The following is a 243793-nucleotide window of genomic DNA, read 5'->3' on the forward strand; positions in this document are numbered from 1 at the left end:
TAGTAACCGGGTTCCAGCACCGTCAGCTGGTCCTCGGTCGTGCCATTGGCTCTTGCACACTGGGGCAACGCATCCGGGTTCCAGCACCGCCAGCTGGTTCTCGGCAGTGTTCTTGTCACAGGTACTCCCTCGTGCCAAGCCTGGTTTCAGCACCGTCAGCTGTTTCCGGGTTGTGTCAACTTCACTGAGACGCCTATGCTTGCCCCGTCGTGGTGCGGTCGAGTTAGCCAACTCCAGGGTGCCTCCAGTTTAGGAGCTTCCTATGTGGGCTGCGTGAACTGGTAGTCAAGGCTGGTTCTGTAGTGCCAGTAGGCCCAGCTCCCCCTGTAGGACTGTTGGGGTTCGGTAACTGCGGCTGCCTCGCGGCCTAGCTGTTCTCTCCTCTCCTGTGGGCCTTCGGGTCCACCACCTGGTTCCAGCACCGTCAGCTGGTTCCGGGCCGAGCCTTTGGCTTAGGTGCCTCCTCCTGGGTATCCGAGTTCCGCCAACGCCAGGCGGTCCTTGGTAGTGCTTTTAAGCGCGGGCACCTACAGCTTAGTAACCGGGTTCCAGCACCGTCAGCTGGTCCTCGGTCGTGCCATTGGCTCTTGCACACTGGGGCAACGCATCCGGGTTCCAGCACCGCCAGCTGGTTCTCGGCAGTGTTCTTGTCACAGGTACTCCCTCGTGCCAAGCCTGGTTTCAGCACCGTCAGCTGTTTCCGGGTTGTGTCAACTTCACTGAGACGCCTATGCTTGCCCCGTCGTGGTGCGGTCGAGTTAGCCAACTCCAGGGTGCCTCCAGTTTAGGAGCTTCCTATGTGGGCTGCGTGAACTGGTAGTCAAGGCTGGTTCTGTAGTGCCAGTAGGCCCAGCTCCCCCTGTAGGACTGTTGGGGTTCGGTAACTGCGGCTGCCTCGCGGCCTAGCTGTTCCCTCCTCTCCTGTGGGCCTTCGGGTCCACCACCTGGTTCCAGCACCGTCAGCTGGTTCCGGGCCGAGCCTTTGGCTTAGGTGCCTCCTCCTGGGTATCCGAGTTCCGCCAACGCCAGGCGGTCCTTGGTAGTGCTTTTAAGCGCGGGCACCTACAGCTTAGTAACTGGGTTCCAGCACCGTCAGCTGGTCCTCGGTCGTGCCATTGGCTCTTGCACACTGGGGCAACGCATCCGGGTTCCAGCACCGCCAGCTGGTTCTCGGCAGTGTTCTTGTCACAGGTACTCCCTCGTGCCAAGCCTGGTTTCAGCACCGTCAGCTGTTTCCGGGTTGTGTCAACTTCACTGAGACGCCTATGCTTGCCCCGTCGTGGTGCGGTCGAGTTAGCCAACTCCAGGGTGCCTCCAGTTTAGGAGCTTCCTATGTGGGCTGCGTGAACTGGTAGTCAAGGCTGGTTCTGTAGTGCCAGTAGGCCCAGCTCCCCCTGTAGGACTGTTGGGGTTCGGTAACTGCGGCTGCCTCGCGGCCTAGCTGTTCTCTCCTCTCCTGTGGGCCTTCGGGTCCACCACCTGGTTCCAGCACCGTCAGCTGGTTCTCGGCAGTGTCTTTTGCTCTTGTACCTTCTGCTCCCCATCCTGGTTCCAGTACCGTCAGCTGGTTCCGGGCAGAGCCTTTGGCTTAGGTGCCTCCTTCTGGGTATCCAAGTTCCACCAATGTCAGGTGGTCCTTGGTAGTGCTTTCAGGCACGGGTACCTCCTGCTTAGTAACCGGGTTCCAGTAACGTCAGCTGGTCCTTGGTAGTTCCATTGGCTCTTGGACATTCGGCTACCCATCCGGGTTCCAGTACCGTCAGCTGGTTCTCGGCAGTGTCTTTTGCTCTTGTACCTTCTGCTCCCCATCCTGGTTCCAGTAACGTCAGCTGGTTCCGGGCAGAGCCTTTGGCTTAGGTGCCTCCTTCTGGGTATCCGAGTTCCGCCAACGTCAGGCGGTCCTTGGTAGTGCTTTTTAGCACGGGTACCTCCTGCTTAGTAACCGGGTTCCAGTAACGTCAGCTGGTCCTCGGTAGTTCCATAGGCTCTTGAACCTTCGGGTAGCCATCCGAGTTCCAGTTCCATCAGCTGGTTCTTGGCATTTTCTCAGCCTTCTTGTACCTTCTGCTACATTTCCAAGTTGAAGACCCTAACGTCGACAACCCGGAAGACCACCCCGATGACGACGACCCGGAAGACCACCCCGATGACGACGACGACGACGGCGGAGACGACGACGGCGGAGACGACGACGGCTGAGACGACGACGGCGGAGATGACGACACTGGAGACGACGACCCTGGAGACGACAACATGGAAGACCGAGAAGCAGAAGAACAAGAGGCTGCAGAACAAAGAGCAGAAGAACATTAAGCATAAGACTTAATATCAGAGCAAAAGATATTATCTAAATTATATGCAGAAGAAGACTAAGCAGTGTATGGGGGTGAGTCCGTTCCTCCTCGTGGTGCCCCTGGATAAAGCCTGATGCTGCAGGCCAAACTGAACGCGGACAAATGTAACTTTTGTGACTGGCAGAACGGAAGGTGTAATCTTCCAACTTTTATAGATAACAACTACGGGAATGCCTGTCACAAATGAGAATATGATGAAGAAGTAGAATAGGAAGAATAATAACAGTGGAATAAAAAGAATATGTAGAATAGGAAGAATAATAATAGTTGAAGAAAATGAATATGAAGAATGTAATAAAAAAAAAAAAATAGGTAGAAGATGAAGAAGAAGATGAATAAGGTGAAGAAGTTGATGTCAAAGATGCTGATGATGATGAAGATGAAAGTGTGGGAAAAGAAAAAAAAAAAAAGAAAAAAAAGAAGGGGAAGGGCGTGGAATAGTGAAACATCAATATCTGACAAAATAAAAAAAATTTACATAGTCAATATCTTTTTCAATCCGAACGTCTTTAAAAAAAAAAAAAAACATGCTATTCTATTTGATTGGACTAATCCTCATTGCCTTTAATGTCTCCGCCACCTCCCCCATACATCCTACATTATTCTTAGTTGTTTTCCTTCATGTAGAATGAACCTACAAGGAAAGAAAGGGTTTATTTTAATTCCGATATTTTGGTCCCATTGACTTGCATTGGGATCGGGTATCGGTATCGGCGATATCCGATATTTTTTGAATATCGGCCGATCCAAACCGATACCGATACTTTCCGATATCGGAAGGTATCGCTCAACACTACTCATACAGTATAAGGTGCGGCCAAGACAGGACGCTGCAAGGGAGCCGGAAGCCGGGTGAGTATTTTAATCACAGCGGGGGAGGGGGGGTTGCACAGGGGGTGAGTGGGGGCTGGGGACCTGGATATTGATTTTACACACAATTATTCATATCTTCTCTACAGCAAACGCTGCTGCAGGCACAGTGCGTGTGGTACCCAGGGGGCACACGGGCGGCACACGTGTGCCGCACGTGTGCCACACTGATGTGCCACAGAAACGCACCGGCACACGGACACAGATAATTCCGGTACCGATTTTTCCGGTACCGGAATTATCTGGACGTGTGGGACTGCCCTTAAGGGAACTAGAGGGAAAAAAAAAATCTATAAATCTTCAGCATAGCGAGTGTGAGCTGAGTGTAAGTGTGAACGGCGGTAAGTGTGACTTGTGATTCAGTGACTTTGGATTCAGGGAGTTTCCAAGGGAGGAATTACTGAATTGCTGTCTGTTTTTTATTAATACTTTGTATTTATTTTTTGTTTTTTTATTTATTTAACTTTTATGTCTGGTGCAATCCCCATTAGGAAATGTGCTCCACTCTTGTTAATGCTATCCAGTGCACATCTTGCCACATGTATGCAGTCCTTGAGCAGCCGATCGAGGGTGCATACTGCTGTGCGAGATGTGAGCACGTTGTGCATTTGGAAAACCACATTCTGAATCTAAATGTGCAGCTGGCAACACTGAGATCCATAGACAATATGGAGAGGAGTCTTCTGCTCACGGGTTTGTCTCTATGTAAAGTCTTGTCTAAAGTCCACTTTAAGGGAGGATATTAGCGAAGGGAATGAGGATGTCGAGTCCATATGGGTCGAAATTCATGGAGGGAAAAATGGTAACAAAATTCTCATTGGGGTCTGTTACAAACCCCCAAATATAACAGCAAGCATGGAAAGTCTACTTCTAAAGCAGATAGATGAAGCTGCAACCCATAATGAGGTCCTGGTTATGGGGGACTTTAACTACCCGGATATTAACTGGGAAACAGAAACCTGTGAAACCCATAAAGGCAACAGGCTTCTGCTAATAACCAAGAAAAATTATCTTTCACAATTGGTGCAGAATCCAACCAGAGGAGCAGCACTTTTAGACCCAATACTACCTAATAGACCTGACAGAATAACAAATCTGCAGGAGGTCGGGCATCTAGGAAATAGCTACCACAATATTGTACAGATTCACCTGTCTTTCACTAAGGGGACTTATCAGGGAGTCACAAAAACACTGAACTTTAGGAAGGCAAAGTTTGACCAGCTTAGAGATGTCCTTAATCTGGTAGACTGGGACAATATCCTCAGAAATAAGAATACAGATAATAAATGGAAAATGTTTAAGAACATCCTAAATAGGCACTGTAAGCGGTTTATACCTTGTGGGAATAAAAGGACTAGAAATAGGAAAAACCCAATGTGGCTAAACAAAGAAGTAAGACAGGCAATTAACAGTAAAAAGAAAGCATTTGCACTACTAAAGCAGGATGGCACCATTGAGGCTCTAATAAACTATAGGGAGAAAAATACTTTATCTAAAAAACTAATTAAAGCTGCCAAAAAGGAAACAGAGAAGCACATTGCTAAGGAGAGTAAAACTAATCCCAAACTGTTCTTCAATAGTAAAAGAATAAAAACTGAAAATGTAGGCCCCTTAAAAAATAGTGAGGAAAGAATGGTTGTAGATGACGAGGAAAAAGCTATGTCCGGTGTTATGAAAGGTAATTCAGTACCACAATGGACATAGAGATCAGCGCACATACAGTGACCTGGCAATAACCCAAAAAACAAGAACGAGCTCTGAGACGTGGGAACTCTGTGGACCGCAATCCCTAATCCTCTCCAACACACTAAAGGCAGCCGTGGATTGCGCCTAACGCTCCCTATGCAACTCGGCACGGCCTGAGAAACTAGATAGCCTGAAGATAGAAAATAAGCCTACCTTGCCTCAGAGAAATAACCCAAAGGAAAACGCAGCCCCCACATATAATGACTGTGAGTTAAGATGAAAAGACAAACGTAGAGATGAAATAGATTTAGCAAAGTGAGGCCCAACTTTCTGAACAGAGCGAGGATAGGAAAGGTAACTTTGCGGTCAACACAAAACCCTACAAACACCATGCAAAGGGGGCAAAAAGACCCTCCGTACCGAACTAACGGCACGGAGGTACACCCTCTGCGTCCCAGAGCTACCAGCAAGCAGTAAAAACAAATTGACAAGCTGGACAGAAAAAAACAGCAAACAAATAGCAAAGAGGAACTTAGCTATGCAGAGCAGCAGGCCACAGGAACGATCCAGGAGGAAACAGGTCCAATACTAGAACATTGACAGGAGGCCAAGATCAAATCACTAGGTGGAGTTAAATAGAGCAGCACCTAACGACTTCACCACATCACCTGAAGAAGGAAACTCAGAAGCCGCAGTACCACTTTCCTCCACCAACGGAAGCTCACAGAGAGAACCAGCCGAAGTACCACTTGTGACCACAGGAGGGAGCTCCGCCACAGAATTCACAACAGTACCCCCCCCTTGAGGAGGGGTCACCGAACCCTCACCAGAGCTCCCAGGACGACCAGGATGAGCCATATGAAAGGCACAAACAAGATCGGGAGCATGGACATCAGAGGCAAAGACCCAGGAATTATCTTCCTGAGCATAACCCTTCCACTTAACCAGATACTGGAGTTTCCGCCTTGAAACACGAGAATCCAAAATCTTCTCCACAATATACTCCAACTCCCCCTCCACCAAAACCGGGACAGGAGGATCAACAGATGGAACCATAGGTGCCACGTATCTCCGCAACAATGACCTATGGAATACGATATGTATGGAAAAAGAATCTGGAAGGGTCAGACGAAAAGACACAGGATTAAGAACCTCAGAAATCCTATACGGACCAATAAAACGAGGTTTAAACTTAGGAGAGGAAACCTTCATAGGAATATGACGAGAAGATAACCAAACCAAGTCCCCAACCCGAAGTCGGGGACCCACACAGCGTCTGCGATTAGCGAAACGTTGAGCCTTCTCCTGGGACAAAGTCAAATTGTCCACTACATGAGTCCAAATCTGCTGCAACCTGTCCACCACAGTATCCACACCAGGACAGTCCGAAGACTCAACCTGCCCTGAAGAGAAACGAGGATGGAACCCAGAGTTGCAGAAAAACGGTGAAACCAAGGTAGCCGAGCTGGCCCGATTATTAAGGGCGAACTCAGCCAAAGGCAAAAAGGACACCCAGTCATCCTGATCAGCAGAAACAAAGCATCTCAGATATGTTTCCAAGGTCTGATTGGTTCGTTCGGTCTGGCCATTAGTCTGAGGATGGAAAGCCGAGGAAAAAGACAAGTCAATGCCCATCCTACCACAAAAGGCTCGCCAAAACCTCGAAACAAACTGGGAACCTCTGTCAGAAACGATATTCTCTGGAATACCATGTAAACTAACCACATGCTGGAAGAACAATGGCCCCAAATCAGAGGAGGAAGGCAATTTAGACAAGGGTACCAGATGGACCATCTTAGAAAAGTGATCACAGACCACCCAAATGACTGACATCTTTTGAGAAACGGGAAGATCTGAAATAAAATCCATAGAGATATGTGTCCAAGGTCTCTTCGGGACCGGCAAGGGCAAAAGCAACCCACTGGCCCGAGAACAGCAGGGCTTAGCCCGAGCACAAATCCCACAGGACTGCACAAAAGTACGCACATCCCGCGACAGAGATGGCCACCAAAAGGATCTAGCCACTAACTCTCTGGTACCAAAGATTCCAGGATGACCAGCCAACACCGAACAATGAACCTCAGAGATAACTTTATTCGTCCACCTATCAGGGACAAACAGTTTCTCCGCTGGACAACGATCAGGTTTATTAGCCTGAAATTTTTGCAGCACCCGCCGCAAATCAGGGGAGATGGCAGACACAATTACTCCCTCCTTGAGGATACCCGCCGGCTCAGACAAACCCGGAGAGTTGGGCACAAAACTCCTAGACAGAGCATCCGCCTTCACATTTTTAGAGCCCGGAAGGTACGAAATCACAAAGTCAAAACGGGCAAAAAACAGCGACCAACGAGCCTGTCTAGGATTCAACCGCTTGGCAGACTCGATATAAGTCAAGTTCTTATGATCAGTCAATACCACCACGCGATGCTTAGCTCCTTCAAGCCAATGACGCCACTCCTCGAATGCCCACTTCATGGCCAGCAACTCTCGGTTGCCCACATCATAATTTCGCTCAGCAGGCGAAAACTTCCTGGAAAAGAAAGCGCATGGTTTCATCACTGAGCAATCAGAACCTCTCTGCGACAAAACAGCCCCTGCTCCAATCTCAGAAGCATCAACCTCGACCTGGAACGGAAGAGAAACATCTGGTTGACACAACACAGGGGCAGAAGAAAAACGACGCTTCAACTCTTGAAAGGCTTCCACAGCAGCAGAAGACCAATTGACCACATCAGCACCCTTCTTGGTCAAATCGGTCAATGGTTTAGCAATACTAGAAAAATTGCAGATGAAGCGACGATAAAAATTAGCAAAGCCCAGGAACTTTTGCAGACTTTTCAGAGATGTCGGCTGAGTCCAATCATGGATGGCTTGGACCTTAACAGGGTCCATCTCGATAGTAGAAGGGGAAAAGATGAACCCCAAAAATGAAACCTTCTGCACACCAAAGAGACACTTTGATCCCTTCACAAACAAAGAATTAGCACGCAGGACCTGAAAAACCGTTCTGACCTGCTTCACATGAGACTCCCAATCATCCGAGAAGATCAAAATGTCATCCAAGTACACAATCAGGAATTTATCCAGGTACTCTCGGAAGATGTCATGCATAAAGGACTGAAACACTGATGGAGCATTGGCAAGTCCGAACGGCATCACTAGATACTCAAAATGACCCTCGGGCGTATTAAATGCAGTTTTCCATTCATCGCCTTGCTTAATTTGCACCAGATTATACGCACCACGAAGATCTATCTTTGTGAACCAACTAGCCCCCTTAATCCGAGCAAACAGATCAGATAACAATGGCAAGGAGTACTGAAATTTAACCTTGATCTTATTAAGAAGGCGGTAATCTATACAAGGTCTCAGCGAACCATCCTTCTTGGCTACAAAAAAGAACCCTGCTCCTAATGGCGACGATGACGGGCGAATATGCCCCTTCTCCAGGGATTCCTTCACATAACTGCGCATAGCGGTGTGCTCAGGCATGGATAAATTAAACAGTCGACCTTTTGGGAATTTACTACCAGGAATCAAATTGATAGCACAATCACAATCCCTATGCGGAGGTAGGGTATCGGACTTGGGCTCATCAAATACATCCCGGTAATCAGACAAGAACTCTGGGACCTCAGAAGGGGTGGATGACAAAACTGACAGAAATGGAACATCACCATGTACCCCTGACAACCCCAGCTGGACACCGACATGGATTTCCAATCTAATACTGGATTATGGACTTGTAGCCATGACAACCTCAACACGACCACATCATGCAGATTATGCAACACCAGAAAGCGAATATCCTCCTGATGTGCAGGAGCCATGCACATGGTCAGCTGGGTCCAGTACTGAGGCTTATTCTTGGCCAAAGGTGTAGCATCAATTCCTCTCAATGGAATAGGACACTGCAAGGGCTCCAAGAAAAACCCACAACGCTTAGCATACTCCAAGTCCATCAAATTCAGGGCAGCGCCTGAATCCACAAATGCCATGACAGAATACGATGACAAAGAGCAGATCAAGGTAACAGACAGAAGAAATTTTGACTGTACCGTACCAATGGTGGCAGACCTAGCGAACCGCTTAGAGCGCTTAGGACAATCAGAGATGGTATGAGTGGAATCACCACAGTAGAAACACAGACCATTCAGACGTCTGTGTTCTTGCCGTTCAACTCTGGACAAAGTCCTATCGCACTGCATAGGCTTAGGTTTAATCTCAGGTAATACCGCCAAATGGTGCACAGCTTTACGCTCACGCAAGCGTCGACCGATCTGAATGGCCAAAGACATTGATTCATTCAGACCATCAGGCATAGGAAATCCCACCATGACATCTTTAAGGGCTTCAGAGAGACCCTTTCTGAAAATCGCTGCGAGCGCAGCTTCATTCCATTGAGTGAGTACAGACCACTTTCTAAATTTCTGACAATATACCTCTATCTCATCCTGACCCTGACACAAAGCCAGCAAATTTTTCTCTGCCTGATCCACTGAATTAGGCTCATCGTACAGCAATCCGAGCGCCAGGAAAAACGCATCAATATTACTTAATGCAGGATCTCCTGGCGCAAGGGAAAATGCCCAGTCTTGAGAGTCACCACGCAAAAAAGAAATAATAATTCTCACTTGTTGAGCTGGGTCACCAGAGGAGTGAGGTTTCAAGGCCAGAAACAGTCTGCAATTATTTTTGAAATTCACAAACTTGACTCTATCACCATAAAACAAATCAGGAATAGGAATTCTTGGTTCAAACATAGGCTTCTGAACCACCAAATCTTGAATCTTTTGTACATTTATAACGAGATTATCCATTGAAGAGCACAGACCCTGAATGTCCATGTCCACACCTGTGTCCTGAACCACCCAAATGTCTAGGGGAAAAAAAAGGCAAAACAGTGCAAAGAAAAAAAATGGTCTCAGAACTTCTTTTTTCCCTCTATTGAGAATCATTAGTACTTTGGGCTTCCTGTACTGTTATGAAAGGCAATTCAGTACCACAATGGACATAGCGGTCAGAGCACATACAGTAATCTGACAATAACCCAAAATAATAGTACGAGCTTTGAGACGTGGGAACTCTGCAGACCGCAATCCCTAATCCTCTCCAAACAACACTAGAGGCAGCCGTGGATTGCGCCTAACTCTGCCTATGCAACTCGGCACAGCCTGAGAAACTAACTAGCCTGAAGATAGAAAATAAGCCTACCTTGCCTTAGAGAAATACCCCAAAGGAAAAGGCAGCCCCCACATATATTGACTGTGAGTAAGATGAAAAGACAAACGTAGGGATGAAATAGATTCAGCAAAGTGAGGCCCGACTTTCTTAACAGAGCGAGGATAGGAAAGATAACTTTGCGGTCTACACAAAACCCTAAAGAAAACCACGCAAAGGGGGCAAAAAGACCCTCCGTACCGAACTAACGGCACGGAGGTAGACCCTCTGCGTCCCAGAGCTTCCAGCAAAACCAATAGACAAGCTGGACAGAAAAAATAGCAAACAAATAGCAAAGAAGCACTTAGCTATGCAGAGCAGCAGGCCACAGGAAAGATCCAGGGAAAAACAAGTCCAACACTGGAACATTGACAGGAAGCATGGATCAAAGCATTAGGTGGAGTTAAGTAGAGAAGCACCTAACGACCTCACCAGATCACCTGAGGGAGGAACCTCAGAAGCCGCAGTACCACTTTCCTCCACAAACGGAAGCTCCCAGAGAGAATCAGCCGAAGTACCACTTGTGACCACAGGAGGGAGCTCTGCCACAGAATTCACAACAGCACGGCCTGAGAAACTAGCTAGCCTGAAGATAGAAAATAAGCCTACCTTGTCTCAGAGAAATACCCCAAAGGAAAAGGCAGCCCCCACATATAATGACTGTGAGTTAAGATGAAAAGACAAACGTAGAGATGAAATAGATTTAGCAAAGTGAGGCCCAACTTTCTGAACAGAGCGAGGATAGGAAAGGTAACTTTGCGGTCAACACAAAACCCTACAAACACCACGCAAAGGGGGCAAAAAGACCCTCCGTACCGAACTAACGGCACGGAGGTACACCTTCTGCGTCCCAGAGCTACCAGCAAGCAGTAAAAACAAATTGACAAGCTGGACAGAAAAAAACAGCAAACAAATAGCAAAGAGGAACTTAGCTATGCAGAGCAGCAGGCCACAGGAACGATCCAGGAGGAAACAGGTCCAATACTAGAACATTGACAGGAGGCCAGGATCAAAGCACTAGGTGGAGTTAAATAGAGCAGCACCTAATGACTTCACCACATCACCTGAGGAAGGAAACTCAGAAGCCGCAGTACCACTTTCCTCCACCAACGGAAGCTCACAGAGAGAACCAGCCGAAGTACCACTTGTGACCACAGGAGGGAGCTCCGCCACAGAATTCACAACAGTCCGGATGGCATACACCCACGAGTACTAAGAGAACTAAGTAATGTAATAGATAAACCATTATTTCTTATTTTTAGGGACTTTATAGCGACGGGGTCTGTTCCACAGGACTGGCGCATAGCAAATGTGGTGCCAATATTCAAAAAGGGCTCTAAAAGTGAACCTGGAAATTATAGGCCAGTTAGTCTAACCTCTATTGTTGGTAAAATATTTGAAGGGTTTCTGAGGGATGTTATTCTGGATTATCTCAATGAGAATAACTGTTTAACTCCATATCAGCATGGGTTTATGAGAAATCACTCCTGCCAAACCAATCTAATCAGTTTTTATGAAGAGGTAAGCTATAGGCTGGACCACGGTGAGTGATTGGACGTGGTATATCTCGATTTTTCCAAAGCGTTTGATACCGTGCCGCACAAGAGGTTGGTACACAAAATGAGAATGCTTGGTCTGGGGGAAAATGTGTGTAAATGGGTTAGTAACTGGCTTAGTGATAAAAAGCAGAGGGTGGTTATAAATGGTATAGTCTCTAACTGGGTCGCTGTGACCAGTGGGGTACCGCAGGGGTCGGTATTGGGACCTGTTCTCTTCAACATATTCATTAATGATCTGGTAGAAGGTTTACACAGTAAAATATCGATATTTGCAGATGATACAAAACTATGTAAAGCAGTTAATACAAGAGAAGATAGTATTCTGCTACAGATGGATCTGGATAAGTTGGAAACTTGGGCTGAAAGGTGGCAGATGAGGTTTAACAATGATAAATGTAAGGTTATACACATGGGAAGAAGGAATCAATATCACCATTACACACTGAATGGAAAACCACTGGGTAAATCTGACAGGGAGAAGGACTTGGGGATCCTAGTTAATGATAAACTTACCTGGAGCAGCCAGTGCCAGGCAGCAGCTGCCAAGGCAAACAGGATCATGGGGTGCATTAAAAGAGGTCTAGATACACATGATGAGAGCATTATACTGCCTCTGTACAAATCCCTAGTTAGACCGCACATGGAGTACTGTGTCCAGTTTTGGGCACCGGTGCTCAGGAAGGATATAATGGAACTAGAGAGAGTACAAAGGAGGGCAACAAAATTAATAAAGGGGATGGGAGATCTACAATACCCAGATAGATTAGCGAAATTAGGATTATTTAGTCTAGAAAAAAGACGACTGAGGGGCGATCTAATAACCATGTATAAGTATATAAGGGGACAATACAAATATCTCGCTGAGGATCTGTTTATACCAAGGAAGGTGACGGGCACAAGGGGGCATTCTTTGCGTCTGGAAGAGAGAAGGTTTTTCCACCAACATAGAAGAGGATTCTTTACTGTTAGGGCAGTGAGAATCTGGAATTGCTTGCCTGAGGAGGTGGTGATGGCGAACTCAGTCAAGGGGTTCAAGAGGGGCCTGGATGTCTTCCTGGAGCAGAACAATATTGTATCATACAATTATTAGGTTCTGTAGAAGGATGTAGATCTGGGGATTTATTATGATGGAATATAGGCTGAACTGGATGGACAAATGTCTTTTTTCGGCCTTACTAACTATGTTACTATGTTACTATGTAATGGGATAGAGGATGGGGGAGGGATGGTGGGATGGAGCTGCAGGACGATGAAGTAGCAAGCTGGGTGACAGTTAGGAAGCGGGGTAGAGGGAAGAGTGCTAGGGAGGCTAGTCCTGATCTGGAACACCCCAATAAGTTTGCTAAGTTGGCAGATGAGGGGGGTGCCAGTACAGGGGTAGTACTGCTGCAGCCAGGCATGTCCTCTGAAAGCCGGAGGAGTGACTGCTCCAGTAAGGAGGGAAATAGGAGAGCAGGGCAGGCCAGACAGGTGCTGGTAGTGGGGGACTCAATTATTAGGGGAACAGATAGGGCAATCTGTCACAAAGACAGGGATCGTCGAACAGTGTGCTGCCTACCTGGCGCTCGAGTCCGACACATCGCTGATCGGGTGGACAGATTATTGGGAGGGGCTGGTGAGGATCCAGCGGTCATGGTGCACATTGGCACTAATGACAAAGTTAGAGGTAGGTGGAAGGTCCTTAAAGATGATTTCAGGGAATTAGGCTGCAAGCTGAAAGCAAGGACCTCCAACGTGGTATTTTCCGAAATACTGCCTGTACCACGTGCCACGCCAGAGAGGCAACGGGAGATTAGGGAGGTTAATAAGTGGCTCAAGAATTGGTGTAGGAAGGAGGGGTTTGGGTTCCTGCAGAACTGGGCCGACTTCTCAGTTGGCTACAGGCTCTACGCTAGGGACGGGCTGCACCTCAATGGGGAGGGTGCAGCTGTGTTGGGGGAGAAAATGGCTAGAAGGTTGGAGGAGTGTTTAAACTAGGAATTGGGGGGGAGGGTATTCATTTTATAGGAGGGAAAGATAGTGCAGATAGAGACCTGGGCACAAATAAGGAAGATGGGGGTGGCGGTGGCATGGGGGGTGGGGTTAGAACAGTTAATAATTTAAGAAATAGAGGTACAGAGAGGAACATCAAGTGCATGTATGCTAATGCCAGAAGCCTCGCCAACAAAATGGACGAATTAGAACTAATGTTGGAGCATAATTATGGCATGGTGGGGATATCTGAAACGTGGCTGGATGAGAGCCATGACTGGGCTGTTAACTTGCAGGGCTATAGCCTGTCCAGAAATGACCGTACAGATAAGCGAGGGGGAGGGGTGTGTCTGTATGTAAAATCGTCCTTAAAACCCATCCTGCGTGATAATATAGGTGAATTTATTGAAAATGTAGAATCCCTGTGGGTGGAGATAAGGGGAGGGGGAAAAAATAATAAATTACTGATAGGGGTTTGTTATAAATCTCCAAAAATAATGAAATCAATGGAGAATATCCTTGTAAAGCAAATAGATGAAGCTGCGACTCAAGGAGAAGTCATTATTATGGGGGACTTCAACTAACCTGAAATAGATTGGGGAACAGAAACCTGCAGTTACAGCAAAGGTAATCGGTTTTTGACAACTATGAGAGACAATTACCTTTCACAACTGGTTCAGGACCCAACAAGAAGGGGGGCACTGCTAGACCTAATATTAACCAACAGGCCAGACCGCATAGCAAATATAAGGGTTGGGGGTCACTTGGGGAATAGCGATCACAAAATAATAAGTTATCATGTATCCTTTAAAAAGATGTGTAATAGAGGGGTTACAAGGACACTAAACTTCAGGAGGGCAAATTTCCAACGGATGAGAGACGATCTTGGTGCAATTAACTGGGACGATATCCTGAGACACAAAAATACACAAAGAAAATGGGAGACATTTATTAGCATCCTGGATAGGACCTGTGGACAGTATATACCGTATGGGAATAAACATACTAGAAATAGGAGGAAACCAATATGGCTAAATAGAGCTGTAAGGGGCGCAATAAGTGACAAAAAGAAAGCATTTAGAGAATTAAAGGAAGTAGGTAGTGAGGAGGCATTAAATAAATACAAAAAATTAAATAAATTCTGTAAAAAGCAAATCAAGGCAGCAAAGATTGAGACAGAGAGACTCATTGCCAGAGAGAGTAAAAATAATCCTAAAATATTCTTTAACTACATAAATAGTAAGAAACTAAAAAATGATAGTGTTGGCCCCCTTAAAAATAGTCTGGATGAAATGGTGGATGAGGATGAGGAAAAAGCCAATATGCTAAATGACTTTTTTTTATCAGTATTTACACAAGAAAATCCCATGGCAGACAAAATGACTAGTGATAAAAATTCCCAATTAAATGTCACCTGCTTAACCCAGCAGGAAGTGCGGCGGCATCTAAAAATCACTAAAATTGACAAATCTCCGGGCCCGGATGGGATACACCCTCGAGTACTGCAGGAATTAAGTACAGTCATTGATAGACCATTATTTTTAATCTTTAAAGACTCCATAATAACAGGGTCTGTACCACAGGACTGGCGTATAGCAAATGTGGTGCCAATATTCAAAAAGGGGACAAAAACTGAACTCGGAAATTATAGGCCAGTAAGCTTAACCTCTACTGTGGGTAAAATCCTTGAGGGCATTCTAACGGATGCTATGCTGGAGTATCTGAAGAGGAATAACCTCATGACCCAGTATCAGCACGGGTTTACTAGGGACCGTTCATGTCAGACTAATTTGATCAGTTTCTATGAAGAGGTAAGTTCCGGATTGGACCAAGGGAACCCAGTGGACGTAGTGTATATGGACTTTTCAAAAGCTTTTGATACGGTGCCACACAAAAGGTTGATACATAAAATTAGAATAATGGGAATAGGGGAAAATATGTGCAAGTGGGTTGAGAGCTGGCTCAAGGATAGGAAACAAAGGGTGGTTATTTATGGAGCACACTCGGACTGGGTAGCGGTTAGCAGTGGGGTACCACAGGGGTCAGTATTGGGCCCTCTTCTTTTAACATATTTATTAATGACCTTGTAGGGGGCATTCAGAGTAGAATTTCAATATTTGCAGATGACACTAAACTCTGCAGGGTAATTAATACAGAGGAGGACAATTTTATTTTACAGGATGATTTATGTAATCTAGAAGCTTGGGCTGATAAATGGCAAATGAGCTTTAATGGGGATAAATGTAAGGTCATGCACTTGGGTAGAAGTAATAAGATGTATAACTATGTGCTTAATTCTGAAACTATGGGCAAAACCGTCAAGGAAAAAGACCTGGGTGTATGGGTGGATGACAAACTCACATTTAGTGGCCAGTGTCAGGCAGCTGCTACTAAGGCAAATAAAATAATGGGATGCATTAAAAGAAGCATAGATGCTCATGAGGAGAATATAATTTTACCTCTATACAAGATACTAGTTCGACCACACTTAGAATACTGTGCACAGTTCTTGTCTCCGGTGTATAAGAAAGACATAGCTAAACTAGAGCGGGTGCAGAGAAGAGCGACCAAGGTTATTAGAGGACAGGGGGGTCTGCAATACCAAGATAGGTTATTACACTTGCGGCTATTTAGTTTGGAAAAACGAGACTAAGGGGTGATCTTATTTTAATGTATAAATATATGAGAAGACAGTACAAAGACCTTTCTGATGATCTGTTTAATCATAGACCTGAAACAGGGACAAGGGGGCATCCTCTGCGTTTGGAGGAAAAAAGGTTTAAGCTTAATAACAGATGCGGATTCTTTACTGTAAGAGCAGTGAGACTATGGAACTCTCTGCCGTATGATGTTGTAATGAGTAGGGTTGAGCGACTTTTAGTTTTTTAGGGTCGAGTTGGGTTTCGCAAAACCTGACTATCTCAACAGTCGAGTCGAGTGGAATCGGCCGATTATCGTGAAAAGTCGGGGATCGACCGAAACACGAAACCCAATGCAAGTCAATGGGGGAGCATAGTCGGCAGTGAGTGGAGGCCAGGAAAACATGTACAGTGTTAGGAGTCGAGTTTCCTCTGCTGCACAGGAGGAATCTCGATCCGTGTCTGCTGCGGTCTCCCATTCTGCATCGGCCGCAGTGGGGTCTGCTCAGCGGAGGCGTCACTCCCAGCGTCTTGCTGGGACTGATTCTGTGCAGAGGGTTACTACTGCCTTTTCTGGCTCTCCTGTTGTAACCTGCACTGATTTGCGGCGAGCAGGCTTCTTTGGGACTAAGTCCTTATTTTCACACACTGAGCATGCCCAGGGCAAGATCTCCTATTGGAGATCAAGGGTCACGTGCTCAGGTACTGCAGCACATTCCATTGGTCCTCCAGGAAGGTCCTGAAAGGGCAAAACTTCGGTAGCAGCTTCCTGTGCTGCAACTATATAAACTGCGCATGACCGCACGGCCATATATATTATTATTTATGTTCCTCTGACACCCCAGTTGCGGTGTCGAGCGCATGGGGCCTTCTGAACTCAAATCCTCAGTCTCGGGTTTGAGATTAGTGACTCCTTGCTTGCGCTCTATGTGCGGTACCGCGGTCCTGTGACGCAACAGGGTCACTTCCTTCACACAGGGTGAAGTTAACCCATGTGTGTATTCTTATAGCACCGCCATATAGTCTGTCTTTACTAGCAATAATACCAAAAAGCACCAAACAAGCAGTCAAAGAAACGTCCGATAATGAAAAATAGAAACAAACTTTATTGAATTAAAAACACAGGTGCACAGCATGGCGGGCATACAGATCCCCTACACAGGCCCGCATACCCATCTCACATACAGGGACCAGGCTGTAGTGCAACGCTGTTCGCAACATATGAGCCCATTAATAGCATATACGACCCTATGGACAAATATCCAAAACAGAATACATGGTACATACCACAGTGATGTATCACCGAACACGTGCACGACAGCCCAGTCCTCCCCGACGCGCGTTTCGGCGGGTAGCCTTCCTCAGGGGGGTGCCAAACACAAGGGGGGCACCAATTAAATAGCTCATCGACCGGAAATAACAGCGCACGCCAGCCCAGCTGCACCGCAACATCCATATCCGGTCCGCACAGCCTGCGGGGCCGGAAACACACTGGCCCCATGTGATCCGCCCCACAAGGCATAGCGGACCAGGGAGGAGAGCGGCGCAACTGCGCGTGCGCAAGCAATACCCATCGCCATATTGGAAAGGGGCAAATGTACTGGCATACAAAACCAGAACCATCCAGGGCGCACAAACCACTAATCACCAATAAAAAAAATACAAAAATACATAAACAAAAACGATTACAAATACAATACTATAGCACACAAGAGAACAGTGGTATGGGATCAAATAAATAAATAGATAAATACATACATATGGCCAAGAGGTAAACATATAACAAGATATACACAGATGCATGCAAATATAATCTCTCATCTACAGATCCGCCGCAATTAATACAACACCCATAGACAATATACCTACCCATCTCTGGGCAAAGAACCTCTAAGATGGGATAAATATCAACACATATATATATATAGATATCAGCAATAGAGACGATGTCATATAATACATAAATAAAAGCTGGTATACATAGTCCAAGTGTATATCTCTTTCTTGTGATACTATACAAAAACGCTGGTACAAATAGTCCATGATATATATCTCAATTTTCTTGTAATAATGTACGACCACAAATATTGATGTCCATCAAGATGTCGAAACAATATTCATATAGATGCAGGTTCTTCTCAAGACCATCGGATGAATATCCCATACCCGTGTTCAAGCCGGAAACAAGCTAAAACTAGAAAAACAATAATAAAACGCAAGTTAAAAACAGGTAAAGATAGCGAATGCGGAGCAGTACAAGGGAAAACGATGCACGGCAGTCCGGCGGCTACAAGAACGGGGCGAACGACAATCCCTCATTCAGTCCATTAGGTTGAACAGTGTGCAGGCGCCATATCCAGCGTGTTTCAAGCATGCCAAGTCTCTTAGAGAGACCGCCACCTCTAATGTTGATCCTAAGGGCATCAATTCCCCTTACTTTCAACATCCTGGCATCACAATCATGATACGTCTTGAAATGCCTCGGCAGTGTTTTTAGTGTGGTCACATCCGTGTGGCCGGCGGCCGCCTGTATCCCCAACACATGTTCCCTCACGCGGACTTTCAACTGGCGGGTGGTAAGGCCAACGTATATAAGTCCGCAGGGGCATGTGGCGTAATAAATAACATACCTAGTGGTGCAAGTAATCCGTTGTCTAATAGAAAATCTCCTTGCACCACTAGAGTCAAAGAAAAAATCACTTTTCTCAATGTTGGGGCAGGCGACACACCGACCACACGGAAAACAACCAACACTAGATGTAAACCTATCCAGAAAGGTCACAGGGGGCCGCCCTTCATGGTGGCTATGGACCAACTGGTCCCTAAGATTAGTGGCACGCCTGAAAGTGATGGATGGTTTTTTTGGAACAAATTTCTTAATTACCGGATCAACTAGAAGTATAGGCCAGGCTTTATCTAAGGCTCTCCTAATCTGGTTAGTTTTAGAATTATAAGTGGTGATAAATCTAATATTACTGGTGTTATTAGTTCTATTATATTGTCCATGTTGACTGCCATAAAGTAAATCATGGCGTGTAGCATGTTTTGCCCTCTGGTATGCCCTCTTGATGGATCTACCACTATAACCCCTTGCCAGAAACCGCATCCTCAGTTCCCCAGCTCTTTTTTCAAAATCGCCATCAGTGGAGCAGATACGACGTAAACGAAGAAACTGCCCCACCGGAATAGATCTAATCATATGCTGGGGGTGACCTGAGGAGGCGTGCAAGAGGGTGTTAGTAGAAGTTGGTTTACGGAAAATATCCGTACAAAGTGATCCATCAGGGTCTCTCTTAATTGTCACATCTAGAAAGTCAATGGATGTGTCACTCCACACAAATGTCAAAAGAATGTTCATATCGTTGCTGTTCAAGGAGGCGATGTACTGAGCAAGGTCGGCGGATGTGCCCTGCCAGACGAAGAAGATATCATCAATATAACGTGTCCATAAAAGGACACGGTCAATTGATCCCTGTTCGCCCGACAGGATCAGGTCCCTCTCCCACAGCCCCAGGAAAAGACCGGCATAGGAGGGCGCAAAGGCCGCCCCCATGGCAGTCCCCTGGAGCTGAAGGTAGAAGGACCCCTTAAAGACAAAAAAATTGTGCGTGAGGGTGAACTCCAAAAGTTCCAGCAGAAGCGATCTCATACCAGTAGACAAAGTGGATGACTGCAAAAAGTATCTAACGGCACCAATGCCGTCTCTATGCCTAATATTGGTATATAGAGACTCGACATCCGCCGAAACCAGTAGAGAATCACCCTCTAAACACAATCCGTCGACCCTGCGCAGCACATCACCAGTATCCTTAAGAAAGGACGGAAGGCTAGTGACTAGTGGTTGTAGGTGGAAGTCTATCCACCTATTAACATGCTCCAGTAGATTTCCCCGTCCAGAGATGATAGGTCGACCCGGGGGTGACGAAGCATTTTTATGAATTTTGGGGAGTAAGTACATGGTCGGGACTGTAGGTTCCTTAACCACCAAAGCCATAGCCAGATCTTTGGTGATAACGTCGTTCTGTAAGGCCTGCTGGATAATGGAGTCCAATTGGGCACTATAAGCAGACAGAGGATTATATGTAAGTTTCTTATAACAGATGTTATTATTCAACTGCCTGTATGCCTCTCTCTCATACATATCCACAGGCCACAGAACGACGTTACCACCTTTATCAGCCGGTTTGACAACTATATCAGGAAGATTTTTGATATATGTCAATCTTTCCCTCTCTTGAAAGGAAAGATTGTCCTGTCCACCAAAATTATGGATCTTAGATAGATCCTCTGTCACCACCCGGACGAATAAATCAATGCTAGAACATGATGATAGAGGGGGAAATCTACTGGAGCGTGGACGGATAGATGGAGGAACCTTACCTCCCGGATGAACATGCTCCACCGCCAACTCCTCCAGAATTAATAGCGCATTCTGTTCCTCTTCTGTAGGAAACAATAGGTGTAATTCATTATTAAAGTAATACCTCTTGAACAACAACGATCTAGCGAACAAATGAAGATCTTTGATCGTATTAAATAAATTAAATCCAGATGTGGGAGAAAAAGAGAGACCCTTCTCCAAGAGTTGAAAATCCACCTCAGACAAAACATGATTACTTAGGTTAATCACCTTATTATCCTTTTTAGCTGTCATAGATGTCACATTGCCTCTCCTATATGGATGATATGAATGATCCCGTAATCTACCACCATCCATCACGTCAGTAGTAGACACCGATGTAGATGAGAGATCAGATCGTCCACTTAAAGATGATAGAGATAAATTCGATCCAGTCCGATGCAGATGTTGATGATCACTATTTCTCCATAGATAAACCCTTTTGGACTGATAGTCCTTAGTGTCCCTCCCAAATTTAGACAGCTGACTGTCCTGAATTTTCTTTGCTAATGCATCCATAGACTTATCCAAGTCGCTATCAAAAGATTGCAGTTTATCAGAGGGACATCCAGCCCTCACCTCAATCTGTGCAGTATCTATCTTTTTGTCTAGATCTGTAATCCCTGTGGTGTTGAGGTTGATAAGCAATTGCATAAGTGTGAGGGAGCACAATGTGCAAGCATCCTCCCACTGTGATATAAAGTTCATATCCTCCACTACAAATGATGGTATAACCCTAACCCTAAGGCCCCTTGGAATCATTTTGTTCCTGATATATTTTTCCAGAAATAGTCTGTTCCACCATAATCGAGAGCGCCTAAGTAGCATACTCTTAATGGACTGAAGTCTATCGTCCCATCCTGAGTCGCCCGACTGCCACGCACCGGTCCCACCATCACCGAACACCTGGTCAACCTGGTTAAGCCAAACTTGTTCTTTGGCCCGATAGTCCATAGTGTAGACCACGAAACCTGTGCATAACACAGCAACAATTAGACACAATTCACTGGCATACATAGTCTGTCTTGATTGTATCATAAATTGATAACAACACTAGCCATGTGGATATGGCGCCTGCACACTGTTCAACCTAATGGACTGAATGAGGGATTGTCGTTCGCCCCGTTCTTGTAGCCGCCGGACTGCCGTGCATCGTTTTCCCTTGTACTGCTCCGCATTCGCTATCTTTACCTGTTTTTAACTTGCATTTTATTATTGTTTTTCTAGTTTTAGCTTGTTTCCGGCTTGAACACGGGTATGGGATATTCATCCGATGGTCTTGAGAAGAACCTGCATCTATATGAATATTGTTTCGACATCTTGATGGACATCAATATTTGTGGTCGTACATTATTACAAGAAAATTGAGATATATATCATGGACTATTTGTACCAGCGTTTTTGTATAGTATCACAAGAAAGAGATATACACTTGGACTATGTATACCAGCTTTTATTTATGTATTATATGACATCGTCTCTATTGCTGATATCTATATATATATATGTGTTGATATTTATCCCATCTTAGAGGTTCTTTGCCCAGAGATGGGTAGGTATATTGTCTATGGGTGTTGTATTAATTGCGGCGGATCTGTAGATGAGAGATTATATTTGCATGCATCTGTGTATATCTTGTTATATGTTTACCTCTTGGCCATATGTATGTATTTATCTATTTATTTATTTGATCCCATACCACTGTTCTCTTGTGTGCTATAGTATTGTATTTGTAATCGTTTTTGTTTATGTATTTTTGTATTTTTTTTATTGGTGATTAGTGGTTTGTGCGCCCTGGATGGTTCTGGTTTTGTATGCCAGTACATTTGCCCCTTTCCAATATGGCGATGGGTATTGCTTGCGCACGCGCAGTTGCGCCGCTCTCCTCCCTGGTCCGCTATGCCTTGTGGGGCGGATCACATGGGGCCAGTGTGTTTCCGGCCCCGCAGGCTGTGCGGACCGGATATGGATGTTGCGGTGCAGCTGGGCTGGCGTGCGCTGTTATTTCCGGTCGATGAGCTATTTAATTGGTGCCCCCCTTGTGTTTGGCACCCCCCTGAGGAAGGCTACCCGCCGAAACGCGCGTCGGGGAGGACTGGGCTGTCGTGCACGTGTTCGGTGATACATCACTGTGGTATGTACCATGTATTCTGTTTTGGATATTTGTCCATAGGGTCGTATATGCTATTAATGGGCTCATATGTTGCGAACAGCGTTGCACTACAGCCTGGTCCCTGTATGTGAGATGGGTATGCGGGCCTGTGTAGGGGATCTGTATGCCCGCCATGCTGTGCACCTGTGTTTTTAATTCAATAAAGTTTGTTTCTATTTTTCATTATCGGACGTTTCTTTGACTGCTTGTTTGGTGCTTTTTGGTATTATCTCTATGTGCAGTTGTCCATGTATGGTCCTAAGTCTGTCTTGATCCACATGGCTAGTGTTGTTATCAATTTATGATACAATCAAGACAGACTATGTATGCCAGTGAATTGTGTCTTTACTAGCAGCAGAGTTTTTACCTGCACGGTGGACCTCGGACTGCGAACGCACCTAGTTTCATATCATCTTATACTTGGTGCGTTCCGCCAGTCCTTAACATAATACTAGCGCCAAGGTCTGGCTAGTAAATGGCGGACATTCAGCAATCTTTGCGGTATATCCAGCAGCTGGAGGGTAGGTTGACGGCTCTCGAGAGCTCAACCTCAGCTGTGGATGTTACCGCAGTTGCTGTACAGGCTGCTAGCGTGGCTGCAGCAACCTTGTCCACTGCCACCCCAGTTCCGACATTATCCCGCCTCCCGTTGCCAGAAAAATTTTCTGGAGAGTGCAAAACTTGTAGGGGATTCGTGAGTCAGTGCTCTATCCATCTCGAGCTCCTGGCTGCACGTTTTCCTACAGAGCGGGCTAAGGTGGGATTTATTGTCTCTCTCTTGTCAGACAGGGCGTTGGAGTGGGCTACGCCGCTGTGGGAGCGTGGTGATCATGTGGTGCAGAGTGCTACATTGTTCCTGAGCACTCTGAAGAAGGTCTTTTTAGGACCTCAAGTCACCCATGACACAGTGCTCCAACTACTGGCTTTAACTCAGGGTGAGTCCTTGGTCAGCCATTTTTCCGTCCGCTTCCGTACTTTAGCTTCCGAGCTGGAGTGGTCGGATAAGGCCCTTATCCCCATATTTTGGAGGGGCCTGGCTGATCACGTTAAGGACGCTCTGGCCACTAGGGAGATTCCTGCCACACTGGAGGAATTAATAACTGTCTCTACTCGTATTGACCTCCGTTTTAACGAGCGGAGGTTAGAGCGAGCCCAGTGTAGGCAGAGGTTTCGGCTGGCTCCCACCTTTGCCAAGCCTTTGGAATCTCCAATCCAGGCATCCAAATCACATGATGCCTTAGAGGTGACACGAGCGGGATCCAAATCTCTGTCCGCCCGTGCACATAAGATCCGTCATGTTTGCCAGCAGTCAGGACATCTTGCCTCAAAGGGTCCTCAGCGGTCGGGGAAACGTCAGCGTCTAGTGGCCGTTGGAGGAGGTACACTAGACATGGCAACATTTGCCTCAAAGTTGTCCTTCAAGGGGACAATTACCATAGGCCCATCCACTCTTATGGTCGAGCTATGCGTGGATTCTGGGGCAGAGGGTAACTTTATGTCTTCCGCTTTTGCCCAGCGTCACGCAATACCCTTGGTGATGCTCGCCAAGCCAGTAACCGTTCGAGTGGTAAATGGGTCAACACTACCCTCACAGATTACCCACCAAACCATTCCTTTCACGCTTTCTGTGTCTCCATCACATCAGGAGATAATCTCCCTATTAGTCATTCCTGAGGGAATTGATGAGGTCCTGTTGGGGATACCATGGCTTCGCTACCATTCTCCTCATATTGAGTGGTCCTCTGGGAGAATTTTGGGATGGAGTAAATCCTGCGAGGGTAGATGTCAGAGGGAGTGCGTTCAGGTTGCTACTACACAGGTACCCGCAGATCTTTCCTCTCTCCCCAAGTACTATTGGCCCTATGCAGACGTGTTCTCCAAAAGAGCTGCGGAGACCCTTCCGCCTCACCGCCCCTATGACTGCCCTATTGACTGTTGTGAATTCTGTGGCAGAGCTCCCTCCTGTGGTCACAAGTGGTACTCCGGCTGATTCTCTCTGTGAGCTTCCGTTGGTGGAGGAGAGTGGTACTGCGGCTTCTGAGTTTCCTTCCTCAGGTGATGTGGTGAAGTCGTTAGGTGCTGCTCTATTTAACTCCACCTAGTGCTTTGATCCTGGCTTCCAGTCAATGTACTAGTATTGGACCTGTCTCCTCCTGGATCGTTCCTGTGGCCTGCTGCTCTGCATAGCTAAGTTCCGCTTTTGCTATTTTGTTTGCTGTTTTTTCTGTCCAGCATTGCTTATTTGTTTTTTCTTGCTTGCTGGAAGCTCTGGGACGCAGAGGGTGTACCTCCGTGCCGTTAGTTCGGTACGGAGGGTCTTTTTGCCCCCTTTGCGTGGTTGTTTGTAGGGTTTTGTGTTGACCGCAAAGTTACCTTTCCTATCCTCGCTCTGTTCAGAAAGTCGGGCCTCACTTTGCTAAATCTATTTCATCTCTACGTTTGTCTTTTCATCTTAACTCACAGTCATTATATGTGGGGGCTGCCTTTTCCTTTGGGGTATTTCTCTGAGGCAAGTTAGGCTTATTTTCTATCTTCAGGCTAGCTAGTTTCTCAGGCTGTGCCGAGTTGCATAGGGAGCGTTAGGCGCAATCCACGGCTGCCTCTAGTGTATGGTTGGAGAGGATTAGGGATTGCGGTCAGCAGAGTTTCCACGTCTCAAAGCTCGTTCTATATTTTTGGGTTATTGTCAGGTCACTGTATGTGCTCTGACTTCTATGTCCATTGTGGTACTGAATTACCAGATCATAACAGTACTGGAAGCCAAAATACTAATGATTCTCAATAGAGGAAAAAAAGAAGTTCTGAGACCATTTTTTTTTTCTCTGCACTGTGTTTTGCCTTTTTTTTCCCCTAGACATTTGGGTGGTTCAGGACACAGGTGTAGCGATGGACATTAAAGGTCTGTCTTCATGTGTGGATCAGCTCACGGCAAGAGTACAAAATATTCAAGACTTTGTGGTTCAGAATTCTATGTTAGAACCAAGAATTCCTATTCCTGATTTGTTTTTTGGAGATAGAACTAAATTTCTGAGTTTCAAAAATAATTGTAAACTATTTCTGGCTTTGAAACCTCGCTCCTCTGGTGACCCAGTTCAACAAGTTAGGATCATTATTTCTTTTTTACGTGGCGACCCTCAGGACTGGGCATTTTCTCTTGCGTCAGGAGATCCTGCATTAAGTAATATCGATGCGTTTTTCCTGGCGCTCGGATTGCTGTACGATGAACCTAATTCAGTGGATCAGGCAGAGAAAAATTTGCTGGCTCTGTGTCAGGGTCAGGATGAGATAGAGGTATATTGTCAGATATTTAGAAAGTGGTCCGTACTCACTCAATGGAATGAAGGTGCGCTCGCAGCTATTTTCAGAAAAGGTCTCTCTGAAGCCCTTAAAGATGTCATGGTGGGATTTCCTATGCCTGCTGGTCTGAATGAGTCTATGTCTCTGGCCATTCAGATCGGTCGACGCTTGTGTGAGCGTAAATCTGTGCACCATTTGGCGGTATTACCTGAGCATGAACCTGAGCCTATGCAGTGCGATAGGACTTTGACCAGAGTTGAACGGCAAAAACACAGACGTCTGAATGGGCTGTGTTTCTACTGTGGTGATTCCACTCATGCTATCTCTGATTGTCCTAAGCGCACTAAGCGGTTCGCTAGGTCTGCCACCATTGGTACGGTACAGTCAAAATTTATTTTGTCCGTTACCTTGATCTGCTCTTTGTCATCTTATTCTGTCATGGCATTTGTGGATTCAGGCGCTGCCCTGAATTTGATGGACTTGGAGTATGCTAGGCGTTGTGGGTTTTTCTTGGAGCCCTTGCAGTGTCCTATTCCATTGAGAGGAATTGATGCTATGCCTTTGGCCAAGAATAAGCCTCAGTACTGGACCCAGCTGACCATGTGCATGGCTCCTGCACATCAGGAGGTTATTCGCTTTCTGGTGTTGCATAATCTGCATGATGTGGTTGTGTTGGGGTTGCCATGGCTACAAGTCCATAATCCAGTATTAGATTGGAAATCCATGTCTGTGTCCAGCTGGGGTTGTCAGGGGGTACATGGTGATGTCCCATTTCTGTCTATTTCGTCATCCACCCCTTCTGAGGTTCCAGAGTTCTTGTCTGATTACCGGGATGTATTTGATGAGCCCAAGTCTGATACCCTACCTCCGCATAGGGATTGTGATTGTGCTATCAATTTGATTCCTGGTAGTAAATTCCCAAAGGGTCGACTGTTTAATTTGTCTGTGCCTGAGCACGCCGCTATGCGGAGTTACGTGAAGGAGTCCTTGGAGAAAGGGCATATTCGCCCGTCATCGTCGCCATTAGGAGCAGGGTTCTTTTTTGTGGCCAAGAAGGATGGTTCGCTGAGACCTTGTATAGATTACCGCCTTCTTAATAAGATCACGGGAAAATTTCAGTACCCCTTGCCGTTGTTATCTGATTTGTTTGCTCGGATTAAGGGGGCTAGTTGGTTCACCATGATAGATGTTCGTGGTGCGTATAATCTTGTGCGTATTAAGCGAGGCGATGAATGGAAAACTGCATTTAATACGCCCGAGGGCCATTTTGAGTATCCAGTAATGCCATTCGGACTTGCCAATGCTCCATCGGTGTTTCAGTCCTTTATGCATGACATCTTCCGAGAGTACCTGGATAAATTCCTGATTGTGTACTTGGATGACATTTTGATCTTCTCGGATGATTGGGAGTCTCATGTGAAGCAGGTCAGAACGGTGTTTCAGGTCCTGCGTGCTAATTCTTTGTTTGTGAAGGGATCAAAGTGTCTCTTTGGTGTTCAGAAGGTTTCATTTTTGGGGTTCATCTTTTCCCCTTCTACTATCGAGATGGACCCTGTTAAGGTCCAAGCCATCCATGATTGGACTCAGCCGACATCTCTGAAAAGTCTGCAAAAGTTCCTGGGCTTTGCTAATTTTTATCGTCGCTTCATCTGCAATTTTTCTAGTATTGCTAAACCATTGACCAATTTGACCAAGAAGGGTGCTGATGTGGTCAATTGGTCTTCTGCTGCTGTGGAAGCTTTTCAAGAGTTGAAGCGTCGTTTTTCTTCTGCCCCTGTGTTATGTCAACCAGATGTTTCGCTTCCTTTCCAGGTCGAGGTTGATGCTTCTGAGATTGGAGCAGGGGCTGTTTTGTCGCAGAGAGGTTCTGATTGCTCGGTGATGAAACCATGCGCTTTCTTTTCCAGGAAGTTTTCGCCTGCTGAGCGAAATTATGATGTTGGCAATCGAGAGTTGCTGGCCATGAAGTGGGCATTCGAGGAGTGGCGTCATTGGCTTGAAGGAGTTAAGCATCGCGTGGTGGTCTTGACTGATCATAAGAACTTGATTTATCTGGAGTCTGTCAAGCGGTTGAATCCTAGACAGGCTCGTTGGTCGCTGTTTTTTGCCTGTTTTGACTTTGTGATTTCGTACCTTCCGGGCTCTAAAAATGTGAAGGCGGATGCTCTGTTTAGGAGTTTTGTGCCCGACTCTCCGGGTTTATCTGAGCCGGCGGGTATTCTCAAAGAGGGAGTAATTGTGTCTGCCATCTCCCCTGATTTGCGGCGGGTGCTGCAAAAATTTCAGGCTAATAAACCTGATCGTTGCCCAGCGGAGAAACTGTTTGTCCCTGATAGGTGGATGAATAAAGTTATCTCTGAGGTTCATTGTTCGGTGTTGGCTGGTCATCCTGGAATCTTTGGTACCAGAGAGTTAGTGGCTAGATCCTTTTGGTGGCCATCTCTGTCGCGGGATGTGCGTTCTTTTGTGCAGTCCTGTGGGATTTGTGCTCGGGCTAAGCCCTGCTGTTCTCGTGCCAGTGGGTTGCTTTTGCCCTTGCCGGTCCCGAAGAAGCCTTGGACACATATCTCTATGGATTTTATTTCAGATCTTCCCGTCTCTCAAAAAATGTCAGTCATTTGAGTGGTTTGTGATCGCTTCTCTAAGATGGTCCATTTGGTACCCTTGTCTAAACTACCTTCCTCCTCTGATTTGGTGCCATTGTTCTTCCAGCATGTGGTTCGTTTGCATGGCATTCCAGAGAATATCGTTTCTGACAGAGGTTCCCAGTTTGTTTCGAGGTTTTGGCGAGCCTTTTGTGGTAGGATGGGCATTGACTTGTCTTTTTCCTCGGCTTTCCATCCTCAGACTAATGGCCAGACCGAACGAACCAATCAGACCTTGGAAACCTATCTGAGATGCTTTGTTTCTGCCGATCAGGATGACTGGGTGTCCTTTTTGCCTTTGGCTGAGTTCGCCCTTAATAATCGGGCCAGCTCGGCTACCTTGGTTTCGCCATTTTTCTGCAATTCTGGGTTCCATCCTCGTTTCTCTTCAGGACAGGTTGAGTCTTCGGACTGTCCTGGTGTGGATACTGTGGTGGACAGGTTGCAGCAGATTTGGACTCATGTAGTGGACAATTTGACCTTGTCCCAGGAGAAGGCTCAACGTTTCGCTAATCGCAGACGCCGTGTGGGTCCCCGACTTCGTGTTGGGGATCTGGTTTGGTTATCTTCTCGTCATATTCCTATGAAGGTTTCCTCTCCTAAGTTTAAACCTCGTTTCATTGGTCCGTATAGGATTTCTGAGGTTCTTAATCCTGTGTCTTTTCGTCTGACCCTCCCAGATTCTTTTTCCATACATAACGTATTCCATAGGTCATTGTTGCGGAGATACGTGGCACCTATGGTTCCATCTGTTGACCCTCCTGCCCCGCTTTTGGTGGAGGGGGAATTGGAGTATATTGTGGAGAAGATTTTGGATTCTCGTGTTTCAAGACGGAAACTCCAGTATCTGGTTAAATGGAAGGGTTATGCTCAGGAAGATAATTCCTGTTTTTTTGCCTCTAATGTCCATGCTCCCGATCTTGTTCGTGCCTTTCATGTGGCTCATCCTGGTCGGCCTGGGGGCTCTGGTGAGGGTTCGGTGACCCCTCCTCAAGGGGGGGGTACTGTTGTGAATTCTGTGGCAGAGCTCCCTCCTGTGGTCACAAGTGGTACTTCGGCTGATTCTCTCTGGGAGCTTCCGTTTGTGGAGGAAAGTGGTACTGCGGCTTCTGAGTTTCCTCCCTCAGGTGATCTGGTGAGGTCGTTAGGTGCTTCTCTACTTAACTCCACCTAATGCTTTGATCCATGCTTCCTGTCAATGTTCCAATGTTGGACTTGTTTTTCCCTGGATCATTCCTGTGGCCTGCTGCTCTGCATAGCTAAGTTCTTCTTTGCTATTTGTTTGCTATTTTTTCTGTCCAGCTTGTCTAATTGTTTTGCTGGAAGCTCTGGGACGCAAAGGGTGTACCTCCGTGCCGTTAGTTCGGTACGGAGGGTCTTTTTGCCCCCTTTGCGTGGTTTTCTTTAGGGTTTTGTGTAGACCGCAAAGTTATCTTTCCTATCCTCGCTCTGTTAAGAAAGTCGGGCCTCACTTTGCTGAATCTATTTCATCCCTACGTTTGTCTTTTCATCTTAACTCACAGTCATTATATGTGGGGGGCTGCCTTTTCCTTTGGGGTATTTCTCTAAGGCAAGGTAGGCTTATTTTCTATCTTCAGCTTAGTTAGTTTCTCAGGCTGTGCCGAGTTGCATAGGCAGAGTTAGGCGCAATCCACGGCTGCCTCTAGTGTTGTTTGGAGAGGATTAGGGATTGCGGTCTGCAGAGTTCCCACGTCTCAGAGCTCGTTCTATTATTTTGGGTTATTGTCAGATCACTGTATGTGCTCTGACCGCTATGTCCATTGTGATACTGAATTGCCTATCACAACAATCCTCCTGCCCCGGTTTTGGTGGGGGGGGGAGTTGGAGTATATTGTGGAGAAGATTTTGGATTCTCGTGTTTCAAGACGGAAACTCCAGTATCTGGTTAAGTGGAAGGGTTATGCTCAGGAAGATAATTCCTGGGTCTTTGCCTCTGATGTCCATGCTCCCGATCTTGTTCGTGCCTTTCATATGGCTCATCCTGGTCGTCCTGGGGGCTCTGGTGAGGGTTCGGTGACCCCTCCTCAAGGGGGGGTACTGTTGTGAATTCTGTGGCAGAGCTCCCTCCTGTGGTCACAAGTGGTACTTCGGCTGATTCTCTCTGTGAGCTTCCGTTGGGGGAGGAGAGTGGTACTGCGGCTTCTGAGTTTCCTTCCTCAGGTGATGTGGTGAAGTCGTTAGGTGCTGCTCTATTTAACTCCACCTAGTGCTTTGATCCTGGCTTCCAGTCAATGTTCTAGTATTGGACCTGTCTCCTCCTGGATCGTTCCTGTGGCCTGCTGCTCTGCATAGCTAAGTTCCGCTTTTGCTATTTTGTTTGCTGTTTTTTCTGTCCAGCATTGCTTATTTGTTTTTTCTTGCTTGCTGGAAGCTCTGGGACGCAGAGGGTGTACCTCCGTGCCGTTAGTTCGGTACGGAGGGTCTTTTTGCCCCCTTTGCGTGGTTGTTTGTAGGGTTTTGTGTTGACCGCAAAGTTACCTTTCCTATCCTCGCTCTGTTCAGAAAGTCGGGCCTCACTTTGCTAAATCTATTTCATCTCTACGTTTGTCTTTTCATCTTAACTCACAGTCATTATATGTGGGGGCTGCCTTTTCCTTTGGGGTATTTCTCTGAGGCAAGGTAGGCTTATTTTCTATCTTCAGGCTAGCTAGTTTCTCAGGCTGTGCCGAGTTGCATAGGGAGCGTTAGGCGCAATCCACGGCTGCCTCTAGTGTATGGTTGGAGAGGATTAGGGATTGCGGTCAGCAGAGTTTCCACGTCTCAGAGCTCGTTCTATATTTTTGGGTTATTGTCAGGTCACTGTATGTGCTCTGACTTCTATGTCCATTGTGGTACTGAATTACCAGATCATAACAATTGACCTCTTCCCTGGTGCTGAGCCTCCCCGGGGTCGAGTCTATGAATGAAGTTGTCAATGAAGTTGACTTTTTCAGAGTGGAGACATCTCTTGGAGGGAGCTCGCTTTCCCTTCCAAGTCTTCACTGACCACAAGAATTTGGTATATCTACAAACGGCCCAGCGGCTGAATTCTCGCCAGGCTAGATGGTCCCTGTTCTTCTCCCGGTTCCATTTTACTCTCCATTTTCTCTCCGGGGAGAAGAACGTTCGTGCCGACGCTCTCTCCTGCTCTGTAGTGTCATCTCAGGAGGAGGAGCCTCGGCTTATTGTCCCTTCTGAGAGCCTGAGAACTGTAGCTCCGGTTTCGCTAGAGTCTGTGCCCCCGGGCAAGACTTTCGTGCCAGCTAACTTGCGACCAGAGGTTCTCTCTTGGCCTCACTCCTCCAGAGTGGGTGGGCATTTTGGGACCAAGAGGACATCTGAGCTTTTGGCGAGAACATACTGGTGGCCGCATATGGCCCGAGATGTCAGGGACTATATTCAGGCGTGTGTTTCCTGCGCCCAGAATCGGTCTCCTCGGCAACGGCCTGCTGGGTTGCTTTACCCTCTACCGGTGGTAGACAGGCCCTGGGAGATGGTCGGGATGGACTTTGTGGTGGGCTTACCCAAGTCGCGTGGCTGCTCCATTATTTGGGTTGTCACCGACCGTTTCTCTAAGATGGTGCATTTGGTGCCGCTTCCTCGGTTACCTTCAGCACAGGCCTTGGCGGTGTTGTTCATTAAGCACGTTTTCCGATTGCATGGTATGCCTGATAAGATTGTCAGCGATCGGGGTCCCCAGTTCGCGTCTCGGTTTTGGAGAGAGCTCTGCCGTTTACTCAGCATAGAGTTAAACCTCTCCTCTGCATACCATCCCGAGCCGAATGGGTTGGTGGAGAGAACCAACCAGACTCTGGTGACATATTTGCGTCATTTCGTCTCTGCTAGGCAGGACGACTGGGCATCTTTGCTACCTTGGGTGGAATTTGCCTTGAACAACGCCGTAGCCGATGCCACTGGTCAGACTCCTTTTCTCCTTAATTACGGCCAACATCCGCATGTCCCTGTGCCCATGCCCGTGTCATCCACCGATTCTAGGGTGGCAGACTGGGCGGTGGAGGCACGTGACATCTGGGACCGCACACAGGATGCCATCCGGGCCTCCAAGGAGAGAATGAGGGTTTCGGCTGATACACACCGGCGCCCCGCTCTGGTCTTTGCTCCTGGCGACTTAGTGTGGCTCTCCGCCCGTAACATCAGGCTGCGAGTTGAGTCCACTAAGTTTGCTCCTCGCTACATTGGCCCGTTTAAGGTTCTGGAACAGGTCAACCCTGTGGTATACCGTTTTGCTATTCCTCCACGCCTTGGTATCACCGACACTTTTCACGTTTCCCTCTTAAAGCCCGTTCTTTTGTCCGGTTTTCTGAGTCATCTGCTGGGAGATCGGGTTCATCCACGGATGAGTTTGAGGTGAATGCTATTGTGGGGTGCAAGGTGGTACGTGGCAAGAAATTTTATCTGGTGGACTGGAAGGGTCACGGCCCAGAGGATAGAACCTGGGAGCCTGTAGAGCACATTCGGGCTCTGCTGCTTATTGCAGCTTTTGAGCGTAGTGAGGCTCAAGGAAGGGGGGGCCCTAGGAGGGGGGGGTAATGTTAGGAGTCGAGTTTCCTCTGCTGCACAGGAGGAATCTCGATCCGTGTCTGCTGCGGGCTCCCATTCTGCATCGGCCGCAGTGGGGTCTGCTCAGCGGAGGCGTCGCTCCCAGCGTCTTGCTGGGACTGATTTTGTGCAGAGGGTTACTACTGCCTTTTCTGGCTCTCCTGTTGTACCCTGCACTGATCTGCGGCGAGCAGGCTTCTCTGGGACTAAGTCCTTATTTTCACACACTGAGCATGCCCAGGGCAAGATCTCCCGTTGGAGATCAAGGGTCACATGCTCAGGTACTGCAGCACATTCCATTGGTCCTCCAGGAAGGTCCTGAAAGGGCAAAACTTCGGTAGCAGCTTCCTGTGCTGCAACTATATAAACTGCGCATGACCGCACGGCCATGCGCTAGTATTGTCTTGTAAATATGTGTGTGTGTTGTGAGTGAAAGTCGCTCTTTAAATAACCCTCCCTATTGGATGACTGTTCGCGGAAGGTGTATGTTTGCTATCTAGCGCCCGACTTATCCAACAGCACGTAACACACATTACAGCTACCAGTTGCTGTGTCCGCCAGTACGGCGCTGTGCGCTTGCTCTGCGCTTTCCTGACCCAAGCCTGGGTGGTTAGTGGCGTCCGTCAGTGCGGCACCGCACGCACTCTTGTGCCTTGATATTATTATTTATGTTCCTCTGACACCCCAGTTGCGGTGTCGAGCACATGGGGCCTTCTGAACTCAAATCCTCAGTCTCGGGTTTGAGATTAGTGACTCCTTGCTTGCGCTCTATGTGCGGTACCGCGGTCCTGTGACGCAACAGGGTCGCTTCCTTCACACAGGGTGAAGTTAACCCATGTGTGTATTCTTATAGTACCGCCATATAGTCCATCTTTACTAGCAGCAGGGTTTTTACCTGCACGGTGGACCTCGGACTGCGAACGCACCTAGTTTCATATCATCTTATACTTGGTGCGTTCCGCCAGTCCTTAACATACAGTGCCCATTTTAATGGCAAAAACATCCATTCTTGTTACTGAAGCTTGTCAATCTTAATTTACCTTATAATAATAGTAAGGCATTGGAAATTGGGGGTCATTTGGCTAAAGTTGTGGGGGGTAGGGCTGGTTCAAGTATTTAGGGGGCCCAGTAAATCTGGACCACGTCACGGCAGTGGAGCAGGGAGAGCTAAGTATTTCAACTTTGCAAGTGCTGTGATCCTGAGCAAGCAGGGGGGGCCCACTCGTTGGCATTGGCACTGGCACAGGGCCCTTCAAAGTACGGCGGTGTGTTTGCACGGCGGGGGCGCCTGCCACCGGCAGCAACACTTTTGCGTACTATGAGGGGCCCTGTGCCAGTGACATTGCCAACAAGTATTCCTCCCTCCACCTGATGAAGGAACCTGCACTTTCATCTGCACCTTCCTCTTTGTCCCCGTGTAAGGTGGTATGGTATGCGGGAAGAGGAACCTGACTTTCAGCAGTGTCACAATCTTGCTGCGTAGTGTGCACGGGGAATGTTGCGTTATGGGTCAATGTACCAGCAGACTCATCTATCACTGGCTGGGCAATGGGCAGGATGAGGAGCTAACACAGATATAGGCCCAAAGAATAAAGTGGGCTAAATGCAGTTCAAAATTGGTAACAGGACATTGCAGTGGAAGACAACTGTAATGAGAGGCTGACACAGAGAGTAGGCCCAAATCAGTAAGTAGTCTAAATGCAGTTCAAAATTGGCAACAGTAGTAAACAGGCGGCACATGTTGTGAATTCCGGGCTCCCTCCGGTGGTTTTGAGTGGTGTGGCTGCTTCTTGGAGTTAGCTTCTGCAGCTGTTTTCACTGATCGTCTTTCTGGCTCGGCTATATTAGTCTGGCTTTATCACTCATTCAATGCCAGTTGTCAATTGTTCCAGCCTGGAGTCATTGCTCTTAGGATTTTCCTTACACTCTGACCAGTTCTGCAAAGCTAAGTCCTTGCATGTCCTTTTGCAGTTCACTTGTTGTGGACTTTGTTGTTCGCACTTTCTTTGTTTTGCTCATTTGTCCAGCTTATCAGTATGGATCTATTCAGCTAAGCTGGAAGCTCTGGGCAGCAGAGTTTGCCCTCCACACCTTTAGTCAGGTTTGGAGATTTTTGCATTTCTCTGCGGTGGACTTTTTCTAGTTTTTTACTGACCGCACAGCGTTCTGTCCTGTACTATTTCTTTCTAGCTAGAAGTGGCCTCCTGTGCTAAATCTTGTTTCATACTACGTATGTCATTTCCTTCTCCTCTCACAGTCATTACATGTGGGGGGCTAATCTATTCTTTGGGGATTTTCTCTGAGGCAAGATAGTTTTCCTGCTTCTATCTTTAGGGGTAGTTAGCTCTTAGGCTGTGACGAAATGCCTAGGCAGAGTTAGGAGCATCCCACGGCTACTTCTAGTGTTGCGTTGAGCTTAGGGACTGCGGTCAGTATAGTTACCACCTGCTCAGAGCTAGTCGCATGTCGCTCCTTAATCACCAGACCATAACAGGCACAGCTTTGTTCAGTGGAGGAGAACAGCAAGGAGCGGCAGACACCGATAGTAGGCCCCAACCCAACTACTAGGCCAAATGCAGTCTAACATTAACAACTACTTAACGAGAGCCTGAAAATGGAATTTCAGGACAGGAAACCAGGAGAACAGCAAGGAGCGGCAGACACTGTTAGTAGGTCCCAACCCAACTAGTAGGCCAAATGCAGTTGTTCCATTTAACAACTATTTAACAAGAGCCTGAAGATAGAAGCTCAGGAAAGGCAACATGGAGAACACCTTGGAGCGGAAGACACCGTCTCTACAACCCAGACCCAACTTGTAGGCCTAATTCAGTGTTGTTTCAACAACAACTGAACGAGAGCTAGAAGATCGAAGCTATGGAGAGGCAACCTGGAGAACACCTTGGAGCGGAAGACACCGTCTCTACAACCCAGACCCAACTTGTAGGCCTAATGCAGTGTTGTTTCAACAACAACTGAACGAGAGCTAGAAGATCGAAGCTATGGAGAGGCAACCTGGAGAACACCTTGGAGCGGCAGACACCGTTAGTAGGCCCTACCGAAGTTTAGCCCCAATGCAGTTTTCAAATTCCTATAGGCTGAAAACCAGACTATTGACGCTCAGCTTTTTTCAGAGGAGGACAGCTGTATTGAGTGGCGCAGACAGACACAGGTAGTAGGCCTTAAACAAAAAAATTGGCTAAATGCAGTTTAAAAATGTTACAGGGGTACACAGGCAGCATTGCTTTGGTCAGTGGAGGACAATTTCAATTATGGACCACAGACAGACTTAGTACGCCTACAATTAAAAAAGGATGCTCTATGCAATTTAAAATAGGTTCCAGGGGTACACGGACAGCATTGGTCTGGTCAGTGGAGGACTATTGGAAGGAGGGACCGCAGACAGGCTTAGTAGGCCTAACATAACAAAAGCAGGCTGTAGGCAGTTTAAAATAGGTTCCAGGGGTACACGGGCAGCAGTGGTGTGGTCAGTGGAGGACTATTGGAAGGATGGCCCGCAGACAGGCTTAGTAGGCCTAACATAACAAAAGCTGGCTGTAGGCACTTTAAAAAAGCTTCCAGCGGTACACGGGCAGCAGTGGTGTGGTCAGTGGAGGTTTTTTGGAAGGATGAACTGCAGACAGGCTTAGTAGTACTAACTAGAGTTGAGCGACCTTGACCTTTTTAGAGTCGAGCCGGGTTTCGCGAAACCCGACTATCTCAAAAGTCGGGTCGAGTGAAATCGGCCGATTATGACGTAAAGTCGGGATCGACCGAAACACGAAACCCAATGCAAGTCAATGGGGCAGCATAGTCGGCAGTGAGTGGGGGCCAGGAAAACACCTAGAGTGCCCATTTTAATGTCAAAACCATCCATTCTTCTTAATGAAGCTTGTCAAGCGTAATTTACCTTATAATAATTGGAAGGCATTTGAAATTGGGGGTCATTTGGCTAAAGTTGTGGTGGGTAGGGCTGGTTCAAGTAATTAGTGGGCCCAGGAAATCTGGACCACGTCACGGCAGTGGAGCAGGGAGAGGTAAGTATTTCAACTTTGCAAGTGCTGTGAACCTGAGCAAGCAGGGGGGGCCCACTCGTTGGCATTGGCACTGGCACAGGGCCCCTCAAAGTACAGCGGTGTGTTTGCACGGCGGGGGCGCCTCCCACCGGCAGCAACACTTTTGCGTACTATGAGAGGCCCTGTGCCAGTGACATCGCCAACTAGTATTCCTCCCCCCACCTGATGAAGGAACCTGCACTTTCATCTGCACCTTCCTCTTTGTCCCCGTGTAAGGTGGTATGGTATGCGGGAAGAGCAACCTGACTTTCAGCAGGGTCACAATGTTGTTGTGTAGCGTGCACGGGGAATGTTGCGTTATGGGTCAATGTACCAGCAGACTCATCTATCACTGGCTGGGCAATGGGCACGATGAAGTGGAAACACAGATATAGGCCCAAATAATAAAGTGGGCTAAATGCAGTTCAAAATTGGTAACACAGGAATAACCAGGGGGCATTGCAGTGGAGGACAACTGGAATGAGAGGCTGACACAGAGAGTAGGCCCAAATCAGTAAGTAGTCGAAATGCAGTTCAAAATTGGCAACCGTAGTAAACAGGCGGCACAGCTTTGTTCAGTGGAGGAGAACAGCAAGGAGTGGCAGACACCGATAGTAGGCCCCAACCCAACTAGTAGGCCAAATGCAGTCTAACATTAACAACTACTTAACGAGCGCCTGAAAACGGAATTTCAGGACAGGAAACCAGGAGAACAGCAAGGAGCGGCAGACACTGTTAGTAGGCCCCAAACCAACTAGTACGCCAAATGCAGTTGTTCCATTTAACCACAATTTAACGAGAGCCTGAAGATAGAAGCTCAGGAAAGGCAACCTGGAGAACACCTTGGAGTGTAACACACCATCTCTCTCCACCCCATACCCATTTTGTAGGCCTAATGCTGTGTAGTTTTCTACAACTACTAAACGAGAGTCGGAAGACCGAAGCAATGGCAAGGCAACCTGTGCAACACCTTGGAGTGTAACACACCATCTCTCTCCACCCGATACCCATTTTGCAGGCCTAATGCAGTGCAGTTTTCTACAACTACTAAACGAGAGTCGGAAGATCGAAGCAATGGCGAGGAAACCTGGAGAACACCTTGGAGTGTAACACACCATCTCTCTCCACCCCATACCCATTTTGTAGGCCTAATGCTGTGTAGTTTTCTACAACTACTAAACGAGAGTCGGAAGACCGAAGCAATGGCAAGGCAACCTGGGGAACACCTTGGAGTGTAACACACCATCTCTCTCCACCCGATACCCATTTTGTAGGCCTAATGCAGTGTAGTTTTCTACAACTACTAAACGAGAGTCGGAAGATCGAAGCAATGGCGAGGAAACCTGGAGAACACCTTGGAGTGTAACACACCATCTCTCTCCACCCCATACCCATTTTGTAGGCCTAATGCTGTGTAGTTTTCTACAACTAATAAACGAGAGTCGGAAGACCGAAGCAATGGCAAGGCAACCTGGGGAACACCTTGGAGTGTAACACACCATCTCTCTCCACCCGATACCCATTTTGTAGGCCTAATGCAGTGTAGTTTTCTACAACTACTAAACGAGAGTCGGAAGACCGAAGCAATGGCAAGGCAACCTGGGGAACACCTTGGAGTGTAACACACCATCTCTCTCCACCCGATACCCATTTTGTAGGCCTAATGCAGTGTAGTTTTCTACAACTACTAAACGAGAGTCGGAAGATCGAAGCAATGGCGAGGAAACCTGGAGAACACCTTGGAGTGTAACACACCATCTCTCTCCACCCCATACCCATTTTGTAGGTCTAATGCTGTGTAGTTTTCTACAACTACTAAACGAGAGTCGGAAGACCGAAGCAATGGCAAGGCAACCTGGGGAACACCTTGGAGTGTAACACACCATCTCTCTCCACCCGATACCCATTTTGTAGGCCTAATGCAGTGTAGTTTTCTACAACTACTAAACGAGAGTCGGAAGACCGAAGCAATGGCAAGGCAACCTGGGGAACACCTTGGAGTGTAACACACCATCTCTCTCCACCCGATACCCATTTTGTAGGCCTAATGCAGTGTAGTTTTCTACAACTACTAAACGAGAGTCGGAAGACCGAAGCAATGGCAAGGCAACCTGGGGAACACCTTGGAGTGTAACACACCATCTCTCTCCACCCGATACCCATTTTGTAGGCCTAATGCAGTGTAGTTTTCTACAACTACTAAACGAGAGTCGGAAGATCGAAGCAATGGCGAGGAAACCTGGAGAACACCTTGGAGTGTAACACACCATCTCTCTCCACCCCATACCCATTTTGTAGGCCTAATGCTGTGTAGTTTTCTACAACTGCTAAACGAGAGTCGGAAGACCGAAGCAATGGCAAGGCAACCTGGGGAACACCTTGGAGTGTAACACACCATCTCTCTCCACCCGATACCCATTTTGTAGGCCTAATGCAGTGTAGTTTTCTACAACTACTAAACGAGAGTCGGAAGACCGAAGCAATGGCAAGGCAACCTGGGGAACACCTTGGAGTGTAACACACCATCTCTCTCCACCCGATACCCATTTTGTAGGCCTAATGCAGTGTAGTTTTCTACAACTACTAAACGAGAGTCGGAAGATCGAAGCAATGGCGAGGAAACCTGGAGAACACCTTGGAGTGGAACACACCATCTCTCTACACCCCATACCCAATTTGTAGGCCTAATGCAGTGTAGTTTCCAAGAACTACTAAACGAGAGCCAGAAGATCGAAGCTCAGGAAAGGCAACCTGGAGAACATCTTGGAGTGGAACACACCATCTCTCTACACCCCATACCCAATTTGTAGGCCTAATGCAGTGTAGTTTCCAACAACTACTAAACGAGAGCCGGAAGATCGAAGCTCAGGAAAGGCAACCTGGAGAACACCTTGGAGTGGAACACACCATCTCTCTACACCCCATTCCCAATTTGTAGGCCTAATGCAGTGTAGTTTCCAACAACTACTAAACGAGAGCCGGAAGATCGAAGCTCAGGAAAGGCAACCTGGAGAACACCTTGGAGTTGAACACACCATCTCTCTCCACCCCATACCCAATTTGTAGGCCTAATGCAGCCTACTTTCCGACAACTACTAAACGAGAGCATGAAGATCGAAGCTCAGGAAAGGCAACCTGGGGAACACCTTGGAGTGTAACACACCCTCTCTCTACACCACGGAAGGGCTGATTCTTAGGAAGGAAGGCTGTCGGAAAGAAGCAGGGCGCGTCCGAGGGTGATTATATTCTTATTAGGTATATACTCACCCTCGGACGCGCCCTGCTTCTTTATTTGTAATGAATGTTTATTTGCAATGTGGTTTTGACTTACTCTATTTTTTTGGTAAATAATGATTTTATTATTTTCATTGTTTTGCATCTTCTTGGCAATAATATAAAGAAGATGCGACAGGACAACACTCGGTGGATGCCATATCTGTGTTTCAGTTAACTACTTGCAGGAGAAAGTTATTGTAGCTGGTGGCCATTTTTAGTACTGTACCAGATTTTTGTTGTATGTGTTTGTTTTTAATGTTAAAATGTCTGCATTTGATATCTCTCCAGTATTTTCTTTTTTATAAGCAAAATACTTATTTTTATATTTTCTGATGTTGGTTCAAGGGGTACACGGGCAGCAGTAGACAGGTCAGTGGAGGCCTAGTGGAAGGAGGGACCGCAGACAGGCTTCGAAGCCCTAACATAATAAATTGGGCTGGCTGTAGGCAATTTAAAATTGGTTCCAGGGGAACCCGGGCAGCAGTAGACAGGTCAGTGGAGGCCTAGTGGAAGGAGGGACCGCAGACAGGCTTCGAAGCCCTAACATAATAAATTGGCCTGGCTGTAGGCAATTTACAATTGGTTCCAGGGGAACACGGGCGGCAGTAGACAGGTCAGTGGAGGCCTAGTGGAAGGAGGGACCGCAGACAGGCTTCGAAGCCCTAACATAATAAATTGGGCTGGCTGTAGGCAATTTAAAATTGGTTCCAGGGGAACCCGGGCAGCAGTAGACAGGTCAGTGGAGGCCTCGTGGAAGGAGGGACCGCAGACAGGCTTCGAAGCCCTAACATAATAAATTGGGCTGGCTGTAGGCAATTTAAAATTGGTTCCAGGGGAACCCGGGCAGCAGTAGACAGGTCAGTGGAGGCCTAGTGGAAGGAGTGACCGCAGACAGGCTTCGAAGGCCTAACATAAGAAAAATGTCAATACAATGGTATTGACAGTGCCAGGCATTGAAGGATGTCAGCGCATAGACTAAACATTGGTGGAGCTGTGAGAGAAAATTTTGCAAGTGGTAGAGCACTGTTTGACCTGGGGGGGGGGGACTGTCTTGTGGCCGGCGGTACAGGCCCAGGGCCCCTCATATTACAACGGTGTGTCTGACATTGGGTGCGCACCACCACCGCCAGACACTTTATTGTACTATGAGGGACCTAGTGGCAGTGCCGTCGACCAAAAGCGGGCACACCCACCTCTTCAGACAAACAGTACTCTCACGGCTGCTGGCGCCAAGTGGCGATACCACGGCCCCGTGTGGGGACTTTGGCCATTTAGGGAGGTGTTAACATGTCGGATGCTGGACAATCAGGTGCTGCAAATTACGAGATTGGAAAAGTCGTTCAGAATAGTCCACAGGCAATACCTTTACATAGGAAAGCTAGGTGTAACCGGGCAAGGTGGGGCAAAAGATTTCGAAATCCAGTTGTGGTTCATTTTAATGAAGGTTAGATCATCTACATTTTGGGTAGCCAGACGAGTCCTTTTTTCTGTTAGTATTGAACCTGCAGCACTGAATACTCTTTCTGATAGGACACTAGCTGCCGGGCAAGCAAGCTCCTGCAATGCATATTCTGCCAATTCTGGCCAGGTGTCTAATTTTGATGCCCAGTAATCAAATGGGAATGACGGTTGAGGGAGAACGCCGATAAGGGATGAAAAATAGTTAGTAACCATACTGGACAAATGTTGTCTCCTGTCACTTTGAATTGATGCTGCAGTACCTGTCCTGTCTGCGGTCATAGCAAAATCACTCCACAACCTGGTCAGAAAACCCCTCTGGCCAACGACACTTCTGATTTCTGCCCCTCTAACACCTCTGGTCTGCTGGCCCCTGCAGCTCGTGTTAGAATGATCACGGGCGCTGTGTGCAGGGAATGCCAGAAGCAAACGGTCAACAAGAGTTGATTGTTTGGTTGCTAATATTAGTTCCAAGTTCTCATGTGGCATTATATTTTGCAATTTGCCTTTATAGCGAGGATCAAGGAGGCAGGCCAACCAGTAATCGTCATCGTTCATCATTTTTGTTATGCGTGTGTCCGTTTTGAGGATACGTAAGGCATAATCCGCCATGTGGGCCAAAGTTCCAGTTCTCAAATCTGTGGTTGTGCTTGGTTGAGGGGCAGTTTCAGGCAAATCCACGTCACTTGTGTCCCTCCAAAAACCAGAACCCGGCCTTGCCGCGCCAACAATTTCCACTGGCCCCGGAAAAGCTTCCTCATTAAAAATATAATCATCCCCATCATCCTCCTCGTCCTCCTCCTCTTCGCCCGCTACCTCGTCCTGTACACTGCCCTGGCCAGACAATGGCTGACTGTCATCAAGGCTTTCCTCTTCCTCAGCTGCAGACGCCTGATCCTTTATGTGCGTCAAACTTTGCATCAGCAGACGCATTAGGGGGATGCTCATGCTTATTATGGCATTGTCTGCACTAACCAGCCGTGTGCATTCCTCAAAACACTGAAGGACTTGACACATGTCTTGAATCTTCGACCACTGCACACCTGACAACTCCATGTCTGCCATCCTACTGCCTGCCCGTGTATGTGTATCCTCCCACAAAAACATAACAGCCCGCCTCTGTTCACACAGTCTCTGAAGCATGTGCAGTGTTGAGTTCCACCTTGTTGCAACGTCTATGATTAGGCGATGCTGGGGAAGGTTCAAAGAACGCTGATAGGTCTGCATACGGCTGGAGTGTACGGGCGAACGGCGGATATGTGAGCAAAGTCCACGCACTTTGAGGAGCAGGTCGGATAACCCCGGATAACTTTTCAGGAAGCACTGCACCACCAGGTTTAAGGTGTGAGCCAGGCAAGGAATGTGTTTCAGTTGGGAAATGGAGATGGCAGCCATGAAATTCCTTCCGTTATCACTCACTACCTTGCCTGCCTCAAGATCTACAGTGCCCAGCCACGACTGCGTTTCTTTCTGCAAGAACTCGGACAGAACTTCAGCGGTGTGTCTGTTGTCGCCCAAACACTTCATAGCCAATACAGCCTGCTGACGTTTGCCAGTAGCTGCCCCATAATGGGAGACCTGGTGTGCAACAGTGGCAGCTGCGGATGGAGTGGTTGTGCGACTGCGGTCTGTGGACGAGGTCTCCCTTCTGCAGGAGGACGAGGAGGAGGAGGAGGGGGTGCGAATGGCTACAGCCAACTGTTTCCTAGACCGTGGGCTAGGCAGAACTGTCCCAAACTTGCTGTCCCCTGTGGACCCTGCATCCACCACATTTACCCAGTGTGCCGTGATGGACACGTAACGTCCCTGGCCATGCCTACTGGTCCATGCATCTGTTGTCAGGTGCACCTTTGTGCTCACAGATTGCCTGAGTGCATGGACGATGCGCTCTTTAACATGCTGGTGGAGGGCTGGGATGGCTTTTCTGGAAAAAAAGTGTCGACTGGGTAGCTCGTAGCGTGGTACAGCGTAGTCCATCAGGGCTTTGAAAGCTTCGCTTTCAACTAACCGGTAGGGCATCATCTCTAACGAGATTAGTCTAGCTATGTGGGCGTTCAAACCCTGTGTACGCGGATGCGAGGCTAAGTACTTCCTTTTTCTAACCATAGTCTCATGTAGGGTGAGCTGGACTGGAGAGCTGGAGATCGTGGAACTAGCGGGGGTGCCGGTGGACATGGCAGACTGAGAGACGGTGGGAGATGGTATTGTTGCCGCCGGTGCCCTAGATGCAGTGTTTCCTACTACGAAACTGGTGATTCCCTGACCCTGACTTCTTTGGCCTGGCAAAGAAACCTGCACAGATACTGCAGGTGGTGCAGAAAATGGTGGCCCTACACTGCCGGAAGGGATGTTGCGTTGATGACTAGCTTCATTGGCCGAGGGTGCTACAACCTTAAGGGACGTTTGGTAGTTAGTCCAAGCTTGCAAATGCATGGTGGTTAAATGTCTATGCATGCAACTTGTATTGAGACTTTTCAGATTCTGCCCTCTGCTTAAGGTAGTTGAACATTTTTGACAGATGACTTTGCGCTGATCAATTGGATGTTGTTTAAAAAAATGCCAGACTGCACTCTTTCTAGCATCGGATACCTTTTCAGGCATTGCAGACTGAGTTTTAACCGGATGGCCACGCTGTCCTCCAACAGGTTTTGACTTTGCCACGCGTTTTGGGCAAGATACGGGCCCGGCAGATGGAACCTGTTGCGATGTTGATGCCTGCTGCGGCCCCTCCTCCTCCGCTTCAGAACTGCTGCCGCCTGCACCCTGTTCCCCCAATGGCTGCCAATCGGGGTCAAGAACTGGGTCATCTATTACCTCTTCTTGTAGCTCGTGTGCAACTTCGTCTGTGTCACCTTGTCGGTCGGTGGTATAGCGTTCGTGATGGGGCAACATAGTCTCATCAGGGTCTGATTCTTGATCAGCACCCTGCGAAGGCAATGTTGTGGTCTGAGTCAAAGGACCAGCATAGTAGTCTGGCTGTGGCTGTGCATCAGTGCACTCCATGTCAGATTCAACTTGTAATGGGCATGGACTGTTAACTGCTTCACTTTCTAAGCCAGGGACGGTATGTGTAAAGAGCTCCATGGAGTAACCCGTTGTGTCGCCTGCTGCATTCTTCTCTGTTGTTGTTTTTGCTGAAGAGGACAAGGAAGCGACTTGTCCCTGACCGTGAACATCCACTAACGACGCGCTGCTTTTACTTTTACCAGTTTCACGAGAGGAGGCAAAAGAGCTAGAGGCTGAGTCAGCAAGATAAGCCAAAACTTGCTCTTGCTGCTCCGGCTTTAAAAGCGGTTTTCCTACTCCCAGAAAAGGGAGCGTTCGAGGCCTTGTGTAGCCAGACGACGAACCTGGCTCCACAGCTCCAGACTTAGGTGCAATATTTTTTTTCCCACGACCACCTGATGCTCCACCACTACCACTACCCTCATTACCAGCTGACAATGAACGCCCCCGGCCACGACCTCTTCCACCAGACTTCCTCATTGTTTTAAAAACGTTACCAAACTAACGGTATTTGTTGCAGTCACACAACTTACACGGTGAGCTATAACTTCAGTATGATTTAGCTACCCCTTTACAGGTGGGTGAGACCACAACGAAAATCAGGCACAATGTTACACACTCTGTTGTTGGTGGCAACAAATGAGAGAGATGCCACACACGCAGGACTGTCACTGAAGCGCAAATGTAAATATTAATCTCCCACTGATTTGTGTTTTTTTTTTAAAAAAGGAGACTTTAGGAAAAAAAAAAAAAAATGATTTTTTCAGGAATAATTTAGAAACCAAATAAAATAAAATGATTTTTTCAGGGAGAATTTAGAAAACAAATAAAACAAAAAATAGGCTTTCTAGGGCCCACTGAGTGAGAGAGGACGCACACAGGAGTCAGGAGTGGCACACAAGCCCAGAGGCCAATATTTATCTCCCACTGATTGATTTATTGATTTTTTCAGGTAGAATTTAGAACCCAAATCAACCAAAAAAATAAATAGGCTTTCTATGGCCCACTATTTGTGAGAGAGATGGCACGCTCAGGACTGGCACACAAGCCCAGAGGCCAATATTAATCTCCCACTTTTTTTTTTTTTCCAGGGAAAATTTATAAACCCAATAAAAAAAATAATAAATAGGCTTTCTATGGCCCACTATCTGAGAGAGAGAGATGGCACGCTTAGGACTGGCACACAAGCCCAAAGGCCAATATTAATCTCCCACTGATTGATTTATTGATTTTTTCAGGTAGATTTTGGAACCCAAATCAAGCAAAAAAATATATAGGTTTTCTATGGCCCACTGAGAGATGGCACACACAGGAGTAAGGAGTGGCACACAAGCCCTGAGGCCAATATTTTTCTCCCACTGATTGATGTAGTGATTTTTTCAGGTAGATTTTAGAACCCAAATCAAGCAAAAAAATAAATAGGCTTTCTATGGCCCACTGAGTGAGAGATGACACAGACAGGGATGGCACTCTAGCAGAAATGCCAATCTTAATCTCCCACAAAAAAAAAAAAAAAAAGGAACTGTCCTTCAATTACTATCTCCCTGCAGTAATCTCAGCCAGGTATGGCAGGCAGCAATAAGGAGTGGACTGATGCACAAATTAAATAAAAAGTGTGGACAAACAAACAAGATAGCTGTGCAGAAAGGAAGGAACAAGAGGATTTGTGCTTTGAAAAAAGCAGTTGGTTTGCACAGCGGCGTACACACAGCAATGCAGCTATCAGGGAGCCTTCTAGGGCAGCCCAATGAGCTACAGCGCTGAGGGGAAAAAAAAAAAAAGTAGCTTCCACTGTCCCTGCACACCGAAGGTGGTGTTGGGCAGTGGAAATCGCTACAGCACAAGCGGTTTGGTGGTTAATGGACCCTGCCTAACGCTATCCCTGCTTCTGACGAAGCGGTAGCAACCTCTCCCTAGGCTCAGATCAGCAGCAGTAACATGGCGGTCGGCGGGAACTCCACTTTATAGCCCCTGTGACGCCGCGGACAGCAAGCCAATCACTGCAATGCCCTTCTCTAAGATGGTGGGGACCAGGACCTATGTCATCACGCTGCCCACACTCTGCGTTTACCTTCATTGGCTGAGAAATGGCGCTTTGCGCGTCATTGAAACGCGACTTTGGCGCGAAAGTCGCGTACCGCATGGCCGACCCCGCACAGGGGTCGGATCGGGTTTCATGAAACCCGACTTTGTCAAAAGTCGGCGACTTTTGAAAATGTTCGACCTGTTTCGCTCAACCCTAGTACTAACATAACAAAAGTAGGCTGTAGGCACTTTAAAATAGCTTCCAGGGGTACACGGGCAGCAGTGGTGTGGTCAGTGGAGGACTATTGGAAGGAGGGACCGCAGACAGGCTTAGTAGGCCTAACATAACAAAAGTAGGCTGTAGGCACTTTAAAATAGCTTCCAGGGGTACACGGGCAGCAGTGGTGTGGTCAGTGGAGGACTATTGGAAGGAGGGACCGCAGACAGGCTTAGTAGGCCTAACATAACAAAAGTAGGCTCTATGCACTTGGAATTATCTTGCAGGGGTACACAGGCAGCATTGGTGTTGTCAGCGGAGGCCGATTGTAAGGAGTGTCTGACAGTTAGTACTCCCAAAAAATAAATAGATGTTAATGTCTCGCAATACAACAAAACCAAAAAACAAAAGGGTGGCATACTTAGGTACAGGGGTGGGCTCCTCTGCTGTGTTTCTGACCTAGTAATTTGGCGCAAAGTATTTACTGGTGTAAATATAGGACACTGCCCCAGACTATTTTAAGTAGCATCATACATGTCAACACATTGGTATTGTCAGTGCCAGGCATTGAAGGATGTCAGCGCATAGACTAAACATTGGTGGAGCTGTGAGAGATAATTTTGCAAATCGTAAAGCACTGTTTGAGCTGGGGGGGAAACTGTCTTGTGGCCGGCGGTACAGGCCCAGGGCCCCTCATGTTACAACGGTGTGTCTGACGTTGGTTGCGCTCCACCACCGCCAGAGACACTTTATTGTACTATGAGGGACCCAGTGGCAGTGCCATCGACCTAAAGCGTGCACACCCACCTTTTCAGATAAACGGCACTCTCACGGGTGCTTGCGCCAAGTGGCGAGACCACGGCCCCGTGGGGGGAGTTTGCCCATTTAGGGAGGTGTAAACATGTCGTATGCTGGACAAACAGCTGCTGCAAATTACGAGATTGGAAAACTCAGTCAGAGCAGTCCACAAGCAAGACCTTTTCATTGGAAAGCTAGGTGTCAGCCGGGAAAGGTGGGGCAAAATAATTCGAAATCCAGTAGTGGTTCATTTTAATGAAGGTTAGATCATCAACATTTTGGGTAGCCAGACGAGTCCTTTTTTTCGGTTAATATTGAACCAGCAGCACTGAATACTCTTTCTGATAGCACACTAGCTGCTGGGCAAGCAAGCTCCTGCAATGAATATTCTGCCAATTCTGGCCAGGTGTCTAATTTGGATGCCCAGTAATCAAATGAGAATTATGGTTGAGGGAGAACATCGATAAGGGATGAAAAATAGTTAGTAACCATACTCGACAAATGTTGTCTCCTGTCACTTTGAATTGATGCTGCAGTACCTGTCCTGTCTGCGGTCATAGCAAAATCACTCCACAACCTGGTCAGAAAACCCCTCTGTCCAATGCCACTTCTGATTTGTGCACCTCTAACACCTCTGGTCTGCTGCCCCCTGCAGCTTGTGTGAGAACGATCACCGGCGCTGTGTGCTGGGAATGCCTGAATCAAACGGGCAACAAGAGTTGATTGTTTGGTTGCTAATATTAGTTCCAAATTCTAATGTGGCATAATATTTTGCAATTTGCCTTTATAGCGAGGATCAAGGAGGCAGGCCAACCAGTAATCGTCATCGGTCATCATTTTCGTAATGTGTGTGTCCCTTTTGAGGATACATAAGGCATAATCCGCCATGTGGGCCAAAGTTCCAGTTGTCAAATCTGCGGTTGTGCTGGGTTGAGGGGCAGTTTCAGGCAAATCTACGTCACTTGTGTCCCTCAAAAAACCAGAACCCGGCCTTGCCACACCACCAATTTCCAGTGGCCCCGGAGAAGCTTCCTCATTAAAAAAATACTCATCCCCATCATCCTCCTCGTCCTCCTCCTCCTGTTCGCCCGCTACCTCGTCCTGTACACTGCCCTGACAAGACAATGGCTGACTGTCATCAAGGCTTTCCTCTTCCTCTGCTGCAGACGCCTGCTCCTTTATGTGCGTCAAACTTTGCATCAGCAGACGCATTAGGGGGATGCTCATGCTTATTATGGCGTTGTCTGCACTTACCAGCCGTGTGCATTCCTCAATACACTGAAGGACTTGACACAGGTCTTGTACCTTCGACCACTGCACACCTGACAACTCCATGTCTGCCATCCTACTGCCTGCCTGTGTATGTGTATCCTCCCACAAAAACAACAGCCCGCCTCTGTTCGCACAGTCTCTGAAGCATGTGCAGTGGTGAGTTCCACCTTGTTGCAATGTCGATGATTGGGCGATGCTGGGGAAGGTTCAAAGACCGCTGATAGGTCTGCATACGGCTGGAGTGTACGGGCGAACGGCGGATATGCGAGCAAAGTCCGCGCACTTTGAGGAGCAGGTCGGATAACCCCGGATAACTTTTCAGGAAGCACTGCACCACCAGGTTTAAGGTGTGAGCCAAGCAAGGAATGTGTTTCAGTTGGGAAAGGGCGATGGCAGCCATGAAATTCCTTCCGTTATCACTCACTACGTTGCCTGCCTCAAGATCTACAGTGCCCAGCCATGATTGCGTTTCTTTCTGCAAGAACTCGGACAGAACTTCCACGGTGTGTCTGTTGTCGCCCAAACACTTCATAGCCAATACAGCCTGCTGACGCTTGCCAGTAGCTGCCCCATAATGGGACACCTGGTGTGCAACAGTGGCAGCTGCGGATGAAGTGGTTGTGCAACTGCGGTCTGTGGACGAGCTCTCGCTTCTGCAGGAGGACGAGGAGGAGGAGGGGGGGGACGAATGCCTACAGCCAACTGTTTCCTAGACCGTGGGCTAGGCAGAACTGTCCCAATATTGCTGTCCTCTGTGGACCTTGCATCCACCACGTTCACCCAGTGTGCCGTGATGGACACGTAACGTCCCTGGCCATGCCTACTGGTCCATGCATCTGTTGTCAGGTGCACCTTTGTACTCACAGATTGCCTGAGTGCATGGACGATGCGCTCTTTAACATGCTGGTGGAGGGCTGGGATGGCTTTTCTCAAAAAGAAGTGTCGACTGGGTAGCTCGTAGCGTGGTTCAGCATAGTCCATCAGGGCTTTGAAAGCGTCGCTTTCAACTAACCGGTAGGGCATCATCTCTAACAAGATTAGTCTAGCTATGTGGGTGTTAAAACCCTGTGTACGCGGATGCGAGGATGAGTACTTCCTTTTTCTAACGAGAGTCTCATATAGGGTGAGCTGAACTGGAGAGCTGGAGATCGTGGAACTAGCGGGGGTGCCGATGGACATGGAAGACTGAGAGACGGTTGGAGATGGTATTCTTGCCGGTGCCCTAGATGCAGTGTTTCCTACTATGAAACTGGTGATTCCCTGACCCTGACTGCTTTGGCCTGGCAACGAAACCTGCACAGATACTGCAGGTGGTGCGGAAAATGGTGGCCTTACAGTGACGGAAGGGATGTAGCGTTGCTGACTAGCTTCATTGGCCAAGGGTGCTACAACCTTAAGGGACGTTTGGTAGTTAGTCCAGGCTTGCAAATTCATGGTGGTTAAATGTCTATGCATGCAACTTGTATTTAGACTTTTCAGATTCTGACCTCTGCTTAAGATAGTTGAACATTTTTGACAGATGACTTTGCGCTGATCAATTGGATGTTGTTTAAAAAAATGCCAGACTGCACTTTTTCTACCATCGGATACCTTTTCAGGCATTGCAGACTGAGCTTCTTTAACCGGATGGCCACGCTGTCCTCCAACTGGTTTTGGCTTTGCCACGCGTTTTGGGCCAGATACGGGCCCGGCAGATGGAACCTGTTGCGATGTTGATGCCTGCTGCGGCCACTCCTCCTCCGCTTCAGAACTACTGCCGCCTGCACCCTGTTCCCCCAATGGCTGCCAATCGGGGTCAACAACTGGGTCATCTATGACCTCCTCTTCTATCTCATGTGCAACTTCGTCTGTGTTACCGTGTAAGCCGGTGGTATAGCGTTTGTGACGGGGCACCATGGTCTCATCAGGGTCTGATTCTGGATCAGTACACTGCGAGGGCAATGTGGTGGTCTGAGTCAAAGGAACAGCATAGTAATCTGGCTGTGGCTGTGCATCTGTGCACTCCATGTCCGATTCAACTTGTAATGGGCATGGCCTGTTAACTGTTTCACTTTCTAACCCAGGAGCGGTATGTGTAAAGAGCTCCATGGAGTAACCCGTTGTGTCGCCTGACGCATCCTTCCCTGTTGTTGGTTTTGCTGAACAGGACAATGGAGCGACTTGTCCCTGAGCGTGAACATCCACTAACAATGCGCTGCTGTTACATTTACCAGTTTCAGAAGAGGAGGCAAAAGAGCTAGAGGCTGAGTCAGCAAGGAAAGCCAAATCTTGCTCTTGCTGCTCCGGCTTTAAAAGCGGTTTTCCTACTCCCAGATAAGGGAGCGTTCGAGGCCTTGTGTAGCCAGACAACGAACCTGGCTCCACAGCTCGAGACTTAGGTGCTATATTGTTTTTCCCACGACCACCTGATGCTCCACCACCACTACCATCATTACCATTTGGCAATGAACGCCCACGGCCATTACCTCTTCCACCAGACTTCTTCATTGTTTTAAAAACGTAACCAAAGTAACGGTATTTGTTACTGTAAAACAACTTACAAGGTGAACTCAAACTTCTGTAGGATTTAGATATCCCTTTATAGGTGGGTGAGACTGCAAGGAAAATCAGGCACAATGTTACACACTCGGTTTTCTGTGGCACAAAATGAGACAGATGCCACACACGCAGAACTTGCACTGAAGCACAAATACCAATATTAATCTCCCACTATTTATTTTTTTTCAGGGAGAATTTAAAAACCAAAAAAAAAAAAAAACAGACACTAGGCTTTCTGTGGCCAACAATTTGAGAGAGATGGCACACACGACTGGCACAGAAGCACAAATGCCAATATTAATCTCCCACTATTTATTTTTTTTCAGGGAGAATTTAAACCCCCCCCCAAAAAAAAAACAGACACTAGGCTTTCTGTGGCCAACAATTTGAGAGAGATGGCACACACGACTTGCACTGAAGCACAAATGCCAATATTAATCTCCCACTATTTATTTTTTTTCAGGGAGAATTTTAACCCCCCCAAAAAAAAAACAGACACTAGGCTTTCTGTGGCCCACAATTTGAGAGAGATGGCACACACGACTTGCACTGAAGCACAAATGCCAATATTAATCTCCCACTATTTATTTTTTTCAGGGAGAATTTAAAACCAAAATAAAAAAAACAGACACTAGGCTTTCTGTGGCCAACAATTTGAGAGAGATGGCACACACGACTGGCACTGAAGCACAAATGCCAATATTAATCTCCCACTATTTTTTTTTTCAGGGAGAATTTAAAAACCAAAATAAAAAAAACAGACACTAGGCTTTCTGTGGCCCACAATTTGAGAGAGATGGCACACACGACTGGCACTCAAGCACAAATGCCAATATTAATCTCCCATTTTTTTTTTAAAGGGAGAATTAAAAACCAAAAAAATAAACAGTATTGCAGACACTAGGCTTTCTGTGGCCCACAATTTGAGAGAGATGCCACACACGCAGGACTGTCACTCAAGCACAAATGCCAATCTTAATCTCCCACTTTGTTTTGTTTCTGGGAGAATTGTCAAGAGATCAGGGCCAGTATTACACACTAGGCTTTTGTGCACCAAAATTGGAGAGAGATGGCACACACAGGACTGGCACTCTAGCAGAAATGCCAATCTTAATCTCCCACTACTTGCTTGTGTTAGGGAGGATTGCCAAGAAATCAGGGCCAGTATTACACACTAGGCTTTCTGTGCCCCAAAATTGGAGAGAGATGGCACACACAGGGCTGGCACTCTAGCAGAAATGCCAATCCTAATCTCCCACTACTTTTTTTTGTTAGGGAGAATTTCCAAGAAATCAGGGCCAGTATTACACACTAGGCTTTCTGTGCACCAAAATTGGAGAGAGATGGCAAACACAGGACTGGCACTCTAGCAGAAATGCCAATCTTAATCTCCCACTATTTTTTTTTTAGGGAGAATTAAAAAAAGGTTATATACACTAGATTCCTTGATAGGGCGTTGATCCAGGGAACTAGTCTGATTGCCGTATGTGGAGTCGAGAAGGAATTTTTTTCCCCAATGTGGAGCTTGCTCTTTGCCACATGTTTTTTTTTTGCCTTCCTCTGGATCAACATGTTATGGCATGTTAGGTTAGGCTATGGGTTGAACTAGATGGACTTATAGTCTTCCTTCAACCTTAATAACTATGTAACTATGTAACTATGTAACTATGTAAGTCTATGGGTACAAAACGCATCCTGCGAGCACATTTACAGGATCTGTTTTTTTCCGCCGGATCTTTTTTTTCCACCGGATCCGTTGTTTTCCACCGGATCCTTTTTTTCCGCCAGATCCGTTTTTTTCTCATAGAGTTGTATTAGCGCCGGAGTGCGCCTGATGGCCACACGTTTCATCCGTTTTTTGCTAGATCTATTGCTGTGCGTATTTTCGACGGACAGAAAAACAGTTCCTCTGTATATGTTTTCCATCTGGCGGAAACAGCTTTTTTGATGGATCCTGCAAAAACCGGATGAAACGTGTGGCCATCAGGCACAATCCAGCGCTAATACAACTCTATGATTAAAAAAAACAGATCTGGTGGAAAAAAAACGATCCGGTGGCAAAAAACGGATCTGGCGGAAAAAACGGATGTGGTGGAAAAAAACGGATCTGGTGGAAAAAATGATCCAGTGGAAAAAACCGGATCAGGCGGAAAAAAATGGATCCGGAGGGAAAAAAACGGATCTGGTGGCAAAAAACAGATCTGGTGGAAAAAATGGATCTGGCGGAAAAAAATGGATCCGGCAGAAAAAAACGATCTGGCGGAAAAAAACGGATACGGCGGAAAAAATGGATCTGGTGGAAAAAAACGGATCCAGCGGAAAACAACGGATCCGGCGGAAAAAAACGTATCTGGCGGAAAAAAACGATCCGGTGGAAAAAAAGATACGGCGGAAAAAACGGATCCTGCAAATGTGCTCGCAGGATGCGTTTTGTACCCATAGACTTGTATTAGCGACGGATCGTGATGGATGGCCACACGTCGCGTCCGTCGTGCAACGGATCTGTCGTGGTTTGGCGGACCATCGGCACGAAAAAAACGTTCAAGTGAGCGTTTTCTTGGCCGTCGCGCCTACCATTTTCTAACGCACATGCGCAGCAGAAACTCCGCCCCCTCCTCTCCGGACTTCAGAATGTGCAGCGGATGCATTGGAAAACTGCATCTGCTGCCCCCGTTGTGCAAAAATTTCACAACGTGCATCGGTATGTCGGTCCGACGCATAGCGACGGACCCGTACCAACGCAAGAGTGAAAGAGGCCTTAATGAGCATTGAATAAAAAAAAAAAAAAAAGAAAGCGGAAAAAAACGGTGTGGGCTTCCGCGCAATTTTCTGTGCCAGAGAGGGAAAGCCAATGGCCGGTGGCCAATATTTGTAGCCTGCTATGAATATCAGCCTGCAGCTGTCTGCGTAGCCTTTACTGGCTATTAAAATAGGGGGACCCCCCAAAAAATGATGTGGGGTTCCCCTATATTTTATAGCCAGAAAGGCTACGCAGACAGCTGCGGGCTGATATTCATAGCCTAGAGAGGGGCCATGGATATTGCCCCCCAGCGCTACAAATACCAGTCCGCAGCCGCCCCAGAAATGGCGCATCTGTAAGATGCGCCAATTCCGGCACTTAGCCCCTCTCTTCCCACTCCCGAGTAGCAGTGGGATATGGGGTAATAAGGGGTTAATGTCACCTTGCTATTGTAATAATTTCATTATTAATCCAATAGTAAGAAAGGGTTAATAAAACACGCACACATTCTGAAAAAAGTATTTTAATATTTTTCATTTAACCATACTCCCCATACTACAGCGCCTGCAAAAAACGTAAAATAATAAACCGTATACTACCTGTCCGCCGTAGTCCAATTAATAACGAGTGTCCCACGACGATCTCCCCTATAGAACAGTGACATCGGGTGATGTCACTGCTCTATAGGACCTTCAGTGACACACTGACAGGAGACAATGGCTCCTGCAGTGCATCACTGAGGTTACTATAGTTCACTGGTCTCACTTTATGGCATTTGCTGCGTGGGAAAATGTCTCACCCAGCAATGCCAAAAGTGAGACTAGGGACTATTTTCTCACAGGGGCGTAGGAATACTTTGTGAAGAATATATTATGGAAGGATACCTTCCATCATTGTGTTCCTGGAGCCCCTGGAGAGCGGTCGCATCATCATGATGCTCCTGCTCTCCACGGGAGATCGTCGTGGGACACTTGTTTTAATTGGATTTCTGCGGATCAGGGAGTATGGTGTTTGTTTATTATTTTAATATTTTTTACAGGTGACAATGGCTTCGGGGAACAAAGTGACAAGTGATGGTGAGTATGTACTCTATGTTATATGTACTGTATGTCTGTATGTATGTTGTATGTATGTATGTACTGTACGTCGCATGTCCCATGTCACATGTTGCCGCATGTCGCATGCTGCATGATGCATGTCATCGCATGTTGCATGACATATGTTGCATGTCGTCGTATGATGCATGTTGTCGCATGGTGCATGTCGCATGTCGTCGCATGGTGCATGTCACATGTCATCGCATGGTGCATGTCGCCGCATGGTGCATGCCGCATGTCGTCGCATGGTGCATGTCGTCGCATGGTGCATATTGCATGTCGTTGCATGGTGCATGTCGCATGTCGTCGCATGGTGCATGCCGTCACATGGTGCATGTTGCATGTCATCGCATGGTGCATGTCGCATGTCGTCACATGGTGCATGCCGCATGTCGTAGCATGGTGCATATCGCATGTCGTCGCATGGTGCATGTCGCATTTCATCACATGGTGCATGTCGCATGTCATCGCATGGTGCATGTCACATGTCATTGCATGGTGCATGTCGTCGCATGGTGCATATCACATATCGTCGCATGGTGCATGTCATTGTATGGTGCATGTCGCATGTCATCGCACGGTGCTTGTCACATGCTGTCGAATGGTGCATGTCGCATGTCGTCACATGGTGCATAGTGCATGTCGTCACATGGTGCATATCGTCGCATGGTGCATGTCACATGGTGTGTGTTGTATGTATGTACTGTGTATGTGTTTTTTTTGCATTCAACACATTAGCCGGATGATGGGACTACTACTGTCCCATCATAGGCTAATATGTCACTCATTGTTAGTGTAGCAGGCAGAGCCCGATGGGACTTGTAGTCCCATCGGACAATGCCTGTACACACACACCCCCAGCAGACCCTCGGCGCCGGCATGCACATACCGGCACCGGCACTCAGACCCCCGGCACCGGCACGTACATACCAGAGCCGGCACGCACACTCTGGCACCAGCACGCACACACCGGCGCCGGCACTCAGACCCCCGGCATCCGCACAATCATCACAGCACAGCCCTGCCCACCCCAGCACAGCCCTGCAGGCAGCCCACAGCCTTGCCCACAGCCCAGTCACTCTTGATGAGTGACTCCTGACTGTGGGGGCTGGTCACGCCTGCTCCTGACGTCATGTCAATTTCCAGAGTCTGGAAATTGACATGATGTTGGCAGAAATAAGCGGCGGCTGCTGCCTGGAGGTCACGTGACCCGGACTCAGCTGCCAGAATAGCGCCGCTCACAGGCAAAAAAGGCAACGGAAGGTATTTGCACAATTTATTAGAGGCCCCGGGGGGATACATTGGGGGGTTAATTGAAAGTAGTGGACAACCCCTTTAACTCTTTCCAAATTAGTCAGCAGAAATATGACCATTAATTGTCATTGAAAATTATTTTAAAATAATTAATATTAAAGTTTTTATTTCAATACATTTGTTTAAACTATTAGTTATCAAGCCTATTTTGAGCTAAATGGCCAAGCCCCATTTTTAAAAAAATATGACATGTATCACTTTATGCAGTAATAACTCTGGAATGCTTCTACATATCCCCGTAATTCTGAAAGTGTTTTTTGTGACACACTGTACTTTACATTAACTGTAAATTTAGGTCAATAAACTTTTAGTTTTTTTCTGTGAAAATATCTAAAGTTTGCTTAAAATTTTGAAATATTAGTCATTTTTATTGTTTGACTGCTGACATACTTAAACCAACTTGTCGCACCACACAAAAACGTTAATAAATAGCATTTTTCATGTGTGTACTTTTTGTCAGCATTAATTTTCAAACCTCCTTTTATTTTGTTAGGATGTTAGAAATGTTAGATTTCTCACAAAATGCGGTGATGCATCATATTTCTTCAGAAACTACCGTTTGGCCACACAGCAGGGCTTTGAAAATAAGAGTGCTATTTGGGTTTTGGAATGCAGATTTTGCAAGAATAGTTTTCGGGTAAAATTTGCAGAGTACCAAAAGTACCAAAACAACAGAAACCCCCCAAAGTGACCCTATTTTAGAAATTACTTCTCTCAATGAATTCATATACGCCACAGCATTTCATAGTCAAACATACATGGCTGAAATCATTCAGCTAGTGTCTGATACATGATGCCTGTATCAGCTATCCGGTTCCCTTTAAATCCTTTTACAGCTTAGTGAAATGGAAATAAACAAAATAGAGGAAAAAATTACAAGAAAATAATAATTTGCTCAAAAGGAAAAGTTCCCATTTCTCATGTTTTTAACATTTTATTTTCTGTAGATAGTTAAGATTTTAAGGCATTTTTAATTTTCTTTAACCCCTTAATCCCATATGACGTACTATCGCATCCAGGTGACCTGGGACTTAATTCCCAGTGACGGGATAGTACGTCATATGCGATCGGCCGCACTCACGGGGGGAGCGCGGCCGATCGCGGCCGGGTGTCAGCTGACTATCGCAGCTGACATCCGGCACTATGTGCCAGGAGCAGTCACGGACCGCTCCCGACACATTAACCCTCGGCACCCCACGATCAAACATGATCGCGATGTGCAGGCGGTACAGGGAAGCATCGCGCAGGGAGGGGGCTCCCTGCGTGCTTCCCTGAGACGATCGGTACACGGTGATGTACTCACCATGCACCGAGCGTCTTCTCCCTGCAGTCCCCGGATCCAAAATGGCCGCGGGGCTGCATCCGGGTCCTGCAGGGAGTACTTCCGGGTCGCCTGCAGGTGCTGGTAAGCCTGCAGCGATGTCAGTGAGATCACCGATCTTACAGAGTGCTGTGCAAACTGTAAGATCGGCGATCTGTGATGTCCCCCCCTGGGACAAAGTAAAAAAGTAAAAAAAAAAATTTCCACATGTGTAAAAAAAATAAAAAAATAACTAAATTAATTAATTAAAAATATATATTATTCCCATAAATACATTTCTTTATCTAAAAAAAACCAAAAAAAACAATAAATGTACACATATTTAGTATCGCCGTGTCCGTAACGACCCGACCTATAAAACTGTCCCACTAGTTAACCCCTTCAGTGAACACCGTAAGAAAAAAAAAACGAGCCAAAAAACAACGCTTTATTATCATACCGCCGAACAAAAAGTGGAATAACACGCGATCAAAAAGACAGATATAAATAACCATGATACCGCTGAAAACGTCATCTTGTCCCGCAAAAAACAAGCCACCACAAAGCATAATAAGCAAAAAAATAAAAAAGTTATAGTCCTGAGAAAAAAGCGATGCCAAAATAATTATTTTTTCTATAAAATAGCTTTTATCGTATAAAAGCGCCAAAACATAAAAAAATGATATAAATGAGATATCACTGTAATTGTACTGACCCGACGAATAAAACTGCTTCATCCACTTTACCAAACGCGGAACGGTATAAACGCCTCCCCCAAAAGAAATTCATGAATTGCTGGTTTTTGGTCATTCTGCCTCACAAAAATCAGAATAAAAAGTGATCAAAAACTGTCACGTGTCCAAAAATGTTACCAATAAAAACGTCAACTCGTCCCGCAAAAAATAAGACCTCACATGACTCTGTGGACCAAAATATGGAAAAATTATAGGTCTCAAAATGTGGAGACGCAAAAACTTTTTTGCTATAAAAAAAGCGTATTTTAGTGTGTGACGGCTGCCAATCATAAAAATCCGATATAAAAAACGCTATAAAAGTAAATCAAACCCCCCTTCATCACCCCCTTAGTTAAGGAAAAATAATAAAATTAAAAAAATGTATTTATTTCCATTTTCCCATCAGGGCTAGGGTTAGGGTTGGGGCTAGGGTTAGGGCTAGGGTTAGGGCTAGGGTTGGGGCTAGGGTTGGGGCTAGGGTTGGGGCTAGGGTTGGGGTTAGGGTTAGGGTTAGGGCTAGGGTTAGGGTTGGGGCTAGGGTTAGGGTTGGGTTTAGGGTTGGAGCTAAAGTTAGGGTTAGGGTTGGGGCTAAAGTTAGGGTTAGGGTTGGGGCTAAAGTTAGGGTTAGGGTTTGGATTATATTTACGGTTGGGATTAGGGTTGGGATTAGAATTAGGGGTGTGTCAGGGTTAGGGGTGTGGTTAGGGTTACCGTTGGGATTAGGGTTAGGGGTGTGTTAGGGTTAGGGTTTCAGGTAGAATTGGGGAGTTTCCACTGTTCAGGCACATCAGGGGCTCTCCAAACGCGACATGGCGTCCGATCTCAATTCCAGCCAATTCTGGTGCTGGTAGTGGGCGACTCAATAATTAGGGGAACAGATAGGGCAATCTGTCACAAAGACAGGGATCATCGAACGGTGTGCTGCCTACCTGGCGCTCGAGTCCGACACATCGCTGATCGGGTGGACAGATTATTGGGAGGGGCTGGTGAGGACCCAGTGGTCATGGTGCACATTGGCACTAATGACAAAGTTAGAGGTAGGTGGAAGGTCCTTAAAGATGATTTCAGGGAATTAGGCTGCAAGCTGAAAGCAAGGACCTCCAACGTGGTATTTTCCGAAATACTGCCGGTACCACGTGCCACGCCAGAGAGGCAACGGGAGATTAGGGAGGTTAATAAGTGGCTCAAGAATTGATGTAGGAAAGAGGGGTTTGGGTTCCTGCAGAACTGGGCCGACTTCTCAGTTGGCTACAGGCTCTACGCTAGGGGAGGGTGCAGCTGTGCTGGGGGAGAGAATGGCTAGAAGGTTGGATGAGTGTTTAAACTAGGAATTGGGTGGAGGGTATTCATTTTATAGGAGGGGAAGATAGTGCAGACAGAGACCTGGGCACAAATAAGGAAGTTGGGGTAGGCGGTGGCATGGGGGGTGGGGTCAGAACAGTTAATAATTTAAGAAATAGAAGTACAGAGAGGAACATAAAGTGCATGTATACTAATGCCAGAAGCCTCGCCAACAAAATGGACGAATTAGAACTAATGTTATTGGAGCATAATTATGACATGGTGGGGATATCTGAAACGTGGCTGGATGAGAGCCATGACTGGGCTGTTAACTTGCAGGGCTATAGCCTGTTCAGAAATGACCGTACAGATAAGCGAGGGGGAGGGGTGTGTCTATATGTAAAATCATCCTTAAAACCCATCCTGCGCGATAATATAGGTGAATTTAATGAAAATGTAGAATCCCTGTGGGTGGATATAAGGGGAGGGGGAAAAATAATAAATTACTGATAGGGGTTTGTTATAAATCTCCAAAAATAATGGAAGCAATGGAGAATATCCTCGTAAAGCAAATAGATGAAGCTGCGACTCAAGGAGAAGTCATTATTATGGGGGACTTCAACTACCCTGAAATAGATTGGGGAACAGAAACCTGCAGTTCCAGCAAAGGTAATCGGTTTTTGACAATTATGAGAGACAATTACCTTTCACAACTGGTTCAGGACCCAACAAGAAGGGGGGCACTGCTAGACCTAATATTAACCAACAGGCCAGACCGCATATCAAATATAAGGGTTGGGGGTCACTTGGGAAATAGCGATCACAAAATAATAAGTTTTCATGTATCCTTTAAAAAGATGTGTAGTAGAGGGGTTACCAGGACACTAAACTTCAGGAGCGCAAATTTCCAACGGATGAGAGAGGATCTTGGTGCAATTAACTGGGACGATATCCTGAGACACAAAAATACACAAAGAAAATGGGAGACGTTTATTAGCATCCTGGATAGGACCTGTGCACAGTATATACCATATGGGAATAAACATATTAGAAATAGGAGGAAACCAATATGGCTAAATAGAGCTGTAAGGGGCGCAATAAGTGACAAAAAGAAAGCATTTAGAGAATTAAAGGAAGTAGGTAGTGAGGAGGCATTAAATAAATACAGAAAATTAAATAAATTCTGTAAAAAGCAAATCAAGGCAGCAAAGATTGAGACAGAGAGACTCATTGCCAGAGAGAGTAAAAATAATCCTAAAATATTCTTTAACTACATAAATATTAAGAAACTAAAAAATGATAGTGTTGGCCCCCTTAAAAATAGTCTGGGTGAGATGGTGGATGAGGATGAGGAAAAAGCCAATATGCTAAATGACTTTTTTTCATCAGTATTTACACAAGAAAATCCCATGGCAGACAAAATGTCTAGTGATAAAAATTCCCAATTAAATGTCACCTGCTTAACCCAGCAGGAAGTGCGGCGGCGTCTAAAAATCACTAAAATTGACAAATCTCCGGGCCCGGATGGGATACACCCTCGAGTACTGCAGGAATTAAGTACAGTCATTGATAGACCATTATTTTTAATCTTTAAAGACTCCATAATAACAGGGTCTGTGCCACAGGACTGGCGTATAGCAAATGTGGTGCCAATATTCAAAAAGGGAACAAAAACTGAACTCGGAAATTATAGGCCAGTAAGCTTAACCTCTACTGTGGGTAAATTCCTGGAGGGCATTCTAAGGGACGCTATACTGGAGTATCTGAAGAGGAATAACCTCATGACCCAGTATCAGCACGGGTTTACTAGGGACCGTTCATGTCAAACTAATTTGATCAGTTTCTATGAAGAGGTAAGTTCCGGATTGGACCAAGGGAACCCAGTGGATGTAGTGTATATGGACTTTTCAAAAGCTTTTGATACGGTGCCACACAAAAGGTTGATACATAAAATGAGAATAATGGGGATAGGGGAAAATATGTGCAAGTGGGTTGAGAGCTGGCTCAGGGATAGGAAACAAAGGGTGGTTATTAATGGAGCACACTCGGACTGGGTAGCGGTTAGCAGTGGGGTACCACAGGGGTCAGTATTGGGCCCTCTTCTTTTAACATATTTATTAATGACCTTGTAGGGGGCATTCAGAGTAGAATTTCAATATTTGCAGATGACACTAAACTCTGCAGGGTAATCAATACAGAGGAGGACAATTTTATATTACAGGATGATTTATGTAAACTAGAAGCTTGGGCTGATAAATGGCAAATGAGCTTTAATGGGGATAAATGTAAGGTCATGCACTTGGGTAGAAGTAATAAGATGTATAATTATGTGCTTAATTCTAAAACTCTGGGCAAAACCGTCAATGAAAAAGACCTGGGTGTATGGGTGGATGACAAACTTAAATTCAGTGGCCAGTGTCAGGCAGCTGCTACAAAGGCAAATAAAATAATGGGATGCATTAAAAGAGGCATAGATGCTCATGAGGAGAATATAATTTTACCTCTATACAAGTCACTAGTTCGACCACACTTAGAATACTGTGCACAGTTCTGGTCTCCAGTGTTTAAGAAAGACATAGCTGAACTGGAGCGGGTGCAGAGAAGAGCGACCAAGGTTATTAGAGGACTGGGGGGTCTGCAATACCAAGATAGGTTATTACACTTGGGGCTATTTAGTTTGGAAAAACGAAGACTAAGGGGTGATCTTATTTTAATGTATAAATATATGAGGGGACAGTACAAAGACCTTTCTGATGATCTTTTTAATCATAGACCTGAAACAGGGACAAGGGGGCATCCTCTGCGGTTGGAGGAAAAAAGGTTTAAGCATAATAACAGACGCGGATTCTTTACTGTAAGAGCAGTGAGACTATGGAACTCTCTGCCGTATGATGTTGTAATGAGTGATTCATTACTTAAATTTAAGAGGGGACTGGATACCTTTCTGGAAAAGTATAATGTTACAGGGTATATACACTAGATTCCTTGATAGGGCGTTGATCCAGGGAACTAGTCTGATTGCCGTATGTGGAGTCGGGAAGGAATTTTTTTCCCCAATGTGGAGCTTACTCTTTGCCACATGGGTTTTTTTTGCCTTCCTCTGGATCAACATGTTAGGGCATGTTAGGTTAGGCTATGGGTTGAACTAGATGGACATATAGTCTTCCTTCAACCTTAATAACTATGTAACTATGCGTTGAAAAAGTAAAACAGTGCTCCTTCCCTTCCGAGCTCTCCGGTATATATATACCGATACATATGGGGTATCCGCATACTCAGGACAAATTGGACAACAACTTTTGGGGTCCAAGTTCTCTTGTTATCCTTGGGAAAATAAAAATGTGGGGGGCTAAAAATCATTTTTGTGGGAAAAATAAGATTTTTTTTATTTTCGCGGCTCTGCGTTGTAAACTGCAGTGAAACACTTGGGGGTTCAAAGTTCTCACAACACATCTAGATAGGTTCCTTGGGAGGTCTAGTTTCCAATATGGGGTCACTTGTGGGGGTTTGTACTGTTTGGGTACATCAGGGGCTCTGCAAATGCAACGTGATGCTTGCAGACCAATCCATCTAAGTCTGTATTCCAAATGGCGCTCCTTCCCTTCCGAGCTCTGCCATGCGCCCAAACAGTGCTTCCCCCCCACATATGGGGTATCAGCGTATACAGGACAAATTGGACAACAACTTTTGGGGTCCAATTTATCCTGTTACCCTTGTGAAAATACATTACTGGGGGCTAAAAAATCATTTTTGTGAAAAAAAAAAGAATTTTTATTTTCACTGCTCTGCGTTATAAACTGTAGTGAAACACTTGGTGGTTCAAAGTTCTCACAACACATCTAGATAAGTTCCTTGGGGGGGTCTAGTTTCCAATATGGGGTCACTTGTGGGGGGTTTCTACTGTTTGAGTACATCAGGGGCTCTGCAAATGCAACGTGACGCCTGCAGACCAATCCATCTAAGTCTGTATTCCAAATGGCGCTCCTTCCCTTCCGAGCTCTGCCATGCGCCCAAACAGTGCTTCCCCCCCACATATGGGGTATCCGCGTACTCAGGACAAATTGGACAACAACTATTGCGGTCCAATTTATCCTGTTACCCTTGTGAAAATACAAAACTGGGGACTAAAAAATCATTTTTGTGAAAAAAAAAGAATTTTTATTTTCACGGATCTGCGTTATAAACTGTAGTGAAACACTTGGGGGCTCAAAGCTCTCAAAACACATCTAGATAAGTTCCTTAGGGGGTCTACTTTCCAAAATGGTGTCACTTGTGGGGGGTTTCAATGTTTAGGCACATCAGGGGCTCTCCAAACGCAACATGGCGTCCCATCTCAATTCCAGTCAATTTTGCATTGAAAAGTCAAATGGCGCTCCTTCCCTTCCGAGCTCTGCCATGCGCCCAAACAATGGTTTACACCCACATATGGGGTATCAGCGTACTCAGGACAAATTGCACAACAACTTTTGTGGTCTAATTTCTTCTCTTACCCTTGGGAAAATAAAAAATTGGGGGCAAAAAGATCATTTTTGTGAAAAAATATGATTTTTTATTTTTACGGCTCTGCATTATAAACTTCTATGAAGCACTTGGTGGGTCAAAGTGCTCACCACACATCTAGATAAGTTCCTTAAGGGGTCTACTTTCCAAAATGGTGTCACTTGTGGGGGGTTTCAATGTTTAGGCACATCAGGGGCTCTCCAAACGCAACATGGCGTCCCATCTCAATTCCAGTCAATTTTGCATTGAAAAGTCAAATGGCGCTCCTTTCCTTCCGAGCTCTGCCATGCGCCCAAACAGTGGTTTATCCCCATATATGGGGTATCAACGTACTCAGGACAAATTGTACAACAACTTTTGGGGTCCATTTTCTCCTGTTACCCTTGGTAAAATAAAACAAATTGGAGCTGAAATAAATTTTGTGTGAAAAAAAGTTAAATGTTCATTTTTATTTAAACATTCCAAAAATACCTGTAATAAACTTCTTGAATGTAGTTTTGAGCACCTTGAGGGGTGCAGTTTTTAGAATGGTGTCACACTTGGGTATTTTCTATCATATAGACCCCTCAAAATGACTTCAAATGAGATGTGGTCCCTAAAAAAAAAATGGTGTTGCAAAAATGAGAAATTGCTGGTCAATTTTAACCCTTATAACTCCCTGACAAAAAAAAATTTGGGTTCCAAAATTGTGCTGATGTAAAGTAGACATGTGGGAAATGTTACTTATTAAGTATTTTGCATGACATATCTCTGTGATTTAAGGGTATAAAAATTCAAAGTTGGAAAATTGCGACATTTTCAAAATTTTCGCCAAATTTCAGTTTTTTTCACAAATAAACGCAAGTTATATCGAATAAATTTTACCACTACCATGAAGTACAGTACGTCACGAGAAAACCATGTCAGAATCGCCAAGATCCGTTGAAGCGTTCCAGAGTTATAACCTCATAAAGGGACAGTGGTCAGAATTGTAAAAATTGGCCCGGTCATTAACGTGCAAACCACCCTCGGGGCTTAAGGGGTTAAGTCATCAGCCCATGTGCTTTGTTTATTTTCTCCTTAAAATGTAAACAGTGAAGAAAAATGATGTTACCTAAACCCGGGATCGAATAAGGGACCTTTAGATCTTCAGTCTAACGCTCTCCCAACTGAGCTATTTCGGCTGGTATTTCCTTGCGTTCTTGATCAGTGTAGACTGAGGCCTAGAAAAGTTCCAACAAATGAAAATTATATTCTTGTATCACCAGCAATTGTAAAGGTTAATGATATTCCTATTGGCAATATAGAAACTTATCGTAGCATATTGAATGTGATACAACAGTGGAACAGACAGAGTATAAAGAACAACAATTTGTTACAAGACTTTTTATTGTATTTAGTACAGACTAAATACTACATTTTACTGTACAGGGAAACATCTTCAAGTGGACCTGTCCCAAGGTCAGAACTGGCCTGTTTTGCTCTTATTTTTTTCCCACGGCTCCCCTGAATTTACTGTTTTTTTTTTCTAAATTCACCATACAGGTCCTGAGATATGGGCATTTATATTTAGTTACAATTTTTATTTCGCTTACAAGGGGGTGTGACCAACACCCTGTGGATCCAAGCCATGTGGTCTGCCTCCTTTGTTCAGCCAGCTAGGATTTAATAAAGGAGTTCTGGAAATACTGTATATCGCTTATATTTCTGAGATCCCCAGAACAGAGGGAGCGCCAACATGGGTGTCGAGTCATTCTAACAAGCAGGAGAAGGGAGATACATAGGACAGCCACTAGCAGCTAGGTAGCCAAATTGTGTTTATTCTCTATAAGTAGCAGGGTCTGGTCAGATCCGATGGCGCCAGAACCGCTGCCCTGGGATTGCCCAGAAATGAGTTATAGGTTTTGGGAGATATACCTACAAACCCCCAAGGGGGAAATTTAGGTTCAACCCAGAGAGTAGTAGGGGAGTGGCCCAGAGGGTTAAATGCTTGTGTGCAGCATATTGCTATTTATCCTATTGCTTTTTATCTGGGAGGTTACAAGGACACATCGAGTGAGGACAAGTCACATGCAAAGGGGACCACAAGCCTCTCATGTGGCAGCTCCTTCTCCACAAGCCATGACTTTTATCTAACTGCTTACACCTTTTGTCCTATCACTATTGTATTTGCATATCTGACCATTATATATGTATAACCATTGTGTATATATAGTGTGTTGTCTACTGTGCCCTTAAGACGATGAAATATATAGTTTAACCTTGGGCTGCACTTTTATCTCAATCCAAGTATCCACACGTCTGCTTCTCGGCCTAATCTGTATATCGAACGAGGAACTGGTGACAGTCCCACCGGGCTGATAATGTTTTGTTTCACTGATGCTAGTGAAAGGGGCTTCTCAGCCCGTCAGGGTTGTGGATAAGTGTGATGCCACATCAGTGACTGCGTGGGCAACCTTCCCTCACTCCCTGTGCCTCCCTAGGCCTGTGTGGACAGGTGATGTCTGCGTAAAACTGTACCAAGCTGACATTACTTGTCCCCAGGGTGTTGTGAATTCTGTTTTCGAACTCCCTCCTGTGGTCATGAATGGTACTTCGGCGAGTTCTGTCCATGGACTCCCTCTGGTGGCTGTGAGTGGAGCTGCTGCTTCTGAGGTTCCTTCCACAGGTGACGTAGTTTATTCTTTGGCTGGCTGTTCTATTTAACTCCACTCAGATCGTTACTCCATGCCAGCTGTCAATGTTCTTGTACTGGTTCAATTCGCTCTTGGATCTTTCTGGTGACCTGTCTACTCCAGCAGAAGCTAAGTCCCTGCTAGTTAATTATTTGTTCATTGTTTCCTTGTCCAGTTGGCTATCATGATTTTGTCTTGCTAGCTGGAAGCTCTGGGATGCAGAGTGGCACCTCCGCACCGTGAGTCGGTGCAGAGGTCTTTTTTGCACACTCTGCGTGGTCTTTTTGTAGTTTTTTGTGCTGACCGCAAAGATACCTTTCCTATCCTCAGTCTGTTAGTAAGTCTGGCCTCCCTTTGCTGAAACCTGTTTCATTTCTGTGTTTGTGACTTTCATCTTTACTCACAGTTAGAGTTGAGCGACCTTGACCTTTTTAGAGTCGAGCCGGGTTTCGCGAAACCCGACTATGTCCAAAGTCGGGTCGAGTGAAATCGGCTGATTATGACGTAAAGTCGGGATCGACCGAAACACGAAACCCAATGCAAGTCAATGGGGCAGCATAGTCGGCAGTGAGTGGGGGCCAGGAAAACACCTAGAGTGCCCATTTTAATGTCAAAACCATCCATTCTTCTTAATGAAGCTTGTCAAGCGTAATATACCTTATAATAATTGGAAGGCATTTGAAATTGGGGGTCATTTGGCTAAAGTTGTGGGGGGTAGGGCTGGTTCAAGTAATTAGTGGGCCCAGGAAATCTGGACCACGTCACGGCAGTGGAGCAGGGAGAGGTAAGTATTTCAACTTTGCAAGTGCTGTGAACCTGAGCAAGCAGGGGGGGCCCACTCGTTGGCATTGGCACTGGCACAGGGCCCCTCAAAGTACAGCGGTGTGTTTGCACGGCGGGGGCGCCTCCCACCGGCAGCAACACTTTTGCGTACTATGAGAGGCCCTGTGCCAGTGACGTCGCCAACTAGTATTCCTCCCCCCCACCTGATGAAGGAACCTGCACTTTCATCTGCACCTTCCTCTTTGTCCCCGTGTAAGGTGGTATGGTATGCGGGAAGAGCAACCTGACTTTCAGCAGGGTCACAATGTTGTTGTGTAGCGTGCACGGGGAATGTTGCGTTATGGGTCAATGTACCAGCAGACTCATCTATCACTGGCTGGGCAATGGGCACGATGAAGTGGAAACACAGATATAGGCCCAAAGAAGAAAGTGGGCTAAATGCAGTTCAAAATTGGTAACACAGGAATAACCAGGGGGCATTGCAGTGGAGGACAACTGGAATGAGAGGCTGACACAGAGAGTAGGGCCAAATCAGTAAGTAGTCGAAATGCAGTTCAAAATTGGCAACCGTAGTAAACAGGCGGCACAGCTTTGTTCAGTGGAGGAGAACAGCAAGGAGTGGCAGACACCGATAGTAGGCCCCAACCCAACTAGTAGGCCAAATGCAGTCTAACATTAACAACTACTTAACGAGAGGCTGAAAATGGAATTTCAGGACAGGAAACCAGGAGAACAGCAAGGAGTGGCAGACACCGATAGTAGGCCCCAAACCAACTAGTACGCCAAATGCAGTTGTTCCATTTAACCACAATTTAATGAGAGCCTGAAGATAGAAGCTCAGGAAAGGCAACCTGGTGAAAACCTTGGAGTGTAACACAACCTGTCTCTACACCCCATACCAAATTTGTAGGCCTAATGCAGCGTAGTTTCCACCAACTACTAAACGAGAGCCGGAAGATCGAAGCTCATGAAAGGCAACCCGGGGAACACCTTGGAGTGTAACACAACCTCTCTCTACACCACGAAAGGGCTGATTCTTAGGAAGGAAGGCTGTTGTAAATAAGCATTGCGCGTCCGAGGGTGATTATATTCTTATTCGGTATCTACTCACCCTCGGACGCGCCATGCTTCTTGATTTGTAATTAATGTTTATTTGCAATGTGCTTTTGACTTACTCAATTATTTTAATTATTGATTTTATTAAATTAATAGTTTAACATCTTATTGGAAATAATTTAAAGGAGACGCGACAGGACAACACTCGGTGGATGCCATATCTGTGTTAACAACTCCAAAAAACTTTCAGTTAACTTCTTGCAGGAGAAAGAAATTGTAGCTGTTGGACCTTTGCAGTACAGTTCCAGATATTTGTTGTGTGTTTGTTTTGATTGTTAAAATGTCTGCATTTGAGATCTCAACACGATCTTATTTTTTATAATCAAATTAATTTTTTAAATATTTTATTAGGTTGGTTCAAGGGGTACACGGGCCGCAGTAGACAGGTCAGTGGAGGCCTAGTGGAAGGAGGGACCGCAGATGCGCCACTGTTTCACCCATACACAATTAGTAGGCCTAATGCAGCGTAGTTTCCAACAGCTACTAAACGAGAGCCGGAAGATCGAAGCTCAGGAAAGGCAACCTGGGGAACACCTTGGAGTGTAACACACCATCTCTCTCCACCCCATACCCATTTTGTAGGCCTAATTCAGCGTACTTTTCTACAACTACTAAATGAGAGCCTGAAGATCGAAGCTCAGGAAAGGCAACCTGGTGAAAACCTTGGAGTGTAACACAACCTGTCTCTACACCCCATACCAAATTTGTAGGCCTAATGCAGCGTAGTTTCCACCAACTACTAAACGAGAGCCGGAAGATCGAAGCTCATGAAAGGCAACCCGGGGAACACCTTGGAGTGTAACACAACCTCTCTCTACACCACGAAAGGGCTGATTCTTAGGAAGGAAGGCTGTTGTAAATAAGCATTGCGCGTCCGAGGGTGATTATATTCTTATTCGGTATCTACTCACCCTCGGACGCGCCATGCTTCTTGATTTGTAATTAATGTTTATTTGCAATGTGCTTTTGACTTACTCAATTATTTTTTTAATTATTGATTTTATTAAATTAATAGTTTAACATCTTATTGGAAATAATTTAAAGGAGACGCGACAGGACAACACTCGGTGGATGCCATATCTGTGTTAACAACTCCAAAAAACTTTCAGTTAACTTCTTGCAGGAGAAAGAAATTGTAGCTGTTGGACCTTTGTAGTACAGTTCCAGATATTTGTTGTGTGTTTGTTTTGATTGTTAAAATGTCTGCATTTGAGATCTCAACACGATCTTATTTTTTATAATCAAATTAATTTTTTAAATATTTTATTAGGTTGGTTCAAGGGGTACACGGGCCGCAGTAGACAGGTCAGTGGAGGCCTAGTGGAAGGAGGGACCGCAGATGCGCCACTGTTTCACCCATACACAATTAGTAGGCCTAATGCAGCGTAGTTTCCAACAGCTACTAAACGAGAGCCGGAAGATCGAAGCTCAGGAAAGGCAACCTGGGGAACACCTTGGAGTGTAACACAACCTCTCTCTACACCACGGAAGGGCTGATTCTTAGGAAGGAAGGCTGTTGTAAATAAGCATTGCGCGTCCGAGGGTGATTACATTCTTATTCGGTATCTACTCACCCTCGGACGCGCCATGCTTCTTGATTTGTAATTAATGTTTATTTGCAATGTGCTTTTGACTTACTCAATTATTTTTTTAATTATTGATTTTATTAAATTAATAGTTTAACATCTTATTGGAAATAATTTAAAGGAGACGCGACAGGACAACACTCGGTGGATGCCATATCTGTGTTAACAACTCCAAAAAACTTTCAGTTAACTTCTTGCAGGAGAAAGAAATTGTAGCTGTTGGACCTTTGTAGTACAGTTCCAGATATTTGTTGTGTGTTTGTTTTGATTGTTAAAATGTCTGCATTTGAGATCTCAACACGATCTTATTTTTTATAATCAAATTAATTTTTTTTATATTTAATGATGTTGGTTCAAGGGGTACACGGGCAGCAATAGACAGGTCAGTGGAGGCCTAGTGGAAGGAGTGACGGCAGACAGGCATCAAAGGCCTAACATTGGGCTGGCTGTAGGCAAGTTAAAATTGGTTCCAGGGGAACACGGCCATCAGTGGCCTGGTCAGTGTAGTTGTAGTTGAAAGAACGGGACGCAGACAGGCTTCGAAGGCCTAACATAATAACATAAGGCTGGCTGTAGGAAAGTTAAAATTGGTTCCAGGGGAACACGGCCATCAGTGGCCTGGTCAGTGTAGTTGTAGTTGAAAGAACGGGACGCAGACAGGCTTCGAAGGCCTAACATAACAAACTTGGGCTGGCTGTAGGCACTTTTAAATTTGTTCCAGGGGTACATGGGCAGCAGTGTATGGTCAGTGGAAGTCTAGTGGAAGGAGTGACCGCAGACAGGCTTCCAAGGCCTAACATAACAAACTTGGGCTGGCTGTAGGCACTTTTAAATTGGTTCCAGGGGTACACGGGCAGCAGTGGTCTGGTCAGTGGAAGTCTAGTGGAAGGAGTGACCGCAGACAGGCTTCCAAGGCCTAACATAACAAACTTGGGCTGGCTGTAGGCACTTTTAAATTGGTTCCAGGGGTACACGGGCAGCAGTGGTCTGGTCTGTGGAAGTCTAGTGGAAGGAGTGACCGCAGACAGGCTTCGAAGGCCTAACATAACAAACTTGGGCTGGCTGTAGGCACTTTTAAATTGGTTCCAGGGGTACACGGGCAGCAGTGGTCTGGTCAGTGGAAGTCTAGTGGAAGGAGTGACCGCAGACAGGCTTCGAAGGCCTAACATAACAAACTTGGGCTGGCTGTAGGCACTTTTAAATTGGTTCCAGGGGTACACGGGCAGCAGTGGTCTGGTCAGTGGAAGTCTAGTGGAAGGAGTGACCGCAGACAGGCTTCGAAGGCCTAACATAACAAACTTGGGCTAGCTGTAGGCACTTTTAAATTGGTTCCAGGGGTACACGGGCAGCAGTGGTCTGGTCTGTGGAAGTCTAGTGGAAGGAGTGACCGCAGACAGGCTTCGAAGGCCTAACATAACAAACTTGGGCTGGCTGTAGGCACTTTTAAATTGGTTCCAGGGGTACACGGGCAGCAGTGGTCTGGTCAGTGGAAGTCTAGTGGAAGGAGTGACCGCAGACAGGCTTCCAAGGCCTAACATAACAAACTTGGGCTGGCTGTAGGCACTTTTAAATTGGTTCCAGGGGTACACGGGCAGCAGTGGTCTGGTCAGTGGAAGTCTAGTGGAAGGAGTGACCGCAGACAGGCTTCCAAGGCCTAACATAACAAACTTGGGCTGGCTGTAGGCACTTTTAAATTGGTTCCAGGGGTACACGGGCAGCAGTGGTCTGGTCTGTGGAAGTCTAGTGGAAGGAGTGACCGCAGACAGGCTTCGAAGGCCTAACATAACAAACTTGGGCTGGCTGTAGGCACTTTTAAATTGGTTCCAGGGGTACACGGGCAGCAGTGGTCTGGTCAGTGGAAGTTTAGTGGAAGGAGTGACCGCAGACAGGCTTCCAAGGCCTAACATAACAAACTTGGGCTGGCTGTAGGCACTTTTAAATTGGTTCCAGGGGTACACGGGCAGCAGTGGTCTGGTCTGTGGAAGTCTAGTGGAAGGAGTGACCGCAGACAGGCTTCGAAGGCCTAACATAACAAACTTGGGCTGGCTGTAGGCACTTTTAAATTGGTTCCAGGGGTACACGGGCAGCAGTGGTCTGGTCAGTGGAAGTCTAGTGGAAGGAGTGACCGCAGACAGGCTTCCAAGGCCTAACATAACAAACTTGGGCTGGCTGTAGGCACTTTTAAATTGGTTGCAGGGGTACACGGGCAGCAGTGGTCTGGTCAGTGGAAGTCTAGTGGAAGGAGTGACCGCAGACAGGCTTCGAAGGCCTAACATAACAAACTTGGGCTGGCTGTAGGCACTTTTAAATTGGTTCCAGGGGTACACGGGCAGCAGTGGTCTGGTCAGTGGAAGTCTAGTGGAAGGAGTGACCGCAGACAGGCTTCGAAGGCCTAACATAACAAACTTGGGCTGGCTGTAGGCACTTTTAAATTGGTTGCAGGGGTACACGGGCAGCAGTGGTCTGGTCAGTGGAAGTCTAGTGGAAGGAGTGACCGCAGACAGGCTTCGAAGGCCTAACATAACAAAATTGGGCTGGCTGTAGGCACTTTTAAATTGGTTCCAGGGGTACATGGGCAGCAGTGTATGGTCAGTGGAAGTCTAGTGGAAGGAGTGACGGCAGACAGTCTTCGAAGGCCTAACATAACAAAATTGGGCTGACTGTAGGCACTTTTAAATTGGTTCCAGGGTAACACGGCCAGCAGTGGCCTGGTCAGTGTAGTAGTTGTAGAAAGAAGGGACCGCAGACAGGCTTCGAAGGCCTAACATAACAAAAATGTCAAAACAATGGTATTGTCAGTGCCAGGCATTGAAGGATGTCAGCGCCTAGACTACACATTGGTGAAGCTGTGAGAGATAATTTTGCTAGTGGTAGAGCACTGTTTGAGCTGGGGGGGGGAACTGTCTTGTGGCCGGCGGTACAGGCACAGGGCCCCTCATATTACAACGGTGTGTCTGACGTTGGGTGCGCACCACCACCGCCAGAGACACTTTATTGTACTATGAGGGACCCAGTGGCAGTGCCGTCGACCAAAAGCGGCCACACCCACCTCTTCAGACAAACAGCACTCTCAAGGGTCCAAGCGCAAAGTGGCGATAGCACGGCCCCGGGTGGGGAGTTTGGCCATTTCGTGAGGTGGAAACTTGTCGTATGCTGGACAATCAGGTGAAGAAAATTACGAGATTGGAAAAGTCATTCAGAATAGTCCACAGGCAAGACCTTTTCATAGGAAAGCTAGGTGTCAGCCGGGCAGGGTGGGGCAAAAGATTTTGAAATCCAGTTGTGGTTCATTTTAATGAAGGTTAGATCATCTACATTTTGTGTAGCCAGACGAGTCCTTTTTTCTGTTAGTATTGAACCTGCAGCACTGAATACTCTTTCTGATAGGACACTAGCTGCCGGGCAAGCAAGCTCCTGCAATGCATATTCTGCCAATTCTGGCCAGGTGTCTAATTTGGATGCCCAGTAATCAAATGGGAATGACGGTTGAGGGAGAACGTCGATAAGGGATGAAAAATAGTTTGTAACCATACTGGACAAATGTTGTCTCCTGTCACTTTGAATTGATGCTGCAGTACCTGTCCTGTCTGCGGTCATAGAAAAATCACTCCACAACCTGGTCAGAAAACCCCTCTGGCCAACGCCACTTCTGATTTCTGCCCCTCTAACACCTCTGGTCTGCTGGCCCCTGGAGCTCGTGTGAGAACGATCACGGGCGCTGTGTGCAGGGAATGCCAGAAGCAAACGGTCAACAAGAGTTGATTGTTTTGTTGCTAATATTAGTTCCAAGTTCTCATGTGGCATAATATTTTGCAATTTGCCTTTATAGCGAGGATCAAGGAGGCAGGCCAACCAGTAATCGTCATCGTTCATCATTTTTGTAATGCGTGTGTCCCTTTTGAGGATACGCAAGGCATAATCCGCCATGTGGGCCAAAGTTCCCGTTGTCAAATCTGCGGTTGTGCTTGGTTGAGGGGCAGTTGCAGGCAAATCTACGTCACTTGTGTCCCTCAAAAAACCAGAACCCGGCCTTGCCACGCCACCAATTTCCCGTGTCCCCGGGAAAGCTTCCTCATTAAAAATATACTCATCCCCATCATCCTCCTCATCCTCCACCGCCTCTTCGCCCGGTACCTCGTCCTGTACACTGCCCTGACCAGACAATCGCTGACTGTCATCAAGGCTTTCCTCTTCCTCTGGTGCAGACGCCTGATCCTTTATGTGCGTCAAACTTTGCATCAGCAGACGCATTAGGGGGATGCTCATGCTTATTATGGCGTTGTCTGCACTAACCAGCCGTGTGCATTCCTCAAAACACTGAAGGACTTGACACATGTCTTGAATCTTCGACCACTGCACACCTGACAACTCCATGTCTGCCATCCTACTGCCTGCCCGTGTATGTGTATCCTCCCACAAAAACATAACAGCCCGCCTCTGTTCGCACAGTCTCTGAAGCATGTGCAGTGTTGAGTTCCACCTTGTTGCAACGTCTATGATTAGGCGATGCTGGGGAAGGTTCAAAGAACGCTGATAGGTCTGCATACGGCTGGAGTGTACAGGCGAATGGCGGATATGTGCGCAAAGTCCACGCACTTTGAGGAGCAGGTCGGATAACCCCGGATAACTTTTCAGGAAGCACTGCACCACCAGGTTTAAGGTGTGAGCCAGGCAAGGAATGTGTTTCAGTTGGGAAAGGGAGATGGCAGCCATGAAATTCCTTCCGTTATCACTCACTACCTTGCCTGCCTCAAGATCTACAGTGCCCAGCCACGACTGCGTTTCTTGCTGCAAGAACTCGGACAGAACTTCCGCGGTGTGTCTATTGTCGCCCAAACACTTCATAGCCAATACAGCCTGCTGACGTTTGCCAGTAGCTGCCCCATAATGGGAGACCTGGTGTGCAACAGTGGCAGGTGCGGATGGAGTGTTTGTGCGACTGCGGTCTGTGGACGAGCTCTTGCTTCTGCAGGAGGACGAGGAGGAGGAGGAGGGGGTGCGAACGGCTACAGACAACTGTTTACTATACCGTGGGCTAGGCAGAACTGTCCCAAACTTGCTGTCCCCTGTGGACCCTGAATCCACCACATTTACCCAGTGTGCCGTGATGGACACGTAACGTCCCTGGCCATGCCTACTGGTCCATGCATCTGTTGTCAGGTGCACCTTTGTGCTCACAGATTGCCTGAGTGCATGGACGATGCGCTCTTTAACATGCTGGTGGAGGGCTGGGATGGCTTTTCTGGAAAAAAAGTGTCAACTGGGTAGCTCGTAGCGTGGTACAGCGTAGTCCATCAGGTCTTTGAAAGCTTCACTTTCAACTAACCGGTAGGGCATCATCTCTAACGAGATTAGTCTAGCTATGTGGGCGTTCAAACCCTGTGTACGCGGATGCGAGGCTAAGTATTTCCTTTTTCTAACCATAGTCTCATGTAGGGTGAGCTGGACTGGAGAGCTGGAGATTGTGGAACTAGCGGGGGTGCCGGTGGACATGGCAGACTGAGAGACGGTGGGAGATGGTATTGTTGCCGCCGGTGCCCTAGATGCAGTGTTTCCTACTACGAAACTGGTGATTCCCTGACCCTGACTGCTTTGGCCTGGCAAAGATACCTGCACAGATACAGCAGGTGGTGCGCTAAATGGTGGTCCTACACTGCCGGAAGGGATGTTGCGTTGATGACTAGCTTCATTGGCCGAGGGTGCAACAACCTTAAGGGACGTTTGGTAGTTAGTCCAAGCTTTCAAATGCATGGTGGTTAAATGTCTATGCATGCAACTAGTATTGAGACTTTTCAGATTCTGACCTCTGCTTAAGGAAGTAGAACATTTTTGACAGATGACTTTGCGCTGATCAATTGGATGTTGTTTAAAAAAATGCCAGACTGCACTCTTTCTAGCATCGGATACCTTTTCAGGCATTGCAGACTGAGCTTTAACCGGATGGCCACGCTGTCCTCCACCAGGTTTTGGCTTTGCCACGCGTTTTGGGCAAGATACGGGCCCGGCAGATGGAACCTGTGGCGATGTTGATGCCTGCTGCGGCCCCTCCTCCTCCTCTGCTTCAGAACTGCTGCCGCCTGCACCCTGTTCCCCCAATGGCTGCCAATCGGGGTCAAGAACTGGGTCATCTAATAACTCTTCTTGTACCTCCTGCGCAACTTCGTCTGTGTCACCGTGTCGTTCGGTGGTATAGCGTTCGTGATGGGGCAACATAGTCTCATCAGGGTCTGATTCTTGATCAGCACCCTGCGAGGGCAATGTTGTGGTCTGAGTCAAAGGACCAGCATAGTAGTCTGGCTGTGGCTGTGCGTCAATGCACTCCATGTCAGATTCAACTTGTAATGGGCATGGACTGTTAACTGCTTCACTTTCTAAGCCAGGGACGGTATGTGTAAAGAGCTCCATGGAGTAACCCGTTGTGTCGCCTGCTGCATTCTTCTCTGTTGTTGTTTTTGCTGAAGAGGACAAGGAAGTGACTTGTCCCTGACCGTGAACATCCACTAACGACGCGCTGCTTTTACTTTTACCAGTTTCACGAGAGGAGGCAAAAGAGCTAGAGGCTGAGTCAGCAAGATAAGCCAAAACTTGCTCTTGCTGCTCCGGCTTTAAAAGCGGTTTTCCTAATCCCAGAAAAGGGAGCGTTCGAGGCCTTGTGTAGCCGGACGACGAACCTGGCTCCACAGCTCCAGACTTAGGTGCAATATTTTTTTCCCACGACCAGCTGATGCTCCACCACTACCACTACCCTCATTACCAGCTGACAATGAACGCCCCCGGCCACGACCTCTTCCACTAGACTTCCTCATTGTTTTAAAAACGTAACCAAACTAACGTTATTTGTTGCAGTCACACAACTTACACGGTGAGCTATAACTTCAGTATGATTTAGCTACCCCTTTACAGGTTGGTGAGACCACAGCGAAAATCAGGCCCAATGTTACACACTCTGTTTTTGGTGGCTGCAAATTAGAGAGATGCCCCACACGCAGGACTGTCACTGAAGCACAAATGTTAATATTAATGTCACACTATTATTTTTTTTTTTTTTTTTTTTTTTCAGGAACACTTTAGAAACCCCCCCAAAAAAAAAAAAATAGATTTTTGCAGGGAGAATTTAGAAAACAAATGTAACAAACTATATGCTTTCTATGGGCCAGTGAGTGAGAGATGACGCACACAGGAATCAGGAGTGGCACACAAGCCCAGAGGCCAATATTTTTCTACCAATGATTGATGGAGTTATTTTCTCTGGTAGATTTTGGAACCCAAATCAAGGAAAAAAAATATAGGCTTTCTATGGACCACAATTGGAGAGAGAGAGAGAGAGAGAGAGAGAGATGGCACACCCAGGAGTCAAGACTGGCACACAAGCAGAAAGGCCAATATTAATCTCCCATTTTTGGGGGGGGTTTGTTTTTTTTTTTTTTTTTTTGTTTTTTTCAGGGAGACTTTAGAAAAAAAAATAATAAAAAAAATATGATTTTATCAGGAAGAATTTAGAAACCAAATAAAATAAAATGATTTTTTCAGGGAGAATTTATAAAACAAATAAAAACAAAAATAGGCGTTCTATGGCCCACTGACTGAGAGATGACGCACACAGGAGTCAGGAGTGGCACACAAGCCCAGAGGCCAATATTTTTCTACCAATGATTGATGTAGTTATTTTCTCTGGTAGATTTTGGAACCCAAATCAAGGAAAAAAAATATAGGCTTTCTATGGACCACAATTGGAGAGAGAGAGAGAGAGAGAGAGATGGCACACCCAGGAGTCAAGACTGGCACACAAGCAGAAAGGCCAATATTAATCTCCCACTGTTTTTTTTGGTTGTTTTTTTTTTTTTTTTTTCAGGGAGACTTTAGAAAAAAAAATAATAAAAAAAATATGATTTTATCAGGAAGAATTTAGAAACCAAATAAAATAAAATGATTTTTTCAGGGAGAATTTATAAAACTAATAAAACAAAAAATAGGCGTTCTATGGCCCACTGAGTGAGAGATGACGCACACAGGAGTCAAGACTGGCACACAAGCAGAAAGGCCAATATTAATCCCCCACTGTTTTTTTTGTTTGTTTTTTTTTTTGTTTTGTTTTTTTCAGGGAGACTTTAGAAAAAAAAATAATAAAAAAAATATGATTTTATCAGGAAGAATTTAGAAACCAAATAAAATAAAATGATTTTTTCAGGGAGAATTTAGAAAACAAATAAAACCAAAAATAGGCGTTCTATGGCCCACTGACTGAGAGAGAGAGAGAGATGGCACGCTTAGTACTGGCACACAAGCCCAAAGGGCAATATTAATCTCCCTTTTTTTTTCAGGGAGAATTTCTAAAACCCAAAAAAAAAAAAAAATAGGCTTTCTATGGCCCACTATTTGTGAGAGAGATGGGACGCTCAGGACTGGCACAGATGGCACGCTCAGGACTGGCACAGAAGCCCAGAGGCCAATATTAATCTCCCTTTTTTTCTGGGAGAATTTATAAAACCAAAAAAATATTTAAATAGGCTTTCTATGGCCCACTATTTGTGAGAGAGATGGCACGCTCAGGACTGGCACAGATGGCACGCTCACAACTGGCACACAAGCCCAGAGGCCAATATTAATCTCCCTTTTTTTCAGGGAGAATTTATAAAACCAAAAAAAAAATTAAATAGGCTTTCTATGGCCCACTATTTGTGAGAGAGATGGCACGCTCAGGACTGGCACAGATGGCACGCTCACAACTGGCACACAAGCCCAGAGGCCAATATTAATCTCCCTTTTTTCAGGGAAAATTTATAAAACCAAAAAAAAAATTAAATAGGCTTTCTATGGCCCACTATTTGTGAGAGAGATGGCACGCTCAGGACTGGCACAGATGGCACGCTCACAACTGGCACACAAGCCCAGAGGCCAATATTAATCTCCCTTTTTTCAGGGAAAATTTATAAAACCAAAAAAAAAATTAAATAGGCTTTCTATGGCCCACTATTTGTGAGAGAGATGGCACGCTCAGGACTGGCACAGATGGCACGCTCACAACTGGCACACAACCCCAGAGGCCAATATTAATCTCCCTTTTTTTCAGGGAGAATTTATAAAACCAAAAAAAAAAATTAAATAGGCTTTCTATGGCCCACTATTTGTGAGAGAGATGGCACGCTCAGGACTGGCACAGATGGCACGCTCACAACTGGCACACAAGCCCAGAGGCCAATATTAATCTCCCTTTTTTTCAGGGAGAATTTATAAAACCAAAAAAAAAATTAAATAGGCTTTCTATGGCCCACTATTTGTGAGAGAGATGGCACGCTCAGGGCTGGCACACAAGCCCAGAGGCCAATATTAATCTCCCTTTTTTTCAGGGAGAATTTATAAAACCCCCAAAAAAATAAAATAGGCTTTCTATGGCCCACTATTTGTGAGAGAGATGGCACACTCAGGACTGGCACACAAGCCCAAAGGCCAATATTAATCTCCCACTGTATTTTTATCAGGGAGAATTTATACACCCCACAAAAAAAAATACAGAAAAATGAAAAGGCTTTCTATGGCCCACTATGTGAGAGAGATGGCACACACAGGGATGGCACTCTAGCAGAAATGCCAAATTGCCAATCTTAATCTCCCACCAAAAAAAAAAAAAAAAAAAAAACAGGGAATGTCCTACAATTACTATCTCCCTGCCTGCAGTAATCTCAGCCAGGTATGGCAGGCAGCTACTATCTCCCTGCCTGCAGTAATCTCAGCCAGGTATGGCAGGCAGCAATAAGGAGTGGACTGATGCACAAATCAAATAAAAAGTGTGGACAAACAAAAAAGATAGCTGTGCAGAAAGGAAGGAACAAGAGGATTTGTGCTTTGAAAAAAGCAGTTGGTTTGCACAGCGGCGTACACACAGCAATGCAGCTATCAGGGAGCCTTCTAGGGCAGCCCAATGAGCTACAGCGCTGAGGGGAAAAAAAAAGAAAAAAAACTTCCACTGTCCCTGCACACCGAGGGTGGTGTTGGACAGTGCAAATCGCTGCAGCACAAGCGGTTTTGTGGTTAATGGACCCTGCCTAACGCTATCCCTGCTTCTGACAAAGCGGCAGCAACCTCTCCCTAAGCTCAGATCAGCAGCAGTAAGATGGCGGTCGGCGGGAACGCCTCTTTATAGCCCCTGTGACGTCGCAGACAGCAAGCCAATCACTGCAATGCCCTTCTCTAAGATGGTGGGGACCAGGACCTATGTCATCACGCTGCCCACACTCTGCGTTTACCTTCATTGGCTGAGAAATGGCGCTTTTCGCGTCATTGAAACGCGACTTTGGCGCGAAAGTCGTGTACCGCATGGCCGACCCCGCACAGGGGTCGGATCGGGTTTCATGAAACCCCGACTTAGCCAAAAGTCGGCGACTTTTGAAAATGTTCGACCCGTTTCGCTCAACCCTACTCACAGTCAATATATGTGGGGGGCTGACTTTTCCTTTGGGGAATTTCTCTGAGGCAAGGTAGGCTTTATTTTCTATCTTTAGGGCTAGTTAGCTCTTAGGCTGTGAAGAGGCGTCTAGGTCGTGTTAGGTACGCTCCACGGCTATTTCTAGTTGTGTGATAGGATTAGGGGTTGCGGTCAGCAGAGCTCCCACTTCCCAGAGCTTGTCCTGTGTGAGTTTAACCATCAGGTCGTTCCGGGTGCTCCTAACCACCAGGTCCATAACACAGGGAGTGTGGAGCGTCATGTTAGTACAAGTGGAGAAACTTTACCATGTAAACCCACTGATATAATATTGACGTCAGGTGGGGTGGCGATGTGTGGATTCTTCACATTTTGTCACAGCATGCTTCACCAGGTTTTTGCTATGTTCTCTGAAAGAACCATGATGTAGGGACAGAGACTCTGATTTCTGTGAGGTATCACTTACTGGGCTGCTTGATGCTGGTTTGAAAAAATCCCTGTTTTTTTGCTGCAGATCTAACAGTTCTCTGAATACAAAGCTCTGTATAACCCCACCCACACCACTGATTGGCAGCTTTCTGTGTACACTGTGCATAGACAGATAGCTGTCAATCAGTGGGGGGTGGCGTGGTTTCACAGACCAGGAGGACTCTATGGCACAAGACAAATAGTCATCTAATGATAAGGTCCGGCTGATAAAACACTGATTTGATTGAAATTGTATCCAGCAGCTTAATAAGTGACACACCTACATCATGCTGCTCTCAGATTAAAAAAAACTGCTGACAGATTCCCTTTTAACCCCTTTACCCCCAAGGGTGGTTTGCACGTCAATGACCAGGCCAATTTTTACAATTCTGACCGCTGTCCCTTTATGAGGTTATAACTCTGGAAAGCTTCAATGGATCCTGGTGATTCTGACATTGTTTTCTCATGACATATTGTACTTCATGATAGTGGTAAAATTTCTTTGATATTACCTGCGTTTATTTGTGAAAAAAAACAGAAATTTGGCGAAAATTTAGAAAATTTCGCAATTTTCCAAATTTGAATTTTTATGCAATTAAATCACAGAGATATGTCACACAAAATACTTAATAAGTAACATTTCCCACATGTCTACTTTACATCAGCACAATTTTGGAACCAAAATTTTTTCTTGTTAGGGAGTTATAAGGGTTAAAATTTGGCCAGCAATTTCTCATTTTTACAACACCATTTTTTTTTAAGGGACCACATCTCATTTGAAGTCTTTTTGAGGGGTCTATATGATAGAAAATACCCAAGTGTGACACCATTCTAAAAACTGCACCCCTCACGGTGTGTAAAACCACATTCAAGAAGTTTATTAAAACTTCAGGTGTTTCACAGGAATTTTTCGAATGTTTAAATAAAAATTAACATATAACTTTTTTTCACCAAAAAATTACTTCAGCTCCAATTTGTTTTATTTTACCAAGGGTAACAGGAGAAAATGGACCCCAATAGTTGTTGTAAAATTTGTCCTGAGTACGCCGATACCCCATATGTGGGGATAAACCACTGTTTGGGCGCATGACAGAGCTCGGAAGCGAAGGAGGGCAATTTGACTTTTCAATGCAAAATTGACAGGAATTGAGATGGGACGCCATGTTGCGTTTGGAGAGCCACTGATGTGCCTAAACATTGAAACCCCCCGCAAGTGACACCATTTTGGAAAGTAGACCCCCTAAGGAACGTATCCAGAGGTGTGGTGAGCACTTTGACCCACCAAGTGCTTCACATACGTTTATAATGCAGAGCCATAAAAAATAAAAGAAAAATTTTTTCCCACAAAAATTATTTTTTAGCCCCCAGTTTTGTATTTTCCAGAGGGTAACAGGAGAAATTGGACCCCAAAAGTTGTTGTCCAATTTGTCCTGAGTACGCTGATACCCCATATGTGGGGGGAACCACCGTTTGGGAGCATGGGATGGCTCGGAAGGGAAGGAGCGTCATTTGGAATGCAGACTTAGATGGAATGGTCTGCAGGCGTCACATTGCGTTTGCAGAGCCCTTAATGTACCTAAACAGTAGAAACCCCCCACAAGTGACCCCATATTGGAAACTAGACCCCTAAAGGAACTTATCTAGATGTGACACCATTTTGGAAAGTAGACCCCCTAAGGAACTCATCTAGATGTGTTGTGAGAGCTTTGAACCACCAAGTGTTTCACTACAGTTTATAACGCAGTGCCGTGAAAATAAATACAAAATTTTCCCCCAAAAATTATATTTTAGCCCACAGTTTTGTATTTTTCCAAGGGTAACAGGAGAAATTGGACCCTAAATGTTGTCCAATTTGTCCTGAGTACGCTGATACTTAATATGTGGGGGGAACTACCGTTTGAGCGCATGGCAGAGCTCGGAAGAGAAGGAGCATCATCTGGAATGCAGACTTAGATGGATTGGTCTGCAGGCGTCACATTGCGTTTGCAGAGCCCCTAATGTACCTAAGCAATAGAAACCCCCCACAAGTGACCCCATATTGGAAACTAGACCCCTAAAGGAACTTATCTAGATGTGTTGTGAGAACTTTGAACACCCAAATGTTTCACTACAGTTTATAACGCAGAGCCGTGAAAATAAAAATCTTTTTTTCCTACAAAAATTATTTTTTAGCCCCCAGTTTTGTATTTTCCCAAGGGTAACAGGAGAAATTGGACCCCAAAATTTGTTGTACAATTTGTCCTGAGTACGCTGATACCCCATATGTTGGGGTAAACCCCTGTTTGGGCACACGGGATTGCTCGGAAGGGAAGGAGCACTGTTTTACTTTTTTAACGCAGAATTGGCTGGAATTGAGATCGGACGCCATGTCATGTTTGAAGAGCCCCTGATGTGCCTAAACAGTGGAAACCCCCCAATTATAACAGAAACCCTAATGCAAACACATCCCTATCCCTAATCCCAATGGTAACCCTAACCACATCTCTAACCCAGACACACCCCTAACCCTAATCCCAACCCTATTCCCAACCGTAAATGTAATCCAAACCCTAACCCTTACTTTAGCCCCACCCTAACCCTAACTTTAGCCCCAACCCTAACTGTAGCCTTAACCCTAGCCCTAACCCTAGCCCTAACCCTAGCCCTAACCCTAACCCTAGCCCTAACCCTAGCCCTAACCCTAGCCCTAACCCTAACCTGTTATGATCCGGTGACCTTGGAGCCGCATTAAACTTTCTCTGGAGTAGGTGGTAACTGTACTGACCGCAAATCCTGAACTAAAGGTACCTTCACACATAACGATATTGTTAACGATATCGTTGCTTTTTGTGATGTAGCAACGATATCGTTAATAAAATCGTTATGTGTGACAGCGACCAACGATCAGGCCCCTGCTGGGAGATCGTTGGTCGCTGAAGAAAGTCCAGAACTTTATTTCGTCGCTGGACTCCCTGGAGACATCGCTGGATCGGCGTTTGTGACACCGATCCAGCGATGTCTTCGCTGGTAACCAGGGTAAATATCGGGTAACTAAACGCAGGGCCGCCCTTAGTAACCCGATGTTTACCCTGGTTACCATCGTTAAAGTAAAAAAAACAAACACTACATACTTACCTACCGCTGTCTGTCCTCCTCTGTGCTCTGCACTCCTCCTGCACGGGCTGTGAGCGCCGGTCAGCCGGAAAGAAGAGCGGTGACGTCACCGCTCTGCTTTCCGGCCGCTGTGCTCACACAGACAGTACAGGAGGAGTGCAGAGCACAGCGCTGGAGGACAGACAGCGTTAGGTAAGTATGTACTGTTTGTTTTTTTTACTTTTAGGAAGGTAACCATGGTAAACATCGGGTTACTAAGCGCGGCCCTGCGCTTAGTTACCCGATGTTTACCCTGGTTACCGGCATCGTTGGTCGCTGGAGAGCGGTCTGTGTGACAGCTCTCCAGCGACCAAACAGCGACACTGCAGCGATCCGGATCGTTGTCGGTATCGCTGCAGCGTCGCTTAATGTGAAGGGGCCTTAACACCGCAACTAGAAGTAGCCGTGGGGTGTGCCTAACAAACCCTTGACACCTCAACACAGCCGGAGGACTAAATACCCCTATAGATGGAAATAGGAATTCTACCTTGCCTCAGAGCAGAACCTCAAAGGATAGGCAGCCCCCACGAATATTGACTGTGAGTAAGAGAGGAAAGACACACGCAGGCAGAAAACAGGATTTAGCAAAAGAGGCCACTCTAGCTAAAATAGGAAAGGATAGGACAGGATACTAAGCGGTCAGTATTAAAACCCTTCCAAAAATATCCACAGCAGAAAATACAAAAAATTCCACCATCTAACTAAAGACGTGGAACGTATATCTGCAACTCCTGAGAATCCAACTAGACTGAGTAAATACTGACACAATCTAAGGTGGACAAGAAAAAACAAATGAATAGCACTGAATTATCAAGCACACAGCATGTGTGCCACATAAACAAAACCAGACACTTATCTTTGCTGATTTGGCAGCAAGGCAGGAGGAACCAGATAGAGGTCCAACACCTCCCAAAAACCATGGACAACTGGCAAGGACTAATGAGTCCTGAACACCTAAATACGCCAGTCAGAACTGCAATCAGAAGATACACCTGACCAGGACTGCAACCAAGGGACAACTGCATTACCACCTACAACTAGGGTTGAGCAAAACGGGTCGGCCAGATTCAGAAGTCGCCGACTTTTGGCAAAGTTGGGTTTCATGAAACCCGACCTGACCCCTGTGTGGGGTCGGCCATGAGGTCGGCGATCTTCTGATCTGGAATCGGAATTCCGAAACCGAGTTCCGATATGTTTAAGATATCGGGAATCGGTATCGGAATTCATATTTAAGTGTAAAATAAAGAATAAAAAAAAAAATTGATATACTCACCCTCGGACGCGCCCTGGTTCTCACTGGTAGCCTTCCTTCCTAAGAATGAGCGCCTGAAGGGCCTTCGATGATGTCGCGGCTTGTGATTGGTCGCGTGAGCGGTCACATGTGCGGTCACGCGACCAATCACAAGCCGTGACATCATCTAAGGTCCTTCAGGTGCTAATTCTTAGGAAGGAAGCATCCGAGGGCGCGTCCGAGGGTGAGTATATTCCTAATAGGTATATACTCACCCTCGGACGCGCCCTGGTTCTAACCCGCAGCCTTCCTTCCTAAGAATCAGCACCTGAAGGACCTTAGATGACGTCGCGGCTTGTGATTGGTCGCGTGACGCCCATGTGACCGCTCACACGACCAATCACAAGCCGCGACATCATCGAAGGTCCTTCAGGCGCTCATTCTTAGGAAGGAAGGCTGCCGGTGAGAACCAGGGCGCGTCCGAGGGTAAGTATATCAATATTTTTTATTTTGATTCTTTATTTTACACTTATATATGGATCCCAGGGCCTGAAGGAGAGTTTTCTCTCCTTCAGACCCTGGGAACCATTAGAAACTGCATTGGGTTTCGTGTTTCGGCAGACCCCGACCCCGACTTTTCTATAGGATCGGCCAATTTCACTCGACCCGACTTTTGAAAAAGTCGGGTTTCGTGAAACCCGACCCGATCCTATAAAAAGAAAAGTTGCTCAACCCTACCTACAACCACCTAAGGGAGCCCAAAGGCAGAATTCACAACACTAACCCTAGCCATAACCCTAGCCCTAACCCTTATGGGAAAATGGAAATAAATACTTTTTTTTAATTTGTTTATTTTTCCCTAACTAAGGGGGTGATGAAGGGGGCTTTGATTTACTTTTATAGCGAGTTATTTAGCGGATTTTTATGATTGGCAGCTGTCACACACTGAAAGACGCTTTTTATTGCAAAAAATATTTTTTGCGTTACCACATTTTGAGAGCTATAATTTTTCCATATTTGAGTCCACAGAGTCATGTGAGGTCTTGTTTCTTGCAGGACAAGTTAACGTTTTTATTGGAAACATTTTCGGGCACGTGACATTTTTTGATCGCTTTTTATTCCGATTTTTGTGAGGCAAAATGACCAAAAACCAGCTATTCATGAACTGTTGGGGGAGGCGTTTGTACCATTCTGCGTTTGGTAAAATTGATAAAGCAGTTTTATTCCTCGGGTCAGTATGATTACAGCGATACCTCATTTATATTTTTTTATGTTTTGGCGCTTTTATACGATAGAAACTATTTAAGAAAAAATAATTATTTTTGCATCGCTTTATTCTGAGAACTATAACTTTGTTATTTTTTTGCTAATGATGCTGTATGGTGGCTTGTTTTTTGCGGGACAAGATGACGTTTTCAGCGGTACCATGGTTATTTATATCTGTCATTTTGATCGTGTGTTACTCCACTTTTTCTTCGGCCGTATGATAGTAAAGCGTTGTTTTTTGCCTCGTTTTTTTTCTTACGGTGTTTACTGAAGGGGTTAACTAGTGGGACAGTTTTATAGGTTGGGTCGTTACGGACACGGCGATACTAAATATGTGTACTTTTATTGTTTTTTTTTTTATTTAGATAAAGAAATGTATTTTTATGGGAATAATATTTTTTTCTTCATTATTTAGGATTTTTTTTTTTTTTTTACACATGTAGAAATTTTTTTTTTTACTTTTTTACTTTGTCCCGGGGGGGGGGGGGAGACATCACAGATCATTGATCTGACAGTTTGCACAGCACTCTGTCAGATCAACAATATGTATGAGAGCTATGCAGGTTTACCAAGCGCCTGCTCTAAGCAGGCACTTGGTAAGCCACCTCCCTCCCTGCAGGACCCGGATGCCGTGGTCATCTTGGATCCAGGCCAAACATGATTGCGGTGTGTCGGGGGTTAATGTGACGGGGGCGGTCCGTGACTGCTCCTGGCACATAGTGCCGGATGTCAGCTGCGATAGGCAGCTGATACCCAGCCGCGATCGGCCGCGCTCCCCCTGTGAGCGCGGCCGATCGCTATGACGTACTATCCCGTCGAGGGTCAGATAGGCCCAGGTCATCTCAACGGGATAGTACGTCTAAGGTCAGAGAGGGGTTAATTTAAATATGCAGCCAGATATTATAAAGAACTCGTTGATGTTTCCATCCCTCACTAGATAGTTTACTGCTTTGACACTCTACCCAATCCCAGTATGCCACTAGCAACCATTCAAATGATCCAAAAGTCAGGGATGGACAATACCTAGTTGACCAATTATAGGCATATATCTCTAATAATATTAATGTTAACCTTTTTATCAAAATATTGGCCATTAGACTCTTCAGGATTTAGGATTATTGGCAGATACTACATAGATTTCCTCATTACCTCTAAGCCACACATGTGAACCTCTGGCCCATGGGCCCAATCTGGCACGCAGAATGTGTATATTAGGTTCTCGATGCCGGATGGAATCACAAAGCCAGGTGAGCCCCACCTGGCATCGCACTTTCAACTGTATCGGCATCCTGGATGCTGAAACCCTTGAAAGCAATGATCAAGGAGGGAGCGTCAGTTGACGCTCCGTCGACCATCATTCTCCCTCTTTGTTTGATGCCACAGCACAAAAGGCACAATGACTTCATTACAATGTGTCTGCTGTGCTGAGCGGTGCATAGGATCAGAAAATACCCTGCGGAGACTGCAGTAATGGGGAGCAAGGAGAGCTGAGCATTTATTTTTTATGTGGGGCCCATTATACCTTATGAAGCACTGTGTTGGGCTATTACACTGTATGGAGCGCTATGTGGTGCCAGTATATTATATGGAACACTATGTGGGCCCATTATTCTGTATGGAAGGCAATGCAGAGGAAATTGTAATGTATGGAGGTCTATGTGTGACCATTGTACTGTATGAAAGGTAATGGAGTGCCCATTACTGTTGGAGTTTGTGTTAGAGTTTGTGTTAGAGTTTGTGTTAGAGTTTGTGTTAGAGTTTGGGTTAGAGTTTGGGTTAGAGTTTGTGTTACAGTTTGTGTTAGAGTTTGTGTTACAGTTTATGTTACAGTTTGTGTTAGAGTTTGTGTTTTAGGGTTAGGGTTAGGGTTTGTGTTAGGGTTAGGATCCCTAGGGTTAGGGTTAGGGTTTGTGTTACAGTGTGTGTTAGAGTTTGTGTTAGAGTTTGTGTTACAGTTTGGGTTAGAGTTTGGGTTAGAGTTTGTGTTAGAGTTTGTGTTAGAGTTTGTGTTACAGTTTGGGTTAGAGTTTGTGTTTTAGGGTTAGGGTTAGGGTTGGGGGGTGGCTTATAAGTGTGTATTCTTGTGTTTTTCTATAAAAACGCATGTGTTTACATAGACATCAATACGTTTTTTTTCCGCAAAAAAACGCATGACTTTTTTTTTGCGGCAAAAAAACACCGCTAAAATTACTACATGTTGCACTTCTGCAACACAACGCATGCAGAGAAAAAACGAATGTGTTGCAAAACGCGTCAAAACGCATGCAAAAAAACTCATGCGTTTTTAATGTCTTATAGGGAAAAAAGCATGCTTTTTTTGCGTTTTTTACCGCAAAAACGCAAAAAAAAACGCAAATGTGAAACCAGCCTAAGCTGTAAGAGGATTTAAAGGGAACCGGATAACTGATACAGGCATCATGTATCAGACACTAGCTGAATGATTTCAGCCATGTATGTTTGACTATGAAATGCTGTGGTGTATATGAATTCATTGTGAGAAGTAATTTCTAAAATGGGGTCACTTTGGGGGGGGGTTTCTGCTGTTTTGGTACTCTTGGTACTCTGAAAATTTTACCGCAAACTATTCTTGTAAAATCTGTATTCCAAAACCCGAATAGTGCTCTTATTTTCAAAGCCCTGCTGTGTGGCCAAATGGTAGTTTCTGAAGAAATATGATGCATCACCGCATTTTGTGAGAACTCTAACATTTCTAACATCCTAACAAAATAAAAGGAGGTTTGAAAAGGAGGTTTGAAAATTAATGCTGACAAAAAGTACACACATGAAAAATGCTATTTATTAATGTTTTTGTGTGTTGCGACAAGTTGGTTTAAGGGTATAAGCAGTCAAAGAATAAAAATGACTAATATTTCAAAATTTTAAGCAAACTTTAGATATTTTCACAGAAAAAAACTAAAAGTTTATTGACCTAAATTTACAGTTAATGTAAAGTACAATGTGTCACAAAAAACACATTCAGAATTATGGGGATATGTAGAAGCATTCCAGCGTTATTACTGCATAAAGTGATACATAAGAAGGGAGTGTGGAAACCACAAGAAAAACAACCAATATTGGGTAATTTACACATAGAAATCTTTATTCACAAAAATATTACAATCATAAAAAACCTTAGTAGACTCAGGACAACAAAGGTACAAGGTGAAACAATGGTGGCGATTGCCCCAACTAGTCGCCACTATACAAAAATGACGTACGGACCGGAAGACACAGGCTACCACAAAGGACGTTTGTAGAAGTGTGACCTATGCTTGAATACACTGGCACATAAGATCTCTATGTACACTATGGGATGTCGATGTCTATATTAACAAAAAATATACCACAATGGGGTACTAACATCAGGTATTACAACGACATCGATGGTAATACAGCCGTATGTAGCCAGCAGCACCGCACTAAATGTTCATTAAGGCTGTCACATATATGTGTCCCTCCCCCATGGTCGCATGAGACCGTACAACCCCCAATAAGACTGCCCAGTAAGTACCAGGGCTGGCCGCCGCAAGTGCGGCTAAGAGTTACCTGTAACCGGGGGGCACTAGAAGATAGCCGGGTCCGGTACCGCACGTGCGCCCGACGCACGTTTCGGAGCGGGAGCTCCTTCGTCAGGGGAGTGTCAGCACACTCCAAGACCGGGGTTTAAACACAAGCGTGCAGTTGATTGCCAGGACGATACCCGGAAGTAATGCAGGCGTCGCCATGACACCGGCGATGCTGGGCGGCGGCGGCGGCGTCATGCAGGAGCGTCGCCAAAACCATGGCAACTGTCGCTGCATAGTGACGCAGCGAGCCGCCATGGGCAGCCAGGGCAAAGCGCGCATGCGTACAGGCAGCGCCAAGGCAATCAGTGAAGCCCGAACAGAGGCTAAGATGCAGATAATAACGGCACCCATGGAGCTTATACAGAAATTATGACGCAACTGAATAGGTAAATATGAAACCCAACAGAAAGAAAAAGAAGAACGAAAAAAGAAGGGGAAAAAGGAAAGAGAAAAGGAGAGCGTACCAGGGACATCATGAAAAAATGCTATAATGTCCAATATAAGAAAAAATATATAGGGTCCAAGCTAACATGACCATAAACATAAGGCAAACCATATGCCCTTGAATAGTATTAAGGCCCCACATAGCGCGCCCTCCTGAAAAAAGAAATCCACAGACCAATAACCCACAAAAAATGGGTGCCAAAAAGACAAATGAACAGGACATATAACTAACATGAAACAAAAAATACTATAGCAATGTTATGTAAAACAACAATATCCGTCGGATCGCCATCTTCACACGTAGTCCTGAAGTATCCAACGAAAAGCAAGGAACCTGAACCCCATGACAGAGTTATACGACATGACCAAATGCTAACATATCTATAAATAAAATAATAAAAAGTTAAAAACAAGTATAGCAACAACTTGATGTGACGAACCGCCTCCAATCCCACCTAGGCCAAAGATCACAGGAAGGGTGCAAAACTAATAGTTTCATTTAATCCGTGGGGGTGGACCGTGTTCAAGGTCCACATCCACCTCGTCTCGAGCTGTGCCAGACGTTGGGAGATGTTCCCCCCCTAATATCCGGCTCAATCATGTCAATCCCCTTGACTCGCAGGACCCTACTATCACAGCCATGATGGGACTTAAAGTGCCTGGGTATCGTTTTCAACGTACTTGAATCAATCACATTAGCCGCCGCTTCTATCCCAAGCACATGCTCACGTACCCTTGTCTTTAACTGTCGAGTCGTCAGCCCCATGTAAATTAAAGGGCAAGGACAGGCCGCATAGTACACCACATTCCTAGATGTGCATGTGATAGATTTGGTAATTTTAAAGCTCTTTAGTCCTGACGAGTCAGTGAACGTGTCATCTCTAGAGATATTACGACACGCCACACATCAGCCACAAGTGCGACAACCACCTCTAGATTTATTACGTGGGTCATTCAAAAATGTCCTAGGTGAGTTCTCAGCATAGTGGCTGCGCACTAAATGGTCGCGCATATTCTTCGACCTCCGGAATGTAATAGACGGCCGAATAGGTAATAACTTTGCCAGCGTTACATCAGTTCTGAGGATCGGCCAGGCTCGTTCCAATGCATTTCTTATAGCGCCTGCCCTAGAGTTATAGTTGGTCACAAACCTAACCACCTTGGACTCATTGGCACCAATCCGGCTACCATAGAGCAATGTGTTTCTATTATTATTCTTAGCTCTTAGATATGCTCTTTTGATAGCCCGATTGCTGTATCCCCTTTCTCTAAAACGGGACCAAAGGTCCCTTGCCTGGGTTTCAAAGTCAGAGTCTGTGGAGCATAGGCGGCGTAAGTGCAAAAACTGCCCAATAGGGACAGCATGCACCATGTGGATCGGGTGAGAGGAGGCCGCGTGGAGCAGCATATTTGTGGCAGTTGGTTTTCTGTAAATCGTAGTTTGAACTGTGTCAGTGCGGTCTCTTTTCAGTGTCACATCCGAGAACTCAATGCTGGATCTGTTGCATACCGCTGTCAATCTAATGTTTAAAGAGTTCTTATTTAGGGTAGTCACAAATTCAGCAAAAGACTCACTATTGCCCTGCCAGATAATGAGAATGTCATCCATGTAGCGCGCCCAAAACCAACTGCCACGAATATGCTGCTCCACGCAGCCTCCTGTCACCCAATCCACATGGTGCATGCTGTCCCTATTGGGCAGTTTTTGCGCTTACGCCGCCTATGCTCCACAGACTCTGACTTTGAAACCCAGGCAAGGGACCTTTGGTCCCGTTTTAGAGAAAGGGGATACAGCAATCGGGCTATCAAAAGAGCATATCTAAGAGCTAAGTATAGTAATAGAAACACATTGCTCTATGGTAGCCGGATTGGTGCCAGTGAGTCCGAGGTGGTTAGGTTTGTGACCAACTATAACTCTAGGGCAGGCGCTATAAGAAATGCATTGGAACGAGCCTGGCCGATCCTCAGAACTGATGTAACGCTGGCAAAGTTATTACCTATTCGGCCGTCTATTACATTCCGGAGGTCGAAGAATATGCGCGACCATTTAGTGCGCAGCCACTATGCTGAGAACTCACCTAGGACATTTTTGAATGACCCATGTAATAAATCTAGACGTGGTTGTCGCACTTGTGGTCGATGTGTGACGTGTCGTAATATCTCTAGAGATGACACGTTCACTGACTCGTCAGGACTAAAGAGCTTTAAAACTACCAAATCTATCACATGCACATCTAGGAATGTGGTGTACTATGGGGCCTGTCCTTGCCCTTTAATTTACGTGGGGCTGACGACTCGACAGTTAAAGACAAGGGTAAGTGAGTATGTGCTTGGGATAGAAGTGGCGGCTAATGTGATTGATTCAAGTACGTTGAAAACGATACCCAGGCACTTTAAGTCCCATCATGGCTGTGATAGTAAGGTCCTGCGAGTCAAGGGGATTGACATGATTGAGCCGGATATTAGGGGGGGAACATCTCCCAACGTCTGGCACAGCTCGAGACGAGGTGGATGTGGACCTTGAACACGGTCCACCCCCACGGATTAAATGAAACTATTAGTTTTGCACCCTTTCTGTGATCTTTGGCCTAGGTGGGATTGGAGGCGGTTCGTCACATCAAGTTGTTGCTATACTTGTTTTTAACTTTTTATTATTTTATTTATAGATACATTAGCATTTGGTCATGTCGTATAACTCTGTCATGGGGTTCAGGTTCCTTGCTTTTCGTTGTCTACTTCAGGACTACGTATGAAGATGGCGATCCGACGGATATTGTTTTACATAACATTGCTATAGTATATTTTGTTTCATGTTAGTTATATGTCCTGTTCATTTGTCTTTTTGGCACCCATTTTTTGTGGGGTATTGGTCTGTGGATTTCTTTTTTCAGGAGGGCGCGCTATGTGGGGCCTTAATACTATTCAGGGGCATATGGTTTGCCTTATGTTTATGGTCATGTTAGCTTGGACCCTATATATTTTTTCTTATATTGGACATTATAGCATTTTTTCATGATGTCCCTGGTACGCTCTCCTTTTCTCTTTCCTTTTCCCCCTTCTTTTTTCGTTCTTCTTTTTCTTTCTGTTGGGTTTCATATTTACCTATTCAGTTGCGTCATAATTTCTGTATAAGCTCCATGGGTGCCGTTATTATCTGCATCTTAGCCTCTGTTCGGGCTTCACTGATTGCCTTGGCTCTGCCTGTACGCATGCGCACTTTGCCCTGGCTGCCCTGGGCGGCTCGCGGCGTCACTATGCAGTGACGGTTGCCATGGTTTTGGCGACGCCTGCGTTACTTCCGGGTATCATCCCGGCAATCAACTGCACGCTTGTATTTAAACCCCGGTCTTGGAGTTTGACGACACCCCCCTGACGAAGGAGCTCCCGCTCCGAAACGTGCGTCGGGCGCACGTGCGGTACCGGACCTGGCTATCTTCTAGTGCCCCCCTGTTACAGGTAGCTCTTAGCCGCACTTGCGGCGGCCAGCCCTGGTACTTACTGGGCAGTCTTATTGGGGGTTGTATGGTCTCATGCGACCATGGGGGAAGGACACATATATGTAACAGCCTTAATGCACATTTAGTGCGGTGCTGCTGGCTACATACGGCTGTATTACCATCGATGTTGTTGTAATACCTGATGTTAGTACCCCATTGTGGTATATGAAAAATGCTATTTATTAATGTTTTTGTGTGTTGCGACAAGTTGGTTTAAGGGTATAAGCAGTCAAAGAATAAAAATGACTAATATTTCAAAATTTTAAGCAAACTTTAGATATTTTCACAGAAAAAAACTAAAAGTTTATTGACCTAAATTTACAGTTAATGTAAAGTACAATGTGTCACAAAAAACACTTTCAGAATTACGGGGATATGTAGAAGCATTCCAGAGTTATTACTGCATAAAGTGATACATGTCATATTTTTTAACAAATGGGGCTTGGCCTTTTAGCTCAAAATAGGCTTGATAACTAATAGTTTAAACAAATGTATAGAAATAAAAACTGTAATATTAATTATTTTAAAATAATTTTCAATGACAATTAATGGTCATATTTCTGCTGACTAATTTGGAAAGAGTTAAGGTACAAAATCCACAAGAAGTCAGGGTGGCCGAGCGGTCTAAGGCGCTGCGTTCAGGTCGCAGTCTCTCTTGGAGGAGTGGGTTCAAATCCCGCTTCTGACATCACCTTTTCGTTTCATGAAACTATACAGATTCCCTTCAGTTATTGATTAGATGGGGCTCAAACCAAACTTAGCAATGGGCCTTAAAAAACCTGATCCCAAAGTTACGACTACCTGGGAGTTTTTGGGGTGAATCTGAAATTGTCATCTATAAACGGAACTCTAGGAACGTGAAATAGTTTTTATGTGCATATGTTAGCTGTCTTGGCACCATAAAAATACTATGGGCGGTGAATGGGGAGGATTATTTCACCTCTTTGTGTTCTCTTTCCCTATTAGGTCGGAGATTCCACATCCTATGGGGCTGTTCTGGGAGATTTCTATAAACTGAATTGCAGGTAAGTCTAATTTCATATTTGTTTACCTCATTCCTCAATAGACCATAACAGTACTTAATAAACAAAAGCTTAAAAAGTAGGTAATCATAGATTAATAAGTCTGAAATGCGCATGCGATAAGTTTCAGCACATTTTGGGACAAACGTTTTCACATTGAAAGTTAACAATCATTAAAATATTTTCTCTAAATTTTTGTCTCCTTTTTTGCTCCAATTATTTGCATCTAATATCATATAAAACTTGATGTAACGTTATGCATGCACATGGTGTTTTATGTGCAACCATCACCTGTCTCATAAACACAGGGTTAGAATGAACGTGATGAATAGAGTCAAATTGGAAATGTAAAAAAATCTATGTCAAAATTGCAGTTTTTTTCTACTCATTCACAAAGAGTTAATGAAAGTTATTAAACATGTACAACAAAATGGCAGGAGTTTCAAATAGAAATCATGCTGCAAAAACCAGTCAACGCAAAAATAAAAATATACATTTTCAGGGGTTTCGCTTGACATTTGCCGAGTGTCAAACACTCCTAAAGTTGTTTGTGTTTGGCCGAAATATCTCAGTTGGGAGAGCGTTAGATTGAAAATCTAAAGGTCCCTGGTTCGATCCTGGGTTTCAGCAACATAATTTTTCTTCACTGTTTACATTTTAAGGAGAAAATGAACAAAGCACATGGGCTGATGACATAAAGAAAATGAAAAAGGCCTAAAAATCTTAACTATCTACAGAAAATAAAATGTTGAAAAGATGAGAAATGGGAGCTTTTCCTTTTGAGCAAATTATTTTTTTTTTTAATTTTTCCTCTATTTTGTTTATTTCCATTTCACTAAGCTGTAAGAGGATTTAATGGGAACCGGATAGCTGATACAGGCATCATGTATCAGACACTAGCTGAATGATTTCAGCCATGTATGTTTGACTATGAAATGCTGTGGTGTATATGAATTCATTGTGAGAAGTAATTTCTAAAATGGGGTCACTTTGGGGGGGGTTTCTGCTGTTTTGGTACGTTTGGTACTCTGAAAATTTTACCGCAAACTATTCTTGCAAAATCTGCATTCCAAAACCCGAATAGTGCTCCTATTTTCAAAGCCCTGCTGTGTGGCCAAATGGTAGTTTCTGAAGAAATATGATGCATCACCGCATTTTGTGAGAAATCTAACATTTCTAACATCCTAACAAAATAAAAGGAGGTTTGAAAATTAATGCTGACAAAAAGTACACACATGAAAAATGCTATTTATTAATGTTTTTGTGTGTTGCGACAAGTTGGTTTAAGGGTATAAGCAGTCAAAGAATAAAAATGACTAATATTTCAAAATTTTAAGCAAACTTTAGATATTTTCACAGAAAAAAACTAAAAGTTTATTGACCTAAATTTACAGTTAATGTAAAGTACAATGTGTCACAAAAAACACTTTCAGAATTACGGGGATATGTAGAAGCATTCCAGAGTTATTACTGCATAAAGTGATACATGTCATATTTTTTAACAAATGGGGTTTGGCCTTTTAGCTCAAAATAGGCTTGATAACTAATAGTTTAAACAAATGTATAGAAATAAAAACTGTAATATTAATTATTTTAAAATAATTTTCAATGACAATTGATGGTCATATTTCTGCTGACTAATTTGGAAAGAGTTAAGGTGCAAAATCCACAAGAATTCAGGATGGCCGAGCGGTCTAAGGCGCTGCGTTCAAGTCGCAGTCTCTCTTGGAGGCGTGGGTTCAAATCCCACTTCTGACATCACCTTTTCGTTTCATGAAACTATACAGATTCCCTTCAGTTATTGATTAGATGGGGATCAAACCAAACTTAGCAATGATCCTTAAAAAACCTGATCCCAAAGTTATGACTACCTGGGAGTTTTTGGGGTGAATCTGAAATTGTCATCTATAAACGGAACTCTAGGATTTTGAAATAGGTTTTATGTGCATATGTTAGCTGTCTTGGCACCATAAAAATACTATGGGCGGTGAATGGGGAGGATTATTTCACCTCTTTGTGTTCTCTTTCCCTATTAGGTCGGAGATTCCACATCCTATGGGGCTGTTCTGGGAGATTTCTATAAACTGAATTGCAGGTAAGTCTAATTTCATATTTGTTTACCTCATTCCTCAATAGACCATAACAGTACTTAATAAACAAAAGCTGAAAAAGTAGGTAATCATAGAATAAAAAGTCTGAAATGCGGATGCGATACTGACATCTAAGTTTCAGCACATTTTGGGACAAACGTTTTCAAGATTGAAAGTTAACAATCATTAAAATATTTTCTCTAAATTTTTGTCTCCTTTTTTGCTCCAATTATTTGCATCTAATATCAAATAAAACTTGATGTAACATTATGCATGCACATTGTGTTCTATGTGCAACCATCACCTGTCTCATAAACACAGGGTTAGAATGAACGTGATGAATAGAGTCAAATTGGAAATGTAAAAAAATCTGTCAAAATTGCATATTTTTTCTACTCATTCACAAAGAGTTAATGAAAGTTATTAAACATGTACAACAAAATGGCAGGAGTTTCAAATAGAAATCATGCTGCAAAAACTAGTCAAAGCAAAAATAAAAATATACATTTTCAGGGGTTTCGCTTGACATTTGCCGAGTGTCAAACACTCCTAAAGTTGTTTGTGTTTGGCCGAAATAGCTCAGTTGGGAGAGCGTTAGACTGAAGATCTAAAGGTCCCAGGTTCGATCCCGGGTTTCGGCAACAAACTTTTTCTTCACTGTTTACATTTTAAGGAGAAAATGAACAAAGCACATGGGCTGATGACTTAAAGAAAATGAAAAAAGGCCTAAAAATCTTAACTATCTACAGAAAATAAAATGTTGAAAAGATAAGAAATGGGAGCTTTTCCTTTTGAGCAAATTATTATTTTTTTTTAATTTTTCCTCTATTTTGTTTATTTCCATTTCACTAAGCTGTAAGAGGATTTAGTGGGAACCGGATAGCTGATACAGGCATCATGTATCAGACACTAGCTGAATGATTTCAGCCATGTATGTTTGACTATGAAATGCTGTGGTGTATATGAATTCATTGTGAGAAGTAATTTCTAAAATGGGGTCACTTTGGGGGGGGGGGGTTTCTGCTGTTTTGGTACGTTTGGTACTCTGAAAATTTTACCGCAAACTATTCTTGCAAAATCTGCATTCCAAAACCCGAATAGTGCTCTTATTTTCAAAGCCCTGCTGTGTGGCCAAATGGTAGTTTCTGAAGAAATATGATGCATCACCGCATTTTGTGAGAAATCTAACATTTCTAACATCCTAACAAAATAAAAGGAGGTTTGAAAATTAATGCTGACAAAAAGTACACACATGAAAAATGCTATTTATTAATGTTTTTGTGTGTTGCGACAAGTTGGTTTAAGGGTATAAGCAGTCAAAGAATAAAAATGACTAATATTTCAAAATTTTAAGCAAACTTTAGATATTTTCACAGAAAAAAACTAAAAGTTTATTGACCTAAATTTACAGTTAATGTAAAGTACAATGTGTCACAAAAAACACTTTCAGAATTACCGGGATATGTAGAAGCATTCCAGAGTTATTACTGCATAAAGTGATACATGTCATATTTTTTAACAAATGGGGCTTGGCCTTTTAGCTCAAAATAGGCTTGATAACTAATAGTTTAAACAAATGTATAGAAATAAAAACTGTAATATTAATTATTTTAAAATAATTTTCAATGACAATTGATGGTCATATTTCTGCTGACTAATTTGGAAAGAGTTAAGGTACAAAATCCACAAGAAGTCAGGATGGCCGAGCGGTCTAAGGCGCTGCGTTCAGGGCGCAGTCTTTCTTGGAGGCGTGGGTTCAAATCCCACTTCTGACATCACCTTTTCGTTTCATGAAACTACACAGATTCCCTTCAGTTATTGATTAGATGGGGATCAAACCAAACTTAGCAATGATCCTTAAAAAACCTGATCCCAAAGTTATGACTACCTGGGAGTTTTTGGGGTGAATCTGAAATTGTCATCTATAAACGGAACTCTAGGATTTTGAAATAGGTTTTATGTGCATATGTTAGCTGTCTTGGCACCATAAAAATACTATGGGCGGTGAATGGGGAGGATTATTTCACCTCTTTGTGTTCTCTTTCCCTATTAGGTTGGAGATTCCACATCCTATGGGGCTGTTCTGGGAGATTTCTATAAACTGAATTGCAGGTAAGTCTAATTTCATATTTGTTTACCTCATTCCTCAATAGACCATAACAGTACTTAATAAACAAAAGCTGAAAAAGTAGGTAATCATAGAATAAAAAGTCTGAAATGCGGATGCGATACTGACATCTAAGTTTCAGCACATTTTGGGACAAACGTTTTCAAGATTGAAAGTTAACAATCATTAAAATATTTTCTCTAAATTTTTGTCTCCTTTTTTGCTCCAATTATTTGCATCTAATATCAAATAAAACTTGATGTAACATTATGCATGCACATTGTGTTCTATGTGCAACCATCACCTGTCTCATAAACACAGGGTTAGAATGAACGTGATGAATAGAGTCAAATTGGAAATGTAAAAAAATCTGTCAAAATTGCATATTTTTTCTACTCATTCACAAAGAGTTAATGAAAGTTATTAAACATGTACAACAAAATGGCAGGAGTTTCAAATAGAAATCATGCTGCAAAAACTAGTCAAAGCAAAAATAAAAATATACATTTTCAGGGGTTTCGCTTGACATTTGCCGAGTGTCAAACACTCCTAAAGTTGTTTGTGTTTGGCCGAAATAGCTCAGTTGGGAGAGCGTTAGACTGAAGATCTAAAGGTCCCTGGTTCGATCCCGGGTTTCGGCAACAAAATTTTTCTTCACTGTTTACATTTTAAGGAGAAAATGAACAAAGCACATGGGCTGATGACTTAAAGAAAATGAAAAAAGGCCTAAAAATCTTAACTATCTACAGAAAATAAAATGTTGAAAAGATGAGAAATGGGAGCTTTTCCTTTTGAGCAAATTATTATTTTTTTTAATTTTTCCTCTATTTTGTTTATTTCCATTTCACTAAGCTGTAAGAGGATTTAGTGGGAACCGGATAGCTGATACAGGCATCATGTATCAGACACTAGCTGAATGATTTCAGCCATGTATGTTTGACTATGAAATGCTGTGGTGTATATGAATTCATTGTGAGAAGTAATTTCTAAAATGGGGTCACTTTGGGGGGGGGGGGGGGTTTCTGCTGTTTTGGTACGTTTGGTACTCTGAAAATTTTACCGCAAACTATTCTTGCAAAATCTGCATTCCAAAACCCGAATAGTGCTCTTATTTTCAAAGCCCTGCTGTGTGGCCAAATGGTAGTTTCTGAAGAAATATGATGCATCACCGCATTTTGTGAGAAATCTAACATTTCTAACATCCTAACAAAATAAAAGGAGGTTTGAAAATTAATGCTGACAAAAAGTACACACATGAAAAATGCTATTTATTAATGTTTTTGTGTGTTGCGACAAGTTGGTTTAAGGGTATAAGCAGTCAAAGAATAAAAATGACTAATATTTCAAAATTTTAAGCAAACTTTAGATATTTTCACAGAAAAAAACTAAAAGTTTATTGACCTAAATTTACAGTTAATGTAAAGTACAATGTGTCACAAAAAACACTTTCAGAATTACGGGGATATGTAGAAGCATTCCAGAGTTATTACTGCATAAAGTGATACATGTCATATTTTTTAACAAATGGGGCTTGGCCTTTTAGCTCAAAATAGGCTTGATAACTAATAGTTTAAACAAATGTATAGAAATAAAAACTGTAATATTAATTATTTTAAAATAATTTTCAATGACAATTGATGGTCATATTTCTGCTGACTAATTTGGAAAGAGTTAAGGTACAAAATCCACAAGAAGTCAGGATGGCCGAGCGGTCTAAGGCGCTGCGTTCAGGGCGCAGTCTTTCTTGGAGGCGTGGGTTCAAATCCCACTTCTGACATCACCTTTTCGTTTCATGAAACTATACAGATTCCCTTCAGTTATTGATTAGATGGGGATCAAACCAAACTTAGCAATGATCCTTAAAAAACCTGATCCCAAAGTTATGACTACCTGGGAGTTTTTGGGGTGAATCTGAAATTGTCATCTATAAACGGAACTCTAGGATTTTGAAATAGGTTTTATGTGCATATGTTAGCTGTCTTGGCACCATAAAAATACTATGGGCGGTGAATGGGGAGGATTATTTCACCTCTTTGTGTTCTCTTTCCCTATTAGGTTGGAGATTCCACATCCTATGGGGCTGTTCTGGGAGATTTCTATAAACTGAATTGCAGGTAAGTCTAATTTCATATTTGTTTACCTCATTCCTCAATAGACCATAACAGTACTTAATAAACAAAAGCTGAAAAAGTAGGTAATCATAGAATAAAAAGTCTGAAATGCGGATGCGATACTGACATCTAAGTTTCAGCACATTTTGGGACAAACGTTTTCAAGATTGAAAGTTAACAATCATTAAAATATTTTCTCTAAATTTTTGTCTCCTTTTTTGCTCCAATTATTTGCATCTAATATCAAATAAAACTTGATGTAACATTATGCATGCACATTGTGTTCTATGTGCAACCATCACCTGTCTCATAAACACAGGGTTAGAATGAACGTGATGAATAGAGTCAAATTGGAAATGTAAAAAAATCTGTCAAAATTGCATTTTTTTTCTACTCATTCACAAAGAGTTAATGAAAGTTATTAAACATGTACAACAAAATGGCAGGAGTTTCAAATAGAAATCATGCTGCAAAAACTAGTCAAAGCAAAAATAAAAATATACATTTTCAGGGGTTTCGCTTGACATTTGCCGAGTGTCAAACACTCCTAAAGTTGTTTGTGTTTGGCCGAAATAGGTCAGTTGGGAGAGCGTTAGACTGAAGATCTAAAGATCCCGGGTTTCGGCAACAAAATTTTTCTTCACTGTTTACATTTTAAGGAGAAAATAAACAAAGCACATGGGCTGATGACTTAAAGAAAATGAAAAAAGGCCTAAAAATCTTAACTATCTACAGAAAATAAAATGTTGAAAAGATGAGAAATGGGAGCTTTTCCTTTTGAGCAAATTATTATTTTTTTTAAATTTTTCCTCTATTTTGTTTATTTCCATTTCACTAAGCTGTAAGAGGATTTAGTGGGAACCGGATAGCTGATACAGGCATCATGTATCAGACACTAGCTGAATGATTTCAGCCATGTATGTTTGACTATGAAATGCTGTGGTGTATATGAATTCATTGTGAGAAGTAATTTCTAAAATGGGGTCACTTTGGGGGGGGGGGGTTTCTGCTGTTTTGGTACGTTTGGTACTCTGAAAATTTTACCGCAAACTATTCTTGCAAAATCTGCATTCCAAAACCCGAATAGTGCTCTTATTTTCAAAGCCCTGCTGTGTGGCCAAATGGTAGTTTCTGAAGAAATATGATGCATCACCGCATTTTGTGAGAAATCTAACATTTCTAACATCCTAACAAAATAAAAGGAGGTTTGAAAATTAATGCTGACAAAAAGTACACACATGAAAAATGCTATTTATTAATGTTTTTGTGTGTTGCGACAAGTTGGTTTAAGGGTATAAGCAGTCAAAGAATAAAAATGACTAATATTTCAAAATTTTAAGCAAACTTTAGATATTTTCACAGAAAAAAACTAAAAGTTTATTGACCTAAATTTACAGTTAATGTAAAGTACAATGTGTCACAAAAAACACTTTCAGAATTACGGGGATATGTAGAAGCATTCCAGAGTTATTACTGCATAAAGTGATACATGTCATATTTTTTAACAAATGGGGCTTGGCCTTTTAGCTCAAAATAGGCTTGATAACTAATAGTTTAAACAAATGTATAGAAATAAAAACTGTAATATTAATTATTTTAAAATAATTTTCAATGACAATTGATGGTCATATTTCTGCTGACTAATTTGGAAAGAGTTAAGGTACAAAATCCACAAGAAGTCAGGATGGCCGAGCGGTCTAAGGCGCTGCGTTCAGGGCGCAGTCTTTCTTGGAGGCGTGGGTTCAAATCCCACTTCTGACATCACCTTTTCGTTTCATGAAACTATACAGATTCCCTTCAGTTATTGATTAGATGGGGATCAAACCAAACTTAGCAATGATCCTTAAAAAACCTGATCCCAAAGTTATGACTACCTGGGAGTTTTTGGGGTGAATCTGAAATTGTCATCTATAAACGGAACTCTAGGATTTTGAAATAGGTTTTATGTGCATATGTTAGCTGTCTTGGCACCATAAAAATACTATGGGCGGTGAATGGGGAGGATTATTTCACCTCTTTGTGTTCTCTTTCCCTATTAGGTTGGAGATTCCACATCCTATGGGGCTGTTCTGGGAGATTTCTATAAACTGAATTGCAGGTAAGTCTAATTTCATATTTGTTTACCTCATTCCTCAATAGACCATAACAGTACTTAATAAACAAAAGCTGAAAAAGTAGGTAATCATAGAATAAAAAGTCTGAAATGCGGATGCGATACTGACATCTAAGTTTCAGCACATTTTGGGACAGACGTTTTCAAGATTGAAAGTTAACAATCATTAAAATATTTTCCTTAAAAAACCTGATCCCAAAGTTATGACTACCTGGGAGTTTTTGGGGTGAATCTGAAATTGTCATCTATAAACGGAACTCTAGGATTTTGAAATAGGTTTTATGTGCATATGTTAGCTGTCTTGGCACCATAAAAATACTATGGGCGGTGAATGGGGAGGATTATTTCACCTCTTTGTGTTCTCTTTCCCTATTAGGTTGGAGATTCCACATCCTATGGGGCTGTTCTGGGAGATTTCTATAAACTGAATTGCAGGTAAGTCTAATTTCATATTTGTTTACCTCATTCCTCAATAGACCATAACAGTACTTAATAAACAAAAGCTGAAAAAGTAGGTAATCATAGAATAAAAAGTCTGAAATGCGGATGCGATACTGACATCTAAGTTTCAGCACATTTTGGGACAGACGTTTTCAAGATTGAAAGTTAACAATCATTAAAATATTTTCTCTAAATTTTTGTCTCCTTTTTTGCTCCAATTATTTGCATCTAATATCAAATAAAACTTGATGTAACATTATGCATGCACATTGTGTTCTATGTGCAACCATCACCTGTCTCATAAACACAGGGTTAGAATGAACGTGATGAATAGAGTCAAATTGGAAATGTAAAAAAATCTGTCAAAATTGCATTTTTTTTCTACTCATTCACAAAGAGTTAATGAAAGTTATTAAACATGTACAACAAAATGGCAGGAGTTTCAAATAGAAATCATGCTGCAAAAACTAGTCAAAGCAAAAATAAAAATATACATTTTCAGGGGTTTCGCTTGACATTTGCCGAGTGTCAAACACTCCTAAAGTTGTTTGTGTTTGGCCGAAATAGGTCAGTTGGGAGAGCGTTAGACTGAAGATCTAAAGATCCCGGGTTTCGGCAACAAAATTTTTCTTCACTGTTTACATTTTAAGGAGAAAATAAACAAAGCACATGGGCTGATGACTTAAAGAAAATGAAAAAAGGCCTAAAAATCTTAACTATCTACAGAAAATAAAATGTTGAAAAGATGAGAAATGGGAGCTTTTCCTTTTGAGCAAATTATTATTCTTTTTAATTTTTCCTCTATTTTGTTTATTTCCATTTCACTAAGCTGTAAGAGGATTTAGTGGGAACCGGATAGCTGATACAGGCATCATGTATCAGACACTAGCTGAATGATTTCAGCCATGTATGTTTGACTATGAAATGCTGTGGTGTATATGAATTCATTGTGAGAAGTAATTTCTAAAATGGGGTCACTTTGGGGGGGGGGGGGTTTCTGCTGTTTTGGTACGTTTGGTACTCTGAAAATTTTACCGCAAACTATTCTTGCAAAATCTGCATTCCAAAACCCGAATAGTGCTCTTATTTTCAAAGCCCTGCTGTGTGGCCAAATGGTAGTTTCTGAAGAAATATGATGCATCACCGCATTTTGTGAGAAATCTAACATTTCTAACATCCTAACAAAATAAAAGGAGGTTTGAAAATTAATGCTGACAAAAAGTACACACATGAAAAATGCTATTTATTAATGTTTTTGTGTGTTGCGACAAGTTGGTTTAAGGGTATAAGCAGTCAAAGAATAAAAATGACTAATATTTCAAAATTTTAAGCAAACTTTAGATATTTTCACAGAAAAAAACTAAAAGTTTATTGACCTAAATTTACAGTTAATGTAAAGTACAATGTGTCACAAAAAACACTTTCAGAATTACGGGGATATGTAGAAGCATTCCAGAGTTATTACTGCATAAAGTGATACATGTCATATTTTTTAACAAATGGGGCTTGGCCTTTTAGCTCAAAATAGGCTTGATAACTAATAGTTTAAACAAATGTATAGAAATAAAAACTGTAATATTAATTATTTTAAAATAATTTTCAATGACAATTGATGGTCATATTTCTGCTGACTAATTTGGAAAGAGTTAAGGTGCAAAATCCACAAGAATTCAGGATGGCCGAGCGGTCTAAGGCGCTGCGTTCAAGTCGCAGTCTCTCTTGGAGGCGTGGGTTCAAATCCCACTTCTGACATCACCTTTTCGTTTCATGAAACTATACAGATTCCCTTCAGTTATTGATTAGATGGGGATCAAACCAAACTTAGCAATGATCCTTAAAAAACCTGATCCCAAAGTTATGACTACCTGGGAGTTTTTGGGGTGAATCTGAAATTGTCATCTATAAACGGAACTCTAGGATTTTGAAATAGGTTTTATGTGCATATGTTAGCTGTCTTGGCACCATAAAAATACTATGGGCGGTGAATGGGGAGGATTATTTCACCTCTTTGTGTTCTCTTTCCCTATTAGGTCGGAGATTCCACATCCTATGGGGCTGTTCTGGGAGATTTCTATAAACTGAATTGCAGGTAAGTCTAATTTCATATTTGTTTACCTCATTCCTCAATAGACCATAACAGTACTTAATAAACAAAAGCTGAAAAAGTAGGTAATCATAGAATAAAAAGTCTGAAATGCGCATGCGATACTGACATCTAAGTTTCAGCACATTTTGGGACAAACGTTTTCAAGATTGAAAGTTAACAATCATTAAAATATTTTCTCTAAATTTTTGTCTCCTTTTTTGCTCCAATTATTTGCATCTAATATCAAATAAAACTTGATGTAACATTATGCATGCACATTGTGTTCTATGTGCAACCATCACCTGTCTCATAAACACAGGGTTAGAATGAACGTGATGAATAGAGTCAAATTGGAAATGTAAAAAAATCTGTCAAAATTGCATTTTTTTTCTACTCATTCACAAAGAGTTAATGAAAGTTATTAAACATGTACAACAAAATGGCAGGAGTTTCAAATAGAAATCATGCTGCAAAAACTAGTCAAAGCAAAAATAAAAATATACATTTTCAGGGGTTTCGCTTGACATTTGCCGAGTGTCAAACACTCCTAAAGTTGTTTGTGTTTGGCCGAAATAGCTCAGTTGGGAGAGCGTTAGACTGAAGATCTAAAGATCCCGGGTTTCGGCAACAAAATTTTTCTTCACTGTTTACATTTTAAGGAGAAAATAAACAAAGCACATGGGCTGATGACTTAAAGAAAATGAAAAAAGGCCTAAAAATCTTAACTATCTACAGAAAATAAAATGTTGAAAAGATGAGAAATGGGAGCTTTTCCTTTTGAGCAAATTATTATTTTTTTTAAATTTTTCCTCTATTTTGTTTATTTCCATTTCACTAAGCTGTAAGAGGATTTAGTGGGAACCGGATAGCTGATACAGGCATCATGTATCAGACACTAGCTGAATGATTTCAGCCATGTATGTTTGACTATGAAATGCTGTGGTGTATATGAATTCATTGTGAGAAGTAATTTCTAAAATGGGGTCACTTTGGGGGGGGGGGGTTTCTGCTGTTTTGTTACGTTTGGTGCTCTGAAAATTTTACCGCAAACTATTCTTGCAAAATCTGCATTCCAAAACCCGAATAGTGCTCTTATTTTCAAAGCCCTGCTGTGGGGCCAAATGGTAGTTTCTGAAGAAATATGATGCATCACCGCATTTTGTGAGAAATCTAACATTTCTAACATCCTAACAAAATAAAAGGAGGTTTGAAAATTAATGCTGACAAAAAGTACACACATGAAAAATGCTATTTATTAATGTTTTTGTGTGTTGCGACAAGTTGGTTTAAGGGTATAAGCAGTCAAAGAATAAAAATGACTAATATTTCAAAATTTTAAGCAAACTTTAGATATTTTCACAGAAAAAAACTAAAAGTTTATTGACCTAAATTTACAGTTAATGGAAAGTACAATGTGTCACAAAAAACACTTTCAGAATTACGGGGATATGTAGAAGCATTCCAGAGTTATTACTGCATAAAGTGATACATGTCATATTTTTTAACAAATGGGGCTTGGCCTTTTAGCTCAAAATAGGCTTGATAACTAATAGTTTAAACAAATGTATAGAAATAAAAACTGTAATATTAATTATTTTAAAATAAGTTTCAATGACAATTGATGGTCATATTTCTGCTGACTAATTTGGAAAGAGTTAAGGTACAAAATCCACAAGAATTCAGGATGGCCGAGCGGTCTAAGGCGCTGCGTTCAAGTCGCAGTCTCTCTTGGAGGCGTGGGTTCAAATCCCACTTCTGACATCACCTTTTCGTTTCATGAAACTATACAGATTCCCTTCAGTTATTGATTAGATGGGGATCAAACCAAACTTAGCAATGATCCTTAAAAAACCTGATCCCAAAGTTATGACTACCTGGGAGTTTTTGGGGTGAATCTGAAATTGTCATCTATAAACGGAACTCTAGGATTTTGAAATAGGTTTTATGTGCATATGTTAGCTGTCTTGGCACCATAAAAATACTATGGGCGGTGAATGGGGAGGATTATTTCACCTCTTTGTGTTCTCTTTCCCTATTAGGTCGGAGATTCCACATCCTATGGGGCTGTTCTGGGAGATTTCTATAAACTGAATTGCAGGTAAGTCTAATTTCATATTTGTTTACCTCATTCCTCAATAGACCATAACAGTACTTAATAAACAAAAGCTGAAAAAGTAGGTAATCATAGAATAAAAAGTCTGAAATGCGCATGCGATACTGACATCTAAGTTTCAGCACATTTTGGGACAAACGTTTTCAAGATTGAAAGTTAACAATCATTAAAATATTTTCTCTAAATTTTTGTCTCCTTTTTTGCTCCAATTATTTGCATCTAATATCAAATAAAACTTGATGTAACATTATGCATGCACATTGTGTTCTATGTGCAACCATCACCTGTCTCATAAACACAGGGTTAGAATGAACGTGATGAATAGAGTCAAATTGGAAATGTAAAAAAATCTGTCAAAATTGCATTTTTTTTCTACTCATTCACAAAGAGTTAATGAAAGTTATTAAACATGTACAACAAAATGGCAGGAGTTTCAAATAGAAATCATGCTGCAAAAACTAGTCAAAGCAAAAATAAAAATATACATTTTCAGGGGTTTCGCTTGACATTTGCCGAGTGTCAAACACTCCTAAAGTTGTTTGTGTTTGGCCAAGTAGCTCAGTTGGGAGAGCGTTAGACTGAAGATCTAAAGATCCCGGGTTTCGGCAACAAAATTTTTCTTCACTGTTTACATTTTAAGGAGAAAATAAACAAAGCACATGGGCTGATGACTTAAAGAAAATGAAAAAAGGCCTAAAAATCTTAACTATCTACAGAAAATAAAATGTTGAAAAGATGAGAAATGGGAGCTTTTCCTTTTGAGCAAATTATTATTTTTTTTAAATTTTTCCTCTATTTTGTTTATTTCCATTTCACTAAGCTGTAAGAGGATTTAGTGGGAACCGGATAGCTGATACAGGCATCATGTATCAGACACTAGCTGAATGATTTCAGCCATGTATGTTTGACTATGAAATGCTGTGGTGTATATGAATTCATTGTGAGAAGTAATTTCTAAAATGGGGTCACTTTGGGGGGGGGGGTTTCTGCTGTTTTGGTACGTTTGGTACTCTGAAAATTTTACCGCAAACTATTCTTGCAAAATCTGCATTCCAAAACCCGAATAGTGCTTTTATTTTCAAAGCCCTGCTGTGTGGCCAAATGGTAGTTTCTGAAGAAATATGATGCATCACCGCATTTTGTGAGAAATCTAACATTTCTAACATCCTAACAAAATAAAAGGAGGTTTGAAAATTAATGCTGACAAAAAGTACACACATGAAAAATGCTATTTATTAATGTTTTTGTGTGTTGCGACAAGTTGGTTTAAGGGTATAAGCAGTCAAAGAATAAAAATGACTAATATTTCAAAATTTTAAGCAAACTTTAGATATTTTCACAGAAAAAAACTAAAAGTTTATTGACCTAAATTTACAGTTAATGGAAAGTACAATGTGTCACAAAAAACACTTTCAGAATTACGGGGATATGTAGAAGCATTCCAGAGTTATTACTGCATAAAGTGATACATGTCATATTTTTTAACAAATGGGGCTTGGCCTTTTAGCTCAAAATAGGCTTGATAACTAATAGTTTAAACAAATGTATAGAAATAAAAACTGTAATATTAATTATTTTAAAATAAGTTTCAATGACAATTGATGGTCATATTTCTGCTGACTAATTTGGAAAGAGTTAAGGTACAAAATCCACAAGAATTCAGGATGGCCGAGCAGTCTAAGGCGCTGCGTTCAAGTCGCAGTCTCTCTTGGAGGCGTGGGTTCAAATCCCACTTCTGACATCACCTTTTCGTTTCATGAAACTATACAGATTCCCTTCAGTTATTGATTAGATGGGGATCAAACCAAACTTAGCAATGATCCTTAAAAAACCTGATCCCAAAGTTATGACTACCTGGGAGTTTTTGGGGTGAATCTGAAATTGTCATCTATAAACGGAACTCTAGGATTTTGAAATAGGTTTTATGTGCATATGTTAGCTGTCTTGGCACCATAAAAATACTATGGGCGGTGAATGGGGAGGATTATTTCACCTCTTTGTGTTCTCTTTCCCTATTAGGTCGGAGATTCCACATCCTATGGGGCTGTTCTGGGAGATTTCTATAAACTGAATTGCAGGTAAGTCTAATTTCATATTTGTTTACCTCATTCCTCAATAGACCATAACAGTACTTAATAAACAAAAGCTGAAAAAGTAGGTAATCATAGAATAAAAAGTCTGAAATGCGCATGCGATACTGACATCTAAGTTTCAGCACATTTTGGGACAAACGTTTTCAAGATTGAAAGTTAACAATCATTAAAATATTTTCTCTAAATTTTTGTCTCCTTTTTTGCTCCAATTATTTGCATCTAATATCAAATAAAACTTGATGTAACATTATGCATGCACATTGTGTTCTATGTGCAACCATCACCTGTCTCATAAACACAGGGTTAGAATGAACGTGATGAATAGAGTCAAATTGGAAATGTAAAAAAATCTGTCAAAATTGCATTTTTTTTCTACTCATTCACAAAGAGTTAATGAAAGTTATTAAACATGTACAACAAAATGGCAGGAGTTTCAAATAGAAATCATGCTGCAAAAACTAGTCAAAGCAAAAATAAAAATATACATTTTCAGGGGTTTCGCTTGACATTTGCCGAGTGTCAAACACTCCTAAAGTTGTTTGTGTTTGGCCGAAATAGCTCAGTTGGGAGAGCGTTAGACTGAAGATCTAAAGATCCCGGGTTTCGGCAACAAAATTTTTCTTCACTGTTTACATTTTAAGGAGAAAATAAACAAAGCACATGGGCTGATGACTTAAAGAAAATGAAAAAAGGCCTAAAAATCTTAACTATCTACAGAAAATAAAATGTTGAAAAGATGAGAAATGGGAGCTTTTCCTTTTGAGCAAATTATTATTTTTTTTAAATTTTTCCTCTATTTTGATTATTTCCATTTCACTAAGCTGTAAGAGGATTTAGTGGGAACTGGATAGCTGATACAGGCATCATGTATCAGACACTAGCTGAATGATTTCAGCCATGTATGTTTGACTATGAAATGCTGTGGTGTATATGAATTCATTGTGAGAAGTAATTTCTAAAATGGGGTCACTTTGGGGGGGGGGGGTTTCTGCTGTTTTGTTACGTTTGGTACTCTGAAAATTTTACCGCAAACTATTCTTGCAAAATCTGCATTCCAAAACCCGAATAGTGCTTTTATTTTCAAAGCCCTGCTGTGTGGCCAAATGGTAGTTTCTGAAGAAATATGATGCATCACCGCATTTTGTGAGAAATCTAACATTTCTAACATCCTAACAAAATAAAAGGAGGTTTGAAAATTAATGCTGACAAAAAGTACACACATGAAAAATGCTATTTATTAATGTTTTTGTGTGTTGCGACAAGTTGGTTTAAGGGTATAAGCAGTCAAAGAATAAAAATGACTAATATTTCAAAATTTTAAGCAAACTTTAGATATTTTCACAGAAAAAAACTAAAAGTTTATTGACCTAAATTTACAGTTAATGGAAAGTACAATGTGTCACAAAAAACACTTTCAGAATTACGGGGATATGTAGAAGCATTCCAGAGTTATTACTGCATAAAGTGATACATGTCATATTTTTTAACAAATGGGGCTTGGCCTTTTAGCTCAAAATAGGCTTGATAACTAATAGTTTAAACAAATGTATAGAAATAAAAACTGTAATATTAATTATTTTAAAATAAGTTTCAATGACAATTGATGGTCATATTTCTGCTGACTAATTTGGAAAGAGTTAAGGTACAAAATCCACAAGAATTCAGGATGGCCGAGCGGTCTAAGGCGCTGCGTTCAAGTCGCAGTCTCTCTTGGAGGCGTGGGTTCAAATCCCACTTCTGACATCACCTTTTTGTTTCATGAAACTATACAGATTCCCTTCAGTTATTGATTAGATGGGGATCAAACCAAACTTAGCAATGATCCTTAAAAAACCTGATCCCAAAGTTATGACTACCTGGGAGTTTTTGGGGTGAATCTGAAATTGTCATCTATAAACGGAACTCTAGGATTTTGAAATAGGTTTTATGTGCATATGTTAGCTGTCTTGGCACCATAAAAATACTATGGGCGGTGAATGGGGAGGATCATTTCACCTCTTTGTGTTCTCTTTCCCTATTAGGTTGGAGATTCCACATCCTATGGGGCTGTTCTGGGAGATTTCTATAAACTGAATTGCAGGTAAGTCTAATTTCATTTTTGTTTACCTCATTCCTCAATAGACCATAACAGTACTTAATAAACAAAAGCTGAAAAAGTAGGTAATCATAGAATAAAAAGTCTGAAATGCGGATGCGATACTGACATCTAAGTTTCAGCACATTTTGGGACAAACGTTTTCAAGATTGAAAGTTAACAATCATTAAAATATTTTCTCTAAATTTTTGTCTCCTTTTTTGCTCCAATTATTTGCATCTAATATCAAATAAAACTTGATGTAACATTATGCATGCACATTGTGTTCTATGTGCAACCATCACCTGTCTCATAAACACAGGGTTAGAATGAACGTGATGAATAGAGTCAAATTGGAAATGTAAAAAAATCTGTCAAAATTGCATTTTTTTTCTACTCATTCACAAAGAGTTAATGAAAGTTATTAAACATGTACAACAAAATGGCAGGAGTTTCAAATAGAAATCATGCTGCAAAAACTAGTCAAAGCAAAAATAAAAATATACATTTTCAGGGGTTTCGCTTGACATTTGCCAAGTGTCAAACACTCCTAAAGTTGTTTGTGTTTGGCCGAAATAGCTCAGTTGGGAGAGCGTTAGACTGAAGATCTAAAGGTCCCTGGTTCGATCCCGGGTTTCGGCAACAAAATTTTTCTTCACTGTTTACATTTTAAGGAGAAAATGAACAAAGCACATGGGCTGATGACTTAAAGAAAATGAAAAAAGGCCTAAAAATCTTAACTATCTACAGAAAATAAAATGTTGAAAAGATAAGAAATGGGAGCTTTTCCTTTTGAGCAAATTATTATTTTTTTTTAATTTTTCCTCTATTTTGTTTATTTCCATTTCACTAAGCTGTAAGAGGATTTAGTGGGAACCGGATAGCTGATACAGGCATCATGTATCAGACACTAGCTGAATGATTTCAGCCATGTATGTTTGACTATGAAATGCTGTGGTGTATATGAATTCATTGTGAGAAGTAATTTCTAAAATGGGGTCACTTTGGGGGGGGGGGGTTTCTGCTGTTTTGGTACGTTTGGTACTCTGAAAATTTTACCGCAAACTATTCTTGCAAAATCTGCATTCCAAAACCCGAATAGTGCTCTTATTTTCAAAGCCCTGCTGTGTGGCCAAATTGTAGTTTCTGAAGAAATATGATGCATCACCGCATTTTGTGAGAAATCTAACATTTCTAACATCCTAACAAAATAAAAGGAGGTTTGAAAATTAATGCTGACAAAAAGTACACACATGAAAAATGCTATTTATTAATGTTTTTGTGTGTTGCGACAAGTTGGTTTAAGGGTATAAGCAGTCAAAGAATAAAAATGACTAATATTTCAAAATTTTAAGCAAACTTTAGATATTTTCACAGAAAAAAACTAAAAGTTTATTGACCTAAATTTACAGTTAATGTAAAGTACAATGTGTCACAAAAAACACTTTCAGAATTACGGGGATATGTAGAAGCATTCCAGAGTTATTACTGCATAAAGTGATACATGTCATATTTTTTAACAAATGGGGCTTGGCCTTTTAGCTCAAAATAGGCTTGATAACTAATAGTTTAAACAAATGTATAGAAATAAAAACTGTAATATTAATTATTTTAAAATAATTTTCAATGACAATTGATGGTCATATTTCTGCTGACTAATTTGGAAAGAGTTAAGGTACAAAATCCACAAGAAGTCAGGATGGCCGAGCGGTCTAAGGCGCTGCTTTCAGGGCGCAGTCTTTCTTGGAGGCGTGGGTTCAAATCCCACTTCTGACATCACCTTTTCGTTTCATGAAACTATACAGATTCCCTTCAGTTATTGATTAGATGGGGATCAAACCAAACTTAGCAATGATCCTTAAAAAACCTGATCCCAAAGTTATGACTACCTGGGAGTTTTTGGGGTGAATCTGAAATTGTCATCTATAAACGGAACTCTAGGATTTTGAAATAGGTTTTATGTGCATATGTTAGCTGTCTTGGCACCATAAAAATACTATGGGCGGTGAATGGGGAGGATTATTTCACCTCTTTGTGTTCTCTTTCCCTATTAGGTTGGAGATTCCACATCCTATGGGGCTGTTCTGGGAGATTTCTATAAACTGAATTGCAGGTAAGTCTAATTTCATATTTGTTTACCTCATTCCTCAATAGACCATAACAGTACTTAATAAACAAAAGCTGAAAAAGTAGGTAATCATAGAATAAAAAGTCTGAAATGCGGATGCGATACTGACATCTAAGTTTCAGCACATTTTGGGACAAACGTTTTCAAGATTGAAAGTTAACAATCATTAAAATATTTTCTCTAAATTTTTGTCTCCTTTTTTGCTCCAATTATTTGCATCTAATATCAAATAAAACTTGATGTAACATTATGCATGCACATTGTGTTCTATGTGCAACCATCACCTGTCTCATAAACACAGGGTTAGAATGAACGTGATGAATAGAGTCAAATTGGAAATGTAAAAAAATCTGTCAAAATTGCATTTTTTTTCTACTCATTCACAAAGAGTTAATGAAAGTTATTAAACATGTACAACAAAATGGCAGGAGTTTCAAATAGAAATCATGCTGCAAAAACTAGTCAAAGCAAAAATAAAAATATACATTTTCAGGGGTTTCGCTTGACATTTGCCGAGTGTCAAACACTCCTAAAGTTGTTTGTGTTTGGCCGAAATAGGTCAGTTGGGAGAGCGTTAGACTGAAGATCTAAAGATCCCGGGTTTCGGCAACAAAATTTTTCTTCACTGTTTACATTTTAAGGAGAAAATAAACAAAGCACATGGGCTGATGACTTAAAGAAAATGAAAAAAGGCCTAAAAATCTTAACTATCTACAGAAAATAAAATGTTGAAAAGATGAGAAATGGGAGCTTTTCCTTTTGAGCAAATTATTATTTTTTTTAAATTTTTCCTCTATTTTGTTTATTTCCATTTCACTAAGCTGTAAGAGGATTTAGTGGGAACCGGATAGCTGATACAGGCATCATGTATCAGACACTAGCTGAATGATTTCAGCCATGTATGTTTGACTATGAAATGCTGTGGTGTATATGAATTCATTGTGAGAAGTAATTTCTAAAATGGGGTCACTTTGGGGGGGGGGGGTTTCTGCTGTTTTTTTACGTTTGGTACTCTGAAAATTTTACCGCAAACTATTCTTGCAAAATCTGCATTCCAAAACCCGAATAGTGCTCTTATTTTCAAAGCCCTGCTGTGTGGCCAAATGGTAGTTTCTGAAGAAATATGATGCATCACCGCATTTTGTGAGAAATCTAACATTTCTAACATCCTAACAAAATAAAAGGAGGTTTGAAAATTAATGCTGACAAAAAGTACACACATGAAAAATGCTATTTATTAATGTTTTTGTGTGTTGCGACAAGTTGGTTTAAGGGTATAAGCAGTCAAAGAATAAAAATGACTAATATTTCAAAATTTTAAGCAAACTTTAGATATTTTCACAGAAAAAAACTAAAAGTTTATTGACCTAAATTTACAGTTAATGTAAAGTACAATGTGTCACAAAAAACACTTTCAGAATTACGGGGATATGTAGAAGCATTCCAGAGTTATTACTGCATAAAGTGATACATGTCATATTTTTTAACAAATGGGGCTTGGCCTTTTAGCTCAAAATAGGCTTGATAACTAATAGTTTAAACAAATGTATAGAAATAAAAACTGTAATATTAATTATTTTAAAATAATTTTCAATGACAATTGATGGTCATATTTCTGCTGACTAATTTGGAAAGAGTTAAGGTACAAAATCCACAAGAAGTCAGGATGGCCGAGCGGTCTAAGGCGCTGCGTTCAGGGCGCAGTCTTTCTTGGAGGCGTGGGTTCAAATCCCACTTCTGACATCACCTTTTCGTTTCATGAAACTATACAGATTCCCTTCAGTTATTGATTAGATGGGGATCAAACCAAACTTAGCAATGATCCTTAAAAAACCTGATCCCAAAGTTATGACTACCTGGGAGTTTTTGGGGTGAATCTGAAATTGTCATCTATAAACGGAACTCTAGGATTTTGAAATAGGTTTTATGTGCATATGTTAGCTGTCTTGGCACCATAAAAATACTATGGGCGGTGAATGGGGAGGATTATTTCACCTCTTTGTGTTCTCTTTCCCTATTAGGTTGGAGATTCCACATCCTATGGGGCTGTTCTGGGAGATTTCTATAAACTGAATTGCAGGTAAGTCTAATTTCATATTTGTTTACCTCATTCCTCAATAGACCATAACAGTACTTAATAAACAAAAGCTGAAAAAGTAGGTAATCATAGAATAAAAAGTCTGAAATGCGGATGCGATACTGACATCTAAGTTTCAGCACATTTTGGGACAAACGTTTTCAAGATTGAAAGTTAACAATCATTAAAATATTTTCTCTAAATTTTTGTCTCCTTTTTTGCTCCAATTATTTGCATCTAATATCAAATAAAACTTGATGTAACATTATGCATGCACATTGTGTTCTATGTGCAACCATCACCTGTCTCATAAACACAGGGTTAGAATGAACGTGATGAATAGAGTCAAATTGGAAATGTAAAAAAATCTGTCAAAATTGCATTTTTTTTCTACTCATTCACAAAGAGTTAATGAAAGTTATTAAACATGTACAACAAAATGGCAGGAGTTTCAAATAGAAATCATGCTGCAAAAACTAGTCAAAGCAAAAATAAAAATATACATTTTCAGGGGTTTCGCTTGACATTTGCCGAGTGTCAAACACTCCTAAAGTTGTTTGTGTTTGGCCGAAATAGCTCAGTTGGGAGAGCGTTAGACTGAAGATCTAAAGATCCCGGGTTTCGGCAACAAAATTTTTCTTCACTGTTTACATTTTAAGGAGAAAATAAACAAAGCACATGGGCTGATGACTTAAAGAAAATGAAAAAAGGCCTAAAAATCTTAACTATCTACAGAAAATAAAATGTTGAAAAGATGAGAAATAGGAGCTTTTCCTTTTGAGCAAATTATTATTTTTTTTAAATTTTTCCTCTATTTTGTTTATTTCCATTTCACTAAGCTGTAAGAGGATTTAGTGGGAACCGGATAGCTGATACAGGCATCATGTATCAGACACTAGCTGAATGATTTCAGCCATGTATGTTTGACTATGAAATGCTGTGGTGTATATGAATTCATTGTGAGAAGTAATTTCTAAAATGGGGTCACTTTGGGGGGGGGGTTTCTGCTGTTTTGGTACGTTTGGTACTCTGAAAATTTTACCGCAAACTATTCTTGCAAAATCTGCATTCCAAAACCCGAATAGTGCTCTTATTTTCAAAGCCCTGCTGTGTGGCCAAATGGTAGTTTCTGAAGAAATATGATGCATCACCGCATTTTGTGAGAAATCTAACATTTCTAACATCCTAACAAAATAAAAGGAGGTTTGAAAATTAATGCTGACAAAAAGTACACACATGAAAAATGCTATTTATTAATGTTTTTGTGTGTTGCGACAAGTTGGTTTAAGGGTATAAGCAGTCAAAGAATAAAAATGACTAATATTTCAAAATTTTAAGCAAACTTTAGATATTTTCACAGAAAAAAACTAAAAGTTTATTGACCTAAATTTACAGTTAATGTAAAGTACAATGTGTCACAAAAAACACTTTCAGAATTACGGGGATATGTAGAAGCATTCCAGAGTTATTACTGCATAAAGTGATACATGTCATATTTTTTAACAAATGGGGCTTGGCCTTTTAGCTCAAAATAGGCTTGATAACTAATAGTTTAAACAAATGTATAGAAATAAAAACTGTAATATTAATTATTTTAAAATAATTTTCAATGACAATTGATGGTCATATTTCTGCTGACTAATTTGGAAAGAGTTAAGGTGCAAAATCCACAAGAATTCAGGATGGCCGAGCGGTCTAAGGCGCTGCGTTCAAGTCGCAGTCTCTCTTGGAGGCGTGGGTTCAAATCCCACTTCTGACATCACCTTTTCGTTTCATGAAACTATACAGATTCCCTTCAGTTATTGATTAGATGGGGATCAAACCAAACTTAGCAATGATCCTTAAAAAACCTGATCCCAAAGTTATGACTACCTGGGAGTTTTTGGGGTGAATCTGAAATTGTCATCTATAAACGGAACTCTAGGATTTTGAAATAGGTTTTATGTGCATATGTTAGCTGTCTTGGCACCATAAAAATACTATGGGCGGTGAATGGGGAGGATTATTTCACCTCTTTGTGTTCTCTTTCCCTATTAGGTCGGAGATTCCACATCCTATGGGGCTGTTCTGGGAGATTTCTATAAACTGAATTGCAGGTAAGTCTAATTTCATATTTGTTTACCTCATTCCTCAATAGACCATAACAGTACTTAATAAACAAAAGCTGAAAAAGTAGGTAATCATAGAATAAAAAGTCTGAAATGCGCATGCGATACTGACATCTAAGTTTCAGCACATTTTGGGACAAATGTTTTCAAGATTGAAAGTTAACAATCATTAAAATATTTTCTCTAAATTTTTGTCTCCTTTTTTGCTCCAATTATTTGCATCTAATATCAAATAAAACTTGATGTAACATTATGCATGCACATTGTGTTCTATGTGCAACCATCACCTGTCTCATAAACACAGGGTTAGAATGAACGTGATGAATAGAGTCAAATTGGAAATGTAAAAAAATCTGTCAAAATTGCATTTTTTTTCTACTCATTCACAAAGAGTTAATGAAAGTTATTAAACATGTACAACAAAATGGCAGGAGTTTCAAATAGAAATCATGCTGCAAAAACTAGTCAAAGCAAAAATAAAAATATACATTTTCAGGGGTTTCGCTTGACATTTGCCGAGTGTCAAACACTCCTAAAGTTGTTTGTGTTTGGCCGAAATAGCTCAGTTGGGAGAGCGTTAGACTGAAGATCTAAAGGTCCCTGGTTCGATCCCGGGTTTCGGCAACAAAATTTTTCTTCACTGTTTACATTTTAAGGAGAAAATGAACAAAGCACATGGGCTGATGACTTAAAGAAAATGAAAAAAGGCCTAAAAATCTTAACTATCTACAGAAAATAAAATGTTGAAAAGATAAGAAATGGGAGCTTTTCCTTTTGAGCAAATTATTATTTTTTTTTAATTTTTCCTCTATTTTGTTTATTTCCATTTCACTAAGCTGTAAGAGGATTTAGTGGGAACCGGATAGCTGATACAGGCATCATGTATCAGACACTAGCTGAATGATTTCAGCCATGTATGTTTGACTATGAAATGCTGTGGTGTATATGAATTCATTGTGAGAAGTAATTTCTAAAATGGGGTCACTTTGGGGGGGGGGTTTCTGCTGTTTTGGTACGTTTGGTACTCTGAAAATTTTACCGCAAACTATTCTTGCAAAATCTGCATTCCAAAACCCGAATAGTGCTCTTATTTTCAAAGCCCTGCTGTGTGGCCAAATGGTAGTTTCTGAAGAAATATGATGCATCACCGCATTTTGTGAGAAATCTAACATTTCTAACATCCTAACAAAATAAAAGGAGGTTTGAAAATTAATGCTGACAAAAAGTACACACATGAAAAATGCTATTTATTAATGTTTTTGTGTGTTGCGACAAGTTGGTTTAAGGGTATAAGCAGTCAAAGAATAAAAATGACTAATATTTCAAAATTTTAAGCAAACTTTAGATATTTTCACAGAAAAAAACTAAAAGTTTATTGACCTAAATTTACAGTTAATGTAAAGTACAATGCGTCACAAAAAACACTTTCAGAATTACGGGGATATGTAGAAGCATTCCAGAGTTATTACTGCATAAAGTGATACATGTCATATTTTTTAACAAATGGGGCTTGGCCTTTTAGCTCAAAATAGGCTTGATAACTAATAGTTTAAACAAATGTATAGATATAAAAACTGTAATATTAATTATTTTAAAATAATTTTCAATGACAATTGATGGTCATATTTCTGCTGACTAATTTGGAAAGAGTTAAGGTACATAATCCACAAGAAGTCAGGATGGCCGAGCGGTCTAAGGCGTTGCGTTCAGGTCGCAGTCTTTCTTGGAGGCGTGGGTTCAAATCCCACTTCTGACATCACCTTTTCGTTTCATGAAACTATACAGATTCCCTTCAGTTATTGATTAGATGGGGCTCAAACCAAACTTAGCAATGGGCCTTAAAAAACCTGATCCCAAAGTTATGACTACCTGGGAGTTTTTGGGGTGAATCTGAAATTGTCATCTATAAACGGAACTCTAGGATTTTGAAATAGGTTTTATGTGCACATGTTAGCTGTCTTGGCACCATAAAAATACTATGGGCGGTGAATGGGGAGGATTATTTCACCTCTTTGTGTTCTCTTTCCCTATTAGGTCGGAGATTCCACATCCTATGGGGCTGTTCTGGGAGATTTCTATAAACTGAATTGCAGGTAAGTCTAATTTCATATTTGTTTACCTCATTCCTCAATAGACCATAACAGTACTTAATAAACAAAAGCTGAAAAAGTAGGTAATCATAGAATAAAAAGTCTGAAATGCGCATGCGATACTGACATCTAAGTTTCAGCACATTTTGGGACAAACGTTTTCAAGATTGAAAGTTAACAATCATTAAAATATTTTCTCTAAATTTTTGTCTCCTTTTTTGCTCCAATTATTTGCATCTAATATCAAATAAAACTTGATGTAACATTATGCATGCACATTGTGTTCTATGTGCAACCATCACCTGTCTCATAAACACAGGGTTAGAATGAACGTGATGAATAGAGTCAAATTGGAAATGTAAAAAAATCTGTCAAAATTGCATTTTTTTTCTACTCATTCACAAAGAGTTAATGAAAGTTATTAAACATGTACAACAAAATGGCAGGAGTTTCAAATAGAAATCATGCTGCAAAAACTAGTCAAAGCAAAAATAAAAATATACATTTTCAGGGGTTTCGCTTGACATTTGCCGAGTGTCAAACACTCCTAAAGTTGTTTGTGTTTGGCCGAAATATCTCAGTTGGGAGAGCGTTAGACTGAAGATCTAAAGGTCCCTGGTTCGATCCCGGGTTTCGGCAACAAAATTTTTCTTCACTGTTTACATTTTAAGGAGAAAATGAACAAAGCACATGGGCTGATGACTTAAAGAAAATGAAAAAAGGCCTAAAAATCTTAACTATCTACAGAAAATAAAATGTTGAAAAGATGAGAAATGGGAGCTTTTCCTTTTGAGCAAATTATTATTTTTCTTAAATTTTTCCTCTATTTTGTTTATTTCCATTTCACTAAGCTGTAAGAGGATTTAGTGGGAACCGGATAGCTGATACAGGCATCATGTATCAGACACTAGCTGAATGATTTCAGCCATGTATGTTTGACTATGAAATGCTGTGGTGTATATGAATTCATTGTGAGAAGTAATTTCTAAAATGGGGTCACTTTGGGGGGGGGGGAGGTTTCTGCTGTTTTGGTACGTTTGGTACTCTGAAAATTTTACCGCAAACTATTCTTGCAAAATCTGCATTCCAAAACCCGAATAGTGCTCTTATTTTCAAAGCCCTGCTGTGTGGCCAAATGGTAGTTTCTGAAGAAATATGATGCATCACCGCATTTTGTGAGAAATCTAACATTTCTAACATCCTAACAAAATAAAAGGAGGTTTGAAAATTAATGCTGACAAAAAGTACACACATGAAAAATGCTATTTATTAATGTTTTTGTGTGTTGCGACAAGTTGGTTTAAGGGTATAAGCAGTCAAAGAATAAAAATGACTAATATTTCAAAATTTTAAGCAAACTTTAGATATTTTCACAGAAAAAAACTAAAAGTTTATTGACCTAAATTTACAGTTAATGTAAAGTACAATGTGTCACAAAAAACACTTTCAGAATTACGGGGATATGTAGAAGCATTCCAGAGTTATTACTGCATAAAGTGATACATGTCATATTTTTTAACAAATGGGGCTTGGCCTTTTAGCTCAAAATAGGCTTGATAACTAATAGTTTAAACAAATGTATAGAAATAAAAACTGTAATATTAATTATTTTAAAATAATTTTCAATGACAATTGATGGTCATATTTCTGCTGACTAATTTGGAAAGAGTTAAGGTACAAAATCCACAAGAATTCAGGATGGCCGAGTGGTCTAAGGCGCTGCGTTCAAGTTGCAGTGTCTCTTGGAGGCGTGGGTTCAAATCCCATTTCTGACATCACCTTTTCGTTTCATGAAACTATACAGATTCCCTTCAGTTATTGATTAGATGGGGATCAAACCAAACTTAGCAATGATCCTTAAAAAACCTGATCCCAAAGTTATGACTACCTGGGAGTTTTTGGGGTGAATCTGAAATTGTCATCTATAAACGCAACTCTAGGATTTTGAAATAGGTTTTATGTGCATATGTTAGCTGTCTTGGCACCATAAAAATACTATGGGCGGTGAATGGGGAGGATTATTTCACCTCTTTGTGTTCTCTTTCCCTATTAGGTCGGAGATTCCACATCCTATGGGGCTGTTCTGGGAGATTTCTATAAACTGAATTGCAGGTAAGTCTAATTTCATATTTGTTTACCTCATTCCTCAATAGACCATAACAGTACTTAATAAACAAAAGCTGAAAAAGTAGGTAATCATAGAATAAAAAGTCTGAAATGCGCATGCGATACTGACATCTAAGTTTCAGCACATTTTGGGACAAACGTTTTCAAGATTGAAAGTTAACAATCATTAAAATATTTTCTCTAAATTTTTGTCTCCTTTTTTGCTCCAATTATTTGCATCTAATATCAAATAAAACTTGATGTAACATTATGCATGCACATTGTGTTCTATGTGCAACCATCACCTGTCTCATAAACACAGGGTTAGAATGAACGTGATGAATAGAGTCAAATTGGAAATGTAAAAAAATCTGTCAAAATTGCATTTTTTTTCTACTCATTCACAAAGAGTTAATGAAAGTTATTAAACATGTACAACAAAATGGCAGGAGTTTCAAATAGAAATCATGCTGCAAAAACTAGTCAAAGCAAAAATAAAAATATACATTTTCAGGGGTTTCGCTTGACATTTGCCGAGTGTCAAACACTCCTAAAGTTGTTTGTGTTTGGCCGAAATAGCTCAGTTGGGAGAGCGTTAGACTGAAGATCTAAAGGTCCCTGGTTCGATCCCGGGTTTCGGCAACAAAATTTTTCTTCACTGTTTACATTTTAAGGAGAAAATGAACAAAGCACATGGGCTGATGACTTAAAGAAAATGAAAAAAGGCCTAAAAATCTTAACTATCTACAGAAAATAAAATGTTGAAAAGATGAGAAATGGGAGCTTTTCCTTTTGAGCAAATTATTATTTTTTTTAAATTTTTCCTCTATTTTGTTTATTTCCATTTCACTAAGCTGTAAGAGGATTTAGTGGGAACCGGATAGCTGATACAGGCATCATGTATCAGACACTAGCTGAATGATTTCAGCCATGTATGTTTGACTATGAAATGCTGTGGTGTATATGAATTCATTGTGAGAAGTAATTTCTAAAATGGGGTCACTTTGGGGGGGGGGAGGTTTCTGCTGTTTTGGTACGTTTGGTACTCTGAAAATTTTACCGCAAACTATTCTTGCAAAATCTGCATTCCAAAACCCGAATAGTGCTCTTATTTTCAAAGCCCTGCTGTGTGGCCAAATGGTAGTTTCTGAAGAAATATGATGCATCACCGCATTTTGTGAGAAATCTAACATTTCTAACATCCTAACAAAATAAAAGGAGGTTTGAAAATTAATGCTGACAAAAAGTACACACATGAAAAATGCTATTTATTAATGTTTTTGTGTGTTGCGACAAGTTGGTTTAAGGGTATAAGCAGTCAAAGAATAAAAATGACTAATATTTCAAAATTTTAAGCAAACTTTAGACATTTTCACAGAAAAAAACTAAAAGTTTATTGACCTAAATTTACAGTTAATGTAAAGTACAATGTGTCACAAAAAACACTTTCAGAATTACGGGGATATGTAGAAGCATTCCAGAGTTATTACTGCATAAAGTGATACATGTCATATTTTTTAACAAATGGGGCTTGGCCTTTTAGCTCAAAATAGGCTTGATAACTAATAGTTTAAACAAATGTATAGAAATAAAAACTGTAATATTAATTATTTTAAAATAATTTTCAATGACAATTGATGGTCATATTTCTGCTGACTAATTTGGAAAGAGTTAAGGTACAAAATCCACAAGAATTCAGGATGGCCGAGTGGTCTAAGGTGCTGCGTTCAAGTCGCAGTCTCTCTTGGAGGCGTGGGTTCAAATCCCATTTCTGACATCACCTTTTCGTTTCATGAAACTATACAGATTCCCTTCAGTTATTGATTAGATGGGGATCAAACCAAACTTAGCAATGATCCTTAAAAAACCTGATCCCAAAGTTATGACTACCTGGGAGTTTTTAGGGTGAATCTGAAATTGTCATCTATAAACGCAACTCTAGGATTTTGAAATAGGTTTTATGTGCATATGTTAGCTGTCTTGGCACCATAAAAATACTATGGGCGGTGAATGGGGAGGATTATTTCACCTCTTTGTGTGCTCTTTCCCTATTAGGTCGGAGATTCCACATCCTATGGGGCTGTTCTGGGAGATTTCTATAAACTGAATTGCAGGTAAGTCTAATTTCATATTTGTTTACCTCATTCCTCAATAGACCATAACAGTACTTAATAAACAAAAGCTGAAAAAGTAGGTAATCATAGAATAAAAAGTCTGAAATGCGCATGCGATACTGACATCTAAGTTTCAGCACATTTTGGGACAAACGTTTTCAAGATTGAAAGTTAACAATCATTAAAATATTTTCTCTAAATTTTTGTCTCCTTTTTTGCTCCAATTATTTGCATCTAATACCAAATAAAACTTGATGTAACATTATGCATGCACATTGTGTTCTATGTGCAACCATCACCTGTCTCATAAACACAGGGTTAGAATGAACGTGATGAATAGAGTCAAATTGGAAATGTAAAAAAATCTGTCAAAATTGCATTTTTTTTCTACTCATTCACAAAGAGTTAATGAAAGTTATTAAACATGTACAACAAAATGGCAGGAGTTTCAAATAGAAATCATGCTGCAAAAACTAGTCAAAGCAAAAATAAAAATATACATTTTCAGGGGTTTCGCTTGACATTTGCCGAGTGTCAAACACTCCTAAAGTTGTTTCTGTTTGGCCGAAATAGCTCAGTTGGGAGAGCGTTAGACTGAAGATCTAAAGGTCCCTGGTTCGATCCCGGGTTTCGGCAACAAAATTTTTCTTCACTGTTTACATTTTAAGGAGAAAATGAACAAAGCACATGGGCTGATGACTTAAAGAAAATGAAAAAAGGCCTAAAAATCTTAACTATCTACAGAAAATAAAATGTTGAAAAGATGAGAAATGGGAGCTTTTCCTTTTGAGCAAATTATTTTTTTTTTTAAATTTTTCCTCTATTTTGTTTATTTCCATTTCACTAAGCTGTAAGAGGATTTAGTGGGAACCGGATAGCTGATACAGGCATCATGTATCAGACACTAGCTGAATGATTTCAGCCATGTATGTTTGACTATGAAATGCTGTGGTGTATATGAATTCATTGTGAGAAGTAATTTCTAAAATGTGGTCACTTTGGGGGGGGGGGTTTCTGCTGTTTTGGTACGTTTGGTACTCTGAAAATTTTACCGCAAACTATTCTTGCAAAATCTGCATTCCAAAACCCGAATAGTGCTCTTATTTTCAAAGCCCTGCTGTGTGGCCAAATGGTAGTTTCTGAAGAAATATGATGCATCACCGCATTTTGTGAGAAATCTAACATTTCTAACATCCTAACAAAATAAAAGGAGGTTTGAAAATTAATGCTGACAAAAAGTACACACATGAAAAATGCTATTTATTAATGTTTTTGTGTGTTGCGACAAGTTGGTTTAAGGGTATAAGCAGTCAAAGAATAAAAATGACTAATATTTCAAAATTTTAAGCAAACTTTAGATATTTTCACAGAAAAAAACTAAAAGTTTATTGACCTAAATTTACAGTTAATGTAAAGTACAATGTGTCACAAAAAACACTTTCAGAATTACGGGGATATGTAGAAGCATTCCAGAGTTATTACTGCATAAAGTGATACATGTCATATTTTTTAACAAATGGGGCTTGGCCTTTTAGCTCAAAATAGGCTTGATAACTAATAGTTTAAACAAATGTATAGAAATAAAAACTGTAATATTAATTATTTTAAAATAATTTTCAATGACAATTGATGGTCATATTTCTGCTGACTAATTTGGAAAGAGTTAAGGTACAAAATCCACAAGAATTCAGGATGGCCGAGCGGTCTAAGGCGCTGCGTTCAAGTCGCAGTCTCTCTTGGAGGCGTGGGTTCAAATCCCATTTCTGACATCACCTTTTCGTTTCATGAAACTATACAGATTCCCTTCAGTTATTGATTAGATGGGGATCAAACCAAACTTAGCAATGATCCTTAAAAAACCTGATCCCAAAGTTATGACTACCTGGGAGTTTTTGGGGTGAATCTGAAATTGTCATCTATAAACGCAACTCTAGGATTTTGAAATAGGTTTTATGTGCATATGTTAGCTGTCTTGGCACCATAAAAATACTATGGGCGGTGAATGGGGAGGATTATTTCACCTCTTTGTGTGCTCTTTCCCTATTAGGTCGGAGATTCCACATCCTATGGGGCTGTTCTGGGAGATTTCTATAAACTGAATTGCAGGTAAGTCTAATTTCATATTTGTTTACCTCATTCCTCAATAGACCATAACAGTACTTAATAAACAAAAGCTGAAAAAGTAGGTAATCATAGAATAAAAAGTCTGAAATGCGCATGCGATACTGACATCTAAGTTTCAGCACATTTTGGGACAAACGTTTTCAAGATTGAAAGTTAACAATCATTAAAATATTTTCTCTAAATTTTTGTCTCCTTTTTTGCTCCAATTATTTGCATCTAATATCAAATAAAACTTGATGTAACATTATGCATGCACATTGTGTTCTATGTGCAACCATCACCTGTCTCATAAACACAGGGTTAGAATGAACGTGATGAATAGAGTCAAATTGGAAATGTAAAAAAATCTGTCAAAATTGCATTTTTTTTCTACTCATTCACAAAGAGTTAATGAAAGTTATTAAACATGTACAACAAAATGGCAGGAGTTTCAAATAGAAATCATGCTGCAAAAACTAGTCAAAGCAAAAATAAAAATATACATTTTCAGGGGTTTCGCTTGACATTTGCCGAGTGTCAAACACTCCTAAAGTTGTTTCTGTTTGGCTGAAATAGCTCAGTTGGGAGAGCGTTAGACTGAAGATCTAAAAGGTCCCTGGTTCGATCCCGGGTTTCGGCAACAAAATTTTTCTTCACTGTTTACATTTTAAGGAGAAAATGAACAAAGCACATGGGCTGATGACTTAAAATGAAAAAAGGCCTAAAAATCTTAACTATCTACAGAAAATAAAATGTTGAAAAGATAAGAAATGGGAGCTTTTCCTTTTGAGCAAATTTTTTTTTTTTTTTAATTTTTCCTCTATTTTGTTTATTTCCATTTCACTAAGCTGTAAGAGGATTTAGTGGGAACCGGATAGCTGATACAGGCATCATGTATCAGACACTAGCTGAATGATTTCAGCCATGTATGTTTGACTATGAAATGCTGTGGTGTATATGAATTCATTGTGAGAAGTAATTTCTAAAATGGGGTCACTTTGGGGGGGGGGTTTCTGCTGTTTTGGTACGTTTGGTACTCTGAAAATTTTACCGCAAACTATTCTTGCAAAATCTGCATTCCAAAACCCGAATAGTGCTCTTATTTTCAAAGCCCTGCTGTGTGGCCAAATGGTAGTTTCTGAAGAAATATGATACATCACCGCATTTTGTGAGAAATCTAACATTTCTAACATCCTAACAAAATAAAAGGAGGTTTGAAAATTAATGCTGACAAAAAGTACACACATGAAAAATGCTATTTATTAATGTTTTTGTGTGTTGCGACAAGTTGGTTTAAGGGTATAAGCAGTCAAAGAATAAAAATGACTAATATTTCAAAATTTTAAGCAAACTTTAGATATTTTCACAGAAAAAAACTAAAAGTTTATTGACCTAAATTTACAGTTAATGTAAAGTACAATGTGTCACAAAAAACACTTTCAGAATTACGGGGATATGTAGAAGCATTCCAGAGTTATTACTGCATAAAGTGATACATGTCATATTTTTTAACAAATGGGGCTTGGCCTTTTAGCTCAAAATAGGCTTGATAACTAATAGTTTAAACAAATGTAAAGAAATAAAAACTGTAATATTAATTATTTTAAAATAATTTTCAATGACAATTGATGGTCATATTTCTGCTGACTAATTTGGAAAGAGTTAAGGTACAAAATCCACAAGAATTCAGGATGGCCGAGCGGTCTAAGGCGCTGCGTTCAAGTCGCAGTCTCTCTTGGAGGCGTGGGTTCAAATCCCACTTCTGATATCACCTTTTCGTTTCATGAAACTATACAGATTCCCTTCAGTTATTGATTAGATGGGGATCAAACCAAACTTAGCAATGATCCTTAAAAAACCTGATCCCAAAGTTATGACTACCTGGGAGTTTTTGGGGTGAATCTGAAATTGTCATCTATAAACGGAACTCTAGGATTTTGAAATAGGTTTTATGTGCATATGTTAGCTGTCTTGGCACCATAAAAATACTATGGGCGGTGAATGGGGAGGATTATTTCACCTCTTTGTGTTCTCTTTCCCTATTAGGTCGGAGATTCCACATCCTATGGGGCTGTTCTGGGAGATTTCTATAAACTGAATTGCAGGTAAGTCTAATTTCATATTTGTTTACCTCATTCCTCAATAGACCATAACAGTACTTAATAAACAAAAGCTGAAAAAGTAGGTAATCATAGAATAAAAAGTCTGAAATGCGCATGCGATACTGACATCTAAGTTTCAGCACATTTTGGGACAAACGTTTTCAAGATTGAAAGTTAACAATCATTAAAATATTTTCTCTAAATTTTTGTCTCCTTTTTTGCTCCAATTATTTGCATCTAATATCAAATAAAACTTGATGTAACATTATGCATGCACATTGTGTTCTATGTGCAACCATCACCTGTCTCATAAACACAGGGTTAGAATGAACGTGATGAATAGAGTCAAATTGGAAATGTAAAAAAATCTGTCAAAATTGCATTTTTTTTCTACTCATTCACAAAGAGTTAATGAAAGTTATTAAACATGTACAACAAAATGGCAGGAGTTTCAAATAGAAATCATGCTGCAAAAACTAGTCAAAGCAAAAATAAAAATATACATTTTCAGGGGTTTCGCTTGACATTTGCCGAGTGTGAAACACTCCTAAAGTTGTTTGTGATTGGCCGAAATAGCTCAGTTGGGAGAGCGTTAGACTGAATATCTAAAGGTCCCTGGTTCGATCCCGGGTTTCGGCAACAAAATTTTTCTTCACTGTTTACATTTTAAGGAGAAAATGAACAAAGCACATGGGCTGATGACTTAAAGAAAATGAAAAAAGGCCTAAAAATCTTAACTATCTACAGAAAATAAAATGTTGAAAAGATAAGAAATGGGAGCTTTTCCTTTTGAGCAAATTATTTATTTTTTTTAATTTTTCCTCTATTTTGTTTATTTCCATTTCACTAAGCTGTAAGAGGATTTAGTGGGAACCGGATAGCTGATACAGGCATCATGTATCAGACACTAGCTGAATGATTTCAGCCATGTATGTTTGACTATGAAATGCTGTGGTGTATATGAATTCATTGTGAGAAGTAATTTCTAAAATGGGGTCACTTTGGGGGGGGGGGTTTTCTGCTGTTTTGGTACGTTTGGTACTCTGAAAATTTTACCGCAAACTATTCTTGCAAAATCTGCATTCCAAAACCCGAATAGTGCTCTTATTTTCAAAGCCCTGCTGTGTGGCCAAATGGTAGTTTCTGAAGAAATATGATGCATCACCGCATTTTGTGAGAAATCTAACATTTCTAACATCCTAACAAAATAAAAGGAGGTTTGAAAATTAATGCTGACAAAAAGTACACACATGAAAAATGCTATTTATTAATGTTTTTGTGTGTTGCGACAAGTTGGTTTAAGGGTATAAGCAGTCAAAGAATAAAAATGACTAATATTTCAAAATTTTAAGCAAACTTTAGATATTTTCACAGAAAAAAACTAAAAGTTTATTGACCTAAATTTACAGTTAATGTAAAGTACAATGTGTCACAAAAAACACTTTCAGAATTACGGGGATATGTAGAAGCATTCCAGAGTTATTACTGCATAAAGTGATACATGTCATATTTTTTAACAAATGGGGCTTGGCCTTTTAGCTCAAAATAGGCTTGATAACTAATAGTTTAAACAAATGTATAGAAATAAAAACTGTAATATTAATTATTTTAAAATAATTTTCAATGACAATTGATGGTCATATTTCTGCTGACTAATTTGGAAAGAGTTAAGGTACAAAATCCACAAGAATTCAGGATGGCCGAGTGGTCTAAGGCGCTGCGTTCAAGTCGCAGTCTCTCTTGGAGGCGTGGGTTCAAATCCCATTTCTGACATCACCTTTTCGTTTCATGAAACTATACAGATTCCCTTCAGTTATTGATTAGATGGGGATCAAACCAAACTTAGCAATGATCCTTAAAAAACCTGATCCCAAAGTTATGACTACCTGGGAGTTTTTGGGGTGAATCTGAAATTGTCATCTTTAAACGGAACTCTAGGATTTTGAAATAGGTTTTATGTGCATATGTTAGCTGTCTTGGCACCATAAAAATACTATGGGCGGTGAATGGGGAGGATTATTTCACCTCTTTGTGTTCTCTTTCCCTATTAGGTCGGAGATTCCACATCCTATGGGGCTGTTCTGGGAGATTTCTATAAACTGAATTGCAGGTAAGTCTAATTTCATATTTGTTTACCTCATTCCTCAATAGACCATAACAGTACTTAATAAACAAAAGCTGAAAAAGTAGGTAATCATAGAATAAAAAGTCTGAAATGCGCATGCGATACTGACATCTAAGTTTCAGCACATTTTGGGACAAACGTTTTCAAGATTGAAAGTTAACAATCATTAAAATATTTTCTCTAAATTTTTGTCTCCTTTTTTGCTCCAATTATTTGCATCTAATATCAAATAAAACTTGATGTAACATTATGCATGCACATTGTGTTCTATGTGCAACCATCACCTGTCTCATAAACACAGGGTTAGAATGAACGTGATGAATAGAGTCAAATTGGAAATGTAAAAAAATCTGTCAAAATTGCATTTTTTTTCTACTCATTCACAAAGAGTTAATGAAAGTTATTAAACATGTACAACAAAATGGCAGGAGTTTCAAATAGAAATCATGCTGCAAAAACTAGTCAAAGCAAAAATAAAAATATACATTTTCAGGGGTTTCGCTTGACATTTGCCGAGTGTCAAACACTCCTAAAGTTGTTTGTGTTTGGCCGAAATAGCTCAGTTGGGAGAGCGTTAGACTGAAGATCTAAAGGTCCCTGGTTCGATCCCGGGTTTCGGCAACAAAATTTTTCTTCACTGTTTACATTTTAAGGAGAAAATGAACAAAGCACATGGGCTGATGACTTAAAATGAAAAAAGGCCTAAAAATCTTAACTATCTACAGAAAATAAAATGTTGAAAAGATAAGAAATGGGAGCTTTTCCTTTTGAGCAAATTATTATTTTTTTTTAATTTTTCCTCTATTTTGTTTATTTCCATTTCACTAAGCTGTAAGAGGATTTAGTGGGAACCGGATAGCTGATACAGGCATCATGTATCAGACACTAGCTGAATGATTTCAGCCATGTATGTTTGACTATGAAATGCTGTGGTGTATATGAATTTATTGTGAGAAGTAATTTCTAAAATGGGGTCACTTTGGGGGGGGGGGGGTTTCTGCTGTTTTGGTACGTTTGGTACTCTGAAAATTTTACCGCAAACTATTCTTGAAAAATCTGCATTCCAAAACCCGAATAGTGCTCTTATTTTAAAAGCCCTGCTGTGTGGCCAAATGGTAGTTTCTGAAGAAATATGATGCATCACCGCATTTTGTGAGAAATCTAACATTTCTAACATCCTAACAAAATAAAAGGAGGTTTGAAAATTAATGCTGACAAAATGTACACACATGAAAAATGCTATTTATTAATGTTTTTGTGTGTTGCGACAAGTTGGTTTAAGGGTATAAGCAGACAAAGAACAAAAATGACTAATATTTCAAAATTTTAAGCAAACTTTAGATATTTTCACAGAAAAAAACTAAAAGTTTATTGACCTAAATTTACAGTTAATGTAAAGTACAATGTGTCACAAAAAACACTTTCAGAATTACGGGGATATGTAGAAGCATTCCAGAGTTATTACTGCATAAAGTGATACATGTCATATTTTTTAACAAATGGGGCTTGGCCTTTTAGCTCAAAATAGGCTTGATAACTAATAGTTTAAACAAATGTAAAGAAATAAAAACTGTAATATTAATTATTGATTGATTAGATGGGGCTCAAACCAAACTTAGCAATGGGCCTTAAAAAACCTGATCCCAAAGTTATGACTACCTGGGAGTTTTGGGGGTGAATCTGAAATTGTCATCTATAAACAGAACTCTAGGATTGTGAAATAGGTTTTATGTGCATATGTTAGCTGTTAATGAAAGTTATTAAACATGTACAACAAAATGGCAGGAGTTTCAAATAGAAATCATGCTGCAAAAACTAGTCAAAGCAAAAATAAAAATATACATTTTCAGGGGTTTCGCTTGACATTTGCCGTGTCAAACACTCCTAAAGTTAAAGGTACAAAATCCACAAGAAGTCAGGATGGCCGAGCGGTCTAAGGCGCTGCGTTCAGGTCGCAGTCTCTCTTGGAGGCGTGGGTTCAAATCCCACTTCTGACATCACCTTTTCGTTTCATGAAACTATACAGATTCCCTTCAGTTATTGATTAGATGGGGCTCAAACCAAACTTAGCAATGGCAATTAAAAAACCTGATCCCAAAGTTATGACTACCTGGGAGTTTTTGGGGTGAATCTGAAATTGTCATCTATAAACGGAACTCTATGATTGTGAAATAGGTTTATATGTGCATATGTTAGCTGTCTTGGCACCATAAAAATACTATGGGCGGTGAATGGGGAGGATTATTTCACCTCTTTGTGTTCTCTTTCCCTATTAGGTCGGAGATTCCACATCCTATGGGGCTGTTCTGGGAGATTTCTATAAACTGAATTGCAGGTAAGTCTAATTTCATATTTGTTTACCTCATTCCTCAATAGACCATAACATTACTTAATAAACAAAAGCTGAAAAAGTAGGTAATCATAGATTAAAAAGTCTGAAATGCGCATGCAATACTGACATCTAAGTTTCAGCAAATTTTGGGACAAACGTTTTCACATTTTTCCTCTATTTTGTTTATTTCCATTTCACTAAGCTGTAAGAGGATTTAATGGGAACCGGATAGCTAATACAGGCATCATGTATCAGACACTAGCTGAATGATTTCAGCCATGTATGTTTGACTATGAAATGCTGTGGTGTATATGAATTTATTGTGAGAAGTAATTTCTAAAATGGGGTTACTTTGGGGGGGGTTTCTGCTGTTTTGGTACGTTTGGTACTCTGAAAATTTTACCGCAAACTATTCTTGCAAAATCTGCATTCCAAAACCTAATAGTGCTCTTATTTTAAAAGCCCTGCTGTGTGGCCAAATGGTAGTTTCTGAAGAAATATGATGCATCACCGCATTTTGTGAGAAATCTAACATTTCTAACATCCTAACAAAATAAAAGGAGGTTTGAAAATTAATGCTGACAAAAAGTACACACATGAAAAATGCTATTTATTAATGTTTTTGTGTGTTGCGACAAGTTGGTTTAAGGGTATAAGCAGACAAAGAACAAAAATGACTAATATTTCAAAATTTTAAGCAAACTTTAGATATTTTCACAGAAAAAACTAAAAGTTTATTGACCTAAATTTACAGTTAATGTAAAGTACAATGTGTCACAAAAAAACACTTTCAGAATTACGGGGATATGTAGAAGCATTCCAGAGTTATTACTGCATAAAGTGATACATGTCATATTTTTTAACAAATGGGGCTTGGCCTTTTAGCTCAAAATAGGCTTGATAACTAATAGTTTAAACAAATGTATAGAAATAAAAACTGTAATATTAATTATTTTAAAATAATTTTCAATGACAATTGATGGTCATATTTCTGCTGACTAATTTGGAAAGAGTTAAGGTACAAAATCCACTAGAAGTTAGGATGGCCGAGCGGTCTAAGGCGCTGCGTTCAGGTCGCAGTCTCTCTTGGAGGCGTGGGTTCAAATCCCACTTCTGACATCAATATTTCGTTTAATGAAACTATACAGATTCCCTTCAGTTATTGATTAGATGGGGCTCAAACCAAACTTAGCAATGGGCCTTAAAAAACCTGATCCCAAAGTTATGACTACCTGGGAGTTTTTGGGGTGAATCTGAAATTGTCATCTATAAACGGAACTCTAGGATTGTGAAATAGGTTTTATGTGCATATGTTAGCTGTCTTGGCACCATAAAAATACTATGGGCGGTGAATGGGGAGGATTATTTCACCTCTTTGTGTTCTCTTTCCCTATTAGGTCGGAGATTCCACATCCTATGGGGCTGTTCTGGGAGATTTCTATAAACTGAATTGCAGGTAAGTCTAATTTCATATTTGTTTACCTCATTCCTCAATAGACCATAACAGTACTTAATAAACAAAAGCTGAAAAAGTAGGTAATCATAGATTAAAAAGTCTGAAATGCGCATGCGATACTGACATCTAAGTTTCAGCACATTTTGGGACAAACGTTTTCACATTGAAAGTTAACAATCATTAAAATATTTTCTCTAAATTTTTGTCTCCTTTTTTGCTCCAATTATTTGCATCTAATATCAAATAAAACTTGATGTAACATTATGCATGCACATTGTGTTTTATGTGCAACCATCACCTGTCTCATAAACACAGAATGAACGTGATGAATAGAGTCAAATTGGAAATGTAAAAAAATCTGTCAAAATTGCATTTTTTTTCTACTCATTCACAAAGAGTTAATGAAAGTTATTAAACATGTACAACAAAATGGCAGGAGTTTCAAATAGAAATCATGCTGCAAAAACTAGTCAAAGCAAAAATAAAAATATACATTTTCAGGGGTTTTGCTTGACATTTGCCGAGTGTCAAACACTCCTAAAGTTGTTTGTGTTTGGCCGAAATAGCTCAGTTGGGAGAGCGTTAGACTGAAAATCTAAAGGTCCCTGGTTCGATCTCGGGTATCGGCAACATACTTTTTCTTCACTGTTTACATTTTAAGGAGAAAATGAACAAAGCACATGGGCTGATGACTTAAAGTAAATGAAAAAAGGCCTAAAAATCTTAACTATCTACAGAAAATAAAATGTTGAAAAGATGAGAAATGGGAGCTTTTCCTTTTGAGCAAATTATTTTTTTTTTTATTTTTTCCTCTATTTTGTTTATTTCCATTTCACTAAGCTGTAAGAGGATTTAATGGGAACCGGATAGCTGATACAGGCATCATGTATCAGACACTAGCTGAATGATTTCAGCCATGTATGTTTGACTATGAAATGCTGTGGTGTATATGAATTCATTGTGAGAAGTAATTTCTAAAATGGGGTCACTTTGGGGGGGGGTTTCTGCTGTTTTGGTACGTTTGGTACTCTGAAAATTTTACCGCAAACTATTCTTGCAAAATCTGCATTCCAAAACCCGAATAGTGCTCTTATTTTCAAAACCCTGCTGTGTGGCCAAAAGGTAGTTTCTGAAGAAATATGATGCATCACCGCATTTTGTGAGAAATCTAACATTTCTAACATCCTAACAAAATAAAAGGAGGTTTGAAAATTAATGCTGACAAAAAGTACACACATGAAAAATGCTATTTATTAATGTTTTTGTGTGTTGCGACAAGTTGGTTTAAGGGTATAAGCAGTCAAAGAACAAAAATGACTAATATTTCAAAATTTTAAGCAAACTTTAGATATTTTCACAGAAAAAAACTAAAAGTTTATTGACCTAAATTTACAGTTAATGTAAAGTACAATGTGTCACAAAAAAACACTTTCAGAATTATGGGGATATGTAGAAGCATTCCAGAGTTATTACTGCATAAAGTGATACATGTCATATTTTTTAACAAATGGGGCTTGGCCTTTTAGCTCAAAATAGGCTGGATAACTAATAGTTTAAACAAATGTAAAGAAATAAAAACTGTAATATTAATTATTGATTGATTAGATGGGGCTCAAACCAAACTTAGCAATGGGCCTTAAAAAACCTGATCCCAAAGTTATGACTACCTGGGAGTTTTTGGGGTGAATCTGAAATTGTCATCTATAAACAGAACTCTAGGATTGTGAAATAGGTTTTATGTGCATATGTTAGCTGTTAATGAAAGTTATTAAACATGTACAACAAAATGGCAGGAGTTTCAAATAGAAATCATGCTGCAAAAACTAGTCAAAGCAAAAATAAAAATATACATTTTCAGGGGTTTCGCTTGACATTTGCCGTGTCAAACACTCCTAAAGTTAAAGGTACAAAATCCACAAGAAGTCAGGATGGCCGAGCGGTCTAAGGCGCTGCGTTCAGCGTTCACTCATGGAGGCGTGGGTTCAAATCCCACTTCGGACATCACCTTTTCGTTTCATGAAACTATACAGATTCCCTTCAGTTATTGATTAGATGGGGCTCAAACCAAACTTAGCAATGGGCCTTAACCCCTTCCCGACCCATGACACCACGTAGGCATCATGAAAGTCGGTGCCATTCCGACCCATGACGCCTATGCGGCGTCATTGAAAGATCGCGTCCCTGCAGATGCGGTGAAAGGGTTAACTCCCATTTCACCCGCTCTGCAGGGACAGGGGGAGTGGTAGTTTAGCCCAGGGGGGGTGGCTTCACCCCCTCGTGGCTACGATCGCTCTGATTGGCTGTTGAAAGTGAAACTGCCAATCAGAGCGATTTGTAATATTTCACCTATTATAACGGGTGAAATATTACAATCCAGCCATGGCCGATGCTGAAATATCATCGGCCATGGCTGGAAATACTAGTGTGCCCCCACCCCACCCCTCCGATCGCCCCCCCCAGCCCTCCGATCTGGCCGGTACACTGCTCCGGCTCCCCTCCGTCCTGTGCTCCGCTCCCCCCCGTGCTCTTGTCCGCTCCCCCCGTGCTCCAATCACCCCCCCGTGCTCCAATCACCCCCCCTGCACTCCGATCCACCCCCCCGGTGCTCCGTTCCACCCCCCCGTGCTCCATTCCAGCCCCCCCGTGCTCCGTTCCACCCCTCCCGCACTCCGATTCCCCCCCGTGCTCCGATCCCCCCGTGGTCCCCCCCCACCCCATCATACTTACCGATCCAGCCGGGGTCCCGTCCGTCTTCTCCCTGGGCGCCGCCATCTTCCAAAATGGCGGGCGCATGCGCAGTGCGCCCGCCGAATCTGCCGGCCGGCAGATTCGTTCCAAAGTGCATTTTGATCACTGAGATAGATTATATCTCAGTGATCAAAATAAAAAAAATAATAAATGACCCCCCCCTTTTGTCACCCCCATAGGTAGGGACAATAAAAAAATAAAGAATTTTTTTTTTCCACTAATGTTAGAATAGGGTTAGGGTTAGGGTTAGGGGTAGGGTTAGGGGTAGGGTTAGGGTTAGGGCTAGGGGTAGGGGTAGGGGTAGGGTTAGGGGTAGGGTTAGGGTTAGGGTTAGGGCTAGGGGTAGGGTTAGGGTTAGGGCTAGGGTTAGGGTTTCGGTATGTGCACACGTATTCTGGTCCTCTGCGGATTTTTCCGCTGCGGATTTGATAAATCCGCAGTGCTAAACCGCTGCGGATTTCATAAATCCGCAGTGCTAAACCGCTGCGGATTTATGGCGGATTTACCGCGGTTTTTCTGCGCATTTCACTGCGGTTTTACAACTGCGATTTTCTATTTGAGCAGTTGTAAAACCGCTGCGGAATCCGCACAAAGAAGTGACATGCTGCGGAATGTAAACCGCTGCGTTTCCGTGCAGTTTTTCCGCAGCATGTGTACAGCGATTTTTGTTTCCCGTAGGTTTACATTGAACTGTAAACTCATGGGAAACTGCTGCGGATCCGCAGCGTTTTCCGCAGCGTGTGCACATACCTTTAGAATTAGGCTATGTGCACACGGTGCGGATTTGGCTGCGGATCCGCAGCAGAGTTCCATCAGGTTTACAGTACCATGTAAACATATGAAAAACCAAATCCGCTGTGCCCATGGTGCGGAAAATACCGTGCGGAAACGCTGCGTTGTATTTTCCGCAGCATGTCAATTCTTTGTGCGGATTCCGCAGCGTTTTACACCTGTTCCTCAATAGGAATCTGCAGGTGAAATCCGCACAAAAAACACTGGAAATCCGCGGAAAATCCGCAGGTAAAACGCAGTGCCTTTTACCCGCGGATTTTTCAAAAATGGTGCGAAAATATCTCACACGAATCCGCAACGTGGGCACATAGCCTTAGGGTTAGGGTTGGAATTAGGGTTGTGGTTATGGTTAGGGGTGTGTTGGGGTTAGGGTTGTGGTTAGGCGTGTGTTGCGGTTAGGGTTGTGTTTAGGGTTATGGCTACAGTTGGGATTAGGGTTAGGGGTGTGTTGGGGTTAGTGTTGGAGGTAGAATTGAGGGTTTACCACTGTTTAGGCACATCAGGGGTCTCCAAACGCAACATGGCGCCACCATTGATTCCAGCCAATCTCGTATTCAAAAAGTCAAATGGTGCTCCCTCACTTCCGAGCCCTGACGTGTGCCCAAACAGTGGTTTACCCCCACATATGGGGTACCAGCATACTCAGGACAAACTGCGCAACAATTACTGGGGTCCAATTTCTCCTGTTACCCTTGTGAATCAAAAAAAATGCTTGCTAAAACATAATTTTTGAGGAAAGAAAAATGATTTTTTATTTTCACGGCTCTGCGTTGTAAACGTCTGTGAAGCACTTGGGGGTTCAAAGTGCTCACCACTAGTGTTGAGCATTCCGATACCGCAAGTATCGGGTATCGGCCGATACTTGCGGTATCGGAATTCCGATACCGAGATCCGATATTTTTGTGATATCGGGTATCGGTATCGGAAGTGTAAAATAAAGAATTAAAATAAAAAATATTGTTATATTCACCTCTCCGGCGGCCCCTGGACATCAACGGGAGGATCCGGCGTCCGGCACGGCTTCTTTCTTCAAAATGCGCGCCTTTAGGACCTGTGGAATGACGTCCCGGCTTCTGATTGGTCGCGTGCCGCCCATGTGACCGCCACGCGACCAATCAGAAGCCGCGACGTCATTCCTCAGCTAAAGTCCTAGAATGAGCGCCTTCTAGGACCTGAGGAATGACGTCGCGGCTTCTGATTGGTCGCGTGGCGGTCACATGGGCGGCACGCGACCAATCAGAAGCCGGGACGTCATTCCACAGGTCCTGAAGGCGCGCATTTTGAAGAAAGAAGCCGTGCCGGACGCCGGATCCTCCCGCTGATGTCCAGGGGCCGCCGGAGAGGTGAATATAACAATATTTTTTATTTTAATTCTTTATTTTACACTTTAATATGGATCCCAGGGCCTGAAGGAGAGTTTCCTCTCCTTCAGACCCTGGGATCCATGAGGATACATTCCGATACTTGATGTCCCATTGACTTGTATTGGTATCGGATATCGGTATCGGCGATATCCGATATTTTTCGGGTATCGGCCGATACTATCCGATACCGATACTTTCAAGTATCGGACGGTATCGCTCAACACTACTCACCACATATCTAGATAAGTTCCTTGGGGGGTCTAATTTCTAAAATGGGGTCACTTGTGGGGGTTTCTACTGTTTAGGCACACCAGGGGCTCTGCAAACGCAACGTGACACCCGCAGACCATTCCATCAAAGTCTGCATTTCAAAAGTCACTACTTCCCTTCTGAGCCCCGACGTGTGCCCAAACAGTGGTTTACCCCCACTCATGGGGTATCAGCGTACTCAGTAGAAACTGGACAACAACTTTTGGGGTCCAATTTCTCCTGTAACCCTTGGGAAAATAAAAAATTCTGGGCTAAATAATTATTTTTGAGGAAAGAAAACGTATTTATTATTTTCACGGCTCTGCATTATAAACTTCTATGAAGCACTTGGGGGTTCAAAGTGCTCACCACACATCTAGATAAGTTCCTTTCGGGGTCTAGTTTCCAAAATGGGGTCACTTGTGGGGGGTTTCTACTGTTTAGGCACATCAGGGGCTCTGCAAACGCAACGTGACGCCCGCAGAGCATTCCATCATAGTCTGCATTTCCAAACGTCACTACTTCAATTCCAAGCCCCGGCATGTGCCCAAACAGTAGTTTACCCCCACATATGGGGTATTACCGTACTTAGGAGAAACTGGACAACAAATATTGGGGTCAAATTTCTCCAGTTACCCTTGGGAAAATTAAAAAATTCTGGGCTAAATAATTATTTTTGAGGAAAGAAAACGTATTTATTATTTTCACGGCTCTGCATTATAAACTTCTATGAAGCGCTTGGGGGGTTCAAAGTGCTCACCACACATCTAGATAAGTTCCTTTCGGGGTATAGTTTCCAAAATGCGGTCACTTGTGGGGGGTTTCTACTGTTAAGCCACATCAGGGGCTCTGCAAACGCAACGTGACGCCCACAGAGCATTCCATCAAAGTCTGCATTTCAAAACGTCACTACTTCACTTCCGAGCCCCGGCATGTGCCCAAACAGTGATTTACCCCCACATATGGGGTATCATCGTACTCAGGAGAAACTGGACAACAACTTTTGGGGTCAAATTTCTCCTGTTACCCTTGGGAAAATAAAAAATTGCAGGCTAAAAGATCATTTTTGAGAAAATAATTTTTTTTTTTTCATGGCTCTGCGTTATAAACTTCTGTGAAGCACTTGGGGGTTCAAAGTCCTCACCACACATCTAGATTAGTTCCTTTGGGGGTCTAGTTTCCAAAATGGTGTCATTTCTGGGGGATCTCCAATGTTTAGGCACACAGGGGCTCTCCAAACGTGACATGGTGTCCGCTAATGATTGGAGCTAATTTTCCATTTAAAAAGCCAAATGGCGTGCCATCCCTTCCGAGCCCTGCCGTGCGCCCAAACAGTGGTTTACCCCCACATATTGGGTATCTGCGTACTCAGGACAAACAGGACAACAATATTTGGGGTCCAATTTCTCCTATTATCCTTGGCAAAATAGGAAATTCCAGGCTAAAAAATCATTTTTGAGGAAAGAAAAATTATTTTTTATTTTCATGGCTCTGCGTTATAAACTTCTGTGAAGCACCTGGGGGTTTAAAGTGCTCAATATGCATCTAGATAAGTTCCTTGGGGGGTCTAGTTTCCAAAATGGGGTCACTTGTGGCGGAGCTCAAATGTTTAGGCACACAGGGGCTCTCCAAACGCGACATGGTGTCCGCTAACAATTGGAGCTAATTTTCCATTCAAAAAGTCAAATGGCGCGCCTTCCCTTCCGAGCCCTGCCGAGTGCCCAAACAGTGGTTTACCCCCACATATGAGGTATCAACGTACTCGGGAGAAATTGCCCATCAAATTTTATGATCCATTTTACCCTACTGCCCATGTGAAAATGAAAAAATTGAGGCGAAAAGAATTTTTTTGTGAAAAAAAAGTACTTTTTCATTTTTACAGATCAATTTGTGAAGCACCTGAGGGTTTAAAGTGCTCACTAGGCATCTAAATAAGTTCCTTGGGGGGTCTAGTTTCCAAAATGGGGTCACTTGTGGGGGAGCGCCAATGTTTAGGCACACAGGAGCTCTCCAAACGCGACATGGTGTCCGCTAACGATGGAAATAATTTTTCATTCAAAAAGTCAAATGGCGCTCCTTCCCTTCCGAGCCTTACCATGTGCCCAAACAGTGGTTTACCCCCACATGTGAGGTATTGGTGTACTCAGGAGAAATTGCCCAACACATTTTAGGATCCATTTTATCCTGTTGCCCATGTGAAAATGAAAAAATTGAGGCTAAAAGAATTTTTTTGTGAAAAAAAAGTACTTTTTCATTTTTACAGATTAATTTGTGAAGCACCTGGGGGTTCAAAGTGCTCACTATGCATCTAGATAAGTTCCTTGGGGCGTCTAGTTTCCAAAATGGGGTCACTTGTGGGGGAGCTCCAATTTTTAGGCACACGGGGGCTCTCCAAACGTGACATGGTGTCCGCTAAAGAGTGCAGCCAATTTTTCATTCAAAAAGTCAAATGGCGCTCCTTCCCTTCCAAGCCCTGCCGTGCGCCCAAACAGTGGTTTACCCCCACATATGAGGTATCAGCGTACTCAGGACAAATTGGACAACAACTTTCGTGGTTCAGTTTCTCCTTTTACCATTGGGAAAATAAAAAAATTGTTGCTAAAAGATAATTTTTGTGACTAAAAAGTTAAATGTTCATTTTTTCCTTCCATGTTGCTTCTGCTGCTGTGAAGCACCTGAAGGGTTAATAAACTTCTTAAATGTGGTTTTGAGTACCTTGAGGGGTGCAGTTTTTAGAATGGTGTCACTTTTGGGTATTTTCAGCCATATAGACCCCTCAAACTGACTTCAAATGTGAGGTGGTCCCTAAAAATTATGGTTTTGTAAATTTCGTTGTAAAAATGACAAATCGCTGGTCAAATTTTAACCCTTATAACTTCCTAACAAAAAAAATTTTGTTTCCAAAATTGTGCTGATGTAAAGTAAACATGTGGGAAATGTTATTTATTAACTATTTTGTGTCACATATCTCTCTGGTTTAACAGAATAAAAATTTAAAATGTGAAAATTGCGAAATTTTCAAAATTTTCGCCAAATTTCCGTTTTTATCACAAATAAACGCAGAATTAATTGACCTAAATTTACCACTAACATGAAGCCCAATATGTCACGAAAAAACAATCTCAGAACCGCTAGGATCCGTTGAAGCGTTCCTGAGTTATTACCTCATAAAGGGACACTGGTCAGAATTGCAAAAAACGGCAAGGTCTTTAAGGTCAAAATAGGCTGGGTCATGAAGGGGTTAAAAAACCTGATCCCAAAGTTATGACTACCTGGGAGTTTTGGGGTGAATCTGAAATTGTCATCTATAAACGGAACTCTAGGATTGTGAAATAGGTTTATATGTGCATATGTTAGCTGTCTTGGCACCATAAAAATACTATGGGCGGTGAATGGGGAGGATTATTTCACCTCTTTGTGTTCTCTTTCCCTATTAGGTCGGAGATTCCACATCCTATGGGGCTGTTCTGGGAGATTTCTATAAACTGAATTGCAGGTAAGTCTAATTTCATATTTGTTTACCTCATTCCTCAATAGACCATAACATTACTTAATAAACAAAAGCTGAAAAAGTAGGTAATCATAGATTAAAAAGTCTGAAATGCGCATGCAATACTGACATCTAAGTTTCAGCAAATTTTGGGACAAACGTTTTCACATTTTTCCTCTATTTTGTTTATTTCCATTTCACTAAGCTGTAAGAGGATTTAATGGGAACTGGATAGCTAATACAGGCATCATGTATCAGACACTAGCTGAATGATTTCAGCCATGTATGTTTGACTATGAAATGCTGTGGTGTATATGAATTTATTGTGAGAAGTAATTTCTAAAATGGGGTCACTTTGGGGGGGGGTTTCTGCTGTTTTGGTACGTTTGGTACTCTGAAAATTTTACCGCAAACTATTCTTGCAAAATCTGCATTCCAAAACCCGAATAGTGCTCTAATTTTAAAAGCCCTGCTGTGTGGCCAAATGGTAGTTTCTGAAGAAATATGATGCATCACCGCATTTTGTGAGAAATCTAACATTTCTAACATCCTAACAAAATAAAAGGAGGTTTGAAAATTAATGCTGACAAAATGTACACACATGAAAAATGCTATTTATTAATGTTTTTGTGTGTTGCGACAAGTTGGTTTAAGGGTATAAGCAGACAAAGAACAAAAATGACTAATATTTCAAAATTTTAAGCAAACTTTAGATATTTTCACAGAAAAAAACTAAAAGTTTATTGACCTAAATTTACAGTTAATGTAAAGTACAATGTGTCACAAAAAACACTTTCAGAATTACGGGGATATGTAGAAGCATTCCAGAGTTATTACTGCATAAAGTGATACATGTCATATTTTTTAACAAATGGGGCTTGGCCTTTTAGCTCAAAATAGGCTTGATAACTAATAGTTTAAACAAATGTAAAGAAATAAAAACTGTAATATTAATTATTGATTGATTAGATGGGGCTCAAACCAAACTTAGCAATGGGCCTTAAAAAACCTGATCCCAAAGTTATGACTACCTGGGAGTTTTGGGGGTGAATCTGAAATTGTCATCTATAAACAGAACTCTAGGATTGTGAAATAGGTTTTATGTGCATATGTTAGCTGTTAATGAAAGTTATTAAACATGTACAACAAAATGGCAGGAGTTTCAAATAGAAATCATGCTGCAAAAACTAGTCAAAGCAAAAATAAAAATATACATTTTCAGGGGTTTCGCTTGACATTTGCCGTGTCAAACACTCCTAAAGTTAAAGGTACAAAATCCACAAAAAGTCAGGATGGCCGAGCGGTCTAAGGCGCTGCGTTCAGGTCGCAGTCTCTCTTGGAGGCGTGGGTTCAAATCCCACTTCTGACATCACCTTTTCGTTTCATGAAACTATACAGATTCCCTTCAGTTATTGATTAGATGGGGCTCAAACCAAACTTAGCAATGGGCCTTAAAAAACCTGATCCCAAAGTTATGACTACCTGGGAGTTTTTGGGGTGAATCTGAAATTGTCATCTATAAACGGAACTCTATGATTGTGAAATAGGTTTATATGTGCATATGTTAGCTGTCTTGGCACCGTAAAAATACTATGGGTGGTGAATGGGGAGGATTATTTCACCTCTTTGTGTTCTCTTTCCCTATTAGGTCGGAGATTCCACATCCTATGGGGCTGTTCTGGGAGATTTCTATAAACTGAATTGCAGGTAAGTCTAATTTCATATTTGTTTACCTCATTCCTCAATAGACCATAACATTACTTAATAAACAAAAGCTGAAAAAGTAGGTAATCATAGATTAAAAAGTCTGAAATGCGCATGCAATACTGACATCTAAGTTTCAGCAAATTTTGGGACAAACGTTTTCACATTTTTCCTCTATTTTGTTTATTTCCATTTCACTAAGCTGTAAGAGGATTTAATGGGAACCGGATAGCTAATACAGGCATCATGTATCAGACACTAGCTGAATGATTTCAGCCATGTATGTTTGACTATGAAATGCTGTGGTGTATATGAATTTATTGTGAGAAGTAATTTCTAAAATGGGGTTACTTTGGGGGGGTTTCTGCTGTTTTGGTACGTTTGGTACTCTGAAAATTTTACCGCAAACTATTCTTGCAAAATCTGCATTCCAAAACCCGAATAGTGCTCTTATTTTAAAAGCCCTGCTGTGTGGCCAAATGGTAGTTTCTGAAGAAATATGATGCATCACCGCATTTTGTGAGGAATCTAACATTTCTAACATCCTAACAAAATAAAAGGAGGTTTGAAAATTAATGCTGACAAAAAGTACACACATGAAAAATGCTATTTATTAATGTTTTTGTGTGTTGCGACAAGTTGGTTTAAGGGTATAAGCAGACAAAGAACAAAAATGATTAATATTTCAAAATTTTAAGCAAACTTTAGATATTTTCACAGAAAAAAACTAAAAGTTTATTGACCTAAATTTACAGTTAATGTAAAGTACAATGTGTCACAAAAAAACACTTTCAGAATTACGGGGATATGTAGAAGCATTCCAGAGTTATTACTGCATAAAGTGATACATGTCATATTTTTTAACAAATGGGGCTTGGCCTTTTAGCTCAAAATAGGCTTGATAACTAATAGTTTAAACAAATGTATAGAAATAAAAACTGTAATATTAATTATTTTAAAATAATTTTCAATGACAATTGATGGTCATATTTCTGCTGACTAATTTGGAAAGAGTTAAGGTACAAAATCCACTAGAAGTTAGGATGGCCGAGCGGTCTAAGGCGCTGCGTTCAGGTCGCAGTCTCTCTTGGAGGCGTGGGTTCAAATCCCACTTCTGACATCAATTTTTCGTTTAATGAAACTATACAGATTCCCTTCAGTTATTGATTAGATGGGGCTCAAACCAAACTTTGCAATGGGCCTTAAAAAACCTGATCCCAAAGTTATGACTACCTGGGAGTTTTTGGGGTGAATCTGAAATTGTCATCTATAAACGGAACTCTAGGATTGTGAAATAGGTTTTATGTGCATATGTTAGCTGTCTTGGCACCATAAAAATACTATGGGCGGTGAATGGGGAGGATTATTTCACCTCTTTGTGTTCTCTTTCCCTATTAGGTCGGAGATTCCACATCCTATGGGGCTGTTCTGGGAGATTTCTATAAACTGAATTGCAGGTAAGTCTAATTTCATATTTGTTTACCTCATTCCTCAATAGACCATAACAGTACTTAATAAACAAAAGCTGAAAAAGTAGGTAATCATAGATTAAAAAGTCTGAAATGCGCATGCGATACTGACATCTAAGTTTCAGCACATTTTGGGACAAACGTTTTCACATTGAAAGTTAACAATCATTAAAATATTTTCTCTAAATTTTTGTCTCCTTTTTTGCTCCAATTATTTGCATCTAATATCAAATAAAACTTGATGTAACATTATGCATGCACATTGTGTTTTATGTGCAACCATCACCTGTCTCATAAACACAGGGTTAGAATGAACGTGATGAATAGAGTCAAATTGGAAATGTAAAAAAATCTGTCAAAATTGCATTTTTTTTCTACTCATTCACAAAGAGTTAATGAAAGTTATTAAACATGTACAACAAAATGGCAGGAGTTTCAAATAGAAATCATGCTGCAAAAACTAGTCAAAGCAAAAATAAAAATATACATTTTCAGGGGTTTTGCTTGACATTTGCCGAGTGTCAAACACTCCTAAAGTTGTTTGTGTTTGGCCGAAATAGCTCAGTTGGGAGAGCGTTAGACTGAAAATCTAAAGGTCCCTGGTTCGATCTCGGGTATCGGCAACATACTTTTTCTTCACTGTTTGCATTTTAAGGAGAAAATGAACAAAGCACATGGGCTGATGACTTAAAGTAAATGAAAAAAGGCCTAAAAATCTTAACTATCTACAGAAAATAAAATGTTGAAAAGATGAGAAATGGGAGCTTTTCCTTTTGAGCAAATTATTATTTTTTTTTATTTTTCCTCTATTTTGTTTATTTCCATTTCACTAAGCTGTAAGAGGATTTAATGGGAACCGGATAGCTGATACAGGCATCATGTATCAGACACTAGCTGAATGATTTCAGCCATGTATGTTTGACTATGAAATGCTGTGGTGTATATGAATTCATTGTGAGAAGTAATTTCTAAAATGGGGTCACTTTGGGGGGGGTTTCTGCTGTTTTGGTACGTTTGGTACTCTGAAAATTTTACCGCAAACTATTCTTGCAAAATCTGCATTCCAAAACCCGAATAGTGCTCTTATTTTCAAAACCCTGCTGTGTGGCCAAAAGGTAGTTTCTGAAGAAATATGATGCATCACCGCATTTTGTGAGAAATCTAACATTTCTAACATCCTAACAAAATAAAAGGAGGTTTGAAAATTAATGCTGACAAAAAGTACACACATGAAAAATGCTATTTATTAATGTTTTTGTGTGTTGCGACAAGTTGGTTTAAGGGTATAAGCAGTCAAAGAACAAAAATGACTAATATTTCAAAATTTTAAGCAAACTTTAGATATTTTCACAGAAAAAAACTAAAAGTTTATTGACCTAAATTTACAGTTAATGTAAAGTACAATGTGTCACAAAAAAACACTTTCAGAATTACGGGGATATGTAGAAGCATTCCAGAGTTATTACTGCATAAAGTGATACATGTCATATTTTTTAACAAATGGGGCTTGGCCTTTTAGCTCAAAATAGGCTTGATAACTAATAGTTTAAACAAATGTAAAGAAATAAAAACTGTAATATTAATTATTGATTGATTAGATGGGGCTCAAACCAAACTTAGCAATGGGCCTTAAAAAACCTGATCCCAAAGTTATGACTACCTGGGAGTTTTTGGGGTGAATCTGAAATTGTCATCTATAAACAGAACTCTAGGATTGTGAAATAGGTTTTATGTGCATATGTTAGCTGTTAATGAAAGTTATTAAACATGTACAACAAAATGGCAGGAGTTTCAAATAGAAATCATGCTGCAAAAACTAGTCAAAGCAAAAATAAAAATATACATTTTCAGGGGTTTCGCTTGACATTTGCCGTGTCAAACACTCCTAAAGTTAAAGGTACAAAATCCACAAGAAGTCAGGATGGCCGAGCGGTCTAAGGCGCTGCGTTCAGGTCGCAGTCTCTCTTGGAGGCGTGGGTTCAAATCCCACTTCTGACATCACCTTTTCATTTCATGAAACTATACAGATTCCCTTCAGTTATTGATTAGATGGGGCTCAAACCAAACTTAGCAATGGGCCTTAACCCCTTCCCGACCCATGACACCACGTAGGCGTCATGAAAGTCGGTGCCATTCCGACCCATGACGCCTATGCGGCGTCATTGAAAGATCGCGTCCCTGCAGATCCGGTGAAAGGGTTAACTCCCATTTCACCCGATCTGCAGGGACAGGGGGAGTGGTAGTTTAACCCAGGGGGGGTGGCTTCACCCCCTCGTGGCTACGATCGCTCTGATTGGCTGTTGAAAGTGAAACTGCCAATCAGAGCGATTTGTAATATTTCACCTATTATAACGGGTGAAATATTACAATCCAGCCATGGCCGATGCTGAAATATCATCGGCCATGGCTGGAAATACTAGTGTGCCCCCACCCCACCCCTCCGATCGCCCCCCCAGCCCTCCGATCTGGCCGGTACACTGCTCCGGCTCCCCTCCGTCCTGTGCTCCGCTCCCCCCGTGCTCTTGTCCGCTCCCCCGTGCTCCAATCACCCCCCCTGCACTCCGATCCACCCCCCCCCGGTGCTCCGTTCCACCCCCCGTGCTCCATTCCAGCCCCCCCGTGCTCCGTTCCACGCCCCCCGTGCTCCGTTCCACCCCTCCCGCACTCCGATTCTCCCCCGTGCTCCGATCCCCCCCGTGGTCCCCCCCCACCCCATCATACTTACCGATCCAGCCGGGGTCCCGTCCGTCTTCTCCCTGGGCGCCGCCATCTTCCAAAATGGCGGGCGCATGCGCAGTGCGCCCGCCGAATCTGCCGGCCGGCAGATTTGTTCCAAAGTGCATTTTGATCACTGAGATAGATCATATCTCAGTGATCAAAATAAAAAAAATAATAAATGACCCCCCCCCTTTGTCACCCCCATAGGTAGGGACAATAAAAAAATAAAGAAATTTTTTTTTTCCACTAATGTTAGAATAGGGTTAGGGTTAGGGGTAGGGTTAGGGGTAGGGTTAGGGTTAGGGCTAGGGGTAGGGGTAGGGGTAGGGGTAGGGTTAGGGGTAGGGTTAGGGTTAGGGTTAGGGTTAGGGCTAGGGGTAGGGTTAGGGTTAGGGCTAGGGTTAGGGTTTCGGTATGTGCACACGTATTCTGGTCCTCTGCGGATTTTTCCGCTGCGGATTTGATAAATCCGCAGTGCTAAACCGCTGCGGATTTATGGCGGATTTACCGCGGTTTTTCTGCGCATTTCACTGCGGTTTTACAACTGCGATTCTCTATTTGAGCAGTTGTAAAACCGCTGCGGAATCCGCACAAAGAAGTGACATGCTGCGGAATGTAAACCGCTGCGTTTCCGTGCAGTTTTTCCGCAGCATGTGTACAGCGATTTTTGTTTCCCGTAGGTTTACATTGAACTGTAAACTCATGGGAAACTGCTGCGGATCCGCAGCGTTTTCCGCAGCGTGTGCACATACCTTTAGAATTAGGCTATGTGCACACGGTGCGGATTTGGCTGCGGATCCGCAGCAGAGTTCCATCAGGTTTACAGTACCATGTAAACATATGAAAAACCAAATCCGCTGTGCCCATGGTGCGGAAAATACCGCGCGGAAACGCTGCGTTGTATTTTCCGCAGCATGTCAATTCTTTGTGCGGATTCCGCAGCGTTTTACACCTGTTCCTCAATAGGAATCTGCAGGTGAAATCCGCACAAAAAACACTGGAAATCCGCGGAAAATCCGCAGGTAAAACGCAGTGCCTTTTACCCGCGGATTTTTCAAAAATGGTGCGAAAATATCTCACACGAATCCGCAACGTGGGCACATAGCCTTAGGGTTAGGGTTGGAATTAGGGTTGTGGTTATGGTTAGGGGTGTGTTGGGGTTAGGGTTGTGGTTAGGCATGTGTTGCGGTTAGGGTTGTGTTTAGGGTTATGGCTACAGTTGGGATTAGGGTTAGGGGTGTGTTGGGGTTAGTGTTGGAGGTAGAATTGAGGGTTTACCACTGTTTAGGCACATCAGGGGTCTCCAAACGCAACATGGCGCCACCATTGATTCCAGCCAATCTCGTATTCAAAAAGTCAAATGGTGCTCCCTCACTTCCGAGCCCTGACGTGTGCCCAAACAGTGGTTTACCCCCACATATGGGGTACCAGCATACTCAGGACAAACTGCGCAACAATTACTGGGGTCCAATTTCTCCTGTTACCCTTGTGAATCAAAAAAAATGCTTGCTAAAACATAATTTTTGAGGAAAGAAAAATGATTTTTTATTTTCACGGCTCTGGGTTGTAAACGTCTGTGAAGCACTTGGGGGTTCAAAGTGCTCACCACATATCTAGATAAGTTCCTTGGGGGGGTCTAATTTCTAAAATGGGGTCACTTGTGGGGGTTTCTACTGTTTAGGCACACCAGGGGCTCTGCAAACGCAACGTGACACCCGCAGACCATTCCATCAAAGTCTGCATTTCAAAAGTCACTACTTCCCTTCTGAGCCCCGACGTGTGCCCAAACAGTGGTTTACCCCCACTCATGGGGTATCAGCATACTCAGTAGAAACTGGACAACAACTTTTGGGGTCCAATTTCTCCTGTAACCCTTGGGAAAATAAAAAATTCTGGGCTAAATAATTATTTTTGAGGAAAGAAAACGTATTTATTATTTTCACGGCTCTGCATTATAAACTTCTATGAAGCACTTGGGGGTTCAAAGTGCTCACCACACATCTAGATAAGTTCCTTTCGGGGTCTAGTTTCCAAAATGGGGTCACTTGTGGGGGGTTTCTACTGTTTAGGCACATCAGGGGCTCTGCAAACGCAACGTGACGCCCGCAGAGCATTCCATCAAAGTCTGCATTTCAAAACGTCACTACTTCAATTCCAAGCCCCGGCATGTGCCCAAACAGTAGTTTACCCCCACATATGGGGTATTACCGTACTCAGGAGAAACTGGACAACAAATATTGGGGTCAAATTTCTCCAGTTACCCTTGGGAAAATTAAAAAATTCTGGGCTAAATAATTATTTTTGAGGAAAGAAAACGTATTTATTATTTTCACGGCTCTGCATTATAAACTTCTATGAAGCGCTTGGGGGGTTCAAAGTGCTCACCACACATCTAGATAAGTTCCTTTCGGGGTATAGTTTCCAAAATGCGGTCACTTGTGGGGGGTTTCTACTGTTAAGCCACATCAGGGGCTCTGCAAACGCAACGTGACGCCCACAGAGCATTCCATCAAAGTCTGCATTTCAAAACGTCACTACTTCACTTCCGAGCCTCGGCATGTGCCCAAACAGTGGTTTACCCCCACATATGGGGTATCAGCGTACTCAGGAGAAACTGGACAACAACTTTTGGGGTCCAGTTTCTTCTGTAACCCTTGGGAAAATAAAAAATTCTGGGCTAAATAATTATTTTTGAGGAAAGAAAACGTATTTATTATTTTCACGGCTCTGCATTATAAACTTCTATGAAGCACTTGGGGGTTCAAAGTGCTCACCACACATCTAGATAAGTTTCTTTGGGGGTCTAGTTTCCAAAATGGGGTCACTTGTTGGATGTTTCTACTGTTAAGCCACATCAGGGGCTCTGCAAACGCAACGTGACGCCCACAGAGCATTCCATCAAAGTCTGCATTTCAAAACGTCACTACTTCACTTCCGAGCCCCGGCATGTGCCCAAACAGTGATTTACCCCCACATATGGGGTATCATCGTACTCAGGAGAAACTGGACAACAACTTTTGGGGTCAAATTTCTCCTGTTACCCTTGGGAAAATAAAAAATTGCAGGCTAAAAGATCATTTTTGAGAAAATAATTTTTTTTTTTTCATGGCTCTGCGTTATAAACTTCTGTGAAGCACTTGGGGGTTCAAAGTCCTCACCACACATCTAGATTAGTTCCTTTGGGGGTCTAGTTTCCAAAATGGTGTCATTTCTGGGGGATCTCCAATGTTTAGGCACACAGGGGCTCTCCAAACGTGACATGGTGTCCGCTAATGATTGGAGCTAATTTTCCATTTAAAAAGCCAAATGGCGTGCCATCCCTTCCGAGACCTGCCGTGCGCCCAAACAGTGGTTTACCCCCACATATTGGGTATCTGCATACTCAGGACAAACAGGACAACAATATTTGGGGTCCAATTTCTCCTATTATCCTTGGCAAAATAGGAAATTCCAGGCTAAAAATCATTTTTGAGGAAAGAAAAATTATTTTTTATTTTCATGGCTCTGCGTTATAAACTTCTGTGAAGCACCTGGGGGTTTAAAGTGCTCAATATGCATCTAGATAAGTTCCTTGGGGGGTCTAGTTTCCAAAATGGGGTCACTTGTGGGGGAGCTCCAATGTTTAGGCACACAGGGGCTCTCCAAACGCGACATGGTGTCCGCTAACAATTGGAGCTAATTTTCCATTCAAAAAGTCAAATGGCGCGCCTTCCCTTCCGAGCCCTGCCGAGTGCCCAAACAGTGGTTTACCCCCACATATGAGGTATCGACGTACTCGGGAGAAATTGCCCAACAAATTTTATGATCCATTTTACCCTACTGCCTATGTGAAAATGAAAAAATTGAGGCGAAAAGAATTTTTTTGTGAAAAAAAAGTACTTTTTCATTTTTACAGATCAATTTGTGAAGCACCTGAGGGTTTAAAGTGCTCACTAGGCATCTAAATAAGTTCCTTGGGGGGTCTAGTTTCCAAAATGGGGTCACTTGTGGGGGAGCGCCAATGTTTAGGCACACAGGAGCTCTCCAAACGCGACATGGTGTCCGCTAACGATGGAAATAATTTTTCATTCAAAAAGTCAAATGGCGCTCCTTCCCTTCCGAGCCTTACCATGTGCCCAAACAGTGGTTTACCCCCACATGTGAGGTATTGGTGTACTCAGGAGAAATTGCCCAACACATTTTAGGATCCATTTTATCCTGTTGCCCATGTGAAAATGAAAAAATTGAGGCTAAAAGAATTTTTTTGTGAAAAAAAAGTACTTTTTCATTTTTACAGATTAATTTGTGAAGCACCTGGGGGTTCAAAGTGCTCACTATGCATCTAGATAAGTTCCTTGGGGCGTCTAGTTTCCAAAATGGGGTCACTTGTGGGGGAGCTCCAATTTTTAGGCACACAGGGGCTCTCCAAACGTGACATGGTGTCCGCTAAAGAGTGCAGCCAATTTTTCATTCAAAAAGTCAAATGGCGCTCCTTCCCTTCCAAGCCCTGCCGTGCGCCCAAACAGTGGTTTACCCCCACATATGAGGTATCAGCGTACTCAGGACAAATTGGACAACAACTTTCGTGGTTCAGTTTCTCCTTTTACCATTGGGAAAATAAAAAAATTGTTGCTAAAAGATAATTTTTGTGACTAAAAAGTTAAATGTTCATTTTTTCCTTCCATGTTGCTTCTGCTGCTGTGAAGCACCTGAAGGGTTAATAAACTTCTTGAATGTGGTTTTGAGTACCTTGAGGGGTGCAGTTTTTAGAATGGTGTCACTTTTGGGTATTTTCAGCCATATAGACCCCTCAAACTGACTTCAAATGTGAGGTGGTCCCTAAAAAAAATGGTTTTGTAAATTTCGTTGTAAAAATGACAAATCGCTGGTCAAATTTTAACCCTTATAACTTCCTAACAAAAAAAAATTTTGTTTCCAAAATTGTGCTGATGTAAAGTAAACATGTGGGAAATGTTATTTATTAACTATTTTGTGTCACATATCTCTCTGGTTTAACAGAATAAAAATTTTAAATGTGAAAATTGCGAAATTTTCAAAATTTTCGCCAAATTTCCGTTTTTATCACAAATAAACACAGAATTTATTGACCTAAATTTACCACTAACATGAAGCCCAATATGTCATGAAAAAACAATCTCAGAACCGCTAGGATCCGTTGAAGCGTTCCTGAGTTATTACCTCATAAAAGGACACTGGTCAGAATTGCAAAAAACGGCAAGGTCTTTAAGGTCAAAATAGGCTGGGTCATGAAGGGGTTAAAAAACCTGATCCCAAAGTTATGACTACCTGGGAGTTTTTGGGGTGAATCTGAAATTGTCATCTATAAACGGAACTCTAGGATTGTGAAATAGGTTTATATGTGCATATGTTAGCTGTCTTGGCACCATAAAAATACTATGGGCGGTGAATGGGGAGGATTATTTCACCTCTTTGTCTTCTCTTTCCCTATTAGGTCGGAGATTCCACATCCTATGGGGCTGTTCTGGGAGATTTCTCTAAACTGAATTGCAGGTAAGTCTAATTTCATATTTGTTTACCTCATTCCTCAATAGACCATAACATTACTTAATAAACAAAAGCTGAAAAAGTAGGTAATCATAGATTAAAAAGTCTGAAATGCGCATGCAATACTGACATCTAAGTTTCAGCAAATTTTGGGACAAACGTTTTCACATTTTTCCTCTATTTTGTTTATTTCCATTTCACTAAGCTGTAAGAGGATTTAATGGGAACCGGATAGCTAATACAGGCATCATGTATCAGACACTAGCTGAATGATTTCAGCCATGTATGTTTGACTATGAAATGCTGTGGTGTATATGAATTTATTGTGAGAAGTAATTTCTAAAATGGGGTCACTTTGGGGGGGGTTTCTGCTGTTTTGGTACGTTTGATACTCTGAAAATTTTACTGCAAACTATTCTTGCAAAATCTGCATTCCAAAACCCGAATAGTGCTCTTATTTTAAAAGCCCTGCTGTGTGGCCAAATGGTAGTTTCTGAAGAAATATGATGCATCACCGCATTTTGTGAGAAATCTAACATTTCTAACATCCTAACAAAATAAAAGGAGGTTTGAAAATTAATGCTGACAAAAAGTACACACATGAAAAATGCTATTTATTAATGTTTTTGTGTGTTGCGACAAGTTGGTTTAAGGGTATAAGCAGTCAAAGAATAAAAATGACTAATATTTCAAAATTTTAAGCAAACTTTAAATATTTTCACAGAAAAAAACTAAAAGTTTATTGACCTAAATTTACAGTTAATGTAAAGTACAATATGTCACAAAAAACACTTTCAGAATTATGGGGATATGTAGAAGCATTCCAGAGTTATTACTGCATAAAGTGATACATGTCATATTTTTTAACAAATGGGGCTTGGCCTTTTAGCTCAAAATAGGCTTGATAACTAATAGTTTAAACAAATGTATAGAAATAAAAACTGTAATATGAATTATTTTAAAATAATTTTCAATGACAATTGATGGTCATATTTCTGCTGACTAATTTGGAAAGAGTTAAGGTACAAAATCCACAAGAAGTCAGGATGGCCGAGTGGTCTAAGGCGCTGCGTTCAGGTCGCAGTCTCTCTTGGAGGCGTGGGTTCAAATCCCACTTCTGACATCACCTTTTTGTTTCATGAAACTATACAGATTCCCTTCAGTTATTGATTAGATGGGGCTCAAACCAAACTTAGCAATGGGCCTTAAAAAACCTGATCCCAAAGTTATGACTACCTGGGAGTTTTTGGGGTGAATCTGAAATTGTCATCTATAAACGGAACTCTAGGATTGTGAAATAGGTTTTATGTGCATATGTTAGCTGTCTTGGCACTATAAAAATCCTATGGGCGGTGAATGGGGAGGATTATTTCACCTCTTTGTGTTCTCTTTCCCTATTAGGTCGGAGATTCCACATCCTATGGGGCTGTTCTGGGAGATTTCTATAAACTGAATTGCAGGTAAGTCTAATTTCATATTTGTTTACCTCATTCCTCAATAGACCATAACAGTACTTAATAAACAAAAGCTGAAAAAGTAGGTAATCATAGATTAAAAAGTCTGAAATGCGCATGCGATACTGACATCTAAGTTTCAGCACATTTTGGGACAAACGTTTTCACATTGAAAGTTAACAATCATTAAAATATTTTCTCTAAATTTTTGTCTCCTTTTTTGCTCCAATTATTTGCATCCAATATCAAATAAAACTTGATGTAACATTATGCATGCACATTGTGTTTTATGTGCAACCATCACCTGTCTCATAAACACAGGGTTAGAATGAACGTGATGAATAGAGTCAAATTGGAAATGTAAAAAAATCTGTCAAAATTGCATTTTTTTTCTACTCATTCACAAAGAGTTAATGAAAGTTATTAAACATGTACAACAAAATGGCAGGAGTTTCAAATAGAAATCATGCTGCAAAAACTAGTCAAAGCAAAAATAAAAATATACATTTTCAGGGGTTTCGCTTGACATTTGCCGAGTGTCAAACACTCCTAAAGTTGTTAGCGTTTGGCCGAAATAGCTCAGTTGGGAGAGCGTTAGACTGAAGATCTAAAGGTCCCTGGTTCAATCCCGGGTTTTGGCAACATAATTTTTCTTCACTGTTTACATTTTAAGGAAAAAATGAACAAAGCACATGGGCTGATGACTTAAAGTAAATGAAAAAAGGCCTAAAAATCTTAACTATCTACAGAAAATAAAATGTTGAAAAGATGAGAAAAGGGAGCTTTTCCATTTGAGCAAATTATTATTTTTTTTAATTTTTCCTCTATTTTGTTTATTTCCATTTAACTAAGCTGTAAGAGGATTTAATGGGAACCGGATAGCTGATACAGGCATCGTGTATCAGACACTAGCTGAATGATTTCAGCCATGTATGTTTGACTATGAAATGCTGTGGTGTATATGAATTCATTGTGAGAAGTAATTTCTAAAATGGGGTCACTTTGGGGGGGGTTTCTGATGTTTTGGTACGTTTGGTACTCTGAAAATTTTACCGCAAACTATTCTTGCAAAATCTGCATTCCAAAACCCGAATAGTGCTCTTATTTTCAAAGCCCTGCTGTGTGGCCAAATGGTAGTTTCTGAAGAAATATGATGCATCACCGCATTTTGTGAGAAATCTAACATTTCTAACATCCTAACAAAATAAAAGGAGGTTTGAAAATTAATGCTGACAAAAAGTACACACATGAAAAATGCTATTTATTAATGTTTTTGTGTGTTGCGACAAGTTGGTTTAAGGGTATAAGCAGTCAAAGTACAAAAATGACTAATATTTCAAACTTCTAAGCAAACTTTAGATATTTTCACAGAAAAAAACTAAAAGTTTATTGATCTAAATTTACAGTTAATGTAAACTACAATGTGTCACAAAAAACACTTTCAGAATTACGGGGATATGTAGAAGCATTCCAGAGTTATTACTGCATAAAGTGATACATGTCATATTTTTTAACAAATGGGGCTTGGCCTTTTAGCTCAAAATAGGCTTGATAACTAATAGTTTAAACAAATGTATAGAAATAAAAACTGTAATATTAATTATTTTAAAATAACTTTCAATGACAATTGATGGTCATATTTCTGCTGACTAATTTGGAAAGAGTTAAGGTACAAAATCCACCAGAAGTCAGGATGGCCGAGCGGTCTAAGGCGCTGCGTTCAGGTCGCAGTCTCTCTTGGAGGCGTGGGTTCAAATCCCACTTCTGACATCACCTTTTCGTTTCATGAAACTATACAGATTCCCTTCAGTTATTGATTAGATGGGGCTCAAACCAAACTTAGCAATGGGCCTTAAAAAACCTGATCCCAAAGTTATGACTACCTGGGAGTTTTTGGGGTGAATCTGAAATTGTCATCTATAAACGGAACTCTAGGATTGTGAAATAGGTTTTATGTGCATATGTTAGCTGTCTTGGCACCATAAAAATACTATGGGCGGTGAATGGGGAGGATTATTTCACCTCTTTGTGTTCTCTTTCCCTATTAGGTCGGAGATTCCACATCCTATGGGGCTGTTCTGGGGAATTTCTATAAACTGAATTGCAGGTAAGTCTAATTTCATATTTGTTTACCTCATTCCTCAATAGACCATAACATTACTTAATAAACAAAAGCTGAAAAAGTAGGTAATCATAGATTAAAAAGTCTGAAATGCGCATGCAATACTGACATCTAAGTTTCAGCAAATTTTGGGACAAACGTTTTCACATTTTTCCTCTATTTTGTTTATTTCCATTTCACTAAGCTGTAAGAGGATTTAATGGGAACCGGATAGCTAATACAGGCATCATGTATCAGACACTAGCTGAATGATTTCAGCCATGTATGTTTGACTATGAAATGCTGTGGTGTATATGAATTTATTGTGAGAAGTAATTTCTAAAATGGGGTCACTTTGGGGGGGGTTTCTGCTGTTTTGGTACGTTTGATACTCTGAAAATTTTACTGCAAACTATTCTTGCAAAATCTGCATTCCAAAACCCGAATAGTGCTCTTATTTTAAAAGCCCTGCTGTGTGGCCAAATGGTAGTTTCTGAAGAAATATGATGCATCACCGCATTTTGTGAGAAATCTAACATTTCTAACATCCTAACAAAATAAAAGGAGGTTTGAAAATTAATGCTGACAAAAAGTACACACATGAAAAATGCTATTTATTAATGTTTTTGTGTGTTGCGACAAGTTGGTTTAAGGGTATAAGCAGTCAAAGAATAAAAATGACTAATATTTCAAAATTTTAAGCAAACTTTAAATATTTTCACAGAAAAAAACTAAAAGTTTATTGACCTAAATTTACAGTTAATGTAAAGTACAATATGTCACAAAAAACACTTTCAGAATTATGGGGATATGTAGAAGCATTCCAGAGTTATTACTGCATAAAGTGATACATGTCATATTTTTTAACAAATGGGGCTTGGCCTTTTAGCTCAAAATAGGCTTGATAACTAATAGTTTAAACAAATGTATAGAAATAAAAACTGTAATATTAATTATTTTAAAATAATTTTCAATGACAATTGATGGTCATATTTCTGCTGACTAATTTGGAAAGAGTTAAGGTACAAAATCCACAAGAAGTCAGGATGGCCGAGTGGTCTAAGGCGCTGCGTTCAGGTCGCAGTCTCTCTTGGAGGCGTGGGTTCAAATCCCACTTCTGACATCACCTTTTTGTTTCATGAAACTATACAGATTCCCTTCAGTTATTGATTAGATGGGGCTCAAACCAAACTTAGCAATGGGCCTTAAAAAACCTGATCCCAAAGTTATGACTACCTGGGAGTTTTTGGGGTGAATCTGAAATTGTCATCTATAAACGGAACTCTAGGATTGTGAAATAGGTTTTATGTGCATATGTTAGCTGTCTTGGCACTATAAAAATCCTATGGGCGGTGAATGGGGAGGATTATTTCACCTCTTTGTGTTCTCTTTCCCTATTAGGTCGGAGATTCCACATCCTATGGGGCTGTTCTGGGAGATTTCTATAAACTGAATTGCAGGTAAGTCTAATTTCATATTTGTTTACCTCATTCCTCAATAGACCATAACAGTACTTAATAAACAAAAGCTGAAAAAGTAGGTAATCATGGATTAAAAAGTCTGAAATGCGCATGCGATACTGACATCTAAGTTTCAGCACATTTTGGGACAAACGTTTTCACATTGAAAGTTAACAATCATTAAAATATTTTCTCTAAATTTTTGTCTCCTTTTTTGCTCCAATTATTTGCATCCAATATCAAATAAAACTTGATGTAACATTATGCATGCACATTGTGTTTTATGTGCAACCATCACCTGTCTCATAAACACAGGGTTAGAATGAACGTGATGAATAGAGTCAAATTGGAAATGTAAAAAAATCTGTCAAAATTGCATTTTTTTTCTACTCATTCACAAAGAGTTAATGAAAGTTATTAAACATGTACAACAAAATGGCAGGAGTTTCAAATAGAAATCATGCTGCAAAAACTAGTCAAAGCAAAAATAAAAATATACATTTTCAGGGGTTTCGCTTGACATTTGCCGAGTGTCAAACACTCCTAAAGTTGTTAGCGTTTGGCCGAAATAGCTCAGTTGGGAGAGCGTTAGACTGAAGATCTAAAGGTCCCTGGTTCAATCCCGGGTTTTGGCAACATAATTTTTCTTCACTGTTTACATTTTAAGGAAAAAATGAACAAAGCACATGGGCTGATGACTTAAAGTAAATGAAAAAAGGCCTAAAAATCTTAACTATCTACAGAAAATAAAATGTTGAAAAGATGAGAAAAGGGAGCTTTTCCATTTGAGCAAATTATTATTTTTTTTAATTTTTCCTCTATTTTGTTTATTTCCATTTAACTAAGCTGTAAGAGGATTTAATGGGAACCGGATAGCTGATACAGGCATCGTGTATCAGACACTAGCTGAATGATTTCAGCCATGTATGTTTGACTATGAAATGCTGTGGTGTATATGAATTCATTGTGAGAAGTAATTTCTAAAATGGGGTCACTTTGGGGGGGGTTTCTGATGTTTTGGTACGTTTGGTACTCTGAAAATTTTACCGCAAACTATTCTTGCAAAATCTGCATTCCAAAACCCGAATAGTGCTCTTATTTTCAAAGCCCTGCTGTGTGGCCAAATGGTAGTTTCTGAAGAAATATGATGCATCACCGCATTTTGTGAGAAATCTAACATTTCTAACATCCTAACAAAATAAAAGGAGGTTTGAAAATTAATGCTGACAAAAAGTACACACATGAAAAATGCTATTTATTAATGTTTTTGTGTGTTGCGACAAGTTGGTTTAAGGGTATAAGCAGTCAAAGTACAAAAATGACTAATATTTCAAACTTCTAAGCAAACTTTAGATATTTTCACAGAAAAAAACTAAAAGTTTATTGATCTAAATTTACAGTTAATGTAAACTACAATGTGTCACAAAAAACACTTTCAGAATTACGGGGATATGTAGAAGCATTCCAGAGTTATTACTGCATAAAGTGATACATGTCATATTTTTTAACAAATGGGGCTTGGCCTTTTAGCTCAAAATAGGCTTGATAACTAATAGTTTAAACAAATGTATAGAAATAAAAACTGTAATATTAATTATTTTAAAATAACTTTCAATGACAATTGATGGTCATATTTCTGCTGACTAATTTGGAAAGAGTTAAGGTACAAAATCCACCAGAAGTCAGGATGGCCGAGCGGTCTAAGGCGCTGCGTTCAGGTCGCAGTCTCTCTTGGAGGCGTGGGTTCAAATCCCACTTCTGACATCACCTTTTCGTTTCATGAAACTATACAGATTCCCTTCAGTTATTGATTAGATGGGGCTCAAACCAAACTTAGCAATGGGCCTTAAAAAACCTGATCCCAAAGTTATGACTACCTGGGAGTTTTTGGGGTGAATCTGAAATTGTCATCTATAAACGGAACTCTAGGATTGTGAAATAGGTTTTATGTGCATATGTTAGCTGTCTTGGCACCATAAAAATACTATGGGCGGTGAATGGGGAGGATTATTTCACCTCTTTGTGTTCTCTTTCCCTATTAGGTCGGAGATTCCACATCCTATGGGGCTGTTCTGGGGAATTTCTATAAACTGAATTGCAGGTAAGTCTAATTTCATATTTGTTTACCTCATTCCTCAATAGACCATAACATTACTTAATAAACAAAAGCTGAAAAAGTAGGTAATCATAGATTAAAAAGTCTGAAATGCGCATGCAATACTGACATCTAAGTTTCAGCACATTTTGGGACAAACGTTTTCACATTGAAAGTTAACAATCATTAAAATATTTTCTCTAAATTTTTGTCTCCTTTTTTGCTCCAATTATTTGCATCTAATATCAAATAAAACTTGATGTAACATTATGCATGCACATTGTGTTTTATGTGCAACCATCACCTGTCTCATAAACACAGGGTTAGAATGAACGTGATGAATAGAGTCAAATTGGAAATGTAAAAAAATCTGTCAAAATTGCATTTTTTTTCTACTCATTCACAAAGAGTTAATGAAAGTTATTAAACATGTACAACAAAATGGCAGGAGTTTCAAATAGAAATCATGCTGCAAAAACTAGTCAAAGCAAAAATAAAAATATACATTTTCACTTTCACTTCTGACATCACCTTTTCGTTTCATGAAACTATACAGATTCCCTTCAGTTATTGATTAGATGGGGCTCAAACCAAACTTAGCAATGGGCCTTAAAAAACCTGATCTTTAACTATACAGATTCCCTTCAGTTATTGATTAGATGGGGCTCAAATCAAACTTAGCAATGGGCCTTAAAAAACCTGATCCCAAAGTTATGACTACCTTTGAGTTTTTGGGGTGAATCTGAAATTGTCATCTATAAACGGAACTCTAGGATTGTGAAATAGGTTTTATGTGCATATGTTAGCTGTCTTGGCACCATAAAAATACTATGGGCGGTGAATGCGGAGGATTATTTCACCTCTTTGTGTTCTGTTTCCCTATTAGGTCAGAGATTCCACATCCTATGGGGCTGTTCTGGGAGATTTCTATAAACTGAATTGCAGGTAAGTCTAATTTCATATTTGTTTACCTCATTCCTCAATAGACCATAACAGTACTTAATAAACAAAAGCTGAAAAAGTAGGTAATCATAGATTAAAAAGTCTGAAATGCGCATGCGATACTGACATCTAAGTTTCAGCACATTTTGGGACAAACGTTTTCACATTGAAAGTTAACAATCATTAAAATATTTTCTCTAAATTTTTGTCTCCTTTTTTGCTCCAATTATTTGCATCTAATATCAAATAAAACTTGATGTAACATTATGCATGCACATTGTGTTTTATGTGCAACCATCACCTGTCTCATAAACACAGGGTTAGAATGAACGTGATGAATAGAGTCAAATTGGAAATGTAAAAAAATCTGTCAAAATTGCATTTTTTTTCTACTCATTCACAAAGAGTTAATGAAAGTTATTAAACATGTACAACAAAATGGCAGGAGTTTCAAATAGAAATCATGCTGCAAAAACTAGTCAAAGCAAAAATAAAAATATACATTTTCAGGGGTTTTGCTTGACATTTGCCAAGTGTCAAACACTCCTAAAGTTGTTTGTGTTTGGCCGAAATAGCTCAGTTGGGAGAGCGTTAGACTGAAGAGTTAAAGGTCCCTGGTTCGATCCCGGGTTTCGGCAACATAATTTTTCTTCACTGATTACATTTTAAGGAGAAAATGAACAAAGCACATGAGCTGATGACTTAAAGAAAATGAAAATAGACCTAAAAATCTTAACTATCTACAGAAAATAAAATGTTGAAAAGATGAGAAATGGGAGCTTTTCCTTTTGAGCAAATTATTATTTTTTTTAATTTTTCCTCTATTTTGTTTATTTCCATTTCACTAAGCTGTAAGAGGATTTAATGGGAACCGGATAGCTGATACAGGCATCATGTATCAGACACTAGCTGAATGATTTCAGCCATGTATGTTTGACTATGAAATGCTGTGGTGTATATGAATTATTGTGAGAAGTAATTTCTAAAATGGGGTCACTTTGGGGGGGGGGTTTCTGCTGTTTTGGTACGTTTGGTACTCTGAAAATTTTATCGCAAACTATTCTTGCAAAATCTGCATTCCAAAACCCGAATAGTGCTCTTATTTTAAAAGCCCTGCTGTGTGGCCAAATGGTAGTTTCTGAAGAAATATGATGCATCACCGCATTTTGTGAGAAATCTAACATTTCTAACATCCTAACAAAATAAAAGGAGGTTTGAAAATTAATGCTGACAAAAAGTACACACATGAAAAATGCTATTTATTAATGTTTTTGTGTGTTGCGACAAGTTGGTTTAAGGGTATAAGCAGACAAAGAACAAAAATGACTAATATTTCAAAATTTTAAGCAAACTTTAGATATTTTCACAGAAAAAAACTAAAAGTTTATTGACCTAAATTTACAGTTAATGTAAAGTACAATGTGTCACAAAAAACACTTTCAGAATTACGGGGATATGTAGAAGCATTCCAGAGTTATTACTGCATAAAGTGATACATGTCATATTTTTTAACAAATGGGGCTTGGCCTTTTAGCTCAAAATAGGCTTGATAACTAATAGTTTAAACAAATGTATAGAAATAAAAACTGTAATATTAATTATTTTAAAATAATTTTCAATGACAATTGATGGTCATATTTCTGCTGACTAATTTGGAAAGAGTTAAGGTACAAAATCCACAAGAAGTCAGGATGGCCGAGTGGTCTAAGGCGCTGCGTTCAGGTCGCAGTCTCTCTTGGAGGCGTGGGTTCAAATCCCACTTCTGACATCACCTTTTCGTTTCATGAAACTATACAGATTCCCTTCAGTTATTGATTAGATGGGGCTCAAACCAAACTTAGCAATGGGCCTTAAAAAACCTGATCCCAAAGTTATGACTACCTGGGAGTTTTTGGGGTGAATCTGAAATTGTCATCTATAAACGGAACTCTAGGATTGTGAAATAGGTTTTATGTGCATATGTTAGCTGTCTTGGCACCATAAAAATACTATGGGCGGTGAATGGGGAGGATTATTTCACCTCTTTGTGTTCTCTTTCCCTATTAGGTCGGAGATTCCACATCCTATGGGGCTGTTCTGGGAGATTTCTATAAACTGAATTGCAGGTAAGTCTAATTTCATATTTGTTTACCTCATTCCTCAATAGACCATAACAGTACTTAATAAACAAAAGCTGAAAAAGTAGGTAATCATAGATTAAAAAGTCTGAAATGCGCATGCGATACTGACATCTAAGTTTCAGCACATTTTGGGACAAACGTTTTCACATTGAAAGTTAACAATCATTAAAATATTTTCTCTAAATTTTTGTCTCCTTTTTTGCTCCAATTATTTGCATCTAATATCAAATAAAACTTGATGTAACATTATGCATGCACATTGTGTTTTATGTGCAACCATCACCTGTCTCATAAACACAGGGTTAGAATGAACGTGATGAATAGAGTCAAATTGGAAATGTAAAAAAATCTGTCAAAATTGCATTTTTTTTCTACTCATTCACAAAGAGTTAATGAAAGTTATTAAACATGTACAACAAAATGGCAGGAGTTTCAAATAGAAATCATGCTGCAAAAACTAGTCAAAGCAAAAATAAAAATATACATTTTCAGGGGTTTTGCTTGACATTTGCGGAGTGTCAAACACTCCTAAAGTTGTTAGCGCTTGGCCGAAATAGCTCAGTTGGGAGAGCGTTAGACTGAAGATCTAAAGGTCTGGTCTGGTTCAATCCCGGGTTTTGGCAACATAATTTTTCTTCACTGTTTACATTTTAAGGAGAAAATGAACAAAGCACATGGGCTGATGACTTAAAGTAAATGAAAAAAGGCCTAAAAATCTTAACTATCTACAGAAAATAAAATGTTGAAAAGATGAGAAAAGGGAGCTTTTCCTTTTGAGCAAATTATTATTTTTTTTTAATTTTTCCTCTATTTTGTTTATTTCCATTTCACTAAGCTGTAAGAGGATTTAATGGGAACCGGATAGCTGATACAGGCATCATGTATCAGACACTAGCTGAATGATTTCAGCCATGTATGTTTGACTATGAAATGCTGTGGTGTATATGAATTCATTGTGAGAAGTAATTTCTAAAATGGGGTCACTTTGGGGGGGGAAGGTTTCTGCTGTTTTGGTACGTTTGGTACTCTGAAAATTTTACCGCAAACTATTCTTGCAAAATCTGCATTCCAAAACCCAAATAGTGCTCTTATTTTCAGAGCCCTGCTGTGTGGCCAAAAGGTAGTTTCTGAAGAAATATGATGCATCACCGCATTTTGTGAGAAATCTAACATTTCTAACATCCTAACAAAATAAAAGGAGGTTTGAAAATTAATGCTGACAAAAAGTACACACATGAAAAATGCTATTTATTAATGTTTTTGTGTGTTGCGACAAGTTGGTTTAAGGATATAAGCAGTCAAAGAATAAAAATGACTAATATTTCAAAATTTTAAGCAAACTTTAGATATTTTCACAGAAAAAAACTAAAAGTTTATTGACCTAAATTTACAGTTAATGTAAAGTACAATGTGTCACAAAAAACACTTTCAGAATTACGGGGATATGTAGAAGCATTCCAGAGTTATTACTGCATAAAGTGATACATGTCATATTTTTTAACAAATGGGGCTTGGCCTTTTAGCTCAAAATAGGCTTGATAACTAATAGTTTAAACAAATGTATAGAAATAAAAACTGTAATATTAATTATTTTAAAATAATTTTCAATGACAATTGATGGTCATATTTCTGCTGACTAATTTGGAAAGAATTAAGGTACAAAATCCACAAGAAGTCAGGATGGCTGAGCGGTCTAAGGCGCTGCGTTCAGGTCGCAGTCTCTCTTGGAGGCGTGGGTTCAAATCCCACTTCTGACATCACCTTTTCGTTTCATGAAACTATACAGATTCCCTTCAGTTATTGATTAGATGGGGCTCAAACCAAACTTAGCAATGGGCCTTAAAAAACCTGATCCCAAAGTTATGACTACCTGGGAGTTTTTGGGGTGAATCTGAAATTGTCATCTATAAACGGAACTCTAGGATTGTGAAATAGGTTTTATGTGCATATGTTAGCTGTATTGGCACCATAAAAACACTGTGGGCGGTGAATGGGGAGGATTATTTCACCTCTTTGTGTTCTCTTTCCCTATTAGGTCGGAGATTCCACATCCTATGGGGCTGTTCTGGGAGATTTCTATAAACTGAATTGCAGGTAAGTCTAATTTCATATTTGTCTACCTCATTCCTCAATAGACCATAACAGTACTTAATAAACAAATGCTGAAAAAGTAGGTAATCATAGATTAAAAAGTCTGAAATGCGCATGCGATACTGACATCTAACTTTCAGCACATTTTGGGACAAACGTTTTCACATTGAAAGTTAACAATCATTAAAATATTTTCTCTAAATTTTTGTCTCCTTTTTTGCTCCAATTATTTGCATCTAATATCAAATAAAACTTGATGTAACATTATGCATGCACATTGTGTTTTATGTGCAACCATCACCTGTCTCATAAACACAGGGTTAGAATGAACGTGATGAATAGAGTCAAATTGGAAATGTAAAAAAATCTGTCAAAATTGCATTGTTTTTCTACTCATTCACAAAGAGTTAATGAAAGTTATTAAACATGTACAACAAAATGGCAGGAGTTTCAAATAGAAATCATGCTGCAAAAACTAGTCAAAGCAAAAATAAAAATATACATTTTCAGGGGTTTCGCTTGACATTTGCCGAGTGTCAAACACTCCTAAAGTTGTTTGTGTTTGGCCGAAATAGCTCAGTTGGGAGAGCGTTAGACTGAAGATCTAAAGGTCCCTGGTTCGATCCCGGGTTTCGGCAACATAATTTTTCTTCACTGTTTACATTTTAAGGAGAAAATGAACAAAGCACATGGGCTGATGACTTAAAGAAAATGAAAAAAGGCCTAAAAATCTTAACTATCTACAGAAAATAAAATGTTGAAAAGATGAGAAATGGGAGCTTTTCCTTTTGAGCAAATTATTATTTTTTTTAATTTTTCCTCTATTTTGTTTATTTCCATTTCACTAAGCTGTAAGAGGATTTAATGGGAACCGGATAGCTGATACAGGCATTATGTATCAGACACTAGCTGAATGATTTCAGCCATGTATGTTTGACTATGAAATGCTGTGGTGTATATGATTTCTTTGTGAGAAGTAATTTCTAAAATGGGGTCACTTTGGGGGGGGGGTTTCTGCTGTTTTGGTACGTTTGGTACTCTGAAAATTTTACCGCAAACTATTCTTGCAAAATCTGCATTCCAAAACCCGAATAGTGCTCTTATTTTCAAAGCCCTGCTGTGTGGCCAAATGGTAGTTTCTGAAGAAATATGATGGGTCACCGCATTTTGTGAGAAATCTAACATTTCTAACATCCTATCAAAATAAAAGGAGGTTTGACAATTAATGCTGACAAAAAGTACACACATGAAAAATGCTATTGATTAATGTTTTTGTGTGTTGCAACAAGTTGGTTTAAGGGTATAAGCAGTCAAAGAATAAAAATGACTAATATTTCAAAATTTTAAGCAAAGTTTAGATATTTTCACAGAAAAAAACTAAAAGTTTATTGACCTAAATTTACAGTTAATGTAAAGTACAATGTGTCACAAAAAACACTTTCAGAATTACGGGGATATGTAGATACATAGTGGATGCTTTCCTGAAATGGAAAGTACTTGCAAGCAGCATAATACAAAGAATAGCAGGTTTACCCAGAATCCTTTGCAGTAGGCGGAGCTATGCAAATCATCTCTTTCCACCCCTGTCTAATCCACAGCGCTTGGAACCGCCAAGCGTGCAATGCTGCGGATTAGTTTCTAAATTTACACAGCCAACCAATTCCTACCTGTGGACACGTGTTTCGGGCTTTAGGCCCTCATCAGCACAGGGCTGGAATTGGTTGGCTGTATGGAGTAGGGCTCGGTGAGCAAGCGATACATATACGCAATTTCGTCCCGCTACATTTAGCCCAACTTGGGTCTCTCCCTAAGGTGGCTAGCATATATGTATCGCTTGCTCACCGAGCCCCACTCCATACAGCCAACCAATTCCAGCCCTGTGCTGATGAGGGCCTAAAGCCCGAAACACGTGTCCACAGGTAGGAATTGGTTGGCTGTGTAAATTTAGAAACTAATCCGCAGCATTGCACGCTTGGCGGTTCCAAGCGCTGTGGATTAGACAGGGGTGGAAAGAGATGATTTGCATAGCTCCGCCTACTGCAAAGGATTCTGGGTAAACCTGCTATTCTTTGTATTATGCTGCTTGCAAGTACTTTCCGTTTCAGGAAAGCATCCACTATGTATTTCATTTAAGTAGAGGGCTTTTCGGTCTCTTTCGTCCCGCTACATTTAGCCCAACTTGGGTCTCTCCCTAAGGTGGCTAGCATATATGTAGGGGATATGTAGAAGCATTCCAGAGTTATTACTGCATAAAGTGATACATGTCATATTTTTTAACAAATGGGGCTTGGCCTTTTAGCTCAAAATAGGCTTGATAACTAATAGTTTAAACAAATGTATAGAAATAAAAACTGTAATATTAATTATTTTAAAATAATTTTCAATGACAATTGATGGTCATATTTCTGCTGACTAATTTGGAAAGAGTTAAGGAACAAAATCTACAAGAAGTCAGGATGGCCGAGCGGTCTAAGGCGCTGCGTTCAGGTCGCAGTCTCTCTTGGAGGCGTGGGTTCAAATCCCACTTCTGACATCACCTTTCGTTTCATGAAACTATACAGATTCCCTTCAGTTATTGATTAGATGGGGCTCAAACCAAACTTAGCAATGGGCTTTAAAAAACCTGATCCCAAAGTTATGACTACCTGGGAGTTTTTGGGGTGAATCTGAAATTGTCATCTATAAACGGAACTCTAGGATTGTGAAATAGGTTTTATGTGCATATGTTAGCTGTCTTGGCACCATAAAAATACTATGGGCGGTGAATGGGGAGGATTATTTCACCTCTTTGTGTTCTCTTTCCCTATTAGGTCGGAGATTCCACATCCTATGGGGTTGTTCTGGGAGATTTCTATAAACTGAATTGCAGGATGTCTAATTTCATATTTGTTTACCTCATTCCTCAATGGACCATAACAGTACTTAATAAACAAAAGCTGAAAAAGTAGGTAATCATAGATTAAAAAGTCTGAAATGCGCATGCGATACTGACATCTAAGTTTCAGCACATTTTGGGACAAACGTTTTCACATTGAAAGTTAACAATCATTAAAATATTTTCTCTAAATTTTTGTCTCCTGTTTTGCTCCAATTATTTGCATCTAATATCAAATAAAACTTGATGTAACATTATTCATGCACATTGTGTTTTATGTGCAACCATCACCTGTCTCATAAACACAGGGTTAGAATGAACATGATGAATAGAGTCAAATTGGAAATGTAAAAAAATCTGTCAAAATTGCATTTTTTTTCTACTCATTCACAAAGAGTTAATGAAAGTTATTAAACATGTACAACAAAATGGCAGGAGTTTCAAATAGAAATCATGCTGCAAAAACTAGTCAAAGCAAAAATAAAAATATACATTTTCAGGGGTTTCGCTTGACATTTGCCGAGTGTCAAACACTCCTAAAGTGGTTTGCGTTTGGCTGAAATAGCTCAGTTGGGAGAGCGTTAGACTGAAGATCTAAAGGTCCCTGGTTCAATCCCGGGTTTTGGCAACATAATTTTTCTTCACTGTTTACATTTTAAGGAGAAAATGAACAAAGCACATGGGCTGATGACTTAAAGAAAATGAAAAAAGGCCTAAAAATCTTAACTATCTACAGAAAATAAAATGTTGAAAAGATGAGAAATGGGAGCTTTTCCTTTTGAGCAAATTATTATTTTTTTAAATTTTTTCCTCTATTTTGTTTATTTCCATTTCACTAAGCTGTAAGAGGATTTAATGGGAACCGGATAGCTGATACAGGCATCATGTATCAGACACTAGCTTAATGATTTCAGCCATGTATGTTTGACTATGAAATGCTGTGGTGTATATGAATTCATTGTGAGAAGTAATTTCTAAGATGGGGTCACTTTGGGGGGGGGGGTTCTGTTGTTTTGGTATGTTTGGTACTCTGAAAATTTTACCGCAAACTATTCTTGCAAAATCTGCATTCCAAAACCCGAATAGTGCTCCTTTTTTCAAAGCCCTGCTGTGTGGCCAAATGATAGTTTCTGAAGAAATATGATGCATCACCGCATTTTGTGAGAAATCTAACATTTCTAACATCCTAACAAAATAAAAGGAGGTTTGAAAATTAATGCTGACAAAAAGTACACACATGAAAAATGCTATTTATTAATGTTTTTGTGTGTTGCGACAAGTTGGTTTAAGGGTATAAGCAGTCAAAGAATAAAAATGACTAATATTTCAAAATTTTAAGCAAACTTTAGATATTTTCACAGAAAAAAACTAAAAGTTTATTGACCTAAATTTACAGTTAATGTAAAGTACAATGTGTCACAAAAAACACTTTCAGAATTACGGGGATATGTAGAAGCATTCCAGAGTTATTACTGCATAAAGTGATACATGTCATATTTTTTAACAAATGGGGCTTGGCCTTTTAGCTCAAAATAGGCTTGATAACTAATAGTTTAAACAAATGTATAGAAATAAAAACTGTAATATTAATTATGTTAAAATAATTTTCAATGACAATTGATGGTCATATTTCTGCTGACTAATTTGGAAAGAGTTAAGGAACAAAATCCACAAGAAGTCAGGATGGCCGAGCGGTCTAAGGCGCTGCGTTCAGGTCGCAGTCTCTCTTGGAGGCGTGGGTTCAAATCCCACTTCTGACATCACCTTTCGTTTCATGAAACTATACAGATTCCCTTCAGTTATTGATTAGATGGGGCTCAAACCAAACTTAGCAATGGGCCTTAAAAAACCTGATCCCAAAGTTATGACTACCTGGGAGTTTTTGGGGTGAATCTGAAATTGTCATCTATAAACGGAACTCTAGGATTGTGAAATAGGTTTTATGTGCATATGTTAGCTTTCTTGGCACCATAAAAATACTATGGGCGGTGAATGGGGAGGATTATTTCACCTCTTTGTGTTCTCTTTCCCTATTAGGTCGGAGATTCCACATCCTATGGGGCTGTTCTGGGAGATTTCTATAAACTGAATTGCAGGTAAGTCTAATTTCATATTTGCTTACCTCATTCCTCAATAGACCATAACAGTACTTAATAAACAAAAGCTGAAAAAGTAGGTAATCATAGATTAAAAAGTCTGAAATGCGCATGCGATACTGACATCTAAGTTTCAGCACATTTTGGGACAAACGTTTTCACATTGAAAGTTAACAATCATTAAAATATTTTCTCTAAATTTTTGTCTTCTTTTTTGCTCCAATTATTTGCATCTAATATCAAATAAAACTTGACGTAACATTATGCATGCACATTGTGTTTTATGTGCAACCATCACCTGTCTCATAAACACAGGGTAAGAATGAACGTGATGAATAGAGTCAAATTGGAAATGTAAAAAAATCTGTCAAAATTGCATTTTTTTTCTACTCATTCACAAAGAGTTAATGAAAGTTATTAAACATGTACAACAAAATGGCAGGAGTTTCAAATAGAAATCATGCTGCAAAAACCAGTCAAAGCAAAAATAAAAATATACATTTTCAGGGGTTTCGCTTGACATTTTCCGAGTGTCAAACACTCCTAAAGTTGTTTGTGTTTAGCCAAAATAGCTCTGTTGGGAGAGCGTTAGACTGAAGATCTAAAGGTCCCTAGTTAGATCCCGGGTTTCGGCAACATTATTTTTCTTCACTGTTTACATTTGATTTCAGCCATGTATGTTTGACTATGAAATGCTGTGGTGTATATGAATTCATTGTGAGAAGTAATTTCTAAAATGGGGTCACTTTGGGGGGGGGGGTTTCTGTTGTTTTGGTACGTTTGGTACTCTGAAAATTTTACCGCAAACTATTCTTGCAAAATCTGCATTCCAAAACCCGAATAGTGCTCTTATTTTCAAAGCCCTGCTGTGTGGCCAAATGGTAGTTTCTGAAGAAATATGATGCACCACTGCATTTTGTGAGAAATCTAACATTTCTAACATCCTAACAAAATAAAAGGAGGTTTGAAAATTAATGCTGACAAAAAGTACACACATGAAAAATGCTATTTATTAATGTTTTTGTGTGTTGTGACAAGTTGGTTTAAGGGTATAAGCAATCAAAGAATAAAAATGACTAATATTTCAAAATTTTAAGCAAACTTTAGATATTTTCACAGAAAAAAACTAAAAGTTTATTGACCTAAATTTACAGTTAATGTAAAGTACAATGTGTCACAAAAAACACTTTCAGAATTACGGGGATATGTAGAAGCATTCCAGAGTTATTACTGCATAAAATGATACATGTCATATTTTTTAACAAATGGGGCTTGGCCTTTTAGCTCAAAATAGGCTTGATAACTAATAGTTTAAACAAATGTATAGAAATAAAAACTGTAATATTAATTATTTTAAAATAATTTTCAATGACAATTGATGGTCATATTTCTGCTGACTAATTTGGAAAGAGTTAAGATACAAAATCCACAAGAAGTCAGGATGGCCGAGCGGTCTAAGGCGCTGCGTTCAGCTCGCAGTCTCTCTTGGAGGCGTGGGTTCAAATCCCACTTCTGACATCACCTTTTCGTTTCAGGAAACTATACAGATTCCCTTCAGTTATTGATTAGATGGGGCTCAAACCAAACTTAGCAATGGGCCTTAAAAAACCTGATCCCAAAGTTATGACTACCTGGTAGTTTTTGGGGTGAATCTGAAATTGTCATCTATAAACGGAACTCTAGGATTGTGAAATAGGTTTTATGTGCATATGTTAGCTGTCTTGGCACCATAAAAATACTATGGGCGGTGAATGGGGAGGATTATTTCACCTCTTTGTGTTCTCTTTCCCTATTAGGTCGGAGATTCCACATCCTATGGGGCTGTTCTGGGAGATTTCTATAAACTGAATTGCAGGTAAGTCTAATTTCATATTTGCTTACCTCATTACTCAATAGACCATAACAGTACTTAATAAACAAAAGCTGAAAAAGTAGGTAATCATAGATTAAAAAGTCTGAAATGCGCATGCGATACTGACATCTAAGTTTCAGCACATTTTGGGACAAACGTTTTCACATTGAAAGTTAACAATCATTAAAATATTTTCTCTAAATTTTTGTCTTCTTTTTTGCTCCAATTATTTGCATCTAATATCAAATAAAACTTGACGTAACATTATGCATGCACATTGTGTTTTATGTGCAACCATCACCTGTCTCATAAACACAGGGTTAGAATGAACGTGATGAATAGAGTCAAATTGGAAATGTAAAAAAATCTGTCAAAATTGCATTTTTTTCCTACTCATTCACAAAGAGTTAATGAAAGTTATTAAACATGTACAACAAAATGGCAGGAGTTTCAAATAGAAATCATGCTGCAAAAACTAGTCAAAGCAAAAATAAAAATATACATTTTCAGGGGTTTCGCTTGACATTTGCCGAGTGTCAAACACTCCTAAAGTTGTTTACGTTTGGCTGAAATAACTCAGTTGGGAGAGCGTTAGACTGAAGATCTAAAGGTCCCTGGTTTGATCCCGGGTTTTGGCAACATAATTTTTCTTCACTGTTTACATTTTAAGGAGAAAATGAACAAAGCACATGGGCTGATGACTTAAAGAAAATGAAAAAAGGCCTAAAAATCTTAACTATCTACAGAAAATAAAATGTTGAAAAGATGAGAAATGGGAGCTTTTCCTTTTGAGCAAATTATTATTTTTTTTAAATTTTTCCTCTATTTTGTTTATTTCCATTTCACTAAGCTGTAAGAGGATTTAATGGGAACCGGATAGCTGATACAGGCATCATGTATCAGACACTAGCTGAATGATTTCAGCCATGTATGTTTGACTATGAAATGCTGTGGTGTATATGAATTCATTGTGAGAAGTAATTTCTAAAATGGGGTCACTTTTTTTGGGGGGGGTTTCTGTTGTTTTGGTACGTTTGGTACTCTGAAAATTTTACCGCAAACTATTCTTGCAAAATCTGCATTCCAAAACCCGAATAGTGCTCTTATTTTCAAAGCCCTGCTGTGTGGCCAAATGGTAGTTTCTGAAGAAATATGATGCATCACCGCATTTTGTGAGAAATCTAACATTTCTAACTTCCTAACAAAATAAAAGGAGGTTTGAAAATTAATGCTGACAAAAAGTACACACATGAAAAATGCTATTTATTAATGTTTTTGTGTGTTGCGACAAGTTGGTTTAAGGGTATAAGCAGTCAAAGAATAAAAATGACTAATATTTCAAAATTTTAAGCAAACTTTAGATATTTCAACAGAAAAAAACTAAAAGTTTATTGACCTAAATTTACAGTTAATGTAAAGTACAATGTGTCACAAAAAACACTTTCAGAATTACGGTGATATGTAGAAGCATTCCAGAGTTATTACTGCATAAAGTGAAACATGTCATATTTTTTAACAAATGGGGCTTGGCCTTTTAGCTCAAAATAGGCTTGATAACTAATAGTTTAAACAAATGTATAGAAATAAAAACTGTAATATTAATTATTTTGAAATAATTTTCAATGACAATTGATGGTCATATTTCTGCTGACTAATTTGGAAAGAGTTAAGGAACAAAATCCACAAGAAGTCAGGATGGCCGAGCGGTCTAAGGCGCTGCGTTCAGGTCGCAGTCTCTCTTGGAGGCGTGGGTTCAAATCCCACTTCTGACATCACCTTTTTGTTTCATGAAACTATACAGATTCCCTTCAGAAATTGATTAGATGGGGCTCAAACCAAACTTAGCAATGGGCCTTAAAAAACCTGATCCCAAAGTTATGACTACCTGGGAGTTTTTGGGGTGAATCTGAAATTGTCATCTATAAACGGAACTCTAGGATTGTGAAATAGGTTTTATGTGCATATGTTAGCTGTCTTGGCACCATAAAAATACTATGGGCGGTGAATGGGGAGGATTATTTCACCTCTTTGTGTTCTCTTTCCCTATTAGGTCGGAGATTCCACATCCTATGGGGTTGTTCTGGGAGATTTCTATAAACTGAATTGCAGGTAAGTCTAATTTCATATTTGTTTACCTCATTCCTCAATAGACCATAACAGTACTTATATCCAAAAAAGAAGGGAAGTAACAAACCAAGGAATAATTAAAATATAAAGAATTTTATTAAATATGATTAAAAGACAAATGTGCAATTCATATGTAAACGTATATAGAACAAGGGGAAACACAGCAAAGTGAACCCAGGGCAATCCACAAAGTATGACTGGGTATGTATAAGTTAGTCACTACATATATATGCACCAGCAGGCTCTGGATTATAAAGCATAAATGACCATAAACAAAATACAACGGAAGTCTATATAAAAGATCTTTACAAACTGTATAGGTAGTACAGAAGCTACAAAAATCTGTAGATAGCAGTAAAAGATAGATGTGTCTATTGTAGACTGCTATAATATAATGAAGGAGAGGTCATATACTCATATCCCTATGTGGTATTAGTAAAAACAAAAAGTACAAGACTGTGCCAATAATTAGGTTAACAACATAGGTCCGGACTAAAGTGTCAGTGCATAATGCATACGGCGCAGACGGCCATATAAACCCATATGGGGGCCATACAAAGAGGATCATAAACGCAGTGTTGGTGCTACATGCATACCTGCTGGTACAGGGGATTGCCGTGGGACAGGATAACCCCGACGCGCGTTTCGCAGTGTGGCTTCTTCCAGGGGGTGGTACTGATGTGGGGGACACAGTGCGGTCTTATAGGATGCGGCGATTATCATGGCGCTGGCATCCATCAGTCACAGAGCAGGAAGCGGCGGGTCCGGCGTCCCACGTGATCAAGTCCCGCCCACCTCCGACGCGTCAGAGAGGTGGGGGAACAGGAAGACGCTAAGGGACGCGTTACCACGGCAACCCACAGAGGCCGATCGACACGAGCGCACCACGCAGCACCCACAAGGCACCAGTAGAAAACTATAGATGAGTATGGGGAAATGCCAGATGTGTGGGGGCTGAATGGACGAAGAGAAATGACCAGATGTAAGGAGGAATGGGTGTATATAGTAAAACGCTGCAGATAGGTAGAAAAGGAAACCAGAAGTGTAGGGACTGTACACAAATAGGTACAAAAGGAAACCAGAAGTGTAGATACTGTACAAAAATACAAATAAGGAAAGATGGAGTGTATGCCTAGCTAAACATGACTAGCAGATCTATATAAGAATATTTAAGTGATAATACTTGTACTTAATACCAAAGTGAAAGGGAATTAATTATTAAAATATGTATATAAGGTGTAAAAAATATGTAAAAAATATATATATATGTGAGTAAAATATACATAAGCCTATGACGCTCTCAGGATCCAGACGTGTGACTGTGCAAAATTTTGTGGCTGTAGCTGCGACGCTTCCAACACTTTTCCTTTCACTTTTTCCCCATTATGTAGATAGGGGCAAAATTGTCTGGTGAATTGGAAAGCGCTGGGTTAAAATTTCACCTCACAATATAGCCTATGACGCTCTCAGGGTCCAGACGTGTGACTGTGCAAAATTTTGTTTCTGTAGCTGCGACGCCTCCAACACTTTTCCTTTCACTTTTTTCCACATTATGTAGATAGGGGCAAAATTGTTTGGTGAATTGGAAAGCGCGGGGTTAATATTTCACCTCACAACGTAGCCTATGACGCTCTCAGGGTCCAGACGTGTGACTGTGCAAAATTTTGTTGCTGTATCTGCGACCCTTACAACACTTTTCCTTTCACTTTTTTCCCCATTATGTAGATAGGGGCAAAATTGTTTGGTGAATTGGAAAGCGCGGGGTTAAAATTTCACCTCACAACGTAGCCTATGACGCTCTCAGGGTCCAGACGTGTGACTGTGCAAAATTTTGTTTCTGTAGCTGCGACGCCTCCAACACTTTTCCTTTCACTTTTTTCCTCATTATGTAGATAGGGGCAAAATTGTTTGGTGAATTGGAACGTGCGGGGTTAAAATTTCACCTCACAACGAAGCCTATGACGCTCTCAGGGTCCAGACGTGTGACTGTGCAAAATTTTGTGGCTGTAGCTGCGACGCTTCCAACACTTTTCCTTTCACTTTTTCCCCATTATGTAGATAGGGGAAAAATTGTTTGGTGAATTGGAAAGCGCGGGGTTAAAATTTCACCTCACAATATAGCCTATGACGCTCTCAGGGTCCAGACGTGTGACTGTGCAAAATTTTGTTTCTGTAGCTGCGACGCCTCCAACACTTTTCCTTTCACTTTTTTCCCCATTATGTAGATAGGGGCAAAATTGTTTGGTGAATTGGAAAGCGCGGGGTTAATATTTCACCTCACAACGTAGCCTATGACGCTCTCAGGGTCCAGACGTGTGACTGTGCAAAATTTTGTTGCTGTATCTGCGACCCTTACAACACTTTTCCTTTCACTTTTTTCCCCATTATGTAGATAGGGGCAAAATTGTTTGGTGAATTGGAAAGCGCGGGGTTAAAATTTCACCTCACAACGTAGCCTATGACGCTCTCAGGGTCCAGACGTGTGACTGTGCAAAATTTTGTTTCTGTAGCTGCGACGCCTCCAACACTTTTCCTTTCACTTTTTTCCCCATTATGTAGATAGGGGCAAAATTGTTTGGTGAATTGGAACGTGCGGGGTTAAAATTTCACCTCACAACGAAGCCTATGACGCTCTCAGGGTCCAGACGTGTGACTGTGCAAAATTTTGTGGCTGTAGCTGCGACGCTTCCAACACTTTTCCTTTCACTTTTTCCCCATTATGTAGATATGGGCAAAATTGTTTGGTGAATTGGAAAGCGCGGGGTTAAAATTTCACCTCACAATATAGCCTATGACGCTCTCAGGGTCCAGACGTGTGACTGTGCAAAATTTTGTTTCTGTAGCTGCGACGCCTCCAACACTTTTCCTTTCACTTTTTTCCCCATTATGTAGATAGGGGCAAAATTGTTTGGTAAATTGGAAAGCGCGGGGTTAATATTTCACCTCACAACGTAGCCTATGACGCTCTCAGGGTCCAGACGTGTGACTGTGCAAAATTTTGTTGCTGTATCTGCGACCCTTACAACACTTTTCCTTTCACTTTTTTCCCCATTATGTAGATAGGGGCAAAATTGTTTGGTGAATTGGAAAGCGCGGGGTTAAAATTTCACCTCACAACGTAGCCTATGACGCTCTCAGGGTCCAGACGTGTGACTGTGCAAAATTTTGTTTCTGTAGCTGCGACGCCTCCAACACTTTTCCTTTCACTTTTTTCCCCATTATGTAGATAGGGGCAAAATTGTTTGGTGAATTGGAACGTGCGGGGTTAAAATTTCACCTCACAACGAAGCCTATGACGCTCTCAGGGTCCAGACGTGTGACTGTGCAAAATTTTGTAGCTGTAGCTGCGACGCTTCCAACACTTTTCCTTTCACTTTTTCCCCATTATGTAGATAGGGGCAAAATTGTTTGGTGAATTGGAAAGCGCGGGGTTAAAATTTCACCTCACAATATAGCCTATGACGCTCTCAGGGTCCAGACGTGTGACTGTGCAAAATTTTGTTTCTGTAGCTGCGACGCCTCCAACACTTTTCCTTTCACTTTTTTCCCCATTATGTAGATAGGGGCAAAATTGTTTGGTGAATTGGAAAGCGCGGGGTTAATATTTCACCTCACAATGTAGCCTATGACGCTCTCAGGGTCCAGACGTGTGACTGTGCAAAATTTTGTTGCTGTATCTGCGACCCTTACAACACTTTTCCTTTCACTTTTTTCCCCATTATGTAGATAGGGGCAAAATTGTTTGGTGAATTGGAACGCGCGGGGTTAAAATTTCGCCTCACAATATAGCCTATGACGCTCTCGGGGTCCAGACGTGTGACTGTGCAAAATTTTGTGGCTGTAGCTGCGACGGTGCAGATGCCAATCCCGGACATACACACACACATACACACACACACACACATTCAGCTTTATATAGTAGATATATTTTCCCATTTTTTTAGTAGTATATATTATACTTCTTATATTTAACACCTTATCTTATATTTTACTCACATATATATATATATTTTTTACATATTTTTTTACACCTTATATACATATTTTAATAATTAATTCCCTTTCACTTTGGTATTAAGTACAAGTATTATCACTTACATATTCTTATATAGATCTGCTAGTCATGTTTAGCTAGGCATACACTCCCTCTTGTTGTGAATTCTGTGGCAGAGCTCCCTCCTGTGGTCACAAGTGGTACTTCGGCTGATTCTCTCTGTGAGCTTCCGTTGGTGGAGGAAAGTGGTACTGCGGCTTCTGAGTTTCCTCCCTCAGGTGATGTGGTGAGGTCGTTAGGTGCTGCTCTACTTAACTCCACCTAGTGCTTTGATCCTGGCCTCCTGTCAATGTTCCAGTATTGGACTTGTTTTCTCCTGGATCGTTCCTGTGGCCTGCTGCTCTGCATAGCTAAGTTTTCCTTTGCTATTTTGTTTGCTGTTTTTTCTGTCCATCTTATCTATTTGTTTTGCTGGAAGCTCTGGGACGCAGAGGGTGTACCTCTGTGCCGTTAGTTCGGTACGGAGGGTCTTTTTGCCCCCTTTGTGTGGTTTTTAGGGTTTTGTGTTGACCGCAAAGTTACCTTTCCTATCCTCGCTCTGTTCAGAAAGTCAGGCCTCACTTTGCTAAATCTATTTCATCTCTACGTTTGTCTTTTCATCTTAACTCACAGTCATTATATGTGGGGGGTCTGCCTTTTCCTTTGGGGTATTTCTCTGAGGCAAGGTAGGCTTATTTTCTATCTTCAGGCTAGCTAGTTTCTTAGGCTGTGCCGAGTTGCATAGGGAGCGTTAGGCGCAATCCACAGCTGCCTCTAGTGTTGTTGGAGAGGATCAGGGATTGCGGTCAACAGAGTTCCCACGTCTCAGAGCTCGTTCTATGTTTTTGGGTTATTGCCAGATCACTGTATGTGCTCTGATCGCTATGTCCATTGTGGTACTGAATTGCCTAATCATTACACCCTCTTTCCTTATTTGTATTTTTGTACAGTCCCTACACTTCTGGTTTCCTTTTCTACCTATTTGTGTACAGTCCCTACACTTCTGGTTTCCTTTTCTACCTATCTGCAGCGTTTTACTATATACACCCATTCCTCCTTACATCTGGTCATTTCTCTGCGTCCATTCAGCCCCCACACTTCTGGCATTTCCCCATACTCATCTATAGTTTTCTACTGGTGCCTTGTGGGTGCTGCGTGGTGCGCTCGTGTCGATCGGCCTCTGTGGGTTGCCGTGGTAACGCGTCCCTTAGCGTCTTCCTGTTCCCCCACCTCTCTGATGCATCGGAGGTGGGCAGGACTTGATCACGTGGGACGCCGGACCCGCCGCTTCCTGCTCTGTGACTGATGGACACCAGCGCCATGATAATCGCCCCATCCTATAAGACCGCACTGTGTCCCCCACATCAGTACGACCCCCTGGAAGAAGCCACGCTGCGAAACGCGCGTCGGGGTTATCCTGTCCCACGGGAATCCCCTGTACCAGCAGGTATGCATGTAGCACCGATACTGCGTTTATGATCCTCTTTGTATGGCCCCCATATGGGTTTATATGGCCTTCTGCGCCGTATGCATTATGCACTGACACTTTAGTCTGGACCTATGTGGTTACCCTAATTATTGGCACAGTCTTGTACTTTTTGTTTTTACTAGTACCACATAGGGATATGAGTATATGACCTCTCCTTCATTATATTATAGCAGTCTACAATAGACACATCTATCTTTTACTGCTATCTACAGATTTTTGTAGCTTCTGTACTACCTATACAGTTTGTAAAGATCTTTTATATAGACTTCCGTTGTATTTTGTTTATGGTCATTTATGCTTTATAATCCAGGGCCTGCTGGTGCATATATATGTAGTGACTAACTTATACATACCCAGTCATACTTTGTGGATTGCCCTGGGTTCACTTTGCTGTGTTTCCCCTTGTTCTATATACGTTTACATATGAATTGCACATTTGTCTTTTAATCATATTTAATAAAATTCTTTATATTTTAATTATTCCTTGGTTTGTTACTTCCCTTCTCTTTTGGATACATGCTCTTTTTGGAGGTACGCCTTTTGTATTGTTTGGTCTATTAATTTTGGGTATATAATATAACAGTACTTAAACAAAAGCTGAAAAAGTAGGTAATCATAGATTAAAAAGTCTGAAATGCGCATGCGATACTGACATCTAAGTTTCAGCACATTTTGGGACAAACGTTTTCACATTGAAAGTTAACAATCATTAAAATATTTTCTCTAAATTTTTGTCTCCTTTTTTGCTCCAATTATTTGCATCTAATATCAAATAAAACTTGATGTAACATTTTGCATGCACATTGTGTTTTATGTGCAACCATCACCTGTCTCATAAACACAGGGTTAGAATGAACGTGATGAATAGAGTCAAATTGGAAATGTAAAATAATCTGTCAAAATTGCATTTTTTTTCTACTCATTCACAAAGAGTTAATGAAAGTTATTAAACATGTACAACAAAATGGCAGGAGTTTCAAATAGAAATCATGCTGCAAAAACTAGTCAAAGCAAAAATAAAAATATACATTTTCAGGGGTTTTGCTTGACATTTGCCGAGTGTCAAACACTCCTAAAGTTGTTTGTGTTTGGCCGAAATAGCTCAGTTGGGAGAGCGTTAGACTGAAGATCTAAAGGTCCCTGGTTCGATCCCGGGTTTCGGCAACATAATTTTTCTTCACTGTTTACATTTTAAGGAGAAAATTAACAAAGCACATGGGCTGATGACTGAAAGAAAATGAAAAAAGGCCTAAAAATCTTAACTATCTACAGAAAATAAAATGTTGAAAAGATGAGAAATGGGAGCGTTTCCTTTTGAGCAAATTATTGTTTTTTTTTAATTTTTCCTCTATTTTGTTTATTTCCATTTAACTAAGCTGTAAGAGGATTTAATGGGAACCGGATAGCTGATACAGGCATCATGTATCAGACACTAGCTGAATGATTTCAGCCATGAATGTTTGACTATGAAATGCTGTGGTGTATATGAATTCATTGTGAGAAGTAATTTCTAAAATGGGGTCACTTTGGGGGGGGGGAGGTTTCTGCTGTTTTGGTACGTTTGGTACTCTGAAAATTTTACCGCAAACTATTCTTGCAAAATCTGCATTCCAAAACCCGAATAGTGCTCTTATTTTCAAAGCCCTGCTGTGTGGCCAAATGGTAGTTTCTGAAGAAATATGATGCATCACCGCATTTTGTGAGAAATCTAACATTTCTAACATCCTAACAAAATAAAAGGAGGTTTGAAAATTAATGCTGACAAAAAGTACACACATGAAAAATGCTATTTATTAATGTTTTTGTGTGTTGCGAAAAGTTGGTTTAAGGGTATAAGCAGTCAAAGAATAAAAGTGACTAATATTTCAAAATTTTAAGCAAACTTTAGATATTTTCACAGAAAAAAACTTAAGTTTATTGACCTAAATTTACAGTTAATGTAAAGTACAATGTGTCACAAAAACACTTTCAGAATTACGGGGATATGTAGAAGCATTCCAGAGTTATTACTGCATAAAGTGATACATGTCATATTTTTTATCAAATGGGGCTTGGCCTTTTAGCTCAAAATAGGCTTGATAACTAATAGTTTAAACAAATGTATAGAAATAAAAACTGTAATATTAATTATTTTAAAATAATTTTCAATGACAATTGATGGTCATATTTCTGCTGACTAATTTGGAAAGAGTTAAGGAACAAAAACCACAAGTAGTCAGGATGGTCGAGCGGTCTAAGGCGCTGTGTTCAGGTCGCAGTCTCTCTTGGAGGCGTGGGTTCAAATCCCACTTCTGACATCACCTTTTCGTTTCATGAAACTATACAGATTCCCTTCAGAAATTGATTAGATGGGGCTCAAACCAAACTTAGCAATGGGCCTTAAAAAACCTGATCCCTAAGTTATGACTACCTGGAAGTTTTTGGGGTGAATCTGAAATTGTCATCTATAAACGGAACTCTAGGATTGTGAAATAGGTTTTATGTGCATATGTTAGCTCTCTTGGCACCATAAAAATACTATGGGCGGTGAATGGGGAGGATTATTTCACCTCTTTGTGTTCTCTTTCCCTATTAGGTCGGAGATTCCACATCCTATGGGGCTGTACTGGGAGATTTCTATAAACTGAATTGCAGGTAAGTCTAATTTCATATTTGTTTACCTCATTCCTCAATAGACCATAACAGTACTTAATAAACAAAAGCTGAAAAAGTAGGTAATCATAGATTAAAAAGTCTGAAATGCGCATGCGATACTGACATCTAAGTTTCAGCACATTTTGGGACAAACGTTTTCACATTGAAAGGTAACAATCATTAAAATATTTTCTCTAAATTTTTGTCTCCTTTTTTGCTCCAATTATTTGCATCTAATATCAAATAAAACTTGATGTAACATTATGCATACACATTGTGTTTTATGTGCAACCATCACCTGTCTCATAAACACAGGGTTAGAATGAACGTGATGAATAGAGTCAAATTGGAAATGTAAAAAAATCTGTCAAAATTGCATTTTTTTTCTACTCATTCACAAAGAGTTAATGAAAGTTATTAAACATGTACAACAAAATGGCAGGAGTTTCAAATAGAAATCATGCTGCAAAAACTAGTCAAAGCAAAAATAAAAATATACAATTTCAGGGGTTTCGCTTGACATTTGCCGAGTGTCAAACACTCCTAAAGTTGTTTGTGTTTCGCCGAAATAGCTCAGTTGGGAGAGCGTTAGACTAAAGATCTAAAGGTCCCTTGTTCGATCCCGGGTTTCGGCAACATAATTTTTCTTCACTGTTTACATTTTAAGGAGAAAATGAACAAAGCACATGGGCTGATGACTTAAAGAAAATGAAGAAAGGCCTAAAAATCTTAACTATCTATGGAAAATAAAATGTTGAAAAGATGAGAAATGGGAGCTTTTCCTTTTGAGCAAATTATTATTTTTTTTAAATTTTTCCTCTATTTTGTTTAGTTCCATTTCACTAAGCTGTGAGAGGATTTAATGGGAACCGGATAGCTGATACAGGCATCATGTATCAAACACTAGCTGAATGATTTCAGCCATGTATGTTTGACTATGAAATGCTGTGGTGTATATGAATTCATTGTGAGAAGTAATTTCTAAAATGGGGTCACTTTGGGGGGGGGTTTCTGTTGTTTTGGTACGTTTGGTACTCTGAAAATTTTACCGCAAACTATTCTTGCAAAATCTGCATTCCAAAACCCGAATAGTGCTCTTATTTTCAAAGCCCTGCTGTGTGGCCAAATGGTAGTTTCTGAAGAAATATGATGCATCACCGCATTTTGTGAAAAATCTAACATTTCTAACATCCTAACAAAATAAAAGGAGAATTGAAAATTAATGCTGACAAAAAGTACACACATGAAAAATGCTATTTATTAATGTTTTTGTGTGTTGCGACAAGTTGGTTTAAGGGTATAAGCAGTCAAAGAATAAAAATGACTAATATTTCAAAATTTTAAGCAAACCTTAGATATTTTCACAGAAAAAAAGCTAAAAGTTTATTGACCTAAATTTACAGTTAATGTAAAGTACAATGTGTCACAAAAAACACTTTCAGAATTACGGTGATATGTAGAAGCATTCCAGAGTTATTACTGCATAAAGTGATACATGTTATATTTTTTAACAAATGGGGCTTGGCCTTTTAGCTCAAAATAGGCTTGATAACTAATAGTTTAAACAAATGTATAGAAATAAAAACTGTAATATTAATTATTTTAAAATAATTTTCAATGACAATTGATGGTCATATTTCTGCTGACTAATTTGGAAAGAGTTAAGGTACAAAATCCACAAGAAGTCAGGATGGCCGAGCGGTCTAAGGCGCTGCGTTCAGGTCGCAGTCTCTCTTGGAGGCATGGGTTCAAATCCCACTTCTGACATCACCTTTTCGTTTCATGAAACTATACAGATTCCCTTCAGTTATTGATTAGATGGGGCTCAAACCAAACTTATCAATGGGCCTTAAAAAACCTGATCCCAAAGTTATGACTACCTGGGAGTTTTTGGGGTGAATCTGAAATTGTCATCTATAAACGGAACTCTACGATTGTTAAATAGGTTTTATGTGCATATGTTAGCTGTCTTGGCACCATAAAAATACTATGGGCGGTGAATGGGGAGGATTATTTCACCTCTTTGTGTTCTCTTTCCCTATTAGGTCGGAGATTCCACATCCTATGGGGCTGTTCTGGGAGATTTCTATAAACTGAATTGCAGGTAAGTCTAATTTCATATTTGCTTACCTCATTCCTCAATAGACCATAACAGTACTTAATAAACAAAAGCTGAAAAAGTAGGTAATCATAGATTAAAAAGTCTGAAATGCGCATGCGATACTGACATCTAAGTTTCAGCACATTTTGGGACAAACGTTTTCACATTGAAAGTTAACAATCATTAAAATATTTTCTCTAAATTTTTGTCTTCTTTTTTGCTCCAATTATTTGCATCTAATATCAAATAAATTTTGACGTAACATTATGCATGCACATTGTGTTTTATGTGCAACCATTACCTGTCTCATAAACACAGGGTTAGAATGAACGTGATGAATAGAGTCAAATTGGAAATGTAAAAAAATCTGTCAAAATTGCATTTTTTTTCTACTCATTCACAAAGAGTTAATGAAAGTTATTAAACATGTACAACAAAATGGCAGGAGTTTCAAATAGAAATCATGCTGCAAAAACTAGTCAAAGCAAAAATAAAAATGTACATTTTCAGGGGGTTTGCTTGACATTTGCCGAGTGTCAAACACTCCTAAAGTTGTTTGTGTTTGGTCGAAATAGCTCAGTTGGGAGAGCGTTAGACTGAAGATCTCAAGGTCCCTGGTTCGATCCCGGGTTTCGGCAACATAATTTTTCTTCACTGTTTACTTTTTAAGGAGAAAATGAACAAAGCACATGGGCTGATGACTGAAAGAAAATGAAGAAAGGCCTAAAAATCTTAACTATCTACAGAAAATAAAATGTTGAAAAGATGAGAAATGGGAGCTTTTCCTTTTGAGCAAATTATTATTTTTTTTTAATTTTTCCTCTATTTTGTTTATTTCCATTTCACTAAGCTGTAAGAGGATTTAATGGGAACCGGATAGCTGATACAGGCATCATGTATCAGACACTAGCTGAATGATTTCAGCCATGTATGTTTGACTATGAAATGCTGTGGTGTATATGGATTCATTGTGAGAAGTAATTTCTAAAATGGGGTCACTTTGGGGGGGGGTTTCTGCTGTTTTGGTACGTTTGGTACTCTGAAAATTTTACCGCAAACTATTCTTGCAAAATCTGCATTCCAAAACCCGAATAGTGCTCTTATTTTAAAAGCCCTGCTGTGTGGCCAAATGGAAATTTCTGAAGAAATATGATGCATCACCGCATTTTGTGAGAAATCTAACATTTCTAACATCCTAACAAAATAAAAGGAGGTTTGAAAATTAATGCTGACAAAAAGTACACACATGAAAAATGCTATTTATTAATGTTTTTGTGTGTTGCGACAAGTTGGTTTAAGGGTATAAGCAGACAAAGAACAAAAATGACTAATATTTCAAAATTTTAAGCAAACTTTAGATATTTTCACAGAAAAAAACTAAAAGTTTATTGACCTTAATTTACAGTTAATGTAAAGTACAATGTGTCACAAAAACACTTTCAGAATTACGGGGATATGTAGAAGCATTCCAGATTTATTACTGCATAAAGTGATACATGTCATATTTTTTAACAAATGGGGCTTGGCCTTTTAGCTCAAAATAGGCTTGATAACTAATAGTTTAAACAAATGTATAGAAATAAAAACTGTAATATTAATTATTTTAAAATAATTTTCAATGACAATTGATGGTCATATTTCTGCTGACCAATTTGGAAAGAGTTAAGGTACAAAATCCACAAGAAGTCAGGATGGCCGAGCGGTCTAAGGCGCTGCGTTCAGGTCGCAGTCTCTCTTGGAGGCGTGGGTTCAAATCCCACTTCTGACATCACCTTTTCTTTTCATGAAACTATACAGATTCCCTTCAGTTATTGATTAGATGGGGCTCAAACCAAACTTAGCAATGGGCCTTAAAAACCTGATCCCAAAGTTATGACTACCTGGGAGTTTTTGGGGTGAATCTGAAATTGTCATCTATAAATGGAACTCTAGGATTGTGAAATAGGTTTTATGTGCATATGTTAGCGGTCTTAGCATCATAAAAATACTATGGGCGGTGAATGGGGAGGATTATTTCACCTCTTTGTGTTCTCTTTGCCTATTAGGTCGGAGATTCCACATCCTATGGGGCTGTTCTGGGAGATTTCTATAAACTGAATTGCAGGTAAGTCTAATTTCATATTTGTTTACCTCATTCCTCAATAGACCATAACAGTACTTAATAAACAAAAGCTGAAAAAGTAGGTAATCATAGATTAAAAAGTCTGAAATGCGCATGCGATACTGACATCTAAGTTTCAGCACATTTTGGGACAAACGTTTTCACATTGAAAGTTAACAATCATTAAAATATTTTCTCTAAATTTTTGTCTCCTTTTTTGCTCCAATTATTTGCATCTAATATCAAATAAAACTTGATGTAACATTATGCATGCACATTGTGTTTTATGTGCAACCATCACCTGTCTCATAAACACAGGGTTAGAATGAACGTGATGAATAGAGTCAAATTGGAAATGTAAAAAAATCTGTCAAAATTGCATTTTTTTTCTACTCATTCACAAAGAGTTAATGAAAGTTATTAAACATGTACAACAAAATGGCAGGAGTTTCAAATAGAAATCATGCTGCAAAAACTAGTCAAAGCAAAAATAAAAATATACATTTTCAGAGGTTTTGCTTGACATTTGCCGAGTGTCAAACACTCCTGAAGTTGTTTGTGTTTGGCCGAAATAGCTCAGTTGGGAGAGCGTTAGACTGAAGATCTTAAGATCCCGGGTTTAGGCAACATAATTTTTCTTCACTGTTTACATTTTAAGGAGAAAATGAACAAAGCACATGGGCTGATGACTTAAAGAAAATGAAAAAAGGCCTAAAAATCTTAACTATCTACAGAAAATAAAATGTTGAAAAGATGAGAAATGGGAGCTTTTCCTTTTGAGCAAATTATTATTTTTTTTAATTTTTCCTCTATTTTGTTTATTTCCATTTCACTAAGCTGTAAGAGGATTTAATGGGAACCGGATAGCTGATACAGGCATCATGTATCAGACACTAGCTGAATGATTTCAGCCATGTATGTTTGACTATGAAATGCTGTGGTGTATATGAATTTATTGTGAGAAGTAATTTCTAAAATGGGGTCACTTTGGGGGGGGGTTTCTGCTGTTTTGGTACGTTTGGTACTCTGAAAATTTTACCGCAAACTATTCTTGCAAAATCTGCATTCCAAAACCCGAATAGTGCTCTTATTTTCAAAGCCCTGCTGTGTGGCCAAATGGTAGTTTCTGAAGAAATATGATGCATCACCGCAGTTTGTGAGAAATCTAACATTTCTAACATCCTAACAAAACAAAAGGAGGTTTGAAAATTAATGCTGACAAAAAGTACACACATGAAAAATGCTATTTATTAATGTTTTTGTGTGTTGCGACAAGTTGGTTTAAGGGTATAAGCAGACAAAGAACAAAAATGACTAATATTTCAAAATTTTAAGCAAACTTTAGATATTTTCACAGAAAAAAACTAAAAGTTTATTGACCTAAATTTACAGTTAATGTAAAGTACAATGTGTCACAAAAAACACTTTCAGAATTACGGGGATATGTAGAAGCATTCCAGAGTTATTACTGCATAAAGTGATACATGTCATATTTTTTAACAAATGGGGCTTGGCCTTTTAGCTCAAAATAGGCTTGATAACTAATAGTTTAAACAAATGTATAGAAATAAAAACTGTAATATTAATTATTTTAAAATAATTTTCAATGACAATTGATGGTCATATTTCTGCTGACTAATTTGGAAAGAGTTAAGGTACAAAATCCACAAGAAGTAAGGATGGCCGAGCGGTCTAAGGCGCTGCGTTCAGGTCGCAGTCTCTCTTGGAGGCGTGGGTTCAAATCCCACTTCTGACATCACCTTTTCGTTTCATGAAACTATACAGATGCCCTTCAGTTATTGATTAGATGGGGATCAAACCAAACTTAGCAATGGGCCTTAAAAAACCTGATCCCAAAGTTATGACTACCTGGGAGTTTTTGGGGTGAATCTGAAATTGTCATCTATAAACGGAACTCTAGGATTGTGAAATAGGTTTTATGTGCATATGTTAGCTGTCTTGGCACCATAAAAATACTATGGGCGGTTAATGGGGAGGATTATTTCACCTCTTTGTGTTCTCTTTCCCTATTAGGTCGGAGATTCCACATCCGATGGGGCTGTTCTGGGAGATTTCTATAAACTGAATTGCAGGTAAGTCTAATTTCATATTTGTTTACCTCATTCCTCAATAGACCATAACAGTACTTAATAAACAAAAGCTGAAAAAGTAGGTAATCATAGATTAAAAAGTCTGAAATGCGCATGCGATACTGACATCTAAGTTTCAGCACATTTTGGGACAAACTTTTTCACATTGAAAGTTAACAATCATTAAAATATTTTCTCTAAATTTTTGTCTCCTTTTTTGCTCCAATTATTTGCATCTAATATCAAATAAAACTAGATGTAACATTATGCATGCACATTGTGTTTTATGTGCAACCATCACCTGTCTCATAAACACAGGGTTAGAATGAACGTGATGAATAGAGTCAAATTGGAAATGTAAAAAAATCTGTCAAAATTGCATTTTTTTTCTACTCATTCACAAAGAGTTAATGAAAGTTATTAAACATGTACAACAAAATGGCAGGAGTTTCAAATAGAAATCATGCTGCAAAAACTAGTCAAAGCAAAAATAAAAATATACATTTTCAGGGGTTTTGCTTGACATTTGCCGAGTGTCAAACACTCCTAAAGTTGTTTGTGTTTGGCCGAAATAGCTCAGTTGGGAGAGCGTTAGACTGAAGATCTGAGGCTATGTTCACACTTTGCAGATTCCACTGCGGATTTTTCCGCAGCAGAATTCCAAAATCCGCAGTGAAAACCGCAACGCGTTTTTCCGCAGCATGTGCACTGCGTTTTTAGTTTCCCATAGGTTTACATTGTTCTGTAAACTTATGGGAAACTGCTGCGGATCCGCAGCAGTCAAATCCGCTGCGGATCCGCAGAGAAATCCGCAAAGTGTGAACATAGCCTAAAGGTCCCTGGTTCGATCCCGGGTTTCGGCAACATAATTTTTCTTCACTGTTTACATTTTAAGGAGAAAATGAACAAAGCACATGGGCTGATGACTTAAAGAAAATGAAAAAAGGCCTAAAAATCTTAACTATCTACAGAAAATAAAATGTTGAAAAGATGAGAAATGGGAGCTTTTCCTTTTGAGCAAATTATTATTTTTTTTAATTTTTCCTCTATTTTGTTTATTTCCATTTCACTAAGCTGTAAGAGGATTTAATGGGAACCGGATAGCTGATACAGGCATCATGTATCAGACACTAGCTGAATGATTTCAGCCATGTATGTTTGACTATGAAATGCTGTGGTGTATATGAATTTATTGTGAGAAGTAATTTCTAAAATGGGGTCACTTTGGGGGGGGGGTTTCTGCTGTTTTGGTACGTTTGGTACTCTGAAAATTTTACCGCAAACTATTCTTGCAAAATCTGCATTCCAAAACCCGAATAGTGCTCTTATTTTCAAAGCCCTGCTGTGTGGCCAAATGGTAGTTTCTGAAGAAATATGATGCATCACCGCATTTTGTGAGAAATCTAACATTTCTAACATCCTAACAAAACAAAAGGAGGTTTGAAAATTAATGCTGACAAAAAGTACACACATGAAAAATGCTATTTATTAATGTTTTTGTGTGTTGCGACAAGTTGGTTTAAGGGTATAAGCAGACAAAGAACAAAAATGACTAATATTTCAAAATTTTAAGCAAACTTTAGATATTTTCACAGAAAAAAACTAAAAGTTTATTGACCTAAATTTACAGTTAATGTAAAGTACAATGTGTCACAAAAAACACTTTCAGAATTACGGGGATATGTAGAAGCATTCCAGAGTTATTACTGCATAAAGTGATACATGTCATATTTTTTAACAAATGGGGCTTGGCCTTTTAGCTCAAAATAGGCTTGATAACTAATAGTTTAAACAAATGTATAGAAATAAAAACTGTAATATTAATTATTTTAAAATAATTTTCAATGACAATTGATGGTCATATTTCTGCTGACTAATTTGGAAAGAGTTAAGGTACAAAATCCACAAGAAGTAAGGATGGCCGAGCGGTCTAAGGCGCTGCGTTCAGGTCGCAGTCTCTCTTGGAGGCGTGGGTTCAAATCCCACTTCTGACATCACCTTTTCGTTTCATGAAACTATACAGATGCCCTTCAGTTATTGATTAGATGGGGCTCAAACCAAACTTAGCAATGGGCCTTAAAAAACCTGATCCCAAAGTTATGACTACCTGGGAGTTTTTGGGGTGAATCTGAAATTGTCATCTATAAACGGAACTCTAGGATTGTGAAATAGGTTTTATGTGCATATGTTAGCTGTCTTGGCACCATAAAAATACTATGGGCGGTTAATGGGGAGGATTATTTCACCTCTTTGTGTTCTCTTTCCCTATTAGGTCGGAGATTCCACATCCGATGGGGCTGTTCTGGGAGATTTCTATAAACTGAATTGCAGGTAAGTCTAATTTCATATTTGTTTACCTCATTCCTCAATAGACCATAACAGTACTTAATAAACAAAAGCTGAAAAAGTAGGTAATCATAGATTAAAAAGTCTGAAATGCGCATGCGATACTGACATCTAAGTTTCAGCACATTTTGGGACAAACTTTTTCACATTGAAAGTTAACAATCATTAAAATATTTTCTCTAAATTTTTGTCTCCTTTTTTGCTCCAATTATTTGCATCTAATATCAAATAAAACTAGATGTAACATTATGCATGCACATTGTGTTTTATGTGCAACCATCACCTGTCTCATAAACACAGGGTTAGAATGAACGTGATGAATAGAGTCAAATTGGAAATGTAAAAAAATCTGTCAAAATTGCATTTTTTTTCTACTCATTCACAAAGAGTTAATGAAAGTTATTAAACATGTACAACAAAATGGCAGGAGTTTCAAATAGAAATCATGCTGCAAAAACTAGTCAAAGCAAAAATAAAAATATACATTTTCAGGGGTTTTGCTTGACATTTGCCGAGTGTCAAACACTCCTAAAGTTGTTTGTGTTTGGCCGAAATAGCTCAGTTGGGAGAGCGCTAGACTGAAGATCTAAAGGTCCCTGGTTCGATCCCGGGTTTCGGCAACATAATTTTTCTTCACTGTTTACATTTTAAGGAGATAATGAACAAAGCACATGGGCTGATGACTTAAAGAAAATGAAAAAAGGCCTAAAAATCTTAACTATCTACAGAAAATAAAATGTTGAAAAGATGAGAAATGGGAGCTTTTCCTTTTGAGCAAATTATTATTTTTTTTAATTTTTCCTCTATTTTGTTTATTTCCATTTCACTAAGCTGTAAGAGGATTTAATGGGAACCGGATAGCTGATACAGGCATCATGTATCAGACACTAGCTGAATGATTTCAGCCATGTATGTTTGACTATGAAATGCTGTGGTGTATATGAATTTATTGTGAGAAGTAATTTCTAAAATGGGGTCACTTTGGGGGGGGGGGGTTTCTGCTGTTTTTGGTACGTTTGGTACTCTGAAAATTTTACCGCAAACTATTCTTGCAAAATCTGCATTCCAAAACCCGAATAGTGCTCTTATTTTAAAAGCCCTGCTGTGTGGCCAAATGGTAGTTTCTGAAGAAATATGATGCATCACCGCATTTTGTGAGAAATCTAACATTTCTAACATCCTAACAAAACAAAAGGAGGTTTGAAAATTAATGCTGACAAAAAGTACACACATGAAAAATGCTATTTATTAATGTTTTTGTGTGTTGCGACAAGTTGGTTTAAGGGTATAAGCAGACAAAGAACAAAAATGACTAATATTTCAAAATTTTAAGCAAACTTTAGATATTTTCACAGAAAAAAACTAAAAGTCTATTGACCTAAATTTACAGTTAATGTAAAGTACAATGTGTCACAAAAAACACTTTCAGAATTACGGGGATATGTAGAAGCATTCCAGAGTTATTACTGCATAAGGTGATACATGTCATATTTTTTAACAAATGGGGCTTGGCCTTTTAGCTCAAAATAGGCTTTATAACTAATAGTTTAAACAAATGTATAGAAATAAAAACTGTAATATTAATTATTTTAAAATAATTTTCAATGACAATTGATGGTCATATTTCTGCTGACTAATTTGGAAAGAGTTAAGGTACAAAATCCACAAGAAGTCAGGATGGCCGAGCGGTCTAAGGCGCTGCGTTCAGGTCACAGTCTCTCTTGGAGGCGTGGGTTCAAATCCCACTTCTGACATCACCTTTTCGTTTCATGAAACTATACAGATTCCCTTCAGTTATTGATTAGATGTGGCTCAAACCAAACTTAGCAATGGGCCTTAAAAAACCTGATCCCAAAGTTATGACTACCTGGGAGTTTTTGGGGTGAATCTGAAATTGTCATCTATAAACGGAACTCTAGGATTGTGAAATAGGTTTTATGTGCATATGTTAGCTGTCTTGGCACCATAAAAATACTATGGGCGGTGAATGGGGAGGATTATTTCACCTCTTTGTGTTCTCTTTCCCTATTAGGTCGGAGATTCCACATCCGATGGGGCTGTTCTGGGAGATTTCTATAAACTGAATTGCAGGTAAGTCTAATTTCATATTTGTTTACCTCATTCCTCAATAGACCATAACAGTACTTAATAAACAAAAGCTGAAAAAGTAGGTAATCATAGATTAAAAAGTCTGAAATGCGCATGCGATACTGACATCTAAGTTTCAGCACATTTTGGGACAAACGTTTTCACATTGAAAGTTAACAATCATTAAAATATTTTCTCTAAATTTTTGTCTCCTTTTTTGCTCCAATTATTTGCATCTAATATCAAATAAAACTTGATGTAACATTATGCATGCACATTGTGTTTTATGTGCAACCATCACCTGTCTCATAAACACAGGGTTAGAATGAACGTGATGAATAGAGTCAAATTGGAAATGTAAAAAAATCTGTCAAAATTGCATTTTTTTCTACTCATTCACAAAGAGTTAATGAAAGTTATTAAACATGTACAACAAAATGGCAGGAGTTTCAAATAGAAATCATGCTGCAAAAACTAGTCAAAGCAAAAATAAAAATATACATTTTCAGAGGTTTTGCTTGACATTTGCCGAGTGTCAAACACTCCTAAAGTTGTTTGTGTTTGGCCGAAATAGCTCAGTTGGGAGAGCGTTAGACTGAAGATCTGAGGCTATGTTCACACTTTGCAGATTCCACTGCGGATTTTTCCACAGCAGAATTCCAAAATCCGCAGTGAAAACCGCAACGCGTTTTCACTGTGGATTTATCGCGGTTTTTACTGCGGTTTCTTCTGCGGATTTTCATCTGCAGTTTTCTATTGGAGCAGGTGAAAATCCGCAGAAAAGAAGTGACATGCTGCGGAATGTAATCCGCAGCGTTTCCGCGCGTTTTTTTCCGCAGCATGTGCACTGCGTTTTTAGTTTCCCATAGGTTTACATTGTTCTGTAAACTCATGGGAAACTGCTGCGGATCCGCAGCGGTCAAATCCGCTGCGGATCCGCAGAGAAATCCACAAAGTGTGAACATAGCCTAAAGGTCCCTGGTTCGATCCTGGGTTTCGGCAACATAATTTTTCTTCACTGTTTACATTTTAAGGAGAAAATGAACAAAGCACATGGGCTGATGACTTAAAGAAAATGAAAAAAGGCCTAAAAATCTTAACTATCTACAGAAAATAAAATGTTGAAAAGATGAGAAATGGGAGCTTTTCCTTTTGAGCAAATTATTATTTTTTTTAATTTTTCCTCTATTTTGTTTATTTCCATTTCACTAAGCTGTAAGAGGATTTAATGGGAACCGGATAGCTGATACAGGCATCATGTATCAGACACTAGCTGAATGATTTCAGCCATGTATGTTTGACTATGAAATGCTGTGGTGTATATGAATTTATTGTGAGAAGTAATTTCTAAAATGGGGTCACTTTTGGGGGGGGGTTTCTGCTGTTTTGGTACGTTTGGTACTCTGAAAATTTTACCGCAAACTATTCTTGCAAAATCTGCATTCCAAAACCCGATTAGTGCTCTTATTTTAAAAGCCCTGCTGTGTGGCCAAATGGTAGTTTCTGAAGAAATATGATGCATCACCGCATTTTGTGAGAAATCTAACATTTCTAACATCCTAACAAAACAAAAGGAGGTTTGAAAATTAATGCTGACAAAAAGTACACACATGAAAAATGCTATTTATTAATGTTTTTGTGTGTTGTGACAAGTTGGTTTAAGGGTATAAGCAGACAAAGAACAAAAATGACTAATATTTCAAAATTTTAAGCAAACTTTAGATATTTTCACAGAAAAAAACTAAAAGTCTATTGACCTAAATATACAGTTAATGTAAAGTACAATGTGTCACAAAAAACACTTTCAGAATTACGGGGATATGTAGAAGCATTCCAGAGTTATTACTGCATAAGGTGATACATGTCATATTTTTTAACAAATGGGGCTTGGCCTTTTAGCTCAAAATAGGCTTTATAACTAATAGTTTAAACAAATGTATAGAAATAAAAACTGTAATATTAATTATTTTAAAATAATTTTCAATGACAATTGATGGTCATATTTCTGCTGACTAATTTGGAAAGAGTTAAGGTACAAAATCCACAAGAAGTCAGGATGGCCGAGCGGTCTAAGGCGCTGCGTTCAGGTTGCAGTCTCTCTTGGAGGCGTGGGTTCAAATCCCACTTCTGACATCACCTTTTCGTTTTATGAAACTATACAGATTCCCTTCAGTTATTGATTAGATGGGGCTCAAACCAAACTTAGCAATGGGCCTTAAAAAACCGGATCCCAAAGTTATGATTACCTGGGAGTATTTGGGGTGAATCTGAAATTGTCATCTATAAACGGAACTCTAGGATTGTGAAATAGGTTTTATGTGCATATGTTAGCTGTCTTGGCACCATAAAAATACTATGGGCGGTGAATGGGGAGGATTATTTCACCTCTTTGTGTTCTCTTTCCCTATTAGGTCGGAGATTCCACATCCTATGGGGCTGTTCTGGGAGATTTCTATAAACTAAATTGCAGGTAAGTCTAATTTCATATTTGTTTACCTCATTCCTCAATAGACCATAACAGTACTTAATAAACAAAAGCTGAAAAAGTAGGTAATCATAGATTAAAAAGTCTGAAATGCGCATGCGATACTGACATCTAAGTTTCAGCCCATTTTGGGACAAACGTTTTCACATTGAAAGTTAACAATCATTAAAATATTTTCTCTAAATTTTTGTCTCCTTTTTTGCTCCAATTATTTGCATCTAATATCAAATAAAACTTGATGTAACATTATGCATGCACATTGTGTTTTATGTGCAACCATCACCTGTCTCATAAACACAGGGTTAGAATGAACGTGATGAATAGAGTCAAATTGGAAATGTAAAAAAATCTGTCAAAATTGCATTTTTTTTCTACTCATTCACAAAGAGTTAATGAAAGTTATTAAACATGTACAACAAAATGACAGGAGTTTCAAATAGAAATCATGCTGCAAAAACTAGTCAAAGCAAAAATAAAAATATACATTTTCAGAGGGTTTGCTTGACATTTGCCGAGTGTCAAACACTCCTAAAGTTGTTTGTGTTTGGCCGAAATAGCTCGGTTGGGAGAGCGTTAGACTGAAGATCTAATGGTCCCTGGTTTGATCCCGGGATTCGGCAACATAATTTTTCTTCACTGTTTACATTTTAAGGAGAAAAAGAACAAAGCACATGGGCTGATGACTTAAAGAAAATGAAAAAAGGCCTAAAAATCTTAACTATCTACAGAAAATAAAATGTTGAAAAGATGAGAAATGGGAGCTTTTCCTTTTGAGCAAATTATTATTTTTTTTAATTTTTCCTCTATTTTGTTTATTTCCATTTCACTAAGCTGTAAGAGGATTTAATGGGAACCGGATAGCTGATACAGGCATCATGGACCAGACACTAGCTGAATGATTTCAGCCATGTATGTTTGACTATGAAATGCTGTGGTGTATATGAATTTATTGTGAGAAGTAATTTCTAAAATGGGGTCACTTTGGGGGGGGGTTCTGCTGTTTTGGTACGTTTGGTACTCTGAAAATTTTACCGCAAACTATTCTTGCAAAATCTGCATTCCAAAACCCGAATAGTGCTCTTATTTTCAAAGCCCTGCTGTGTGGCCAAATGGTAGTTTCTGAAGAAATATGATGCATCACCGCATTTTGTGAGAAATCTAACATTTCTAACATCCTAACAAAATAAAAGGAGGTTTGAAAATTAATGCTGACAAAAAGTACACACATGAAAAATGCTATTTATTAATGTTTTTGTGTGTTGCGACAAGTTGGTTTAAGGGTATAAGCAGACAAAGAACAAAAATGACTAATATTTCAAAATTTTAAGCAAACTTTAGATATTTTCACAGAAAAAAACTAAAAGATTATTGACCTAAATTTACAGTTAATTTAAAGTACAATGTGTCACAAAAAACACTTTCAGAATTACGGGGATATGTAGAAGCATTCCAGAGTAATTACTGCATAAAGTGATACATGTCATATTTTTTAACAAATGGGGCTTGGCCTTTTAGCTCAAAATAGGCTTGATAACTAATAGTTTAAACAAATGTATAGAAATAAAAACTGTAATATTAATTATTTTAAAATAACTTTCAATGACAATTGATGGTCATATTTCTGCTGACTAATTTGGAAAGAGTTAAGGTACAAAATCCACAAGAAGTCAGGATGGCCGAGCGGTCTAAGGCGCTGCGTTCAGCTCGCAGTCTCTCTTGGAGGCGTGGGTTCAAATCCCACTTCTGACATCACCTTTTCGTTTCATGAAACTATACAGATTCCCTTCAGTTATTGATTAGATGTGGCTCAAACCGAACTTAGCAATGGGCCTTAAAGGGAACCTGTCATCTGAATTTGGCGGGACTGGTTTTGGGTCATATGGGCGGAGTTTACGGGTGTTTGATTCACCCTTACCTTACCTGCTGGCTGCATGCTGGCTGCAATATTGGATTGAAGGTCATTCTCTGTCCTCCATAGTACACGCCTGCGCAAGGCAAGATTGCTTTGCGCAGGCGTGTACTATGGAGGACAGAGAATGAACTTCAATCCAATATTGCAGCCAGCATGCAGCCAGCAGGTAAGGAAAGGGTGAATCAAACACCCGAAAACTCCACCCATATGACCCAAAACCAGTCCCGCCAAATTCAGGTGACAGAGTCCCTTTTAAATACCTGATCCCAAAGTTATGACTACCTGGGAGTTTTTGGGGTGAATCTGAAATTGTCATCTATAAACGGAACTCTAGGATTGTGAAATAGGTTTTATGTGCATATGTTAGCTGTCTTGGCACCATTAAAACACTATGGGCGGTGAATGGGGAGGATTATTTCACCTCTTTGTGTTCTCTTTCCCTATTAGGTCGGAGATTCCACATCCGATGGGGCTGTTCTGGGAGATTTCTATAAACTGAATTGCAGGTAAGTCTAATTTCATATTTGTTTACCTCATTCCTCAATAGACCATAACAGTACTTAATAAACAAAAGCTGAAAAAGTAGGTAATCATAGATTAAAAAGTCTGAAATGCGCATGCGATACTGACATCTAAGTTTCAGCACATTTTGGGACAAACGTTTTCACATTGAAAGTTAACAATCATTAAAATATTTTCTCTAAATTTTTGTCTCCTTTTTTGCTCCAATTATTTGCATCTAATATCAAATAAAACTTGATGTAACATTATGCATGCACATTGTGTTTTATGTGCAACCATCACCTGTCTCATAAACACAGGGTTAGAATGAACGTGATGAATAGAGTCAAATTGGAAATTTAAAAAAATCTGTCAAAATTGCATTTTTTTCTACTCATTCACAAAGAGTTAATGAAAGTTATTAAACATGTACAACAAAATGGCAGGAGTTTCAAATAGAAATCATGCTGCAAAAACTAGTCAAAGCAAAAATAAAAATATACATTTTCAGAGGTTTTGCTTGACATTTGCCGAGTGTCAAACACTCCTAAAGTTGTTTGTGTTTGGCCGAAATAGCTCAGTTGGGAGAGCGTTAGACTGAAGATCTGAGGCTATGTTCACACTTTGCAGATTCCACTGCGGATTTTTCCGCAGCAGAATTCCAAAATCCGCAGTGAAAACCGCAACGCGTTTTCACTGCGGATTTATCGCGGTTTTTACTGTGGTTTCTTCTGCGGATTTTCATCTGCAGTTTTCTATTGGAGCAGGTGAAAATCCGCAGAAAAGAAGTGACATGCTGCGGAATGTAATCCGCAGCGTTTCCGCGCGGTTTTTTCCGCAGCATGTGCACTGCGTTTTTAGTTTCCCATAGGTTTACATTGTTCTGTAAACTTATGGGAAACTGCTGCGGATCCGCAGCGGTCAAATCCGCTGCGGATCCGCAGAGAAATCCGCAAAGTGTGAACATAGCCTAAAGGTCCCTGGTTCGATCCCGGGTTTCGGCAACATAATTTTTCTTCACTGTTTACATTTTAAGGAGAAAATGAACAAAGCACATGGGCTGATGACTTAAAGAAAATGAAAAAAGGCCTAAAAATCTTAACTATCTACAGAAAATAAAATGTTGAAAAGATGAGAAATGGGAGCTTTTCCTTTTGAGCAAATTATTATTTTTTTTTAATTTTTCCTCTATTTTGTTTATTTCCATTTCACTAAGCTGTAAGAGGATTTAATGGGAACCGGATAGCTGATACAGGCATCATGTATCAGACACTAGCTGAATGATTTCAGCCATGTATGTTTGACTATGAAATGCTGTGGTGTATATGAATTCATTGTGAGAAGTAATTTCTAAAATGGGGTCACTTTGGGAGGGGGTTTCTGCTGTTTTGGTACGTTTGGTACTCTGAAAATTTTACCGCAAACTATTCTTTCAAAATCTGCATTCCAAAACCCGAATAGTGCTCTTATTTTCAAAGCCCTGCTGTGTGGCCAAATGGTAGTTTCTGAAGAAATATGATGCATCCCCGCATTTTGTGAGAAATCTAACATTTCTAACATCCTAACAAAATAAAAGGAGGTTTGAAAATTAATGCTGACAAAAAGTACACACATGAAAAATGCTATTTATTAATGTTTTTGTGTGTTGCGACAAGTTGGTTTAAGGGTATAAGCAGTCAAAGAATAAAAATGACTAATATTTCAAAATTTTAAGCAAACTTTAGATATTTTCACAGAAAAAAACTAAAAGTTTATTGACCTAAATTTACAGTTAATGTAAAGTACAATGTGTCACAAAAAACACTTTCAGAATTACGGGGATATGTAGAAGCATTCCAGAGTTATTACTGCATAAAGTGATACATGTCATATTTTTTAACAAATGGGGCTTGGCCTTTTAGCTCAAAATAGGCTTGATGACTAATAGTTTAAACAAATGTATAGAAATAAAAACTGTAATATTAATTATTTTAAAATAATTTTCAATGACAATTGATGGTCATATTTCTGCTGACTAATTTGGAAAGAGTTAAGGTACAAAATCCACAATAAGTCAGGATGGCCGAACGGTCTAAGGCGCTGCGTTCAGTTCGCAGTCTCTCTTGGAGGCGTGGGTTCAAATCCCACTTCTGACATCACCTTTTCGTTTCATGAAACTATACAGATTCCCTTGAGTTATTGATTAGATGGGGCTCAAACCAAACTTAGCAATGGGCCTTAAAAAACCTGATCCCAAAGTTATGACTACCTGGGAGTAGGGTTGAGCGACCTTGACTTTTTTAGGGGCGAGCCGGGATTCGCGAAACCCGACTATCTCAAAAGTCGAGTCGAGGGAAATCGGCCGATTATGGCGAAAAGTCGAGGATCGACCGAAACACGAAACCCAATGCAAAGCCAATGGTAATTTTTTTTTTTCTCTCTCTCTCTCTCTCTCTCTCCTCCGTCCGTCCGTCCGTCCCTGAACTGAAAAGCTGGTGTTACACAGTGCAAATCGCTACAGCGCACAAGCGACAACATGGCGATAGGCGTCCACGCCCCTAAGACCTATGTCATCACTCTGCCCACGCCCCTTCATTGGCTGAAAAAAATGGCGACAAGCGCGTCATACGAAACGCGACTTTGGTGCGAAAGTCGCGTACCGCATGGCCGACCCCACACAGGGATCGGGTCGGGTTTCATGAAACCCGACTTTGCCAAAAGTCGGCGACTTTTGAAAATGAACGATCCGTTTCGCTCAACCCTACCTGGGAGGTTTTGGGGTGAATCTGAAATTGTCATCTATAAACGGAACTCTAGTAATGTGAAATAGGTTTTATGTGCATATGTTAGCTGTATTGGCACCATAAAAATACTATGGGCGGTGAATGGGGAGGATTATTTCAACTCTTTGTGTTCTCTTTCCCTATTAGGTCGGAGATTCCACATCCTATGGGGCTGTTCTGGGAGATTTCTATAAACTGAATTGCAGGTAAGTCTAATTTCATATTTGTTTACCTCATTCCTCAATAGACCATAACAGTACTTAATAAACAAAATCTGAAAAAGTAGGTACTCATAGATTAAAAAGTCTAAAATGCGCATGCGATACTGACATCTAAGTTTCAGCACATTTTGGGACAAACGTTTTCACATTCAAAGTTAACAATCATTAAAATATTTTCTCTAAATTTTTGTCTCCTTTTTTGCTCAAATTATTTGCATCTAATATCAAATAAAACTTGATGTAACATTATGCATGCACATTGTGTTTTATGTGCAACCATCACCTGTCTCATAAACACAGGGTTAGAATGAACGTGATGAATAGAGTCAAATTGGAAATGTAAAAAAATCTGTCAAAATTGCATTTTTTTCCTACTCATTCACAAAGAGTTAATGAAAGTTATTAAACATGTACAACAAAATGGCAGGAGTTTCAAATAGAAATCATGCTGCAAAAACTAGTCAAAGCAAAAATAAAAATATACATTTTCAGGGGTTTCACTTGACATTTGCCGAGTGTCAAACACTCCTAAAGTTGTTTGTGTTTGGCCGAAATAGCTCAGTTGGGGGAGCGTTAGACTGAAGATCTAAAGATCCCGGGTTTCGGCAACATCATTTTTCTTCACTGTTTACATTTTAAGGAGAAAATGAACAAAGCACATGGGCTGATGACTTAAAGAAAATGAATAAAGGCCTAAAAATCTTAACTATCTACAGAAAATAAAATGTTGAAAAGATGAGAAATGGGAGCTTTTCCTTTTGAGCAAATTATTTTTTTTTTTAATTTTTCCTCTATTTTGTTTATTTCCATTTCACTAAGCTGTAAGAGGATTTAATGGGAACCGGATAGCTGATACAGGCATCATGTATCAGACACTAGCTGAATGATTTCAGCCATGTATGTTTGACTATGAAATGCTGTGGTGTATATGAATTCATTGTGAGAAGTAATTTCTAAAATGGGGTCACTTTGGTTTCTGCTGTTTTGGTACATTTGGTACTCTGAAAATTTTACCGCAAACTATTCTTGCAAAATCTGCATTCCAAAACCCGAATAGTGCTCTTATTTTCAAAGCCCTGCTGTGTGGCCAAATGGTAGTTTCTGAAGAAATATGATGCATCACCGCATTTTGTGAGAAATCTAACATTTCTAACATCCTAACAAAATAAAAGGAGGTTTGAAAATTAATGCTGACAAAAAGCACACACATGAAAAATGCTATTTATTAATGTTTTTGTGTGTTGCGACAAGTTGGTTTAAGGGTATAAGCAGTCAAAGAATAAAAATGACTAATATTTCAAAATTTTAAGCAAACTTTAGATATTTTCACAGAAAAAAACTAAAAGTTTATTGACCTAAATTTACAGTTAATGTAAAGTACAATGTGTCACAAAAAACACTTTCAGAATTACGGGGATATGTAGAAGCATTCCAGAGTTATTACTGCATAAAGTGATACATGTCATATTTTTTAACAAATGGGGCTTGGCCTTTTAGCTCAAAATAGGCTTGATAACTAATAGTTTAAACAAATGTATAGAAATAAAAACTGTAATATTAATTATTTTAAAATAATTTTCAATGACAATTGATGGTCATATTTCTGCTGACTAATTTGGAAAGAGTTAAGGTACAAAATCCACAAGAAGTCAGGATGGCCGAGCTGTCTAAGGCGCTGCGTTCAGGTCGTAGTCTCTCTTGGAGGCGTGGGTTCAAATCCCACTTCTGACATCACCTTTTCGTTTCATGAAACTATACAGATTCCCTTCAGTTATTGATTAGATGGGGCTCAAACCAAACTTAGCAATGGGCCTTAAAAAACCTGATCCCAAAGTTATGACTATCTGGGAGTTTTTGGGGTGAATCTGAAATTGTCATCTATAAACGGAACTCTAGGATTGTGAAATAGGTTTTATGTGCATATGTTAGCTGTCTTGGCACCATAAAAATACTATGGGCGGTGAATGGGGAGGATTATTTCACCTCTTTGTGTTCTCTTTCACTATTAGGTCAGAGATTCCACATCCTATGGGGCTGTTCTGGGAGATTTCTATAAACTAAATTGCAGGTAAGTCTAATTTCATATTTGTTTACCTCTTTCCTCAAAAGACCATAACAGTACTTAATAAACAAAAGCTGAAAAAGTAGGTAATCATAGATTAAATAGTCTGAAATGCGCATGCGATACTGACATCTAAGTTTCAGCACATTTTGGGACAAACGTTTTCACATTCAAAGTTAACAATCATTAAAATATTTTCTCTAAATTTTTGTCTCCTTTTTTGCTCCAATTATTTGCATCTAATATCAAATAAAACTTGATGTAACATTATGCATGCACATTGTGTTTTATGTGCAACCATCACCTGTCTCATAAACACAGGGTTAGAATGAACGTGATGAATAGAGTCAAATTGGAAATTTAAAAAAATCTGTCAAAATTGCATTTTTTTCTACTCATTCACAAAGAGTTAATGAAAGTTATTAAACATGTACAACAAAATGGCAGGAGTTTCAAATAGAAATCATGCTGCAAAAACTAGTCAAAGCAAAAATAAAAATATACATTTTCAGAGGTTTTGCTTGACATTTGCCGAGTGTCAAACACTCCTAAAGTTGTTTGTGTTTGGCCGAAATAGCTCAGTTGGGAGAGCGTTAGACTGAAGATCTGAGGCTATGTTCACACTTTGCAGATTCCACTGCGGATTTTTCCGCAGCAGAATTCCAAAATCCGCAGTGAAAACCGCAACGCGTTTTCACTGCGGATTTATCGCGGTTTTTACTGTGGTTTCTTCTGCGGATTTTCATCTGCAGTTTTCTATTGGAGCAGGTGAAAATCCGCAGAAAAGAAGTGACATGCTGCGGAATGTAATCCGCAGCGTTTCCGCGCGGTTTTTTCCGCAGCATGTGCACTGCGTTTTTAGTTTCCCATAGGTTTACATTGTTCTGTAAACTTATGGGAAACTGCTGCGGATCCGCAGCGGTCAAATCCGCTGCGGATCCGCAGAGAAATCCGCAAAGTGTGAACATAGCCTAAAGGTCCCTGGTTCGATCCCGGGTTTCGGCAACATAATTTTTCTTCACTGTTTACATTTTAAGGAGAAAATGAACAAAGCACATGGGCTGATGACTTAAAGAAAATGAAAAAAGGCCTAAAAATCTTAACTATCTACAGAAAATAAAATGTTGAAAAGATGAGAAATGGGAGCTTTTCCTTTTGAGCAAATTATTATTTTTTTTTAATTTTTCCTCTATTTTGTTTATTTCCATTTCACTAAGCTGTAAGAGGATTTAATGGGAACCGGATAGCTGATACAGGCATCATGTATCAGACACTAGCTGAATGATTTCAGCCATGTATGTTTGACTATGAAATGCTGTGGTGTATATGAATTCATTGTGAGAAGTAATTTCTAAAATGGGGTCACTTTGGGAGGGGGTTTCTGCTGTTTTGGTACGTTTGGTACTCTGAAAATTTTACCGCAAACTATTCTTTCAAAATCTGCATTCCAAAACCCGAATAGTGCTCTTATTTTCAAAGCCCTGCTGTGTGGCCAAATGGTAGTTTCTGAAGAAATATGATGCATCCCCGCATTTTGTGAGAAATCTAACATTTCTAACATCCTAACAAAATAAAAGGAGGTTTGAAAATTAATGCTGACAAAAAGTACACACATGAAAAATGCTATTTATTAATGTTTTTGTGTGTTGCGACAAGTTGGTTTAAGGGTATAAGCAGTCAAAGAATAAAAATGACTAATATTTCAAAATTTTAAGCAAACTTTAGATATTTTCACAGAAAAAAACTAAAAGTTTATTGACCTAAATTTACAGTTAATGTAAAGTACAATGTGTCACAAAAAACACTTTCAGAATTACGGGGATATGTAGAAGCATTCCAGAGTTATTACTGCATAAAGTGATACATGTCATATTTTTTAACAAATGGGGCTTGGCCTTTTAGCTCAAAATAGGCTTGATGACTAATAGTTTAAACAAATGTATAGAAATAAAAACTGTAATATTAATTATTTTAAAATAATTTTCAATGACAATTGATGGTCATATTTCTGCTGACTAATTTGGAAAGAGTTAAGGTACAAAATCCACAATAAGTCAGGATGGCCGAACGGTCTAAGGCGCTGCGTTCAGTTCGCAGTCTCTCTTGGAGGCGTGGGTTCAAATCCCACTTCTGACATCACCTTTTCGTTTCATGAAACTATACAGATTCCCTTGAGTTATTGATTAGATGGGGCTCAAACCAAACTTAGCAATGGGCCTTAAAAAACCTGATCCCAAAGTTATGACTACCTGGGAGTAGGGTTGAGCGACCTTGACTTTTTTAGGGGCGAGCCGGGATTCGCGAAACCCGACTATCTCAAAAGTCGAGTCGAGGGAAATCGGCCGATTATGGCGAAAAGTCGAGGATCGACCGAAACACGAAACCCAATGCAAAGCCAATGGTAATTTTTTTTTTTCTCTCTCTCTCTCTCTCTCTCTCCTCCGTCCGTCCGTCCGTCCCTGAACTGAAAAGCTGGTGTTACACAGTGCAAATCGCTACAGCGCACAAGCGACAACATGGCGATAGGCGTCCACGCCCCTAAGACCTATGTCATCACTCTGCCCACGCCCCTTCATTGGCTGAAAAAAATGGCGACAAGCGCGTCATACGAAACGCGACTTTGGTGCGAAAGTCGCGTACCGCATGGCCGACCCCACACAGGGATCGGGTCGGGTTTCATGAAACCCGACTTTGCCAAAAGTCGGCGACTTTTGAAAATGAACGATCCGTTTCGCTCAACCCTACCTGGGAGGTTTTGGGGTGAATCTGAAATTGTCATCTATAAACGGAACTCTAGTAATGTGAAATAGGTTTTATGTGCATATGTTAGCTGTATTGGCACCATAAAAATACTATGGGCGGTGAATGGGGAGGATTATTTCAACTCTTTGTGTTCTCTTTCCCTATTAGGTCGGAGATTCCACATCCTATGGGGCTGTTCTGGGAGATTTCTATAAACTGAATTGCAGGTAAGTCTAATTTCATATTTGTTTACCTCATTCCTCAATAGACCATAACAGTACTTAATAAACAAAATCTGAAAAAGTAGGTACTCATAGATTAAAAAGTCTAAAATGCGCATGCGATACTGACATCTAAGTTTCAGCACATTTTGGGACAAACGTTTTCACATTCAAAGTTAACAATCATTAAAATATTTTCTCTAAATTTTTGTCTCCTTTTTTGCTCAAATTATTTGCATCTAATATCAAATAAAACTTGATGTAACATTATGCATGCACATTGTGTTTTATGTGCAACCATCACCTGTCTCATAAACACAGGGTTAGAATGAACGTGATGAATAGAGTCAAATTGGAAATGTAAAAAAATCTGTCAAAATTGCATTTTTTTCCTACTCATTCACAAAGAGTTAATGAAAGTTATTAAACATGTACAACAAAATGGCAGGAGTTTCAAATAGAAATCATGCTGCAAAAACTAGTCAAAGCAAAAATAAAAATATACATTTTCAGGGGTTTCACTTGACATTTGCCGAGTGTCAAACACTCCTAAAGTTGTTTGTGTTTGGCCGAAATAGCTCAGTTGGGGGAGCGTTAGACTGAAGATCTAAAGATCCCGGGTTTCGGCAACATCATTTTTCTTCACTGTTTACATTTTAAGGAGAAAATGAACAAAGCACATGGGCTGATGACTTAAAGAAAATGAATAAAGGCCTAAAAATCTTAACTATCTACAGAAAATAAAATGTTGAAAAGATGAGAAATGGGAGCTTTTCCTTTTGAGCAAATTATTTTTTTTTTTAATTTTTCCTCTATTTTGTTTATTTCCATTTCACTAAGCTGTAAGAGGATTTAATGGGAACCGGATAGCTGATACAGGCATCATGTATCAGACACTAGCTGAATGATTTCAGCCATGTATGTTTGACTATGAAATGCTGTGGTGTATATGAATTCATTGTGAGAAGTAATTTCTAAAATGGGGTCACTTTGGTTTCTGCTGTTTTGGTACATTTGGTACTCTGAAAATTTTACCGCAAACTATTCTTGCAAAATCTGCATTCCAAAACCCGAATAGTGCTCTTATTTTCAAAGCCCTGCTGTGTGGCCAAATGGTAGTTTCTGAAGAAATATGATGCATCACCGCATTTTGTGAGAAATCTAACATTTCTAACATCCTAACAAAATAAAAGGAGGTTTGAAAATTAATGCTGACAAAAAGCACACACATGAAAAATGCTATTTATTAATGTTTTTGTGTGTTGCGACAAGTTGGTTTAAGGGTATAAGCAGTCAAAGAATAAAAATGACTAATATTTCAAAATTTTAAGCAAACTTTAGATATTTTCACAGAAAAAAACTAAAAGTTTATTGACCTAAATTTACAGTTAATGTAAAGTACAATGTGTCACAAAAAACACTTTCAGAATTACGGGGATATGTAGAAGCATTCCAGAGTTATTACTGCATAAAGTGATACATGTCATATTTTTTAACAAATGGGGCTTGGCCTTTTAGCTCAAAATAGGCTTGATAACTAATAGTTTAAACAAATGTATAGAAATAAAAACTGTAATATTAATTATTTTAAAATAATTTTCAATGACAATTGATGGTCATATTTCTGCTGACTAATTTGGAAAGAGTTAAGGTACAAAATCCACAAGAAGTCAGGATGGCCGAGCTGTCTAAGGCGCTGCGTTCAGGTCGTAGTCTCTCTTGGAGGCGTGGGTTCAAATCCCACTTCTGACATCACCTTTTCGTTTCATGAAACTATACAGATTCCCTTCAGTTATTGATTAGATGGGGCTCAAACCAAACTTAGCAATGGGCCTTAAAAAACCTGATCCCAAAGTTATGACTATCTGGGAGTTTTTGGGGTGAATCTGAAATTGTCATCTATAAACGGAACTCTAGGATTGTGAAATAGGTTTTATGTGCATATGTTAGCTGTCTTGGCACCATAAAAATACTATGGGCGGTGAATGGGGAGGATTATTTCACCTCTTTGTGTTCTCTTTCACTATTAGGTCAGAGATTCCACATCCTATGGGGCTGTTCTGGGAGATTTCTATAAACTAAATTGCAGGTAAGTCTAATTTCATATTTGTTTACCTCTTTCCTCAAAAGACCATAACAGTACTTAATAAACAAAAGCTGAAAAAGTAGGTAATCATAGATTAAATAGTCTGAAATGCGCATGCGATACTGACATCTAAGTTTCAGCACATTTTGGGACAAACGTTTTCACATTCAAAGTTAACAATCATTAAAATATTTTCTCTAAATTTTTGTCTCCTTTTTTGCTCCAATTATTTGCATCTAATATCAAATAAAACTTGATGTAACATTATGCATGCACATTGTGTTTTATGTGCAACCATCACCTGTCTCATAAACACAGGGTTAGAATGAACGTGATGAATAGAGTCAAATTGGAAATGTAAAAAAATCTGTCAAAATTGCATTTTTTTTCTACTCATTCACAAAGAGTTAATGAAAGTTATTAAACATGTACAACAAAATGGCAGGAGTTTCAAATAGAAATCATGCTGCAAAAACTAGTCAAAGCAAAAATAAAAATATACATTTTCAGGGGTTTCGCTTGACATTTGCCGAGTGTCAAACACTCCTAAAGTTGTTTGTGTTTGGCCGAAATAGCTCAGTTGGGAGAGCGTTAGACTGAAGATCTAAAGGTCACTGGTTCGATCCCGGGTTTCGGCAACATCATTTTTCTTCACTGTTTACATTTTAAGGAGAAAATGAACAAAGCACATGGGCTGATGACTTAAAGGGACTCTGTCACCTGAATTTGGCGGGACTGGTTTTGGGTCATATGGGCGGAGTTTTCAGGTGTTTGATTCACCCTTTCCTTACCCGCTGGCTGCATGCTGGCTGCAATATTGGATTGAAGTTCATTCTCTGTCCTCCATAGTACACGCCTGCGCAAAGCAATCTTGCCTTGTGCAGTCGTGTACTATGGAGGACAGAGAATGAACTTCAATCCAATATTGCAGCCAGCATGCAGCCAGCGGGTAAGGAAAGGGTGAATCAAACACCTGAAAACTCCGCCCATATGACCCAAAACCAGTCCCGCCAAATTCAGGTGACAGGTTCCCTTTAAAGAAAATGAAAAAAGGCCTAAAAATCTTAACTATCTACAGAAAATAAAATGTTGAAAAGATGAGAAATGGGAGCTTTTCCTTTTGAGCAAATTATTATTTTTTTTTAATTTTTCCTCTATTTTGTTTATTTCCATTTCACTAAGCTGTAAGAGGATTTAATGGGAACCGGATAGCTGATACAGGCATCATGTATCAGACACTAGCTGAATGATTTCAGCCATGTATGTTTGACTATGAAATGCTGTGGTGTATATGAATTCATTGTGAGAAGTAATTTCTAAAATGGGGTCACTTTGGGGGGGGGGTTTCTGCTGTTTTGGTACGTTTGGTACTCTGAAAATTTTACCGCAAACTATTCTTGCAAAATCTGCATTCCAAAACCCGAATAGTGCTCTTATTTTCAAAGCCCTGCTGTGTGGCCAAATGGTAGTTTCTGAAGAAATATGATGCATCACCGCATTTTGTGAGAAATCTAACATTTCTAACATCCTAACAAAATAAAAGGAGGTTTAAAAATTAATGCTGAGAAAAAGTACACACATGAAAAATGCTATTTATTAATGTTTTTGTGTGTTGCGACAAGTTGGTTTAAGGGTATAAGCAGTCAAAGAATAAAAATGACTAATATTTCAAAATTTTAAGCAAACTTTAGATATTTTCACAGAAAAAAACTAAAAGTTTATTGACCTAAATTTACAGTTAATGTAAAGTACAATGTGTCACAAAAAACACTTTCAGAATTACGGGGATATGTAGAAGCATTCCAGAGTTATTACTGCATAAAGTGATACATGTCATATTTTTTAACAAATGGGGCTTGGCCTTTTAGCTCAAAATAGGCTTGATAACTAATAGTTTAAACAAATGTATAGAAATAAAAACTGTAATATTAATTATTTTAAAATAATTTTCAATGACAATTGATGGTCATATTTCTGCTGACTAATTTGGAAAGAGTTAAGGTACAAAATCCACAAGAAGTCAGGATGGCCGATCGGTCTAAGGCGCTGCGTTCAGGTCGCAGTCTCTCTTGGAGGTGTGGCTTCTGACATCACCTTTTCGTTTCATGAAACTATACAGATTCCCTTCAGTTATTGATTAGATGGGGCTCAAACCAAACTTAGCAATGGGCCTTAAAAAACCTGATCCCAAAGTTATGACTACCTGGGAGTTTTTGGGGTGAATCTGAAATTGTCATCTATAAACGGAACTCTAGGATTGTGAAATAGGTTTTATGTGCATATGTTAGCTGTCTTGGCACCGTAAAAATACTATTGGCGGTGAATGGGGAGGATTATTTCACCTCTTTGTGTTCTCTTTCCCTATTAGGTCGGAGATTCCACATCCTATGGGGCTGTTCTGGGAGATTTCTATAATCTGAATTGCAGGTAAGTCTAATTTCATATTTGTTTACCTCAGTCCTCAATAGACCATAACAGTACTTAATAAACAAAAGCTGAAAAAGTAGGTAATCATAGATTAAAAAGTCTGAAATGCGCATGCGATACTGACATCTAAGTTTCAGCACATTTTGGGACAAACGTTTTCACATTGAAAGTTAACAATCATTAAAATATTTTCTCTAAATTTTTGTCTCCTTTTTTGCTCCAATTATTTGCATCTAATATCAAATAAAACTTGATGTAACATTATGCATGCACATTGTGTTTTATGTGCAACCATCACCTGTCTCATAAACACAGGGTTAGAATGAACGTGGTGAATAGAGTCAAATTGGAAATGTAAAAAAATCTGTCAAAATTGCATTTTTTTTCTACTCATTCACAAAGAGTTAATGAAAGTTATTAAACATGTACAACAAAATGGCAGGAGTTTCAAATAGAAATCATGCTGCAAAAACTAGTCAAAGCAAAAATAAAAATATACATTTTCAGGGGTTTCGCTTGACATTTGCCGAGTGTCAAACACTCCTTAAGTTGTTTGTGTTTGGCCGAAATAGCTCAGTTGGGAGAGAGTTAGACTGAAGATCTCAAGGTCCCTGGTTCGATCCCGGGTTTCGGCAGCATAATCTTTCTTCACTGTTTACATTTTAAGGAGAAAATGAACAAAGCACATGGGCTGATGACTGAAAGAAAATGAAAAAAGGCCTAAAAATCTTAACTATCTACAGAAAATAAAATGTTGAAAAGATGAGAAATGGGAGCTTTTCCTTTTGAGCAAATTATTATTTTTTTTAATTTTTCCTCTATTTTGTTTATTTCCATTTCACTAAGCTGTAAGAGGATTTAATGGGAACCGGATAGCTGATACAGGCATCATGTATCAGACACTAGCTGAATGATTTCAGCCATGTATGTTTGACTATGAAATGCTGTGGTGTATATGGATTCATTGTGAGAAGTAATTTCTAAAATGGGGTCACTTTGGGGGGGGGTTTCTGCTGTTTTTGGTATGTTTGGTACTCTGAAAATTTTACCGCAAACTATTCTTGCAAAATCTGCATTCCAAAACCCGAATGGTGCTCTTATTTTCAAAGCCCTGCTGTGTGGCCAAATGGTAGTTTCTGAAGAAATATGATGCATCACCGCATTTTGTGAGAAATCTAACATTTCTAACATCCTAACAAAATAAAAGGAGGTTTGAAAATTAATGCTGACAAAAAGTCCACACATCAAAAATGCTATTTATTAATGTTTTTGTGTGTTGCGACAAGTTGGTTAAGGTACAAAATCCACAAGAAGTCAGGATGGCCGAGCGGTCTAAGGCGCTGCGCTCAGGTCGCAGTCTCTCTTGGAGGCGTGGGTTCAAATCCCACTTCTGACATCACCTTTTCGTTTCATGAAACTATACAGATTCCCTTCAGTTATTGATTAGATGGGGCTCAAACCAAACTTAGCAATGGGCCTTAAAAAACCTGATCCCAAAGTTATGACTACCTGGGAGTTTTTGGGGTGAATCTGAAATTGTCATCTATAAACGGAACTCTAGGATTGTGAAATAGGTTTTATGTGCATATGTTAGCTGTCTTGGCACCATAAAAATACTATGGGCGGTGAATGGGGAGGATTATTTCACCTCTTTGTGTTCTCTTTCCCTATTAGGTCGGAGATTCCACATCCTATGGGGCTGTTCTGGGAGATTTCTATAAACTGAATTGCAGGTAAGTCTAATTTCATATTTGTTTACCTCATTCCTCAATAGACCATAACAGTACTTAATAAACAAAAGCTGAAAAAGTAGGTAATCATAGATTAAAAAGTCTGAAATGCGCATGCGATACTGACATCTAAGTTTCAGCACATTTTGGGACAAACGTTTTCACATTGAAAGTTAACAATCATTAAAATATTTTCTCTAAATTTTTGTCTCCTTTTTTGCTCCAATTATTTGCATCTAATATCAAATAAAACTTGATGTAACATTATGCATGCACATTGTGTTTTATGTGCAACCATCACCTGTCTCATAAACACAGGGTTAGAATGAACATGATGAATAGAGTCAAATTGGAAATGTAAAAAAATCTGTCAAAATTGCATTTTTTTTCTACTCATTCACAAAGAGTTAATGAAAGTTATTAAACATGTACAACAAAATGGCAGGAGTTTCAAATAGAAATCATGCTGCAAAAACTAGTCAAAGCAAAAATAAAAATATACATTTTCAGGGGTTTCGCTTGACATTTGCCGAGTGTCAAACACTCTTAAAGTTGTTTGTGTTTGGCCGAAATAGCTCAGTTGGGAGAGCGTTAGACTGAATATCTAAAGGTCCCTGGTTCGATCCCGGGTTTCGGCAACATAGTTTTTCTTCACTGTTTACATTTTAAGGAGAAAATGAACAAAGCACATGGGCTGATGACTTAAAGAAAATGAAAAAAGGCCTAAAAATCTTAACTATCTACAGAAAATAAAATGTTGAAAAGATGAGAAATGGGAGCTTTTCCTTTTGAGCAAATTATTTTTTTTTTTTAATTTTTCCTCTATTTTGTTTATTTCCATTTCACTAAGCTGTAAGAGGATTTAATGGGAACCGGATAGCTGATACAGGCATCATGTATCAGACACTAGCTGAATGATTTCAGCCATGTATGTTTGACTATGAAATGCTGTGGTGTATATGAATTCATTGTGAGAAGTAATTTCTAAAATGGGGTCACTTTGGGGGGGGGGTTTCTGCTGTTTTGGTACGTTTGGTACTCTGAAAATTTTACCGCAAACTATTCTTGCAAAATCTGCATTCCAAAACCCGAATAGTGCTCTTATTTTCAAAGCCCTGCTGTGTGGCCAAATGGTAGTTTCTGAAGAAATATGATGCATCACCGCATTTTGTGAGAAATCTAACATTTCTAACATCCTAACAAAATAAAAGGAGGTTTAAAAATTAATGCTGAGAAAAAGTACACACATGAAAAATGCTATTTATTAATGTTTTTGTGTGTTGCGACAAGTTGGTTTAAGGGTATAAGCAGTCAAAGAATAAAAATGACTAATATTTCAAAATTTTAAGCAAACTTTAGATATTTTCACAGAAAAAAACTAAAAGTTTATTGACCTAAATTTACAGTTAATGTAAAGTACAATGTGTCACAAAAAACACTTTCAGAATTACGGGGATATGTAGAAGCATTCCAGAGTTATTACTGCATAAAGTGATACATGTCATATTTTTTAACAAATGGGGCTTGGCCTTTTAGCTCAAAATAGGCTTGATAACTAATAGTTTAAACAAATGTATAGAAATAAAAACTGTAATATTAATTATTTTAAAATAATTTTCAATGACAATTGATGGTCATATTTCTGCTGACTAATTTGGAAAGAGTTAAGGTACAAAATCCACAAGAAGTCAGGATGGCCGATCGGTCTAAGGCGCTGCGTTCAGGTCGCAGTCTCTCTTGGAGGTGTGGCTTCTGACATCACCTTTTCGTTTCATGAAACTATACAGATTCCCTTCAGTTATTGATTAGATGGGGCTCAAACCAAACTTAGCAATGGGCCTTAAAAAACCTGATCCCAAAGTTATGACTACCTGGGAGTTTTTGGGGTGAATCTGAAATTGTCATCTATAAACGGAACTCTAGGATTGTGAAATAGGTTTTATGTGCATATGTTAGCTGTCTTGGCACCGTAAAAATACTATTGGCGGTGAATGGGGAGGATTATTTCACCTCTTTGTGTTCTCTTTCCCTATTAGGTCGGAGATTCCACATCCTATGGGGCTGTTCTGGGAGATTTCTATAATCTGAATTGCAGGTAAGTCTAATTTCATATTTGTTTACCTCAGTCCTCAATAGACCATAACAGTACTTAATAAACAAAAGCTGAAAAAGTAGGTAATCATAGATTAAAAAGTCTGAAATGCGCATGCGATACTGACATCTAAGTTTCAGCACATTTTGGGACAAACGTTTTCACATTGAAAGTTAACAATCATTAAAATATTTTCTCTAAATTTTTGTCTCCTTTTTTGCTCCAATTATTTGCATCTAATATCAAATAAAACTTGATGTAACATTATGCATGCACATTGTGTTTTATGTGCAACCATCACCTGTCTCATAAACACAGGGTTAGAATGAACGTGGTGAATAGAGTCAAATTGGAAATGTAAAAAAATCTGTCAAAATTGCATTTTTTTTCTACTCATTCACAAAGAGTTAATGAAAGTTATTAAACATGTACAACAAAATGGCAGGAGTTTCAAATAGAAATCATGCTGCAAAAACTAGTCAAAGCAAAAATAAAAATATACATTTTCAGGGGTTTCGCTTGACATTTGCCGAGTGTCAAACACTCCTAAAGTTGTTTGTGTTTGGCCGAAATAGCTCAGTTGGGAGAGCGTTAGACTGAAGATCTAAAGGTCCCTGGTTCGATTCCGGGTTTCGGCAACATAGTTTTTCTTCACTGTTTACATTTTAAGGAGAAAATGAACAAAGCACATGGGCTGATGACTTAAAGAAAATGAAAAAAGGCCTAAAAATCTTAACTATCTACAGAAAATAAAATGTTGAAAAGATGAGAAATGGGAGCTTTTCCTTTTGAGCAAATTATTTTTTTTTTTTAATTTTTCCTCTATTTTGTTTATTTCCATTTCACTAAGCTGTAAGAGGATTTAATGGGAACCGGATAGCTGATACAGGCATCATGTATCAGACACTAGCTGAATGATTTCAGCCATGTATGTTTGACTATGAAATGCTGTGGTGTATATGAATTCATTGTGAGAAGTAATTTCTAAAATGGGGTCACTTTGGGGGGGTTTCTGCTGTTTTGGTACGTTTGGTACTCTGAAAATTTTACCGCAAACTATTCTTGCAAAATCTGCATTCCAAAACCCGAATAGTGCTCTTATTTTCAAAGCCCTGCTGTGTGGCCAAATGGTAGTTTCTGAAGAAATATGATGCATCACCACATTTTGTGAGAAATCTAAAATTTCTAACATCCTAACAAAATAAAAGGAGGTTTGAAAATTAATGCTGACAAAAAGTACACACATGAAAAATGCTATTTATTAATGTTTTTCTGCGTTGAGACAAGTTGGTTTAAGGTTATAAGCAGTCAAAGAATAAAAATGACTAATATTTCAAAATTTTAAGCAAACTTTAGATATTTTCACAGAAAAAAACTAAAAGTTTATTGACCTAAATTTACAGTTAATGTAAAGTACAATGTGTCACAAAAAACACTTTCAGAATTACGGGGATATGTAGAAGCATTCCAGAGTTATTACTGCATAAAGTGATACATGTCATATTTTTTAACAAATGGGGCTTGGCCTTTTAGCTCAAAATAGGCTTGATAACTAATAGTTTAAACAAATGTATAGAAATAAAAACTGTAATATTAATTATTTTAAAATAATTTTCAATGACAATTGATGGTCATATTTCTGCTGACTAATTTGGAAAGAGTTAAGGTACAAAATCCACAAGAAGTCAGGATGGCCGATCGGTCTAAGGCGCTGCGTTCAGGTCGCAGTCTCTCTTGGAGGTGTGGGTTCAAATCCCACTTCTGACATCACCTTTTCGTTTCATGAAACTATACAGATTCCCTTCAGTTATTGATTAGATGGGGCTCAAACCAAACTCAGCAATGGGCCTTAAAAAACCTGATCCCAAAGTTATGACTACCTGGGAGTTTTTGGGGTGAATCTGAAATTGTCATCTATAAACGGAACTCTAGGATTGTGAAATAGGTTTTATGTGCATATGATAGCTGTCTTGGCACCGTAAAAATACTATTGGCGGTGAATGGGGAGGAGTATTTCACCTCTTTGTGTTCTCTTTCCCTATTAGGTCGGAGATTCCACATCCTGTGGGGCTGTTCTGGGAGATTTCTATAAACTGAATTGCAGGTAAATCTAATTTCATAATTGTTTACCTCAGTCCTCAATAGACCATAACAGTACTTAATAAACAAAAGCTGAAAAAGTAGGTAATCATAGATTAAAAAGTCTGAAATGCGCATGCGATACTGACATCTAAGTTTCAGCACATTTTGGGACAAACGTTTTCACATTGAAAGTTAACAATCATTAAAATATTTTCTCTAAATTTTTGTCTCCTTTTTTGCTCCAATTATTTGCATCTAATATCAAATAAAACTTGATGTAACATTATGCATGCACATTGTGTTTTATGTGCAACTATCACCTGTCTCATAAACACAGGGTTAGAATGAACGTGATGAATAGAGTCAAATTGGAAATGTAAAAAAATCTGTCAAAATTGCATTTTTTTTCTACTCATTCACAAAGAGTTAATGAAAGTTATTAAACATGTACAACAAAATGGCAGGAGTTTCAAATAGAAATCATGCTGCAAAAACTAGTCAAAGCAAAAATAAAAATATACATTTTCAGGGGTTTCACTTGACATTTGCCGAGTGTCAAACACTCCTAAAGTTGTTTGTGTTTGGCCGAAATAGCTCAGTTGGGAGAGCGTTAGACTGAAGATCTAAAGGTCCCTGGTTCGATCCCGGGTTTCGGCAACATCATTTTTCTTCACTGTTTACATTTTAAGGAGAAAATGAACAAAGCACATGGGCTGATGACTTAAAGAAAATGAAAAAAGGCCTAAAAATCTTAACTATCTACAGAAAATAAAATGTTGAAAAGATGAGAAATGGGAGCTTTTCCTTTTGAGCAAATTATTATTTTTTTTTAATTTTTCCTCTATTTTGTTTATTTCCATTTCACTAAGCTGTAAGAGGATTTAATGGGAACCGGATAGCTGATACTGGCATCATGTATCAGACACTAGCTGAATGATTTCAGCCATGTATGTTTGACTATGAAATGCTGTGGTGTATATGAATTCATTGTGAGAAGTAATTTCTAAAATGGGGTCACTTTGGGGGGGGGGTTTCTGCTGTTTTGGTACGTTTGGTACTCTGAAAATTTTACCGCAAACTATTCTTGCAAAATCTGCATTCCAAAACCCGAATAGTGCTCTTATTTTCAAAGCCCTGCTGTGTGGCCAAATGGTAGTTTCTGAAGAAATATGATGCATCACCGCATTTTGTGAGAAATCTAACATTTCTAACATCCTAACAAAATAAAAGGAGGTTTAAAAATTAATGCTGAGAAAAAGTACACACATGAAAAATGCTATTTATTATTGTTTTTGTGTGTTGCGACAAGTTGGTTTAAGGGTATAAGCAGTCAAAGAATAAAAATGACTAATATTTCAAAATTTTAAGCAAACTTTAGATATTTTCACAGAAAAAAACTAAAAGTTTATTGACCTAAATTTACAGTTAATGTAAAGTACAATGTGTCACAAAAAACACTTTCAGAATTACGGGGATATGTAGAAGCATTCCAGAGTTATTACTGCATAAAGTGATACATGTCATATTTTTTAACAAATGGGGCTTGGCCTTTTAGCTCAAAATAGGCTTGATAACTAATAGTTTAAACAAATGTATAGAAATAAAAACTGTAATATTAATTATTTTAAAATAATTTTCAATGACAATTGATGGTCATATTTCTGCTGACTAATTTGGAAAGAGTTAAGGTACAAAATCCACAAGAAGTCAGGATGGCCGATCGGTCTAAGGCGCTGCGTTCAGGTCGCAGTCTCTCTTGGAGGTGTGGCTTCTGACATCACCTTTTCGTTTCATGAAACTATACAGATTCCCTTCAGTTATTGATTAGATGGGGCTCAAACCAAACTTAGCAATGGGCCTTAAAAAACCTGATCCCAAAGTTATGACTACCTGGGAGTTTTTGGGGTGAATCTGAAATTGTCATCTATAAACGGAACTCTAGGATTGTGAAATAGGTTTTATGTGCATATGTTAGCTGTCTTGGCACCGTAAAAATACTATTGGCGGTGAATGGGGAGGATTATTTCACCTCTTTGTGTTCTCTTTCCCTATTAGGTCGGAGATTCCACATCCTATGGGGCTGTTCTGGGAGATTTCTATAATCTGAATTGCAGGTAAGTCTAATTTCATATTTGTTTACCTCAGTCCTCAATAGACCATAACAGTACTTAATAAACAAAAGCTGAAAAAGTAGGTAATCATAGATTAAAAAGTCTGAAATGCGCATGCGATACTGACATCTAAGTTTCAGCACATTTTGGGACAAACGTTTTCACATTGAAAGTTAACAATCATTAAAATATTTTCTCTAAATTTTTGTCTCCTTTTTTGCTCCAATTATTTGCATCTAATATCAAATAAAACTTGATGTAACATTATGCATGCACATTGTGTTTTATGTGCAACCATCACCTGTCTCATAAACACAGGGTTAGAATGAACGTGGTGAATAGAGTCAAATTGGAAATGTAAAAAAATCTGTCAAAATTGCATTTTTTTTCTACTCATTCACAAAGAGTTAATGAAAGTTATTAAACATGTACAACAAAATGGCAGGAGTTTCAAATAGAAATCATGCTGCAAAAACTAGTCAAAGCAAAAATAAAAATATACATTTTCAGGGGTTTCGCTTGACATTTGCCGAGTGTCAAACACTCCTAAAGTTGTTTGCGTTTGGCCGAAATAACTCAGTAGGGAGAGCGTTAGACTGAAAATCTAAAGGTCCCTGGTTCGATCCCGGGTTTTGGCAACATAATTTTTCTTCACTGTTTACATTTTAAGGAGAAAATGAACAAAGCACATGGGCTGATGACTTAAAGAAAATGAAAAAAGGCCTAAAAATCTTAACTATCTACAGAAAATAAAATGTTGAAAAGATGAGAAATGGGAGCTTTTCCTTTTGAGCAAATTATTTTTTTTTTTTAATTTTTCCTCTATTTTGTTAATTTCCATTTCACTAAGCTGTAAGAGGATTTAATGGGAACCGGATAGCTGATACAGGCATCATGTATCAGACACTAGCTGAATGATTTCAGCCATGTATGTTTGACTATGAAATGCTGTGGTGTATATGAATTCATTGTGAGAAGTAATTTCTAAAATGGGGTCACTTTGGGGGGGTTTCTGCTGTTTTGGTACGTTTGGTACTCTGAAAATTTTACCGCAAACTATTCTTGCAAAATCTGCATTCCAAAACCCGAAGAGTGCTCTTATTTTCAAAGCCCTGCTGTGTGGCCAAATGGTAGTTTCTGAAGAAATATGATGCATCACCACATTTTGTGAGAAATCTAAAATTTCTAACATCCTAACAAAATAAAAGGAGGTTTGAAAATTAATGCTGACAAAAAGTACACACATGAAAAATGCTATTTATTAATGTTTTTCTGCGTTGAGACAAGTTGGTTTAAGGGTATAAGCAGTCAAAGAATAAAAATGACTAATATTTCAAAATTTTATGCAAACTTTAGATATTTTCACAGAAAAAAACTAAAAGTTTATTGACCTAAATTTACAGTTAATGTAAAGTACAATGTGTCACAAAAAACACTTTCAGAATTACGGGGATATGTAGAAGCATTCCAGAGTTATTACTGCATAAAGTGATACATGTCATATTTTTTAACAAATGGGGCTTGGCCTTTTAGCTCAAAATAGGCTTGATAACTAATAGTTTAAACAAATGTATAGAAATAAAAACTGTAATATTAATTATGTTAAAATAATTTTCAATGACAATTGATGGTCATATTTCTGCTGACTAATTTGGAAAGAGTTAAGGAACAAAATCCACAAGAAGTCAGGATGGCCGAGCGGTCTAAGGCGCTGCGTTCAGGTCACAGTCTCTCTTGGAGGCGTGGGTTCAAATTCCACTTCTGACATCACCTTTTCGTTTCATGAAACTATACAGATTCCCTTCAGTTATTGATTAGATGGGGCTCAAACCAAACTTAGCAATGGGCCTTAAAAAACCTGATCCCAAAGTTATGACTACCTAGGAGTTTTTGGGGTGAATCTGAAATTGTCATCTATAAACAGAACTCTAGGATTGTGAAATATGTTTTATGTGCATATGTTAGCTGTCTTGGCACCATAAAAATACTATGGGCGGTGAATGGGGAGGATTATTTCACCTCTTTGTGTTCTCTTTCCCTATTAGGTCGGAGATTCCACATCCTATGGGGCTGTTCTGGGAGATTTCTATAAACTGAATTGCAGGTAAGTCTAATTTCATATTTGCTTACCTCATTCCTCAATAGACCATAACAGTACTTAATAAACAAAAGCTGAAAAAGTAGGTAATCATAGATTAAAAAGTCTGAAATGCGCATGCGATACTGACATCTAAGTTTCAGCACATTTTGGGACAAACGTTTTCACATTGAAAGTTAACAATCATTAAAATATTTTCTCTAAATTTTTGTCTTCTTTTTTGCTCCAATTATTTGCATCTAATATCAAATAAAACTTGACGTAACATTATGCATGCACATTGTGTTTTATGTGCAACCATCACCTGTCTCATAAACACAGGGTTAGAATGAACGTGATGAATAGAGTCAAATTGGAAATGTAAAAAAATCTGTCAAAATTGCATTTTTTTTCTACTCATTCACAAAGAGTTAATGAAAGTTATTAAACATGTACAACAAAATGGCAGGAGTTTCAAATAGAAATCATGCTGCAAAAACTAGTCAAAGCAAAAATAAAAATATACATTTTCAGGGGTTTCGCTTGACATTTTCCGAGTGTCAAATACTCCTAAAGTTGGTTGCGTTTGGCCGAAATAGCTCTGTTGGGAGAGCGTTAGACTGAAGATCTAAAGGTCCCTAGTTAGATCCCGGGTTTCGGCAACATAATTTTTCTTCACAGTTTACATTTTAAGGAGAAAATGAACAAAGCACATGGGCTGATGACTTAAAGAAAATGAAAAAAGGCCTAAAAATCTTAACTATCTACAGAAAATAAAATGTTGAAAAGATGAGAAATGGGAGCTTTTCCTTTTGAGCAAATTATTATTTTTTTTAATTTTTCCTCTATTTTGTTTATTTCCATTTCACTAAGCTGTAAGAGGATTTAATGGGAACCGGATAGCTGATACAGGCATCATGTATCAGACACTAGCTGAATGATTTCAGCCATGTATGTTTGACTATGAAATGCTGTGGTGTATATGGATTCATTGTGAGAAGTAATTTCTAAAATGGGGTCACTTTGGGGGGGGTTTCTGCTGTTTTTGGTATGTTTGGTACTCTGAAAATTTTACCGCAAACTATTCTTGCAAAATCTGCATTCCAAAACCCGAATGGTGCTCTTATTTTCAAAGCCCTGCTGTGTGGCCAAATGGTAGTTTCTGAAGAAATATGATGCATCACCGCATTTTGTGAGAAATCTAACATTTCTAACATCCTAACAAAATAAAAGGAGGTTTGAAAATTAATGCTGACAAAAAGTCCACACATGAAAAATGCTATTTATTAATGTTTTTGTGTGTTGCGACAAGTTGGTTAAGGTACAAAATCCACAAGAAGTCAGGATCGCCGAGCGGTCTAAGGCGCTGCATTCAGGTCGCAGTCTCTCTTGGAGGCGTGGGTTCAAATCCCACTTCTGACATCACCTTTTCGTTTCATGAAACTATACAGATTCCCTTCAGTTATTGATTAGATGGGGCTCAAACCAAACTTAGCAATGGGCCTTAAAAAACCTGATCCCAAAGTTATGACTACCTGGGAGTTTTTGGGGTGAATCTGAAATTGTCATCTATAAACGGAACTCTAGGATTGTGAAATAGGTTTTATGTGCATATGTTAGCTGTCTTGGCACCATAAAAATACTATGGGCGGTGAATGGGGAGGATTATTTCACCTCTTTGTGTTCTCTTTCCCTATTAGGTCGGAGATTCCACATCCTATGGGGCTGTTCTGGGAGATTTCTATAAACTGAATTGCAGGTAAGTCTAATTTCATATTTGTTTACCTCATTCCTCAATAGACCATAACAGTACTTAATAAACAAAAGCTGAAAAAGTAGGTAATCATAGATTAAAAAGTCTGAAATGCGCATGCGATACTGACATCTAAGTTTCAGCACATTTTGGGACAAACGTTTTCACATTGAAAGTTAACAATCATTAAAATATTTTCTCTAAATTTTTGTCTCCTTTTTTGCTCCAATTATTTGCATCTAATATCAAATAAAACTTGATGTAACATTATGCATGCACATTGTGTTTTATGTGCAACCATCACCTGTCTCATAAACACAGGGTTAGAATGAACATGATGAATAGAGTCAAATTGGAAATGTAAAAAAATCTGTCAAAATTGCATTTTTTTTCTACTCATTCACAAAGAGTTAATGAAAGTTATTAAACATGTACAACAAAATGGCAGGAGTTTCAAATAGAAATCATGCTGCAAAAACTAGTCAAAGCAAAAATAAAAATATACATTTTCAGGGGTTTCGCTTGACATTTGCCGAGTGTCAAACACTCTTAAAGTTGTTTGTGTTTGGCCGAAATAGCTCAGTTGGGAGAGCGTTAGACTAAAGATCTAAAGGTCCCTGGTTCGATCCCGGGTTTCGGCAACATAATTTTTCTTCACTGTTTACATTTTAAGGAGAAAAAGAACAAAGCACATGGGCTGATGACTTAAAGAAAATGAAAAAAGGCCTAAAAATCTTAACTATCTACAGAAAATAAAATGTTGAAAAGATGAGAAATGGGAGCTTTTCCTTTTGAGCAAATTATTATTTTTTTTAATTTTTCCTCTATTTTGTTTATTTCCATTTCACTAAGCTGTAAGAGGATTTAATGGGAACCGGATAGCTGATACAGGCATCATGTATCAGACACTAGCTGAATGATTTCAGCCATGTATGTTTGACTATGAAATGCTGTGGTGTATATGGATTCATTGTGAGAAGTAATTTCTAAAATGGGGTCACTTTGGGGGGGGGGGTTTCTGCTGTTTTTGGTATGTTTGGTACTCTGAAAATTTTACCGCAAACTATTCTTGCAAAATCTGCATTCCAAAACCCGAATGGTGCTCTTATTTTCAAAGCCCTGCTGTGTGGCCAAATGGTAGTTTCTGAAGAAATATGATGCATCACCGCATTTTGTGAGAAATCTAACATTTCTAACATCCTAACAAAATAAAAGGAGGTTTGAAAATTAATGCTGACAAAAAGTACACACATGAAAAATGCTATTTATTAATGTTTTTGTGTGTTGCGACAAGTTGGTTAAGGTACAAAATCCACAAGAAGTCAGGATGGCCGAGCGGTCTAAGGCGCTGCGTTCAGGTCGCAGTCTCTCTTGGAGGCGTGGGTTCAAATCCCACTTCTGACATCACCTTTTCGTTTCATGAAACTATACAGATTCCCTTCAGTTATTTATTAGATGGGGCTCAAACCAAACTTAGCAATGGGCCTTAAAAAACCTGATCCCAAAGTTATGACTACCTGGGAGTTTTTGGGGTGAATCTGAAATTGTCATCTATAAACGGAACTCTAGGATTGTGAAATAGGTTTTATGTACATATGTTAGCTGTCTTGGCACCATAAAAATACTATGGGCGGTGAATGGGGAGGATTATTTCACCTCTTTGTGTTCTCTTTCCAAATTAGGTCGGAGATTCCACATCCTATGGGGCTGTTCTGGGAGATTTCTATAAACTGAATTGCAGGTAAGTCTAATTTCATATTTGTTTACCTCATTCCTCAATAGACCATAACAGTACTTAATAAACAAAAGCTGAAAAAGTAGGTAATCATAGATTAAAAAGTCTGAAATGCGCATGCGATACTGACATCTAAGTTTCAGCACATTTTGGGACAAACGTTTTCACATTGAAAGTTAACAATCATTAAAATATTTTCTCTAAATTTTTGTCTCCTTTTTTGCTCCAATTATTTGCATCTAATATCAAATAAAACTTGATGTAACATTATGCATGCACATTGTGTTTTATGTGCAACCATCACCTGTCTCATAAACACAGGGTTAGAATGAACATGATGAATAGAGTCAAATTGGAAATGTAAAAAAATCTGTCAAAATTGCATTTTTTTTTCTACTCATTCACAAAGAGTTAATGAAAGTTATTAAACATGTACAACAAAATGGCAGGAGTTTCAAATAGAAATCATGCTGCAAAAACTAGTCAAAGCAAAAATAAAAATATACATTTTCAGGGGTTTCGCTTGACATTTGCCGAGTGTCAAACACTCCTAAAGTTGTTTGTGTTTGGCCGAAATAGCTCAGTTGGGAGAGCGTTAGACTGAAGATCTAAAGGTCCCTGGTTCGATCCCGGGTTTCGGCAACATAATTTTTCTTCACTGTTTACATTTCAAGGAGAAATTGAACAAAGCACATGGGCTGATGACTGAAAGAAAATGAAAAAAGGCCTAAAAATCTTAACTATCTACAGAAAATAAAATGTTGACAAGATGAGAAATGGGAGCTTTTCCTTTTGAGCAAATTATTATTTTTTTTAATTTTTCCTCTATTTTGTTTATTTCCATTTCACTAAGCTGTAAGAGGATTTAATGGGAACCGGATAGCTGATACAGGCATCATGTATCAGACACTAGCTGAATGATTTCAGCCATGTATGTTTCACTATGAAATGCTGTGGTGTATATGGATTCATTGTGAGAAGTAATTTCTAAAATGGGGTCACTTTGGGGGGGTTTCTGCTGTTTTTGGTATGTTTGGTACTCTGAAAATTTTACCGCAAACTATTCTTGCAAAATCTGCATTCCAAAACCCGAATGGTGCTCTTATTTTCAAAGCCCTGCTGTGTGGCCAAATGGTAGTTTCTGAAGAAATATGATGCATCACCGCATTTTGTGAGAAATCTAACATTTCTAACATCCTAACAAAATAAAAGGAGGTTTGAAAATTAATGCTGACAAAAAGTACACACATGAAAAATGCTATTTATTAATGTTTTTGTGTGTTGCGACAAGTTGGTTAAGGTACAAAATCCGCAAGAAGTCAGGATGGCCGAGCGGTCTAAGGCGCTGCGTTCAGGTCGCAGTCTCTCTTGGAGGCGTGGGTTCAAATCCCACTTCTGACATCACCTTTTCGTTTCATGAAACTATACAGATTCCCTTCAGTTATTGATTAGATGGGGCTCAAACCAAACTTAGCAATGGGCCTTAAAAAACCTGATCCCAAAGTTATGACTACCTGGGAGTTTTTGGGGTGAATCTGAAATTGTCATCTATAAACGGAACTCTAGGATTGTGAAATAGGTTTTATGTGCATATGTTAGCTGTCTTGGCACCATAAAAATACTATGGGCGGTGAATGGGGAGGATTATTTCACCTCTTTGTGTTCTCTTTCCCTATTAGGTCGGAGATTCCACATCCTATGGGGCTGTTCTGGGAGATTTCTATAAACTGAATTGCAGGTAAGTCTAATTTCATATTTGTTTACCTCATTCCTCAATAGACCATAACAGTACTTAATAAACAAAAGCTGAAAAAGTAGGTAATCATAGATTAAAAAGTCTGAAATGCGCATGCGATACTGACATCTAAGTTTCAGCACATTTTGGGACAAACGTTTTCACATTGAAAGTTAACAATCATTAAAATATTTTCTCTAAATTTTTGTCTCCTTTTTTGCTCCAATTATTTGCATCTAATATCAAATAAAACTTGATGTAACATTATGCATGCACATTGTGTTTTATGTGCAACCATCACCTGTCTCATAAACACAGGGTTAGAATGAACATGATGAATAGAGTCAAATTGGAAATGTAAAAAAATCTGTCAAAATTGCATTTTTTTTCTACTCATTCACAAAGAGTTAATGAAAGTTATTAAACATGTACAACAAAATGGCAGGAGTTTCAAATAGAAATCATGCTGCAAAAACTAGTCAAAGCAAAAATAAAAATATACATTTTCAGGGGTTTCGCTTGACATTTGCCGAGTGTCAAACACTCTTAAAGTTGTTTGTGTTTGGCCGAAATAGCTCAGTTGGGAGAGCGTTAGACTAAAGATCTAAAGGTCCCTGGTTCGATCCCGGGTTTCGGCAACAAAATTTTTCTTCACTGTTTACATTTTAAGGAGAAAAAGAACAAAGCACATGGGCTGATGACTTAAAGAAAATGAAAAAAGGCCTAAAAATCTTAACTATCTACAGAAAATAAAATGTTGAAAAGATGAGAAATGGGAGCTTTTCCTTTTGAGCAAATTATTATTTTTTTTAATTTTTCCTCTATTTTGTTTATTTCCATTTCACTAAGCTGTAAGAGGATTTAATGGGAACCGGATAGCTGATACAGGCATCATGTATCAGACACTAGCTGAATGATTTCAGCCATGTATGTTTGACTATGAAATGCTGTGGTGTATATGGATTCATTGTGAGAAGTAATTTCTAAAATGGGGTCACTTTGGGGGGGGGGTTTCTGCTGTTTTTGGTATGTTTGGTACTCTGAAAATTTTACCGCAAACTATTCTTGCAAAATCTGCATTCCAAAACCCGAATGGTGCTCTTATTTTCAAAGCCCTGCTGTGTGGCCAAATGGTAGTTTCTGAAGAAATATGATGCATCACCGCATTTTGTGAGAAATCTAACATTTCTAACATCCTAACAAAATAAAAGGAGGTTTGAAAATTAATGCTGACAAAAAGTACACACATGAAAAATGCTATTTATTAATGTTTTTGTGTGTTGCGACAAGTTGGTTAAGGTACAAAATCCACAAGAAGTCAGGATGGCCGAGCGGTCTAAGGCGCTGCGTTCAGGTCGCAGTCTCTCTTGGAGGTGTGGGTTCAAATCCCACTTCTGACATCACCTTTTCGTTTCATGAAACTATACAGATTCCCTTCAGTTATTTATTAGATGGGGCTCAAACCAAACTTAGCAATGGGCCTTAAAAAACCTGATCCCAAAGTTATGACTACCTGGGAGTTTTTGGGGTGAATCTGAAATTGTCATCTATAAACGGAACTCTAGGATTGTGAAATAGGTTTTATGTACATATGTTAGCTGTCTTGGCACCATAAAAATACTATGGGCGGTGAATGGGGAGGATTATTTCACCTCTTTGTGTTCTCTTTCCAAATTAGGTCGGAGATTCCACATCCTATGGGGCTGTTCTGGGAGATTTCTATAAACTGAATTGCAGGTAAGTCTAATTTCATATTTGTTTACCTCATTCCTCAATAGACCATAACAGTACTTAATAAACAAAAGCTGAAAAAGTAGGTAATCATAGATTAAAAAGTCTGAAATGCGCATGCGATACTGACATCTAAGTTTCAGCACATTTTGGGACAAACGTTTTCACATTGAAAGTTAACAATCATTAAAATATTTTCTCTAAATTTTTGTCTCCTTTTTTGCTCCAATTATTTGCATCTAATATCAAATAAAACTTGATGTAACATTATGCATGCACATTGTGTTTTATGTGCAACCATCACCTGTCTCATAAACACAGGGTTAGAATGAACATGATGAATAGAGTCAAATTGGAAATGTAAAAAAATCTGTCAAAATTGCATTTTTTTTTCTACTCATTCACAAAGAGTTAATGAAAGTTATTAAACATGTACAACAAAATGGCAGGAGTTTCAAATAGAAATCATGCTGCAAAAACTAGTCAAAGAAAAATAAAAATATACATTTTCAGGGGTTTCGCTTGACATTTGCCGAGTGTCAAACACTCCTAAAGTTGTTTGTGTTTGGCCGAAATAGCTCAGTTGGGAGAGCGTTAGACTGAAGATCTAAAGGTCCCTGGTTCGATCCCGGGTTTCGGCAACATAATTTTTCTTCACTGTTTACATTTCAAGGAGAAATTGAACAAAGCACATGGGCTGATGACTGAAAGAAAATGAAAAAAGGCCTAAAAATCTTAACTATCTACAGAAAATAAAATGTTGACAAGATGAGAAATGGGAGCTTTTCCTTTTGAGCAAATTATTATTTTTTTTAATTTTTCCTCTATTTTGTTTATTTCCATTTCACTAAGCTGTAAGAGGATTTAATGGGAACCGGATAGCTGATACAGGCATCATGTATCAGACACTAGCTGAATGATTTCAGCCATGTATGTTTGACTATGAAATGCTGTGGTGTATATGGATTCATTGTGAGAAGTAATTTCTAAAATGGGGTCACTTTGGGGGGGTTTCTGCTGTTTTTGGTATGTTTGGTACTCTGAAAATTTTACCGCAAACTATTCTTGCAAAATCTGCATTCCAAAACCCGAATGGTGCTCTTATTTTCAAAGCCCTGCTGTGTGGCCAAATGGTAGTTTCTGAAGAAATATGATGCATCACCGCATTTTGTGAGAAATCTAACATTTCTAACATCCTAACAAAATAAAAGGAGGTTTGAAAATTAATGCTGACAAAAAGTACACACATGAAAAATGCTATTTATTAATGTTTTTGTGTGTTGCGACAAGTTGGTTAAGGTACAAAATCCACAAGAAGTCAGGATGGCCGAGCGGTCTAAGGCGCTGCGTTCAGGTCGCAGTCTCTCTTGGAGGCGTGGGTTCAAATCCCACTTCTGACATCACCTTTTCGTTTCATGAAACTATACAGATTCCCTTCAGTTATTGATTAGATGGGGCTCAAACCAAACTTAGCAATGGGCCTTAAAAAACCTGATCCCAAAGTTATGACTACCTGGGAGTTTTTGGGGTGAATCTGAAATTGTCATCTATAAACGGAACTCTAGGATTGTGAAATAGGTTTTATGTGCATATGTTAGCTGTCTTGGCACCATAAAAATACTATGGGCGGTGAATGGGGAGGATTATTTCACCTCTTTGTGTTCTCTTTCCCTATTAGGTCGGAGATTCCACATCCTATGGGGCTGTTCTGGGAGATTTCTATAAACTGAATTGCAGGTAAGTCTAATTTCATATTTGTTTACCTCATTCCTCAATAGACCATAACAGTACTTAATAAACAAAAGCTGAAAAAGTAGGTAATCATAGATTAAAAAGTCTGAAATGCGCATGCGATACTGACATCTAAGTTTCAGCACATTTTGGGACAAACGTTTTCACATTGAAAGTTAACAATCATTAAAATATTTTCTCTAAATTTTTGTCTCCTTTTTTGCTCCAATTATTTGCATCTAATATCAAATAAAACTTGATGTAACATTATGCATGCACATTGTGTTTTATGTGCAACCATCACCTGTCTCATAAACACAGGGTTAGAATGAACATGATGAATAGAGTCAAATTGGAAATGTAAAAAAATCTGTCAAAATTGCATTTTTTTTCTACTCATTCACAAAGAGTTAATGAAAGTTATTAAACATGTACAACAAAATGGCAGGAGTTTCAAATAGAAATCATGCTGCAAAAACTAGTCAAAGCAAAAATAAAAATATACATTTTCAGGGGTTTCGCTTGACATTTGCCGAGTGTCAAACACTCTTAAAGTTGTTTGTGTTTGGCCGAAATAGCTCAGTTGGGAGAGCGTTAGACTGAAGATCTAAAGGTCCCTGGTTCGATCCCGGGTTTCGGCAACATAATTTTTCTTCACTGTTTACATTTTAAGGAGAAAATGAACAAAGCACATGGGCTGATGACTGAAAGAAAATGAAAAAAGGCCTAAAAATCTTAACTATCTACAGAAAATAAAATGTTGAAAAGATGAGAAATGGGAGCTTTTCCTTTTGAGCAAATTATTATTCTTTTTAATTTTTCCTCTATTTTGTTTATTTCCATTTCACTAAGCTGTAAGAGGATTTAATGGGAACCGGATAGCTGATACAGGCATCATGTAACAGACACTAGCTGAATGATTTCAGCCATGTATGTTTGACTATGAAATGCTGTGGTGTATATGGATTCATTGTGAGAAGTAATTTCTAAAATGGGGTCACTTTGGGGGGGGTTTCTGCTGTTTTTGGTATGTTTGGTACTCTGAAAATTTTACCGCAAACTATTCTTGCAAAATCTGCATTCCAGAACCCGAATGGTGCTCTTATTTTCAAAGCCCTGCTGTGTGGCCAAATGGTAGTTTCTGAAGAAATATGATGCATCACCGCATTTTTTGTGAGAAATCTAACATTTCTAACATCCTAACAAAATAAAAGGAGGTTTGAAAATTAATGCTGACAAAAAGTACACACATGAAAAATGCTATTTATTAATGTTTTTGTGTGTTGCGACAAGTTGGTTAAGGTACAAAATCCACAAGAAGTCAGGATGGCCGAGCGGTCTAAGGCGCTGCGTTCAGGTCGCAGTCTCTCTTGGAGGCGTGGGTTCAAATCCCACTTCTGACATCACCTTTTCGTTTCATGAAACTATACAGATTCCCTTCAGTTATTGATTAGATGGGGCTCAAACCAAACTTAGCAATGGGCCTTAAAAAACCTGATCCCAAAGTTATGACTACCTGGGAGTTTTTGGGGTGAATCTGAAATTGTCATCTATAAACGGAACTCTAGGATTGTGAAATAGGTTTTATGTGCATATGTTAGCTGTCTTGGCACCATAAAAATACTATGGGCGGTGAATGGGGAGGATTATTTCACCTCTTTGTGTTCTCTTTCCCTATTAGGTCGGAGATTCCACATCCTATGGGGCTGTTCTGGGAGATTTCTATAAACTGAATTGCAGGTAAGTCTAATTTCATATTTGTTTACCTCATTCCTCAATAGACCATAACAGTACTTAATAAACAAAAGCTGAAAAAGTAGGTAATCATAGATTAAAAAGTCTGAAATGCGCATGCGATACTGACATCTAAGTTTCAGCACATTTTGGGACAAACGTTTTCACATTGAAAGTTAACAATCATTAAAATATTTTCTCTAAATTTTTGTCTCCTTTTTTGCTCCAATTATTTGCATCTAATATCAAATAAAACTTGATGTAACATTATGCATGCACATTGTGTTTTATGTGCAACCATCACCTGTCTCATAAACACAGGGTTAGAATGAACATGATGAATAGAGTCAAATTGGAAATGTAAAAAAATCTGTCAAAATTGCATTTTTTTTCTACTCATTCACAAAGAGTTAATGAAAGTTATTAAACATGTACAACAAAATGGCAGGAGTTTCAAATAGAAATCATGCTGCAAAAACTAGTCAAAGCAAAAATAAAAATATACATTTTCAGGGGTTTCGCTTGACATTTGCCGAGTGTCAAACACTCTTAAAGTTGTTTGTGTTTGGCCGAAATAGCTCAGTTGGGAGAGCGTTAGACTGAAGATCTAAAGGTCCCTGGTTCGATCCCGGGTTTCGGCAACATAATTTTTCTTCACTGTTTACATTTTAAGGAGAAAATGAACAAAGCACATGGGCTGATGACTGAAAGAAAATGGAAAAAGGCCTAAAAATCTTAACTATCTACAGAAAATAAAATGTTGAAAAGATGAGAAATGGGAGCTTTTCCTTTTGAGCAAATTATTATTCTTTTTAATTTTTCCTCTATTTTGTTTATTTCCATTTCACTAAGCTGTAAGAGGATTTAATGGGAACCGGATAGCTGATACAGGCATCATGTAACAGACACTAGCTGAATGATTTCAGCCATGTATGTTTGACTATGAAATGCTGTGGTGTATATGGATTCATTGTGAGAAGTAATTTCTAAAATGGGGTCACTTTGGGGGGGGTTTCTGCTGTTTTTGGTATGTTTGGTACTCTGAAAATTTTACCGCAAACTATTCTTGCAAAATCTGCATTCCAGAACCCGAATGGTGCTCTTATTTTCAAAGCCCTGCTGTGTGGCCAAATGGTAGTTTCTGAAGAAATATGATGCATCACCGCATTTTTTGTGAGAAATCTAACATTTCTAACATCCTAACAAAATAAAAGGAGGTTTGAAAATTAATGCTGACAAAAAGTACACACATGAAAAATGCTATTTATTAATGTTTTTGTGTGTTGCGACAAGTTGGTTAAGGTACAAAATCCACAAGAAGTCAGGATGGCCGAGCGGTCTAAGGCGCTGCGTTCAGGTCGCAGTCTGTCTTGGAGGCGTGGGTTCAAATCCCACTTCTGACATCACCTTTTCGTTTCATGAAACTATACAGATTCCCTTCAGTTATTGATTAGATGGGGCTCAAACCAAACTTAGCAATGGGCCTTAAAAAACCTGATCCCAAAGTTATGACTACCTGGGAGTTTTTGGGGTGAATCTGAAATTGTCATCTATAAACGGAACTCTAGGATTGTGAAATAGGTTTTATGTACATATGTTAGCTGTCTTGGCACCATAAAAATACTATGGGCGGTGAATGGGGAGGATTATTTCACCTCTTTGTGTTCTCTTTCCCTATTAAGTCGGAGATTCCACATCCTATGGGGCTGTTCTGGGAGATTTCTATAAACTGAATTGCAGGTAAGTCTAATTTCATATTTGTTTACCTCATTCCTCAATAGACCATAACAGTACTTAATAAACAAAAGCTGAAAAAGTAGGTAATCATAGATTAAAAAGTCTGAAATGCGCATGCGATACTGACATCTAAGTTTCAGCACATTTTGGGACAAACGTTTTCACATTGAAAGTTAACAATCATTAAAATATTTTCTCTAAATTTTTGTCTCCTTTTTTGCTCCAATTATTTGCATCTAATATCAAATAAAACTTGATGTAACATTATGCATGCACATTGTGTTTTATGTGCAACCATCACCTGTCTCATAAACACAGGGTTAGAATGAACATGATGAATAGAGTCAAATTGGAAATGTAAAAAAATCTGTCAAAATTGCATTTTTTTTCTACTCATTCACAAAGAGTTAATGAAAGTTATTAAACATGTACAACAAAATGGCAGGAGTTTCAAATAGAAATCATGCTGCAAAAACTAGTCAAAGCAAAAATAAAAATATACATTTTCAGGGGTTTCGCTTGACATTTGCCGAGTGTCAAACACTCCTAAAATTGTTTGTGTTTGGCCGAAATAGCTCAGTTGGGAGAGCGTTAGACTGAAGATCTAAAGGTCCCTGGTTCGATCCCGGGTTTCGGCAACATAATTTTTCTTCACTGTTTACATTTTAAGGAGAAAATGAACAAAGCACATGGGCTGATGACTGAAAGAAAATGAAAAAAAGGCCTAAAAATCTTAACTATCTACAGAAAATAAAATGTTGAAAAGATGAGAAATGGGAGCTTTTCCTTTTGAGCAAATTATTATTTTTTTTTAATTTTTCCTCTATTTTGTTTATTTCCATTTCACTAAGCTGTAAGAGGATTTAATGGGAACCGGATAGCTGATACAGGCATCATGTATCAGACACTAGCTGAATGATTTCAGCCATGTATGTTTGACTATGAAATGCTGTGGTGTATATGGATTCATTGTGAGAAGTAATTTCTAAAATGGGGTCACTTTGGGGGGGGTTTCTGCTGTTTTTGGTACATTTGGTACTCTGAAAATTTTACCGCAAACTATTCTTGCAAAATCTGCATTCCAAAACCCGAATGGTGCTCTTATTTTCAAAGCCCTGCTGTGTGGCCAAATGGTAGTTTCTGAAGAAATATGATGCATCACCGCATTTTGTGAGAAATCTAACATTTCTAACATCCTAACAAAATAAAAGGAGGATTGAAAATTAATGCTGACAAAAAGTACACACATGAAAAATGCTATTTATTAATGTTTTTGTGTGTTGCGACAAGTTGGTTTAAGGGTATAAGCAGTCAAAGAACAAAAATGACTAATATTTCAAAATTTTAAGCAAACTTTAGATATTTTCACAGAAAAAAACTAAAAGTTTATTGACCTAAATTTACAGTTAATGTAAAGTACAATGTGTCACAAAAAACACTTTCAGAATTACGGGGATATGTAGAAGCATTCCAGAGTTATTACTGCATAAAGTGATACATGTCATATTTTTTAACAAATGGGGCTTGGCCTTTTAGCTCAAAATAGGCTTGATAACTAATAGTTTAAACAAATGTATAGAAATAAAAACTGTAATATTAATTATTTTAAAATAATTTTCAATGACAATTGATGGTCATATTTCTGCTGACTAATTTGGAAAGAGTTAAGGTACAAAATCCACCAGAAGTCAGGATGGCCGAGCGGTCCAAGGCGCTGCGTTTAGGTCACAGTCTCTCTTGGAGGCGTGGGTTCAAATCCCACTTCTGACATCACCTTTTCGTTTTATGAAACTATACAGATTCCCTTCAGTTATTGATTAGATGGGGCTCAAACCAAACTTAGCAATGGGCCTTAAAAAACCTGATCCCAAAGTTATGACTACCTGGGAGTTTTTGGGGTGAATCTGAAATTGTCATCTATAAACGGAACTCTAGGATTGTGAAATAGGTTTTATGTGCATATGTTAGCTGTCTTGGCACCATAAAAATACTATGGGCGGTGAATGGGGAGGATTATTTCACCTCTTTGTGTTCTCTTTCCCTATTAGGTCGGAGATTCCACATCCTATGGGGCTGTTCTGGGAGATTTCTATAAACTGAATTGCAGGTAAGTCTAATTTCATATTTGTTTACCTCATTCCTCAATAGACCATAACAGTACTTAATAAACAAAAGCTGAAAAAGTAGGTAATCATAGATTAAAAAGTCTGACATGCGCATGCGATACTGACATCTAAGTTTCAGCACATTTTGGGACAAACGTTTTCACATTGAAAGTTAACAATCATTAAAATATTTTCTCTAAATTTTTGTCTCCTTTTTTGCTCCAATTATTTGCATCTAATATCAAATAAAACTTGATGTAACATTATGCATGCACATTGTGTTTTATGTGCAACCATCACCTGTCTCATAAACACAGGGTTAGAATGAACATGATGAATAGTGTTGAGCGATACCTTCCGATATCGGAAAGTATCGGTATCGGTTTGGATCGGCCGATATTCAAAAAATATCGGATATCGCCGATACCCGATCCCAATGCAAGTCAATGGGACCAAAATATCGGAATTAAAATAAACCCTTTCTTTCCTTGTAGGTTCATTCTACATGAAGGAAAACAACTAAGAATAATGTAGGATGTATGGGGGAGGTGGCGGAGACATTAAAGGCAATGAGGATTAGTCCAATCAAATAGAATAGCATGTTTTTTTTTTTTTAAAGACGTTCGGATTGAAAAAGATATTGACTATGTAAATTTTTTTTATTTTGTCAGATATTGATGTTTCACTATTCCACGACCTTCCCCTTCTTTTTTTTCCTTTTCCCACACTTTCATCTTCATCATCATCAGCATCTTTGACATCAACTTCTTCACCTTATTCATCTTCTTCTTCATCTTCTACCTATTTTTTTTTTTTATTACATTCTTCATATTCATTTTCTTCAACTATTATTATTCTTCCTATTCTACATATTCTTTTTATTCCACTGTTATTATTCTTCCTATTCTACTTCTTCATCATATTCTCATTTGTGACAGGCATTCCCGTAGTTGTTATCTATAAAAGTTGGAAGATTACACCTTCCGTTCTGCCAGTCACAAAAGTTACATTTGTCCGCGTTCAGTTTGGCCTGCAGCATCAGGCTTTATCCAGGGGCACCACGAGGAGGAACGGACTCACCCCCATACACTGCTTAGTCTTCTTCTGCATATAATTTAGATAATATCTTTTGCTCTGATATTAAGTCTTATGCTTAATGTTCTTCTGCTCTTTGTTCTGCAGCCTCTTGTTCTTCTGCTTCTCGGTCTTCCATGTTGTCGTCTCCAGGGTCGACGTCTCCAGTGTCGTCATCTCCGCCGTCGTCGTCTCAGCCGTCGTCGTCTCCGCCGTCGTCGTCTCCGCCGTCGTCGTCGTCGTCATCGGGGTGGTCTTCCGGGTCGTCGTCATCGGGGTGGTCTTCCGGGTCGTCGACATTAGGGTCTTCAACTTGGAAATGTAGCAGAAGGTACAAGAAGGCTGAGAAAATGCCAAGAACCAGCTGATGGAACTGGAACTCGGATGGCTACCCGAAGGTTCAAGAGCCTATGGAACTACCGAGGACCAGCTGACGTTACTGGAACCCGGTTACTAAGCAGGAGGTACCCGTGCCTGAAAGCACTACCAAGGACCACCTGACGTTGGTGGAACTTGGATACCCAGAAGGAGGCACCTAAGCCAAAGGCTCTGCCCGGAACCAGCTGACGGTACTGGAACCAGGATGGGGAGCAGAAGGTACAAGAGCAAAAGACACTGCCGAGAACCAGCTGACGGTGCTGGAACCAGGTGGTGGACCCGAAGGCCCACAGGAGAGGAGAGAACAGCTAGGCCGCGAGGCAGCCGCAGTTACCGAACCCCAACAGTCCTACAGGGGGAGCTGGGCCTACTGGCACTACAGAACCAGCCTTGACTACCAGTTCACGCAGCCCACATAGGAAGCTCCTAAACTGGAGGCACCCTGGAGTTGGCTAACTCGACCGCACCACGACGGGGCAAGCATAGGCGTCTCAGTGAAGTTGACACAACCCGGAAACAGCTGACGGTGCTGAAACCAGGCTTGGCACGAGGGAGTACCTGTGACAAGAACACTGCCGAGAACCAGCTGGCGGTGCTGGAACCCGGATGCGTTGCCCCAGTGTGCAAGAGCCAATGGCACGACCGAGGACCAGCTGACGGTGCTGGAACCCGGTTACTAAGCTGTAGGTGCCCGCGCTTAAAAGCACTACCAAGGACCGCCTGGCGTTGGCGGAACTCGGATACCCAGGAGGAGGCACCTAAGCCAAAGGCTCGGCCCGGAACCAGCTGACGGTGCTGGAACCAGGTGGTGGACCCCAAGGCCCACAGGAGAGGAGAGAACAGCTAGGCCGCGAGGCAGCCGCAGTTACCGAACCCCAACAGTCCTACAGGGGGAGCTGGGCCTACTGGCACTACAGAACCAGCCTTGACTACCAGTTCACGCAGCCCACATAGGAAGCTCCTAAACTGGAGGCACCCTGGAGTTGGCTAACCCGACCGCACCACGACGAGGCAAGCATAGGTGTCTCAGTGAGCTTGACACAACCCGGAAACAGCTGACGGTGCTGAAACCAGGCTTGGCACGAGGGAGTACCTGTGACAAGAACACTGCCGAGAACCAGCTGGCGGTGCTGGAACCCGGATGCGTTGCCCCAGTGTGCAAGAGCCAATGGCACGACCGAGGACTAGCTGACGGTGCTGGAACCCGGTTACTAAGCTGTAGGTGCCCGCGCTTAAAAGCACTACCAAGGACCGCCTGGCGTTGGCGGAACTCGGATACCCAGGAGGAGGCACCTAAGCCAAAGGCTTGGCCCGGAACCAGCTGACGGTGCTGGAACCAGGTGGTGGACCCCAAGGCCCACAGGAGAGGAGAGAACAGTTAGGCCGCGAGGCAGCCGCAGTTACCGAACCCCAACAGTCCTACAGGGGGAGCTGGGCCTACTGGCACTACAGAACCAGCCTTGACTACCAGTTCACGCAGCCCACATAGGAAGCTCCTAAACTGGAGGCACCCTGGAGTTGGCTAACCCGACCGCACCACGACGAGGCAAGCATAGGTGTCTCAGTGAGCTTGACACAACCCGGAAACAGCTGACGGTGCTGAAACCAGGCTTGGCACGAGGGAGTACCTGTGACAAGAACACTGCCGAGAACCAGCTGGCGGTGCTGGAACCCGGATGCGTTGCCCCAGTGTGCAAGAGCCAATGGCACGACCGAGGACTAGCTGACGGTGCTGGAACCCGGTTACTAAGCTGTAGGTGCCCGCGCTTAAAAGCACTACCAAGGACCGCCTGGCGTTGGCGGAACTCGGATACCCAGGAGGAGGCACCTAAGCCAAAGGCTCGGCCCGGAACCAGCTGACGGTGCTGGAACCAGGTGGTGGACCCCAAGGCCCACAGGAGAGGAGAGAACAGCTAGGCCGCGAGGCAGCCGCAGTTACCGAACCCCAACAGTCCTACAGGGGGAGCTGGGCCTACTGGCACTACAGAACCAGCCTTGACTACCAGTTCACGCAGCCCACATAGGAAGCTCCTAAACTGGAGGCACCCTGGAGTTGGCTAACCCGACCGCACCACGACGAGGCAAGCATAGGTGTCTCAGTGAGCTTGACACAACCCGGAAACAGCTGACGGTGCTGAAACCAGGCTTGGCACGAGGGAGTACCTGTGACAAGAACACTGCCGAGAACCAGCTGGCGGTGCTGGAACCCGGATGCGTTGCCCCAGTGTGCAAGAGCCAATGGCACGACCGAGGACTAGCTGACGGTGCTGGAACCCGGTTACTAAGCTGTAGGTGCCCGCGCTTAAAAGCACTACCAAGGACCGCCTGGCGTTGGCGGAACTCGGATACCCAGGAGGAGGCACCTAAGCCAAAGGCTCGGCCCGGAACCAGCTGACGGTGCTGGAACCAGGTGGTGGACCCCAAGGCCCACAGGAGAGGAGAGAACAGCTAGGCCGCGAGGCAGCCGCAGTTACCGAACCCCAACAGTCCTACAGGGGGAGCTGGGCCTACTGGCACTACAGAACCAGCCTTGACTACCAGTTCACGCAGCCCACATAGGAAGCTCCTAAACTGGAGGCACCCTGGAGTTGGCTAACCCGACCGCACCACGACGAGGCAAGCATAGGTGTCTCAGTGAGCTTGACACAACCCGGAAACAGCTGACGGTGCTGAAACCAGGCTTGGCACGAGGGAGTACCTGTGACAAGAACACTGCCGAGAACCAGCTGGCGGTGCTGGAACCCGGATGCGTTGCCCCAGTGTGCAAGAGCCAATGGCACGACCGAGGACTAGCTGACGGTGCTGGAACCCGGTTACTAAGCTGTAGGTGCCCGCGCTTAAAAGCACTACCAAGGACCGCCTGGCGTTGGCGGAACTCGGATACCCAGGAGGAGGCACCTAAGCCAAAGGCTCGGCCCGGAACCAGCTGACGGTGCTGGAACCAGGTGGTGGACCCCAAGGCCCACAGGAGAGGAGAGAACAGCTAGGCCGCGAGGCAGCCGCAGTTACCGAACCCCAACAGTCCTACAGGGGGAGCTGGGCCTACTGGCACTACAGAACCAGCCTTGACTACCAGTTCACGCAGCCCACATAGGAAGCTCCTAAACTGGAGGCACCCTGGAGTTGGCTAACCCGACCGCACCACGACGAGGCAAGCATAGGTGTCTCAGTGAGCTTGACACAACCCGGAAACAGCTGACGGTGCTGAAACCAGGCTTGGCACGAGGGAGTACCTGTGACAAGAACACTGCCGAGAACCAGCTGGCGGTGCTGGAACCCGGATGCGTTGCCCCAGTGTGCAAGAGCCAATGGCACGACCGAGGACTAGCTGACGGTGCTGGAACCCGGTTACTAAGCTGTAGGTGCCCGCGCTTAAAAGCACTACCAAGGACCGCCTGGCGTTGGCGGAACTCGGATACCCAGGAGGAGGCACCTAAGCCAAAGGCTCGGCCCGGAACCAGCTGACGGTGCTGGAACCAGGTGGTGGACCCCAAGGCCCACAGGAGAGGAGAGAACAGCTAGGCCGCGAGGCAGCCGCAGTTACCGAACCCCAACAGTCCTACAGGGGGAGCTGGGCCTACTGGCACTACAGAACCAGCCTTGACTACCAGTTCACGCAGCCCACATAGGAAGCTCCTAAACTGGAGGCACCCTGGAGTTGGCTAACCCGACCGCACCACGACGAGGCAAGCATAGGTGTCTCAGTGAGCTTGACACAACCCGGAAACAGCTGACGGTGCTGAAACCAGGCTTGGCACGAGGGAGTACCTGTGACAAGAACACTGCCGAGAACCAGCTGGCGGTGCTGGAACCCGGATGCGTTGCCCCAGTGTGCAAGAGCCAATGGCACGACCGAGGACTAGCTGACGGTGCTGGAACCCGGTTACTAAGCTGTAGGTGCCCGCGCTTAAAAGCACTACCAAGGACCGCCTGGCGTTGGCGGAACTCGGATACCCAGGAGGAGGCACCTAAGCCAAAGGCTCGGCCCGGAACCAGCTGACGGTGCTGGAACCAGGTGGTGGACCCCAAGGCCCACAGGAGAGGAGAGAACAGCTAGGCCGCGAGGCAGCCGCAGTTACCGAACCCCAACAGTCCTACAGGGGGAGCTGGGCCTACTGGCACTACAGAACCAGCCTTGACTACCAGTTCACGCAGCCCACATAGGAAGCTCCTAAACTGGAGGCACCCTGGAGTTGGCTAACCCGACCGCACCACGACGAGGCAAGCATAGGTGTCTCAGTGAGCTTGACACAACCCGGAAACAGCTGACGGTGCTGAAACCAGGCTTGGCACGAGGGAGTACCTGTGACAAGAACAC

At 40.5% G+C, this 243793-nt stretch overlaps 78 non-coding genes across 78 annotated transcripts; all 78 read left to right on the forward strand.

Annotated features, from left to right (window-relative positions):
* Nucleotides 1-97823: 97823 nt before the first annotated feature.
* Nucleotides 97824-97906, forward strand: TRNAL-CAA (transfer RNA leucine (anticodon CAA)). Its single transcript has one exon. It is a non-coding gene; the product is annotated as a tRNA-Leu (tRNA).
* Nucleotides 97907-98806: 900 nt separating this feature from the next.
* On the forward strand, nt 98807-98879 carry TRNAF-GAA (transfer RNA phenylalanine (anticodon GAA)). Its single transcript has one exon. It is a non-coding gene; the product is annotated as a tRNA-Phe (tRNA).
* Nucleotides 98880-99930: 1051 nt separating this feature from the next.
* On the forward strand, nt 99931-100013 carry TRNAL-CAG (transfer RNA leucine (anticodon CAG)). Its single transcript has one exon. It is a non-coding gene; the product is annotated as a tRNA-Leu (tRNA).
* Nucleotides 100014-100913: 900 nt separating this feature from the next.
* Nucleotides 100914-100986, forward strand: TRNAF-GAA (transfer RNA phenylalanine (anticodon GAA)). Its single transcript has one exon. It is a non-coding gene; the product is annotated as a tRNA-Phe (tRNA).
* Nucleotides 100987-102039: 1053 nt separating this feature from the next.
* Nucleotides 102040-102122, forward strand: TRNAL-CAG (transfer RNA leucine (anticodon CAG)). The gene has a single exon. It is a non-coding gene; the product is annotated as a tRNA-Leu (tRNA).
* A 2012-nt stretch (nt 102123-104134) lies between these two features.
* On the forward strand, nt 104135-104217 carry TRNAL-CAG (transfer RNA leucine (anticodon CAG)). The gene has a single exon. It is a non-coding gene; the product is annotated as a tRNA-Leu (tRNA).
* Nucleotides 104218-106679: 2462 nt separating this feature from the next.
* TRNAL-CAA (transfer RNA leucine (anticodon CAA)) lies at nt 106680-106762 on the forward strand. The gene has a single exon. It is a non-coding gene; the product is annotated as a tRNA-Leu (tRNA).
* Nucleotides 106763-108774: 2012 nt separating this feature from the next.
* TRNAL-CAA (transfer RNA leucine (anticodon CAA)) lies at nt 108775-108857 on the forward strand. Its single transcript has one exon. It is a non-coding gene; the product is annotated as a tRNA-Leu (tRNA).
* A 2010-nt stretch (nt 108858-110867) lies between these two features.
* TRNAL-CAA (transfer RNA leucine (anticodon CAA)) lies at nt 110868-110950 on the forward strand. The gene has a single exon. It is a non-coding gene; the product is annotated as a tRNA-Leu (tRNA).
* Nucleotides 110951-112962: 2012 nt separating this feature from the next.
* On the forward strand, nt 112963-113045 carry TRNAL-CAA (transfer RNA leucine (anticodon CAA)). Its single transcript has one exon. It is a non-coding gene; the product is annotated as a tRNA-Leu (tRNA).
* A 900-nt stretch (nt 113046-113945) lies between these two features.
* On the forward strand, nt 113946-114018 carry TRNAF-GAA (transfer RNA phenylalanine (anticodon GAA)). The gene has a single exon. It is a non-coding gene; the product is annotated as a tRNA-Phe (tRNA).
* A 3146-nt stretch (nt 114019-117164) lies between these two features.
* Nucleotides 117165-117247, forward strand: TRNAL-CAG (transfer RNA leucine (anticodon CAG)). The gene has a single exon. It is a non-coding gene; the product is annotated as a tRNA-Leu (tRNA).
* Nucleotides 117248-119257: 2010 nt separating this feature from the next.
* TRNAL-CAA (transfer RNA leucine (anticodon CAA)) lies at nt 119258-119340 on the forward strand. Its single transcript has one exon. It is a non-coding gene; the product is annotated as a tRNA-Leu (tRNA).
* Nucleotides 119341-120240: 900 nt separating this feature from the next.
* Nucleotides 120241-120313, forward strand: TRNAF-GAA (transfer RNA phenylalanine (anticodon GAA)). The gene has a single exon. It is a non-coding gene; the product is annotated as a tRNA-Phe (tRNA).
* Nucleotides 120314-121362: 1049 nt separating this feature from the next.
* On the forward strand, nt 121363-121445 carry TRNAL-CAG (transfer RNA leucine (anticodon CAG)). Its single transcript has one exon. It is a non-coding gene; the product is annotated as a tRNA-Leu (tRNA).
* Nucleotides 121446-122345: 900 nt separating this feature from the next.
* Nucleotides 122346-122418, forward strand: TRNAF-GAA (transfer RNA phenylalanine (anticodon GAA)). Its single transcript has one exon. It is a non-coding gene; the product is annotated as a tRNA-Phe (tRNA).
* Nucleotides 122419-123471: 1053 nt separating this feature from the next.
* Nucleotides 123472-123554, forward strand: TRNAL-CAA (transfer RNA leucine (anticodon CAA)). Its single transcript has one exon. It is a non-coding gene; the product is annotated as a tRNA-Leu (tRNA).
* A 900-nt stretch (nt 123555-124454) lies between these two features.
* TRNAF-GAA (transfer RNA phenylalanine (anticodon GAA)) lies at nt 124455-124527 on the forward strand. Its single transcript has one exon. It is a non-coding gene; the product is annotated as a tRNA-Phe (tRNA).
* Nucleotides 124528-125579: 1052 nt separating this feature from the next.
* TRNAL-CAA (transfer RNA leucine (anticodon CAA)) lies at nt 125580-125662 on the forward strand. The gene has a single exon. It is a non-coding gene; the product is annotated as a tRNA-Leu (tRNA).
* A 900-nt stretch (nt 125663-126562) lies between these two features.
* On the forward strand, nt 126563-126635 carry TRNAF-GAA (transfer RNA phenylalanine (anticodon GAA)). The gene has a single exon. It is a non-coding gene; the product is annotated as a tRNA-Phe (tRNA).
* Nucleotides 126636-127685: 1050 nt separating this feature from the next.
* TRNAL-CAA (transfer RNA leucine (anticodon CAA)) lies at nt 127686-127768 on the forward strand. The gene has a single exon. It is a non-coding gene; the product is annotated as a tRNA-Leu (tRNA).
* A 900-nt stretch (nt 127769-128668) lies between these two features.
* TRNAF-GAA (transfer RNA phenylalanine (anticodon GAA)) lies at nt 128669-128742 on the forward strand. The gene has a single exon. It is a non-coding gene; the product is annotated as a tRNA-Phe (tRNA).
* Nucleotides 128743-129787: 1045 nt separating this feature from the next.
* TRNAL-CAA (transfer RNA leucine (anticodon CAA)) lies at nt 129788-129870 on the forward strand. Its single transcript has one exon. It is a non-coding gene; the product is annotated as a tRNA-Leu (tRNA).
* Nucleotides 129871-130770: 900 nt separating this feature from the next.
* Nucleotides 130771-130843, forward strand: TRNAF-GAA (transfer RNA phenylalanine (anticodon GAA)). Its single transcript has one exon. It is a non-coding gene; the product is annotated as a tRNA-Phe (tRNA).
* A 1051-nt stretch (nt 130844-131894) lies between these two features.
* TRNAL-CAA (transfer RNA leucine (anticodon CAA)) lies at nt 131895-131977 on the forward strand. The gene has a single exon. It is a non-coding gene; the product is annotated as a tRNA-Leu (tRNA).
* A 900-nt stretch (nt 131978-132877) lies between these two features.
* On the forward strand, nt 132878-132950 carry TRNAF-GAA (transfer RNA phenylalanine (anticodon GAA)). The gene has a single exon. It is a non-coding gene; the product is annotated as a tRNA-Phe (tRNA).
* A 1293-nt stretch (nt 132951-134243) lies between these two features.
* On the forward strand, nt 134244-134326 carry TRNAL-CAG (transfer RNA leucine (anticodon CAG)). Its single transcript has one exon. It is a non-coding gene; the product is annotated as a tRNA-Leu (tRNA).
* A 1371-nt stretch (nt 134327-135697) lies between these two features.
* On the forward strand, nt 135698-135780 carry TRNAL-CAG (transfer RNA leucine (anticodon CAG)). The gene has a single exon. It is a non-coding gene; the product is annotated as a tRNA-Leu (tRNA).
* Nucleotides 135781-136673: 893 nt separating this feature from the next.
* TRNAF-GAA (transfer RNA phenylalanine (anticodon GAA)) lies at nt 136674-136746 on the forward strand. The gene has a single exon. It is a non-coding gene; the product is annotated as a tRNA-Phe (tRNA).
* Nucleotides 136747-146046: 9300 nt separating this feature from the next.
* TRNAL-CAG (transfer RNA leucine (anticodon CAG)) lies at nt 146047-146129 on the forward strand. Its single transcript has one exon. It is a non-coding gene; the product is annotated as a tRNA-Leu (tRNA).
* A 1372-nt stretch (nt 146130-147501) lies between these two features.
* Nucleotides 147502-147584, forward strand: TRNAL-CAG (transfer RNA leucine (anticodon CAG)). The gene has a single exon. It is a non-coding gene; the product is annotated as a tRNA-Leu (tRNA).
* An 899-nt stretch (nt 147585-148483) lies between these two features.
* TRNAF-GAA (transfer RNA phenylalanine (anticodon GAA)) lies at nt 148484-148556 on the forward strand. Its single transcript has one exon. It is a non-coding gene; the product is annotated as a tRNA-Phe (tRNA).
* A 1292-nt stretch (nt 148557-149848) lies between these two features.
* On the forward strand, nt 149849-149931 carry TRNAL-CAG (transfer RNA leucine (anticodon CAG)). The gene has a single exon. It is a non-coding gene; the product is annotated as a tRNA-Leu (tRNA).
* Nucleotides 149932-157196: 7265 nt separating this feature from the next.
* Nucleotides 157197-157279, forward strand: TRNAL-CAG (transfer RNA leucine (anticodon CAG)). Its single transcript has one exon. It is a non-coding gene; the product is annotated as a tRNA-Leu (tRNA).
* An 899-nt stretch (nt 157280-158178) lies between these two features.
* On the forward strand, nt 158179-158251 carry TRNAF-GAA (transfer RNA phenylalanine (anticodon GAA)). The gene has a single exon. It is a non-coding gene; the product is annotated as a tRNA-Phe (tRNA).
* Nucleotides 158252-159297: 1046 nt separating this feature from the next.
* Nucleotides 159298-159380, forward strand: TRNAL-CAG (transfer RNA leucine (anticodon CAG)). Its single transcript has one exon. It is a non-coding gene; the product is annotated as a tRNA-Leu (tRNA).
* A 1371-nt stretch (nt 159381-160751) lies between these two features.
* On the forward strand, nt 160752-160834 carry TRNAL-CAG (transfer RNA leucine (anticodon CAG)). The gene has a single exon. It is a non-coding gene; the product is annotated as a tRNA-Leu (tRNA).
* An 899-nt stretch (nt 160835-161733) lies between these two features.
* Nucleotides 161734-161806, forward strand: TRNAF-GAA (transfer RNA phenylalanine (anticodon GAA)). The gene has a single exon. It is a non-coding gene; the product is annotated as a tRNA-Phe (tRNA).
* A 1046-nt stretch (nt 161807-162852) lies between these two features.
* On the forward strand, nt 162853-162935 carry TRNAL-CAG (transfer RNA leucine (anticodon CAG)). The gene has a single exon. It is a non-coding gene; the product is annotated as a tRNA-Leu (tRNA).
* Nucleotides 162936-164773: 1838 nt separating this feature from the next.
* Nucleotides 164774-164846, forward strand: TRNAF-GAA (transfer RNA phenylalanine (anticodon GAA)). The gene has a single exon. It is a non-coding gene; the product is annotated as a tRNA-Phe (tRNA).
* Nucleotides 164847-165893: 1047 nt separating this feature from the next.
* Nucleotides 165894-165976, forward strand: TRNAL-CAG (transfer RNA leucine (anticodon CAG)). The gene has a single exon. It is a non-coding gene; the product is annotated as a tRNA-Leu (tRNA).
* Nucleotides 165977-168002: 2026 nt separating this feature from the next.
* On the forward strand, nt 168003-168085 carry TRNAL-CAG (transfer RNA leucine (anticodon CAG)). Its single transcript has one exon. It is a non-coding gene; the product is annotated as a tRNA-Leu (tRNA).
* An 899-nt stretch (nt 168086-168984) lies between these two features.
* TRNAF-GAA (transfer RNA phenylalanine (anticodon GAA)) lies at nt 168985-169057 on the forward strand. The gene has a single exon. It is a non-coding gene; the product is annotated as a tRNA-Phe (tRNA).
* Nucleotides 169058-170869: 1812 nt separating this feature from the next.
* Nucleotides 170870-170952, forward strand: TRNAL-CAG (transfer RNA leucine (anticodon CAG)). The gene has a single exon. It is a non-coding gene; the product is annotated as a tRNA-Leu (tRNA).
* Nucleotides 170953-171849: 897 nt separating this feature from the next.
* On the forward strand, nt 171850-171922 carry TRNAF-GAA (transfer RNA phenylalanine (anticodon GAA)). The gene has a single exon. It is a non-coding gene; the product is annotated as a tRNA-Phe (tRNA).
* A 1049-nt stretch (nt 171923-172971) lies between these two features.
* Nucleotides 172972-173054, forward strand: TRNAL-CAG (transfer RNA leucine (anticodon CAG)). The gene has a single exon. It is a non-coding gene; the product is annotated as a tRNA-Leu (tRNA).
* A 1771-nt stretch (nt 173055-174825) lies between these two features.
* TRNAL-CAG (transfer RNA leucine (anticodon CAG)) lies at nt 174826-174908 on the forward strand. Its single transcript has one exon. It is a non-coding gene; the product is annotated as a tRNA-Leu (tRNA).
* Nucleotides 174909-176931: 2023 nt separating this feature from the next.
* TRNAL-CAG (transfer RNA leucine (anticodon CAG)) lies at nt 176932-177014 on the forward strand. Its single transcript has one exon. It is a non-coding gene; the product is annotated as a tRNA-Leu (tRNA).
* Nucleotides 177015-183982: 6968 nt separating this feature from the next.
* On the forward strand, nt 183983-184055 carry TRNAF-GAA (transfer RNA phenylalanine (anticodon GAA)). The gene has a single exon. It is a non-coding gene; the product is annotated as a tRNA-Phe (tRNA).
* Nucleotides 184056-185105: 1050 nt separating this feature from the next.
* TRNAL-CAG (transfer RNA leucine (anticodon CAG)) lies at nt 185106-185188 on the forward strand. The gene has a single exon. It is a non-coding gene; the product is annotated as a tRNA-Leu (tRNA).
* Nucleotides 185189-186087: 899 nt separating this feature from the next.
* TRNAF-AAA (transfer RNA phenylalanine (anticodon AAA)) lies at nt 186088-186160 on the forward strand. The gene has a single exon. It is a non-coding gene; the product is annotated as a tRNA-Phe (tRNA).
* Nucleotides 186161-187209: 1049 nt separating this feature from the next.
* On the forward strand, nt 187210-187292 carry TRNAL-CAG (transfer RNA leucine (anticodon CAG)). The gene has a single exon. It is a non-coding gene; the product is annotated as a tRNA-Leu (tRNA).
* An 899-nt stretch (nt 187293-188191) lies between these two features.
* Nucleotides 188192-188264, forward strand: TRNAF-GAA (transfer RNA phenylalanine (anticodon GAA)). The gene has a single exon. It is a non-coding gene; the product is annotated as a tRNA-Phe (tRNA).
* A 1047-nt stretch (nt 188265-189311) lies between these two features.
* TRNAL-CAG (transfer RNA leucine (anticodon CAG)) lies at nt 189312-189394 on the forward strand. The gene has a single exon. It is a non-coding gene; the product is annotated as a tRNA-Leu (tRNA).
* A 5316-nt stretch (nt 189395-194710) lies between these two features.
* TRNAF-GAA (transfer RNA phenylalanine (anticodon GAA)) lies at nt 194711-194783 on the forward strand. The gene has a single exon. It is a non-coding gene; the product is annotated as a tRNA-Phe (tRNA).
* A 1051-nt stretch (nt 194784-195834) lies between these two features.
* Nucleotides 195835-195917, forward strand: TRNAL-CAG (transfer RNA leucine (anticodon CAG)). Its single transcript has one exon. It is a non-coding gene; the product is annotated as a tRNA-Leu (tRNA).
* A 2384-nt stretch (nt 195918-198301) lies between these two features.
* Nucleotides 198302-198384, forward strand: TRNAL-CAG (transfer RNA leucine (anticodon CAG)). The gene has a single exon. It is a non-coding gene; the product is annotated as a tRNA-Leu (tRNA).
* A 2018-nt stretch (nt 198385-200402) lies between these two features.
* On the forward strand, nt 200403-200485 carry TRNAL-CAG (transfer RNA leucine (anticodon CAG)). Its single transcript has one exon. It is a non-coding gene; the product is annotated as a tRNA-Leu (tRNA).
* Nucleotides 200486-211808: 11323 nt separating this feature from the next.
* Nucleotides 211809-211881, forward strand: TRNAF-GAA (transfer RNA phenylalanine (anticodon GAA)). Its single transcript has one exon. It is a non-coding gene; the product is annotated as a tRNA-Phe (tRNA).
* Nucleotides 211882-214232: 2351 nt separating this feature from the next.
* Nucleotides 214233-214305, forward strand: TRNAF-GAA (transfer RNA phenylalanine (anticodon GAA)). Its single transcript has one exon. It is a non-coding gene; the product is annotated as a tRNA-Phe (tRNA).
* A 678-nt stretch (nt 214306-214983) lies between these two features.
* On the forward strand, nt 214984-215066 carry TRNAL-CAG (transfer RNA leucine (anticodon CAG)). The gene has a single exon. It is a non-coding gene; the product is annotated as a tRNA-Leu (tRNA).
* An 899-nt stretch (nt 215067-215965) lies between these two features.
* Nucleotides 215966-216038, forward strand: TRNAF-GAA (transfer RNA phenylalanine (anticodon GAA)). Its single transcript has one exon. It is a non-coding gene; the product is annotated as a tRNA-Phe (tRNA).
* A 2019-nt stretch (nt 216039-218057) lies between these two features.
* Nucleotides 218058-218130, forward strand: TRNAF-GAA (transfer RNA phenylalanine (anticodon GAA)). Its single transcript has one exon. It is a non-coding gene; the product is annotated as a tRNA-Phe (tRNA).
* Nucleotides 218131-220158: 2028 nt separating this feature from the next.
* TRNAF-GAA (transfer RNA phenylalanine (anticodon GAA)) lies at nt 220159-220231 on the forward strand. The gene has a single exon. It is a non-coding gene; the product is annotated as a tRNA-Phe (tRNA).
* Nucleotides 220232-222250: 2019 nt separating this feature from the next.
* On the forward strand, nt 222251-222323 carry TRNAF-GAA (transfer RNA phenylalanine (anticodon GAA)). The gene has a single exon. It is a non-coding gene; the product is annotated as a tRNA-Phe (tRNA).
* A 3760-nt stretch (nt 222324-226083) lies between these two features.
* Nucleotides 226084-226156, forward strand: TRNAF-AAA (transfer RNA phenylalanine (anticodon AAA)). The gene has a single exon. It is a non-coding gene; the product is annotated as a tRNA-Phe (tRNA).
* A 680-nt stretch (nt 226157-226836) lies between these two features.
* On the forward strand, nt 226837-226919 carry TRNAL-CAG (transfer RNA leucine (anticodon CAG)). Its single transcript has one exon. It is a non-coding gene; the product is annotated as a tRNA-Leu (tRNA).
* Nucleotides 226920-227819: 900 nt separating this feature from the next.
* Nucleotides 227820-227892, forward strand: TRNAF-GAA (transfer RNA phenylalanine (anticodon GAA)). The gene has a single exon. It is a non-coding gene; the product is annotated as a tRNA-Phe (tRNA).
* Nucleotides 227893-228568: 676 nt separating this feature from the next.
* Nucleotides 228569-228651, forward strand: TRNAL-CAG (transfer RNA leucine (anticodon CAG)). The gene has a single exon. It is a non-coding gene; the product is annotated as a tRNA-Leu (tRNA).
* An 899-nt stretch (nt 228652-229550) lies between these two features.
* TRNAF-AAA (transfer RNA phenylalanine (anticodon AAA)) lies at nt 229551-229623 on the forward strand. Its single transcript has one exon. It is a non-coding gene; the product is annotated as a tRNA-Phe (tRNA).
* Nucleotides 229624-230302: 679 nt separating this feature from the next.
* TRNAL-CAG (transfer RNA leucine (anticodon CAG)) lies at nt 230303-230385 on the forward strand. The gene has a single exon. It is a non-coding gene; the product is annotated as a tRNA-Leu (tRNA).
* An 899-nt stretch (nt 230386-231284) lies between these two features.
* On the forward strand, nt 231285-231357 carry TRNAF-GAA (transfer RNA phenylalanine (anticodon GAA)). Its single transcript has one exon. It is a non-coding gene; the product is annotated as a tRNA-Phe (tRNA).
* A 676-nt stretch (nt 231358-232033) lies between these two features.
* On the forward strand, nt 232034-232116 carry TRNAL-CAG (transfer RNA leucine (anticodon CAG)). The gene has a single exon. It is a non-coding gene; the product is annotated as a tRNA-Leu (tRNA).
* Nucleotides 232117-233015: 899 nt separating this feature from the next.
* TRNAF-GAA (transfer RNA phenylalanine (anticodon GAA)) lies at nt 233016-233088 on the forward strand. The gene has a single exon. It is a non-coding gene; the product is annotated as a tRNA-Phe (tRNA).
* Nucleotides 233089-233767: 679 nt separating this feature from the next.
* TRNAL-CAG (transfer RNA leucine (anticodon CAG)) lies at nt 233768-233850 on the forward strand. Its single transcript has one exon. It is a non-coding gene; the product is annotated as a tRNA-Leu (tRNA).
* An 899-nt stretch (nt 233851-234749) lies between these two features.
* On the forward strand, nt 234750-234822 carry TRNAF-GAA (transfer RNA phenylalanine (anticodon GAA)). The gene has a single exon. It is a non-coding gene; the product is annotated as a tRNA-Phe (tRNA).
* A 679-nt stretch (nt 234823-235501) lies between these two features.
* TRNAL-CAG (transfer RNA leucine (anticodon CAG)) lies at nt 235502-235584 on the forward strand. The gene has a single exon. It is a non-coding gene; the product is annotated as a tRNA-Leu (tRNA).
* An 899-nt stretch (nt 235585-236483) lies between these two features.
* Nucleotides 236484-236556, forward strand: TRNAF-GAA (transfer RNA phenylalanine (anticodon GAA)). Its single transcript has one exon. It is a non-coding gene; the product is annotated as a tRNA-Phe (tRNA).
* Nucleotides 236557-243793: the final 7237 nt, after the last annotated feature.

The sequence above is a fragment of the Ranitomeya imitator genome, chromosome 10 (assembly GCF_032444005.1).
Source record: "Ranitomeya imitator isolate aRanImi1 chromosome 10, aRanImi1.pri, whole genome shotgun sequence".
Taxonomy (NCBI): Eukaryota; Metazoa; Chordata; class Amphibia; order Anura; family Dendrobatidae; genus Ranitomeya; species Ranitomeya imitator.